Source organism: Lynx canadensis, chromosome E2, assembly GCF_007474595.2.
Source record: "Lynx canadensis isolate LIC74 chromosome E2, mLynCan4.pri.v2, whole genome shotgun sequence".
NCBI lineage: Eukaryota > Metazoa > Chordata > Mammalia > Carnivora > Felidae > Lynx > Lynx canadensis.
In genome coordinates, this window is record NC_044317.1 from 42,031,261 (window position 1) to 42,318,979 (window position 287,719).

The 287,719-nt window shown below is 50.5% G+C and overlaps 2 protein-coding genes across 3 annotated transcripts; one reads left to right on the forward strand and one right to left on the reverse strand.

The window, feature by feature from the left end:
- The first annotated feature begins 44,118 nt into the window (after nt 1–44,118).
- Nucleotides 44,119–54,953, forward strand: CEBPG (CCAAT enhancer binding protein gamma). The gene is made up of 3 exons (XM_030297321.1): nt 44,119–44,248; nt 44,520–44,938; nt 51,390–54,953. Exons 1-3 carry the CDS (start codon nt 44,119–44,121, stop codon nt 51,924–51,926), a joined length of 1,086 nt encoding a protein of 361 aa, XP_030153181.1. The 3' UTR covers nt 51,927–54,953.
- A 3,214-nt stretch (nt 54,954–58,167) lies between these two features.
- PEPD (peptidase D) lies at nt 58,168–169,854 on the reverse strand. 2 transcript variants are annotated; one of them, XM_030298655.1, is made up of 15 exons: nt 169,772–169,854; nt 161,090–161,273; nt 158,976–159,103; nt 151,001–151,064; nt 145,136–145,183; nt 143,483–143,544; nt 135,570–135,614; nt 126,519–126,594; nt 125,538–125,584; nt 81,573–81,641; nt 79,822–79,899; nt 69,968–70,116; nt 62,207–62,391; nt 59,029–59,220; nt 58,168–58,663 (listed from the first exon to the last, which is right to left on the reverse strand). In XM_030298655.1, the coding sequence occupies exons 1-15, from the start codon at nt 169,786–169,788 to the stop codon at nt 58,526–58,528; spliced, it is 1,482 nt and encodes a 493-aa protein (XP_030154515.1). In that variant the 5' UTR covers nt 169,789–169,854; the 3' UTR covers nt 58,168–58,525. The 2 variants fall into 2 exon arrangements, with proteins under 2 accessions (XP_030154515.1, XP_030154516.1); XM_030298656.1 differs by lacking the exon at nt 81,573–81,641.
- Between the last annotated feature and the right edge of the window lie 117,865 nt (nt 169,855–287,719).

Sequence of the window (287,719 nt, forward strand, 5' to 3'; positions counted from 1 at the left end):
AGAGCTCTGGGTTCGAAAGCTGAACTCTTTCGAGAACTGCCGATGTGGTGGTTCACTGTCTGATGCCACCGTGTTGCCAGGGAGACACAAGGCTGAGACACGGTCATTCCTTTGTGGGGACTCTGGTAACCCCTCTCCCCCTGTCTCGTGGAGGATTTTCTCATTATTTTCGGTACCTTGAATTTCACGAGATGAGCTCTTTCTTCACTGTTCTTAGCAACCCAAGGACCATTTCCTCTCTTCGGCTCTGTGATTGCTTCTCTCCCAATCTCTGTCTCTCTCTCTCCATTCCTCTCCTGTTCCCCTTCCTGCGTCTTCACTCGGCCAGTGTCCCACTCTAGTCCCACGGGATGCAACCCTCTCACCTGCCTGCCACCTGATTGGCACCTGTCTTCCCCCTCCTTTGTGAGGACGCAGGTGGCCTCCTCCCTCCCAGGTCAAGGCCTTTCCTCCTGCTCTGGACCCATTGCCCTCTCCCGCTCAGGGGCCCGTCGGTGAGCGTCCAGGCCCAGGCTCATGCCCCCACTAGGGAAACCAAGAGCCTCTCTCTCTCTCTCTCTCCACCAGTTCCACGTCCGACCACCTCCCTATTTCTCAACCAAGTTTCTTGACAGCATTGTCTCCATGAGCCCCCTCTTCTTCTTCATCTTTCATCAGTTTGCTCATGTGGTCAAGTCCACTCCCACAGCCCAGGCGCGTTCCTGAAGCCGGTCTGGGGGAGGTGCCTTCCGCCCCATGGGGCAGTCAGCCCTCCGTCCTCACTGCTTTTCCTTCCTAGAAACACCTCCACCTTCTTTTGTTGGAACACTTTCTTCCTTCAGCTTCAATCTGCTGCTTCTCAGTCCTCTTTATGGGCTCCTCCTTTCTGAGGTCCCAGCCTCAGCCACCCCCTCTTCTCTCTCTGCACCCTTTTCCTGGGGGACGTCACCCTCTCCCCTGGTGTTAAGTGCCATCTGCGTCCTGTTGAGTTGCAGGTCTGTGTCTCCAGCCCAATGCCAAGTCTGAGCTCCATCTTCCAGCATCTCACCTGTGCTTCTGGTTGTTTCTCACGATCTCAGAGTTGACAGGTCTAAGACCGGACCTTGTTTTCTCTCCTTCTCTCCAACTTACTTAAGCCCAAATCCCAGGAGTCAATTCCCACATCTCCTTTTCTCTGACTGCTCCGTGTCTGATCTCTTAGCATCATCTGTTGACGGTATTACCCTTCATTATGACTCAACATGTATGTATCAGGCTCTCCTTCTGCCCAAAGCCATTACCCTAGTCCAAACCTCCAGCTCTCACCAGGACCATAATATTCCCCTCGCTGGGCTCCTTGCTTCCGGTCCTGCTTCTTTATAATGCATCTTCCATCCAGCAGCTACAGACCTCTTTCCAAAAACACGATCCAGCTCACCGAAGTTATTTTGCAACTAAAATAAATCCTACAAATTCTTCGTAATCTGGCTCTGCTCCATCTAATGGCATGTTCTGCCATCCCCCAGCCCTGTCCCCACACCTTCGTTCACTCACTGTGGCTTTTTTTTACCTCCAGCCTTTCACAGCAGGTGCTGAAGCATCACTCCATTTGGCAGGGAATTTGACAGTTGAGGAGGAGATGGGGCGCGGTGCCCAAGGATGCGGCAAATTGGATGCATTCTCCCGTGACATGATGAAGGGTATTTAGTTTTCTGACTTAGGACTAAAAGGGGCCTGAGAGATCTATGCCGGAAAAGTCCTTGCAATACACATGGCAGGTGGAAGGTTAAGATCCACCATGTGCAAAGATCCTCAACTTGGGAGGAAAACCACAAACAACCCAATAGAAAAATGGGCAGGGGGCTCAACAAGCTTCTCACGGAAGAGGAATTCAAAGAGTCAGTAAACACGCAAAGAAACTGATGTATGTGTCTGTTTTCTAAGCCCATGAGATTGGCACAAATAACAGAGTGGTTGGCGAGAGTGTGTGAAATCAGACACTCTTGCACATTGTTGGTAGAAACATGAACTGCAGCAATGCTCTGGGGGAAATAATCTGGCAATGTCTGTTAAAATTAAAATGCATGTCCCTCTTGACCCAGAAATGACACTATTCGGAATCTATCATGTAGGTATAACATTACCAGCCTGGAAGTATATTTACCCCAAGATGGCATTTTGGCAACTGTTTGTAATATCAAAAAATTAAAAGGGAGGTTAGAAAAAAGATTGCAACAAAATGGAAAATTGTTCACAGTATCAGGTTAAGTCAAATGGGAAGATATAAAATTCGGTGGACACTACACATTTGCCAGCATGGACCGAGCATATGGACAAGAATATGTAGAAATATTGATTTAGATAGCCGGTGGGATTGTGGGGGATCTTTGCCCTAAATGTCTGTTGCTATTATACCATTGTTTTGCCAATAATGTAACTTTTTCAAAACACGTATGGTGAGTCCTGGAAGTGATGGTTGTTCGTGGGTAAAGGTTAATTCGCCTCGAAGGCTGTTTTAAGGTTTTCGAGTTATTCTTTGGGAAGCCGCGAGTGGTGGACAGGGTTGGGGCTTGGGAGTGCTAGAGGTGGGTGTGGAAGCGGAGGGGGAGAAGGTGGAGGTTAGAGGGGAGTCCAGATGCTGGGTGGGGGGGGGTCGCTGCCACTCTCTCTGCATTGGCTGGGTGAGGATCAGATCTGGGGCAGCAGAGAAGGAAGGCAGGAGGCTGATTCAGAAAGCCATTCAGAAGAAACCAGCCAACCAGGTAAGTGAAGAGAAAGAGAGAAGGAACGAAGCCTCACGTGGGCAGGGGAAGTTTTTAAAGAGGTAGGGTGGGAGGAGGAACGTAAGAGTTCAATTTCAGACAGGCTGAATTTGAAATTCACGAGTTTTCTGAACTCCGTTTGGAACAGGGAAATGTTTTCTTTGAATGACAAAGTTTAATATATATATACTTTGAATATAAACTTTGAATGACAAAGTTTAATATATATATATATATACACAAATATATATACATATATATATTTTATATAAAAGTTTAATATATATACACAAATATATACATATATATGTATGTATATTACATATATACATATACATGTATATGTATATATATATACACATATGTATGTATATTACATATATACATATACATGTATATGTATATATATATACACATATATATTTGTGTATATATATATATTAAACTTTGTCATATATATATTTTGTCATATATATATATATATATATTTGGGGAGCCAGAGACTAAACATTGTTCAATGATTTGATTGACCTGTAGAAAGATTGAACTTTCCCTCCAATGAGACAAACTACTTTCAGCAGAGAGGTTTCCAAAAATAGCACTTCCTCACTTTCTGGTACAGCTTTATCTTCGTTTTTCGGTCTAATATTGCACCCAGATTCTTCTTTTTGGATCTTTGTAATATGACTAGCATATTATCCCTACTTAACACAGTTCTTCAAAAAAAGAATTCCCTTGCTGGTGGTGCCCACTGAGTAGCTGTAAACAGTGGACACCAATGACCCAAACTACCCCTTGGAGCTTTCGTCTTTGCTATGGACCAATTCCTCCATTCTTTTAATAACTTTGGTTCCTCTTTACAGTCTGTCAGCCTATTCCCTACATACTTGTGGTGGAAAGTGGCTCTAGCTAAGCACTGTTTTCTGGGTGTGGTTCCTCTGCACTTCCCTCATCTGGGCGCCATGGTTCTTGGCGGCTCTTTCGGGTTCTCTGGCATGAGCGGTTCTGTGACCTTCTCCTGCAGGGCGCTCTTCAATTCCACCCACCAACTGCAGCTACTTTCCATACCCTCTGCCACGGGTCACAGAGTCACACCTTCCAAGTCAGTTGTGAGCGTTAAAGCATCCAAGATTGCCTGCTAGGGTGGCTATAGGAATTTAAAAAAGGAAAAGAGCAAGGGTCATCGAGGATGTAGTGAAATCGGAATGCTCACACATCACACTGCTGGGAATGCCAACTGGGGCAGCTGCGTGAAAGGCAGTGTGACGGTTCCTCAAAACATTAAAAATAGAATTACCATATGATCCAACGATTCTACTTCCGGGTATATCATCGAAAGAATTGAAAGCAGGTCTCAAAGAGCTACTTCTACACCCGTATTCACAGCGACATTATTCATAATAGCCAAAATGTGGAAGCAATCCAAGTAACCGTATACAGACCGTGGCATATCCGTACAATGGATTACTATTCAGCCTTAAAAAAGAAAGGAAATTCTGACACATGCTGTAACCTGGATGAGTCTTGAGGACGTAATGCTAAGTGACATAAGCCGGTCACAAAAAGATGAATGATGTGGGATTCCACCTCTAGGAGGTGCAGAGAGTCGTCGAAATCAGAGACACAGAAAATAGAAGGGTGGCTGTCAGGGGCTACAGGGAGGCTGGAGCGGAGAGTTGTCTAATGGGTATAGAGTTTCTGTTTTGCAAGATGAAAAGAGTTCTGGAGATGGGCTGCACAACAATGTGGATGAACTTAATACTACTGAATTCCATACTTCAAAATGGCAAAAATGGTAAATTTTATGTTAAGTGTCTTTTACCACAATCAACAACTTTTTGAAAAATTAACAACAAAAAAAAAAAAAGGAAAAAAGGAGTGGAGCTAGGATCCAAATCCAGGTCACCCGATGACAATGTCTATTCTTAACACTAGGCTATGCTAGCCCTACAGGTAACCGGACCCATGTACCTCAGAAGGCAGGTTACCTGTCACCCACTCTTGTCAGAGCATGCCCTTGGAGGAGTCATTCCCCAACCCAAGCAGCTTATTGATGGATGCCTCCCATGTACATTCACAGCCCCTTTTTCTTCACGACCCCTGCCCAGAGACGTTCTGGTAAACCCATTTCTGTATGTCCGTTTACCTTCTCAGGATCAGAGCCCCAGCAGCCAGCCGGCTGGGCCACCCTCAATCAGTATAACACAAGCAGCGCATCTTCTAACATATTAAAGCCTTGTGAGTAGACGACACACAGCCCCAAGACCCACCTCCCAGAATTCACCCACCTTTATTATTTGTGTGTTCATTTAGCTTCCTCGTGCCTGTAAGTTTCTTCTGAGATAATCATCTGTGCCCCGGGGACTCTTACCAGCCCTGTGTTCGTGAAAGCTTTTCTGCATGGGCCAAGAGTATTCTGCTCATTCTTTTTACCTTACGCATTCTTCGAAGGTAGGATCTTGTCTCGTACCTCCCACAATATTGCCACCATGTTTACACACATAACAGGCATCTTTAAGAGAACAACATAGAGATGTTTAAACTTGACAAGAGTAGAGAAAATAGAGAATATACTCATGTGCTCATCACACTGAGCCAACATTTTTGTATTCTCGATACCTAACAAACATTTAAGAAACATACGTCATGAGATAATAGCATTGAATGGTTATAGTCCAAAAATTGAGAGTTTGAATTACAAGGAAGAGCTTCTTGGAAAAACTTCTTGGTAGGTACATTCAGCTTCTTGATAGGTGACATCATGGAATACACTATTTCTACATAGGTAGGCCAGATTTTACCTGTCTAAGATCATTTATACCTAATTCTGCCTAATGATAATCTGGAGATGGGCTAACTTACCTCTTAATGTATTTTCCCATTTCTAAGTCCAGAATGCCATAGGCTCTTTGTTTACAAGCAACAGAAACTGAGTCTGGTTAACTTAAACCAAACAATCTACTGAAAAGATTTGGAGAAGCTCATAGAACCCAAGGAAAAAACAGCATAACCTTGTAAAGGACAGCCAGCAGGGCAACTCCAGGGCTCCAGGGAGCAGGAACCCATTGGCAGTCTATCCTGGGTGCTGCTACTGTCCAGATGAATTAGCACCAGCCATTCTCGGCTTGTCACTCCTGTCACCGCTTGAATTCCCAAGAGACAACGTCCCCTTTTGAATTCCCAGCAGAGAATGTCGATTGCTCTAACCTGGGCACGTGTCCAAGCACACGTTCAGTCAATCACCGTGATTCTCATTTGGCCAGGCCAGGCTGGTTCCCCAAAGAAGAATCTTGTACTGTTATCAAAAGAATCCATGAGAGATAACAAGGGTGATCAAAGTTCACCCAAAGACCCACTAGCACTTTTCCTTGACCAAACCTTCCAGCTTGATGTCTTGTGAACTTGATTTGTCTTATGTGGCTCCAGATAGGGCTTTACTTTTTAAAATGTTAAGTAGTTTTTAACTAATCCCTAAGATACTATCACCCTCTGTGATATTGTCTCCCAGTCCTCTCCAACCTTTTGCAGAATAGCTAGTGTTCACAAGAGTATAAATCTGCCATTTTTATTTCAATTTCAGTTAATTTCACTTTAAGTAATCAATAAATGCTTGGACTCTACACACAAGTAGCTTTCTTTTGGCAAATTGCATTATGCTTTCCTATTTAAAATTTTTTAAATGTGTATTCATTTTCGAAAGACAGAGAGAGACAGAGCACAAGCAGGGGTGGGGCAGAGAGAGAGGGGAACACAGAATCTGAAGCAGGCTCTGAGCTGTCAGCACAGAGCCCGATGCAGGGCTCGAACTCATGATCATGACCTGAGCCGAAGTCAGATGTTCAACTGACTGAGCCACCCAGGCGCCCCTACATTATGCTTTCCTATTAATTTTTTTCTAATCTCAAAGTTGTCATCCTTATGTTCGACTCTTCTTTAGTAAGTGGTGGTCATGACACTGGGACTCCCCTATGAATTCAGTGATGCTCTGTTCAAAGACTACTTCATGCGAGGTCCTAATATTAATATTTAATGAGGAAAAGTTCTGTAAAGTGAAGCATTCTTCTTATGCTTTGTTTCAAAAGGATTTACTCACATTTTATGCATTTTTTAAAGAATACATGAATAGAAATTTTAAGGAAAGGGGGTAGAAGAAATCGAATCGGTAGAATTACTGTAAAAATTTTCCATTTTCCTTTTCTATGTCATTACTATCCTGTACTTAGGTCCTTCAGCTGGTCTTTAAGTCAAAACCTTGTGGACTGGGTTGAATACACACCTTCGGTTATGATAAGCCTGTGTTTGCCCCATCAATTAAAATTGGGATTGTCCCAAAGAAGATTCCAGGTTGCTGGTAGAATCTGTTCTTCAGAATCCCTTCCTCTTGTTTCGTTTCCTTTTTATCCCTTTTCTTTTTACTTTGAGAGGGTTTTTTTTTCTCCTTCAAATCTTCTGGTTATAGACGTTCTTAGAAAACACTTGCTATATTTTCCTGGCTTTGGGCAAGGCACCTAAACTCACTCTGATCTTTCATTATTTTATTCAACACACTATGCTCACCATTTTCAGGATGGTCTAGAGTCCACCCGGGGTTCACAGAAATGCACAGCATTCAAGTGTGAGCTCCATGAGGGCTAAGTATACCATGCCATTGGAGAGAAAGATGGTTTCTTTCCTTTTTTACCTGAGAATCTTTTTTTTTTTTTTTACCTGAGAGTCTTTTTTACCTGAGAATCTCTAGACAAATGGATAATTTTCATCAACAAATTATTTTTTTCTGCACATTTTCCATGAGCCAGCTTCTCCCATTGTGACACCTACACCTTGGCTGATAGAGTTCTATTCCTTAGCTGATGAATGCTTTCAGGAGCACAGGTCTGGGCCACTCTAGACCAGTGCTGTCCTATAGAAACAGAATATGAGCCACATATGTAATTAAAAATTTTCTGATAGCTATGTTTAAAAAGTAAAAAGAAACAATTGAAAGTAATTTTAATTTACACAATTATATAAAAATATTTCAACATGAAATCAATATAACAATTATTGCTAAGATAGTTTATAGTGCCCCCCCCACCAGTCTTACTGAGATATAATTGACATATAACATTGTATAAGCTTAAACTGTACAACACAGGTGATTTGATATATATATGTTACGAAATTTCAGGTTTTTTTGTACAAAGTATTCGAAATCTGGTGTGCAATTTTACACCGAGAACACATCTTAATTTAGACACTAGATTTTTATTGGAAATAACTGATCTGTATTTTAATGCCGTGAAAGTGACAGTTGAAAACAAGTTCACAAACCAACATGTTTAAAATGCCTCCAATCACTGAATCACGTATTGGTTCTAAATTTTAAACATAAATTAATTAAAGTGACATAAAGTTGAAAATGTGGCTCCTTAGTTTCAACGAGCTACCTTTTTTAAAAAAAAAGTTTATTTATTTAGTTTTGGGAGTAGGGGAGGGGCGGGGGGGGGGGGGACAGAGGATCCAAAGCAGGCTCTGCACTGACAGCAGAGGCCCCATGCAGGGCTCAAACTCACCAACTGCGAGGTGACCTGAGCTGAAGTCGGATGCTTAACCAACTGAGCCGCCTACCTGAGGGGGTCCTGAGCACCCCTCAATTAGCCATGCTTAAGTGCTGGTTTGGGGGATACTTATTACTCAAAGTATGGTCCAGGGACCCGCAGAAGTGGCATCACCTGGGACCTTGTTAGAGCTGTAGCCCTACTCTATCTCAGAAGCTAGTTCCCTAGCATTCAACGGCACATTAAAGCTTAAAAAGGTTACTCTAGACCCGGGTCAGTAAAATTTTCCCATGATGGGCCATACATTTGGGCTTTGTGTACCACAGATAATCTCTCTTGCTTCTTCTTCTTTGATTGATTGATTGATTTTTACAAACGCTTAAAATGTAAAAATTATTCTTAGCTCATGGGCCAAAAAAAAAAAAAACAGGCTATAAGCCACACCTGGCAAAAACAAGCTATAGACCACATTTGACCCAATACAGGCCATAGTTTGCTAATCCTTGTCTAGACCAAAATGGATAAAAGAACAAAAGAATCAGAAAAGAGTCTTTTCTGGTGACCCAGTTACCTGGTATGTTCTCATCATAATAAACAAATGTAATTAAAAGGATATCATGAATTTTATGGAGCACATTTGCCATTCCCTATCCAAACATAAATATGTTACCCTTTGACCCACACATACCACTTTCAGACATCTTTTGTACAGAAAAAAATGCAATTATACACACACACACACACACACACACGCAGCCACACACAACGTAGCAATTATATATGGTCAAAGATATCCATTGCAGCATTGTTTGTAGAAGCAAAATATTGGAAATATTGTAAATGTCCATCAACAAACATTCTAATAAGTTATGATGTCTCCGTTACCACAATACACTCTACAGTTGTCAGAAGAAATGAAGTTGATCTGCATAAAAGGACACGAGATTTGTCCAGGACATATTGTTAATTGAAAATAAAATTACAGAACAGCATATTCTCGTCGTAAAAATTGAAGTACACATGTGCAAACCTGCACCCCCACAACCCAAATTAGTTCAGCGATTACCCCCATGGAGTGAGAGCTGGGATAAAGGGGCAGAAGGAACAGTGAACTTTCACTCTTTGCTTTATACCTGACTGTATTATATTAATAATTCAATAGGCATGCATTATTTCTGTAATAAAAGTATTTTTAAAAGGTGACTCTGATTTGAGGGCATATGGCCACAAATACTTTATATTCTTTGCGGTTCTCCCTATTTGTAGTAAAGCGTATGAGCATACACCTAAAAAATTAACCACGTCAGTCTTTTTCATTTCTGGTAATGTGGGTCAGACTCCCAGAGAGGAAGGAAGTTGAGATGAGCCCAACAGTCTGCAGCTCTTTTCTCCTTGAAGCATTTCCTGATTCGAAATCAAATGGAAGTGCGTACTGAAGTCGCCTAGTCAATGACTAGGAATCTGGAAAACCAAGCGGAACTTTCGGCAGAATTTAAACTTTCACTTGAAGTCTAGGAGGGGGCTACGCTTGACAAAGTCTATACTGGAGACAGACACCCCTTTCAAAAAACTGAACACACACGTAGACATCTTTCAATCCCAAACTAGAGTAAGGTCATTAGCTCTCGCTCCACTTGCCTGCCAGGAGGTAAAATTAAGTCCTCTTGAAGCGTGGTAACATCCACCAGAGGGCCAAATTATCTGCATACTCTGTCATACGTAATAACTTGTGTCCAATCTAATATTGCCAGGATGTCAGGTGACAGTACGAAATGGCCAAAACTGAAAGAAAATAGAGAGCAGATGGAAAAATAGACAATAATAAATAAAACTTAAAAATAAAAGAAAATAGTAGATGGGAAGTACCGTAAGCAGACCCTGAAGGGATCCATATACTGCAGTGATCAGAAATGGACTTTAAAATACCTGATTGAGGGGCGCCTGGGTGGCGCAGTCGGTTAAGCGTCCAACTTCAGCCAGGTCACGATCTCGCGGTCCGTGAGTTCGAGCCCCGCGTCAGGCTCTGGGCTGATGGCTCGGAGCCTGGAGCCTGTTTCCAATTCTGTGTCTCCCTCTCTCTCTGCCCCTCCCCTGTTCATGCTCTGTCTCTCTCTGTCCCAAAAATAAATAAACGTTGAAAAAAAAATAAAAAAAAAATAAAATACCTGATTGAGGTACTAGCTAGAATAAGGGGAGAAAAGGAAATTAAAGGTATAATTATAGAAAAAAAAATAAGACTCTCATTATTTATAGACAACATGATGGTGTATGTAGGAAGTCCAAAAGAGTATAGAGACAAACTACTAAAATTCGCATGTGAATTTAAAGAAAGTTACTAAATCAAGTTCAATATAAAATTTTTTTGTATGTGTCTCTCAGCAACAAACACATTTAAAATGTCACACGGAAGAGTATAAGAACATCAAACTACCTGGAAATAAATCTAATGAAAGATTCTAAGTGCTATAATATTACCCTAGCAACTACAAAACATTACTGAGAAAAATTTATAAATGTCTAAATATATGAAAATATATGAGATGTTTATGGATTAGAAGACTCAACATAATAAACACTTAATTCTATCCTGTAGTAATCAATAAATTCAATGTCATGTCAGTTAAAATCCCAGATGTGTTCGTGTGTGTGTTTACTAAAATGGGTAGACTTATTCTAAAATTATATGGAAATCATAGTCAAGGTAATTCTGAGAAAGAACAAAGCTAAGAACTTACATTATTAAACATCGAAACCTATTTAAAGCTATGTAAGCTGTAATTAAGATAGTACGGTATTGGCACAAGGACAAATGAGCTGGTGGAACACTATGTAGAATCCAGAAACAGCCACACATACCATTAACCGATTTATGACAAAGGCCATATAAGAGTGCAGTGAGGAAAGGATTACCTTTTTAACATATGACATGGAACCAATCAGGTATCTATACAGAAAAATATATATTCCTACTCCCCTGTCATCTTTTATCATGGTCAGTAAACATAGGAAAAGATGCCCAACTTCATCCAATATCAATGATGACAACTGCCTTGGGAAAATAGCTTGGCAGCATCTGCTACGGTCAAACATACGAATACCTATGGCCCAGCAATTCTACTTCTAGCTATACACCCACCAGAAATGCATGCAAATGTTCACCTAAAGGTACGTGCTAAAATATTTCCTAACAGCACTATCTGTAATAATGCCAAGCTGGAAACTATCAAATGCCCCTCGACCACTGCATGGATAAATCCGTGAAATACTATATAGTGATAAGAATGAATTATCCATATCTAGATAAACAATAGGGACAAATTTCACAAAAATAATATTGCACAAAAGAAGCCTGACACAAAAGAGGACATATATGATGGGTAGAGGTTAAGGTGGCCCTCAGTCATTTTTCTTTCTGGTATTTATGCCCTTGGTTAACTACTTCTCCCCTTCCCAAGTATGGACTGGACCTTGTGACTTGCTTTTTTTTTTTTTTTAAGTTTATTTCTTTTAAGAGAGACAAAGACAGTGCAAGTGGGAGAGGGGCAGAGAGAGAGAGAGACAGAATCCTAATGCAGGATTTGAACTCACGAAACTGTGAGATCATGACCTGGGCTGAAGCCAAGACTCAGACACTTAACATACAGAGCCACACGGGCGCCCCGCTTGTGACTCACTTCTATTGAATAAAATGTGACAAAAGTGATAAAAATGTCACTTTCGACATGAGGTTGCAAAAAACTTTGGCTTCTATCCTGGGCGCTCTCTTTATTTTCTCACTGCGAGGAAAGCTGTTGCCGTATTGTGGGTTGTCCAGTGGAGAGGCTCATGTGGCAAGGAACTTAGTTGGGGGGGGGGGGGTCTCAGTCCAACAGCTGAAGGATCTGAATCCTGTTAAAAATCTGCCACTGGACTTTGATCTTCCCCACGTTGAGCCTCCAGATGAGGCCACAGTCACGGCTGACAATCTGTGAATTCAGGAGAGACCTTGGGTCAGAGCTACCCAGTCAAGCCACGTGTGGTTTCCTGACCCACGGAAACTGTGAAATCGTAAGTGTTTGTTGCTTTAAGTGGCAAAATTCGGGGTTAATTTATCATACATGGGCTCAGTGACATGGGTTCCCACTCACTGGGGTCAAACTGGCTATGGCCACCACGGAGTGCCCAATCTGCCAGCAGCAGAAACTAACACGAGTCCCTGCTATGGCATTGTTCCCCAGGGAGGTCAGCCGGATACCTGATAGGTTGTTTTCATTGAAGAACTTCCAACGTGGAATTTTGTTCTTACCGGAGTAGACATTGTCTCTGGGAATATGGATTTTCCTCCCCTGTGCACAAGGCTCCCACCAAAACTACCATCTGTGGACCAACAGAATTCACCATCACGGTATCCCACACAGAATTTCTTCAGATCTAAGAACTCACTTCACAGCAACAGAAGGGCAGCGGTGGGCCCGCGCTCGTGGATGTCGCTGGTCTTAGCACGCTTCCCACCATCTCAAAGTAGCTGGTTTAGTAGATGGTGGAATGGCCTGTTGAAGGCTCAGTTACAACACCAGCTAGGTGGCAAATCTTGCAGGGCTGGGGCGAGGTTCTCAAGAAGAGTTTAAGTAGTGTGAATCAACATCCTATGCATGGTGCTGTTTCCTCTGCAGCCAGGATTCACAGGTCTAGGAATCAAGGGGAGGTGATGGGAGGGGCACCACTTACCTTTATCCCTGGTGACCCACTAGCAAAATGTTTGTTTCCTGCTCTTGCAAATGTACGTTCTGTTGGCCCAGAGGTCTTAGTTCCAAAGGGAGGAATGCTTCCACCAGAAGACACAATGATTCCATTGAACTGGACGTTAAGACTGCCACCTGGCCACTTTGGACTCCTTGTTCCTCTGAATCAACAGGCAAAGAAAGGAGTTACTGTGTTGGCTGGGGTGATTGATCTCGATCACCACGGGGAAGTTGGACTGTACTCCACCAGGAGGTAAGGAAGAATATGTCTGGAATACAGGAGATCCCTTAGGGCATCTCTTAGTTACCCTGCCCTGTGATGAAGGTCAATGGAAAAGTACAACCCAATCCAGGCAGGATGATTAATGGCCCCGACCCTTCAGAAATGAAGGTTCGGGTCACCCCAGCAGGTAAAGACCCATGACCAGCTGAGGTGCTAAGCTGAAGGCAAAGGTAGGAGAAGGTAGTTATAAACACCAGCTATAACCATATAGCCGGTTACAGAAATGAGGACTGTCATTGTCCTGAGTATTTCCTCCTTATTTTGTTATGAATGTGTGTGCGCATGCATGTGTGTATGTGTGTGTAGCAAATGTCTTTCAAATGTCAAAATGTTTTCCTCCCTGTCACATTCTCTTTAATGTAACATGAAGTATATTGACTTTATACTATAGTACTTAAGTGCTGTTCATTTTATATCATAGTATTTAAGTTACAGGATATCACAGAGAAGAGTAAACACCACTCAAGGACTTTACCTCCTCTTGTGGGAAAGGTGTTAATGTGTTTTCAGTTGTATGCACAATAGTTGCATCCTGTTAAGTGGATTTATGACCTTGTTATTGTCTTTATTTGGAGATTCACTACGGTATAAGATATGCCATAGGTCAAGTGCCAAGTTGACAAGGGGAAGGACCTTTGGTGGTTAATTTCATGGAGAAGTATGGAGGGAGGGAAAACAGAAGATGCAGAAAATAACGTGAAAGACATTTTGAAAACGTTTAACATCATATAATGGGGGCCCCAGAACAAGAGGAAAGAGTGGATTTCAAGCTGGCTAGATAAAAAGAAAGCCACGCCTAGGCACATCATAGTGAAGATTCTAAAATTTACGATAACGAGAAATCTGAAAAGCGTCTGGAGAAAGAAAGACACCTTTTCTTCAAAAGGAACAATAAAATTGACAGCGCAGTTTTTGATAGTAAGAATAAAAGTCAGAAAAAAAACCCACGCAAGCATGAGAAAAATAGTTCCAGAGTTAAAGGTAGAAATTCAGGAAAGATTAAGGAGTGACAGAAAGAGAAAACGTGTGTGTATAGCTGAGTGAATGCTGGCTGCATAAAACAAAAATAACAATGACTGATGAGTTTTATATACGTGTAGAATAAAAACATATGACAATACCACGAAAGATGGGAGGGGAATTCATCAGAGCAGACCTGCAACAAAGACCTGAATTTATGTAATTCATTCAGGGAACTTAACCCAGATAATATCACTGTGGGCCCGGGGAAGGGAGGTGGGGAAGGGAAGGGAACAAGAAGTGTGCAGAATCCAGCCATTTGTCACTATGAGGAATTGGAGCTGCATCCTGCTTGGACCAGAGGGGAACAGGCACCTCAGGGTTAATCCCACCCGAGGGGCAAAGACGCTATGATATTTGCCCACTGTCGCCAGTAATTGGTTGAGGGCTACCTCTAAGCACTTTGAATTTTCCTGCCACATGGAGTCTGCCCTGCATCCAGCATCCAAAACAAGCCCTCCAGCCAGGTTAAGTCACAGAGGCTGGAGGCTGTACATAGAGCCAGTAGGCATGGTAAGCACCGTGGACGTTTAGGTGGGCAGAGAAAGTTCTACAGGAAAAGAGGAGAGCTCGAAAATTCAAAATTTAGTTATTTATGTATGTATTTATTTATTTATTTATTTATTATTTTTTTTAACTTTTTTTAATTTATTTTTGGGACAGAGAGAGACAGAGCATGAACGGGGGAGGGGCAGAGAGAGAGGGAGACACAGAATCGGAAACAGGCTCCAGGCTCCGAGCCATCAGCCCAGAGCCGGACGCGGGGCTCGAACTCACGGACCGTGAGATCGTTACCTGGCTGAAGTCGGACGCTTAACCGACTGCGCCACCCAGGCGCCCCTCAAAATTTATTTTTAACCATCCAGGAAAACATAAGCAAACTAATTTACATTAGACTCTAATATAGAAGATGCATATTATAATCTTCAGATTTTCAAGAGTAAAATTATATGTATTTGGCAATAGACAATTCTGCAATGTAGTAGAAGGAAAATGGGTTGATAACATGGATTCATCAAAAAGAAGATTTTAAAAATTGAAAAGATGAACACGGAAGAATGGAATGATGGGGCGTCTGGGTGGCTCAGTTGGTTGAGTGTTGGACTCTTGATTTCAGCTCAGGTCATGATCCCAGAGTCATGGGATCGAGTCCTGAATCAGGCTCCACAGTGAGCGTGGAGCCTACTTAAGATCCTCTCTCTCTCTCTCTCTCTCTCTCTCTCTCTCTCTCCCTCCCTGTGTCCCTCATCCACTTGTGTTCTCTCTTTCTAAAAAAAAAAAAAAAAAAATGAAGAATGATGAATGGAGGGCACATACTTAATGGTAGATTTTAATCTTGATGCATCATGAATTGCCAAAACGTGAAAGGATTAAGTATTTCAATCAAAACACAAAGATGATCAGATTGAAAAATAAGGCACAATACAACTAAACGCTGCTTACAAGAGACACACTTTCAATATAGAATCCAGAAAAACTGAAAATAAAAAGATGGGAAATACAGACACTGTAAACCTCAACCAAAACAAATTGGGTGCATCTTACTAATAACTCACAAAATAGATGCTAAGACAGGATGTATTTATTACTAGGGCAAAAGAGGGATAATGAGAAAAGAGGACAATTTAAATTTGTGTGAATCGAATCACAAACCTCAATATGTCTAAAGCAAATGAACTAACAAAAAGGTGAGTCACATTCATTGTGAGAAAGTTTTAGCACATGTCTATCATTTTCTTATTTTATTTAAAAAAATGTTTAACATTTATTTATTTTTGAGAGACAGAGAGAGGCAGAGCATGAGCAGGGGAGGGGGAGAGAGAGATATATAGAATCCAAAGCAGGCTCCAGGCTCTGAGCTGTTTGTTAGCACAGAGCCTGATACGGGGCTTGAACTCATGAACTGTGACACCATGACCTGAGCTGAAGTCGGAGGCTCCACCGACTGAGCCACCCAGGCACCCCTAGCACATGTCTATCATTAACTGATAGGCAATACAGAACCAATAAGGACATGTAATATGTAAACAACAAGATTAACAAACTTAATCTAATTAGCACATATAAAATATTGCTTCCGATATCTGAAGCATACACATTCTTTTTTTTTTTTAACGTTTATTTATTTTTAAGAGAAAAAGAAAGACAGAAGGCAAACAAGAGAGGGACAGAGAGAGAGGGAGACACAGAATCTGAAGCAGACTCCAGGCTCTGAACTGTCAGCACAGAGCCTGACATGGAGCTTGAACTCACGAGCCATGAGATCATGACCTGAGCCGAAGTTGGACATTAACCTAACCGACTGAGCCACCCAGGTGCCCCTGAAAAATACACATTCTATTCAAGAACACTATAACATTTACCAAAATTAGCCAGACAGGAGATGTTTTCTTACTACAATGGAATTAAGCTAGAAATCAATAATAAGTAAAACAATGCCAACCCCCCACCCCCAAATGTTGGAAATGAAGAAACACTTTTAAAAATCGAGTGCTTCGGGGCACGAGGGTGGCTCAGTCGACTTTGGCTCAGGTCATGACCTTGCGGTTTGTGAATTCCAACCTCATATCGGGTTCTGTGCCGACAACTTGGAGCCTGGAGCCTGCTTCAGATTCTGTGTCTCCCTCTCTCTGCCCCTCCCATGCTCGTGCTCTGTCTCTCTCTGTCTCTCAAAAATAAATTTTAAAAAAAGTTTTAAAAAATTTTTAAAAATCAGTGAGTCAAAGAAGAAATTGCAATAAAAATTGGAAAATACTTTAAACAGAATGATAATAAAATTATGATGTAATAAAATGATTGGACAAAGATAAAACTGTGCTTTCTATATATAGCCTTAAGTGTTTATGTTAGAAAAGAAGGCTGAAAATTAATGATAGAAGTATCCATTTCAAATGCTAGAAAAAGAACTGTACATAAACTCAAAGAAAGTACATGGAAAGAAATAATAAAGATTAGAATAGAAACAGTGACATTAAAAACACATGTATATTAAAGAAAGATAAAAATTAGTTCTTTGAAAAGAATATTAAAACCTATAAACTCCTTGAAGGACTAATCAAGAAGAGAGAAAAATCACAAATTACCATCATGACAATGAATTTGGAACATTAAATGAAGTTTCGAAAAAAACACAAAAAACCTCCCAAGAGTGACAAAGAAGGAAATAGAAAAAATCGGAATAATCTTGTATCTATTTAATAAATCAAATTCATGATTAAAAACCTTCCCACAAAGAAAACTCCAGGTCCAGATGGCTTTACTAGTGAATTCTACTAAACATTCAAGGAGAATAAATGTTATTTTCCAGGGACTACTTAAGGAGAAAGCACTTCCCAACTTGTTTTATGAGACCTCCCTCAGACTGAGGTCCACGGCTGTAACAACAATGGACACTGACCCTTCTCCCACCGAAGCTACTGTCAGCTTCTCAATGAGCTGCCTGCAGAAGGGTCTCACTGTTAAACCCAGCACAGCCTGCATTGCAGCCTGCTTCACCCTCCCCACTCCTGAGAAGGGTAAGCACCAGAGCACATTCACCTGATCAAAGCAAGAGCCACACTGTTAGGAAGACAAACCAGTAACCTTGACTCCAAAACTCACAAGGATATTATAAGAAAAGTATAAGCCAATCTCTTTCATAAGTTTAGGTGTAAAAATCTTGAACAAAATATTATTAAGCTAAATCCAGCAATATAGCAAAAGGATAACGTGTAATGACCAAGATCTAAAGAAATGTAGGGATATACCATGTTCATGAATTGGAAAACCCAATTTTGTAAATGTTAATTCTCCTCCAGTTCAATGCAATCCAAATTAAAAAAAAAGGTGTTTAGGGAAGTTGGTAAGCTGATTCTAAATTTACATAATACAAAGCGCTAAAAATAGCAGAGACAGCCTTGAGAAAGAATGAATTTGGAGGATTTATACTGCCAGGTAACAAGACTTACTATAATGATACAATGATATGATGGCATGATATTGACACAAAGACAGACCAACGAACAGGATAGACAGTCTGTAAATCCACACGCACATAGATACTTACTTCATGATAAACATGACAAATGCAGAGCTGTAAGGAAAGAATGGCTTTTGCAATAAATGGTGCTAGATCAATTGGATATCTTCATAGGAAAAAAAATGAATCTTGACCATTACCCCAGGTCATATGTAAAAATGATTTCTTGTCATATTGGTGACCTAAATGTGAAAGTTAGAACCAACAATGCTTCTGGAAGAAAATACAGGAGAAGATCTACGTTACCATGAGACAGGCAAAGCTTTCCTAAACAGAACACAAAACATAAAATCGTGTTGGTTGTGTTGATAAATTGGATTATATTAAAACTAGGAACTTATCCTTATCAAAAGACACTCGTAAAAGAATAGTAAGGCAAGCCACAGAATGGGAGAAGATATTTGCTGACTTAAGTCTGACAAAGGACTTACAAACAGGACACATAAAGACCTCTCACAAATAAAAAAAAGTCATCCCAGTAGAAAAAGATTTGGGTTGGCAGTTCATCAGAGGCTCTCCAAATGGTCAATAAACATGGAAAAGGTTGCTCTATTCTGTTAGGTGTCAGGGAAACGCAAATTAATAGGATAATGAATTATCACTGTATACCCCACTAAAACAAAAATGACCATACCACATGTTCGTGAAGATGTGGAATGGGGTGTATTCATTGGGTAGGGCTGCTGTAACCAAGTACTGCAGACTGAGTGGCTTAAGCAACAGAAATCTATTTCCTCACGATTTTGGAGTCTAGAAGTCCAAGATCAAGGTGTCAGCTGGTTGGCTTATGAGCACCTCTCTCCTTGGCTTCTAGGAACCATCTTCTCCCTGTGTCTTCACATGGTCTTCTTCAGTGTGTATCTGTGTCCTAATTGCCTTTTCTTATAAGGACAGTTGTCCTGGATCACAGGCCACTCTGATGACTATTTAATTACCTCTTTAAAGACCCTGTCTCCAAATACAGTCACATTCTGAAGAACAGGGGAGTTAGGACTTCAACGTATGAATTTTAGGAGGATAGGATTCAGCCCAAAACCTGGAGCGGCTGACCCTCTCATGAACCGGGAGTGTGGATTGATGTAACTTCTTTGGAAAATGGCTGGGCAACATCGACTAAAGCTGAAAGGCACACATATCCTGTTATGGTAAGATCCCCTCTCTATGGAAAGAAAAAAAAAAACAAAACCTCAAGGCAACCTGGCTATACACGTACATGACAACATCCCTCATGACCTTGTAACCTGAGACCACTTAATCAGACTGCATGCTTGTGGGTTACCACATATAGAAGACAGAGAAGTAGAAAATATATTAAAAAAACTACGCCACATGGCATTCGGGGCTCAGTTCTTCGGGTACGAACCCAACTGAACCATGCTGACAAGAATAAAGTTGCTTCCTGGGGGAAAAAAAAAGCCTCGGTGTCATGACTCTGTGTGAGAATCCTGCTACACTGTGTCCAGAGACGATTCCATTTCTAGGTGTACACGCAACAGAAATGCAGACGCATGCATAACAAACGACATGTACAAGAAGGCTCATGAAGATAGTTGCCGCAAGTGGAGACAAACCAAATACCCAAACCAAATATTTATGAGTACGTAAAATCTGGCATGTTCACACAATAGAATTCTATAGAATAATAAAGATGAACTGTCTGTCGGTGCTCCCAACATAGGTGAATCTCCTGAACATAATGTTGAGTGAAAGGAGCCAGACATGAAAGCATACATCCTGCACATTCTAGAGAATTGCATTTACATCAAGTTCAAAAATAAGCAAAACTACTCCATGGGGTTCCAGGAGGAGGGAAGGAGAGTGACTGGGGGTCAGGAAACAGGAGCGGGCTTCTGTTCCTTGATCTGGGTGCTAACCTGGTACAATGTCATCGAGCTGGCCCTTAGGGTTTGTGCAGTTTTCCTTAGTATATCAGTTCATTAAAAAAGATAAAGCCCCTAACCCAGCCTGATACTGGTCTGCAACTGATTTTAAAACACCACGTCCAGGGGCGCCTGGGTGGCGCAGTCGGTTAAGCGTCCGACTTCAGCCAGGTCACGATCTTGCGGTGTGTGAGTTCGAGCCCCGCATCGGGCTCTGGGCTGATGGCTCAGAGCCTGGAGCCTGTTTCCGATTCTGTGTCTCCCTCTCTCTCTGCCCCTCCCCCATTCATGCTCTGTCTCTCTCTGTCCCAAAAATAAATAAACGTTGAAAAAAAAAATTAAAAAAAAAATAAAATAAAATAAAACACCACGTCTGGGGGCGCCTGGGTGGCTCAGTTGGTTAAGCACCAAAACTCTTGATTTTGGCTCAGGTCATTATCTCAAGGTTTCTAAAGATCGAGCACCCCTGCTCCCACCGTGAGACTCTGAGCAGACAGCGAGGACCCTGCTTGGAATTCTCTCTCTCCCTCTCTCTCTCTGCCTCTCCCCCATTCACGTGTGTGTGTGTGCGTGCGCGTGCGCGTGCGCGGGCACGTGTGCGTTCTCTCTCAAAATAAATAAATAAATAAATAAATAAATAAATAAATAAACGGGAAAAAATTAAAATAAAATTAAAAGCCACCTTGTCAGGACAATCCCAGGATCCCTGTTTTCTGTCCGTGCCAGGTGGAGGCCACCAGGATGGACTGGCATTATTCTCTTCTAGCTGCTGACACCACTCGTAATTCAGGTCCTCAGCAAGTTTGGGAAATTTCTCCCCAAAGACTACACCTCTCATGATCAAAGGAACATTACGTTGACTATTCTTAGAAAGAGGAGCTTAGATGAGGGAATACTTTTTATGATGGCATCGAGGAGGGATTCGGGAAAGAAAAGAGCTTGGGTAAACGAGACAGGAATAGAGTTCAACAAATTTACCCAGACAACGTCTTGATCCCCGAAGGATCTAAAACTCATTTTCAGCTCAGATCCCTCTTAAGGGCTTGGATTCTTTATTCCCAACTGATTATTCAGCTGAATTTGGGCATTAGGTGTCCCAAAGCTGGCTGAGTGTGCCATTTCCAAAGCCCTCTCTTCCCCGCCTCTTTCTGGCGCCACAGGGCGGAGCTGAGCACTGGGAGCTGAGGCTGTTAGTGTCTCTAGTTTTGATGTAACAGGATAAACAACAGCAACAACAACAAACCGAGCTAACTGGAGTTACCTTTAGAACACTTAAGATTTGGCATCTGTGTTCCTCATGTTGATTCTGGGAGGGTTCTATATCAAAACTAGAATTATTTTCATAATAATCTCGGTTTTATGAATATCCCAGTAATTGCAGGTGGGGATTTCCTTCTATGCTGGTGCCTCCTTGGCCCAAGGCCATGACTCTTGCTTTTCCAGGTTAAGGAGAGCAAAATCCTGGCAAGGGTCAAGGGTGCCTTCGGAAATAGGGATGATGGGTCCTAAACCCGTACAAGAGGACAATCTATTCCCAGGTGTATCCCACTCACTCTTGTTTGGACACACTTCGGATCAACAGGCCCCTTGTAAAACAGAATTCATTAAGTATGTAATTTGGGGGGGGGTTACTTAAAATTTCAAAATTTTACAAAAATCTCCCCGCAGGAACAAATTTCATGTCAAGAGGCAGGAATGTGCTTTTTTCCTTAGTATAAGTCAGGCTGCCTCTCTGAGCACATATCCATATATAATCCTTGGGAAAGAGGGCTGGGAGGAAGGGAGAAGACATTTCCCCAAAGAATGACTGTAATTACATCCATGATACCATGTCCTAAGAGGAAAAAATGAACCTGGCAGCTTTCAGAGTAATGTGACACCTGCAGAGAGCCATTCTAGATCATTGTTTTCTTTTGGCACATTTGGGGGGGTTTTGATTTTCTTGACTGATCTACACATCTGCTCCCACATGGCCTTCTCACCGAGGCCCACCTTCACCATGCTACTTAAATGTACTCAGTGCCACAACCTTTCCTCCTTACGCTGTTCCTCTTCCCACCCACAGTATTTACCACCTTTTACTACAGTGATGAATGTGACCCCAGGAAGGCAAGGACCTCCTTCCGGATTGTACATACTGGTATATACTAAATGCCTAGGAGTGAGCCTTGCACACAACGAGCGCTCAGTAGATGCTTGCGGACAACTTGAGAATTCAGTACTTTCGTTAACCGAGTGCCAAGCCTCCTCGTCTTCTTGCCTCATCTCAAACTGAAAACTTTGATGAAAAACTCTTTGCTGGAAAGCAGAAATAGACCCATACATACAGAGAGCAAACTGATGGTGGCCAGAGGGGAAGGGCGGTGGGGGGGGGTGGCGGAAATGGGGAAGGGGATAGGAGATACAGGCTTTCCTTAATGAGATGAGTCAGTCACGGAGAACGGAAGGTACAGCATAGGGGACATAGCCAATGGTACTATAATAGTGTTGTGTGGTGACAGATGGTAGCTAGACCTGAGGTGACCATAGCATAATGTATCAATGTGTCCAATCACTATGCTGTATGCCTGAAACTAACATAACATTGTATGTCAATTGTACTTCAATGAAAGAAAGAAGTCTTTGTTGTTATCTAAAGGATATGGATATTTTCCAGATACAGGATCAGGTTGCACTTCCCCCCCTTTTCCAATATCTTTTAAAATATTTTTTTAATGTTTATTTATTTTTGTGTGTGTGTGTGTGTGTGTGTGTGTGAGAGAGAGAGAGAGAGAGAGAGAGAATGGGGAAGGGGCAGAGAGAGAGAGAGAGAGAGGATCCAGAAAGGGCTCCATGCTGACAGCAGCAGAGAGCCCAATGTGAGGCTCAAACTCATGAACCACGAGATCATGACCTGTGCTGAAGTCAGACTCTTAACCGGTTGAGCTGCCCAGGCACCCCTAAAATAAATTACTAATAAATGCTAATCTCATATTAAGGTATAAAAAACTGGAAATTAAAAAAAACCTTATGTATGTAATACATACATCCTCTGTGACGTAAAGCAAATTTGGGGTTAAACGAAGATTCTCTAAAGACGAGCTCAAAGACACAACACATTTGTCTTTAATCACGGCATGAAGTGTCTGTTTGAGGAACACCATATGAAACAGCCCATATTCAATTATCATTGTTAAAATTGTGCATTGGATGCCTGGTATGTGCCAGGCCTCACATTTTCCCAACACCCTTCAGGATAGGTATTATCATCTGTAGGTGAGGAAACTGAGGCCTCCAAAGAAGAAATAACGGGCCCAAGGTCACATGGATTTCAGAGGGTAATATGGTTTGTTCAACTCCAGGGTTTACCCGCAGACACTGGCTAGCTCTCCAGAAAAGCGCTCAATGCCCTTTCACGTGATATTCACATATGTCATTGGTTTCATATTCTTAGTCAACACATATGTTTTGAGTAATTGTTGTGTTCTCAGCACTGTGCGGGCTTCCTTGGAGATCACTGTAAGAAGCTTGCCATCTCGCTGGGAGGCACTCACGAACCCCGGGGAGACCATGTGAACGGATGGATGGGTGGGACCCACGTGGATGCTATAAGAGTTCTGAAGAGGGAGGAGCCCTCGTGGGCCGGGCTCCCAGCCTTAATCATGGGGTGCCCCTTTGCCATCTCGGCCAGGCAGGGCCATGGGTTGAGTTTGGAGCCCAGCTTCTATCCCCCCTCACAGTGGCACCTCAATCCTCATGAGAAGTGACCTTTCTCACCGCTTAGTCTCTCCACGGGGGTGACCCTAGGTCACTGCCTCCTGCTGAAATCCTTCCTCTCTTGGATACTGGCGGGGTGAGGGGGCATGGGACAGCTGACAGATCTTGAGTGAGTGACACAAGGATGGCAGGCCACCTGTAGGCAGCAATGACTGTGGTGGGTAGAAGTTAAACCCAACCAGCCACACCTTGATTGGCTGCTCCGGGGATGAAACAGTGACGCAGGCACCCCCTCCCCCCCACCCCGCCTGAGAACAGGTTCATCCCCTATCAAGTCTGGGAGCCCACGAGATCTTCCCGCCAACCCCTTTGCAGTTGTCCTAAATTTATTGTCCATTCGTTACTGGAAAGGAGTATTTTTCCGTTATCCTTTGTCCTGAACTTAACATTGATGGATATGGCTCATGAAAAAGAACATTCTAGAGACGCCCATCACTGAATCAGAGGGTGAAGCCTGCTTTTAGGAAAATTGTTGGTCACTTACTCAGATGCTTTCTCCATCAGTTGAAGTGTGTCTGATTCTTACTGAATAAAGCTGAGAAATTTCAGTGTTTTCTTTATTCCCCTGAAGTTACCTGAAGCTTGGTGAGCACGGAAGAAGCCACCAGGAGTCACGGAGTCATGAGGGACCTCAGGCCCTCCAAGCGGACGGGGCACTGGCTGAGGCGGCAAGGAAGGTAATGCCAGGGCCAGGGTGCAGGGGGTGGGGGGTGGGGGTGCTGCTCATCTTGCCCTGTCCGATGGTGCAGGGAGAGGCTTTCCTCTATTTTGGGCCCAGATCACAAGATCTTATCTGCAAAACCACGGCACTCTGCCTGGTCTTGAAACCATCAAAGAACTAAGCCCGGAATGACCCACTTACTGGGTGAATGAAGGCTGCTTGCCCTGGCACTGTTCATTACCTTCCACGGTGTGATGTGTTCATTCACAGAGTATATTTTCAGAGCACATCTGTCCCTTTAAACGCTCTGCACCCGTAACTACAGCGTGGAACTAGAATTTGAATTCATCAAAGCCAATTATTCCAGTTCGTTTTTTTCAACTCAGAGTTTTTTCTTTTTTATTTTAAGTTGTCATGGGAAAATAATTCTTAATAAATCCCTTTAAGCACAGGCAACTAGGGCAATTACTGACATTTTAAGAATTATTGAAACATTTTAAGGTTTTATGATTTATGTTCCAAAAGACATAAGCAATCCTTTCTTCTTCTTCTTCTTCTTCTTTTTTGGAAGAGCTTCAGTTAATTTCAAGGACAGACACTGGGCACACAGACTGTTCAAATCTAATTAATTATCTGGCTTTGCCCACAACAGTCACACCTTCAAAACATTGAGGTTGTAGCTAATCATCTGAAATTCTCCCACACTGAAATAATTGCACACACCCTTTTGGGTCATGACAGATATATGTACTGGGTGAATTACAAGAAGGAAAGGCACACCCCCAGAGGGAAATCAAGTTTTGTTTGTTAGTGACTCATCAATTTAGTCATGTATTAAATATTCAATATCTGATGTAAAACATTTAAATCCTGAGGTAGTACCTTGAAGCAAAAATATACAAGTCTGGGGGTGCCTGGGTGGCTCAGTCGGTTGAGCATCCAACTCTTGATTTCAGCTCCAGTCATGATCCCAGGGTCATGGGATAGAGCCCTGCATCGGGGGTCCGTGCTGAGCACTGGAGAGACTGTTTGGGATTCTCTCTCTCTCTCTCTCTCTCTCTCTCTCTCTCTCTCTCTCCTCTTCCTCCCCCTCCTCTGCCCTTCCCCCTGCTTGCATGCAGGTGCACGCAGGTTCTCTCTCTCTAAAATAAAAGGAAGAAAAAGAATACACAAGTTGGGTTATCCAACTGCATTAGTTTTTTATACCCTAAATTAGATTAGAAAATCCCACATCTGGGGAAAGCAATGCTGGAAAGGTCCCACGGATGGCATGACTCAGAAATCCATGGGTGACCAAACCCGGTGAGGCTGGATGGTGGGTTCCTTTCAGTTTCTGATCAACAGGAAGCTGAAGGCCAGTGACCATTGACCATCGAAGATATCTACCCTATGCCCAAATGGCATTCGCTTGGTGTTAATTTACTGCATTAGAATGTGCATCGAGAAACAAACAGTATATGACTCATACTTGCATTTAACCTAAAAAATACTTTATTTTTCCATGCATCGAGACATTTCAGAAATAGAATAAGAGAAAAACAAAATTGACCATGAAACCTAAAAACTAGAATGTGGCAGCCATACGTTAATCACTGTTGACAGCCAAACCCTTCCAGTCTACCCTGTGAAAAGACAATACACCAGGCTAAAAAATAATACCATAAATTCTGTCAGAGTCACAGCTGAGTGGTGGTATGTAGGTCTGGAGTACAAATACAAAAATAAGTGCTAGAACAGGCCATGACATGCCACGTGCACTATCAGAGGCTCTTTTCTTTGGCACAGAAGTTTGGAATCCACTGCTCCACGGAAAAAAATGCCTGTCAATCCAAAGTCTGGACACGGATACTGGATGCCAACTCAGTGATAACTTTCATGTGCGAATCAAGTGGTTTCTAAAAGGCAAGAGAGCTGTCCCTGTGAGGCTTAGATACTGCTGCCAATGGGGCATCGTCCAGCCCTGTTTCCTACACCTGTCAGCTAGAATCAAGAGAAGCTGGTTTCCACTGACGAGGATGGTCAGGCAAGGGAGAGATGAGCAGCTAAGGTTAGGCATATTAATACAAAAGCTGGACACAGCAGGCAAAAGGCTGAGTTCCACCTGATTATCACTGATGATTCAGGAGAAATCAGTGTTTGGGTCCGCATGGCTGAAAATCTGCCATACTGTCTATAGGGCTTGGGACTGCCTAGGGCCCATCTTCCATTTTCCAGTGCACGGTGGGCCAGGAGGCCACCCCAGCACCAAGCCCTTCTGGTGGGGGGCCAGGGCAGTAGTTAACTCCATCTTCGAGTTGTTCCCCTGGTCCCAAAGTGCCCCAGCCTCTTGCCTTCACCTTTACAGCAATCAGAACTTCACACTAAGCAACCAGTTGTTGAAAAAAGGTTCATTTGTGGGAGGTCCTCATTATCCTAGGATAAATAATACTACATGAACACGAGCGCGCGTGCGCGCGCACACGCGCGCGCACACACACACACATACACACACACAAAATTGGAGTGAATCTACTTAAGACAGGAACCAATATTTCATAATATAGTGAAAAAAGATATGATGGGGCTTTGCTTTGAAAATTAAACAAGCATTACAAAAGTCAATTTTATTTTACATTTCAGAAAACTTGGGGTATAATTGCAATTATGCACAGTTCTTAAAATGTTGATGGGGGAGGTTCCACTTATGGTGCGTGATGATACTGTTTGGATTTCCCCTTAGACTGTCTCAGCGTGATGACAAAGGGGGCACTTTATTACTTTTCCCAAGAGCTTCCCTTTGCTTTAAACTCATTCTCTTCCATGCCAGTATTCTTTATCTCTCGGTTTCCCTTCCTCAGTTGGTAACCTGCCTGAATTTTGCCCCATCCACCCCGGTTGTGGACTCTGCTTGTGATACAATCAATATGGCTTTCACAGACTGTGTGAAATCTGGCCCTTTTCTGCAATGTCACATCAGGTTAGATTTGTTGTATGTGTATACCAGTCCATTGCCAAGGAGACCGACCCTTCGAAATGGTCACACGAAAAACAAGATCACTCCCCTGCTGGGTCAGGAGATGTGTAAGGGAAAATTCATTTTAACCATGGCAAACTCATCATCCATGGCCATTCATATTTTCATGTCATGATTATCTTGGATTCTCTGAGCAACTTTGTAAATATCGGGCTTCGGATAAAGAAATCCCCTTTTACTTCCCAGAACTGAAAGATGACCCATTTATTCTTTTCCAACAATACAAGCCTAATCTTGAACCAAAGCCTAAAACCATAAATTTTCCTGAGTAACTAAAGCTTTGGCTCTATCATCAAAATTTATTATATACTGTTCTCATAATTATTTTCTAAGCATAACTGAAATTACCATTTTTTATTATATCCAAAAGACATATTCTACCCGGAAGATTTTTTTAAAGACTATTTTTCTTTTGATTGGTAAGTTATTTGATTATTTTCTTGGTCCTTTTATTTAATATCTAGTTTTATTGCATTGTAGACAATAGAAGTTCTACTTTTTTGGAACATATTCACATTTACTTTATTGCCTAATGTAAATTTTTATGTGTGTGAATGCTAATGGGTATTTGAAAAGAATGCGTGTTCTTTGACCAGTACAGCACTGATACATTTTATGTGTTAAATCACAGTTATATGTTGTTATTCAGCCTTCCATGTCTTTTTAAAATAACATACTTCTTGAGACACAATTCACATACCATCCCATTCACTGATTTGAGGTACATAATTCAAAGTTTTCTGGCGTACTCACAAGGCTGTACAACAACCACCATATCCTAATTTTAACCCAACATCAAAATCTACTTCAGAGTTATAATGACTTCATCCCAATGAAATAGAGACATTTTAATCCTAAAAAGCTTCATTCTGTCCCCTCTTTATGCTATTATTATTATAAATATTATGTCTTTATATGTTAAAAGCTCAATAATGCATTGTTAAAATTAATGCATTATGTTGTCTCATGCATTTGAAAGAAACAGAGAAGAAAGAAAGCAAATACAGTTGACCCTTGAACAACTCAGGTTTGAACTGCACGGGTCCACTGATAGGCAGATTTTTTACAGTACAGTCCTGCAAATGTATTTTCTCCTCCTTATGATTTTCTTAATAACATTTTCTTTTCCCTAGCTTACTTTATTGTAAGGATATAGTATATAGAACATATAACATACAAAACATGTGTTAATCGATGGTATATGCTTTCAGTAAGGCTCTGGGCAACAGTAGGCTATTAGTAGTTAAGTCTGAGGAGAATCCAAAGTTATATGCAGATTTTCAACTGCACTGGGGTCAGTGCCCCTCACCCCTGCATTGTTCAAGGGAAAGCTGTATATATTTGTAGAGTTGTTGTATTACCTTCTTATTTCCCCTTTCTGGTTCTCTTATTACTGTAAGATTTGGATTATCCCCTTGTGTCCTTTCCTTACCCCTATATAGCTTTGCTCCCACTTTCCTTCTATGTAAAGTTATTGTCAAGTATATTCTATTTCTATATCTTGTAGACCTAACAATACAATTATATACACATTGCTTTACAAATCAGTTTAGGGAAAACAGGAGAAGAAATATACAGTTATATGCTGTCTTTTGCAATTGCTGAGTAATTACCTTTACCAAGGCTCTGTGTGTGAGTGTGTGTGTGTGTGTGTGTGTGTGTGTGCACATGTGCACATTCAATTTACTGTGTGAAATCACTTACTTCTGCCTGAATGCTTTTTGTCAGCCAGGTGTGCTATCAACAAATTCTCTCAGGTTTTGTGTATCTGGGAATGTCTTTATTTTGTCTTCATTTTTTAAAGATAATTTTACTGGGTATAAGATTATTGTTTGACAATATTTTACTTTCAGCACTTCGAATATATCATCCCACTTATCTCCAGCTTCCACTCTTTCTGATTAAAAATCTGCTGCTAGTCTTCCTAGGGACTCCTTGTACATGATGAGCTGTTTTCTTTTGTTGCTTTAATGATTTTATCTTTGTCTTTGTCCTGCAACATTTTTACTCTGATGCGTCTGGGTGTGGATATCTTTGTTTATCATACTTGGAGTTTGTTGAGCTTCCTGGCTACATAGATTCATGTCTTTCATCAAATTTGGGAAGTTTTAGCCATTGTTTTTACCAATACTTTTAACGTTCCTTTCTCTCTATTTCAGCAAATTCCTTTATGTGTATGTTGGTGCATATAATGCTGTCTCACATTTTCCCAAGACTCTGTTAATATTTTTGCTTTCTTCTTTATTATTATTATTTTCTTACTCTCTGTGGATAGATATTGATCTATCTTTAATTTTGCTGATTTGCTTCTGCCAACTCAAATCTTTTGTTGAGCCTGCCTCTCTAGAGAAGTTTTTGTTTTGATGATTGTATTTCTCAACTCCAGAATTTCTGTGTTGCTGCTTAAGTAATTTTCTCTTTATTGCTGTTCTCTATTTGATGAGACATTGCTATCATCCTCTCCTTGAATTCTTTTTTTTTTTAATTTTTTAATGTTTACTTATTTTTTGAGAGAGAGACAGAGTGTGACCGGGGGAGGAGCAGAGACAGAATGGGGGACACAGAATACGAAGCAGACTTCAGGCTCCGAGCTGTCAGCATGGAGCCCCACTCAGGGCTCGAACTCACGGACTGCGAGATCATGACCTGAGTTGAAGTTGGACGCCTAACCAACTGAGCCTTCCAGGCACCCCTCCTTGAATTCTTTAAGCATGATCTCCTTTAGGTCTTTGAACAGATTTATAATAACTGCTTTTAAGTTTTTGTATATTTCACCATCTAGGCCCCTTCGTTTCCACGAGTATCTTTTAAAATATTTATCTCCTTGACCTGTCCAAAAAACAAGAGGTATACTAAAATATCCCACTAAAAATGTAGTTTTGGATTTTCCCCTTATATTTCTAACTTCTAGCTTTACAAATTTTGATCCTGTTACTGGGGGAAAAAAAGCTTTTTCTTTTCATTTTGGTGTTTATTATTATTATTTTAATGTTTATTTATTTATTTATTTATTTTTATTTTTAAAAAAAAATTTTTTTTCAACGTTTATTTATTTTGGGGACAGAGAGAGACAGAGCATGAACGGGGGAGGGGCAGAGAGAGAGGGAGACACAGAATCGGAAACAGGCTCCAGGCTCTGAGCCATCAGCCCAGAGCCTGATGCGGGGCTCGAACTCACGGACCGCGAGATCGTGACCTGGTTGAAGTCGGACGCTTAACCGACTGCGCCACCCAGGCGCCCCTATTTATTTATTTTTAGAGAGGGGGAAGGGGCAGAGAGAGAGAGGGAAAGAGAGAATCCCAAGCAGGCTCTACACTGTCAGCGCAGAGCCCAGTGTGGGGCTTGAACTCATGAACCATGAGATCATGACCTGAGCTGAAATCAAGAGTCAGATGCTGAGCCAAGACTGAGCCACTCAGGCACCCCTCTATTTTGGTATTTTTAAACACTGAGCAGCTATAAATTAATATTTGACATAATGAATACCAGACTACGTACCCATCAAATTTAAGGAAAAGAACATTTTTTTTCTAATTTTTTCACTTTTTATTTGAAAGAACGATATAAAAAACAGATATAAAAAACATTATTATGCTACCATAATATATCATCATGCTATTAGCACAAGCATAGACAAACAGACCAATGGAACACAACAGAGAGTCTGGAAATAAATCCACACATATACGGACACCTCATTAATAATAAAAGCGACACATGCCAAGTAGTAGATTTGATTTATAGAAGCTCATATATTAACAGTCATCCTGTGTGTGTTATATACGTTACAAATATTTTCTCCCAGTTTCTCTTCTTGGTTATACATTGTTTTGTGTTTGTTTTTTTTTAGTTTGTACGTGGTCAAATTTATTGATATTTTCTTTTTGGAATTCTAGGTCTCATGAATTATTTAGGAGAAACTTCCCCGATCTGTGTACGTAGGAAAATATTTTACTCTATTGACCTGGAAAGTTTTTTCCAATACTTGGATCCTTGATTCGTCCAGAACTTCTTTCCTGAATAATGCGTGATAGGCACCTAACAAATACCAGTCGTCACTTCCACATCTATTGGCTGATCCTTTTCTCCCCTCAGGAGCTTAAAGGGCCACATTTTTCATCTTCTAAATTCCCACATGTAACTGCTGCTTTGGGGTTTTCTATTCTGTTCCACTGGTCTATCCGTCTAGTCTTGGGCCAATATCACACTGTTTCAATAGTTATGACTTAATGATATAGTTTGATTTTTTTTAGTAGGACAATGTCTCTTCAGTACTTTTTCCTAAGCCTGTAATGAATCCAGAGGGTACTGTCTAAGGTCTCCTGAGTCTAGATACACTGAGGCCAGGCAGAACACGTAGATTAGATTTAAGAGAAATATCTTTGGTGCTGGCCTTCATAGCGATGTGGTCCCGCGCCCTCCCTTCCCCTCAGGGAACAGCTCCTGTCCGTCCCGTGTTTATTTTTTTTATTTTTTTTTTCAACGTTTATTTATTTTTGGGACAGAGAGAGACAGAGCATGAACGGGGGAGGGGCAGAGAGAGAGGGAGACACAGAATCGGAAACAGGCTCCAGGCTCTGAGCCATCAGCCCAGAGCCCGACGCGGGGCTCGAACTCACGGACCGCGAGATCGTGACCTGGCTGAAGTCGGACGCTTAACCGACTGCGCCACCCAGGCGCCCCACCGTCCTGTGTTTAAACATGCCTGTCCCTCTTGCTCTCTCACACACACACCCTCTCACTCCAGACTTCCCTGCAGCAATCCTGCCACCACCTCTTGCTCAAAGTCACACTTGTAGAAAAAAGTTGTCCAAACTCATCGTTTCTTCTCCTCCCACTCATTTCTCAGTCTGCTGCCAAAGTCACCTGTCACCAGTTTAATCTTTCCTAATATTCTTGCCTCTGATCTTGCTCTCCTTCGATCTGCTTCTCACTGCAGCAGCCAGAATAATCCTTTTAAGATGCAAATCTGGACACATTGTCCCCTTCCTTGAAATGCTTTCATGACTTCTTATTAATCTCAAGATAAGATCCCGGGTGCCTGGGTGGCTCAGTCGTTAAGCGTCGGACTTCAGCTCAGGTCGTGATCTCAAGGTTCGTGGGTTCAAGCCCCACGTCAGGCTCTGTGCTGACAGCTCAGAGCCTGGAGCCTGCTTCGGATTCTGTGCCTCCCTCTCTCTCTGCCCTTTACCCACTCACTCTCTCTCCCTCTCTTAAAGATGAATAAACATTAAAAAGAATAATAATAAAAGATAAGATCCAAACTCCTTGGCAAGGCCTCCACCATCAGTCTCGTTCATCTCTTCAGCTTTCTCCAGCCCTGGACTCTGATCACACCTTGTTTCTCACTGTCCCTGTGACACTGACATGCTCCCTGTGCCTCATCTGGTCTTTCATTCTGCACCTGTGCCCAGCTAACCCACACTGACCTCCTGCACTTCAGCAAGAAGATGGGAAGACTTTCCTGATCACCACTCCAAGACCAAGTGACGCCTCCTTTTTTGTGTCTCCCTGGCACCTCGTACTTGTCCCTTGTACTTATCCTTACCGTATCACACTGTTTATTTCTCTCTGCCTGCAGCAAGACTGAAAACTCTAGAGAGCAGGGATCATTTATTTCTTAACCACCATCTAATACCAACAACTAGCAAAGTGTTTAGCACGTAGCAGGTGGACTACAGATATCAAAGTAAATGAATAAATAACTCCTGTGATAGCTTGGAAGGTCAACATCATCTGTGACCTTTTTTTTTAAACTAAAGATGGTTCTGTATTTTTATTGTGGTGAAAAACACATACCATAAAAGTGTACCATCTTAACCATTTTTTAAAAGTTTTTATTTATTTATTTTGAGGGAGAGTAAGCACGAGTGGGGGAGGGGCAGAGAGAGAGGGAGGGAGAGAATCCCAAGTAGGCTCCCTGCTGACAATATGGAGCCTGAGGCAGGGCTCGAACCCACAAACCGTGAGATCATGACCTCAGCCAGAATCCAGAGTTGGACGCTTAACGGACTGAGCCACCCAGGTGGCCCAGTCATCTTAACCATTTTTAAAGGTACAGTTGAGTAGGGTGAAAGTATATTTACATTGTTGCAAAATAGATCTCCAGAACTTCGTTACACAACAATTACTCTTTTTCCTCTTCTGCCAGCCCCTTGTAACCACCGCATTACAGTCCTGTATCTATGAATTTGACTCCTTTAGATACCTCATGCAGTGGGATTGTCCAGTATTTGTCATTTTGTGACTGACCTATTTCACTTAGCATCATAACTCCAAGTTTCAGCCATGTAGCATATTTATAGGATTTTCCCTTTCTTTCTTTCTTTCTTTCTTTCTTTCTTTCTTTCCTTCTTCCTTTCTCTCAAGAGCAAGTGGGGGAGGGGCAAAGGGAGAGGGAGAGAGGGAATCTTAAGCAGGCTCCACACCGAGCACAGAGCCCGACTCAGGGCTCTATCACGACCTGAGCCAAAATCAAGAGCTGGACGCTTAAATGACTGAGCCACCCAGTTGCTCCTGGATTTCAAGGCTGCACAGTATTCTATCGTATAGATGTAACACATTTTGTTTATCCATTTATCCCCTGATGGATATTTGGTTTTCTTCCACCCATTGATGACTTTTTATGATTTTCTGCAGTATTTATAATTCTGTTTTTTAAAATAAGTTTCTGATCCTGCAACATTCAAATATAGTACTTCAGATAATATAAGCATACATATGCCTTCTAGATATACAAAAGGCTTTATTGAATATAATATTTTGTTATTGTTATAAAATTATTCATACTCTTTCTAATAAGAATATTATCATTATAATGCATATATTTTAATATATATTTCACTCTATAAATCCTTGTTAAAAACAAGAACACTTATATAAGACTAGGTATCAGGGGCGCCTGGGTGGCTCAGTCGGTTGAGCGTCCGACTTCGGCTCAGGTCATGATCTCACGGTCAGTGGGTTAGAGCCCCGCATCGGGCTCTGGGCTGATGGCTCATGCTCTGTCTCTCTCTGTCTCAAAAATAAATAAACGTTAAAAAATTAAAAAAAAAAGATTAGGTATCAATCAGTTAAATTTACATAGAAGAGTGAATCTATTGGGGCGCCTGGGTGGCGCAGTCGGTTAAGCGTCCAACTTCAGCTAGGTCACGATCTCGCGGTCCGGGAGTTCGAGCCCCGCGTCGGGCTCTGGGCTGATGGCTCAGAGCCTGGAGCCTGTTTCTGATTCTGTGTCTCCCTCTCTCTCTGCCCCTCCCCCGTTCATGCTCTGTCTCTCTCTGTCCCAAAAATAAAAAATAAACGTTGAAAAAAAAAAAAAGAAAAAAAAAAGAGTGAATCTACAAAGATTTATCTTTATAAGGTCAATCTAACTTCTTAGAAGTATAAAATTCTTACCTGAGAATCTGCAACTATATATATAACTATAATATAAATATATAATATATAAATAAATACATGTATAGAAAATCATTCAATAATTGGGACATAATATCACATATGATATACAATACATTTGTAGATATCTTCCAAAGCTAAGTGTGTATCTCTTTTTGAAAGAAGGAACACACGTAATTAATCTTGATTTTGTTCAAACAACAGACAGCCCAGAGGAGAACATTTTTAATCAACACCTGAGATCAGGTGGGGAAGGATAGAGTTCCGTGCACTAATGGTCAAATTATAGTGCAATCCATACAAATAGGAATTCGGTTCCTCAAGGGATAAAAAGACAAAAGAAAGAAAGATGACTTAAAAAAAAATCCAGTCACAATCCTGTTCCTTTAAGGCAATTACCCACATTAGGCATATCTCTTTCCAAGCATCACCTTCATTTCTTCTTGTTGATTTTTGAGAATTTGGTCACCACTGGTTGGGGCTAATTCAAATGGACATTTAGATCAGTTCTTTATCTGCTGTTGTAAACAATGATGTAATGTACTTCCTTGTACCTTTGCATGCATGTGTAATGATATTCTTAGAATAAATGGCCAGGTCAAAGGGTATGTGCACCTCTAGGATTTTTATCGCAAATTGCCAAACGGCCTTCCAGAAAGATTTTTAAAAATTACTTTCCCACTGACCATATTTGAAGTGCCAACTTATCTTCTCACTAATGTGATTTATTAATATTCTTTTTGATTATTTATAATCACAGATAGAGTATGATATCTCATTGATTTAATTTGCATTTGCTTAATAATAAGCTATTTTTTCGTGTCTCAGGCCATTAGTATTTCTTGTGAAATGCTTGTTCATGTCGCCTACCTTTGTTAATATCAGGGTGTTCATCTTCTGATGATTGATCTTCAAGTTTCTGGCATGATTAGGAAATTTATACCTTGTTATATGCTGCCCATACTGCTTCAGCTTCTCAGTGGTTACTAATTTTATTTATAGTATTTTTTTATATCTGGAAGTTTTAGCTATTTTGATAAATTTTGTCAATGGTTTCCTTTGTCTTTTTTTTTTTTTTGAACTGGGAGTCAACGTTAAGCAACCTCCATGTGGCGGGTGCCTGTTCCATAGGGAAGCAACTTGCTGGCCTCTAAGAGAGCTTTGGGGCAGGAGCTGGGTGCTAATCAGGGAAATTTTTCTTGCTGTCTTTTGCGCTTTCAGAAAATCTTACTTCCTGCTGGCTAATTGGCTCCTCTCTGGCAGCGATAACCAGTGATACCTGCCTAACAACGCAGTGGGTGGCACAGGGGGTGAGGGAGGGGTGCCTGTCTCTTCAGTACAATGGCTGCTCTGTTCCCGAACCCCCAGCAAAAGTTGATCTGACCATGGAACAAGGATCAAAATTAGAAAATTAACACTGACAAGGTCATAACTTTGGGCACTTGGTTAAGATAGTATCCTCCAGGTTTCTCCAATGTAAGGTTATTATTTTCCCCATTGTGATTAATAAGTATCTTGTGGGGAGGTACTTTGAGAATTGGCAAACATCTTGTTTCTCATATTTTCACCCATTGATTTTAACGTTCATTGATAATTCACTCCCACAATGGTTATTACGGTGGTGTTTGTCTAAAGGTGATTTGCTATTTCAATAATTCTTTCTACATTTACGAATTGGAATTTGCTGTAAGGAAGAGCTGTTTCTTTCCTGTGATTTATTTGGCTATTCAGTTATTTATTTATGTCAGTGTGGACCATAGCTATTTCGTTTACTCTGCAACTTATAATTCATTACTATTATTTATTTTGTTAGTCACATGCCCCAGATTTGGCCATTGGGAAACTCCTTCAAATCAACTCCTATAATTCTTGTGATATATGTCTCCATCATTTTTTGAGCATTTCTTTACTTCCTGGCACTACAAGATGTTCCAGATTCTTCTTGTGTTTTCCCTGCCCAGTTCTAGAATCAACCACTTTACCAATGAACCCTAGTTCCTCTCCTTGAAGGAAGATATTTAGACACCATGATTTGGTCTCTAGGTGGGATCATTGCTACCAGGGTGTTTTTGTTTTTAGATCCTTTCAGTGGACAAGGCTAGAGAATATACATAACTATATTCTCACATACACCTATACACATCTGTATTTATTTCTAGATCCTTCAATCTGTATATATACTACAAATCATGAATTCATTCTGATAACCTCAGATTCCAGCCCCACACCAACCGGATTCATTCTAGCTTTCCTTTCCCCTTATTAGTAATTTCTTTCTCCAACGGTGAGAAATGTGCTCTTGTTATTCAAATGTATTTACGTGTTTGCTCAGTCCAAGCATGTACATAAAATAGTTTCACAACCGCTACCATGCCCCTTTGAAAAATTTAGCAACTAGTGCATATTATTTGCATACAGTTCTTTTTGTATTTAGCCTTATCCAAAAAAATACTACTTTCTAAAGTTATTCAGGTTAGTTCTTTTCTTTGCCACAGCATGGTTATGTTGTTCATTGGTAGCACAGTTAGGTTCATTGGTTACCATTTGTATTTTACTTTGGGTTCTTCCCTCACCCTGTTTGGTGTTAACTATCTTTTTATTTCTAGGGCATGTGAAACTTTACCATGGTTCTCAGAATCAGAGCTATACAGAAAGGTACACTTACTCTCCCCCTCATCTATTCTACCCCTTTTCCAATTCCCATCCGCCCTTGTAGATAATCCATCTCATTAGTTTCTGGTTTATTCGTCCTGTATTTCAATTGCATAAATGATCCCCTCCCTAATCTTGATGGCAAATGGACAAATATCGTAGCCAAGGCTTAAAAGGACATGTCATTGAAGAGTACACATTTCTCAAGGTGGAAGGTGTGGGTCAGTTCAACAGGTAAGCTACTTAGACCAGAAGAGGTGCTAGGCAAGGGTGAGGAAACTCTAGGATGGGTGGTAGGGGAGGCAGGTGATGAACATTGATGTAGCTTTGAGGTCATCTGCAGCATTAGGAACTGTAAATCATCTACTAGCTCTCTTCTGGAAAATTCTTCCAGAAAATGAGACCATCCAGAATCCTAGAGAAGCTATTCACAGGTGATATTAATATATTATTAGTAATAAGTGGATTCATGCCATGCAACAGGTGGACAATAGCAGGAGTCATGGTGAACTCCCAGGTTTCAGGTTCTCCATTCAAGACAGAGACACTCATTCCCCCGGCTGTGTTTTCTAAAGCCTCCTAAGTACCTGGCAGAGTGTTATGTACATAAAACAGAACCTTCCCTTTCTATAAGAACAGAGTATAACAGACAAGACAATAGCTGAAGGCACAAGAGTGTGCATGTTACTATTACATCACATGCCACCGAGAAGAAAACGGAGGGCCAGCAAGAACTTGAACGGCCAGCACAGTTGAGACGTGGCCTTGGGGCTTGAGGGGTGGGGAGGATTTGGACACATAGGACTGGGAAGGAAGGGCCCACTGGGTGGGAACCAAGATTAGGGGGCATTTCTAGCTCTCCTCCATCATTTTCCACTTCCCTTCCCCTTTGTTCTCTGCCCGAGACACACTCTGACCTCATAATCTGGTTTCACCTATAGTTTAGCCAAGAGAAATCCACAATTTTTTGAAAGGAAATGTACTATTCTGGCTCTCAAGTTTGTCTAGGCCCTCCCATGTATAGGTTCATTCGGGTCTTTTTAACAGTAATAGAAAAAATCTCCAACCTCCATCACCAAGATTTCTTAGCCAGCTCCCGGAACCTCACCATCAACATCTCCTATCATCAAAGTCTCTTGAAGGCAGGTTCTTGAGCCCAGCCTCTGCTTCAGCCTCTTCTTTGCAGAGTTGATCCCACAGGCCAAGGGGCCTGAGTCCTGACCTTTACAAGAGCACAAATTCTAGAGGCATCAAAGTAGCTCCACTGGGCTGAAGAAATGGGGTCATTCATAGAGGTGGGGGGAAATGTTCCTCTCTTCATAAGGACTGTGAAATAGTGCTCGCCTCTCCAAATCTCAGATTTCCCCCCAGAAACCTTTGCAAAGAAGAAGGAAATGACAAATCCCGCCTCCCTCTTCCAGCCAAAACCTTGAGATTTGTGTGCATGGATGGATGCTACGGGCTCCACCCACCAAGCCCAGGCAAATCTGAATCCCGGTTTAGGATCACACAGGAACTGATTATTACTACAGGAATCTAAAAGAAAAGTAAAATGAAAATGGAAGAAACAATGACAAAGACCTAGCAGCGGACACAGATTCCTGATTCTAAGCCAAGGAATATGGCCTACAAGCCCACCTAGCCCGGCTTGTGCTTCCTCGACCTTATTCTTGTCTGTTGAGCACCAGTCCCCTGCCTCCCCAGCCCCAGCACCTTGCTCTGTAGGATGGCCAGCACTGGCACAGAGTGGGGACTCTTTATCACTAGAGACAGATGAGAAAGAGGGAGGAACGAGTCAATGAGGGCAACCGCATCCCTCTGTCTGGTGGCTTCTCAGCTCAGCCTTGCGGCTTCCAGTGATCCACCTGGCATCTGGACCTTAGCGTGGGGATGGGGCTTCCTCGCTAGCCCAAAGATGGCTCCCAAGGCTTCAGCATGATCTCGCAGACCCTAGGTGGTCTCCCTCCACCTTGTCTTCCCTCTTTCCCACTTTCCTCCTCTCCTGGAGGAGCTCCTATAATTCTGTTGACCCTCTGGTTCCATTTCTCTGTGCGTCTTGGGTTTGCCAAGCAAAAGCACAGCCACCATTAGTGGTCAAGGTAAGAAGTGGGGCTCTAGGATCTTCCACTGAGCTCAACTTCTTACCCATTTGGCTGAAGTCTGGGCTTAATCTGATGTTAATGTTTTCAAGTGTCCTGTTTTATGTTAATATTAATGCTGCAGTGTACCACAAATGCTTTTTTAAAAATCTAAGTATTCTTTTTTTTAGGATAATTTTAGATTTAAAAATATTGAGAAGATAGGACTGAGATTTCCCATTTACTCTGAAGCCAGTTTCCCCTATGATTAACATCTTACATGAGTTTTTGTTATAACGAACCAACTTTGGCAAGTCAGCAAATAAATAAAGTACATACTTATTGGGATTTCCTTAATTTTTACCCAGTAGCCCTTTTTGGTTGCAGGATTCCATCTGGGATATCACGTTACATTTAGTTGTCATGTCTCCTTAGGATTCTCCAGACGTCCTCTTTCCTTTTTTTTTTTTTTAAATTTTTTTTAACGTTTATTTATTTTTGAGACAGAGAGAGACAGAGCATGAACAGGGGAGGAGCAGAGAGAGACGGAGACACAGAATCTGAAACAGGCTCCAGGCTCTGAGCTGTCAGCACAGAGCCCAACGCGGGGCTCGAACTCACGGACCTGAGCCAATGCTTAACCGACCAAGCCACCTGACTTTCCTTGTTTTTTGTGATGTTGGCAGTTTTGAGGAGTATTGCTCAGGTATTCTGTGGAATGCCCTTCTGTTGGAATTTGTCTGGTGTTTTTCTCACGGTTAGACTGAGGTCGTGAGGTCTGGGGAGGAAAATCGAAGAGGTCAAGTGCCATCTTCACCTCATTATACCAACAGAGCTTACGACCATTGATGTTGACCTTGGTCACCTGGCTGTAGTAGTGATTGTCAGTTTTCTCCGCTGTAAAGTTCCTCTTTATTTTTCCCTTTCACGCTCTTCTTTCCAGAAGGAAGTCGCTGTGTGTAGCCCACTTAAGGTGTCGGGAGTTACACTCCACCATCTATGGGTAGAGTATTTCTGTAAACTATATGGAATTCTTCTGCATGGGAGATTTGTCTCTTCTTTGACATTTATTTGCTCAATCACTTATTTATATCAACATATTTATTTTATACTTTGGATTATAATCCAATATCACGTCATTTATTTTGCCACTCAAATTGGCATTGGGTCTCTTTGGGCACCAGGGCCTCTTTCATTTGGCTCCTGTGACCTTTGACATACTATTGTGGAGTCAATGTTTGTGTCCTTCCCCATGCAAATGTTGGAGCCCTGCAGATGTGATGGCATTTAGAAATTAGGAGAATTCCAGGGAGGCTCCATACTCAGTGCAGAGCCCAATGCAGGGCTTGATCCCACGACCATGAGATTGTGACCTGAGCTGAAACCAAGAGATGGCCACTCAACCGAATGAACCCAGGTGCCCCCGGCAGATGACATTCTTAAATGCACAAGTGACATATCTTAACTCACACGATAATGAAATCTGACATGTGGTAAAGTGCTTTATAATGGACATTCATACTATGTACTTACTAACTGTTCAAGTTTAAATTATGTCAGATTTTTCTCTTTTATGAACTGGGCCGGTTATGAAAGTTAGGGTGTCCTAAGGATAGGGAGCATAGCACATGGGAAAGAACATAGCAGTCAGCCTGAGTGACTAAGGCTCCATCAGAGTGACCACAGTTTGATCTGCCATTTGAAGTGGATATTGATGGATTTGTCTGCTCAGCACTCCTTTTTCCCAAAGGAAGTGCCTCTTCCACTCCCTCCAGAGCCATCATGTTAGTACATCGTGACCTGTTCCTGGCCATTTGATTATTCCAGGGATAAGCACTAGACCCAGCTGGGCCAATTCCAGAGTCCTTACTTAAGACTTTTGTAACAGGAACTTAAAAAGAGAGTTGGCTTTATTTTAGTGACCAAAACTGTGGACATTGAGGCTGTCAGTGATCAGGTGAAGAAAGCTGGTGTGCAAGCAGGAAGAATAATAAAACCAACAGGCACACACACACACACACACACGCAGAGAGAAAGAGACAGAAATGAAGACATTTGATTATTTGAGTTCTTGATTCTGATATGGCATGGGTATTTCATGAAGTATGCCCTCAAATTTTTAACCAAGTCCTTCTTTATGCTCAGGCTAGTCAGGGATGGTTTTCAGTTACTTTCAATCAAAAGAACCCTTACCAATGTGGAATGATTGACAATCACTGTCATATTATTGCTAATATACCATGATAAATATGTACTGAGATGCAACCCGGTGACATTGTTTCAATATTCAAAATACAGACATGACCCAGATCTCCTTTCAAAGACGGTTAATTTTGTATATTATTTTTCAGAAAGTTTCCAAATATAAATCTATGATAAGTACTTAAGTATTATCATAACTACTTAAGACACATTTTCGATAAATGCTAAAGTTTACATAGCAAACTTTTATTGATCTGGCTTTCTAAACAATAAGAGATTTGAAATTATTAAAATTGTCCTCACTCTACTTTATGGAAACTAATGAACTAAGATGTGGTAACTAAGGAAAAAACATTCTAAAAAACACCTTTTGGGATACACTATAGGGTCAACATCAGCACCTTTGATACTATGTGTATGTCAGTGACTGAATCATCAAAGCTGTATTAAGCACAGCTTGACCTTGTTTTGAACTGTATTTTAGTGTACTATAATTCTACACTGTAACTTGATAATTCATCATGGTAATAATAGCTACCGTGTACCAGACAGGCACTGTTCTAGGGGCCAAACACATATTAACTTTTTAACCCCCCACAGCAATCTTATTGGGTAGATACTGTTGTTATGCCCATTTACAGGTGATGGAGAGGTTACGTAATTTACCCAAGGTCACACAACCATTAAGAGGGGAAGCACAGGGCGAACCCGTCAGGTAACTAAGATAGTTAATCACAGTCGCTCTCAGGTAAATAGCGTAATCAACTAACAAGACATCCTACTTCTAAGGTCCTTTAGAGGAGATTTTAATGTACTACTTGCTTACAAATTCTTTGGATTTGTAGACTACGACTTGGGTATCAGTGAGGCAGAGCTCTGTGCAGGAGATCTTTTGTTATGAGAGCTTAGGGCTCTGTGACTTGGAAGAAAGCCCCACGGTGGATCTCAAGCCAGAGACAGCCTCCACCAGGCTCTGTTCGTTTCCTCACGGTGAGAGCAAATCTTTCCAAGGCCTTCCATCTCTCCTAGGGTAGAAATCAGAACCTTTCCTGGGCCACAGGCTTTATCAATCTCACCAGTCTCCACTGGGACACTGTGTGTCAGCCACTCTGGCCTCACACTTCTCCCATCATAAAACCTTTAGAGAAGACACTCCCTCTGATTGGTCCGTCCTCTTCATCCACACCCCACAGCCAAATCCAACTCGTCTTTCAGGCCTTCCTTGCCCCACAGACCACATTTGGTTCCTTTCTTTTGATCTCACAGCATCTTATTTATGAAAATAGCAACAGAAAAATGGTGTAAATACTGAATGTCTGTCTCCTTGGCTGTGAGTGTGAACTTCATGTAGGCAAGGGCTATGTTTTGCTTGTTCGTTGCTGAATCCCCATCACTTAGCCCACAGCTTAGCACGTAGTTGGCACCAAATAAATACTTGTAAACTAAGGAGACTTTCCAGCCACCACCTGAAGAGGAAATAAATATTAGAGTCTCCTTGGCATTGACTAGACCTGCTCTGCTGAGTGTGGAAGAAGGCTTGCCCAGAGAATGCTAGAGCAGCTTGGCAGAGTGGTTAGCAAGCCACAGGAAAATGAGTATATCTATAAAAAAAATTCTCCCTGTATAACTTGTGATTGACAAATGGTGAGGGTAAAAATTATGATTTTTGTGAGCAATGAAACAATCCAGTGTTCATAGTGCTAACATCTCAATCAAAGAAATTTCAAATCAGAACACTGAGGGTCAAAGTAAAAGAAATAGTGGTTTTGGTGATACTGTGTCTTGCCTACCGACGATGGTTCTATGGTTATCGCTGTTCACTTTTAGTTGCAGCACTTTTTATGTTTTATCTTTATGTTTTTTTCAAAGGTTTTATCATCTCTTTAACTGATTCCTCGAAACAATCTTGTGCGGAGAGCCGGTGCCATGGCCTGGGCGATGAAGAAATGTTTCCTCTTTCAAAGACTCTTATTTTTTGGACGATAAGAATTGCTAAAGAGGAAGCAATCAAACCTATCGCGCTGGCTCTGCCCTCCGCCCAGCGCGCTGCTTCCCGGTTTTAAAACGCTTTCAGATCCTCCTGTGAAGTGTCTTGGTTACGTTAAACTGGACCGCCCCGCGTTTTTTGAGATCCCGTCTCTCATCCTGTTCACCTGGCACACGGCACACCGGGAATCGATGGCGGAAATCCGATCGTTCCCTGGTGACAACGAACCTCGGTCTGCCGCGCTCACCAATGTGATATCAGCACTACCCCTACGCTGGGAAAACGCCACTTCACTCGTTTCCCGGCAAGCTTGCAGCTGCCGTCAGTGCTGCGAAGTCCTGCCCTGTCCTCCAAGCTCCGTCGGGCGCCGGGCGTCCCGGGAGGGCGTCTCGGGGGCCTCTCTGGGGACCGTTCAGGCGAGGGGCGCCCAGAGGGCCTCCCAGAGGACTCGGCGAAACCCAGGCGAACGTCGGTGATTCAAAAACACCTCAGGAAGTCGTGCTTCCCAAAGACAGGTGCTGCCTTCGCAAGGCTACAGCTCCCCAGCGCCTCCAGCTCTCACAGATCTTCTCTCGCCTCTGGCTTCCCACAGCCCGGGGCCGCCGCTCCGCGCGAACAGCGAAGGATGCGGGCGGTGCCAGGAGCTGCTGGCCTACCCCCGCCACACCCTCCGGCCTCGCCGCGGCGCGGCCAACGCCTCCGCCACGTGCCCGCCTCCCGCAGCCAGGACGCCCGCGATTGGCTGGCGGCGCTGCCCGTCGTGAGGGGAGGGCGCGGCGCCCGCAGGCCGGCGCGCCTATTGGTCGTGGCGGCGGCGGCAGCGCGCGCGGTCGGCGTGAGGAGGGGAAGCCGGTGGCGGCGGCGGCGGCGGAACGGGCGGAGGCTGCCGGTTTCGTAACCGTCGCTCCTCCTCGCTGGCTCGCGGGCTGCGAGGCCTGGGTCCGTCGGGCCGCGCCGCGCGGGGCCGCTCGGAGTGGAGGCCGCCTGGGGGCGGGCGGGCTGGAGGCGCAGGTAAGGAGGCCGCGGGCGGGCGGGATGAGGGAAGAAGAGGAGGCCGCGGTGGAGCCGGCCGCTCGCGTGGGCGCCGGCCGGGCCCGAGGAACCTCGGCCCGGCCTGAGGAGGCCGGCTAGCCGGGAAGGCCCCGCGCGGCCCGCGGGGCGGGCGGCGGCCCCGCGCGGCGTCTGATGCAACCTGCCGGCAACACCCGGCGGGGCCGCTGAGCTCATCCCTGGCCGTGGCCCAGGGCCGCGGCGCCGCCCGCCGACCCCCGCGCTCCTCCCGGGCGCCCCTCGCTGCCGGCCCGGGACAGGACGGGGCGGGGGACGAGGTGTGCCCCCTCCGGAACCCGGCCTCTTTTGGGGAAACGGGCATTGGTGACAAGCTAGGCTCGTATTGGCCCCCGGGGATAAAGGGTGTTCCCAGAATAGCAAGAGGAGGACCGTGCCTTACCGTAGCGCCACTTCGGAAATTGCCCGCCCCTCCAGAACTGCTTGGCGAGGGGTAGGCGAGACTTCTGTTCAGAAGTTAGGAGGGTGATAAAGTGGGCAGGGAAGGCGGCTGATTTTTATTAAATACACGACTTTACAGAAATGATCCTGCGCTTACTTAGGGAGCTGTAATTTGAATATCCTGCAGTTCACGGCTGAATATAGGTTAGATGAACGGGCAGCAACCACGAGTTGAATAGAAAAGAGAAGGGCAAGGAATGAAGCGCTTCATTAGCATGTTGGAGGGAACACAGTAAAGAAAATCGCTAGCAGAGGTGTCTAGATGAACGGAATGGAAATGCATATTTGGGGGGAAGGATAATCTGTTCTTCCAAGGAGGCTTGTATGTTTTCATTTTTGAGAAGGTTTGTTTCGTTTTCCTTTTGTCTGAGGTTTGTGCTGTAATCTGGCACCTTAAAATGTGTCAGTTTCAGAAAGGTTTTAAGGTTAGTGGGTTACACAAAAATTGGTAGTTTTCTCTCCCGAGCCTGCACTCAGGGAATCCTTATGTGAAGAGATTGTCCTAAATTCAGATAGGATATGCGACTCCCAAATAAATTTTGGAAAGAAAATACTACAGGGGTTTGCTTTCCTAAGAAATTGTGCCTCTAAAAGTTCTTGATATTGAAAAGTTAAAATCTGGTCACTGTTACCACTTGATTAGTATTTGGCATGAGCTATTCTTAAAGTTGATTCTCTGTTTCTGGAAACACTTACTGTAAACATGGCTAAATAATTACAGGATGCTAGTGAGCTGAAGAATTTCTCAGTTTCTTGATTTCCTGCTTCTGGTGGGTCTACTTGGCTTAATCAGTCGTTTGTAAATACCTGCCTAAAAAACAGGTGAAAACAAAATTTCATTTTTTTCATAATATCCTTTAAATTCTCAAGAGCACATCATTGACTGTCAGCAGTTGTCTGATCTTGGAGAGGTGGGTTCGTCTGTAGGGATTTGAACAGCACATGGTGAGGCCCTGGTAAAGACAACTAGGACCTCATGGGGCTGAATTAGGTCTTATGGTCTAGGATTGCCTCACCTGATCACAGTAATGTAAATATAGGTAGCCACAATTCCAAATTTATTGGGTATTCTTGGGAGGGAGTGCTTCCATGGGTTCTTGTAGGTACATTGGTTTCCTACCTTTTTGGCTTTCCAGCCCTGTTGGTTAAAAAAAATTTTTTTTAAGCATGATTTCCTAATAGAGGTATATTTATAAACAATGTGTGTACTTTTTTTTTTTTGTATGTTGTAAACCATAACAGAAGTAGATTAAAAAGGTAACGTTAAAAAAAAGACAAGTGAACATACATTTGCTCCGTACTCTAGTGGACTGCTTATGTACCCCCAAAGGGATGTACCCTCCTTCGTGGACCCCTGTTTTGGGTCATGAAGCAAGCAGTGGCAACTAAATAGAAATCCTGCTCCTTTGGGCACGTATGGACTTTGCTTACCTTTACATCTCTTGCAGTATGGAGTTGTCAGACCCTGGCAACAGATGCCTAAGAACTTGAGATTATTAATTGGAACACATAACCGGGCTAAGTAGAAAAGCAAGTTCTCAACTGAAATAAAGCAAAGACCAGACTAGGAATGATGTTCACTGTATAGACTGGGTACTCAAAGGAGCAAGTGGAATTAATATTTTTATTTTCATGTACACCTTTAAGAAAGACCAAGAACCTAAGGAAGACCATAATATCTTAACACTCCTGATTTAATTGTGGTTGTTTTAAGAGATTCCAGTACTAGAGAACCTATCTCATTTCTGTATATGATGTTTATAAAAATAAATATTTTCTTTTAGCCAGTATTTGACACGTTTCCCCTTTTTAAAATTATTTTCATTTTATTTTATTCCTTTTTATTATTTAAAAAAAACTTTTTTTTAATGTTTATTTATTTTTGAGAGAGAGAGAGAATCCGAAGCAGGCTCCAGGTTCTGAGCTGTCAGCACAGAGCCCGATGAAGGGCTCGAACTCATGAACTGTGAGATCATGACCTGAGCGGAAGTCAGACGCTTGGTATGGTTTACAACAGACAAAAAAACCCGACTGAGCCACCCAGGTGCCCCTCATCATATTTATTTTAGATAGAGAGAGAGTGAAAGTGGGGGAGAGGGGAGGGGGGGGGGAGGGAAGGAGAGAGAGAGACAGAATATGAATGAATGAATGAATGAATGAATCTTAAGCAGGCTCTACACTGAGCGTGGAGCCTGATACAGGGCTCGATCCCATGACTCTGGGGTTAAGACCTGAACTGAAATCAAGAGTGGGACGCTCAATCGACTGAGCCAGCCAGGAGCCCCTCGACAGATATTTCTTGGGCCCCATCACTATATGGCTCACCCTGCACTACTAGATGCTGAGCGTGTGGACATGAAGACAGATCGCTGCCTCTAGCTTAGTCTCCAGGGAGAGCTGGCATTGACAGAGAAACTGGGGGAACCACCTGGACAGCAGTACGAAGAAAAGAGAATGCAGGACCATTTAGGGGGTTGATAGTGGTTCAGTGTTGTTGAGGTGTGAAGTGTAAGGGAGCAAGGGCTGGAGAGAGAGTTGATACCTTCAATCTGATCCTACACACTGGAGCAGGTTGGAGTGTTCGATTGCTCTGGAGGCAGTGGTTGGAGGGAACAGCTAAACCAGAGGAGACCAGTGCCCCTTGAGAGATGATGTCAGCCTGAGGTAATTAATTCTGTGGCATCCGGATGGAGAAGGTGGTGGGTTGTAAGTTTTTGGGAGCTGGGTGGGTAGCCTTGTCACATACCAGTGATTGTAAAGATTTGGTGTCAGGGAGAAACATCTATGAGTGTTTTGGAGTGTGGACATTCACTGAGGAGATTGGAGTTAAAAGTTTATTTGGGGCGGGCATGGGGAGGAATATCTGGGTGTACGTATGTGAAAAAAGATGACAGGAGGATTAGGAAAATTCTTGATAAGTTTATTTTCCCAAATGAAACTTGAGAGAAATTTGTTTTACTCATTCTGGCTGCTCTGCGTTTTCAGTGTGTTGCTGATTTGAATGAACACTCCTTGAATTAAAAAATTTGAATTAAAAAAAAAAAATGCACCTCCTCATTGTGAATCTGCAGCAGTGGCTCTCACACTTCATCACTTCAGGGTCCCGTTGAAACAGGATTGCCTGGGCCTATTCCTGGAGCTCCCAATCCTTCTGTCTGGGCAGCCTGAGAATTTGCATTTCTCACAAGTTCCCAAATGCTGCTGCTGCTGGTCCGCACTTTGGGAATTACTGCTCAGTTTTTCTGCTCCTCCCTGCTCGAATGATTCACATGTAAGGAAATAAGGCGCCGCCCTGCTTCCTGTAGAATGAACTTTGGAATAGTATTTGTCTACGCAGGAGCCAGACTTTCATTTGGGATTGAATATCCAGGTTTGAAATAAACTAGTATTTTTTTGCCCATTGTAGGTGCTCAATAAGTGTTTGTGGAAGGAACAAGAGCGTAAGTGACAGTGTAAACTGGGCAACTTTTGGAGGCAGCTATTTTGTTTGTGTAAAAACAGTTGATACTCTAGAGTCAGCTTTTTTGGACCACTTGGCTCTGACCCCCTTTACTTGATTCATTTTCCTTAATGGATATTTTTTTCACTTAAACTTCCTTGGCTTTGGTTGAGGAACTTTAAAACAACAACATTTTTAAAGTTCTTAATATTTCTAAGTTTCCCTTGCTTACGTTTTTACCAATTTGATAATTACTCTTTGTTTTTCAAGCCAAAGGGCACATTTTCAAAGTCCCCCCTAGTATGTTCAGCCTACTATGTTCAGCCCCTCTACTGTGAGTCAGACTGAGGTAAAAAGAGCTCTTCTCTATTCCTGTATCTCTGGGTACCAAAATGGACATGAACGTCACTGAATTTGGAACCTGTGTTAAAATCTTTTAGTGATTTGGGCATAAAAAGCCGAGCATAAGGCAGGAAGAAAAGACTTTTTAGTACTGAAGTTCGTGGTATATTTTCAGAGTCAGAAGGCATCTTACCATTCTACATCCCTCATTTGCAGATGGGGATATCAAGGCCCCAAGAAGGAAAGGATATAGGTTCCGAGCAAAAGAGGGGAGCCAGAGCCAAGACAGTATTGACCTGGTTCCTCCTGGTCTGTACTTCTTTGGATCATTCTTATCTTTGTGTTGTCTATAGATTAGTTTTAAAGATTAAAAACATAATTGGCATATGAAAAGTTAAAAAGTTAAAGAAGATGACCATGATTATGATAGTTGAAACAATCCCAGGAGAAGTGTTAAACATGTTTTTAAAAATTGACTAAAATATTATGCCCACTTTACACCAAATAAGCAATAATGTTGATGGCCACTAACACTTTTAGTGGTAAGGTGGCTCAAATTAATACTGAACTGCCACTGTTTAACTGGAAGAAAAATAGGCAACATAGTAAATTATCAAAGGAGATTGTGAAATGTCCACTACTGAAGATAGACTTGGAGTAGATATCGTCCATGGTTTGGAAGGAAGCTTTCTTTTTTGCCTTATATTGGAGTGAGAACAGATGGCTCACTAGCTCAGGGCCGCCTGCATGGCTTGGGAGACCATTGAAAGTAAGGATATGGCGACTTTCTAAAAGGAAAGATTTTTAAAAAGCAGGCCAGTAAACAGTGTTTTATACGGAAATGCCCAGCTAAAAGTTTGGGTGAAGCTTCTGGTGTTTACTAACTGAGCTTAAGAACTATGAGATGTACTCATTTGAGGCATTTCAGAATTCTGGCCCCAGGTTTTTTCCACTGATGTAGTTTTGGCAGTTTTGTGAAAAGAAGACAGGATAGTTTTATGGTTCATAACATCGCTTTCTGAATTTCCAAGAGTAATTTGATTTCTTGCTGGACGTGGCTCAGCAGCTTAGTCAGTTTGTCTTGAAGTGGCCTCAGGATAGGATAGGTATCCTTTTGACACCTCTTGAGGCAATTGTAGGGGCCTAGTTGGACTCACAGTCATCCACACACGACCAGTTTCCGAAACTGTGGCTTCATTTCTACGGGCGGCACTGCCGTGGCACTTGGAGTCGGCGTTTCCCCTGAGCCCCTTCTTCAGTGGGCCGTGGGTGTGGGCACTGCCGCTGCTCGGCCTCTGTCTGGCCTCAGCCCCAGGCTTGCTCTGCCTTGGATGCATCTTTAAGGCTTTTATGTCTTTCGTTGCGGTTCAGGTTGCCCATGTTTAGATGTGTTTATTACGTCAAGAAGAAAAAAAGCACTGTTAGAAGAAGCATGGTGGGGTGGGACAGCAGACTGGGTGTCTCAGAGCTCCTAAGTCTAGGATCCAAGAAACAAACTTAGGAAATCTATGTAAACTACTTCTCTTTGAGGCAATAAATAAATAAATAAATAAATAAACAAACAAACAAACAAACAAGCCAACACCGCCCGCCCCCGCTTTTCAGAATATCCCATAAAGATGTACTCTGGGAGGAGAGGCAAGTCCTCGATGACTCCGTCCCTGTATGTCGGCATCAGGAGTGTGCGGCGACCCTGATGAGTAGTGGGGACCGGGCGCTGCGCTGCAGTACGCTCGTTTGACGTGAACGGACAATCGAAACTTTTCTCCCCTTCTTTGCAGGTGTCTCTTCTATCATAATTGAACTCAGGTTTTCCATGTTTAACCCAAACATCTCATTTCTCTCTGGCAGATTGCCAAGTGCTATTAGTTCATATGTGCTACCTAATTAGCGGTATTCTTTTGTTTTTCCTTCCATTTTTGATAACAGTCACAGATGGGTAGTACCCTCAGGGGTTCAGGTGGGCTGGATTTGGCCTTATGGTGCTTCTGTACTAACTCACCTTTCTAAATTAAATGATTTAGACTTCTGAAACATTGGAACAGTTGGCAGTTGCTGTAGACTTTTCTCAGCATAATCAATTAATGTTGGCCTGCTGTTAGGTACTTGCAAGTTTAATCTCATTTGATCTTGTCATTTCAAACATTTTAATGCAATTTATTTTTTAACTAGGTACATGTGAAGATTTCTTGGCAGCTTAGTGTGGAAACCGTTGATCACCTTGCCCTCATTTCTACCTGTTCCGTGTCAGCAAGAGAGCGTGCCCAAATGAGCAAGATAGCACAGCAGAACAGCACTCCTGGAATAAGTGTTATTCATACTCAGGCTCATGCCAGCGGCTTACAGCAGGTTCCTCAGCTGGTGCCTGCCGGCCCTGGGGGAGGGGGCAAAGCCGCGCCTCCGAGCAAGCAAAGCAAAAAGAGCTCGCCCATGGATCGAAACAGTGATGAGTATCGGCAGCGCAGAGAGAGGAACAACATGGCTGTGAAAAAGAGCCGGTTGAAAAGCAAGCAGAAGGCACAGGATACACTGCAGAGGGTGAATCAGCTCAAAGAAGAGAATGAACGGTTGGAAGCAAAAATTAAATTGCTGACTAAGGAATTAAGCGTACTGAAAGACTTGTTTCTTGAGCACGCACACAACCTTGCAGATAACGTGCAACCCGGTGGCACTGAAAATACAACAACTCCTGATAATGCAGGACAGTAGACCTCACCCCTTCCAAGTTCACGGTTTGTGGCTTGAACGTTAAAGGTGTGACTACCTACACCACTCGTATCAATGGCCGAACGTTGTCTTGTTCCATTATTCAAAGATCCATTGAAGGTTGTTTTCTAGGATCAGCACTGAAGAGTTGATTAGCTAAAAATGTTAGCCATGTAATTTGAATATCTAGTTTTAAATGATACGGATTTTTTTGTGGGGATAAAACAAAGTTTTAAGGTATATGGTAAAAAAAAAAAAATCCTGGACCTCGATGTTCTTAATAAATCCTCACTTCCCAAGAAATGCTTCTTTTCTAGGTTGATAAAAGGAACAGGGAACCGGCAGATCCTGCAGGAGGTTCTTGGTTTTATTGGAGATGGTTAATTGGACTAAGAAAGTTGAATGCCATTTGGTTGATCTATTTGTGATTTTTTTTTTTTTTTCTAAATTATGTACTAAAATTCCTTAGGGCTATAGAAATCAATCACTTTGTGATTTGGAGTGATTCTATGTATAGCATAACCCTTGTTTTAGCACAATTAGTATTGTTTCCCCAACAAGTACAAATTTCTGAGTAGCAATGCCATGTTGAATAAGCCCCATTGTGTTTTAAAGGCAGTATACAGCCAGTTGGCTTAAAAATACAAATAATTAGGAGGTGAATAGGTTTTTTAAAAATAAGAGTAAAGCATATTAGAATTATGCTTTTGGGACACCTTTGGGTTATTGGATTGGTGTTATTTTGTTTTCTAACAACAACAATAAACCAAAAGACAGCTCTGGTTTAGAGAAACTTGTGCACCAAAATTTTTGTTTCTGTAGATGCTAGTCAAGTAAGCATTTTTAAGTTACCATTTTGACAGCCAGGTTAGTAGACAGAATGACTTGTTTACCGATTGAGATTTAGGTAGTTTCTTCTATGTCCAAATATCTGCAATGGGGCCATGATTTTTAAAGGCAGAAATGTCTTGGTAAGGATCATTTGGCATTTGGTCCTAACCAGGTGATTATCAGAAAAATACATCATCAACTCTAGGCCATCTCCCCAAATAGTATAGTCTAAGAAAACTTGAAAATGTAAGGTTTAACCTTTAATTTATTTCACATAAATACATCTTTTTATATTGTTCTTGTGACATTTCTTTTTCTAGTTAGTGGGCTATTCTAGACTTTTTGTACCACTGCTTCTGTTTGTTTATTTGTATGCTTTGTGTCCCATAAATTATTTTAGAAAGAAAATACTGATAAAACTCAGGATATTGACATTTTTGTCGAGACTAAAAAATGGCGATTACTAAAGTTGGGGAATCTCTAGAGTTTGGTTTGTATCAGTGTTGGTAGTTTTGATTGTCTGTGTTGATTTCTCTTCTTTTTTCTTCCTTTTTTTTTTTTTTTTTTAGCACAATTCTAGCTCAGATTTGTTGGTGTGTGTGTGTCGGTGTGTGTGTGTCAGTGTCAGTCTAGGCTGGTGACAAGAGTCTGAGTCACCTCTGAGTCACCTCTGGTTAAAACATTTGTGTTACCAGGTATCTCATTTGAACATGGTCACCTTTTGGCCACATTGTTGTTTTGCGCTTGGACTTGGAACAGTTTAACCAGGATGTAACTCAGGTCGCACCCTTAGGTTGTTCTGTGCTCTTTTGGGCAGGCGAAGATAGCACCTGCGATTCAACAGAGCCATCACTGAGTCCATGGAGCCTCTTCCGCATGTGACTAGGACCCAGTGCTGTTCCAGGAGAGCCACCGTCCCCGGAGGCTTCACTCCCTGGACAGCCAGGAGACAGGATCGGGGTTTCTATTAGGGTCCAACCCCAATGTACTTTGGCTGGAGTATCAGTGTACTTACAGGTTGATGGATTTTTTTTTTTTTGCCTAACTAGGAGATAGCCCCAGAATCCTACTGAATCTTTAATAGCTGACCCATGTTCTATAATTAACCTTATTAGAGGTACAGTTAGGCCACTTGAATCTTTAAGCACCTAGAAAGGTGTTACATTAAATCTCTTGTTTACTAAAAACTGTGTTTCAGAAGTTGATGTCCCTATGGAATTTATGGTTACCAATTATATGGATTGAGTTAACTTGGAAAAAGAAGTTGTAGGGAAATCATCAGGGGTGTACACTTGATATTTCAAATCAGAACACAAGATTGAAACTTGGAAAAATTGACTCAAGCTTTCCTGTTACCTATGCAAACAAGAACTTTAGCACAAACATTTATTCGTAGAACAAAAATGTTAACCGTTGTCTTGACTGTCTTACTGAAGTGTTTGGGATTGAAAGTTTTTAGTTTGATAGATTCATTAGTGTAAAATTGAGGGAAACCAAGTATGGGGAATGGGTACGTTTAGAGCTTTGGGAATTGTAAAATGACTTTTGTAACTTTTGTTCTGTAGGTTACATATGAACCGTTAGGATTTGATCTGCCTTTGCAGGCGGGTCCAGTGGTTTAGGAATTAGGCTTTCGTGTAAATTTCTAGCTGCGTCTGAGTCTCCAGAGATAGGCGCTCTCTGGCCGGTGTTGGCTGCAGGTGGGGAGATCGGAGCTCTTCTGCTGTCTGGCCCCTTTCAGTTATTGGGATGTGAGCTTAGATACTTAGGATTCTTACTAAGAAGTAGTAAGACGTTAACAGCATATGACCAGATTTTTGAAATTTGGGTCATGAGTGTGAAATTCTGAAATTTACGTTTAAAAAAAGGTAGTATGTGCAATTTAATAATTGGTATTAAAAGAAATCAGCTTTTGATGTTTCTTAATCCTCATTAGAGGCTTGAAACTTTGTACCTGAACCACCCAGTTAGCACTCAGAGTGCTTTTTGATGCCTTAGAAATAGGAAGCAATTTTTTGTTTGACAAAAGCTAGGGAGGAGAAAGTTCATTCTATAGCTGTTAGATCTGCCTCTCAGGAAAAAGCCCTTAACTTGTTCTTTTGTTCCTGGCTTTCCTCAGTTTGTGAGATTACTCTATTTTTTTAAATATAATTTTATTTCTTTCAATGAATATGAAATAAAAACACACTTTGGAATAATGACTGCATTTCACTGTGGGTTTCTTTATGTTCGATACCAGGGAAGTAGTCCAGGTGTTGGCTCTGCAGAGCAGGCGGAGCGGTCTCTCCCGTTTCCAGCCCAGGGCAGGGGTGAAGGCAGGGGAGCGTGGGGGACAAGCAGGGGTGCTTCTGTTCAAGCCTAGATTTCCCTGAATGGCCAGGAACATCATCTCCTGTGAAGATGGAGCGCCTCTCTAGTCACATGCTTTGCCGCGTGGTCTAATCCCCGCGAGTGTGCTAGACTAGGGGAGGCCGAGCTGGCGTTTCCTGCGCAGACACCTGGTGTCTCGGTGTGTGGTTCCCATTCACACAGTGGTAGGAGGTTCGTTCTTCAGGCTCTGAGGTAGACGGGGATGTCTTTCCCCTAACAGTGCAATTTGTGGTACGTACACCATCTTCATTTACATGGTGCCAGTGTCTACAAAAGTGAATAAATACTGAATCCATGCTGACTTGAGTGTCTCAAGGGAAGATGTCATTTAGATACGTCTGTGATCCTTCAGCTATTCTCAGGTCTTGGGAAATAGGTTTCCACTCACTGCCTCTTAATGAAAATTGTAGTGCAGTAATTATTTCGGTGGGTAGGACGTCCTGTCTTGAGGAGTTTTATATAGAGGTGATTTATGAAGGTGCCAGCTGTTTTTTAATAAAAGCACTTTTGGACCTGCTCGGTCAGTGTGTAGAGTCCATATGGCTTTTACTTGTCTTCAGACCACCAATCCTGAATGTTCTTTCACTGCCACACCCACTCCTCGAAGAGCTCTAGGCCTGCAAGTTAGGCAGGGGTGCCCCGGGGGGCTGGGGTTGCAGAACTGGGCTTCGAGGCAAAGGGGGTTGTGCTGGTTTGTAGCTCAGATAACTGGGTCTGGCCACACCCTCTGAAGCAGCTGTTAGAGCCAGGTGCCTTCCCACATCCCCGCCTCTCAGTCCTACCCCCTAAATGTGCCTCTCTAACCTGTCTGCTCCCCTCCCCTCCCCCGCCTTCTGCAGAGCCATCATCCGCTCCTGTCTGAACTTTGTCTCCTTGGACCATTGCATGCTCTCCAGAACCTTCTGTCATTCCCCACTGCACCCAGTGAGGCCCGGTCTCCTTGCGATGTGGCTCCATTTGGTCTTGTTGACTTAACATCCCTCCATTTTCTAGCCCTCGTTTCTTTGCTGTGGCTGCAGGGCTTTTCCAAGCTCTCTTTACTCCTTGGAACAGCTCAGGTCTGGATGCCTCCTCTTCGCCTTGCTTTTCACTTTGAACCCTTCCTATCTCAGCCCCACCCTGGCTTTCTAGACAAGGTCAGTCCTGTTACTTCCCTTCATGGCACTTTTCAGTGTGTAAGATCATGTATTTGCAGCCTCCTTGGGATTCTCTCTCCCTCTCTGCCCCTCCCCCGCTCGTGCGTACTCTCTCAAAATAAACAAACTTAAAAAAAAAAAAGATATTTGTGCTTGTTTGTTCAAGGCGGCGAAGTCTCTCAGTAAACTACAGGCTCGGAGAGCAGGGAATCATGTTTTTATACTACACTGGCACATAGTGGATGTTCAATTATTTATTGAATGAATACCTAGACCCTTCCAGGGTTTCAGAAAGCCTTGTTTAGTGCTGTTCAGCTTTCTGGAAAGGTCTCTAATGTATTTCTGAAGCTGTATGGATTTTTGCAGAGGTTTGGAGACTTGAGTTGGGTGCTCCCTCCGGAACATGGGGTGGAGGGGAGATCTGTTGCCGCCCCCCCACCCCCACCCCGAGCCCTGCACCAGCAGAGAATGCCCTTTGCCTTACTGACCTGGGCAAAAGCAGTCATACTATGCTCCCAGTGTCCCTCTTGGACAAAGAACATTCAGTGACTGAGATTTTTCTTTATGCTTTTTACCTTCTTGAGAATCATGGGAAATGGGCAGTTTGGAGAGGAGATGTCCCAAGGAAAGGAAGGACAAAGATATACACTCAGCTATGTTTTTTAATGAACACCAACTAAACTATCCATTTTCAGTTTCCACCTAACCGCCACTGATTCTGTCCTGGCGGTGGGTGAATTGAAACCCTGTATGCCACGATGTGTCTCAGGTACAGCTGGGCTGGAGAAACGTTTGGTGAACTCAAACTCCTCTGACACTCAAGACTGTCGTTACTCAAACCGCTCAGCGTCACCAAGAACTTAGGGGCTGTCTGTGCACCAGCAGAAAACCTGAAAAAATGGTGGTTACAGATCTGAGAAGCAGGGTGCCTGGGTGGCTCGGTCGGCTAAGCATCTGACTCTCGGTTTTGGCTCAGGTCACGATCTCACGGTTGGTGAGTTCGAGCCCCACATTGGGCTCTGCGCGGATAGCGTGGGGCCTGCTTGGGACTCCCTCTCCCTCCCTCTCTGCTCCTCTCCAGCTCACACACAAGATAAACTTAAGAAAAAAACTCTGAGAAGCAAACAGGAAAAATGGTTTCGTTTTAACTTGGTCACTTCACGAGCACTTTTGCGTGCCTGTCGCAGGAAGAAATCATCTGTACTAAACGCTTCAGTGACTTTTCAAGGCATCTAGCTTGGGCCACAGAGTTTTCCACCCCATGGTGGTTTCACCTCTGGTGTCCTGTCTTCTCACGTGCCCTTCATCTTGGCTTGGAAACTCCTGGATGACGGCACCGTGAGGAGACAAACCTGGACCGGTTTGGCACAGAATCCCCCAGCCCCGGGTTCTGCGGGAGTGCGGAGCTGGGCCAGCAGAGGTAAGGACAGGCATTCTGCCCCCGGCAGGGACCAGGCCCCGCCAGCCTTGAAGTCTCCTTGCCGGAGAGGAATCTGGCCCGTGGGTTTACGCTTAGGGAAGACGTGGTCTCAGCAAACACGGAGGCCACGAGAAAGCTCACCTCTGCCGTGGAGCTGAGCTGGGGGGCAGTGTCTCTCGGGCAGATGCCGGCTTGGCCAGCACGTCCGGTGTGAAAAGGAAGTCAAGGCAGGGAATCTCTGCAAGTCTCAAGTTTTAACTATGCCTTAAGTGCCCCCTTCAGAAACGCAGCTTTGAGGCCGTAGCCGTATCAGAAAGGCTTCTTCCTCTACCGCTTCACCTTCTCCCGTGCAAAGGCGCGTGGAGGCCGGCTCCAGCTACGCGCCCAGCACCCGGCGCTCTGCACCGTCAGCGCCCACGTCCTAGGTCCGGCCACGCGTGCTCATCTGCAAAGGGAGAAAGGACAGAGAGGGAGCCGCGCACAAAGGCCCATTTTTGGAAACTTTTTATTGCAAGTTCCATTCTGCATATTGATTTTTGAGAGAAAACACTGGAAATGGATCTTCCCTGAGCAGAGGAATACAAATGACAGCAAGACACATTTTAGTTGCTATTAAAGAACAGAACTGTTTTCCATTAGCATTTCAAAAGCCACTGTCATTCAAGCAAAGTAATAGCAGACTGAGGTGTGATCTTGCAGAAGGTTAAGAAAGATTTTCCCCCGAGGAAACAGCATGATCAAACACGGACCCAGCCATGTGATTTCCGAGCGCCCGCCGGAGGGCCCGTCGTGAAGAAAGGTTGCCAGGCTGGGTCCCTGGTCCCACTGGGTGCTCCCAGCTGGCTCTATTTGGGGCCAGAGAAGGGAGTAAAGGCCTTGTCGCTGCCTGCCATGCACGCTTCGATCTCCTCCACTGTGCGGGGCACACAGGTCAGCAGTTCCATGCCGCTGTCGGTCACCACGACGTCCTCCTCGATACGGACCTGGCTCGAACGGCAGACACTCAGTATTCCTGAGCTTGGCCTCGTGCACCAGATTAGAGTGTCAGAGGGGCCCCTTCTCAGGAGCGGTCTGTCCTGCCCCTGATGGAAGGGGCTGGCCTCCGGGCTTCCGGGGGTGGCCGCGGAGGGGAAGGCTCCTCCCATGGGGCCATCTGCTCCCGCCACCTGCCCACCCCATCTGCGACAGACCAGGAGAAAGGACGGGCCCGGGGTCCTTGTCAAGTGAGGAAGCGAAGATCATCCCTCCTCCCGCTAGGGCTCCCGTGTCAGGACAAAGAGGCGACCCGCGGCAGCGTGCGCTAGGGGGATGCTCTGGAATCAGAGACCCGGGGCCTGTGGGCACTCACCCCGCCAAATCCGCGGAAGCGCTGCAGGACCTCACGGTTGAAGAAGCAGGCGCGGGCCGGGTCCGCCAGGGCCTCGTCCAGGAGGTGGTCGATGAAGTAGATGCCCGGCTCCACGGTGAGCACCATGCCGGGCTCCAGGTGCCGAGTGGTGCGCAGGCTGCGCAGGCCGGGCTCATCAATGCGCTCCACGCCCTGCGCGGACAGGAAGGCCACGGGGGCCTGAGGAGGGCTGGCTCCACCCCGAGCGGCTGCGCTCCCCGGAGCTGCGAGGGAGGCTTTGTGCTCCGGAGGGGCTCTGGCCCAGGCTGCCCCTTGCTGGGCCGTGCCCCGAGCGCTTCGGTAAGACCCTCTACTCCCCGCAGACTCTGCCCGCCCCCCCCCCCAATACCCCCGGAAGCGCCTGCGGGAGCCCCGGGGACAACCGGCGCGCACACACCCAGGGCCGCCCGCCCGTGCTGGCCGTGCGGCCGCCTGGGGTCCGGCTGCCCTCACGCAGGCCTCTCCTCGCCAGAGGAACGGCAGAAGCCAAACTCGTGAAGCCAAAAAAGCTCTTAGGGAGGCTGCGAGGCTTCCCGTACCACATCTTTTCCTTCCAGGCGGCTCACTTGGAAAGCGGCCCCGGCGGTGCTGGGCGCTGCTCCCCCAGACCCAGGTCTCCCGTGTGGCCTTCCAGGAGGGGGGCCAGGTGCCGTCAGCAGGACGGCCCCACGCACATGCTCAGATGCACGTGGAGGAGGCCACGTGGGCGCCCCTAAGGAACGGCTGCCGGCCTCCCTGCAGAGGCACCCTCTCCCCACAAACGCACACCTGGCCCGGGCCTCTCGACTCTCATGGCGTAGCCAACACCCGTGTCCCCGGGTCCCTGAGGCCCGGGGCCAGGGAGCAAGCGGGCAGTGAGCAAGCTCTGGGGCCGGGCTGCGGGCTTGCCCCGCCCCGCCTGCGGCTCTTCCCTGGAAGCCCAGCTGCTGGACACGGAGCTGTCATTTCTGACTGTTTAGGGGCCAAGAACATCAGACTTCAATTAGCGGTTCATGTAAGGTAACCAGAAACAGGCTGGCTCGGCCTCCACAGCTGGGCACAGCAGGGAAGGCTGTGACCGGGATTCCACGAGGGTGGGGACAGAAATGCGTGTGCAGCCACTCTGGCATGAGCTGGGCTGGGGCGGAGGTGATGAGGGGACGTTAAGGCACTGTGACCCCTGATGAGTCATGCTTTGGGTACAGATGCCTATCTGGTGTGGTACCGGGTCCCGTGACACTTTTTGCCCGGATGGTCTGGCGACACGGAAGGGCCCAGCCTGGAATGTCGGTCCCCGTGCTCAGGTGAGAGGTGCTTGCGGGGCAGGGCCTTCTGCCACCTGAAGTCTGTGGCTGCCCCCGGGCACCCTCTCCCTGTCCCTCACCTTCGTGCCACCCGAGCACCTATCCCTTTCCCTCCACTCCAAGGGCGGCAAAGCCAGGGCCCTGGCAGAGGCAGAAACCTGGCCAGGTCGTGTCTCCCCGTCCTCCTTTGGTCACTGTGTGCCCGCACCGAGCCACTCCGTGGGTGTGCCCAGGGGAGGGGCCGTCTACGCAGGCCTCCGGAAAATTCCAGGACCACCACCCAGACTGCAGGTGAGGGGGGGAACGGACCCTGGGGGCAGGAGACTATGCTGGCCCCGACCTCTACCCCTTCAGAGCACTGGCTCTCAGGAGTCTCCCCACAAGAACGCCCGTCCGAGCGGGGCCGGGAGAAGCATGGGGGCTGGGCAGGGGAGAGCAGGCCCCACGAAGGGGAGAGGCCGAAGCCCCGGCCCCTCCAGCCCAGGGACCCGAGCCTTGTGGGGAGCGGGGGCGCCTGCCCGTGCCGCACCCACACCGGCTTCCGCTGGGGCAGAGGGCTGGATGGGGCCTCCGCTTTGACTGGGCTCTGAGCAGAGGGGACCCAGATGTGTCTGCAGGCCTGAAATAAAACAAATGACTTTTATAGGAAAAGCCATATTTTTTCTACAATGTTTATCTGTCAAAAGAATAGACTCTGTGAGCACAAAGGGCTGCTTACTGGAAAAGATAAAAGCAGTTTGCTGCCAATTTTCTCTGGTGGAAAAAAAGAGTCCTGGCGACTAATGAATAACGAACCTCAGTTAACAATGTCTGGAAGGCCCTGCTCTTGGCTCCCTGTACACAGTGTGATGGATAGAAATTAGGAAATTAAAACTGATTTTGTTTCTCCAAATTTAACTGTTTACACTTGAGGAAAAAATAATTGAATAATAATGCTTCTCTTGAGCAATTTTTCCCCCCAAAAATCGTTCTTGGTGCTTTCAAAATACCCTGCAGCCAACAGGCCAAGCCTAGTCTTGGCTAACTGGCTGGTGGGCCCCAGGGTGTGCACCGATTGCATAATCAGCCCCCTGCACCTTGGGCACCGGGCCAGGCGGCAGGGCCGGGCTCACCCCCACCCACCCGGGGCCCAGAAAGACCGCAGCCACCTGCCGGGCAGGGCCTCCCCAAGGCTGGCTGCAAGCACCCTCTGGGTGGTCCTTTCGAGACTCGGTTGGTAGGAGGGGGAGGGGAAAGCCTCGTCTGGAAATGCCCACGGAAGCCTCCCTCCCCTGCCAAGGGTGCCTCGAGCGCCTGCAGACGAGGAGGCCACGGGGTGTGCTGGCCCAGGGGCTGGGTCTGCTGCTGGGCTTGTGAGGGGTGCTGCGCTCTGCTAGTCCCTGGAAGGCCCAGGGCCAGCCATGGTGCCTCGCCACCCCCACCCGAAAGAAGTCAGAGGCAGGGGACAAAAGGGCCGCAGCGCCAGCCCCATCACTAAGAGCCAGCTCTGGGGTCCCCACTGCTCTCTGGGGACCCCGCGTGCTGCACACTGGCCACCTCCCACCCTTCGGGGCAGCTGTCACCCCCAGCGCACAGCCTGGGGCTCACCAGGCAGGGCACACCCACCTGGCACTAGGTCCTGAGGTGGCAGCCACCAGGGGAGGCGCACTCCGGGAAACACCCCCGCAGCCGCCTGAACCAGGACCGACCAATGGGTGGAGGGACAGGAGGGGTGGGGGGCCTTGTGGGACCCCATTCCTCCTTCTCTAGCCGGTCCCACTACACCGCAGCTGATCCCAGAGCCCCGACCCACCGTGGGCAGGGCCAGCTCAGCTACCGCTCACGGGCAGGCCCCTGGCTGACGTGTCCACACTGACCTCGGGGTAGCCTCCCACGTCGTGCACGTCAATGCCCAGGAAGTGGCCGAGCCCGTGAGGCATGAACACAGCTCCCAGGTGGGCCTGGACCATGGCGTCGACGCTACCGCTCAGGACTCCGATGCGGGCCAGCTCCTCCAGGTGGATGCGGTCAGCCAGGCGGTGCATGTCAGGCCACCAGACCCCTGCGGCTCCAAAGGAGGCTGCAATGAGCTGCGGGGACTGGCAGTCCGGCTGGGGCTCCCCAAGGGAAAGTTTGGGGGACACGTGGAGCCCTCGCACTGGCTGAGGCAGGACGGCCGGAAGTGAGTGGTGAGGGTGCCGCAGCTGGGGACCCCGAGACCCTTCCTCTGTCTCCGTTGTGCCCTCAGGGGCAGGGTCCTGTCCCCCGTGGCCGGGCGTCCAGCTTAGGTCTACTCCCCAGCCCGTGGCGTGTCTGCCCGCGGCCAGTGCGTGCTTCCGAGCCCAGGAAGGTTCCTGAGCATCAGGAGGAGAAAAGCACATGTCCCCCACAGATGTGGGGCTGCCTCAGTGAGCCCCAAATCAAAGCTCAGGGCCTCAGGCTGTGGGGCGAGGGCATGGCTGCACACCCCCAGGCGGGGCTGAATCACCCCTGGAGCCACGGTGGGGAGCAAAGGTTTCGGGGTGAAGGTGCAGCTAGCACGAGCTAGCACGGCCTCGTGGGCTGGCCGGCAGGGGTCTGTGGCTCCGCCTGCCATGAGCCAGGGTTGACGGTCTCCACGGCAGCCCAGACATCCAGGCCCCAGACTGCTAATCCAACTCATCTTTGCCCCACGCTTCTGGGGCAAAGGTCACCGGGGAGAGCATGTCCCCAGGCACTGAGTTTCGAGGCAAGCAAGCTCAGGGGCTCTGTCCAAGGTTCTCAGGCAGCCACCCTCAAACAGCCTTGGCCATCGCGGGGGTACGCCAGCCCTCCCCACTGGGCTGGCGGGGTCCCACTCCAACCTCACTCCAGGGCACTGGGCACTCCACCTAAGTACCACACAAGGACTGAGGTTGGTGAAGCTCCCTGCCTCACGCCACAGGGCTGATTTGGGGGCAGGTCACATGCTGGCTGAGGCCGTGGGCCAGGACACGTGGGGCCAGGCAGACGTGGGGGCGTACACCCCTGAGCAGTGATCCAACCAGAGGGGGCCAGTGCCAACCCTTGCGGCCTCGTCCCTGTGGGGAGCGACACTGGCTCCCAAGTGGCACCCCCATGACGCCCTGCCCTCCACATCCACCAGCACGGATGATGGCAGCCGCAGAGGGGCGCCCTGGCATCCTGCACCATTGGGAACCTGCACGGAGCCCGCGCCCACAAGGGCTGGACCAGCAGGTCTGGGCTCAGGGCTCCGAACCTCTGTGGCTGGCAGAAGGTAGCCCAAGGGCTCAATCCAGGGGTAGAGAGGGGGGCCCACTCTGGGACACAGGGCATCACCCTTCAGGCACTTGCTGGACACCAGTCCTCCACCTGGGCCCCCTTCCCCGCCAGGGATGGAGACCCCACAGTTGGGGTCTTGGGCTGGCTGGAGGCACAGCGCTGACCCATCCTCCTGGATCCCTGCAGGCCAGGCTCTGAGCAGGTGGCGAGGGCTGCACCCCGGCCAGTTCATAGGGCGGGAGTCGGCCCAGGGCCCAAGGTGCAGGGAGGCCGGCGGGGGGGGGGGGGGGGGGGAAGCCCCGTCTCTAGAGACAGACAGCCTCCTTGGAGTCCAGCTCCTGAGGCCTGACCTGCCTCAGCCCACAGAGTGCCAGGGTAGTGGCGGCATCCTAGGGTCTGGCTTTACCCACTCAAGCAGCAGGGAGAGCCCGGTTCAAAGCCCTGACGGCAGAGTCAAGGTGGGCGGCTTTCCTCCGAAAGTTGGACATCCTGAAACGGAGGGCTGGGTACTGGATCCCAGCTCAGCTGCTAATGCACTTCTGGGAGCCTCAGATGCCTCCCTTTGTCAAACAGCTGCAATGCTGGCCCTAGAAGACTGGCCACAGAGACTCTGGCATCTACTGGGGGACCGGGTCAGTAACCCCCGCAAAACTGTCGGCCAATATTCATCTGTTGCTTATGGCCCAGCCAGACCCTACTTCAACGCTGGATGTCCGCCGTGCTCCTGGGGTACCAGCCAAGCCTGCCCCGGCCTCGGCTCCCCGCTCCCCCGAGGCCGACGCACCCCACCTCGCCCTCCCCAGGCCGGGCCACCTGTTACAGCCGCACACAGGCCGCTTGGAGTGAGACCCACTGCTCAGGTCTCGACATATGTGGGCCCTGCCCTGGAGGGACCTTCCCGAGCACTCTCTCCACCGTCCCGGTTATTGCCCTCCTAGCACCTTGTTCCCTGGACGGGTCTGCCTGCTGGTTCCTCGCACCTCAGGACCAGAGAGCTTGCTGGTTCAGGGGCAAAAACACCGCAGCTCTTCCGCAAGTTGTGCTTCCGCCCAGATCCCCTGGGCCTGAAAGTGCCCCCAGGCAGCTCTGCAAACTCTCCCGGCCCGCCTGGCCCTGGGGCTGAGGAAGGGCACCCTGCACCCGACTCCAGAGCAGCTCCGTTTCTCTTGGAAAGGGGCCTTTTCCGGTGGCCAAAGGGAAGCCCCAGGAAGCGGCCTGACGTCAAGCCTGGCTGGCTTCCAAGTGGGCTGCGGCCTCGGCAGAGGGGAGTCAGGTATAAATCATGCTCGGCCGGCAGCTCGGCTCCTCTCCTGTCCTCTTGGGGCCAGACGCGAGGGCCCAGGCGGTCCCCACGGCGCCTCCAGTCTTCTTCGCCTGTGTCCTCAGGGCCGGCCCTGCACACGCTCTCGTGGCTGGCAGTGGGGCTGCTGCCTGTGTGTGGTTAGGGTTGTGACAGTGATCCAACCTCCAGCAACTTGGCCTCAGCGTCTGGCCCGGATGGTGGTTACGACACCCTCCGCCAGGACAGGGGCCCTAAAGTGTGTGAAGGTTGCCGTCCTTGGGCTGGGTCGGAGGAGTGGATGCAAACCAGGGGACCTCAGGCTCCCCCACAACCTCAGCAGCTCACAGGCACCTCGGGGCCCATGTGGCCAGCTCGAAGCTCAGCGGTCCCCTAAGCCTGCTCGGGTTGGGGATGCCACACTGGGGACCACACTGCAGACTGGGCATCGGTGGCCCTGCCCGCCCTCCCACCTCCGGCAAGCCCCAAAGCTTTGTCCCACCTTCCCTGAAACGTCTCTGGAATCTAGACCCTGACCTTTCCTGGACTCCTGCCTGTTTCCTCCCCAACCCTTGCAAGGCCTCGTTTCCCTGCATCCTGCTTAGAACGCGGGAGCATCCTGCCCTGAGGACAGAGCCACGTACGTGTACCTCAGCCCGGCCTTCTCCAGGCTCACTGCCCTCCACCCCTGGGCCCACGACCCTCGTGCCGGCGCTTCCCTGTGCTTTCCACCTGCTGGCCCCTCAGCTGGTACCACCTCTCCAAAGTCCTCACCTTCTCACACTCTCTCCTGTGAGCCTCTGTGTTAAGGCCTTCTCCGGGAAGCCCTCCCTGACTACCCCTTCCTGTGCTGTCAGAGCTCTTCCCACCAGTGGACAGCACGCTGGCCAGCTGTGGCTTGGTCAAAGCCTCTGAGCCCTGGGAGGAGGGCCCTGTGTCCTGTTCCATGCCTGGCAAATGTGTGGCCTGAGCAGGAGCCCCGGCCCCCATCATGGCTCTCTCCTGCAGCCAGTGCTGTGACCTCATGGGCCCAGGATCCAGGTGTGACCCCCCCCCCCCCCACACTGCTCCTCTGTGCACTCAGACCCTGGGGTGCCAGGGTAGCATCTAGGTTTGTGCCCGTAATCCGGCCGTTGGCTCAGAGAGACCAGAGAGCCCTGGTGCCCAGGCCCCAGGTCACAGGCTGATCTGTGCCCACCTGGCCCCCTTTTCCCCACACCTTTCCCCAACGGGCCAGGGTCCAGGTTGGCCCCTGGGAGCCTCAGCGGCATCCCTCACCGCCTGAGGCCTCCCGTCCAGAGTGCGGCAGCCCCAGGGGCTCGGCCAGAGCTCAGCCAGGAGGGCCCGGAGAGCTGAATCCTCACTGCTACTTCCAGACAAAGAGCTCACTTCATCCAAAGACAATGGCCCTCGGGAGACCACGTGTGCGCCAGACCCTGGGGGTGCCGCAAGGAAGGCGCAGGGCCTGGTCCCAGGGCAGGCCCCGTGGGCTGCAGGGAGCCGTCTGGTGGGCCAAACTGGCGCAGGGCTGAGGGCCTCCAGCCCACCCCACCGCAGACCCGGCTGCTGCCAGGACCTCCGGGGACCCATTCACCCTGCGGAAGGGCAGGGGGCGGCATGCGCCCTGGGGCTGCAGGCGCCTCCATGCTGAGTGGAGCGCGGTTGCCTCTCAAAGTCTCCGCACACTCCCCCTCCCCGCACCCCCCAACCTTGGCCAACAGCCTGAGGGAGTAAATGAGGCCAGGGAGGGTGGGAACTTGTCCACCATCCTCCAGCCAGCAGGGGTGCCTCTCAGGGCCCTCCCCAGACAGCCTCCTCTGTCCCGGCTCTTGCCACAGAGGGCGCCCGCAGACCGGGAGGCACACTGTCCCCGCACCCTTCCGCTCCTAGCCATCTCCAAGAAGGGGCCTGAGGGGAGCCCAGCCACTCCTGACCTTGTTCCCACCCGGCAGGGAGGCAGAGCTGGCAAAGGCACCCCGACCACAGGCCACAGCCGACACGCGTTGTGCCACGCGGGCCGGCACAGCTCCGGGTGCCCTCCTCCTGCTTGGTCACCTGGTGGCTCCACAGCGTCCTCTCTTGCCGCCTGGGCTGCTCTGGGGGCAGTCTGCTTCTGACTCTGTGCTGGCTGCACCGGCCCCCGCCCCCAGGTGGCCAGAGCCCGGACACCAGCCGGGCCAGGAGCTGCATACAACTGTACGAGCGCAACGATGAAGGGCTTGTTCATACAGACCCGCCGCTTTCACAGCCGTGGGCTGCGGGGCCCAGAGCCGAGCACGCAGTCTACACTGCCTCTGTGGGGCCCTGTGGCGGTGCGGGCTCAGGAGGGCGGACCTGTAGCCTAAGCGGGGGAGGCCAGGGCGGGCAGGTGAGCACAGAGGGACACGGAGGGGAATCGAGTGCTGGAAGCGGCAAGAAGTGCCCTCAGTGCTCCATGGTGGCCGGAGGGATGAGGGACGGAGAATGCACGATGGACAGTAGTCTTTGGGGCGCTCCTGCTTGGGTTCACCCCAGGCCTCCCTCACAGGCACCCATGGAGACTCCCTGGTACCCATGGAGACAGGGTGGTCTGCACGGGGTGGGCCGCTTGCCCCAACACAGGAGCCAGGGAGAGCTTCAGTTCCACCCAGCCATGGCGGCCAGGCCCCTGCCGTAGGACTGGCGTGGGGGGCACCTTCCCAGGTACGGCCCCTCTGAGTGGGCTCAGCCACCCTCCCCTGGCTGTCTGGGTGACAGGGAGGGAGGCCCTGATGCTGACCCGGGGTTCTGTGTGTTGTGACACACAGAACGCCTTTGGGGTTCTGGTCCTTCTGCGCTTCTCCTCTGGGCATCTCACTGCCACTCTGGTGTCTTTATTTCCGCTTCCCTGGAAGGTCGTCGGAAGCAGCCGTGCAGTCTCAGCGGGTGTGTGTCTTGGCCCAGCAGCCGGACCCACAAACCAGGGGCATTTCCGCTAGGACAGGACATGGGGCTGACCTGGCCACGGCCTCCTCGCAGCTCTGGGGAGATGAGCTGTCCCCACGTGAGCAGCTCTGTGGGCACAGCTCGGCCTGCCTGGCGTGGGAGCCGACAGAGTCGGCCCTTGGGCACTGTCAGTTGTGTCGCGATCCCCAGTATCCGTGGGAGAGGTGGGGGCTACAGCAGGGATCTGTTCCCACCCCGCACCCAAGGGAACCTCCAGGCCCCAGCACAGGCCCAGCCCGTGCCCCACTGTGCGCTGGGGGAGGACCACCCCGCCTAGTCTGTGCAGACCAGCTCCGCCGAGCCCAGCCTTCTGCCTGCCCCCAGAGGGACGTGGCCAGGCACGTCCAGGGCACAGAGCACCAGGCCTTTCTCAGTGCAACTGGCCGGGGGCCCTGGGGACAGCGGGCCCGACTACTTTCTGGGCAGAATGAGGACCGCTTTGTCAGCCGTCGGCCAGGACACCCACCTGGGAAGCGCTACCCAGGTGTGAGCAGACTCTCCCGAGGGTGGGGGTGCTGCCAGGTAGGCCGGGCTGGGGGCACAGTGTGGGGAGCACAGCGGAGGGAGCCCCTGGCCCAGTCCTGGAGGTATGTCCGGGGGCTGCGGGCGGCTGTGCTCACAGATGCCAGGGAGCACGCCACAGCCCACGGCTAGTGTTGTTCAAAACTGAACAAACCCTTCTCATTGTGGTGTCGAGGGAGCAGGAAGGGCCATGCCCCTCGGGGTGACGGGTGACCGCTTCTCGAGGCTGGACCTCACTGGGAATAGGGGATGTGTTCCCTGGTTTAAAGGTCAGAAACACCCCACGCCCACCAGCACGCTCTTCTGCTGCCCGGCTTCCAGCGCCCCTCCTACGCCTCCTCCGTGGATTTGCAGGCACTTTTACACTCCCTTCTTTTACACAAAAGGGGGCCATCGGCCACTCCATCCTCCACTTTTCTGACAACTCAACAACCATCCTGGAGGTTCCCATGTTAATACTCAGTGGCCGCCAAGGCTTTAAAAAAATTTTTTTTAAGTAGGCATCATGCCCAGCATGTGTGGGGCTCGAACTCACGACCCTGAGATCAAGACCTGAGCCAAGATCAAGAGTTGGACACTCAACCGACTGAGTCACCTAGGTGCCCCGTGACCTTGGCTTTTTCAAAAATTAACAGAAGATGCTGCCTCCTTCTGCAGCGGCTGAAACACGCAGGTCCCATCACCTCGTCACCCCAGCAGGGGCTTAACTTTTAAGCTTTCCTTTCGGGTTGAGCTCCCCGTATTGGGACCACCGAGCTCTGTTCTTGCTGGATGAGTGAGGGGGCCGGGCTGGGGTCTGCCAGTGTCCCTCTGTGGTTCCCTAACCTCTGGTGGGGTTAGGTGGGGGGGCTCTGCGGCCAGACGGGGGCCATCCGGAAAGGCCCGCTCAGTTTGCCTCCGAAAGTGACAGTTGCTGAGGAACCCTCAAAAGCAGCTCTTGGCCTGATGACCGAGGCTGTAACTCATCCCAACAACGGGCAGTGGGGGCCCCGGGGCCGTTTAGCCAACACAGAGCCATCAGCCTCAAGAGGCCACATCCTGGGGATTTTATAGTTTGGGGATCTTTTCTTTTCCTGAATAAAGGCTCCATGGAGGGATGGCAGTCTGACTGCCATAGTCCCTCTGAGTTCAGAATGAGCTTAGAGTCCAGCCTTCGAGGGTGTCATGGCCAGGTCCCCAGAGGGCTCTGTGGCAGCCACTCACCATTCCCCAGACACTGGGGAGACACTCGGCCCACGCCAGAGCCAGCTGCGGCCTGAACAGAAGGGCGCCCTGACGTCCAACCAAATGCCAGTGTTGGCATTTGCTGATCAAGCCCTCTCTGGAGTGGACCCTGCTCCAGGAGAGGACAGCGGACATGCTGACATTCCAGTGGCCACTGCGACCAGAGGTTCTTGCTGGTGGAGAGTAGCAGGTGGGACTTGGGGTGACCTTGGGCTGAGCTCCCCGATTCCCAGCTCTGTCTCTCCTTGCTGGCCGGCCCCCTTTCCTAGGACTGCTCCTGGGGGTCTGACACCGCCTGGAGTCTTGGCCAGCTGAGTTCCTCCAGTGACGGGGGACCGAGTCAGGCTGTGCAGTGCAGGACCTGCCCCACAACCACCAGTGCCCTCACCTGGCTTCATGGCGCTCATGACAGCGCGACAGCTCCGCAGCACCGCCTCATAGATGGCCTTCTGGTCTGCGGTGAACTTGCCGTTGGCGGGGAAGGAGCAGGTGATGTCGGAAGAGAAGCAGTAATACTCCCCACCCATGTCGAACAGGCTGCAGGGAGAGGAAGGTGTGAGGTAGGGGGTGCCCTCCCCCCCTCCAACTCTCCACCGCGCGGCTCAAGGGCAGCCTGTCGGACCCTGCTGGGCGCTGAGCCCGAGCCATCTTGCTGGGTCACCAGCACAGGAAGCAATATGGGGCCTCCCACCCCAGTGCATCCTCACGGTGCCATCAGCAGAGACCTCTGATCCCAGAGCAGGGAAGCCTGGAGTGGGGCCGATCCCACACACATACCCCTGCCCTCCAAGGCCTATGGACGCCCAGCTGTGGGGACTGACTTGGAGAATGAGGAAGGGGCAGACAGGTCCCCAGGCCCTGACGCAGCATCTGGCCTCCATGCACTGCTCATGGGAGCCGTGCAGGGGCCGTGGGGAGGAATGCCCCCATCCAACAGACAAGTGGGATAAGGAGTACCACCCAGCTCTCCTGGGCCTTGGTGTCTGAGTGAAAGCTCAGCCAGTGTCTCTGTCCCAGCACGGAGGTCCCCCGACCGGAGGACCCTGCTGGGATAGCACAGATGTGTTCTTCCAGGGCCTGAGGGAAGAGCAGGGAGGACCTGGCAGAGGACGGTCCTCACACGCAGCAGGGTGCCCTGGCATCCCAGTGGCAGGGGAGGGACCAGCGGGCACAGGCAGAGGTGGAGAGTAGGAAGGCTGCAGAGGCCCTGAGCCGGGGTCTGTGAGCCAGCAAGCAGGATGGTGCCAGAGTCCGGAGGACAGGCCGGCTGGGCCTGCCCTCTGGACCCCCTGTGACAGGGCCCAGTGTGGCAGGGCTAGGAGGGGGTGGGGTGGGCCACTCCACCACCCTTGCTGCCTGCCCGGGCCTCAGGGCCCTCGCTGGTCAAGGGCAGGAAGGAATCCTGCCCTGCACCCCCATGGCGGAACGCAGCAGGTCATGCGAAGGGCTGCTGGGTCACCACGCCAGAGGGGCCCCGGATGAGAGCAGTGAGGGGGGCACAGACCGAGCCCCCTTCCACATCCCATCCCACCCGAGCACCTCGGCAGGGTGTTTGGCAGCAGGCACACAGGGGGCCCCACCAGCACCCCCAGCCACTTCATCAGCCAAGCCATGACGCTCATGGTGACAAAACCGATTGAGGGCCACTGGTCTAGCCCCAGGCCCAGGATTCTGCTGAGTCTTCAGTGCCAGGTGGCCACAGAGTCGGGAGGAGCTGAGGGGTGGTGGGGCTGCCCTCTGCGACGGTGCCCGGCTCTGTCCTCAGCTTCTCCTGGGGGTTGGTCTGCAGCTGCACAGGTCCTGGCAAACCTGAGCCAGGGGCAGAGCTATGCCTTCCACCGGGGCCTCTCCCCCAAACCCGAATCCTCGGGGTGAACACCACCATCCACAAACATTCCAGGGGCTGCCTGCGAGCCTGCCTTTGGGGCCCTGACCCCAAATGACAGAGCAGGGGGTCCCCGGCCCTGCTGGTGGAGCAGGGGGTCGGGTCATGTGGCCTGACAGGAAGCACCAGCTACTCCAAAGAAACAGATCTTTGGAGAAGAAAAACTTGAATGCTCAGGATCCCTGGACACTTTGCTGGAATCCAAAGTCCCCAGCCAGGCACTTTTTAATCTCCTGTCTTTTTCCTATTGCAAAACACCATAAACAGTGTCAACAGTGCAAAAAGCAGGAGATAACACCTCAGGTGATTCTCCGGGAGTGGGGGGAGCCCCACCAGGATGGCACAGGAACTTCAGGCTGGGTCAAAGTCATAGACTCCAGCAGACTCTGCTTGGGGCAGGCTGACGGGGAGGACCTGGGCCTCACTAGAGGTGACTTGAAGATGAAACAGAGAGGCCTTGAGCAGACACGCCCAGGCATCTGCTCCCTGGGAAGCTCCAGATGCAACAGGGTGTTTGGGCCAATGGCTGCCTGTAGCTTTACTCCTGCCAGGGGCACACTCACAGAGCTGGGTGGGAGGGCGGCTTAGCCCTAACCTGCTGGGAAAGTGAGGCTCTGAACACTGGTCCAGCAAAGTCCCATGTCGGGGTCAGAAGCTCAGAGCCCAGGGATGGGCTCTCTTGTCCTGGCTCCAGCACTGGGTCTCAGGGCCTCAGCTTTGCTTCCTTTAAGATGAAGATGCCTCCACGGCTGCAGGTTTGTGTCCTTTTAGGGCCGATGTATAGAAAGGCGTGGGGAGCAGGTCTGTGTGGGGCCATGGTCCAGTTTCACTCGGGGAGCAGAGCATTTTCACTGGGGCCCCTCAGAGGCAAGAAAAGAAAAATCGTTTGTGGTTTGTGGATTCAGAACGTCCAAGAATGGCCTGAGCAGACAGGACAGAGCCGGGAGCTTGGGGGACACAGACTCCTGGGGGCCACCACATCGGCAGCACCCCCCCGGCAGAGGGCTCTATTGGTCCGTCTGGTCTCAAACAAAAACAGAAATTGAACTATTTAAAAAACGAGGAAGCCCACAAAAGCGCATGGAACACTGGAGTCATCTAGAGCAGCAAAAACAAGACGCTTCTCCTCGGCAGACAAGACTCCTGACCAAGTTTTCCAAAAACTCTCCTCAAAAACACAGAACATGGGACAGTGGGTGCTGGGAGCTCCTCAGCCAGCCTGGCCTTACTGTTCAGATTCTAGAAGACTTTGCTTGTATTTTTTGTTTGAAAATCATCTGCTTACTGTAGAAGGAAGTATACGCCCAGTCGGCCAGCTCCATCCTGCCCAGCGACGCGCGGGGCACGGGGCTGGAGTCTATTTTCGTGTTCTCAGTTCCCTATCTTTCTCTGCCCCCCCCCTTTTTTTTCTAAACCCCCCTCAGAGTTCCTACACACATAAGTTATTCACATTCAAGCTGCTCTGGAATCCAGGGACGAAAGCTATCTCTTTCATAAATCATCTCCCTCCAGCTCCTCTGTGTCCATTTCATCCGCCCTCTGAGCGCAAAGTGACAATGGGGAATTCGGTCATACTTTGGCTCCACCAAGCGCTCAGGATCCCTCCTCCCCGGCTGCCTGGGGACACCCACCAGGGCCGCTACCTTCTTTGGCCGAGTGAACGCGTATGATAATCTAAGACATCTGGGGAGATATTACGCATCTCTAAGCAATACGCTGGCGTCTCTTTCCTCACATGTGTTTATCTGGTTCTATTTCTGGCCGGGATGAGAGGTTCTGTCTGCCCTTGGCTCCTCCCCAGCAGCCTCATGCCCGGGCTACCCGCCACCATTGGCTCAGCCAGACCCTCCCTAAGCCCCTACCTCAGCTCCCCTGGCCCCACCGCAGAGGCCGGCCGGCCTACAGGCAGAAGGCCTCTGAGATGGTTCGGCCAGCTTGGGCCGCATCTTGGGGAAACGCTGCTGTGCACGGACAAGGCTCCCTGCGCTCAGTAGGTAGCTTCACTTCAACCTCCCGAGCTGTGGCCTAGCCCTCGGCCACCTCTCACTCAGGACCGGCACTGTGCATGCACACAGGCCTCTATGCGATGGCCTTTCAGATCGCAATTTGCAGTTGCCCCAGCCTGCGTTCCAGGCGAGGCCAGGGGATTTCTGAGAAGTCGGAAACTCCTGCTTCCCTCCAGGCCTCAGGGTGAGAGAGGAAGATGTACTAGTCACTTTCCCGCTGATGTACTCCAGCGGGCAGCCCCTCCAGATGAAGCACACGGGCTGCCTGCCCGCCTCCAGCCCAACCTTCTGTGGAGTGCCAAGGCCCTGATGGGACCAGCGGGGCAAAGGCCATCACTTGGAGGCCGCGGGCTGACTCATCAAGCAGACCTCTCCCCACACCTTCTAGGCATCCCTGCTCCACACCCTGCTCCACGGGGCGACTGCTCCCATGGGGCCCAGGCAGACAGGAAAGTTGCCCAAGCAACCACCCCCAGGAACCCAGAGCTGGTGATCCCTGGTACCCATGGTAACAAAAGCAGGCACAGGCTGGGGGCGTCCTGTGTGTCTGGAGAGAACTGCTATTCCCATTCTACGGATGACGTGGAGAGAAGCAGAGCACCGGTGAGGGGTCAAGTCCCCAGGAAGGACACTGCATGGCACCAGGCCTGATGTGTGGGCGGGACACAGCGCCCACCCAAGCCCTTGCCGCCACCGAAGCACCGTGGACAAAGCCTGGGCGTCAGGGCAGCGGCCTCCGCCAAGGAGGGACTCAGTCGGTGTCACGAGCACAGCACATGGTTCATTTCACTTTTTTGGAGTGCAGTGTCCCATGATGTGTGTGAGCACCCAGGCTGTCTGGACCAGTGCTTTTCAAACTGTGGGTGGTGAAGTCAACAGAGTGTGGGGTACAGGCCAGGATGTAACAGACAGAAAGCATGTGGTAGGGGGATCTGATTATAACTGGGGCTGGGTTAGAACATCAAGGATACATCTAACTGGGCGGAAGGCTGAAGGTTACAGCCACCGGTCTGGCTGTCCAGGCTAGCAGGGCCTGTGCCCTCCTGACAGTGTTCTCTTGCCCTGAGGCCTGGGCACGTCCGTAAGACCATCAAAAACTCAGGATGGGGCTGCCGGGTGAAAATCAAGTGTTCCCCTGTGCAAACAGCAAGGGGAGAGGGGCCTGGGCTGGGCCTGGCACCAGGGAGTAGGCCCTGGAGGTGACACTTGTTCTCTGAGGTCAGCCAGGGCATCAGGCACCAGGACAAGTGGGGCCTAGAACCCAGCCCAGACGTTCCACCAGCTGGGGAGGAGCCCCCAGGCACAGACTCACCCCTCCCTGTGGCCGCAGAACGGTCCTGTCAGCCTGTGGGATGCCAAGGGGGCGGCTGGGGCCCTGGATGAGCGGCAGCCCCCCTCCCCCATGGCCTGCAGGGTGTCCCATGGATGCAGGCTGCTGCCCATGGCACGGTGGCCCAGGATAGAGGGAGTGAGGTAGGGTCACTTCCCCAAGCAGTTTCACACCTAGCCCACATCTAACCTGCGGGACTGACTGGGAATGAGACAAGGGAAGGAAGGAGTTGGCGGTAATGGTGCTGGTGGCAGGAAAGGGTGGCCAGGTAGGGAAAGAGCCTGCCTGGGCCATGGCCCCTCACAGGCCAGTCCCCTCATCTATGGAAGGAAAGGACGGGGCAGCTTGGGGCTGTGACACGGGCAGCAGGAGCAGTAGCATGTGTCACTGACATGCCAGCAATAGGTCAGAGGTCTCCAGGGGCTTCCCTGTGAGGAAAACCCTGGTTTCTCCAGGCAAATAGAAGGGGGCTTTGGCCACTGTGTGCTGTGTCCCCACCTCTGTGTTAGCAGGGTAAGGCAAGAGAGAACCGGGGCTTCAGGCTGACCATCATCAGGGCGAAGAGAAATAGGGGTCCCTGTCTGCTGACAGGAGAGGAGAGGAGAGGCGGGGAGAGGATACTGCATGGGGCCGGACAGGCCTCTCTCCTGGAAAGTGGGCTGGCTCCCATGCCCCAGGGGCACACAGGAGAACTGCCGGCAGGGAGGAGGCCCGCCCACACATCCTGAGACAACACTGCCCTCTTCTGGCCAGTGCTGGGAGATCCGGCTCGGCACCCACATGCTGGGCCACCCAGGCCTGGTGATCCTTAGGTGTTCTAGAAGGTTCTCAGAGGGAACACAGGGCATGCTACCTCAGGAACCATCACTCTGCTCCCTGATCAAATGGACGGAAGCAGCAGCTGAGGAGGGGTGTCCTGGCCGTTTTCCAAATCAGAACCCACTGGAGGCACAGCCTGGCCCCCTCCTGCTGAGGGCCCCAGGGGAGGCGGGAAGGCTGCCAGGCCAGGCTCAGACCCAGGAGTTCAGCACAAGAGAGGGTCCAACCCTGGGTGTACTGCTTCCGGGTGGACTTGAACATGGACAGTGGTGCTCCCTGGGTGCACCTCCATCCACTTTGGGACTTTGGTTTCTGGGAAGCCAGTGCAGTACATGGGAGCTATGTCTCTCCTCACACCCACCTAGCAGGGGCTGATTTGGTGAGAAGGGGTCTTCTGGGGATCCCCCCCAGGATGGGTGTCCAATGACAGTAGCCACCACCCCTTGTGTGAGCACGTGAAGGGCATTAATCAGCAAGTTTCTCACACTCCTGCCACCCTGGTTTACAAGGTCTGCCACTTGCCTCAAACTCCAAAACAGAAAGCAGCTAATGGCTCCTCTGGGATAGTGACGGGGAGATGGGGTTCCTGGTGAAAGGGCTCTAAGCCCAGGGCAAAGCCCCAAGAGGTCCCACAAGAGGCCTCACGGTCCTGAGTGAGCTGAGTACTAGGGCCCCAGCGATCTGAAGCCACATCAAGGTCACACAGAGCAAGCAGGACAGCATCTAGCAGAGAGAAATGGGAAGGGGCCCACGGAGTCGGCAGGCCCTTACTTCTCAGCTCTGGGTGACAAAGCTGATGTGCAGGGAGAAGCAGCATGCCTAACCTATAAGCCCCAATTCACAGGCAGACGACGGAGGCCAACAGCGGTCATGGCCCAGCTCCTAGGAAGGTGCTGGTACTGGAGGGACAGAGGCATGGGCGGTGGGCCGGGCCCGGCTGGCTTCATGCTCTACTTGGCACACACCTTGAGGACAGGGCTGGGGCTGAAAACATACAACAGGCCTTGAGACTCGAGAGCTGTCTGGCTCAGAGTCTGCCGGTGGCCCTCACCGCCAGTCTGTCATGGAGCCAGCTGCTGGAAAATGGCCTCAGGGCCCCGGAGCACAGGTACAAGCCCCAGACTGCTGGCTCTGAGGATGGCCACCATCGCAGCTCTCACCTGCCAAGGCCATGCTGTGCCAGGCTCCCCACTCAACACTGTGTATTCTCCCAGAGATAGGTGCCCTATCACCCCGTGACTGATGGAGAAGCTGAGACTCAGGGTACCATCCACTCAGCTGGGGAGGGGGAGGGCAGGGGCATCATTACACAGCCTGGGCTCTCTAAGGCTCCCTGTAGGGGTGCGGGGACACGTGTGGGACTGCGAGGAGAAGGATGGAAAGGCTGGCTGCCTCAGCCCTACCCCCACCTTCTCCAGTACAGCCTGACTGCCCCGGCCCAGCTCTGACCCCAAACAGCGCCTCACTAAACGTTCAAACATCTCTGGGGCATTTTCCCCTGACTTCAGGGGACTGAAGCACCCAGAGCGTGCCAGCCGGTGGGCACCTGGAATAGCCGTGGCTCTGGGAGACACTCAGCTTCAGGAGAAACTCTGTGCTATGCTCATATTTTGGTTTCATACCTTATGATAAAGTATTGTGGCTTTTATGTTGGGATAACAGAGTGATTTATTATTTACCGAACACAGTAGGCACTCGGCAGATCAATTTCAATAAAACAATGGATTATAAACGCCGCCAGCAATCTGGCAGCAGCAGTAATCAACAAAACATGTTGTTCTAAATGCTGCATAATAAATTGACTATAATAAACTCATAATTATTCTACTGGCTACATTTCAAAGTTAGTACGAGAAAAATAAAATCACCAATTTGGACTTGGCATTAACATCCGTGGGATTCCTGGATCGCTCTCCTCTCTTAGCTGCAAGCGGCAGATGCAGGTGCCATGTGCTCCCACGAGGGCCAAGGCCACATCTGGGCCGTGTGGAAACCTGATCTACGCTGCGCCCCGGTCAGCCGGGCCCCTCCCCAGCAGTGGCCACCCCAGGAACACAGCCGTGACCAGCCTCTCCTGGAGTGAGGATCGTACTGGGGGCAGATAAAGAGGAGAGCAGAGAAGCAGACAGTCCTCTGGGGTATGCCAAACTCACAGAGGAGAAAAACTCATGGCCACATGATGCTGCCACAGGGCCCTCCGGCAGGCCAGAGCTGGTCCAATGACAGCTGAAACCTGCTGGTAGGGCTAGGTCTCTGCCTCTGCCCGAGGACCGATTCCCACATCCTGGCCTCCAGGCCCAGCCAGAATGGGCTGCACAAAGAGCATTAGGAAATGTTGCAGGAGGCAAGAGTGCCTGGGGATGCCAGGTGGTTTCTTGGGGCCACGAGTGGCTCAGCCACGGCCCGGAGGGCAGAGCCCTCCCCTGTCTTTCCTTCGTCTCTAGCTGAGCCAAGTCTGAAGCAGCCAACTCCCTCCCCAAATCCTTCTGGCTCTGCACCTGGACCCTCCTTGTGTCTCAGTGACCTCACCTACACGTGGAGATGGGCAGTGGGACACAGGGTGGGGACAGGGTGAGAAAATCTACCCAAAGGGATGTCCCTGGTGCCAGGCACTGGGGAGACTCCTGTCAAGGTTTTTGCATGCCCTTGGCCCCTATGCCTGGAATGACTCGGGAAGGGTGCAGCCACTTTGGGTGCCCCCCTCTGTATGTTCTGGTCCCAGCCCTGCCGGCCCAGGCCCCTGGGAAAGGGCACATGAGCTCAGCACCTGCGTTTCTGACATGTCTCTTCCACCCCTCCATGTAGTCTTGAGAGGCATGTGCCACCTCCACCAACAGAAAAGTAAACTGAGGCTCTGGGAGGGAGCTAAGTGACTCTGTTTCTTCCCAGAAGGCTGAGCTGGGCTCTTGCCAACAGTGGCCCTACCCAGAACATCCCGTCCAGCCGCTGACCCGGGTGAGCGCAGCTAGTCACGGAGCCTGCAGTGCCCCTGGCAAGGACACCCTGGGATTGGGTGGGCTTCTGCAAACACATAGCGACAGCTTAGAACATGGCTCATGCCCCCCAGTGGATGTGGACCAGGGACCCCTGCGTGCAGGCTCCCCTCCGTCCCAATGCAGGGCTGAGCTACACGCGCGTGAAGCCAGGTTCAGGTTCAGGCCAGCGTGCAGGCATCACCAGAGCTCTACCTCGGGAACTGAGCCCAGCAGGGCAACGCCCACACTCTGAGAAGCAGCAGGATACCGACTGGAAGCAGGCTTGCTGAAATCTTGCTCAGGTGCCCCGGCAACCAGGAGGCGAAGGCACCAGAGAACCAGGTGGGACAGTCCATGTCCCCCACTCCACCCATGTGTCGGTGACCACAGCAAAGATGCCTGCAGGCTAAGGCAGGGTGGCGACGCAGGGCTTGCAGCCTTTAACTGGTTCTCAGTAGCCCTGTGGCAGCCTGGGCTGACCCTGCCTGATATGTGGGTGCTGGAGAGGAGAAGCAGGGAATGCCCAGCGCCCATGAGCTGAAGAGAGAGCTGGTCCAGGTCAGCAAGGTCACAGACCCCTCCCGAGGCCTGGAGCAGCTGTCTGGAGAGGAGCGGCATATGCTCAGCATGAGCCCTACAGACCGGGGTCGTGGGCAAGATGTAGGATTCTACCAACAGGGCCAGTCCATCGGAGGGGTGGGGGCTGCAGATCCCGCCCACGCCTGCTTAGTCAGGGTTCCACAGGGTGCTGTGAGCACTGTAAGCTGTGCTCAGAAAAGCCCTGCAAACAGTCTTGAAGGTCAAGCACTGCCTCTGACCTCCTGGGCTAATGGCCATTTATGGATGGCTGAGGCTGGCAGGATTCAGAGGGGGCGAGGCTCCCTCCGGGTCTTCCCTGATCCAGACTAGGTGCCCACCCTCCTGGTACCAAGACAGAGGTGTGAGTGTGGCAGTTACGGGGCAGGGGCTGGGGGCCACCTTGGGCCCCCAGCACAGGGCCCTCCACATCCTCTTTCCCTGATGATGGACAGAAGGTGCCATGCAGGTGGGGGGCCCTGGCAAAGAAGTTTGGGCCCAGGGCAGGCCTGGGGGCCTCATTGTGCTCAGTTCTTCCAGGGTGGGGACCAAGAGATCCCAGTCTGTTCCCCTTGAGGTGGAGCCCCACTGCGGCTGTGCGGGTCACATGCAGAGCCAGGGCAGGGGCGCCTCAGGGCTGGCCTCACTCACCACATGTCTCCGTCCTGGATGGTCCGGTCGTTGGGGGCCCCGGCATGTCCATAGTGCAGCACGGCCGAATTCTCACCACTGCACAGCAACCAGGGGAGGTCAACAGCCCATCTTCGCCCAGCAGGCCCCGGAGGGGGCACCCCACCCTGCCCCGTGGGCACTACCACCCACCCTCCAGCAGAGGCCCAGCGGGGGCTGTATCAGGCCCACAGTCTGAGGTGTGGGCGGGGAGCACACCGGCCCCGGCACCTGTAGCCATACAGCTGGTGGAAGCCTCTGAGTGCACGGTTCACAGCGCTGCCACCGTCAGGGCTTCCCCAGGTGAGTGCTGTTTGGGCAGGTGCCCTTGGGCCCGGGGATGTGGGACTGGTGGGGGGGACAAGGGTCTGAAACCCAGGGAAGGGAGTTTGAGGAAGCCCTCTTGTCCTGGCGGAGGGAGAGGGGAGACCCATGTCAGGGGCCACCATGCTGCAAGGCTGGCTCCTCTGCTCGAGACTGCTTCCCTAATGAGCGATGCCTTTAAGAAAAAAAGGACTTTTAAGCCTGTCCAAAGGAAAAAAAAAAACCCACCTGGGTGTAATATTTATGGCCCTGTTCGGGAGTCTCAGGAATCATAAAAGTAGAAATAATGATTTTTCTCTCTATCCACCAGAGAAGAACATTTCCAAAGACTGAGATGTTCACATGTATTATTCATGTGCCGAGGACGTGCACATCAGCAGAGCTGCAGGCTCCGTCCTGGCTGGGCAGAGGCCAGACCCTCTGACCCAGGGGGGCAGAGCAGGGGGAGACTGGCTGGGGCGAGCCTGGGACAGGAGGGGCCACCCGCAGCCAGGTTGTGCCCCTCAAAGACACACACCTAGGGTGACACATGCAGACACACAGACACGCAACACTGCACACTCGGGAAGCCTGGGTGGCTCGGTTGGTTAAGTGTCCAGCTTCGGCTCAGGTCACGATCTCATGGTTTGTGAGTTTGAGCCCCGTGTCGGGCTCTGTGCTGACAGCTCAGAGCCTGCAGCCTGCTTCCCATTCTGTGTCTCCCTCTCTCTCTGCCCCTTTCCTGCTCACACTGTCTCTCTCTCTCAAAAATAAATAAACATTTAAAAAAATATATAAAAAAAAAATAGTACACACTAACAACCATGAGCCGCCCCATACTCATGGTCATTTGTACCCCATGCCTCCAGCCACCGTGCAGGTGACACACACACAGAGACTCAGAGCTCCCTGCCTCAGCCACAATGTGCCACATGCAGAGGTACCTAGAGTGACACCCCCTACTGCAGAGACCCAGACTCAACCACAGTGGTGATGTTCCTTACACAGTCACACTGACAACCATGCATGTGCGCGCGCGCGCGCACACACACACACACACACACACACACACACACACACACACAACCACGGCCTCCTGCACTGACAGAGCTCCTTCCACCTCTGCTGCACACAAAAGCCATCACAGGGTAAAGTCACGTCCTGGCCCCCACACGCTGGGTGTGTGCTTGTGTGGAGGGACGAGGAAGGCCAGCCAGCAGCCCCAGGGGAGTGGCCACCCTAGAGGAGGCCAGGAAGGGCACGGCAGTGAGGGGGCCACCCCGGCTGGGGGCCTCAGGAGAGGAGAACAATTTCCAAGTGTAAGCGGGCACTCATGTGGGCACGGTAGTGAGTAGGCGTGCCTGAGCTCAGGGGGGCGGCGAGGTCTCCTCGCCTTCTCACAACCTCCTTCCTCCATTGTTCCCACTTACCTGCCGCAGATGCAGGTGTAGGAGCTGTGGCGCATGCCGCCCCGGGAGTAGCAGTAGTGCTCGAAGAGGCTGCAGGGGAAGGAAGGAAGGAAGGAAGGAAGGAAGGAAGTCAGGGTGCGGTTGCCAGAGCGTGCACAGCCCCCACCCCAGGAAAACCTTCAGCCCAAGCCTTGCTTGGCTGCACCCGCAGGAAGGCCTGAGTGACCCTGCATGGGTCCACGGGGCTCATAGCCTAGAGCCCAGGGTTGGCCACAGGCCACAAGAGCACAGAGGCCAGTAAGGACAGGGAGCAAAACTAGAGAAGCCACCCCACCTTCTGGGCCCCCTGGGAAGCGGGGGCTACCGCTGTTTCTGCGGGGCTGGAGGGAGGGTCTCCCTGTGACTCCCAGGTCCAGTGGCCACGACCCACCCCACCAGGAGGGGCTGGACACATGGCCAGGAAGGGACATGAACTCTCCAGGCCCCAAGCTGGACTCACATGGCCCTGGGCCTGACCCTGGGGAGGTGCACAGGGAAAAGAGAGCAGGAACCACTGGGCACTGGCCTGGGGGACAGGATTGAGGGGCAGGCCCTCATGCAGACCGAGCAGGGCAAAGCCGTCTCTGGTCACAGGTAGAGGGGGTGGAGAGAGGCAGGGTCTGAGGACAGGCCCTGCTTCCCGTCCTCAGGCCAAGCAGCAAACAGGCTGGCCTCCTGGACCAGCTTCTAGCCTGGGAAGGGGAGGCCAGAAACAAAGTCTGGAGGGAAAGATGAGACCCTAGAGGGGGCAGCCAGCCCCCAGGCTGAGCCCAGAACCAGAGCCTGGGGAGGCCTCCGGGCGTGCAGGATGTCTGCAGACCCCTGAAAGCCCAGGAATGTAACAAAGGTCAGAGGGTAAGCCACCCTTGGCAAAGGTCTGGGCCCTGCCCCTGTCCCCCTGCCCCCACCCAAGGGGCAGATCCTGGAGATGACTGCAGGGGCTATTGGACCCGACCAGCCACATCAACACCACATTAGGAGCAATGAACCCCAGGGGGCCACGCTGCCAAGAGCTCTGGGGAGGCCACGACCCTGCCCATACCCCCACCATAAGCCCCAGGATCTGGGGTAGGAGCTCGTCTTGGCATGGGACGCTGTGCTCCAAGAGCTCAGCGTCTCCAGGCCTCGCCCCCTTCCTCAGGTCCAGCCCTCCCGCATCCCTGGCAGAGAAGCAGGTCTGGGGGGGGGGGCCCACCCCCACCCCCACCCCCACCCCACCCACCGGCCACCAGGGCAGGGGACCAAGCACGGGGCTGTGCCGCTGTCCCTGTCCTCAGCACACCGAGGCCGCCCGTGGGCACGCTAAGCAGCAATCCTGCCCTGTGCATTCTAGGCCTGTTTTGGAGAATGTCTGTATGGAGGAGTCTAATCTTCCAGGCACTGTAAACACCAATTATGTATAATTGTGATGACTGGGTATTAAGTAGTTGTCATGCAGGAGTGGTTCTGCTACATTCAGTCGGCTTTCAGACTTGCTTCACAAACCTCCCGGGATAATTGGGTATCTGCAAGCGAACTATTTCCTCAACATAAAGGATTTCAGGAACTGCCAGGGAGGCGAGGAAGGGCGCACACGTCCCCTTATCGGTGCCCTGTATTCACCAGAGAAAGCACTCTGGTGGCTCTGGTGGCCGCCACCGACTCCCACCTCCGTCCCAGAGACCATGGGGGGCAGCAAGACGGAGTCACAGCCCCGAGTGTGGCCACAGCCCGGCCCATTCCTCCATGGGGCAGGCAAGCCTGCCCCGGGCAGCCTTGGACACCAGCGGTGCACCACCTCTGCTCCCAGCCTAGAGACCAGGGCCTCGGACGCCAGGCTTCCACACAGCGAGCCCACAGTGAGTGGAGAAGGCCCAAGCCACCACGGAGCTGCAATGCTCCCTTAGCTTTGGAAGACACAACCGTGCCTGGTCAGAAGCAGACCTTGGGGCTGCACGGCCATTCTCCAGGTGATGGGAACAGCGGGCCTCTCCTGGGGTCGGGGGACAGGCAGACAAGTGCAGGCTGTGGGAGCCACCAGCGTCAGGAAGGACAGGCAGAGGGACAGCTGTGCCACCTGCACGTGCAGGTGACTAAACAGGAACATTCTGCGGCAGCCTGAGGACGAGGGGTGGGTGGCTTGTCTCCCTCCTCTGCAGCCAGACTCAGCGGCCTGCCATGTAATCTACTCAGTGGAAGCAGCCCTCGCGACACACCCCTGGCTTCCATTTAAGAAAAAAGGACTTTCGGGGGCACCTGCGTGGCTCAGTAGGTTAAGCGTCCGGCTTCAGCTCAGGTCATGATCTCACGGTTTGTGGGTTCAGGCCCTGCATCAAGCTCTGTGCTGACAGCTCGGAGCCTGGAGCATGCTTCGGATTCTGTATTTCCCTCTTTCTCTGCCCGTCCCCTGCTCATGCTCTGTCTCTCTGAGTCTCTCAAAAATAAACAAACATTAAAAAAAAGAAAAAAAAAAAAGAAAAAGAAAAAGAAAAAAGGACTTTTGGGTAAAAGGCGTAGCTTACAGAAGCACCAAACTAAGCAATGGCTGACCCAGTTTTCACCCGCAGATTGCAGCCCGGCTCTGGGTCATTCTCCAGACACGGGGACAATCCCACACAGCGATAAGGAAGAGGAGAACCGCCACAAGCTGAAAAGTCGCTCTAGCTGAAAATGATTTGAAGTTCTTCAAACTGGACTTCAGCACCTAATTTAACTTTTCTGATATGATGTGAGGACCAACTGGTGACGATAACAGGTGAATGCAACAGGCCCACATTTTCTGCTCCCACACCTCGGAGGCCCCTCTCTCTGGGACCTCGGGTGTCCAAGTTCTGGGACAAGTGCAATGGCTCAGGGGGCTCATGGAGAGATGTGAGTCCGACATATTTCTGATTTTCAAGGGGCAGGGGTGAGCAGTGGGTGCTCCAAGCTGGGGCCACATCGGTGACACGAAGTTCCTGCAGAACGTGGTAAGCATCGGCCACGAGGACAGACCACAGCAGAGCCACCTGTTCCCACTGCACAGTTCACAGACCAAGGCGGCAATAGAAGGGCAATTACTAAAGATCCTTCTAGAACCTTACGGAAAATATGGCAAACTGTGAACCGGATGAGGGTCCAGGTGACTTATAACCATAGGAGCTTAACTACGGACTGGCGCAAGTCTACAGCCAAATTCGGCCATAGGCTACCAATTAGCCCCTCTGGAGCCACAAGGAGATGACAGCAGAGTCCGCGGCTGGAAATCCTCCTTCTCCCACACTCAGAGGTGCTACGTAAAAGAGAATATGCAGAGCCACGTTCATAGGACAGGAAGGAAGGTGGGGCCAGAAGAAGAGGGAGCCGTCAGTCTCAGGAAGCTGGAGGTCTTGGCCTTGCACTGCCATGTGGGGCTGGCGACAAGGCCTCAGGGACATAAGAAGCAGCGGAACAGAACTGAGACCCCGCCCCCACACGCGGCTGTGGCCCCGGGCAGGGATGCACCCTCAGCAGAAAGGCAGGCTTGGAGAAAACTCGCCAGTGTCATAACAGGCAGTCAGGAAGCCTGCCTGGGCTTTGGGAATAAAACAAAATACATGCCCTCCCTCAGAATTCATACTGTAGGCCTGTCCTCCATGGGGTTCAGGTTCCTGGTTTTGGAAACCCCCACCCCCACCCCAAGCCAAGAAATGAGCAGAAAGCTATGTTCCTGACTGGTGATGCCTGGAGCACCTGCACCCGGCAGGGGCACAGAACCAACTGGGCTGTCACACCCTCGACCCAGGCCAGCCAAGATCTGTGCACACGGATGCACATGTGCGCGCGCACACACACACACACACACACACTGAGGATGAACTCACAATCCGAAAATAGTCCACAAGAGTTGTCTTCTGCTAACAGAACCGTCAGATGGAGACTGTACACATCGTTTAAAATAACTGGCGCCTAAACCTGGAGCATGCAGACAGAACAGGCAGGGCTTGTGAAGAACCACAGCGAAACTCCTGGAGGTGACCAGTCTGTCCATAAGGAGACGGGGGCAAGAGGCCAGGCAGTGGTGCTGGAGGCCCAGAGATCACCTCTGCTTGCTCTTTCCATCTGTGGCTCTCCCGTGTGTCACAGTGTCCTGCTGGGCCTGACTGCCCTGCTCCCTCCTGCTCTACCTGCACAGAGCACCTGACCAGGCACCGGGCATGTGGCCCAGCCACCACTGCCCCCCCCCCCCCGCCTCCCGCAGCAGGAGGGCTTCCTGAGGGGCAGAGGGATGCAGGGGTCTCTCACACACCTGCCACTCTGTGGCCCCTGAAGCTCCCCCAGCATGGCCATTCCCCAAACTGTAAATTTATACTCCTTGCCTATAAATTTCTCCCAAGAAAGACACAAGTGGAAAATGCTTTGTATCCAGGCATCAATGAGAACCTTTCAGTAACCTGGGAGAGTCTGTGCTGTGAATAATGAGGTGGATGGAGCCACCACAGCGACAGAGGGGCAGGCCCATTTGTCAGTGCCTAGAGTGACGAATGGGGCAGGGAGAGCAGATGGCCTCGGCCAGATCTGCAGGAAAGGTGTCTCCAGGGACAGCACTGTGGGTCTCCGCCGGGGCCTGCAAATCCAGCCCACGGAACCTTCCTGGGCACACGGCCCAGCTCCTGCCCCCTGAGGTTTATCACCTGATGAGGAGATAGCCACAGCCCTATAAAAATGCATGAGCTGCCCAAGATAATGGCAGAAGGGCTGCCCCGGGCAGCCGGTGTCAGTGAGCTATCAGTGCAAGCGTGAGCACTGGCAGGCCAGCCAGGGAGGTCAGCGGGGGCCACATCAGCCCCCTCCCAGGCGGGGCCCTGATGCACGTCGGTTCCCGGGAGGCCAAGCCAGGAACAGGAGAGTGGAAGGGAAGCTGAGCAGGCTGGTGCAGGCCACTCGTCTGAGCTGCGGGTCTAGGAGAGTGAGCAGTGAGGACACAGGGTTATTGTGTGTGTGGGCCGAGGCACTCCGAGCTAAATGCGGGGTCCTCCTGGGCCAGGGTGCACCCCACACCCACTGTTACTGCGGTCTCAGGCGTGTGCCCCACGTTTTCTCCTGGCAAAGGCAGGTTCCAGTTGCTCAGGCCTGTAGGTTCCCTACCCTGTCTGTGCCCCATAGTCCTTGCTCTGGGCCACATGCCTCCCAGGGCACTGTTCCGTTCTGACACTGAAGTCAAATCCTAGCTCTCTGCCACTTACCAGCTGTATGGCCGTTCCGTGACTCAGTTTCCTTATCTGTAAAATAGCATAAGAGTACCTCCCACAGAGTTGTTGTATCACTTAGGTGACATTATACATATGAAGTACATAACACACCAAGCCCTATGTACAGGACACATTAGCTGTCACTGTTGTCATGGTTCAGGGGCCTCAAAGGGAGTCACACAGCAAGGATCCCTCGCTGAAGGAAAAGAGGCTGGGTTTGGGCCGTCTCTTGCCTACTCCTTTAAAGCCAAACAGAATCCCTCTATGGCCGGACACTGGCGCCCGAATATTCCAGAGCAGCCAGGGTCTCCATGGGCGCCCACCAGCCCCACACGCAGGTGGACATGTGCAGCCCACACGCAGGTGGACACGTGCAGCATCCCTATGACCGACATGCACACGGGGCTTCCCCTGACACGGGGCATCTCAGCCGCCTCTGTCCTGCTCACACATCCTGAAGTCTCCCCTCCTCGGGGAAGAACCAGGGCCTCGGGGGATAAGAAGAGAGAAGAGTGGGGGTGTCTCATGATGTCTGGGGCCAATGACTATGCTCTGTGCAGTTATCACAGCACTGAGTTACTTTTCATTCACGTTTCTTCTGTTTAATTACTCTTAGTTTTGGGGTAGAAGTGACCACAGCTGTGTAATGAATGTGATATTGCCTTTTGCAGACCTAGCTACTAAAAGAAAATTCTTGATAAGTAAGGAAACCAGTCCCACAGAGAGGAGTCATGACATCCACCCGGAGGCGACTGGAGGGTTCTCCTGTTTTCCCAAAGTGGAGGCAGAAGCCAAAGAGGATCCAGACCCAGAGGAGAGGTTTCTAGTAGGACGAGAACAGCCTTCCCGGGAAGCCGGAAGCACAGACCACATTGTTTTTGAATTTCCGGGAAAGGGTGAATGCTGCTTGGCTCACTTCTTCCGGGGGTGATCAGATGTCATCAGAACGCACCCAGCAGGAGGGCCCCCATCCCACCCTCATAATTGTTGCCATGCAGCGTGGTTCCAGCCACCCATCCAGGGCATGGCCCAAATTCCCGGGGGGATCCCAGCTTCCGTGATGGAGTTCTCTGTGGGCCTTCTGAGGGCTGGGTTCCGGGCTCGGTGGTGGTGAACTGAGAGGCTGTCCTGTCCGTCTCCCTCCCCAGAACCCCAGTGAAGAAGGGCACAGGGCAAGCTAGGGAGCCACCGCCGAGGGGTTTTAAATGAGCGAGGAGCATCCACACAGTCTGTCACCAAGAAGGGACTGCCTTCAAGCCTTGGACTGAACCCAGACATGCGTTAGTAATAAAACCAGAGCTCAAGGCACAGCTTGTGAGACTTGGCACCACCAGAGACACAGACCATGTGTAACGGCTGTGGTGGCTGTCTCCGTCAGCAGCAGTTCCTTCTGCCTGATGCTCCCCAAATCCCTTCCTGCTGCCCCACCTGGGTCCCGGACTGGGGACAGTGACACCCTCCTGGCCAGGACCTCCCATGGCCCGTAACAGAAACCAAACAGTCACCAGCAGCCTTCAGTTTTCCACAGTTGTTGGTGGGAAGGAGCGATGTTCCTACTTTGTGGATGGAAGAATCTGTGGCTCAGACAGGTGGCGTGCTGTGGTCAGGGAACCCACTGCATCTGTGTCTGAGCTTGGCGTCTCGGCAGGGTTTCTGACCCCGATGCGCCCGAAGCCTCAGGCCTGTTAGTGGTGCACGTGCGGGAACAGCACCTGCCTCAGCGGGGCGAGGCGACCCGCTCTGCAAATGCTGGTGGTGGATGGTGCCACACCGCGCCTTCCAGGGCCCTGGCCTCACACGTGTGCACAGGGCCCCACCCGATCCCGGGCCAAGGCCGGCCACCCTGGGACAGCGCCCCAGGCAGGACGGTGCAACATACGAGCTGGTGCTCCAGGAGAGGCCCCTGGGACACAGAGGCCCCGCAAGGGAAGATTCCACCAACCAGAGGCAAGGGCAGCAGCAAAGACAGGGTCACGGCGGGAAGACGAGGAGCACCAGAGAGAAGCCACTCACTCTCTCCCTGAGAGCAGCGTTATCAAGGAACGAGATAATTAGCATTTTAATTGGATAATTGGGAATTCTAAATTGCCTATCTTGTATTAAGCATAACTGAGGACATAACATGACATTCAATTAACAAATATTCCTCTTTATTCTTGACATGCTTGATTAGGTTGAATTTCTGAGTTCTTCGGTATCAGTTACTGGATAAAGCCCTGGCCATGTCAGACTGCTAATAAACGCAAATCATATATATACACACATATATACATATATGTGTGTATATATATATATATATATATATATATGAATATACATATATATGTAAATATGGAAAGATTTTAGAAATTCTCTACACAAAGAAAAAATTCACCCATAATCTTATGCCCCAGAGATAACCTCTATCAGATATTTTGTTGACCATCCTTCCAGGCATTTTTTAATGCAATAACACAGATTTAAAATTTTTTTACATTTTATATTTCTAAAGCTTATTATTAATTTATTTGAGAGAGAGAATGCACGTGTGAGTGGGGGAAGGGCAGAGAGAGAGAGAGAGAGGGAGAGAGAGAATCCCAAGCAGGCTCCACGATGTTGCAGGGCTCGAACTCACAAACTATGAGATCATGACCTGAGCCAAAATCAAGAATTGGACGCTTACTGACCAAGCCACCCAGGCACCCCTTAAACACAGATTTTCAAAAATAATAACTCTATACTAAAATAGTAAAACTGTTTTTTTAAGTCACTTTTTGACTGATGTCTGATCTGACATGCATACAGAAAAGGACTACAATCAGGGCACCTGGGTGGTTCAGTAGGTTGAGCGTCTGACTCCTGATTTTGGCTCAGGTCATGATCCCAGGGTTGTGGGGTCGAGCCCCACATCTGGCTTTGCGCTGAGTGTGGAGCCTGCTTAAGATTCTCTCTCTTTCTCTCTCTCTCCCTCTCTCCCTCCTTCCCTCTCTCTCTCCCTCCCTCCGCCCCTGTCCCCCACTTGCGTACTCTTTCTCTCTCTAAAACAAAAAATGAAAAAGAAAAGAAAAAGAAAATGACTACAGTCCTAAGGACCCAGCACGGTGACCTGTCACGAAGTGAGCACGCCCATCCAATGTGCCCAGCACCCAGGGGCCCCTCCCACTCAGACCTCACTCCCAGGGGGGCGGCCTGACTTCCAACACTGCAGGTTAATTTCGCCTGTTTTTGAACTTTATGTAAGTGGAATCAAACAGCATGACCTCTCTGTCGGCTTCCTCCGCTTGCTCCCCAGTAATGCAGGTGGTACCCGGTGGTGGGTACTTGTCGTCGTGCGTTCTCATTGTTGGTAGCATTCCACTGGTTCCGCTCTGCTGCTGCTGAACATTTTGGCCATTTCCAGACTGCAGCTCTCATAGGCGGTGCTACTGTGGACATTCTGGATCGGTCTTTGTGGGGCAGGGCACATGCACCTCCACCGAGCACACTCCGGGGCGGACATGCTGTCACCGGATTTTGTGTGGGCTCAGGGTTAGCGGGTAACACCAGTCTCTCCAGTACTGTATCAATTTATCACCGGCTCATAACTTCCTCCTGTGCACGGGGCCCTGTGCGCGGGCCCAAAAGAGTGGAGAATGGCCCCACCCAGTCCCGGACAAAGGCTGGGATATTTCGGGGAAGGTTCTTGCTAAAGCAAGAATGTTTTCCCCTGTCAATAGATACATGTCTATACTATTTTTATTTTTAGGGCTGTCCCTCTGTCCAGAATCTGACTACTTCTCCCCACTAATGCTGGTGCGGGCCACGTTCTTCTCTCGCAGGTTGATGGTGACGTTGGTGTGGCTGGTCTCCCTGCTTCAGCCCTTGTCCTCTACAGAGGGCTCCTTCTTCATGGAGTCCTGGCTTCCCAGGAGCTGCCCACCTTCCTCTCACTTCCCAGTCTCCCTTCATCTTCTCCATCTGTCTCCTTGCTATTCCTGGGACCGCTGGGCAAGCTCCCACCTCAGCACCACTAGATGAGCCCCATTCTCTCTGCCTGGAATGTCTGCCCCACAGATCCATAGATTGCTCCCTACTTCAGGACTCTCCTCCAATGTCCCCTTCTCAGGGATGCCTGTCCTGAGCTTCCTGGATAAAGGACTCCCTCCCCTATAGCCCTCACCATCTAACTTTTATCCATCCGGCCTTACCTCCATTAGGCTAGGGTTCTATTTTACGTTCACTCTGGTATCTCCTGGGCCCAGAATAGTGCCTGGCACACAGGCGCTTCTCGGTACGTTTCTGTTCAGTGGCTGAATAGTAAATGCTTGCGTGGGCAATACCACGGCCTATAATTTACTCAACCAATTTCACGCTGTTGGATATCTAGGTTGCTTCCACCTCCGTGTTACGATGGACACCCATGGCCATACGCCTGTCGCTGTCTTTGGACTAAATTCCTAGAAGGAGAATTACATGGGCACATTTGGAGCCTCAGAGCCTGTTGTGCCAAACAGACCCCAAAAGGTTCATAAGGATTTTCAGGGTCCTGGATGGTGCCCCATGGGGCCTGTCTGCCCACTGAACTGTGAATCTGGTGGGCAAAACACAAAAGTATTTTGTTTTTTCATTGATTAAGTGGCAAGTTTACATGTTTATTTCCTCATATTTCTTCCTTGCTGAATGGCTCATTTCTTTTTTAGGAAGCTAGACGCTCAGTTTTCTCTTATTGATCCTTACGGGATTTATATATGAAGGATACTAGCTAATGGTTTTGACCATCATCTATGTAGCAAGCAGCCGGCCCATGCTGACCCTCTCTAGTGCCTTCTTGGATGATTCCCTGGAAGAAGGGCAGGGCAGCCGGGGCAGGGGCTACACACAAGGGCAGGGATGACTGGTGCCCTGAATGTGACAACATACAGGAAGACAAAACCTGGAGCCTGCAGCGCACGGCTCGAGTGGAAAATTCTATATCTGTGAGCCCCGACCCCTTTGGGGCTGACGTCTTGAACGAGTGTGAGGGCCCCAACTTTGGGAGGCCCCTGGAGAGCTTTGTAAACGTTTACCAGTGCAACTGACAACGATCTGCCTTAATCTGGGATCAGTGTCTGCTCACATCCGACCCAACCTCACCAGCCCTTGCCGATGTCATCAATAACACCCTTTTCGGCCCCAAATGGAAAACTCTCCCTTGAAAAAATGCACCAGGCCATGCTAGGAATCATCCACGGAGGCTTAACGTATGACCAGGAAGGGGTAGAGGGAGATAATACTTATTCAACACAATCTAGAGGCTACTCTCTCTCCAAAGGATGCTTGCACCCCCACCTCCCCTCCCCAGAAAGGTGCAGGGGAAGGAAGCAGGCACATGGGGCACCTTCAGGAAGAATGATGGGGGGGGGGGGGGGGCTTCCTGTGAGCTAGTATTTCCCACGGCATGACAAAAGTCCACGAGATGACATTATAGGGTAGACTGACAAACAGGTTTTATGCATTAGGTATTTATTTTAAAGTGTTCCGCTCCATTTATGGCAAATTATACTGAGTTTCACTCACGACAGGGATATAAAGCTTTTTTTAAAAGGATATTTAAAGGAAAAAAAAAAGCAAAGAAACTATTAAGCAAATAGTACTACAAGTGAGACCAGGATTTGGCAGATGGTGAGAGCGTGTCACGTGCCCGATGCTGGGGGTTTCTGCTTCTCTGAGGAAAAGCCCGTTTTTAGTTCTGGGTGGGAATATATTGGTCCAGAAGCTCCCTGCCAGAGAGCACCTGCTGGTCTTTGAAAAACAGCTGGTGGGAGGGACTCAAACAGAACCCAGTCTTTCCTGTACCCCCACTTGCTCCTGTCCCTGGCCCAGCAGCCTTGGACCCTGGGTCACCGCGGAACCCATAGGGCAAATGCCACACAGGCTCCTCTGTTCTTAGCACCTGGGGTGAGGAGAGGTGTCAGGGAACAAGGCCACGTCCAGCAAATCTGGCCGCCAAGGTCCTCGGACGAGCAGATGCCAAGTTCGTACCACGTTGCTCTGCTCCGCCACTGACTGAAGACGAGGAAGGGCTTCCCCGTGGCCTGAATCCTGGCTGGAGCCTTACTTGGCACTGTTTCCGCCTTCCTTTATTTAATAGCTCCTCATAAAGCCGGGTCATTAGACAGAGGCTGTTCAGGGCAATGACTCTCTCGAACGCCCACGGCGGGACCACGGGTGAACAGCACCTCGGTGCCTGGCGGCTCCCGCTCGCCTGTGGCTCCCTTTGAGGCACCACTCGCCAGGAGGTCCCACGTCCCAAATTCCCGCCACCACCAGTGGAAGAAGCAAAACTTGGGCTCTTTCACCACACGGGTGCTTCCTACATACCAATCCTGCGGAAGACGAGGGTCCGGGATTCCACTTGGTGCACTCAGGACGAGACCCCTCGTCATCCCTTCTAGAGAAAGAGAGGGCTTTGCTCCTCGAATGCCCCCAGGGTGGGTGTCTTGGTTCTACAGAGCCCGGTGCTACTTGATTTCCAAACATCGAATTTCTTTCTCAGTCCCATAATCTTAAAGAATTTCATAAATTTGCCGTTTCCCATGTAACTTTCCTGGAAAGCACCATTTCACATCAATGCCTTTCTAAAGTGGCGCTCCAAAGTATCGGCTGGCTCTCCCCATCCCGTCTCCAGCTCTGGCCAGCCCTCTGGGGCTCGCTCCCCTCTTCTGAATGAGTCACCTTCTGGGTCTCACTGGTGTCCACATGTTGCCTCCCAAACACCCTCTGCTCCAGGCTCTGATGCCAGCCGGGCCCAGCTGCGCACACACAGACCATTCGAGGTGTTTGAAGCACAGGACACTAAATACAGGGACCTGGCAGGGAGGATCACTGCGCAGCAGAAGGCTGGGGCCACCTTTAGGCGGGAGGACCCAGGAGAGTCCCGTCACTGCAGGATCCTGGTCACCTGCAAGAAGTGAGAAGCATGGCCGCCTCACCAGGTGAGCACTCCCCCAGGGACCTAAGACACAGTGTGTCCTCTTTGAGAACATTCTCCCAAGCTCCCGGGAACCACAAAGCCAGGTTGGAGCCAAACCGGCAATGAAAGGAGGCCCAGACACCGTCGGGCAGGCCTGGATGGGCCCTTGGTGGAGACAGCCCTTTCTCCTCCAGCATATGGGCTACTCTGCCTGGGCTGCCGAAAACCCTCTTCTAACGAGCCTTCGCGTCCCCGCTCACAACTCCAAACGTTATTTCAGACACACTTGGCTGAAGGAACAACGGCAATGCTATTTATCACTTTGAAAGTCTTTATCCACTTAAGATGATAAATGGGGGAAAGCATTCAGGCTGCCCCTGTAGAAAGATCAGCCCTGAAAAGAGGAGGCACCGCCACGGGGACGCTCCACAGCACGGGGCTGGGGAGTGGGGCGGACAACGGGGCAGCGGGCTCGACTTTCCCGGGCCCCAGGGCCTCAGCACCAGCTCATGTCACATGGGCAGGTGGTGGCTGGGGGGACGGCCACGGGTGCTCTCCACCTGCTCCCAACCTGTTGCAGGATGTCCACTCTGGGTCCATAGGGAACAGGTGAGGTGACTTAAGAACTCATTCTCCTACTCTGGGCCTTTCCCCTGCTGAGTTCCTGCAGATGAAGGGCAGGTTCCTGAAAGTACTCCTCCAACCCCTGTGAACTAAAAATTTCTGTAACGTAAACCTATTTATCATAGCTAATTAATAAGGTCTAAGTCCTATGATGACAGGGTGATTAAAGGGTTTCTGAAAATAATCCATTTTAATTAAAATGCGACCCTCTCTTGGTTTCTGGATAGATTCAAAAGAAGCCTTAACAGATGTCTTGTTTTTAAATACACGTTATATGAAGCCAATAATTAGAAGAATTCATGCTTTTAATTATATTTTAATTATTCTTTGCCTATTGATGCAAAGTTAAATATTCTTTCTTTATGGTACTAATACTGCTAACCAAAGCCAGCAGACAGCTAGCAGGAATTTTTGCAGGTGTGAGTCCCATTTCAGAGAGCTGTGCAGGCAAGCGCAAAGGCACTTTGGAACTCTGCCTTCATCCGGATGGCAATCTACTTCTGGTGAACCGCATGGTCTGGAGGTGCTCTCCTGGCTCCTGGTCTGTAAGAGTCATGCTCCAGGGCAGAAGCACCAGCCATGTGATAGGAGGGTCTGGGTCTCCCCTTCTCCTGTCCAGCCACGAGGCAGAAAAGTCCCGTGGCTTCTCCATCCCCTTTCTGCACATACCGTGAAGCACCTCACCAGGGCAACCCACACAAGCAACCAAATCACCCACCAAAATTCAAAAAGCTTACAAAATGCGATGAGAACTTGGAGTAGGGGGCAGAGGGAGTCACAGTGTCATGGTGTGCTTCCCCGTCTGCCATGCTGGCCACTGTGGGGAGCATCCATACAGCCCAGCGTGCCCTGAGCACTCTGTTCCAGGGTCTCGCCGACTCCAGCGCAAGCCCTGCCCCCACTGCAGCACGCTGTTGGCTCCCCTCCCACCAGGATTGCTGCAGCCCCACCTCACTGGTCCCTTGAGTCCAACAGGCTGCTCTGCTGGCCTCGAACCAGGTCCCCTCATGGCCCACCTGCCTGCCCAAGAGGTGGTGACTGGGGGGAGTTCTCAGTGGCCTCTCCCCCCTTTCACCATCAAAAGCCCTTCCTAGGTCAGCCTCCTTCTCCTCCCTCACCACACACCCTTCATGGCTTTCACTTTTGCATATGGCTATGCCATGGCACCTGTCCTTTTTCCTTACCGGTCTCGAAGGGAACCCCTAGATGTAGGCCCAAGGCACCCTATACCTGAGGCTGGGCACACAGCAGGTCCTCAGTAAACATCCGAGCAAAGGGTAACAGATGGCAGGGGCAGCTGGCCTGAACATACCTAATGGTCAAAACAGAACACACACACACACACACCACCACACACCACACACACGAGCACATGCATGTGTACACACACATACACGTGGCATTAACCCCCAGCTTCCCAGGAGGTGCCCTGGGCAGAGACTTGGATGTGTAGCTCACTGTCTTCCTGTAGTCAGTGGGACCACGTGATGGGCTCTCACCAAAGGGAGTATGAGCGGAAGTGACGTGTACTGCATCCAGGCAAGGCTCCTAAGAGTGGATATAAGCTCTCCATGCTTTCTCTCTCCCCTCTCAACAGGGGCAGAGTTGGGCAACGGAAGCAGCCCTGACACTGGTGAAGGACAGCCGTGGGGCCTGCTTCAGGCTACAGCATGGCCGGGAATAAACAGTCACTGAGCTGATCCAGTGAGATTTGGGTTTTTGTTGTTAGTGCAGCAAAGGCTATCCTATGCTGACTAACACATGTAGTGGGCTTACCTGCCAATTCACAGGGAGCAAAAATGTCAGCATCATTCTTACTTGTTACTTTTAAATGCACTGTAGGTAGACTAAAGAGTATAAGTATAAAAAACAAAACCATGTGGATGCATGGATTTGTCATACTATCCACACCAGTGTTGAAATATTTCATAACTGTAAAGTTTCTAAAGAAACTCATAAAATCATAAGGATAGGAGAAGGCATATGTAAATAGTTGAATTGTTTAGAGGCAGCAGAAGAGGCCTACGTACTCATGCAAAAGACACCAACTCTACAGGAAAGGATGAATTTAACCATTTATTAAATGGTCAAAGCTATGTAACAAACTAGGAAAAATATTTTGACAAATAAACTGAACATGAAGAGCACATGAAGTGCTCTTACAGATCAGTAAGTCAACCATGAATGTCCCAATAGCAGATTGTGCCAAGGACAGACAAGCCACAAAGACCAACGCCAGAGAAATACCCGCAAGAGAAGTGTCACCTCTCTGGTAATCATGGTTTCCCTTATCAGATTGGTAAAGATGAAAAACAATAAAAACAGCACAGTTAACTTTGAGGGCCAAGTGCACTCGTGTGTGTGTGCGTGTGTGCGTGTGTGTGTGTGTGCGTGCACCCGGCTCAGTGGTAGAGAGCATGGGTTCTACAAAGAGGCTGCCTGGCTCCTCCAAGACCCATCTGGCCGCTGTGGGATCGTGGGCCAGTTGCTGAAAGCCTTGGCCCTTACAGGCTTGGTGTCCGAACAAGTGCAGAAGGTAGGTCTCCTCACCTCAGGGGATTAGATGAGAAAATTTCTAGGAAGCACACAGTATGTGCTCACTGGACATGAACGTCATTGACAGCTATGAGGGAGAACAAGTTCCAGAGGACCAGATGGGCTCCGTGAATCAAAATTTCCCCCAGCGATTCCACTTGCGGAACCTACCCCGAAGACATGATCGGCTGAGATGGAGAAGAGATGGAGAGATAAGGTCGATCGCTGCAGTGTCATTCACACTGGGAAGCCACTGCCGGCACAGGACCTGTGTGAGCGGAGATGGCGGGGCCCCACAGGTGCGCCGTGCCCTGGCTCAGAGACAGAGGAGACAGCCACTTTGCACAGGAGGAAGAACAAACTCTGCCCTAGTGTGATCCCAGAAGATCAAAGTCCGTTTGTCTGTGCCCCTGGTGAGACCCAGAAGCATGTTTGCTAGAGCAATAGGGGTTAGCAAGCCTCTGCATCACAGGGTTTTCTCGTATCTTGTCATAATGTTCTGTACTGACTAATTTTCCTACTGGAACAGGTAATATCCTTTTGTCAGACAAAAGCCAGTTCACTTTGAAAATATTGTTTTGGAAGAACGGAAGCTCCTTGTTAAGACCAGCTGGCCTACACCCAGCCTTGCCCTGCTGGCCTGCCCAGGACTGGCGAGGTGCTGGCCCAGCGGACACAACCCACGCAGCCGCGATCCGGGACGACTCCGCGAAGCTGCCACAAGGGGTCGCCAATGCACACCGCCTGCCACCGCTGGCACAGAGCATCTGGAGAAACCTCAGCCAGGCTTGAGGGCCTGCAACGCAGAAACTAACTCTGTAGGCAAGACTCTCTGGTATGGGGTGTGGAGAATCCGAGCCACAAGAAGGTCTTGCCAGTGAGCCCTGCTTCAAAAGCGCACTCAACTTCCTTTCTTCTCTGGAGTCAGATTCTGTGGCCAAACCCCTGCCTGCACAGAGGTCTCCCTCCTGCAGGGGGACACTTGGGGATGTCAGAGACTGGCTGGAAAAACAGTGCTGCCTGCTTCTGCTGGCTGCCCACTGCACAAATGCTGCCCACCCCTCAGGGAAACACGGAGGGGCTTGGGGACCCCCCTGGAGTGAAGGGAGCAAGAGACAGGATGGGCCAAACGTGCAGCCCGGAAGGACAGAATTAAGACAAAGGCAATCTGCCTTCCGTGCTCTCCGTCTTCCCTAGGGGCAGAAGGAAGCTTCCCTGCCCAGGGGGACTGTACTGCTCCACAGAAGCAAGCCTGCCATTGTAAACAGATTCAGCAGGCACAGGGAAAATCACCTAGAACACACACAACATGACATTCACCAAATGCTCCTGGAAAAAACTCGGATTCAGCAAACAGCTCAGATCTGAGTGGACTTCCATTCGCAGCTTCGGAATCCCCTAATGGAATGCACTGGGGCCTGGCAAAGGTGGGATGCCGGGGCTCCCTGCACAGGCAGCCCGGAGACAGTGGCCCTAACGTTGCCCGAGTCACAGGCACACATCCCCCAGAGGCGCCCTGCCCCCGCCCCCCTGCCATACTGACCCACAGCCACGCCGGGTGAGGGGTGTCAGCCCCCCAGTGCCTGCAGCAGGGTGCTGTGGGGGCAAACACTTGAAGGGAATTGTTTCTACCCCACTAGTTCTGGAACGACCAGGGATCCCCAGGGCCCTGGGAGCTACACAAACACTTCTATCCCGTGTGAACTGGCTTGCCTTTCCTGGCCTTCCTCGCCTCAGGCACAGAACAAACTCAGCGATGCCTCAAAGCGCCAGCCTGCCCGGAAACTTCAATAACCAGGGAAGGAGAGTTCTTTATGAAATTTTTGTAGTCGGGCTGCTAGTTCTCACCTCTTTCAGTGTGAGCAGGTGTTTTATCCTTAAACTACAGAGCCAGAGCTCTCCCTCCCTACTAAGGGGGCATTCCCACTGAACAAACACAGGGCACACCAAGGCCCTTGAGACTGTCTTAGAATAATGATGCCCATTTTGTACCTCCAGGGGACTAACTATTTAACAGGCAATTTTAATAATAAGTATATATTAATTCTACATTCTCTTTTTACCTATTTCTGTGACTATGAACTGTTAGGAATTAGGCAATATATTACAATAGGCTTCTAGGGACTTTTTATTAACTAATGCCCCATATTTAAAAACCTTCCTGTCAAATGAGAAACATTAAGAAATGCGGTCCCTTTTATAATTGCTTCTAATAGACTCAATATCAGGTTCCTGGCCTTAACAGACAGCCGGGGAGGTACTTCCCTAAATTGCATTTAACTTTTCATTGTCTTTCTGTCACTGGCCAATGGAATAATTCTGAAAGCACACAAATGGTCATTTTACTATGTCAGCCTGTAGCTCTCGAGTGGCCTATAAATTTGCAGAGTATGAGGACGGCTCACGATAAGGAACAGACAGCAGCCTTCCTACCCAGACTGTCACTGCAGTCACCCTGCTTTGTAGGTTTGCTCTTTGCTTTTTGGCTTCTTTGGTAAACCTATTTATTGAAATAGAACACCTACAGAAGAGTACAAACATCTTAGGTGTCCCAGACTGATGACAGTTCACAAACAGATCCCTTTGATCAAGATCCAGAACATTCCCGGTCTGGCAGGTGTCGACCCCACCTCTCCCCCTGCCCCTCTGCTCCTCCACCACACTAAGTTTTGCCTGTTGGGGAGCTTCATGTAAGTGGGGTGATACAGCAGAGGCCCTTGAGTTTGGCTTCTTGCGCCAGACACGGCCCACATGAGAGCTGTCCGCCCGTGGTCTCTGCACAGCGACAACCTGGCTGTCCCCACCACTCAGCAGTACTCATCGAATGAACACGCCACAGTTTATTCATCTCTGCGGGAAGGCTTTGGGTGCCCCCGGTGTTAGAGTACGCCCCGTCCGCGCATGGAACGTTCTCGCACACATCCCTGGCCGTGTCCGCTGTGTACTAAGCGGAAACGCTGGTTGCCAGGCATGGAGTGCTCAGCTTTGGTGGATGCTGCTGGCTCTCTCCCAGTGATGGTTCTGGCACCTCTGCTCTTTATGTTCGCTATTCTTCCTTAACAGGGAAGAAGGTTTCAAGCCCATGCCTTTATGAACCAGAGGCTTGAACCTGAGTGTGAGGCACTGGAGTCCCTGGGAGCTGCAGGGACCCTCCTGCCTTCCTTGACCATCTTTCCCGTGGCAAGACCTTTCCCATAGGACAACAGCGCAGTGGCCTGCCCTCCACCCCAGGGCAGGACCACACATTTGTAAGAAACAGAGCTGCGGATGGCTTCCGATGCCCCCTCGGAGGTACCTGTCTTTCCACCAGTAGACGCCTCAGCAGAAATGGAAACTTAATCAGGAATAAGGAAGGGGGAGTGAAACACACAAACCAGTTCAACTACAGAAGAAAGCTGCCAGCTGAGGGCACCCAGAAGTGGCTGGGAAAGGTCATGCCTCAGGAACAGGGTCAGGAAGGAGCCAGGTGGAGGAAGAGGACGTCCAGCAGGCAGCAAGTGAGGCCCAGTCCTCTCAGGCCTGCCCTCCCTGCTTCCGATAAAGGACTGAGATGGGGCAGGTGGGGGCTGTAACACTAGACGGTCATAGACATTTGAGGACAGCAGAGACAAGGAGCCCAGACAGACACCAGCTCCCACGGGGAAGGAGCCCCAGGGCGCGAGTCTGTTGCACCATGAGGGACAGGGAGGGATGCTCAGGGGTGGGGTGGGACAAAGGAGGTGTTGGGGCAGCCAAGTTCGGGCAGCTGAGGTGACGGCTCCCTTGTCTACTCCGCACTTTCAGGCAGAGGAGAGAAAAGGCCCAGCCCCCCACGACTGTCCCAGTAAAGCCACCAAGCTGAGGAGGATCCTTTGTTTTCATTTCCAAATTCAAAGGGCCCTGGGCTAGGCTAAGCCAGCGTCTGATCCTGACTCAAAGCCATAAGGGACCCTGGTGAGCCCAACACAGAGGAGCCTCAGCTGTGGCAGCCCAGGGGGCTGGGAAAATTGAGGCCCCAGAAGCCAGTTTCAGAAGTTTATGAATAATAAATGCAATTAATGTGATGGAAAACAGAATCTGGAAGCTAAGCTGAGGCCCCAGGGCGGGTGACTCACCAGGTCACCCTCCCTTGTCACATCTCTGCCCAAGACTCTCAGAATAGACAGGTGGTATGGAGGCGGGGCATCAATCCCTCATCTGGCTATAGCCCAGAACAAAGGACAACTGAGGCCTGGGTCTGGCTAGAGGACAAAGGCTAGAGAACCACCCCCCCCCTTCTCTAGCCCCGGGCACAGTGCACCAGGTGGTAGGCTCCTAGCCTGAATATGTCTCTCTGGCCTCAGTTCCCTTCACTGTCAAACGGGGATGACAAATATACTTTGGATGTTGTCACATAAGTGCTGACCTCAGAATCTCAAAGGCTGCAAGCAGAGGATTGCCCTGGGCCCTCACACGACATTCCCATGGTGTCCCCCACTTGGGCTCTGACACCAGCTCCACATTGAGGGCCTCCTGCTAGTCTGAGGCCCATTCGCATGGCAGTGTCCCCTTCAGGCTCTCAGTAGGTCCTCTGCCTGCCTCGTGCAGGAGGAGGGGAGCAGGTGCGGAGGAAGGTGCTGGCCTCCAGGAAGCAGTGAGAAGGAAACAGGCGGGAAGAGCAGGGGGAGGAGAGGAAGAACCTGAGGTTCAACCGGCCCAGAGCTCTCCCTGACTTCCCAACCCCAGGCTGGTTTCAGGGTTCTGCTCTGGCCTAGGGGAAGTGGGGGAGAAGGATGGGGTGGGGGGAGGGACGGGCTCTAAGTGCCTCACTTGAGGCTGGCACGAGCTTTCTTCCGTGTCTCCCACTGGCCCAGGGCAGGGTGCTCCTGCTTGACAGGCTGGGCACAGCCACGAGCTCCAGGCGGCCTGAGGCTGAGGAGACACCTACCCCACCACGGGCCACAAGCCTGGTGCCCCTGGGAGGCCTCGGCAGATGCCGCAGACCCTCCTCACTCTCCCCACGAGGGCGCCAGGGCCGTCCATGAAGATGGGTGAGGTATTACCAGGAAGGCTCTCTCACTTACTACAAATTGCGCCTTTATGGGAAAATCAATGACACTGCCTCCTTGGTCTTCCACACTTGTTGCTGGTCTAAAGTAATTACTCGGCAGGGCGACAGGCCAGAACTGGGCTGGTGTTCCCGGGAGCGCCCGCTGGCCCCCAGCCCTGCAGCCTGGGGAGCCCAGGAAGGGAAGCTGTCTGGAGAGCTCCATCCATCACACCCGGCTCTCTGTGCTTGCTCCTTGGGTCTGCTGGAAACACACGTACTGTGTGCCAGCCACGAGGTGCCGTGATCGCGGGGTGAGCAGGGCGGATCCAGGCCCTCTGTCCAGAGAGAGACAGAGGTTCCCTGAGTGAAGTTGCACAAGGCAGAAACCATGTGGGGAGGGGACCCGTGGGAAGACTCCCTGGAGGAGGAGGTCAGCAGAGAGGGCAGAGCAAATGGGAAATCCAGAGGCAGAGAGATGTAGGGCATGTGAAAGGAACAGCAGCAAGGCCCGAGGAGACAGCCAGAGCTCAGGGGTGGCACAGAAAGCAAAGAGGCGGGGGACCCGAGGATGTGGCCTGGGAGGCCAGAGGAAAAAAACCCCTTCCGCCTCCGACCCTCGGAATGGCCGTGGCAACCCTTCCCGGCAAGGCCACTCTGAACGCTAACTTCTCACTATAGTCTACCTCTTTCTTCCAAGATTTCTTTAAATGATAGCTTGTTTAACTACCAACATCAATTGGCCAGCAATTCCATGAACAAATGCTTCTCTGCTTGTCTCCAAGTTCAGCCACTTTTATTTGTCCCCGAGTATTTGGCAGGAACCAGTTACATCAATAAAGAAACGTCAATTTTTAACAGCCACATGAGATGCAAAAGCTTCAGATGGATTTTTCGTCAGCAAACAGGGCGCCTGGAGGAACAGTTATTAACAGCCATTGGAGACACACGGGCAGGCCCGGGAGACAGGGCTCCAGATTTAGCCTGGATTAAGGAGCCACTGCAGGCACCGGACCTCTCGACATCATAAATAATGCTGAAATTTTACACTGTGGTTGAACTCCTCGTTGTCACATCGTTTAGTCGCGGGGTGTGTGACGCTCTATAGCAAAATGACAAATCTCTTTCTCAACTGCTAAGTGGATAGAGCCCATCGGAATAAATCCAACCAAATTGCCCGCTACAGGTGAGCAGGCAGCGACACGAGGGAGAGAATGTGCAGAGGGTGGTGGCATCAGAAACAGCTTGGACAGTGATTTCCGGAGGCACCTGGACTGTGCGGTGAGGGGCCTGTCTTCTCGGTGCCCCTTGCCACTTACTGCCACATTGCCTCATGGTTGGAAGAGGTAGGGTTGCAAACCCTCAATAAGACGGGAGTCTGATGCCCAGGCTCTCCCCCAAAACAGCCAGGTCGCAGCTGAGCTAATGACAGGGCAGAGAAAAGTAATATAGGCAGAATAATGTAGTGACGTGTCTCACCATGAAATATGAGGATGGGGAAGTGTGTTCATATAACGGGTGATCCTCCTGGAGAGCCGGAAATAACCCTCTGAGTCCTACAGGCTGGACCACTGCCCAGACGGAAGTCCCACGGACATCACTGACCAAAGAGACTTCAGGAAGCATTGGGGGAACTGAGGCAGGATCTCAGAGGGCAGCCCCTGGGCACTGGGTTTCTGGTACACACACTCAGCTGAGCACAGGGTAAAGAGACCCATCTGCTCCCTGGGACAGGAGAAGCGGCAGGGATGCTACACCCCAGTGGGGCACCCCCTCTGCCAGGCCCACGCTGTGCCTGTTCGGCAGGAGAAAGAGTGCCCGTCTTACGATCCCACCCTGGCTCAGAGCCCCAACCAACACAGCGGGGTGCTTCCTCTCTTGGGCCAGACTGGCCTGACTTTGTGGTCATCAGACAATGGAACCTGCAGGGCACCAAGAGGCAGATCAAAGGGTTCCACTGGCCCTGCAGCCCGATAACATGAAAAGGCCAGACCACACCGACAGCCCAGCTCTGGCAGGGCAGCTGTCCTGGAGGAAATGTTCTTCCTGCACTGGTTGCTCTCCTCAGAGTGGTAGAGTGGAGCCTCATAATGGCAGATCTCTGGGACTGAATGGGTGGTGGTCCCTCCCCATTCTTCAACAGGAACACAGGAAACAAGCAGAATGCTTTCCAGCAAAAAGGGATCTGTTCTCCAGGTCAAGCTGGTGGCACCATTCTCCTCCCTGAAGTGCAAAAGTGTCTGTTCTTGGAAGGGACCTGGAGTAGAGGTTTGGGGTCACGGCCCAAGGAGGAAAAAGTGTGGTGTTGCTGGGGCCCCCATAACCTGGCATGTCTCACATGCACTCACAGCCCTCAGAGTATTTGGGCTGGGGCTGGGTCCTGCACTTCCTGGCCCCGCACCTGCCCTGGGCTGGGCTCTTAAGCTTTCGGGGGCCATGACCTCTGCCTGGATTGGGAGCCTCCAAATCCTCTCCCAGAGGGGCCAAACCTCAGGCAAAGTTGGGTCAGCACCAAGGCTTTCTCCCCTGTGCACAAGGGCAGTGGGAAGGGGGGCCCAGGCACGGGCAGGCTGGCCTCTGTGCAGACTGGTTGGAATGCCTGTTGAACCCCCCTGGGCATCTGGGTCTACTGCGGGACCCAAGCCATTGGTCTGAGCTTCTGAGAGCTCTCTGCAAAGGAGACGCTCAAGGTAAAAGGGACCTGAAGCAAACATGACCGCTACAGCTGGTTCCTCCTCTGTCTGCAGTCACGGAGCGCATCAGTGTCCTCCTGAAGGGTGGCTGGCACCCCCGACGGTCAGCCTGCTCTGTGACTACATCGGCTCACTTCCTCTCAGGTGCTACGACCCTCGGGCTTCGATTAATGCCTCGTATAAACTCTCCAGGGCAAATGCCAAACTTTACAAGATGAGGTTCCAAGAAGTGTCCTTAATGATTTTATGCTGGCTTTTCCTCAAGCACAGCAATGGTCCATTTATAACGACTCTAAATGACATCCAGTGGGACCTGTCGTAAGATGGGTGACCTTGGCTGGAAAGGAACTTGCCCCACATGCTCCTCTGATCTTCCACTGCTGCCTCAACTTCCCCAGGCACAGGTGGTCTGGACTCTTCTTCCAGCGTTCCCCACCTCACTTAGTAGCAACTCTATCCTTCCACGTGCTCAAGTCAAAAACCCTGGAGTCACCCTTGATGTGACAGCAAATGCTGCTGGCTCTACCCGGTCTGGAGTGGATTTCCTGAGCATCGCTGGGCCACCAGGTTCACCAGGCCTGGTGTAAAATATGCCCAGAACTTGCCCGCTTCTCCCCTCCGACACTCTGACCCCGGGCCGGTGCCCTGTCACCTGTCAGCCCTTAGGGAACTCCTCACTGGCCCCCCCTGCAGTCAGCTCTCCGGTGACCACCAGACCAAGTCCCTCCTCTGCTTGACCTCCAGCCCCAGCCCCGGTCCCTCTTCTCTGCCACTCAGGCCTCTCCTGACACCCCAGGGCTCAGCCCCCCAGCACCTCCAGGTCTTGTTGGACCTCTACGCAAGGCCTTCAATGCCACCCTACTCAAAACAGCAAATCACTCCCAGGACTCCCTCTGTTATCTTTCCTGGTTTTATTCTTCCCTGGTATTTGCTACCACCAAAAATGCTGTACATTTTACTTATTTATTTTGTTTATCTCCCCTCTGGAGCTTCACAGACAGGTTTTCCTCTGTTCTGTCTCCCTGCTCCTAGAACAGTGCCTGGCAGGTGTAGTTACCCAATAAATTTTTATAACCCAACGAACTGGCACAGGCAGGCTGGGAATGAGCCAGTACTCACTGGCCCACACGTGACCTGCTTGCCAAGAACAGAGGTGTGTGGCAGGGGGTGGGGGGGAAGGGCATGTGTCAGCCTGCTCGGCCAAGAGCTACAAGAAAGTCAAGAGAGCTTCTGCTGTGCTCCAGGCAAGCCATCTGCATGATCGAATCGGAGCTCCCTGAGCTGGACAAGTCTAGGTGCAATTCCCAGCAAGGTTCGGCTGCACAGACTACATCTGGAAATGTTTTGGAAAATCCTGGTCTTGTAGGGACAATGAGTCTGGTTTATGCAGGTTCCATCAAGCCCACAGAGATCAGCTCTGGCTTTCCCAGACCTCCTGAGATGGCATCGTAAATCTGCCTTCAAAAATGCCCTGGCATTTCACCTCTTGCTCGTCAGCCTGGCCAGCCCTGGGGCCACCTGTGAGCAATTGCCACACGTGCCACATTGCAACACCAGCACACGCCCCTTATCTGCCAGCGCAGGGGCACAGATCCAATTCCCCGATAACCACTGGGCCGTCGGGTTCACCAGGGCCGGTGACCACATCCACAGGAAGGGAGGCTGCCTGGAAGGGTGCACGGCCAGGGGTGAGGTGGGGGGTGGGACACGACCTTGTTCTGACACACATGACTTTGGCCCCAGTCGGGTGGACGCTACTTGGACCCTGAGTCCTCCGAGGGGTGAGTGAGGAGCCATCCTTCCCTACCACCAGAGGAGGAACAGGAACGTTTATTGAGCACCTGCTCTGTGCCAGGCCACCCTAGGCCCTGGGGCCCTGACTGCAGCCTGGAACCTGCTGGGCCTGGGCTCCTGGGACACCGTCCATCCCTGCCAGTGACCTCTGCCTACCCCTCCAACTGCTTTGTTCCAGACCCGTTACCTGTGCAGGGTCACAGACAAGAGGCTGCAGCAACCTCTGAAGGCCGCACCTGGCTCTCAGGCAACGGCTCCTGGGCTTTCTGGCTGAGGCTGACCCTGGCCAGGGTGGGGGCAGGAGTGAGCTAAGCCTCCTACCCCTTCCTAGGCAAGGGTGGAAACTTCTACCTTAGGTCGAGGTGGCCAGATTCTGCCCCGATTCTGGCTTTAGGTTATATATCACCATAATTCAGACCATCAACATTTTGTCCTTTCTAATTTTTACAGGTGTTTTAAAAACCAGGACCCCTTCCCCTCCCCCCCCACCCCCCCAAACGAGACAACCAGGCCTCTGTGGTGCCCTGCGCCCTTACAGTGGGAGTTGCTAGGCTTTGAATCCTGGCTCATCTGCCTGCCAAAGGTATGACCTCATCAAGTGACTTGGCCTCTTTGTCCCGCACTTTCCTGGCCCACGGAAGGGACTGAACAGTAGTCCCTACCCTTGAGCACAGAAGAGCAAGGGGCCCAGACCAGGCTGCTGTGTGATCAGACCTCAGAAAATGCTGCCACCACTGCCACTGTCCCCAGAACTACACCCCACGGAAGCAGGGCCATCCCTTTGCGTTGTGTCCCCAGAGCTCGGGACAATGGCAAATGCTTGTGAGAGAGGAGCGGTCTGACTGAGGGGACATGCCCTGGCCTCATGGGTTTTGCGTCTTACATGCTGGTCTAAGAACTCCTCCCCAACTTCCCTTTGCCCCTCCTGGAAATCACCACCTTCCTGTCCCCACATGTCACCACTGTGTCACTTCTAAGACCCCAGAACTACTGCCCCTGGCTCCTCCCTGCTCTTCTACCTGGATGGCGACCCCAGATTTGTACCCTGTCCCTGGGAAAGTGGTTGAGTGTTGTCAAAAGACCCACCTACTGCCTGCCCTGGTTCCTGTGCCTCTTGCCCAGGGCCAAGGGGGACCTCCAAGGGCCAAGCCTGTGCACACACACACACACACACACACACACGCCTGTGGCCCCAGGCAGGGAGTGTGAGGAGGTGTGCTTAGTGGGTATGCACACCACACACACACTTGTTGGAGGCTGGGGCACTGAAATACAGCCAGGCCCTGACTGAAAGTACAGCACCAGGGCCCGGGGGATCTCTCTCCCGTCCAAATCCAAGGGCCTCATAAAAGCACAGCCCGAAGGCAGAGTCTCTGCCATTTTAGGCAGGAAATACGACTGGGAGGCAGGAGGCAGGAGGCAGGACAGAAACCAGACAACGGGCGCCAGGGGGAGCAAAACCGGGTCTGCGCAGCATGGCCCGAAGCCACCAGGCAGCCAAGCAAGAAGTGGGGGACTCATTGCCATTCCTCCTCTCCCCTCTCCCCACCGTCTGTGAGTCCTCAGCTCCAGCTCCAAACTCACCCCCCACCCGCCCTCTCCTCCCACAGCAGCCTCCCTGCTGCCCTCCTGCTGCCCTCTGTCTACTTGCCACCCAAAGCCACAGTTTCAGCTGGTCAGGTCCCTCCCCCGTCACAGAAACCTCTGAGGGGCATCTCACTGAGACCTCGCCCCACCACCAACTCCTCTCTTAGCTGCCAGGCCCCACCCACTGTGCCCTCTGACCACCCGGCAAGTGCCGGCTAGCTCCTCGCCCCCTCTCAGTCTCAGCTTGAGGGTCATGCTGGGCCAAGACAGCTCCCTGTTCTTTCCTGGACTCCAACTTCCCACCATGTGTAATTCTCCTGCTTGTCTGTCTCCCCCTCTGGAATATCAGCTGGGAATCTGCCCCCCACCACCCGCCCACCCCGGGCCAGCCCAAGCCCTTCAGAATGCCAGTACTGCTGAGTTACCTAATGAACCAGCAGACAGGAAACCAGGCCTGATTTCTCCAGGGAGCAAAGGCAGTTATGTATGGGCTGAGTTGTGTCCCCAAGAATTCTTATGTGGAAGTCCTAGCCCCACTCCATCAGAATGTGACCGTATTGGGAGATGGGCCTTTAAGGAGGGGATTAAGTTAAACTGAAATCTTTAGTGGGGCCCTAATCCATTCTGACTGGTGTCCTTACAAAAAGAGGAAATTAACACAGAGACACCAGGATGTGTGCCCACGGAGGAAAGGCCACGTGAGAACACCAAGAGAAGGCAGCCTTCTGCTGGCCAGGGGGATAGGCCTCAGAAGAAATCAAATCGACTGACACCTTGATCTGAAACTTCTAGCCTCCAGGACTACAGAAAAATAAATTTCTGTTGTTTAAGCCCCTCCGTCTATGGTACGTTGTAATGGCAACCCTAGCAAACAAGGTACCTTCGGGACAGAGGGATGAGAATGGGCTCCAGAGGGAGGGAGGCTGTGACCACAAACCACCAGGCCTGAAATCACCCATGACCTGAAAGCTGAACTAGAGTCCTGCCAGGGTCAAAGCCAAGACCTTGGAGGAGCGGGGAGGAGGGGGAAGGGGAGGAGGAGGGAGAGGAGGAGGAGGGGGAAGGGGAGGAGGAGGGAGAGGAGGAGGAGGGGGAAGGGGAGGAGGAGGGAGAGGAGGAGGAGTGGGAAGGGGAGGAGGAGGGAGAAGAGGAGGAGGGGGAGGCAGAGGGGGAGGAGGAGGGAGAGGAAGAAGAGGAGGGGGAGGGGGAGGAGGGAGAGGAGGGGGAGGTGGAGAAGGTGGAGGAGGAGGGGGGAGGGAGGGGAGAAGAGGAGGGGGAAGGGAGGGGGAGGGAGAGACGGAGGGGGGGGGGGGGGGGAGGAGGGAGAGGAGGGGGAGGGGGAGGGGGAGGGGGCGGGGAGACGGAGGATGTGAGGAGCCCCTCCCTCAGGCCAGCTCCAGCCACAGCTGTGTGGCCTGCAAGGAGGGGCCGGGATCTGTGTGGCAGAAAAGTGAAGTGGACCCACCGCCAGCCCGTCCCCAGCCCCACAAGGAAGGACTGCCAGTGCGGAGCGTGCAGACCGTAACCTCTTGGAGATTCATTTCTTGCCTCTTCAAAGCATTATAGATTGATTGCCAAGTCTTGCCGTAAATCAAAAGAAAGTCACTACTCATTACCTACTTAGAATTCCCTGAGTTCTTCCTGGGAAACCATTTCTCAGCTGTTTGATCTCTGAGCCACCAGCACTATCTCTAGGCATGCCACCCATCACGGCAGCCACCAGACACTTTCTTCTTCCAGGCTCCTTTCTCAGCACCTAGATGAATTTCCACCTTTCTCAGTTTCAAGAAGAGCTGCCAAGACAAATGATTCAAAGACTCCAGGACTCCAGCTCACGCTGAAAATATATGGACTGCATACAGCCTGTTTGGAAACACCCCACGCCGGAAGGAAAGGCACGAACCACACTCGTGTCGGACAGGTCATGCTGGCGGCCAGGCCCCAGACTCACCAGGACACCAGGACACTCTCTTGTGTCCTTTTGCTTGTGGGACAGTGACACTTGTCCAGCTTCAGCTAGCAGCAGCTGCCCTTTCCCTGGTCAAGACCCTCCTACCCCTGAGCAGAATGTCCCCAAGGGCCCCAGGAACTCACTAGCTGGCCGGGGCTAGTAGGAGCAAGGAAGTGCCTCACTGGAAACTGTGCATCCAGGAGGGGCCTCCTTCCCAGTCCTGCAGCTGGTACCATCTTCCCAAGGAACCCCTGCCCCAAAAGGGCTCCTTCACTCCTCAAGAGAGCAAGTGGTGCTCGGCCGACATCAGCTTCCCCCACCCAGAGTGTCTGTCTCTACAGCCACCAGCCCGGCTCCAGCAAGAGCAGTCAAACCCCACTTCTCTTGCTGGGATGAACAGCAAGACAAAGTAACACAGCAAAAACCAAGTCCGGCCGGGCCCTGACCCCTACCAGCCACCAGGCGTGTGCTGTGGTGGGGGGCTGGACGGGCAGGGCCTTCCACCAACGAGCCCCAGTCACCCCTGGCTGGAGGGCAGGGGACAGTGCACCTGGATCTTGCCAGGAAACCTGGAAGACCCGCCCGGGCAGCCCACAGTGCTGTTCCTGAAGGTCATGAAATGGGGGCAGCCCCAGCCCAGGCCCAGACACAGGTCAACAACCACCACTCACGAACAGGGGAGCCAAAGTGCTGTCACACGCGCAATGCATTCAGCTGGCGAGGGTGTGTGGCACACTCACAGAGGGCGGCCCCAGGGGAAGGCACAACACAAGAGCAGAGGGGGCGGGGGAGGTGTGGGTACTTGTGCTGCGCCACCAGAGCACCGTCTTTTCTAACGAAACCGTAGAATAAACCGTAGAATAAACATGAACGCGGCCGGCTGGGCCTGTGAGGAGTGGCGCCGGAGCTGGGAGAAGCCAGCCTTCACGGCCGGGGTCTCGCCCAAGGGCAGTGGCTGCCATCTCATTCCGCTCGGAGAAGCGGGGAGCAGGAGAAGACCTTGGAGCGCAGCAGCGCCAGAGGCCCGGGAGGAGCCTGCAGTGTTCCACGGTGACAACGTGGAAGCCCAGACCCCCTGGCCTGCCACCACCAGCAGCCATCAGCGGCCTGGCTTGCAGACGCCTGCATCTCTCCTGGACCCAAGTACCACGTGTGGGGTCCCGCATCGGCGAGGGCTGCAGGAGAACAGCAGTAGAGTGGGGCAGAGCTGCCCCAGCCCCTCTGACCGGCCACCCCGACCCCACACCCTCCTCTGGGGCGGCCGCAAGCGGAGGCAGCCGGGGCGAGGACGGCAGCCTGGACTTCGGTGACCACTGGAGGAAGCCGGAAGGCTCGCACTGACTGCACGCACCATCTATAGAGCCTGTACACCAGAGACCGAGGGGAGCCGCGACGCAGGCCAGCAGCTGGTCTGGCCCGGGGCTGGGGGCCCTGGGCGACTTGTGTGGGACACAAGCCTGGCTTCACAGAGAACCCAGCACCCAGAGCCTGTTGTTGGGGCCTCTAAGTGGAAAATCCCTTTCTGTGGTTTCATCAAAAACTACCTCCAGGTTTCAAGAGCAGACATGCCTGCTGGCAGATAGGGAAACGGGCTTTCTGAGTTCCTGGATTCAACCCTTCATGACATCTACAGAATTCTGAGTTAGGAGGGGAAAACTCCCAGCCCAGAATAATTGCTCCCACAGGGAGCATCTTTCTGCACCAGCATGTAATAGGCCTGGATGAGAATTTTCTAAAGACCGGCACCAAACCTCACCATATGATCACAACTGTCTGCCTACTCTGGGCGCGACACCCGGACAAAGGCTCCTACTGGACAGCTCTGCGCTGACGCTCCTGGGACTTGGGAGCCCTGCTCTCTGGTGGTCAGAACTGAACAGGACTACTCCCCCTCCCCGATGGACACGGGTCCACAGGCCGCATCCCCACCCCTCCTGCCGGCCACTGGGCTCCTTCAGAGGGTGCAGGGAAAGAAAGGCTCTTCCGGGGTGGGGGTGAGGCCTGGGGCACCTGGCAGGTAACCTGTAAAAGACTGAAGCCAACCAGAAATTTACACACGAAACATGAGAAACAGTCTTTTTTTCCCCCTACAGCTCTCCCATTTTTCTTAAAATACATGACCCTTTGGCTCTTATTTTTCCTGCTTTTGATAGAGACGTTGGTATGAGAAATCTTTCTTGACTCTGAAAGCAGCTGCGGCCTCAGAGTGATGAAAAGGGTGATGGAAGAGGGCCGCCTGGCACTGGGGGGAGTGGGGAGTGACAGGGTGGGGTGGGGTCTGTGGTGGGTGCCTGTAGCTACTCAGTGCCCACTGGGTTGCTACTCCTTGGGAACTTCAGCCCAAGGTTACCATCCATTTCAATTTCTAGGAAAAGCCAGAAAAGTCTCCTGAGTTTTCATTATTGAGGCTAAACAACCAGAACAAACCCAAAAACCCCACTGTGTGAGCCCAAGGAAAGCCGCCTATGTCCTAGAGTCTAGCCCAGAGGCTACCAGTTTACAAACTCTGGCCTTTGTCTTGCTAGAAAATTCCTCCTTGGGAGTGAGACGTGGGGACACCCAGGGTCTTCCCACCAGGACCCTAACCTGACAGAAGCTTCTGGAAGCCCACGGGAGCTACAGGCAAGTCTCACATGGGCCCCAGAGGGGAAGGCAGGCCAGCTAATGGGGCGTGGCCAAAGCCAACTCAGCCAACTCAATGATCCGCTACAGAGAAGAAGAGGTCTCCTGCCGCCACCAAGAGAAGGCTCAGCATTGCTACAGCCAGACCAAAGTCGTGGTAGCCAAGTCATAAACAAGGATAATTAGTGAGCAGTAGAGCCGGTGTATGGCGGTTACCATAAGTGAATGGGAAGAGAAGCAGGAGAACTTTCTACTGGTGCAGAAGTGGGAATCATGACAGAAAAGATAAGGGCCAGAGGAGGCATCCAGGGGACCCCATGCAGAGCAGGAATTTAAAAGGAAGATCCTGAAGTGAGGAAAGGTTTCATTGTTCAGATTAAAGAACCAGATCTTGGGGCGCCTGGGTGGCTCAGTTGGTTAAGCATCGCACTCTTGATTTCGGCTCAGGTCATGATCCTAGGGTCGTGGGATTGAGCTCCATGTCGGGCACTATGCTGAGCATGGAGCCTGCTTGGGTTTCTTTCTTTCTTCTCTGCCCCCACCCCTCATGTTTTCTCTCTCTCAAAATAAATGAACATTAAAAAAAAAAAAGAAAAAGAACCAGATCCTAGGCTCACAGGGACAACTCTAATCCTGTCTGCATGGCTTCTGGCCCCCAAACAGGTCACCACATTAGCTTCTGTAACTGAGAAGGAAGCCACAGAGAAACTGGGGAGTGACGTCTGTCAGAGTGACATGATAAATGATAGTGTCTCGGATAACGTGACCCAAGAGGATAAATGCCCCTGGGGAGTGACCAGGGAGATAACAGGAAACACACAGGCGTGATATTCCCACTTGAGTGGGCAAACAGCCACCACTGCTGGCCTGTCCTGCATGGACAGACCAGCCTCGCTTGTGGCCAAGCTGCTCCTGACTCCACAGGGCTGTTGCTGACATCACAGGACCTATCACCTAGATCACAGTCAACCTGCTGTGTCCTCTACCCCGTCTGGTCTGTGTGTGATGTATGATGCTCTACCCGCCACTGGCCTAAGTCAGAACACACCTGATCTATGTCTCGACCCTTGAACCGTGTGGCCCTCCGTACCCCCCAAGACCCTTGCTGACCACTGGCTGCAGAACTGTATGCTAACGCAAAGAGCTCACACCTCTTCTCAAGGGGATGCCTTTGCCTGGGCCTTCAGGCCAGCTGGCAAGGCTGGTGGGATTCTGACACCCTAAGTACGGCTAGAGCCCAGACCAGCACCAAGAAACAGCACCAATCCTTGGGAAATCCCGTCACCCTCAGAATAAAGACTCCTATAAGCATCAAGACAAGAAAATTACAAAGTTCCCTAGAAAGGAGAAAGAAGATGATTTGCCTAAGATCTCTGGCAACAATGGAGGGTATGGTTTCATGGAATGAAGATTCAATACCCAGTGAAACCATCCTTCACAGAGGAGGCAGCAGAAAAACTCTCCGATGTGCAAGGTCAAAGCGAAAGCATTCAAGGAAAGGAAAAACATGGTACAAAACAGGGGTCCACACTGGATTCAGTGAGACAGTGCTAATTCTGAACTGTTACAAACATGATTATAAAACAACACAAATGTTGAAAATAACTGCTGGAAAGAGAAGTCAGATAGTAAAAAACTGGAAGGCAGAGGTGGTGGGGGAGGATAAAGAGTAAAACCATGCTGAATGTCTCATTTTTCAAAGTGAAGAATCGATATTTTTCACAGAGGTAGAGACTATAGAGAAACACAGGGCCTTTCTTCTTAATTTAAAAGTAACTCTACACCAAAAGTGGAATGTGTAGAACAAAGAAAACTTCACCAACTTTCCAGGATGACAAAAAAATTTAAAATCCTGAAAGGTGGTACAGAGCCAGAAAGCACCAAAGCGCATGAGAGAGGAAACCTTCTGGTCATCAAGACGGATGCAAATGGCTCTCCTAACACCTAGGGGCCCTCCATCTGGAACACAAAAACTGCAGCTGAGAAAGTTAAAAGCAAGAGGAAGCAAAGATACACCAGGAAAATGCAAACACACACACACACACACACACACACACACACACACACACTTAATATCAAAACCAGTAGCAGATAAAGTCAAATTCAAGACAAAAAAGATTAATTAGGTCAACAGGGGTTCCTCGAAGCCGTACAAAGGTAAAATACACAATAAAAAACATAACAACCATGGGAATGAATAAAACACAAAAATCTGTTAAGAACCACAGAGGAATTCATAAAACCACCTCTCTTAATCCTAGAGAAAATGTACAAAATTAAGGGACGAGGCAGAAAACTGGAATAAGATGAGAAACCGTACATTAAAGCATGTACTCTAAAAATAAAAAATTAACATTTTCCAATAAATGTTTAATGTTTGGTTTTATCCCACAAAATACTGACAAAAATAATTTTAAATAGGTCACAAAGAAAAATCTCAAAATTAAGAAAAATAAAATTTACATAGACTACACTTTTTTTCTTAATTTTTTTTAAACATTTATTTGTTTTCAAGAGATGGAAAGAGACAGAGTGTGAGTGGGGGAGGGGCAGAGAGAGAAGGAGACATCGAATCCGAAACAGGCTCCAGGCTCTGAGCTGTCAGTGCAGAGCCCAATATGGGGCTCGAACCCACTAACCGTGAGATCATGACCTGAGCTTAAGTCGGATGCTTAACCGACTGAGCCACCCAGGTGCCCCTACATTTTCTAACTCCAGTGGAAACCAGTAACCAAAAGTTAACCAAGAAAATTAACCAACCACATCTATCTGGAAATGAGAAGAAATGCTCTTAGTCCATTTCTTAGGTCAAAAATCAAATCAGCTAAAACTTCGTAGGATATGGTAAAGGCAGCATCAAAAATATATGAGCCAAAATTCATTTATTACTCAACAAGAAGAAGATTGGAAAAAAATGAAGTTTCAACTGAAGAAGTTTAAAGACAGATGTTCATAACGAGGTCAGGAAGGGAGGAGAAAGGAACAAGCATAGAACTGGGGATCTAGGAGGCAGATCAGCAGTGGAGCTGATAATTACATCTGGAAGCTGATTGTATGAAGATACCATCAAAGTGGCCACACAAAGCATCCCCATACAGAAAGAGCAGACAGTCAGGAACAGGAAAGGAAACGTAACTAACAGACACAGAGCAGGTTTTCACATTTAACATAATAAAATAACCTGGTTCTAATAAGTTCAAAATTCTTGATGAGAATAAAAACGTTCCAAGAACTAGTTTAATATTACATGTCAACTATACTTCAGTTTAGAAAAATAGATAAGGGGCGCCTGGGCGGCTCAGTCAGTTAAACGTCCGACTTCAGCTCAGGTCACAATCTCGCAGTTCGTGGGTTCGAGCCCTGCATCGGGCTCTGTGCTGACAGCTCGGAGCCTGGAACCTGCTTAGGATTCTGTCTGTCTCTCTGTCTCTCTGTCTCTCTGTCTCTCTGTCTCTCTCTCTCTCTGCCCCTCCCCGACTCATGCTCTGTCTCTCTTGCTCTCAAAAATAAATTAAAAAAAAAATTAAAAATAAATAAATAAAAAGATGGGGCCGCCAGGGTGGCTCAGTCAGTTAAGCATCTGACTTCAGCTCAGGTCATGACCTCACAGTTCGTGGGTCAAGCCCCACATTGGACTCTGCTGTCAGCACAGAGCTCACTTCAGATTCTCTGTCCCCCTCTCTCTGCCCCTTCCTCATTCATTCTTTCTTAAAATAAATTTGAAAGAAAGAAAGAAAGAAAGAAAGAAAGAAAGAAAGAAAGAAAGAAAGAAAGAAAATGATAAAAAAGAAAAACAGCCTTCCAGGAAAATGTACTATACGAACTCTAAGAGGAATAAAGGATAAAGTCAGACTGAAACAATGCCTTAGGAAAACCTGAAAAAGTTGTCCAAGAAATCCTCCCCCCAAGAAACAATAAGTTCTGATAGTATCGAAGGATTTCTTTAAACGTTCAAGGAATAGCCATGCCTCTTTGCCTTCTTTTTCTTTAATTTTAATTTTAATTCCAATACAGACAGCATACAATATTGTATGAGTTTCAGGCGTACAATAAAGTGATTCAACAGTCCTATACATGCCTCAGTCCTCGTCACCACAAGCGTACTCCTTAATCCCCATCATCTATTTCATCCCCCTCTGGAACCATCAGTTTCTTCTCTATAGTTAAGAGTCTCTTGGTTTCTCTCTCTCTCTCTGTCTCTTCCCTTTGTTTGCTTGCTTTGCTTCTCAAATTCCACAGGGGTGAAATCATATGGTATTTGTCTTTCCCCGACTGACTTATTTCACTTAGCATAATACTCTCCAACTCTATCCATGTTGTTACAAAGCCCCTCTGCTTTCTAAACTGTTCTAGAAAACAGAAAAATGTGAAGAACTTCCCAAATCACAATCTCAAAAACCCTGTTCTCAAAATATGGCAAAGGGAGTTAAACAAAAAAAAATGTGTAGCTCGATCCTCTACTTTGAGCCTTTATAGTAAAAGAGTTAACAACAAAACAGTCCTGGTGATGCGGACTAGATGCCAGGCCTGCTCTACATACTGTCCACATAATGATTCACTGGGTCGTCCGAATCATCCTATGAAACGCTGTTATTACCTTGTTCCCAGATGAGGAAACTGAGGCACAATGAGTGGCAGAACTGGTATTCAGATGCGGGGCGCACCAGTCTCCGGAGGCCGTGCTCTAACCACCACTCTTTACTGCCTCCCCATCTCAGTCATGCGGCTTGTTACAGCAGAAATCCGCCGTGACGAAGCAGTGCGTGACACAGACGCCACACTAGCTCCCCACCAGGAGGTCCCCGCAGAAAATCCACCTAAGGTACACCTAGTGCCCGATCCTGGCGTCTCATGCCCCGCTCCGATAAAAGGAACTGCGGCTCCTCGGAGAAATGGCTGATTCTAGGGCTGGAGCGGGGAACGCACAAAATGAGCCTGGAACATCCTGCCGAGCCAGAAAGTAAGACAGAGCTCGGAAAGCAAACTGACCGGGGGTGGGTGATGTCAGAGGGACACAGGAGCCTAACTGAAAGAGCCCCCGATGCCCAAAGCTAGAATGATTGGAGCAAGAAAATAAGTAACACCAGATTCTAACTCAAAGTAGAAAATAATCGGCTATGAGTCCATATAGATAGAAAATAGTCCATAAATGAGTGATTCAGCAAATACATAAACGGAGAAGAAGAGACAAATCCCTACACAGAAGAATTACAGACAGCATATGTAGACGCTTCCAAACCAAGAGGACAGAGCACAATGCGGTACGGGAGGGGGGAAAGAGAAGCTTATGGTGGAGACACTTGACAAACGCTGCCTGTTAGGTGAGGGAGGTCAACACCAGGGATAAGTGAGGTTGACAGCACGGAGCCCTGATACGACACGATGCCAAGAGGCACTCTGCTTCTGTGGTCTTCCTCCCAATGACCCATGACCCCAGTGTAACCCTGAGAAAGACATCAGAAAAACGAAAACTGAAGGATCTTGTACAAAGTATCTGACCAGCATGCCTCAAAACTGTCAAGGTCATCAAAAGTAAGGGCATCTGGGAAACTGTCACAGCCAAGAGGAGCCTAAGGAGACCGGACAACCAAAGGCAGTGGGTGTCCTGGGTGGGATCCTGGAACAGGAAAGGAATATCAGGTAAAAGGTAAGGAAAACGGAATAAAGTGTGGACTTCAGATAGTAATAATGTGTCAACGTTGTCCACGAGCTGTGACGAATGTGCCAATCATGTTTAACGACAGGGGGAAATGGGTATGGGGTATGCCTGAACTAGCTAATATACTTGTAACTTTTCTGTGATCCAAAACTATCATAAAATTAAAAGTTTATCAATTCCTCGAAACACATATACACAAAAAGGCCAAGGGAGACGCCAAAAAGGCATCTGACAAAATTCAACATCTTTTCCTGATAAAATCTTCTCATAAGTCAGGAAGAAAATACTACTTCCTTAAGCTGATGATATCTATTTATGAGAAGTCAACGGTCAGAATCGAGTTCAATGGTGAAATACTACAGGAAAATCCATACAGATGCCTGCGGGCACCGCTGTTACTTACCAGGATTCTCAGGGGGCAATTTCCCGGGCATTTCAAGAGTAAATGCCTATTTCTATTGGCTTTGTCCCCAAAAGCTCTAACTAGGGCTGCATCAACCAGGCTGCTTATTTGCAGGAAGCCTTTCTCTCTGGTTCTTTGTCCACATTTTCCGGCCGAATACCAGACCTGTTTGCACCCTAAATGCACCCATTTTCCAGTTACTCTTGTGGGCAAAACGCACTACCTTGCTTTAAGCCTCAGAGGCCCACAGCCCCTCCACCACCAAGGTCCCAGCTACACTTTCAGACACGGGGTCTGCTGAACCTCACAGAGAGAGCTACTCCCCTCCCTCATGTCTCGTCGTGCGGACACAGAAGGCTGGTGGGCACGCGGGACCTGCCCTGCCCAGTACGGGATGGCCCAGGATGAGGCAAAGCCTGTTCTGAACACTGAGGAATTGTCTCCCCAAGGTGGGCCTGCCTCTTCGAAAGGGCTCGCTCAGCTCATTGAGGTACAGCCAGCTGGGTGCAGTTTCGTGGGCTGCCTTCCTGAAGGGTGTACCAAACAGATGGGGGTTTCCTGACCCCTCTCGTGGTAGGCCGAGTGTGGCCTGCCTCCAACAGCCAAGGAAGTGCTGGCAGGAAACCTGCATCAGCCTCACAACACAAGGCAAAGAACGGGTTCCGCCACACCCAGACCTGGGGTCTCAGCAGGCCCTTTATGAGCCAGCCGTGCCGTGGCTTCGTCCCTCAAGGTGGCCAGTGGACAGAGGATGTGTCTGCCATGGAGGGGACAGGACATGCCCACGACAGTGACTAGGCCCACAGAGAAGGCCTGTCACATCCGTTCTCACCCAGGGGGGCTCAGGGTCAGAGGCTGACTGGACCCACACCTGCCCCAAAGGCCCCGAGCAAAACTCTAGCACCTTCATGGAGGAAAGTAAACTGAGGGTGGCCTTACTGACACCCAGGCTTGCCTAGAGGGAGACCACATTAGGTCAGACCACTCCCAGGGGACTGAAAGCTATACATCTCCAGAGCCTCCAAGAAGGAGGAAAATACGGGCTTCCTGGTAACATCCATCACCACGAAACCTGGATCCTCTGCACGACCCATAAGGGGCACGGCCAGAGCCATACAGGGCCATGTCTGACCACCACATCCAGCACGGAGAGCCCCCGGCAAGACCCAGAGCCAGAGTGGGGCACGCGGGTCCAGGCACCTGAGAGATGGTCCAGTGCACCGGGAGGGCTGGACAAAGAGGGAGCTAATCTGAGAAAGCCTGGCGGTCTCAGGACACCTGGAAATGCAGCCCCTGCAGATACAACAGAGAAGCCGGGGAGTCTGTGGGTCCTGTGGGGGAGCTGGGAGTGAGGGATGAGCTCGGGGGTCACCTGTGCCTGGTGACGCCTAGGGCTCGGGTCAGGGGGCAGGACAGGGAAAAGCAGCTTGTCTGCGCCAGCTGCCTGTGTTTCTACAGCCAAAATCACCGCGAGTTAGTAGGCTTGTGGTTGTGGCGTTTTCCTGAAAACTCTCCCATCTTCCAATTATCCTCACTGCAGTTAAGCGTTCTAGTCCTCAAAAAAAGAAAAAAAAAAAAACGGACTTATTTTACAACAACACAGCAAGGGTTCTGCAACCTGCTCCCTGGGGTGGGTGAACTGAAAGACCCAGCACTGCACAGCTTACGTGGAAAGAGAGAGAGTGTGTGAGTGTGAGTGTGTGTGTGTGTGTGTGTGTGTGGTGTATATGTGGGTGCAGGTGTGAGTGTATATGGTGTGTGAGCGGTGTGGTGTACAAGGTGGTGCACGATGTGGGGGGGGGTGTGTGCACAGTACTTTGTAACTGTGTGTGTGATACGTGCGTCTGTGTGGTGTGAGTGATGGGGCGTGTAGTGTGCGTATGTGTGGCATATGTATGCGTGGTATAGGTGGGTGGTGTGGGGGGGTGTATAGGTCTGTGGGGAGTGTGTGTCGTGTCAGTGGGTGATGTCTGTGTGTGTGCACACACGGGCGCACAGCGTCAGGGGAGGAGACCCTTCCGCTTGGCCCCCATCTCCCATGCCCGGTGTGGACTCAGAGGGCACATCGAGTGCACAGAATCGTGACTCACTCGGTCCTGCCGGAGGGCTGGGGAGGTAAGACGACCTCAGAGCGGCCAGCACAGCGGAGCGAGTTCTTCAGCAACCAAGGAGGCTACTGGTGTGGGCTGCTGTGGGGACACAACAGCAGGGAAAACCCAGGCCTTGTCAAGGGTCTCCAGGCAGGGTCGGGGGCGTCTGCCAAGAAGGACCCCAGCCCGGGGAGGAGGACGGACAGCCATGCAGTCCCCCAGCACACCTCACAGACCTTCTGCCTTTAAATCCCTCCCACGACCCCCACGGAAGTGGTCACGGGTCACGGGAGAGCCCCAAATGCCCCATTCACAGCCTGGGGAGAAAGCATAATTTCAATTAAGGTCCCAGGCTGTCCAAAACATCGTTATTAATCTCCTTGTGGCAAACGTGAGCCGGGACCTGCTTACGTAGCCAATTGAGCCTGCTCTAAATTAGCTTTTGCAGGTAACTGGTTCCGCCGCCAGCCCCACGCCAGCCGGCTACATGCTGGTTACGCCTCTAACGTGAAATAATATGAGGCGGTAAAATGGACGGCCTGGTTGGGACTGCACTCAGGTGCCCTTGGCACCCGATTTACCCACACATTAACGTCTTCTCGCTTTAACACAATTTACTATACCTCAACTGCAGAAAATGATGTTCATTCCCTCTGAAAACCCTACTCACAGGCACAGCCCAGAGGAGAGGGGGATCTTAATAAACGCCATCAGCTCACTTTTTCTTTTAACATGCCCTCAAGATTTTATGACAAACCTTTGATTATAAAACAGACAAACAAAGATGAGGACCGGGTTTCCAGGCCAGCATCTCTTTGGCCTGAGTCTGGGCACCACTGCCCTGATGGTCTGCCCTCTTCTGAGAAAATCAGCCCGTCTCAACCCCCCATCCCCTGGGCAGGCTCCCACCCTGCCCCCAAGTCCTGACACACAGGAGTCCTTGCTCGTCTTGCCCTGTGTCCCTCTGTGGGGCTGGTCAGGCTCCTGGCACAATGTCCAGCAGGTTCCAGGGATGCTGTTTTGGGCCCGTGGGTCAGCAGCCTGCACAGGAACCTGGGCTCCCTGGGCCTTCCCGGGCATCGGTCCAGCCTGACATTAAAAGGGCCACACCCCATGGGGAAACAATACCTGCTTTAGAGAGGATTTTATACTCCCCACCTAGTTAAGAAAAGAATTCTAAAAGTTCACGGTGGCATAGAGGACAGCAAAAAATAGCTCAGGACATTTTCTTCTCTCTCCCATCCATCCATCCAACTCACCCACACATATCTCCTGACACCAACTGTGGGGCAGACACTGGGAATAAAGGAGACAGGACTTCAAGAAGCCTCCAGCCTCCCAAGGACACCAACCACAAAACTGTGTCACAGAGTCACCCAGGCAATGACAGAGAAATGTCCTGTGGGGAGGAAGCTTGAGGCAGAGAGAAGTCAGCCCATCTCACCACAGCACGTGTCCCCAGGGGCTTCAGCTGGCACTGGCCTCCTCAAATCTGGCCTGGGACATCCCAAAGGTTAACAATGACAACCATCTTCCCACTGCCTTCGGGGGTGACACCCTCAGCCCCCAAAGGTCACCCTGCTCACCTGTCCTTCAGGAACAGATTCCACCTGGTTCTCATCTTCTCTGCCTCAGCTTCTCCCCAGCACAGTCCCAATCCCCCAGTGCGGTGCCCCAGGAACGTCCCTGTTCTCAGCTTCCCATGTGCACCTCCTGCAGCCAGCTGTAGCGTGTGCAAGGCATACAGTAGGTGCACGATAGCATGCACACCTGGTGCATCCAGTCAAGCTGAATTAATGCCACTTGGCATCCTCAGGACAGCTGCTCTGCTGTGAGCTTCAGGCTCATGTTTCTGATCCACAGAGGAGGTGGCCGTGGGGCCAAGGGACTGGAGGGCGGGGGCACTGAGCAGTTTGAAGACGAAGGTATGGTGTCCCCAGAGCTCAGCTTAACCAAGACCCCTTCAAAGAACAGCCAAACTCAATGAGGAGACTCCGGATCTTGATGCAAACAGACCAGCGTGGACTAGGTATTAGTAAGATTAAGGAATTACTGTTAATTTGGTTAGATGTGGTAATGATGTGGTGGTTACATAAAGGGAAAAAAACCCTCATCAGCTGAGACACCTACTGCTGTATGTACAGGTGAAATGACATCATGTCTGGAGTTGGTTTTAACTTCTTTTAATGTCTATTTATATTTGGGGGGGGGGAGGAGCAGAGAGACAGGGAGACACAGAATCCGAAGCAGGCTCCAGGCTCCAATCTGTCAGCACAGAGCCTGACGCGGGGCTCGAACCCACAAACCGTGAGATCATGACCTGAGCCGAAGTGGAACGCTTAACTGACTGAGCCACCCAGGTGCCCCGTGGGGGTTGGTTTTAAATATAACTATAGCAAAACAAAAGGAAACACAAACTCTGCTGGGGACTTTCAGGCTCATTATATTATTCTTTTCTCTTTTTTGCATAGGGTGGTGGATTTCTGAACTTTCTCATGAAAAGAGAAAAAAAAACCCTGCACTGCCTTGGGTCGGGGAGCAAGGAGCTGGGGGAAGCATTCCGAGGGCCGCTGGGCAGAGCTCACACACAGGCCCACCTGGGCTGCAGCGGCCTCAGGCTCTGGACAGTGGGTGGGAGGGCAGCTCATGTCCCTCCCAGGAGCCAGCTTTGGAGCTAGACTTCCGGCAGCTTAGGACACGGGGCTGCCACCGCACAGAAGACGTTAGGGCTCCACCCTGGGGCAAGCTAGTCCTGCTCTAATTTCTGGGTTATTTTTATTTGAGGCATCAGCCAGGGGCCAATTCAGCGGGGAACAGATTTGTGGAGGCAGTGCCAATCTGGGGGACCGCTGCCCAGCCCACCTCCCAGGTAGCCCTGTAGAACCCCTCCTGGCCCTGATCCTGGCGGGGGACAGGGGCCGCGGGACTACCAGAGCAGATACCGCACTGCAGCAGACCACGTGGAGGCAAAAGCTGGGACAGCTCTGCGTGCCTGTCCCTGTCCTCCTCCAGCGTGACAGAGCTGGGTCCTTGATGAAGCACTTGTTCCGTGCCCCCTCCTGGGACTGCACAGCAACAAGGGCCCTCAAGGCCATGTTAACCTCTCACTACTCGGGGTAAGAGGAGAGAAACACAGAGGCCCTCTGTTCTGGACTCCTTTCAGGGTTAGACTTTGAAAATCATGCTGATCCCCAAGCCACATGAGGTGAACAGAAATGCCCACAGCGTCCACTGCTGATTCTGTCTGCACTTCAGCCTCACCCCACACTGACAAAGCAGGCAGGCCAGAAAGGCTGAGAGAGGGACGTGGAGACACAGCGGGCCCCGAGAGCACCCGGGGGGACTCAGCAAAGTGGGGAAGGGGTGACAGTACCAAACCCGTACAAGGGGCACCCCGCCATGGGGCGGGCAGCATAAAGGTGAAACTCTTTTCTGTACGTGCACTTCTGACACCAAATGTGAGTGACACCGAGCAATCTTCCCATTCTCTGTGGTCACCAAATGGACGTCCTACAATTTAGTTCTGACATGAACGGCCAGAGTGAGTACAGACCTCCCAGTCCCACAAGCCTGCCCCCACTCCGGACACCAATCGCAAGTCCAGGCCTCTGGTACTTCTGGCTGACTGGCTATAAACTGGGGGTTTCTGTGACCCCCTCCCTTGGGTTTGATAATTTGCTAGAATGGCTCACAGAACCCAGGAAAGTGTTTTACTTACTATTACCACTTTATTAGAAAGAATACGACTCAAGAAGAGCCAAACAGAAGAGGGAGGCACAGAGCAAAGTATGGGGGAGGGGCAAGGAGCTTCCATGCCCCCTCCAGGTCGCCACCCTTCCAGCACCCCCCCACGTGTCCACCAACCCCACTGTGTAAGGTTTCTATGCACGTTCCCTTCTGCAGGCACGACTGAGTACATCACTGGTCAGAAGTCCACCTCCAGCCGCTCTCCCCCTCCCTGGAGTTTGAGGGGGGGGCTGCAAGTTCCAACCCCCTAATCTCAACAGTGGTTCCTCCAGCAACCAGCGCCCACCTTCCACAAGTCACCGTATTAGCATAAACTCAGGTGCCCTTGAAAGGGGCTTATTATGAATAATTCAAGAATTCCAAGGGTTCTAGACGCTCTGTGTCAGGAGATGGGGGCAGAGACCAAATATGTGTTTCTTATTATATCACAGGGGGTGTCCTCTCCCCAGTGGAGCTTCTAGACGGTACTGTCACTGGCGGGAGACCTGGGACTGGGGGCCTCCTGCCCCAGGACCTGGGTGGGAGGAGAGCCACAGGAGCAGTTTGGGTCTGACCCAAGGGCTTCCTCATGCCATGGGCAGCAACCTGCTGACCCCTGGGTCTTGGAGAGGGGCTGAGGCGCTGGCCAGGCCACACCCCTCATGCTGGGCAGCCCCGGGAAGCGCTCCAGTGGGGCGCTATAGCCTAATTGGAGCCCAAGGTCAATGGAGTTCTCCAGAATGCTTTACGAGCCACTTAACCATTCCTCGACCCAGTCATCCAAGCACAGCAGACATAATGGCAGTGTTTACACATAAAAATGGCAAGCTTTCTTTACTAGCGGCTTTCAGAGTCACAATAGCAGCTATTTGGTAAAGTTTCCTGCAAATTGCAGAAACAAAGTCCAAGAGTGGAATGATGGGGCACTAAACCATCCTGAAAAGTAATCAGAGACCATTACCATCAAACACTCCGCCGAGAGCTGGGGAGGTGGCCACAGTCGGAAGACAAATCCTCTGCCCACGATGCCAAAGCCCTGCTCACGATCCCCACTCAATCTGTGCGCGGGGCTGCGGCGCCTCATCTGTTACTTGCTCAGGGAACATAAATTACTGTTTTTTACATTTTAATCTTTACCCAGAGAAACACGGCAGCTTACCTTTCCATCTCATATTCTTTCATTCCCACTTTTACAGCCTTCATTACCTGGAGGATGGATATTAAGCAAAGACATTTGTATTAAGGAGATAAGTAACACTGCCTTATAAATAATGTATAGCACTTTTTCAAAAGAATCTCTTCTTTGAAAAAAAAAAAAAAAGAGGGATATGTGCACACAGTGGTGCAGAAATGTAACAAATTAGAACTTTTTTAAAGCTCCGAAAGCCGCACAGTTTATTTAAACCACTCTGGAGCACTTCCATTTGGAAGCCAGTGGGCATCCAGCACCCAGCTCTACGGCACAGGCAGCGGCAGACCGAGGGCGGCAAAGATTTAATCCAGATGCCTGGTGAATACTTGATGCTCAGAGAGCGACAGTGACCGTCCTAAAAGGTTTCCTTTGTTTAGCCGTCATAGAACGTGCAGAAAATGAAACACATACAAGAGGCTGTGGCTCACAAACGCACAAAGCCACGACCACCACTAAGCAGGCACCAGGCCACCCGTCACCCTGACCGTCCTGCAAGAAATGCGCCTCCTTACTTGCTCTGGCTCCTCAGGTAAAGTGGGAAGGTTTGGGAAGGAGGACAGTTTTTGGAAAACGGAGGACAGTAATCCATGTGCTTGAATCATGGGTGAGGATGAGAGAGTCTTGAAAAGCAGCTGGAACCTGCCGGAGTGCTGGGAAGGAGAGCCCTGCCCTCTTGGAAGTGGGGGACTTGTGGCTGGGAAATGCCCTGAGGGTGGGTGCCTTAAGGTGAGGAAGGGGCAGAGCCTCTCTTGTCCCTGCCCCCATGGGGGAAGAGAGAAGAGCCATCACGAGTCTGCTGGAAGGGACACCTGCTGCCTGTTCATGGGGCACTTGGGACTAAAGCTCCCCAAGACCACCCATCCCAATGGGGCCCTCCTGCCCTGCTCAGAGCAACACCACTCACCCACCCCAGCTACCAGCACCCCAACGAGCCTGTGCCCAACTTACCTCCCGGTGGGCCTCACTGGAGATTCTGTTGGTGTAACGCAAAACCTCCAGCTCCATGTCCGTTTTAAAGACCCGGCTTCAGAGAGAACAAAGCGGCAGGTCAGTGACTCCCAGCAGGGGCTGGCTGAACAAGCCCCCTCCAGCACCGCCTCCACCCCACGCACCCCCGCCAGGGAGACCTCGGGGCCCGTCACACCTTGCACAGCCTGGGAAGGGCTCGCGCCCAGCCAGGCTGCAGATGGGCCGCCAAGGCCCAGGACGGATACGCTGCGCTAAGTACCACCCATCCTGATTTAATGCCAGCCTTGGGCGTGCAGGCTGTTTCCAGTTTCAAGATCTGGAACCCACCGTGGGTGGTGGAAGAGGCCCAGATTCTGTAGCCAGACACGCCCTACCTCACTGAGACTCAGTTTCCCCATCCATAAAAGGGATAAAATCTACCTGGCAAGGCTCTTAGACCTGAATCAACTGTGCTGACTCCGGGGCTCTGCCCAGTTCGCTGAAGAGGTCTCCCGTTTCCTCCCTACCCCACCCGCCTGCCCTCGGGGCAGCCCAGGAATACCCCCTGACTCTGAGCCAGGGGTGGGAGTGGGGACAGCAGGTGGTGCAGCCACTTCCAGCTGTGAGTGCAGGTAAGAATTGTGGAAACAGCTGGTCTGCAGAGAGGAGACCAGGAAGACACGAGAAGAGAGGGGGTGCTGTGTGGGGCAGGCAGGCACAACCCAGAGACCCTCCTGTCCTTCTGACACTTAGCTGTGCCTCCTGCCACTGGACTCCAGGGGGTCCTGGGGTCCTCATAGTAAATTCATGTTAGTTTTCCCAGATCTGCTTAGGTCTTTTTGTAATCGATCTCATTGCCAAGTAAGACTCAACCAGAAAAGCTATAGAAATACTGGTTGTCTACCCCTCCACTTCGAATAAGCAACTCTAGGCCATGGGCAGTGGTGGCCGCGACCAGTCACTAACAGCCCAGCATCCTCGGTGCATCCCCCATGGCCGGCTTCACCAAAGCTCGCCTCCCTCTCACGAAGGGGACACATTCGAGCAACCTCCGGATCAGCAAAGCCAGAGTGTCTGACGATGGCCCGCCCCTCTGTTCACAGTGTATCTGTCTCTCGTCCGGCCGCCATCTGTGCCCTGAAGCCCGACCCGGGCCAAGGATGGCAGCGAAGGTGCCCCCACCTCCATCAGGGGCAGCAAACCTCTGGAGACTGCACAGAAGTCGCCGCAGTCAGCCACTGACTCATGCCGTCTGCATGGTGCCATCCAGCTGGGATAGCCAGCCATCTGCCACGGGGAAGTGACAAAGGTATCCTGGAGCACCGAGACGCCCTCCTAAGACCGTAAAGCTTTCTGGGGGATGTGGAAAATATAAACCCCTGAGCCCAGTGAGACTTTTCCCAAATGAACATCCTTTCTTTCTTGAGAAGGAGTCCCTGAAGGCTGACATTTGGCTCTTTATCATCATAAGGTGTCTCTGATTCTCCACCAGGACACTGGGAGCAGCCCACCTGGGGACCAGAGAGCTGCTTCCTGTGCCCTGGAGGTGAGGGCCCAAAGCCAGAGCAGGACTCAGGTGAGCAGCTCAGGCTCCTCAGGCCCAAATCCACTCACAGGATAACCTAGCAGCCTGATGCTTTGCTCCCCACTGCCGCCTGCCCGGTTCCAGCCTGAGCGACTGGTAAGCAAGGAGCGGGCCTCTCTGTTCTCAAATGCGGTGATGACCAGAGTAACAACGCAGGTGGGAACCAGGCCCAGGCTGTGCCCGCCTCCAGCCCTCTGACCCTCTGTTGGGCTTAGACCTCTGGTCCAACCTGCCAGCTACCACTCCTGCCAAAATTCCAGACCCCCAGGCCCTGTGCCCACCCATCCGCGTGGCCTTGACCAAACCCTCACGAGGGATGAGCCAGAGCCCGTGCCTGCTGCCCCCATGTTCCAGGGCCATGAAGGCCTTGGGAAAATCCACGGCCGGGCGGATGGCACAGCAAAAGCTCCCAGTCACCAGCCCCACCGGTCTCGCCACGGCCCCAGTTCTGCTGTGAGTTGTGCGGGGGCGTGCAGGGCGGGAGGGCTCCTCTTAACTTTATCTCCCCAAGATCTCTCCCTTCCCCTCCTTGGGCCCCCTCCCCAGCTCAGTGCATAAATGCACTCCTCTCTCTCCCCTCCTCTCCAAATTCTCAAGCCTTCCCCTCCCCACTCACATCCTCCTCCCCACCCACTTACAAGGGAAGGGGTGGATCAGGCTCAGCACCCCAACACACACCTGGGTTCGGAGCCCACGTGGCCCCTATTACCGGGAGCTCTACGACCACCCACTTTCCTCCTCACCCCCGCCCCCCCCCCCAACCCGTCCTCCTCCTCCAGCCAAGCTCTAGCCTCCGCTACTCCGCCACGTTTCTGGAAGGGAAACCACAACTGTCCTTGCTTTAGGCGGGGAGCAAGAGGAGCTTTCGTGTTTGATCTCAGAGCTCTTCCCCATCCCCTTCCCTCCTCTCTCCCCTCTCCTCTTCTCCCTTCAGCCCACCCCTACCCCCTGCCAGCCCCCCTCTCACAATGTGTGGGAGGACCCCAGGCTGCCAAATTCAGGGGCCTTCCCTGAGCGCAGAGAGGAAGCAGCACAGTGACCCCCGCCTCCCCTGGCACCGCTGGGCTGCTCCCATCTCCCGATAAGGCCTCCCTCCCTCCCCCTCTCCACTCTGCCTCTGCACCTGCTCCCGAATGGCTATCTGTGGCACAGGCCTCTCAGCCGCTCCTCCACCCGCAGGTCGCCCAGGCACCTCCAGCTCGGCGGGACGCCAACTCCCCCACCTCACCCCACAGCTGAGCGCCCCCCTGCCACTTACAACAGAGACCTGCGTGCCATCCCAGATCCCTTCCTGTCCCCTATCCATTGCTCCCACATCCAAGTGATGACCAAGGGCTACAATTCCACCTCTATACCCTCTCTCAGACCCTCTGTTTCTCTCCATCCAGACCCCACTGCCTCCGGCCTGGACAACCTCTCTGGCCTCTTCGTGCCTCCAGGCCCATGTGCTCAGGGACAGCGGCTGCGGATCTTTAGTAAACGCAAATGTGATCGTGCTTTTCCTTGCTTAAAAGCTTTGGTGGCCATTGGCTTCTTCTCCAAGGGGACCTGGACCGGAACCACATTCTCTTCTCATCAGAGACGCAAGCACTTCCAGCCACGGAGGCCACGTCTTGTTTTCTTGCCCAATTTGAGTTTGTGGAAGATGACACATGAGGCTTCTAGCTGCTTTACTCAGGACTTACTTGTAAGTCATGTTTTAAAAAAAGGGGGCTTCCTGAGTGGCTCAGCCGGTTGAGCATCTGACTTCGGCTCAGGTTATGATCTCACGGTTTGGCTCATGAGTTCAAGCCCTGCGTCAGGCTCTGGGCTGACACCTTGGAGCCTGGAGCCTGCTTTGGGTGTCTCCCTCTCTCTCTGCCCCTCCCCTGCTTGCACTCTGTCTCTTTCTCAAAAACAAACATTAGAAGGAAGGAAGGAAGGAAGGAAGGAAGGAAGGAAGGAAGGAAGGAAAGAAAGGAGGAAAAGAAAGAGAAAAGAAAAGAGAAAAGAAAGAAATCAAACTGAATCAGGACAAACTATGCCACAAAGGCAGTTCTCCAACGAAACCGGCCTGGCCCAAATGAATCCAAGCTTTAAAGACCCCGAGAACAGATGCCTGTGTGCTGGCTCACCTGATTATCCACAGGGCACTCTGGGCCTAAGTCTTGTCCAGGTGCCGGGCGTTCAGCCTGGCCCCCTTATCTCCAGGACACAAGCACCAGAAACGGTTTTTAAGATTACTGTAAAAAAATAACAAGACTTTCCAGCATCTGGCAATTTCTCGCTATCTTCGGGAAGGACTGACTACCCTGAGCCTGAGGAGGCTATTTCCATTACTCGTGGGCAGGAAAAGATAAGGAAAAAGGGATTCCACCACGGCCCCGCCTCTGTTGTCCCAGCGGCCTCTGGGGTGAGGGATGCCTAGTGTCACACTCGGCCCCAGCCTTGTTTGGCCCCGGGATGTGTGGGGTGGCAACAAGCAATATAATCTGCAAGTTTTCTATCCCCAGGAAGGGACCGAGGCTGCCTCCTCCACGAGGCATCAGAGGACCCAGGCTTAGGACAGGACAAGATGCAGCTAACAAGTCTGCGCTGGAAACAGCTCAGGCTCCTCGACTAGCAAGAGGAGGTGGCTGATGTGTGCAGGCGATGCAGCACTCGTGCAGAGTCCCCAGGCCTGCGGCCACACCCGTGAGCATCATCACAGCCAGCGGGCCACTCAGGGGGAAGGCAGCGCTATGGGCAGGGGAGCAGGAGTGGGGAGAAAGTCCCTTCACTATGCCAGGCCCAGAGTCCCCTGCAACAGGCCAGAAATGACAAAAACCGGACTAGGTTGAGATTTTTTTTTGTGCAATCTGTTTTTTTTCCCCTTAAATATGCATAGGTCACAAAACTGCCTCTGGGCATTAAACCCAGGATTAAGGCATTAATGAACTGAGGTTTGAATGCTCCACTAATTAAAATAGTAGCAAGACAGAATGAGGTATTTCCAAAATCAGTGTCTAAGTGTCAAAGTGCCACCGTGTTGAACAAAACCCATCTGAAGGGACAAGTATTCCATCCCTCCTGGAGATGAATGTGCAGGGGATGGGTCTGTGGGAGCAGGCGGGCAGAGTTCAATGCCACAGGACCCACATCCATTCCCTCTATACCCCATGACCTCGTGTTGCAAAGGGTAAAATCCCAGAACAACAGGAGGGACAGAAAGGAAAGAGCTAGTTGGAATTACATATCTTCAGGAGGCTCAATCAATAAGCCCTCTCAAAGAAATCAGAGCCATGAAGAAAATAGCGGTTTCGCTCAGCAGTGAGCTGAGTGTGCTTGAGACGTGGCGTGGGCCGCGTGCAGGGGAGGCATGGGAGGGTCCACCTCTGCGTTTGCTGACTGGGGCCCGGCCACGCCTTCCCCTCTGCCTGATGTGCCCACACCCCATCTGCTGCCTTCTGGAGCACAGTCACTCTGCCCTAGGATCCCCACTGTCCACTTGGCTTTCCTGTTAACGTAGGGTTAAATGCCTCTTCCTCAGGAGACAAAGGCAGCAACCCTACTGGAAGACTTTTCACGTACACACCAAGAATCTAGGTCATCATCTACGTATCTTTTCTAATTCGGGACGTGTTACCAGGATGCAGGGTCCTGCTGTGCCATCCACACCTCACCATCTCCTGCGCACAGAAAGCCAGGGGAAGGAGAAACAGGTATGTTATTCCACTGCCGGATTAAGACACGCAGGACACCTTCACTCTGTGTAATTAACAGTTCTAAAATCGGCGTGTGACTCAATTTAACACAGTCTCTCTTAAAACCCAAGAAGGCACACGGCAATTGCTGACATGCTTGCTCTTCTGTGACGCTTCCAGTGGTACTTAACTGAAATCCAAGGCGCCGAGCTATTAAGACTGCACAAAAGTATCTCCTTTTATTTCCTAACCTGCCTTCAGATCAATTTAATCATCTGCAGAACAGGAAAGGAGAACCACAGCCTAAATTATGGAAGTGAGACGCCTGCTCTTAAGTTTCAACTTTTGACCTCCACATCCAAACTGCAATACCCGGCACAAGAAAAGAAATTATCAGTTATGATCTTATGTTTCTGGGGAAGAGTATGATGATAGAGGAATTTACAGGAAATCAAAAAGGCACTGCTTGAGAGAATGGAAAACAATAAAGCAGTCACAGAAAGGAAATGAATGACGCCCAAACAAACACTAGGAAGGAAGCGTCCTCTGTGCTAGCAGAGGCTGCTCCTTGCCTATCAGACAGGCTCTGGGAGGAATCCCAGATCCCCAGCCCAGCAGCTAACCAGGAGCCGGGGTGCATGAGTGGCAGGGGGCATGGTGCTGAAGGAGGCTTAGCCACACAGTCCTGGGCACCTACCTGCACATGCTGACCTCACACAAGAGCCATGCCGGGGCCTCTGAGCACCCCTGCATCTGCAGTGGCCTAGAGGGGACTTCGAAATGGCTGAAACGCAGGCACCCCTCCCCCCCCCCCACTCCTCCAGGATGCCCCTCAGATATACAAGGGGCAGCACAAGATCCGGGAACTACCGACCTGGGCTCAGCCCCTGGCTTTTCCTCAGGCAAATCATCTCCCTGTGCCTCAGTTTCCTTACCTGTAGAATGGGGATAATCGGAGCACCTAGCTTAAAGCATAAGCAAAATATCTCTTTGAATGAGGTGACATATGTCAAGTGCTTAGCACAGTGCCTTGCACGCAAGAAGTCTCAAAAGGTGACATTTTATTAAGCTGAGTTAGCACTTGACTTCTACTCTCATTCAAGCCTTGAGCCATCATCCACCAAGGGAGACCACTTCTGTTTTGCAGGTGAGGAAACTGAGGCTCCATGCTATAGGCTGAATATCTGTCTCCCCCCACAAAACTGATATGTTGAAACCTAATCTCCAACGTGTCGGCATGCAGAGGTGGGGCCTTTGGGAGGTGATGAGGCCATGAGGGCAGAGCTCTTGTGATTGGGATTGGTGCTCTGATAAAAGAGACCCAGAGAGCTCCCTGTCTCTCCTGCCATGTGAGGGCACTGCAAGAAAATGGCCACCTCGGGACCAGAAAGTCTGTTCCCACCAGACACGGAGTGTGCTAGCACTTGGATTTCCAAGGTTCTAGAACTGTGAGAAATACATTTCTGTTGTTTATAAGCCACTCATGATGGTAAATGTTATGGCAGCCAGCATAGTCTAAGACACTTGGTGAATCTTCACAAGTTAGGTATTACTACAAGCTCACTGACAGATGTAGCTGAGGCTCAGAAAAGTTAAGTGACTTCCCAAGGGGTGCAAGCTGGGGTGAGAGTTTGGATTTGCCTGCGTGGAGGGTTTTTGTGTCACCCCAGGCAGTCCCTCTCCATGGGGCCTAGACAGAGGGGGTGATGAAAGCATTCAGGACGCAGGGGCCCAAAGATGTACCAGTGAGTCATAATTTAACATCACAGAAAACCCTCTCCTATAAATGAGGGACCAGCCTGCCATTGCACCCAGAATCCTTCCTTCGCTTACTTGAAGAGGGCAGTGATCAAGACCACCATGGATCTCACCCGAGAATGACTGCAGTCACTACAGAGGCCAGAACCCATGCTATTAAAACACACCCTTGAGGCAGGAAGGACAGTGTGACATTTCTAAAATAGTTCTACTGCCATCAAATGCCAAATAAGTCCTTTCTGCTGCTGGCTTTGATAAAGTTGGGAAGTATTCTTATGAATGCAGAATCCACCTCAGAGCCTTGGAAGTGTCACCAGAATTAAAGTGTGCTTGTTCCAAAGTAACGAGCTAATGGCTGATCCCTCAGGAGATGCCGGAGCGGATAACCCAGCCCGGTCTCCAAAGCACCCGAACTGTTAGCAGCCGTGAGGGAATGTCATCTGCGGGGTGTAAGTGGGTGCGGGCCCATTCCTGGGTATCCAGGATTTAGTCTTCTGTCCACTGGGAGCTACAGATGGGCCAGGCGTCTGTTACTTTACAAAAACAAGAAAAGGAGGCTGTGAACGAGAAGGACCCAGGCCCCATCCTCAGAGGGCGCACGGCTGCCGACACAGCTGGGCTGGCCGGCCTGCCCTCCGGTGAGCGCTCCCAAGGGGTCAGTCCCGATGCCAGTCCCGACGGCCCTCGGATTTCCACCTCTGGCCCAGCCTCTCTCCCACTGGAACCTGCTTCAAACTCAACATGCCCCAAACAAGTCCCCGATCTGTCACGGCACCTGCTCTTCCCAGCCATCCTCATTTCAGTGACACACCACCCAGCTGTTTAGGACAAAAAAAGGAGTCACCTTCAACTCCATCCTTCAGTTGTGTCATAGCCGGCTCCTCCCACGGGCGTTCCCCTGGACTGCCACGCCACTCTCAGCTCTGTCACACCACCTTTCCCCTGCCACCTGGGCCCTGCAGCAGCCTCCCAGCTGGCAGCCTGTGCCCTCTCTTGCCCTAGAATTGAGTCTCCAGACCGAGGCCAAAGCGATCGTTTAAAACACAAACACAATCCTACCATTCTCCTGCTTAAATTCGTCAAAGGTTTCCCACGGTTCCCATTTCTCTCAAGATCAAGTCCAAGCGGACACCGTAGCCAACCCAGCCCCCTGCCCATCTCTCTGACTGCCCTCAAGGCCTCAGAACACGCAGCCCCTGGACCTGCATCATCTTCTCCTTCTTCCTGATGGAGCTTCCCCTAGTCGGAAGGTGCCCAAACTCCAAGACTAGGTGAGCAAGACCTCCCAACCAGATGGGGAAACACGACCACAAGGTCATAGCATCAGACACGAAAGGTCCACGCACCTCCCCGCTGTCAGGTGATGAGGTGCCAAAGGCCCCACCTCGCCGCTCTTCTACATTCAGAGTAAGTGCAGCCTTAGAACCAATAAAACACGTGTTATTGCTGAGCAACTCGATGGCTTAGGAAGAAAACTGGCGGCACGTCAGAGCTGGAGGGCCACTTCCAGGGCCCACGGAGGGGATGCCCAACCCGAGAAGGTTTGCCTTGCTGTGACCTAACAGAAACCAGTCGTGCTGCAGGACCGGGCTGCCGGTATCAGCAAGGGAGGAAACTAGGCAACACAAGAACACATACAAAAGGATGGCAACTTGTCAGGACACAGATGCCACAGGAGGAAAACACGTTTACCTTTCTGGTAATAGCATTATGGATGATGTCTGTTTTTACTCTTTTCATTATCTACTTTAAGTGAGCTATGTAAGTGTGGCTCGCTTAGGGTAGGAGTTTTTAAAAGACTGCTTAACAAAGGAAAAGATAAATTTAATTGACATTCAAGTGATTTATGCCCTTTCAGAAAAACAGACCAACTGGCGCGCGCGTGCACACACACACACACACACACACAACCAGAGAAGAGAGCTGTTCTGGGGACTGTCTTGTCTGAGGGGCTCTCTGAGATGGAGCAGGTGGCGACAGCCGGGTCTCTGAGCTTCCTGAGAGGAAGCACAACAAACAGCCAAAGCAGCCACAGGCAATACTCACCACTCCACGATCTCTGGATGAAGAATGGTGTTGTTGACGTTAAACCTGCAGAGGAAACACAAAGCAAGCCTATTAGTTCAATGGTCCATCTTCTCCCAGCAAGAAATACCTCTTTCAAGACATACCAAGAGAGGACATGACCCAAAGAGGGCTGCAAACTATAACTCCACGACCCTCTGGCCCACAGAAGACCTGCTGCCTGCTGCTTGCAGCAGACATGCGGCCGCACCGAGCCCCCTAAGTGCTGTCACTTGGGAGAGCAGGCTGCTCGGCTGCAAAACTACCCTCCACTCTTGCCAGGCAGACCTAGCCTCCTCTGTCAAGTGTACCAACACACTTACAACAGGAGTCCCAGAAGAAAAGGAGAGATGAAGGAGAAGAATATTTGAAAAAATAATAGCCCAAAACGTCATCGATTTAATGAAAAACATTAATCTACACATCCATAAGGCCCAATAAACCCCAAACAGGATAAGTCCCAAGAGATCCACACTCAGACATATTATAATCAAACTTTCAAAGGACAAAGAGAAAATCCTGAAAGCAGTAAGAGGGGAAGAGAAAAAAAAAAAAAAAAAAAAGCATGACATACAAGGAACCCTCAATAAGATTAATGGCTGATTTCTCATCAGAAACTATAAAGGCCAGAAGACAGTGGGATGAAAGAAAAAAAAAGTGTCAACCAACATTCTATATCCAGCAAAGCTGTGTTTCAAAGATGAAAGAAAAATCAAAACAGTCACAGATAAACAACCTGAGAGAATTCATCGCTAGAAGACCTATCCTACCAGAAATACTAAAGGGAATCTTTCAGACTATAGTGAAAGAACCCTAGACTCACTCAAATCCACGTGAAGAAAATGAAGGCATTGAAAAGAGTAATTACATAGGCAAGTACAGAGACAGTGTAAATGTATTTTGTGTAACTCCTTTTTTCTCCTCTCTGACTTAAAAGACAACTGCAAAAAGCAACAATCATAAATCTGTGTGGACCAACACAACACACGAAGATGCAATCTGTATGCAACAACAGCACAAAGGAGGGGACAAAACAAAGCTATATAGAAGCAAATTTGTTGTAGACTATTGAAATTGACATTAATGCAAACTAGACTGTTATCAGTTTAAGAGGTCATTTGTAATCCCCCAGGTAACAACTAAAAATATAATTAAAACAAGGGCACCTGGGTGGCTCAGTTGGTTAAGCCTCCAAATTGGGATCAGGTCATGATCTCATAGTTCGTGAGTTCAAGTCCCACATCAGGCTCTGTGCTGTCAGTGCAGAGCCTGATTTGATTCTCTGTCTCCCTCTGTCTCTGCCCCTCCCCAACTTGCTCACTCACGCGCGCGCTCTCTCTCTTTCAAAATTAAAAAAAAAAAATAGCTTAACGAACTGAGCTCATCAGCATATAAAAAGGATACACACCATGACCAAGTCCAATTTAGCTCAGGAATATAAGGTTACTCTGACAGACAAAAATAATCAGTGTAATATGCTCTAATCTATTAATTATATTAATAATTTATATCAACAGAATACAGAACAAAACCACATAGATACAGAAAAAGGATCTTACAAAATCCACAACCTTTCGTGATAAAAAAAACTCAGTAAACTAGGAAGAGAAGGAAACTGCCTCAACCTGATAAAGATATCTACAAGAAACCCACAGCCTACATCATAGTTAGCGGTCAAAGACGAAAAGCTTTCCCCTAAGATGAGAAGCAAGGCAAGGATTTCCTTTCTCTCCACTTCTGTTCAATACTGTACACAAGAAACATCTGTCACAGTGATCATACACTGGAAGTCTCAAGAAATTTCAAAGCACTGAGATACAGAAAATGTACACTGATTACAGTAGAATTAAACTAGAAATCAGTAACAGAAAGAAAACTATAAAATCCCAAATTGTTTGGAAGTTAAGCAACAAACTTCTAAAGACCCACTGTTCAAAAAAGAAATAACAAAATTAGAAACTAAAAGCATGAAAAATCAGAACTGGTGAAATGCAGCTAAAACAGCACCCAGAGGAAAACTGATAGCGCTAAAACGTACTTAGTGGAAAAGAACACTGAAAACAATGATCTAAGCTCCCATCCCAAGAATGTCCCTTTCTTCTCTCTCAAGAAGCTAGAGAAAGAACAAACAAACCTGAAGAAATTAAAGGGAAATGAAAATGTACAGAAATCAATGAAATAAAAGGCAGACATAAAAATGAAAAATCTACAAAGTCAAAATGTGTTCTTTGATAAGATAAACATAACTGACAAGGGGACCCCAGAAGACAAAAAGATCAGGTCGGGGTACATCATGTGTGACCCAGAGCCCAAGCTGTCAGTGGGAAAGCTGGGGAAGCCTGGCATGGCCCAGCACAAAGCACAGGCCTCAGCAGAGAAGCTCCAGCAAGCCTTCAACCCTTTGGATTCTGAGCCCTGCTCCATCTCAGGTCAGGATATTACACACAGGGCATGCTGGCTTGTGACCAGGCAAGGACTCTCCATGGCCCCATTACCAGGGTTTGAAAAACACCTATCTAATGCCGTGGTTGTGCAGCTGGTACCCCCACTGCTGGCTGAGCCCATCGAAGAAGGAGGGACAGAGGAGAGAAGGGAGAAGGGGGCATTAGCAGGCCGGCAAGATTCTAGCTCTCCAAAGCTGTCGGGAATCCTAGCTACACAAATTCAAAGTCACCTGACTAATTCAAAGTCACCTGAAATGCTGTAGAATCAAAGCCCTACTTGTGAAATATCAAAGAGACTTCAGGCAGCCAACATGGTTTGGAGTCAAGAGCAGAGCAGCAAATGACATAAATCAAGACGACAACCCAGGCTCTGCCTCCCATTTCCCCAAATGTCACTTTGACATTAGGAAAAGCAATGGCCTATCTACTCAGCAGGCAAACACAGCAGTAAAATCTCACTTTATAAAATGTACATACGTATGCACACGTGCACCTGTGCACACACAAGCAGCAGAGTGACCCAGCGCACAGGTAACATGGATATAAAGAGACAGGTAAGATAAACACACACACAGGCAGGCATGCGCTTAGGAAGAGATGCACGTAGACACACACAGATGTGTATGCAACACACACACACACAGGCATGTAGACGCACCCAGACTAATACACAAAGATCCACCCCTAAATATACACACATAAACCCACAGATGCACACAAATGCACACTCAGATACAAAAACACTCAAGACGGGGCACCTGGGTGGTTCAGTCGGTTAAGCGTCTGACTTCGGCTCAGGTCATGATCTCACGGTTTGTGGGTTCGAGCCCCACATTGGGCTCCGTGCTGACAGCTCAGAGCCTGGAGTCTGCTTTGGATTCTGTCTCTCCCTCCCTCTCTGCCCCTCCCCCACTCACGCTCTGTGTGTGTGTCTCTCTCTCTCAAAAATAAACAGTAAAAAAAATAAAAATTAAAATTAAAAAAACCCCACAAAAACCAAAAACACTCAAGACACACAGAGAAGAGTCCAAAAGACATTCACCGCAGCATTGGCGGGATTTAACTTGGGGTGATGAAATTTGGGTATTATCTCTGTGTAGTCAGCATTTTCTATGATGAGCATGTATCAACTGGGTAAAAACAACAACAAACCCATCAGTGCCTATGAGGGTGGGGAGCGCGTACCCTAGAAGCAGAGGGTAATTCCCTGATGGGCTCTGCCTGAGGGACGGGTGACAAAGGGTGAGCAGTATGGGCCCAACCATCCCTGTCCCTGTCCTCCTCCCTGGAGTTTCTAACCCAAGGAGGGAGGCGAGGCTTGCCAGAGAACAGGCCCTAGAAGGGCCCCCCACTGCCCACCCTTGCTAGGGGCTGGGGTGGGTTCCTATCTCCTCATGGAGACTCCATGGGCCATAATGAGAAGCCCACGCCTCACACTGATACACAAGTTAACAGTAACCACAATGCCAAGTCCTCACGCCACAGACCGGCATTTTGTTGCGATCATCAGGTTTTAATAAAGTCCCTCTATTTCCTGGGTTTAAAAATTCACATCTTTGAATATTAATACTCCTACATTAGCAACCCCCAAATTCAGCAATTTCATATTTAACTGCTTATTTAAATGGAATTCATTTGTAACCAATTGTCTTCAAATATGCAAGGCAATTTAAGTAAATGCCAGAAGATAAGAGATATGCTTGTCCCGAATAACCAGCTGATGTGAAATATCGACCATATTTCTCTCTCAGACAATGGCATGACACTGAGCCCTCAGTAACTCACTGCCCTGGCCTAGGGCTCCTGGGCAGTCTGCCTACTTTGAAGGGAACTATTTCATGCCAAGAAGGCACCCCCCTGGGCCACTTGGCCCCCACAGATCATCTTCTCCTTCATGGTCAGTCTCTCTCTTTCTCTCTCAGGAAAATCTGCTCTAAAATCTACCTCCTCAGATGCTAACAAAGATTTATCACGCCTGCCTCTGCTCCCAGGCTACAGGAACCAACCTCTCCAGGCAGCTGTGGGAGGGAGCCCACGGGGAGACCTCACAGCACCCCCACTCCTGCACAACCAACGTCTTCACCTCAGCTCTGGCTCACCCCAGCCACAGAACAGTCCTGGCCATGCCCTCCCCAGGACCTGGCAAGAAGTACCCAACCCCACTCTCCAGCCAGAGCCCATGGGGTGTCTGATCCTTCCACATCTTCTGTGGGACTTATCCCTGCACCAGTGTGGCCACACGTGGAGCCGTGGCCTGTGCCAGAGCCCAAACTCAGCACAAAGCCCAGCAGACTCTCCCCACCTGTTCCTGTCATCCCAGAGAGAATAGACACACTTCTCGGTGACCCCAGGGGCTCCAGGCCATCAGGAGGCCCCGGTGCATGTCTACCCTTCCCACCTCACCCTTGTCTTCCTGTTCCCTCTGCTCCTGTTCTCTACCATCACCACCACTGTGAGACCAGACACATTCCCCGACGTGGGTAGCAAGCAGCCTGACCCTGATCTGAGAAGGCTGAGACAGGTCTGAGGTCTCCCAGAACCAAACCCACAGCCCCACCAAGGTCACAGACCCAGAGGCAGCCAGCCCCGAGGAGCCAGACTTGGATAGAAGGTCGCAGGCCAACTGTCCACCTGGACCAGTGCCCAGGGGGTCTGGACTGGGTGGACATGTTGAGGCCACTATTCTACTACAAGCTCCTTCCTCCCCTCAGGCCAAGGGATAAAGATGGCCTGGGATGGCCCATCAGCATAAACCAAGAAGCGAAACCGGAACTTCTGCCACAGCAGGTCAATCAAAAATCCAAGATGCAAGGTGTTTCAGAGAAGTTCAAAAGGGTCAAAACCAAAACCTCCGGGAATAAGGTGCTTTATTATAACCGATGATAGAAGCTGATGGAAAGTAGGACAATAGCAAGATTCACCTTGCTTAGGAAACAGGCTATTATTAGCCCCAGCAAACAGCTGGAGACAAGGCAGGCAGGTGAACGTGGTGGCTGAGCCGCAGCAGCCCTCAAGGACAACGGCAGAAGTCAGGAGGAGGTAGAGTCAAGGCGCTGGCAGCCAGGATGGTGGGAGGCAGGGGTCTGAGCTGCACCCAGAGCCCAGGAATATAGACATGACTTTCTGTACGGAAGCCACTGGCGGGCAGCTGGAGGCAGAGACTGGGGCCCAAGGTCATACCCGTGGCCTGTGGGGTGGGGGCACCTACCAGAGGTTCCTCCCCAACAGAACCCCTGAGGGTGGAGCTGCTCAAAGGGTGCCCCAGTGGGATGAGAGGCCCAGAGGGAAGGGAGGGAGTACCACGGGCAGGCCAGGGGACTCCAAGGCAGAGAAGCCCAGGGGAGGCCTCTCACCAGCAGTGCGTCAGCCAAGGCACACGGGTACAGAAGCCAATCCCTCAGCACCGGCATGCAGGAGCAGGCTCCCAGCCCGGTAGTGAGGGGCCTGGCAGTACCCCAGAGTCAGCCCTGCCTGGACTGGACTACAGATTAGAGAGGGCCTGGGGAGAACATGCAACATTAAGGCAGTCCTGGCTCTCCAAAAAAGCTTCCAGATGCTGACCGGGTAGGGTGGGGGTTTGGCAGAGCAGAGGCTCCTCTGGGCTCTTGGCAGGGGCTAAGGAGTCCCAGGGAGCAAAAGGGGACAGAGGCTGAGGTCTGCCTACTGAAGGGAGGTCATGTTCGCAGCAGGACTCCTCCTAGCAGCGGAGGGGAAAAGGTCTCGGCTTCCACTGCCCCCTGACTGTGATGTCCCTGGAATCTCCCCATGCCTCTTCTCTGGGAAAACTTGGGGAACAGCCAGCAGAGCTCTGCTCTCAGGGGCCACATCGTGAGCTGCCTCCCAGGAACCACACCTGCCACAGCACCTGCCAGACCTGTTCCTGGGGTGCTAAGGAGGTTCTCGGCATCAGAAACTCTGGAGGCGGCAAAGAACCCACAGCTCACTGGTACTGGGAACCTTATAATCAGTGATCCTGAAGTCCACCTGGCTCACTACATAGATGGGGAGACCAAGGCTCAGGAGGCAACAGGGTTGGGGGGGCTTGATGGGGGTGTGCTTGTGAACAACTGTTTACTGAGCGCCAGCTCCGTGCCAGGCTCTGGGGGAGCAGGATCCCGTTTCACCCCCAGGGCAAGCCCAGGCAACACCACGCTACACGTGGGGGAGCTGAGGCTCAGAGGGCAAGCTCTGTTTAGGTCATAGCACCAGTCAGTGAGGTGATCACCAGGGCTCCCTGCTCCCACTCAGGGCCTTCCCCACCAGGCAGAGACCGATGAGAAGCTGGAGGGGCCAGCCCACGGGAACACAGACGTTGGTGTTGGTCAAGATGCGTGAGCAGGGCAGCGGCACGTCCACGGTGCTGGGGGACCGGGGGAGGCTGGGCCCAGGACAGGCCACGGTGGGCTGGGCCCCACACCTCCCCCTCCAGGACCTGGGGAGAAATGGCAGCTCCACAGCCAGCATTTCAGAGAGCGAGCGCGTGGCGTGGCCGTTCTGAGGAAATTCCCAGGAGGACGCAGGGATTTGAGCAATGAGAAGCAAACCTGATACCCGCCCCCGTCCCATTGCTCTGATCATTGGGGGAGTGATACATATTTATGAGCTCATAATCCTTCCTAATCACCCCTATATCACACAGCCGCACAAACTCCCTGTGGCTCAGGCTCATACATAATTATAAGGCACTTCCTCTGTCACCGCCTCAGTCCACCAAAGGACGACAGGACGCGGTGGCAGTGGTGCAGAGTTAGGCTCCAGTGGGGGAGGAGCTAGGAATAGAGGCCCAGGAGCAAGGCTGGGAGCTGTCCACACTCAGCAGCCTGTAGGAACAGGTGCCCCCATTCAAGGGCTCCTCTGCTGCAGCCTGGGGCCCCACAGACGCCCCAGAGCCAGGCACGAGCCGGCCCAGGGACACAGCACAGCTAGCAGGCGGCACTCTCCAGGGGTCTTGGCGTGAAGGGGACAAGGAGGGCAAAGTGCTCTCTCTGGGCCCCACATCTGCCTTCCTGCCCGGAGAGGTCCAGGAGGGGAAGCAGGGATTGAAGACTCTTCCTGGAGCTAAATGGGGGAGTAAGGGCAGGTAAGGGGGTCCCTGAGACTGGGGCAGCAGGGGACTCAGTCTGGGAGAGGTTAGCAGCCAAGAATAAGAAGGGGCTGAGAAGAGCAAAGACCACAGAGCTCAGAGCAGGTGTCCAGAGGGAGAGCAGGCCCCCGCCTGTGTGTGCTCCCCAAGCCTAGGCAGGTCTGCACTTGCATTATGGAGCTCAACAGAGAAGAAGTTGAAGTGATTTTCGGCAGATTATTTTCTAAACATTTCCTCAAAATGCCCAACTAACTCCTTAGCCTCTTCCTGTTCACGTACTTTACGTCTAGTTTGTAGACAGGGCAAGGCCTGCTGGTGAGATGTGAGGGGGGCAGGACGGAGACCATTCCGGGGGCCCCAGGACTCACCTGCTGATGCCCTCGAAGGAGGCCTCCCTGCAGACACTGCCACTGTCGGTGTTGACACCACGCTGCAGAGACAGAGGGAGCGTTAAGGGTAGACTCGTCACACGGGGCCACGGCGCAGGTCCTCACAGCCTGCGTGGGAGTGCCTGCCTCCTCCATCCAGCCTTAGGACTGGGGAAGAACCTAGAGCCCCCACCCCTGCCCGGCAAACATATCCATCCCTTCCTGCCTGTCAGGTAGCTCCCAGCCAACCTCCCCCTCCCCACAAAGGCAGGCAGTTCCTTTCTCTGCCGCAGCTTGAAAAAGGAGGAAGGGGCCACACAAACAGTGTCCCTGGGGCACAGGAGCCTCCTCTATCAGATCACCGAAACCAGCTCAGGCTGTGCAGGCACAGATAGGGGCGACAGGACCAGGCTCCACCACCGATCTGCTCTCCCGGGCCGGCCTCATCTCCCTCACACACATACGTGTACACACGCTCCCCACTGACGGGGTCCAAACAGCACTGTCAAATCCAGCCCTCCCGAGATGCAGGTAGGACCCAACTCAGGCATGACGGGCCCTCCCAGGTGACACGAGGAAGCTGCACTTCTTTCTCTAGCTGTAAGGAGACTCTAGGTGGAAAGGACGGGAGACAGACCAAGGGACTCAGAGAAGAGTGTGCCATCCCCACAGAGACAAGGCCTTCTGACCCACCCTCTGCCCTCAGGAACTGCAGGCCGATGTTTAATAACGGCCCCCAGAGGAAACACACCGGACCGTCTCTGACCACAACCATCTCACGGAATCTTCCTTCTTGGCCATCAAAAGAGCAGAGCGGAACAAAGAGAACATGTGAGGGGCTCAAGTAAATAAATAAATAAGCAAGAAGAACCATTTCTGAAGAATGATTGATTAACAAGGGAGAGAAAGGTCACTTTGGGAGGGAAGAAGGGTTGCACACTCTCCATATCTGAAACTCCCCAAGGTCAAAAAAGCGTAAGACAGCAGCAGTCTTCTTCTCTGAGCCACTCCGCAGCCCCAGTGCCCCCACAGCCCTATTTAAGGCACCACAGGCCCATTGCGCACCCCACCCAGCCCCAGGTGGCACCAGGGACCCACCACACACCCTGCCCCACGTGGTACTAAGGACCCACCATGCTCCCCACCCCACCCCACCCCATGTGGTACCAGGGGCCAGCCGTGCACCCCACCCCACCCCCAGGCTGTGGCAGGCCCTCGGCCATTCAGTGTACCCGATTCTAAATCTGATGCCACAAGCCCAGCACCCTCGTGGGCAGATGCCACAGGTGCATCTTTAAAATCCTATTAACAATGGAGGAGACACAGGGTGGAAGCACATTGATATTCTACATCCACGGACTCCAGGAGCTCAGCCTGACACAAATACATTCTCTGGCTGGGTTTTATTTTAACACTTAGAGTAGGTATCTTGTCACAGCGGCCTTCTGCCAGAACACAGCACATCCCAGGGACACGGGAGAATCGAGGTCGTGACCCTGGACACGTTCAGCCACCCCGGATGAGAAGGTGTCGCTCTGTGTCACCGATGACCATTCCTCTAGGTTCTCAATCCTCCCCTATGCCTCTGCTGGGACAGGCAGCTCCCCGAAACCCTTCCCCGTGGTGTCCGGTCCCTGGATACCAGCCACTTACCAAAGTGAGGAGCACAGAGGGGCCTTGTGATGTTAGGACACTGGCAATCTGAAAGGTCAGAAAGAAAAATCCACTTTTGAGCAACCGTGAAGACGTTCGATGGAGATGATACACCACCATTACTTAATCATGGCGGCTCACATTTACGGAGCACAGTGTTAAAACGAGCAGTGACGTTGCTGTCCCCATCCTGCCGCTGAGGACGCCGAAGCTCACAGAGGCCAAGGGACTTCTGAAAGCCACGCGGCTGTCAACTGGCAGGGATTCAAACCCAAACATGGCACACATTCCCACATGCTGCCCTGCCTCCAGGCCCCACACACATCCCAGGCTCCAAACCGCCAGACCTGCCCACCCTGCGAGGCCAGCACCTCTGTCCATCTGCCAGTCCCGCCCAAAAGACCTGTTCGTAAGAGCTCTTAGGCACTGATCCCAACAGCCTCCTGTCCCCAGGGCAGACACTTTCCTCCCTGTCCCCTATTCATCTCCTAGACCCTGTCTACCCTCTGTCCCCCATCCTACATCCCTACTCTCCATCCCTGCTCCCCCTTGACCCATGCAGGCCTCTTGCCCCTGCATGTTGGTTGCTTTGCACCCCGACGCCATGAAGGAGCGTGTCCTGCAACCCCATCTCTCCACGCCTTTGCCTGGGCTCTCACCTCTGCCGGGCGCGCCTCCTCCCCACCTCATCAGTGTGTACTGAGAACCGAGGCCCTCTGGCCCCCCAAAACAGGCTCGCTCATTCTCTCCTCTTCTGCCCCATTCCTTCAGCAAAGCACCTACCACCCTGCATTAGCCATGACATCTGTACCCCAAGAACGCCAACCACCCCAGTGGGAGCACTTTCTCCCTCTCCTGGCCCCCACTCCTCAGTCTGCCCTGCATCTTGGCTACTGTAGCTCCTACTGCATTTGAGCCACTCCCCCCCCCAAACTCCTTCACACCCCGACACAGGGCGAGAGTGAGGAAGATTTGTTTGTGTCTTAAACAGCCTTACTGAGCTACCACTGACATACTCTATAACGCACATATTTAAAGTGCACATTTTGATAAGTTTTGACATATGTATATCTATACATGATTTTTTAATACTGAGAGGCTCCCAGAGAAAACCTGGAATATACTGAAAAGTATAAGAAGATAAAATACACCTACAATCCCATCCCCAGAGACTTTTTTTTTTTACCTCTGCACATAAAAACAGAGATCTGTAATGACATTTGGATCATAAGGAGTTACACACTTCACTTATTTCCTGAGATTAAGTACTCTTCAGCCACGTGACTCCCACCAGTCACTACGGCCGGGGATGGTAAACAGCCAATGAGCCCCTGATCACGGCCTGCGCCAGTCCTTCAGACATCATCTCATTTTGCCACCCGTGAAGCTGGTGCTACAAATGTCCAGATTTCACATATGAGAAAGACTATGGGTTCGCTCATTTGTTGAGGTTCACAGTTCAAAAAGAGCGAGCCTCGGAGCTGAACATACGGCTGCATGGCCCTCTCTCAATAGATATGGCACACGATTTACTTACTCATTCCTCCACTGGACACTTAAGTAATTTCTCATGGTTAACCAGTATAAGTAATGCCTGAGAAACATTCTTCTACACGTGTTTATTTCCTTAACATAAATTCCTTCAAAAATTTATTTCCTTAAAAACAAAATTAGACCCAGTGAGACTGCTAGGTGAAACGCCATATACGTTGACCTTTTTGATGCCACTGGCCAGGTTACTCTCCACATGTGCACCAACCGTCTTCCCACCATGGTGCACAAGGCTCCCTCCCCACCCGGACCCTCCCCTCTGACTCGGAACCGCTCTGAAGACTGAATCCCCCACCTCTGTGCTGCACAAACCAACGGCTTGGCTGAATCCCCGCCACTCCCACAGGCCCTCCTGGAGGAGTGGGGGGCGGGGGGGGGGGGACTCATTAAAAGAACAAGAGCTGTGCATGTCAGGCCCCTGGGTGTGTTGTCACGTCGATGTGAAGGGTCTACATTCATCAGCACAGAATGATTCCGTCAATTACGGCAGCAGCACTGGAGAGCAAGCAGGCACTTGGGGATTGTATGTGCTACTGTCCTTGGGAGAGGGGAGCCACATAACAAATGTGTGGTCTGACAGTTTTTCTCTCGGCAACGGCTCAGGACGTGCCGGTTAGGAATAATGCAGAAAGCAGTCCTCTCTGCACCGCCTGATGCGCAGGCGGGTCGAGCCCCGACACCGAGCAGGCTGGGCGTCTGCTACTTCTGTCAGGGCAGCGTCTTTCATCGATCACGGCTGCTTGAGCGGGCCCTGGTTACCTTTGCAGTTGCAAAACCTCCCCCAACCTGGCAGCTCCACCCGCCCTTCCCCACGGACACCCATTAGCAGTACATTCTCATCAGCAGACCCTGATTCCGGGCCTGGCGATGAAGGAGACGGGACGCGCCTGTGTGTCGCCAGCTCAAAATGCAGCTCCAGCACACGGGACGGCACGGCTCTGACAGCACAGGGCCTCATTTCCATGGAGCGGTGGTCACGGGGGACCCATCAGCTCTCACAAACCAGTGCCATCAAATGCCCCTGACTTGCTTCGTACCACGGCCAGCATCGATTTCCCGGGCAGCCGGGCCTCTCTGGCAGGTCGAGGTAGATGGCACACACAGAATTTAGCAGGGCCTTGTGCACAGGGACCCTCCCCACCCTGGGGACAATCAGAGGCTTCCTGAGGACATCTCATGCGCCTTCATGCCCAGGGCCCCAACCAGGCCTGAAGGCTACTCTTCATGGGTGATGATCCAGAGAAAGGGGCAGGACAGTCCTTAAATGGTGCTGGTAAGAAAGCCTGCACTGCTCTAGGGAGCGGGACCCTGCAAGCATCTGAACGTTTAAAAATGAACTCTCTTCCATGGCAGTCAAAAACAGGGGTGCAACTTGGTGGCTGGGAATGCATTTAAAAATATGAACTTGTTTCTAAAATTTAAGTATCAGGAAAGATCACATACTACATGGATTTGCAGGCACTCCTCCTGACAAAATGAAGTTTCCAGCAACTCTGGACCAGCAGTCCAGATGTAGCAGCCATCCCCACAGGGCCCCCCACACCCCTGCCCTCAGACCCCGCCATTCCCTGATGTCTCTCCACACCGAGGCCGAGAGGCAGGCAGCATCTGTCTCTGTGCCGCCACAATGGTATCTCTTTCACCCTTCCTGCCCGCATCTGAGCCAGTGACCCTGGCACCTCCCAACATGTGCCCGGCACCACAAAGGAGAGCAAGCGCACGAAACGTGCCCTCCACCCTGCAGCTGCCCTCCCATGAGGAATGCCAGCCTTTGCACCGCACTTGAGTGAGATGTCTTGAAGCACCTGCCAAGGTTCTCCTGAGCACCCCGTTCTCAGGGAGGCACCATTTGCTCTACCTTCCCAATAATTCACATCAGGTCGTCTATGGGGATGAAAGGAACCAGGCAGCCATGTTTCCTATATCAGACGCCTACATTTTATACATGGCATCAAGTGACCAGCCACAGCCTGGGGTGCGGGCCTTCCTGCCTTCTTTCAGAAAAGACAAGTGAGCTGCTTCCCATCTGTGATTTGTCACAAATAACCAAGACTGCCCAAAGCCAGTTGGGGCTCGGCACCATAGAAGTGGCCTGAGGAGTCCTTTCCTGATCCAAGGGGCTTCCTGTCACCGTCTATGATGGAGCAGGTCCCAAGCACCTCAAGGGCCCCCCAGCACAGGCGTCTTAATCCAGTAGTCTATATTGTCAGGCTCCATTTTGAGCCACAGAAAATCGAAGTCACTTGGGAGTCTATGTCATCCCCTTTGTCTGACAGGGCAAATGCAGAAGTGGAGGGTCTCTGGGGTCCAAAGGTCCTGGGGTTGCCCCCTAACTCTGCTGCTTCCCTGGCTAAGGGCCCACAGTTAGGGCCTTTCACCTTGGCCTTGGCTTCCTCTGCAATGGGGCAGGGGCTGTGGCCTGCATGGGATAGGGCACAAGGGATGTTGCTGGAATCAGCAGGTGCCACCCCAGAGTGAAGCATTTGACCAGCTGTTAACAGTGAGCCTCGTGTCCAGTAAGAACCACAGTGGCAACAGTGATGAGAGTACTGATTAACGATGACAGCAGCGATGATGGGACACAGAAAAAGCTCCTGGACCTGACATCCTGTCCTCTGAACTCCTCTGAAGACCTCATTTAATATTCTGCTTTGTACATACAGACTCAGAGTGAGCTGCTCTCTGGGGCTGTAATTCTACACTATCACTACCGGCTCTCCTGTCCCGCCACTCCAGACTCTGTTTCACTGCATTTGGAGGCCAGTTCTACTCTTCTCCCCCCAGATCACAGTACAAACGGAGTTGAGTTTCTCCCAGCCATAAAAGCAAAAATGTCAGAATGCAGCTGGGGAGGCTGCAGTGAAGAGATGCTCTGACTTGGTGAGTCCCAGGCTGCCCCCTCCAAATTTCTGGAAAGGTCAAGGTCCCCAAGGACGATAATGTTAAAATGCAGTTTATAGAGGCAGGAAGGATGCACTTGCCAAGGAGAGGGTCAGGAACAAAATCAGAACGAAGGATGAGCGGGTCCCTCGCTCCCTGGTACTTAGAGATGCAAGGTAAGCAGCAAATGACCTCATTAGGAGCAGGTGAGTAAATGTTCAGGCTATTTGAGATCCTATACCCAAAGAAATCAATACAACAGGTCACAAGTGTATTAACCGACTCTTTAGATGCTATGAGTTGCCCCCCAGTAACTCAGTATTGAAATCCAAGGACAAAAAGAAAGATCAAAAGCCACCCTCTCTCCACAACCCAACCAGGCAGAAGGTGCTGCAGAAACAGGTGCCCATGGCCCTGGGCGTATGGGTGCAAGCCGCACTCCTTCACCAAGGCCCCCCCGGCCAGGCACCGAGGGCCACAGTCACCCTCTGCACCAGACCGTGTCCTGGCTACGGGGTTCAGCCCTGGGTCCCAGCAAGCTCTGATGCCCACACACCCCTGGAACATTTACTCAAGCTGGCTGGCTGGCTCCTCTGCTGCTTCCACGTGACCCCCAGCACTTAATGTATGTCCACGTGCCACCTCGGTCTGGGGAAATTGGCATGCGAGGGCCCCATCCCGCCAATCCTGCCAGGCTGGCGGTAGGCCTGGAGCAGCAGGCACTGACGTGCTTGGGGCACGGGGCCTGTAATACGGGCCTCCCTGTGTACCTGGCAGTGGCTGCAGTGTTGGAGGCCTTGGTCCCCTAAGGAGACCATGGGGGTGCACGGCTGTGCGCTCACCTCTGCTCCAGTCCTGCCCCATCAGCAATGAAAGTCAGGGGCAGCCCCTTGTGACTGTCTGGATTCGGGACAGATGCAGAGTCCCAGAAGGACAGTCATTCACCTACCCAGGCCACATGACACCCCTGGGCACCCACGTTGGGAAGTAGATTAAATCCGGGGGCCTCCAACTGCACCCCACCCACAGGTCTCTCAAAGTCTGGGGTTTTTCTGACAGCAGCATCTGCAGCCGGCAATGGTCTGTGGGGGAGCACCTCCCCACACGTGAAGGCCCGGGCTGAGCCCGAGGGGCGCTTGGATCGGACCTCCCAGAGCTGTCCTCCCACTGGGAAGCTCAGCAGCCACAACCCAGGTACAGAGGCCTCCAGCTGCCGAGTCAGGGCACCGCCCAGGCACCTCCCCTTCAGGGAGGTCTGAGGTACACACTTCCCATCTGCTCTCTGCAAACGTGGGCACTGTCGAGGTGGCTGGCAGCCGGGCGGTGGCATCCCACAACACACAGCCAGGCTATGGCAGCGAGAGGAAGGGGATGCCAGAACGGAGGGGTGACGGAAGCCCTGACCTGCACAGAGAGGAGCCGGCTGCTACTGACCTCGTCTGCATACTGGACGTCATCCACGGCATACTTCTCCTTGAAGTACTCCTTGGAGTGGATCCTCAAAGGGAAGCACAAAGAACACCAGGGTCAGGGTTTGGCCACACTCGGCACGGGCTGCCTTCCCACTCTTAAGCCCAGACCATAAAGCCCCGGGGCCCATTCCCGCCCCGACACAGAGCAGGCACAGACTCGGATGGCAAGGGGCACTGGGCCACAGATTTAATGCTGAACCGTCTGCCTCTCCTGACCTCCCCAGTTGACCTCCACTCGTCCTTGGAGCCCGTGACCCTGGCCGCCTGCAGCAAGCATCTGCAGACCAAACTTCATTCTCCACCACCAGCAAGAGCCCACCAGGCAGCCAGCCAGTATACCCTTTGGGGCATGAAATAAGCTGCCTCCCAGGAGCTGCCCCCCATGGAGCCTCTTTAAAGGAAAGTTTTAAAATTAACATTTTAAAGAAGTCAATATCAGTATTACTCATTGTGATGAGAACATTCAAGCTTACTCATCTCTGAAAAACCAGCCATGAGAAGACAGACAAAGGAAGGAGGAGGTTGGGCCACCTCCCGGAGGGCTCCCAGTCATGGTCATGGTCACGGTCAATGGTCCAGCCAGCAACCCCCATCCCCCCGCCTCCCGGCAGGTGGGTGAGTTGATGTCACTGCTGGTGACAGAACTCACATGAAGTGGAGCACTAGCCACACGAGGGGAGGATGTCACAAGCCAAGTCTATTGACGCACACACGCCATCCTGCGCCATCCCACGCCTGGGCACCACATCAGCACAGGGGATATACCCCCCAGCCTGCCTGTGATCACATGGTATTCTAGTCATCGAGTGTTAGATCCGAAAGCGGCCTCGGGAGAAAACAGCAGATGGTTTTCAGACTGTGCTTCCTGGACTCGCAAGGGTGAGCAGATGACAGGGGGGTGAGGGTGCCAAGGGCAGTGTGCCTGGGGACGCCCAGAGGGGGCAGGGGAGGGAGCATACTTCCAGACTTGGAGATGGCCACCTCCAAGAGCAAGCTCCATGTGCCTTTAAGACATCAGTGACCAGGGTCACTGCCCGGGAAACAGAAGCCCACTACCCTCCCTGAGCCCTGCACGGCTTCCCGCTCCACTCAAGCATGCGCCAGACAGATCATGGCCAGGAAGCAGAGAGCATGGACCTGGGGGGCAGATGGGTGGGCCTCAGGGATCAGCAAGGAGCTCACAGCCACACACGGCGAGCAGGGCTGAAGAGATGACGGTCTCACTGCAGCGAGCCGCTCGGTGCCCCAGAACGCTCTTTGCTTTATCTCTCTTTTGGCTTCTCTGAAGTGGGCACTGGGTGTCAAGCTCTTGCTGTTAATTAAATTTGCACAATCCAGTCACATTAGCTTCCACGCCTGAGTCAGGACTCAAACGTCAAATGGCCAAAGTCTGGCACCACCAGCAGTACCACCTGAAGGAGCTACGGGGCAGGAACAGATGACAGGCACCTGGATGCGGGAGGCCCCGGTTCTCTGCTTACTGCGGACAGCTCACTGACCCTCGGCTACTAAGCGGTGACACTCTCAGCCGTGCGCAAAAGCACGTGCCAGAAGGGAGTGGTGAGGCCATCAGTGTCATCACCACGTCCACCCTCGACCGCACCAGCTTCGGTCTCAGCTCCAGGACGGATGCCCTCATCCTCGGCAGGTCCCCAGTCCACCTCTGGTCCCCAGCCACTTCATCGCTTGCAGCTGTGGCAGGCACCCAACGCCAACTCCCAGCAGATTTGGGAAGTGCAAAGGGCCTGCTTTCAGGGGATGCTCCCTACAGGTGGGCATCTCAGCCATTACCCCAGGGAATGTGTGCCTGCCTGCCTGCCCGCCCTGCCTGGGAGTCTCGGTGGTCAGGCTTCAGCACAGACCTAGATTGGAGACCTGAGAACATCTCCACACACTCAGCCTGAGGTCAAGGTCTTCGTGATACGGAACCAGGGGAGATGGGAGGAGGAGGCGTAATGGCGAGGCAAACACGAGGTAGCTGTGACCTGTGGGTGGCCCCAGGGCTGTGCGCTCACCTGTCCACCCCTCGCCTACCAGCCATAAGCCGCTCCACTTGCCACAGGGGCCGAGGAGCAGCCAGGGCCAGCCAGCCCACACGAGAGCCTGCTGCCGCCACCCTGATTATCCAGGAGGAAGGCAGGGCAGGAGTCAGTCCCACCACGTGCCCCTTGCCCTCCTCAAAGAAGTCGAATGACACAGTCCTGAGCACCCACTGGGCCTCAAGGGTCAAAACCACTGACTAGCCACAGGCCTGGTTCGTAACAGGAACGATCACTTCACAGATACAATGTGAAAAGCATCTTTTCTGGCACTTTGCCTGCCATTCTTTCCTAAAGGGCACAGATAATTAAGTTTGAATACTACTTGTTTTTCATGTTTTGAGGCTAATTATAGTAAAAATAATTTAAATGTCACCCTAAGGGAGACGTCTGCCAGGCCACCGCATCAAGCCAGCCACCAGAGACTCAGCCGTGATGACTTGGTGGGGTCGACCAGGGAAGGAGCGGCTGCTCCAAGAGCCCCGCTGGACAGGCAAGAGAGGTCAGCGGGCAGCTACAGGACCCAGAGAGGCTGGCGGCAGCCACACGGAGGGCCTGCACTCTGCCCTGTCTGGGGTTCGGGGTCCAGCGGGGCAGCTCATGCCAGATCCCATCACATGGCAGATCCAGAAAAAACCACTGGACCAGGGGAGAGTGGGTCAGCAGAGAAGCTGACCTCACCCTAGAAACTGTCCCTTCAAAGGGAAGGGACGGCTTTGGCAGGAGAGAAGAGAGAGCGCCCCACTCAAAGCGGTTTGTGACTTCACCACCAGCAGCCGGGGCCAGCATGAGTTAGAGGTGGCCTTTCCCAGAACTCAAGGTCAGGGTTGAGACTGTGAGTACCCACGCCCCGTGCAGGGCCTCCTGTGGGAAGGAGACATTAAGTGAATGCCTGTGGTGTAGACACAATGGAACCCTTCAGAATATGAAATTTCCAAGCACAGGTCTTGCCAGCTAGCTGCCCACCTGTGTGCGGTTAATGAATAAATAACAGGACCAAATTACAGCAGTCACCATCAATTTCAGCGGCCAGAGTCTGCCTTCAGCTACACGCAACGCTGCTGCCTCTCATCCTGCTCACAGCACAGCACTGGCACTCGCTCCCAACGTGGGTCGGCAACCACTGCAACATTCTAGTGGCTCGTCAGAGAACAGGTCTCTCCAAAGCAGTGCAGGTTCCTGATCCTGGGGATCACAGCCGTGAGGTGGTGCTGGGCATCGGGGGAGCCAGGGCTCCGGAGGTGATCAAAAGGAGGCCCGTGATCAGCAGAGCCAGAGCCCCGGGAAAGGTGCCCAAGGGTTCTGGCAAACACTTAGCCAGGCCTCGGGCTGCCTGAGATCAGGCTCCCCCCACCCCGGACTGCCTGGGGTAAGAGCCAAAGGGGCTCCCTCAGCCTCCTCGGGAAGGCCTGCACCTCCGTCAGTGCCCCTCCCTGAAGACAGAGGGAGGGACAGGGTGAGGCCACCAGGTGGGCTGAGGCGGCCTCAGTCCTCCTGACCCAGGTGTGTGTACAGGGTGCGGAACGGTAGCTGTGAGAAACCGCTCACAACATACACAACCTGCAATATGCACACATACCACATCGTACCCTACCACACCCCCCCGCACACCCCATCCCACAAGTGCACATACACACCGCATACCGCATACACCCAAACCACACCCACCCACAACCACTCCCCTGGCACCCACACACACATCACAGCACGTGCGCATCAGCTCCCATACCAGAAAGAGCAGGGCTCAGGCCCTGAGGCCCTGAGCCCAGGGGGAAACTCCCCCTCACCACTCCTGGGCAGGGCCCTCAGTAGGATAAGCACCCTCCTCCCCGCAAACCCCACACCAGGCCCACTGTCTCCCATACCAAGCCACAGTCTCAGCCAGGAGACAACAGGAGCAGAACACGGTCAAGCTGCAAAGGTTCTAAGAGGGCCCCCCAGACCCCGCAGGCCCAAAGTCACTCACCCTCTCTGGGCACTGAGGCTGCCCGGTATTGAGTTACGGAGACAATTTTAGAGGACCCCAGACACCCCGGCAGCCAAAGCTGCCACCAGCTAAGCCTGATTCTGACAAGACATGATGGGAAACACTCTCACGTCCAAAGGCCCCGGACTTTTGTCAGCAAAGATTCCAAATGGAAACAAATGAGAAGCTACCCTATCCCTGTACCCAAAAAGGCCCGGGGTGAGGAACAGGCCGGGCAGCAGGCAGACCCCTCGGCGTCTGCTGCCCTGACAACGGGACAGCCCTCTGTGCAGGAAGTGGCAGACCCGCAGATGGGGGTGTTGTTTCCCTGGACGACTGTGGATTACAGGATCTGCCAGATGGATTTTCAAAAGCCATCAGAGACTGAAAAGGAAGCTGAGGAGCTGAAGGTCAAATGTTCAGGCTGGTGGGTTTTGATTGCAAAGGCCAGGTAATCCCGCAGCCTCGCTCCTGAGCCCTATTGATTATGAGTGTCTGGAAATAGCCACCTGCAATCAGATCCGGCCATTCCCCAGCTCCAGCCCCAAACAACCAACTCATTTACCACTGCCCCACTATAACTGAGCCTTCTCTCCCAAAGGCTGGGGACATGGGGACCGGGAAAGGGGCACGCCAGAACAGAGGAAGGGAAAGGCCTGCCCAGGTGGCCACAGTGGGGAGCCAGGTCTGTAGGAAACCGGGGTCTAGCTCTCTGCTGCGGAGCCACAAGGCCCCTGGGGACCAACCTGCTCATTCCGGCCCACCCAGCATGGAGCCTTTCCAACTGGGAGACCCACACTGCAGACCCATTTCTATACTCAAAGGCCGCACAAGCAGCTGTGTCTGCACCAGACAATCAGCTGGCTTGGCAAAGCAGGGACAGACTGAAGGAGAACTTTTAACAGTGGTCCTGAAAGTCAGCCATGACCAAAGCACAGAATATTATTCCTGTATTATTGAAGATTATGCTTCAGAATAGCCAACTGCTAACAGCTGTTCCCTGACCAATCAGGTCCTGGGTTTTAAACCCTCCAGTCAAGTGCCATGTGGCTCCCCAGATGGTGGCTGTGGGGAAACATAGTGAGATTTGCTCAGATTTTCCCACTGGATGGTAGAGTCCCTAAGGCAGGGACAGGCCTTTCCTCCCACTGCCCCAAAAGACGTCCACCCTCCAGGACAGGCACTCCCCAATTTCACACAAGAGTCAGCCCTACATAAAAAGCAAGCAGACAGAAGAGAAAATGCACTCAGAGGCTCCCCTACATTTCCAGACAGAAACTCCAGTGAGGCCCTGCTCACACCCTCCCCTAGCCCCCCCCCCCCCCCAGGCCCATGTCTCCGACTGCAGGACCGGCACTCCTGGAGCCAGTAGGGAGCCACAGGGAGGATCACAGACAGCCAGTTCACAACCCCGGGTGCTGCAGAGGGGCCCTGGCTCTTTGTGGGGTATGCCACTGGCAGCTAAGTGACCGCCTAGAGTGCAGGAAGGGTCTGGAAGGAATCCTCTTACCAAGACCAGACCTACACTCTCACCAGGAACCTTCTCACCACAGCTGAACCAGTCACCAGGGTTTTGTAGCAAACCATACTGACACTCTTCACTTTCACGGACCCTGAAGGTCTGGGCTTGCGACAGAGTCCAGAGTGGACAGCTTATCTCTGCTCCACAAGGTCTGGGACCTCAGCAGCAGGACCCAAGGGCTGGGACTTGGGAGTCACCTGTTCTGATGGGTGGTCTGGCTGTCAGCTGGGCCTCCACTCCTCTCCATGAGGTCCCTCCTACATGGGCCCCCTCACGGCATGGCAGCCGGGTTCAAGGGCCAGTGTCCCTGAGCAGAACCACAGTGCACTTTATCGTCTGTCTACAAGATGACCCTGCCACACTCACACATCGAGGCAGTCACCAGGTCCTGACCCGAGTCAAGCAGGAGGGGACAGATTCCACCTTTGCATAGGGAATGGCCACAAATATTGCTGTGGTCATTTTTGGACATTACAAGCTGCCTGTCCCTGCCATCTACCACCTCACTTCAGTGTCACAAACATAACCATCCCCACAGTGACCATCACTCTGACGACAGCCCTGGAGGTGCCTCATGAGCAGCACTGTCACTGTTCCCCAGATAAGGAATCAGAGGCCCCAGCAGTGGCGAGACCTGTTCCACAAAGGGGCCATGCTGAGCCGTCCGGCAAGCTTCCAGCAAGACGGGCCCACAGGACCTGCACAGGCCACACCACCACACTGCTGTTTCCTTTCAAAGCAGGGCAGTTGTACGGATTCAACCAGGAATTTGATGAAGACTGACTATAAAGGCTACAACAGGATGGAGAGGTGGAACCCACCCTCCCAGGAGTACCCATGTCTCCAGGCCCGGATATGCTGATCTAACAGGAGGAGGCGTCCAGGAAGAATGGACTGAGGAAGGCCTGCCTCAGGCCAAACCCGAGGCCAGTTTCTCTGCAGGTACAAGACACTGTGGCAAGGCAGGCAGGGAGGTCCAGAGGACAGAGCAGACATCTGCCTCTGCACTCCCCCACACACCCCCACCCAGGCCTGGGCAGTGTAGAGCCTCTGGGGGCTCTCACTGGGCCTGGCTCACCTTGACCAAGGTGCCGCCCCATCCCTCTGGGAAGAAGACAGTACAACCTTCCGTGTCCACCCTGACCCGGGTATGGAGGCCAGTGGGAACCTGCTCGTTACAGCAGGGACACATTTACGCCATCTGCCCTGAGGCCTCTGAGAGGGCCAGAACCTACGTGGCTGCTCAGTCACGCACTCCAGAGGCCAAGTGGATCAGGCATGGCCACTTCCCACCCTCCTCCCCCAGAGGCAAGCAGGAGAATGTCCTCCAGGGAAGCACAGCCCACTTCTCTTCTGCCGTGAGTGCTGCCTAAAGCTGTCTTTACGGCAAAGCTGAAGGCCTGGGGCCAGGAAGCCCCAAAGGAGAAACGTTACCAACCTGTGAGCCTGGATCCCTTGCCCCAAGATGACAGAAGAGGGATCTCTCAGGCCAACCAAAGAAGCTATGGAGTCTGCACTGAAGGGCCGGTGGGGAAGGGTGCTGCGTGAGGCACAGGAGGCCCTGTCCTGGGGTCTGCACAGAGCAGCTCCCTGTAGCAGCCACAGGCCCGCCAGCCCACCTGGTAATGAGTGATCGAGGACACGAGGCAGCGAGGGCTGCAATTCAGACGTTTGCCCAGAATGACCACCCTCCAGGCAGGAACGACATGCTGAAGGTGATGAGCATTTTCCGGGATCCCCTGAGCACCTCAAGCACCCACAATGAAGTACAGTGTCTGACTCAGCACCTCTGTGCAGGCAGGATGGCTCCCAAGGTGGGTGGACATGGCCAAGGGCCCTGGAGCTGGTAGAGGCCGTGGATGATGGGGAGGAGGCCTCTGAGCACAGCCCAGCCCTGGTCCCACACTCTTCACACACCACAAACCTAGAGCCACTGACCTGTCTCATGGGTGAGCCAACTGAGGCAGGGCCTCCATCTGAGCCAGAGACGGGCACACGACAGGCATCCCGCAATGCCACATTAGCGATGGGCCTCAGAGAATGGTCCCAGGCTGCCCTCTCTGACCCGAGCCAACCCCCATGACACCCAAGGTGGGGCCACCTCCCACTGATGCCATGCGGGAGTGATGGTTCACTGGGGCCACAGCCTCTGACATTTTAACAAAGCTGAGAATCCAGAATTTCAAGATTAATAAATAGTACCTCCAAACAAACATGACCACAGTCTGTGGCTCTGACACCCCTTCCCAACCAAGGCCGCGGGCTCTGGCCCTGAGCAGAGGTCAATGGGCCTGACCACTGAACCCCGCCCCCCATCCCCGGCTACTCTTTCCCTCCTTGTCACCACAGGCCAGACCCTTCCCCCTGCCCCAACCCCAGCGGTGGTCAGCAGGCCCAGACTGCTCCTTACTTTCCCATCCAGGTGGCATAGCTGGCAGGAAGCCGGGGCACAAATAGGGTTGACTTCCCGGTGCCGACATCAATTGTGCCGTAGCAGCCTGGATCCGTGACGCCAAACGCCCAGTGAAAGAAGGACTCCTGTGGTGAGAACAAGGACCCTGGTTACCCGGTCAGCAGGACAAAAACATGAGGCACAGGGAGAGGTGTGGGGTGTCGGAGCGAGCACCGAGCACCCTGGAAAGTCAGCTCGGGGCCCCCCAGCCCCACACAGTTGTCCATCTATCCACTCTGTCCCCTGACAGCTGCGGGCTATCTCCCACTTCCGGGATTTGGCATGGGGCAGCCCGGCTGGCTCCTCCCACCCTGCTTTCAGCTTTCTCTGATGATGCACATTTCACGACATGCCCCAGCCCCACCTGCACCCCTCCCCGGCCACACCCTCATGCCCCCCCACAGGGCACCCTAGGGCACGCCAGGACATGGGTGCCCATGAGCACCACGGGTCCGGCTCAGCCCTGCCCGCACCTCTCTGCTGCCCCCATGCCCGAAGGTGGGCAAGATGCCACTCTGACTTAGACACCGAGGCCAGACATCTGCACGGAAAGGAGTCCTCCATTTAGGACTTCTTGCTTCCTTCTCCCACCCCCGGGGCAGCTGATGACTTCAGTGTTTAGCAATAAACATTGAGCTAAAATAATGTTCGAAAGGTATGAAGTGGAGGAGGATCTCTTCTAAAATTAACCTTGCAGAACAGCAGTCAGGGAGCCAAAGGCTGAATTTAGGAGATCGATTTTTAAACCACAAAATACGTAAACCTCAGGAAGCCTCAAGACTAGGCAGAAAAGCCTTACTGAGACCTCCACGTCTCTAGCAACCAGGGGACTGCAGGCTTGCAGCTGCAAGAACAATGTGGCATGGGGAAATGTGCAGCGGGAGCCACTTGCGGCATAAAAACACCACAATGGCTCTCAGCAGCCGACAGCCCATCTGTGTCCTGTGCAGGGGACACAGCCCAGCTGGGGAGGCCACCACTTGCCGCGCCTCCACACTCAGGTCCCCTTCACATTTCCCTGACTCCTCCTGGCCTGGATGCTGGACAGCCATGTCCCCAGGGAGGTTCCGGAGTTCCCAGGGTGCCAGGCCCCAGATCTGCAAGTGGCAGGGAGGAGAAGAGAGCCCTATACTTGGAGTCCAGAGATGCGACTCTAATTAGTCCCAGCTCCCCCTCTGCCAAGTCATTTCCTCTCGGAGCCTCGGTTGCATCATCTATAGAGTGAGTGCGATGCTAAGATCGATGAGTGGGGCTGGCTCAGGGCGTCTCCGGCTTTCTGGGTGAGCCTCTCTGCTCAGTGCCTTTGCTCCTGTTCCTGGGAACTGAGTGATGCCAGCGATTCCCAGCCAAGGCCGCCACATCCAGGCTGCAGCTAGGCTGCCCCTACTACCCTCCCCCGCACAGGGCTCCAGATCCTTAAGGAGTCCCTAGTCTACTTCCCAGGTCAGGAAACTGAAGCCCGGTGAGGGTCAGTGAGTCAGCAATGGCCAAACCATGATGAATGTCTGGGCCTCCTACTCCTGCTCAGCACCCTGTTCACACGCCCCCTCCCGGACGTCTGCAGCCCCCTGCAGCCCCCGTCTTCCCTAGCACAGGAAGAATCTGGCCCCAGGAAGTCAGACCTCCCCATCTGCACCCCTGCCCAGCCCACCCTCTTACCACCCACTCCTGTGGACACTACCCTCCTCCCCAGCCTGGAACACCCACACCCAACTGCACTTGTCAGAATTCACCCTGGCCTTCAAGGGCCCACACCGAATACTGCCTCTTCCGTGAGGCCTTCTTGCCTACTTGCTCCCCCAAGAATGTCATCTTTCTGTATTCTGACCTAAGAGCTGAGACTGGCTGGCATCAGCTCTGCCTTCAACCACAGCTAGCAGGGATCTGCCCCTCCAGACTATTGGGTATGGGCTTCCTGGGTGCCCACGCCTCGACCTGCCCTCAGAGAGCCTCTGCAGGGTCCCCTTGGGGGTAAAGCTGCCCAGGGCCTACCAGGCCCGATGGTGGAGGAGGGCGGGCAGCCCACAGAAGGCCGGATGCACGCTTACAGGAAGCTACCAGGGTGGGCTCACCTGGCGGAAGAGGACCCCGGTGTCGGTGCAGTAGCGCTGTGTCTCCTCCCCGCCCTGCAGCAGCACCACAGAGCCCGCCTGCACAGCCGGGTTCTTCCGCAGCCGCTCACACAGGCGCCGCCTGTTCAGGGCAAAGAGTGCCAACGGCACCTTCAAGGTTTCATTCCCCAGCCAAAACGAAGGTCTGCAAGACACGAACACACATTGCCACATAGGCTCTGTTAGCGCCACCAAGCACATCTGCCACCCGTGGCCTCAGGTGACTGGAGGGCCAAGCCTGCTGTGGGACCCCCATTAGCATGGGGCAAGCTGGTCTAACCTCAATCTGCCTGACCTAGAGACAGCCCCTCGCTGGGCTGCCAAAGACCACAGGGCCCCCTCGGCCGCACCCTCCCCTGCTGTCCCCGAGCGCCGGGCCCCGAGAGCAGATGAGGGAAAACAGCATCTGTTTAACCAGCTGGCAGGTGAGGCCCATGGAGGGAAGCCTACAATGGCTTGGAGACGCACTCAACTTCTGCCCTCAAGGATCCTACTATCCATGCAAGAATGAGCTGTAATCTGGCCCAGACAACACTGGATCCCTGCCCAGTGCCTTCATAATGCTGTCTTCTCAAGTCACAGACCCAGCATCCTGGGCCGGGACACCCACCTGGCCCCAGCACACACACACACAGGACACCCAGTACCAGGGCCTGAAGTGAGTCTGTGCCGAGGGGATCATGGTGAGATGGACTGGGCAGTGGCAGCCCTCAGGGTGCTCTCCTGAAGGACCCACATCACAGGAGAGCAGGTGGATGTCTCTCCCCACCCCCACCCCAATCCCCTCTACACTGAGAAAACAGCTCACCCTCCCAGCACCCACCCCCCAAAGCCCACCTGCCTCCAGACCCTGCATCCCATGTCTATTCCCCGGTTGCTCCAGCATCAAGTTTTCCCTCTCAAGATCGCTCTTTGTAACCAGTGTACAGGAACCTCACCCTTGTAAAAACTAAATAAGGAAAAACACTTACTCCCCTTGACCGCAACGCCCCTCCAGCAGTTGATGTCTCTGTCCCCTTTGCAGGAAATATCCTCTGCAGTCACTCAAGTCCACTGTTCTACTGCCCATGCTCTCCTCGATCCCCTCCCTGGCCTTGGCCGGGTCACAGTGACCCCTGCTCCTGAACCTGCACCCAAAATCCTCATGTGGCTTCCCAGTCCTCGCCTAGCTTCTGGGTTCCTAGGCACCTGGGGGCCACTCTTTCCACAGCCCCCCACCAGGCTCAGGCTCGCTCCCCCCTCAGCGCCACCTCCAGCTGGAGGAACCCCTCTCCTGCCTGGACAACCACAGGGAACTCTCCAGGCTCTCTCAGTCCCAGCTTCCCCCAACCAGAGGGACACTTTACAATGCAAATCGGAGCAGGCCCTCCCCTACCCACCCCCTCTGCTACCTAGTGCACTTGGCCCAGAGCTACCAGGCACTGAGGGGATGCAGCCCCACTCTGCCTGCACTGGCACTCCAGTTCTTCCCCAAACAACAAGAACACTCCCCAGGGGCCTGGATGGCTCCCGTTCTCACTGTATCCGGGCCTCTGCAGAAATGGCCACACTTTCCAGAAGCTTTCCAATACTCTGTCCAAGACTTATCCCCTACTCTCCTCACTCCTCTCTAGAGCACAGGGCACGGGCTGACATCATTTATTTACTTGCTCATGGTCTCCCCAGGTAAAACGTAAGCTCTAGGAGGGCAGGAACCTCACCTTCTTTCCGAAAGAATGACCAAACGGAGGACAGGGGACGGAAGACAGAGGTAACATCCTAGCAAGTGTGCTGGGGGCTAGGAAGGCTGCCCGGCCAGGCCCAGGGGGTGGCGGGGGAGTCAGGCAAGTGCATGTGGTGTGTGCCCCAGGGAAGGGGGCAGCAGGTGAGCACGCAGGCCCAAGAGGGCAGAAACAGCCCAGAGCTGGTTGAGAAAGAAGGCTCTGCCAGGGACCACAATGAGAGCCAGGCACCGCACTCACCTGGCCATGGGCCCCTCAGAGATGGGGACACATGAGCAGGTGACACCCCCATGCACATCATGGCTTAAAAGCCACCGCATTCTGGTCTTCCCCGGCTTTCCTCTTTACACGTACAGCTCTCTCCTCTCTCCCCCCACTTAGCACCCTCCAGATCCACTTTCCCTGCTCCGCCCAGGTCCCCCTAGCACTTCAGTAAGGCTCCAGGTGGATTTAGCCGCTGGGAGGCAGGGCAGGAGACTAAAGGGTGGAGGGAGGACACAGAATCCATTCCCTGCTCTCCCTGGTGAGCTGGAACCTGATGGCTGGTTGTCCCGCCCCGCAGGACCACAGCTTGGCTTCCCTGGCTCCTGACCAGCTTCCCTCCTCTTCTCTCCCAGGTCCCCTTAACCTGCCCATAGCTCTGTAAACTGACCCTGTAAACTGTCCCCTTAACCTGCCCATAGCTCTGTAAACTGACCCTGACCCCTTTGAGTGAGGCCCTGCCAGGTCCCTGGCTGAAATGACACATCTACCTTCTTTTTTTTTTTTATTTTAATTTTTTAATGTGTATTTATTTTTGAGAGAGAGAGAGAGAGAGAGTGTGTGTGTGTGAGAGAGAGAGAGAGAGAGAGAGAGAGCGAGCAGGGGAGAGGCAGAGAAACAGAATCCGAAGCAGGTTCCAGGCTCTGAGCTGTCAGCACAGAGCCCAACGCAGGGATTGAACCTGTGAACCACGAGATCATGACCTGAGCCGAAATCAGGTGCTTAACTGACTGAGCCACCCAGGTGCCCCGACACATCCACCTTCTGACACATAGGCAATCTGTATGTACTGGTGCTCACTGGGGAGGTCCGCCTCCACGCACAAGAAAGCAATCCCATGGAGACAGATCTGGGCCTGCTCTGGTCGCTGCCACCCCAGTGCCTAGCACTCTGCTTGGCACACAGCAAGTACTCAATAAATATCTGCTGAGTAAACAACAGTCACAATGTGGGGCCACCCACACAGCTGTGCAGATCAGAAGTTGCCACGTCGGCTCCAGTGGCGCAGGAAGCAGGACCCTTGGGCCCACCCTGGCCCAGAAAGGGAGGAAGGGTCACGCACACCCCACACGTGTCGACAGGGCTAGAGCTCCCCACCCCAGTCCCTGGGCCTCGCCCTTACAGAAGGGTTGTACAGGGGCCAGGACTTCCTCTGAGCTGGGCTGCTTTTCTGCTGTGCTCAGCCACAAGGATCAAAGGGCAGAGGTGACAGCTCGTGAACATGCCTGCATCGCAGCTGGCCATGCAGTCAGGAACCGAAAGTGCAGCCACCAGCACCCGCACGGCCCCCCACACTCTTTCCCCTCACTCAGCAAATCCCAGGGAGGGGATGGCACAGGGAAGAACCTCATCTCTGCAGACTCCCCAGTGGCCCAGCGGGAGCATCACTAAGACACTGCTGCAGGTGGCCTCGGCCAAAGTTGCCCGGATGCACGAAGACTCCATAGCACAACTGGCTGAAAATGCCCAGTTGCAGCCAGCACCCATCCCCTCGCCCGGCCCACCTCATCCCCCACCACTCCTCACCCCTCTCCCTGACCCTCTCTCCTTAAACACACCAGACACTAGGTCCACCTGGCCTGCCACCATGCCCCCACCAGGAAGGCTCTCAGAAGAAGAGCTGGGCTTCCTCTTGTCCAGAACCTTCTGAGAGGCCTACATGTTTCAGAGCATCTGGACTGGGACCTTCTGGCCCAAAGGCCAAGCAGCCCAGAACAAGACAGGTAACTTAAGAATCCTCTCTAGGAGCGTCAGCTGTTATTGTGAAGAAAACGTGCAATACTCCCTAAGTCTCCATGGGTCTCAGCCCGAACAGAGAAGGGCAGCCCAGGCCAGCCCAGGAGCTGCATTACTGCAGGGCACCCCCAGAATCAAGGTTTATAGAGACGCGCCCTTTGATTTCTCCTGACGTAAACCAACCCATCCCCATCCCCCCATCCCCAACAGAACATGGGGCCCAGAGCCAGTGCAGGTGACTTCCCGCAAGCTCAGCAAAAGCAGCACCAATAAAACGCCTCCACCTGGTTTCCACTGGCGCTTTCACAGATCCCCAGAATTGAAAAGGCAAAAGCCAGGTCATCCCCAAGTGCCAGCGTAAATAAGCCAGCAGAGGCTGGCACACCAGCTCTGGGGCACCGGAGAGACCCAGAGAACAAGCTCCGGTCCCCACAGGCCAGCCCACCCCTACCAACCGCCAGGGCCCAGGAAGCAGCCAGTGACCAGGAGTGGGGCCAGCCTCGGGGAGAGTGTGACGCTGCTGTCCCTGCAACCCTATCCCCCCAAACCATACTGAGCCACCCCCTCCTTTGCCTCAGTGGCCACCTGCGGGGTTCTCACCCACGGGGATTCACCCATGAGGATTCACACACAGAACTTAGGGACTCCATCTTCTTGGGTGGGGAAAAAGTAGATCTTTCTTGCCTTTAACCTCTCATTCAACTGTACGTTTTCTTCAGTTATTATTAATGTAAGGAACTAACCACGGCAGCATCAGCAGTGTATGAATCTGTCACCAGCAACAATCATATGTGTTTTCCTATCATATTACTGATGTCACGGGATCTCAAAATATCACTCTTGTTCATCGCTACTTCATAATTAGGGTGGTCATTAGGCCTGTTGTTTTTATGACTTAATGTGTTAATAAAGAAGCATATATTACTATACAGCAAATTTATTAACATTTTGATAACTATTTCAGTGTAATTAGTTTTCCTTGTAATTCTCTAGATTTTATTTTATGCATTAAAAATTTTTTTTTATGTTTATTTATTTTTGAGAGAGAGAGAAAGAGAGCAAGTGGGCATGAGCGGGGGTGGGGGGGAGGGGGGCAGAGAGACAGTGAGACACAGGATCTGAAGCAGGCTCCAGGCTCTAAGCTGTCAGCACAGAGCCCGACTCGGGGCTCGAAACCACAAACTGCGGGATCATGGCCTGAGCCGAAGTAGGACACTTAACCGACTGAGCCACCCAGGAGCCCCTATTTCATGCATTTAAAAACATGCTGAGAAGGGTGCACAGGCCTCACCAATGAGCATGGGGTCCACGGCACAGACAAGGACAAGATCCCTGCACTAGAATGTAATGCCACTTCTAGATGGGGCCCACACTGCTAAGTTCCCAGCAAGAAAGACCAGCCATGGGCCTCTGCTTCCTCACCCTCAGCCTCCGGCTTGGGCTGGGCCCCAAGCCCACTGGCTGGCTGTCAGCAAGGGCAACCCACTCACCCTGGCTGGAGAGGCCTAGAGGCAGCTGACCAACACTCCCCCACCCTGCCTCCCTCTTTCCCGGGAAGGGTCAGGGGGGTCTAAGCATCCACAGAGACCAAGAGACAGAGAGCTATGGAGTCAGGACCAGGCCTGGAAAAGGGCCAGAGGAGGGCAAAGGAGCACTCAAAGGCCAGCCTGCCTTCCACAGACCCACCCCTACCCACCCACCAGCGTCAGCCTGACACCTCTTCTCCAGGAGCAAAAGGTTCGTATCAGGGTGGTGACGTGCTTTGATCCAGAACCTGACTCCTCCAGTTACTTTCTCTCCCTAAAAATGCTGACTCCGGCATGACCTATGGCCCAACAGGTACACACCGAGGGCAGCTCATCTGCTTTTCCTCACTGGCAAAGGCTCCCTGGGAAGCAGCTCCCTGGGAGCCACTCGGTTAAAGAATTAAAAGTATTTCTTGGGGCGCCTGGGTAGCTCAGTTGACTAAGTGTCCGACTTCGGCTCAGGTCAGGATCTGGCTGGCTGGGAGTTCCAGCCCTGCGTTGGGCTCTGTGCTGACAGCTCGGAGCCTGGAACCCGCTTCGGATTCTGTGTCCCCCTCTCTCTCCGCCCCACTCCTTCTCATGCTCTCTCTCTGTCTTTCAAAAATGAATAAACATTAAAAAAAATTTTTTAAGGTATTTCTTCATCTTACTTGGAATTCTGTCTCCCCCCCTCCCCACATTTCCTTTCCTCAATCACTGAGAGCCTCCTGCAAAGCAGGACAGCACACTGGATTAAAGTTCCCCTTTTATTCATTAGGCATCACGTCACCCAGCACCAATCACAGGGTGGCCAAATGGCCCTGAAGGTACAAAATGACCTGATCCCTGGGATCCAAGGATGCCCGAAGAGGCATAAAGAGAAGCGACATCTCAACCACAACTGGCAGGTGTGCTGACACGGAAAAGTATCCTGCCAGTGGAGAAAACTGGGAATCTCTGGAGTTCTGAGCAGGAAGCTTGTATCAGAGGTCAGGAGGGAGGGCAGTCAGGAAAGGTTTCTAGGAGGAGGAATCATCATCTAAGCTGGGCCTGCACGTATGTGAATAGTTACATCGGAGGCCAAGGGCACTCCAGGGCCAGCAGGTGAGTGGGCACAGCCAAGAAGAGAAAGGAAAAAGCCAGGTGAGGGAGGAGATGTAGGCAGCTCTGGGTGCAGCCAAGTCTCATCTCTGACCACGAAGGCTCAGGCATGGCTCAAAGAGGGGGCACCAAGTGCTATGGGATGAGGGCTCGAGTGGTGAGGGAGGGCTTCAGAGCAGACCCTCTGGGGGCTATGGGACCCTCCATCTCATACATGACGTCCCTGCCCAAGCTGGTAGGACAGAGCGGGGTCAGCCCTGAAACACCCCCCAGGGGAGCTTCTTATTGCACCTGGTCTTCTAGTTGAATCTGAGATGCTAGTTTAGGGCTTCCAGTGCTCCCCAAATCACACGCAGCACACTCCAGTCCCTGAGACTCTCACAGCCTCCCTTGGCCCAGGCTCTGGAGGACCCTGCAGGCAACCAAATCTGACCCCCCGAGGAGCCCATGACCATGACTTGATGGCATAGTGCCTCATTACGTCTGACACCCTGATCTGTCCTGTGTGTGCAGATGGGCAGAATTTTGCTGGAAACACACTCAGAACCTACCCCCCCTTAAAGAAGCTGCTAGGGTTTGACCTCAGATTCAAAGTGTCCGGCAGGATAGTCCCACATCACGGCCTGGGATGGCTCCTGCCAAGGAGGCGCTGTCAAGCTCCGGAAGCTCCCTGCACTTCCAGTGGTGCACCTCTCCAAGAACCCTTCATTTTTTGTCACCTCCCTCACCATCCAGCCCACCCCCCCCCCCTCGCCAAGGCCCAGAGGATCAGCTTTGCTGTAAGAGCCCTCCTTCCAGGATTCGGCCAGCTCCAGGCTCACGCCCATCCAAACAAGGAGTCTGGCTTCTCTGTACCTTCTCTGTACCTCTGGCTTGCCCCTAACCCTAACCCTAACCCAAATGCAGCCCCTGGAACTCGCTGTGGCCACCTAACTAGCCCAGATATAAACACAACAGACCCACATCTGGACACTGGCCTACATTTGCTCACTCTGCTCCTTCAGACAGGGTCATAGGCTGGGTTCAAGGATCTGACCCTGGGTTTTTTACCCCTCATCTGGGATTGTGCATGCACAGTTCTCTGCCTGAGGGGCACCCAGAGACTGGTACACACGTCATCCATTAAAGGTCGGCCCAGTACTCTCCCCAGAATACAGCAAGTGACCAATAAATGTTTGATTTGTATGTCCCAAGCTCTCTCAACCTTGGGGGCTACTTGAGGGGGCCATTTTCTGTTGCCATTCTCCCCGCCTTCCAAAAAGAGAAATGCAGTCAGTCCCCACTCTGATCTCAGTTCCTAGCAGGGCATTTGGGGCAGTGCCCCCTAGCTATGACTTCCTCTCCTGGCCCCCAGCACCACCAGGCCCATTTGCCCTACCCATTAGTGGGCCTCCCCTTGAACTCACACACAGTCCAGGGTAGCAATCGTCTAAAGAGCACATATGATTAGATTAAACACTTGGATAGCTCCAGCCCCTCGGGACAAAGTCTGGAGAAGCCAACTGGGACACCACGCCCTCCAGCACAAGGATGCACCCCACTCTCCCCTGTCCCCAGCAGTCTTAACTCTCAACCTTTGTCACTCGCCCTTTGTTCAGATGTTCCCTCCTCTGGTACACTCCTCCCAACGCTGCAATGAACCCATCTGTCCACGCTTCCTCCCAGCAGGACCACTCACCCATTTTTTCCTGCAGAATTTAGGAAGCGCCTACTGCATGCAAGGCACTTACTAGTGAGATCCAGGAGTGAACCAGCGAGAGGCCCTGACCTTACTTTCAAATGAGAAGACGAGAAACTAGTAAAATAAATGTACTATGTAGTTTATCAGGAGGTGATAAGGGCTGCAGAAGTAAGATAAGTGCTGAGGGAAACCGTCTCCGAGGTGACGTTTGGGCCCCGAAGGAAGCGGGAAAGTGGCCCTCTCGGGAGGGAATTCCAAGCCCTTTTCAAACACCGCCTCCTCCCGGGAGCACTGCGTCCCGGACGCCGGGGCAACGCCGCCTTCCCATCTGAGGGTCGTGGCAGTGAACGCGCCTGCAGACGCGAGCCCCTGCCTCGGCCACACAGCCGGGCCGCCACGCGCGCGGGTGTGTCTGAGCGCCAGGGTGATCCCGAGGACCACCCTGCAGCGGGCAGGGGAGCTCAGCTGCCCCTGACTCGGAGCGCGCAGCCAGCCCCCCGCGCGACGAAGCGCGCTGTCCACGGCCACACAACTCAACCAGCGGGGCCGCCGCCCGGCGGCGGGGGCTATTGACCGGGAGACCCAGGCCCCCTCTCCGCGCCGCCTGCCAACGGCCAGGGACAGGAGCAGCACTCACCCGGTGGCCGCCGCCATGTTCGCTCGGCACCAGCGTCACGTGAAGTGAGGCATCAGCTGAGCCCGGCCAGGTCCCACCGCCGGAGGCAGGGCCGGGGCGGGGCCGGGGCGGGGCCGGGCCGGGCCGGGGCGGGGCCGGGGCGGGGCCGGTTGTCCACGCCCCGCCCCCTCCAGCGTCTAGCTCCTGGAGACCCAGAGGAACTGAACCTGCAAGAGAGGAGGATCCATCTACTCACTGGCACCCCGCTGTACTCGAGGGGCAGGGCCGGAGTAGGGGGCAGGGGTCTTTCCAGGGTAGGAGGGAGTGTCCCCAGGCCACGGATACCTTGATTCAACCCCCCACCGGGTGTCTCAGCGCCCACCGGGGGAGGACACCCTGGGAGAGAGAGAGACCTTGACCCAATCTAGGGACAGGGAAGAGGTGATAACTGTAGCTTAAGAAGGGAGATGACTTGAGCAGAGGCCAGGACTACCGGAGTAACCAAAAAGTTCAGTGTCCAGGAGAGGGCATGTGGGAGTGAGAGGTAAGACCTCAGAGGTAAGCAAGGGTCAGATCCTGTAGGGCCTTGGAGACGGGGCTGGGAAGTTAGGTCTGGTAGGACCTTTTCAAGCTCCCTCAACTGCAGGATGGAGAAGGGCCCAGAGGCAGGGAAGCCAGTGAGGAGGGCTGGGGAGAAGTGGACACAAGAAGGGCACAGTTCAGGAGGGAGAATCTACCAGAAGGTATCTCCCTTTGCTCTGCTGGGCACTGCTGTTGGGTGCAGGGTCCCCCAAAGAGTTGGAGGAAGGGGTGCCAAGGAGGGAGATGGGAAGCAGATGTTCTAAGGAAGCAACCTAAGCTGCAGGTGTTCTGGAATAACAGTAATACTAACAACTACTGCCAACAGGTACAGAGCACTTATTGTAACCCAATGCTTTGCAGAGTTAGCTCACTGAGTCCTCACAAGAGCTCTGCGCAGCAGTCTCTGTTCTTAATGCCTTTTAACAGATGAGGAAACTGAGGCCTGGAGAGGCAAGTAACTCACTTGAGCTCACGCAGGAGGCGAGTTTATGCAGCCACACCCCCGACTAGTTACCCGTGCTGGCTCTGTCAAGGAAAGGGGCCCAGGGCTGGGGTGGGGTGCCCCTGGGATCCTGGGCCACATGAGGTTGTGCATATGTGTGAGGTCAGGAAGTAGAGCCCAGCACAGGCCCACAGGGATCCTGACCCGAGCCTCCAACTGTCTCAAAGCTGGAAGTAGCTTCTGGTTGAAAGGCTTGGGTTTGGGGTACCTCTTGTTTCTTTGACAAGGATGTGGGTCACTGTGGCCAGGCTGGGGGGCCCCAGAGGCTATGAGATGGAGAGGGAGAGAGAGCTACTATGTGTTCCCACAAAGCTGGGAAGAGAAGAGGGGGAAGAACCAAGCCAGACCATAAGCAGAGTGGGTGACACAGCATGGCCACTTTGGATCCCATCACCACCCCCGGTTGCCTCATCTGTCAGGTGAGATCTAATGGTATCACCTTGCAGGGCTGTTGTAGGGTTTCATAAGCAAACCTCCAGGCATCGTTAGCCTGTGGCACAGCCGAAGAGGTCAAAGCCATGAGGAGGAAGGCGTCACCTCCAAACAGCTCTTCACACCTCCCTGACCCAGTTAAGAAAGAGGAGAATTGAAGGAAGAGGGGCCCCCATCCTCCCTCCCCCTTCCTAGTACATATATAACAGTTCTCAGGGGTCTCTGTCCCCCAGGTAGGATTCCCCCAGAGAGGGTCTATCAGCCCCCTTGTGAGTTTCCAGGGAGAAGAGCAGAGGTACCAGGCTCTATAGCTTACCACCTGGCCCTGGGCCCCCGAAATCTTGAACCCCTCCTTCAGCAGTTCCTCCACCTCCAGCCAAGGAAACTCAGTTCCCTAAAAAGAGACACTTGTTAAAATTAACAAAGGGTGAGCAGAATGAGCTTTTCATGTTCCTTTGTAGAAGGAACACCTGCCCCTGAGCTAATTACAACCCCTCCACCATTTCTTTTGACGTAAACTATGTCAAAATTAAGCCAACTGTCAGCTCAGAGTGTTTATTAATATGAAAAAGAAGCAATTATCCTAAACATCCACACAATAATAGAGGGAGGGCACCTATCAACTCAGTGAAGCTCCCTGGTGTGTGGGCAGTAATAGGAGGGCCCTGCCCGTGACTCCTGTACACCCAGGCCCGTCTGGACCGAGGCCTCCCCTGCCAGTGTCACAGGAGCCTGGCCTAGGGGACTACCCGTCACCACTCACCCCTCCCTCCCCATCAGAGGCTCTGGGAGGGCTATTCCCCACCCCACCTCCACCCCCCCACCATCTGAGCTCCGGCAGGGCTGGTCCCCACCCCCACCCTTCCCCATCAGGAGCCGGGGCTCCAGGAGATGCAGCCCTGGGAGTGGGAGAAGATTGCATAGTTACTCATGCAGGGCAGATCCGGACGCTGTTGGGAGCCAGGAGGCAATTGGAGAAAGATTGATTTTAGGGAGTTGGAGCAGGAGTGTGTAAATCAGCAAGGGAGAACACTAGGCAGCACACTCAGGCCTTAAGCGATGTCATGTCTGAGGTCACAGGCCCTTGGCTGAAACAGTCTCCCATAGTTGTGACCTATGGTGTGTGTGTGTGGGGGGGGGTGTTTGTGCTCGGCCATCTCAGCAGCCAGAGCATCATAACTCTCCAGAAGTGCCCTGCCCCAGCCAGACACTCACCAGAAACCTGGTACCAGGAAGGCTCCTCCTGGGAGCTTCTGTGGCTCCCTAAGACACTGTGTCCTTCCAGGTTTCCCTGCTCCACCCACCCCTCTCAACCTAGCCACATGTTCTTGCAGCCCCATAGACAGTGATGACAGTTGGCTGCCAGGCGATGGCAGCCCCAGCAGCGTTGGCCAGCCAGATGGACACGTGAGCCACCCTTGGGGCCTTGAAGGGGTGTCCCCTGGCAGAGCTGGGACATGGGCCCCGTCCATCTTCGGCTGCATACTGAGGACACTGGTCTGCTGGAAGGCTCTGTGGGACCATGCTGGAGGTGGCCTGGACGCTGGCTCTGACTCTGGCTACCAAGCTGTCCCCCGTGGTGCCACTCTGTGACTGGTCACACTATGAGGGGTCAAGGCCCAGACCCTGCCCTGGATGTCCCAGGACAGAGGAGGAAGAGGAGCCCACCATCGGGAAGGCTGCTGTTTCCTCCTGCAATCAGTGGGGGGGTTCCTGATTCTGGGCAGGAAAGCAGGGGGGCCAAGTTCATGTGTGGGGCTCCAGCTCAGGAGGGTCACAGGATGGACCCAGAAAGAAGCCAGCAAGAGACCCTGTGCCAACCACATGGGAACACCAGCCTCAGGGTGTGGCATGTGACATGGGGTGTCATTTGGGGTATCCTTGATCGTTTCGCTTCTGCCGAGAACAGAAGACGGGACTCAGAAAACCAGCACCAAATAGACTGAACAGAAGGAGTAGAGGGGGCGGGAATGGCACGTTGCTACCCGACCTCTCCGCCAGGGAGGAAAGATGGAAATGAAATGCCGGGAGGCTGCCTCTCCATCACCGCGCTGGCAGGTCCCAGCCTTCAGCCTCTGCAAAGTCAGCAGGGGTAGCAGCCGCAGGCCCCCCCCCCCCCCCCCCCGAGGCCCGCGTGGCCAGCCCCTTCCTCCAGGCCCACGCCAGGGCTATCACCCCCATCCTCCGGCCCCCCACAGGAGCCCCCACATCACGGCACACTCCGCCTGCCCTTCCTCCCCACCTGCCCGCCTGCGTATCCGTCTTCCTGCAGAAAAGAGGCGGCAGCGGCTGAGGGGCCCTCCCTAGGAAGCCCGTCACCACGTCAGATGAAGTGGTCCCTGCTGAGTGCTTTGCCAGGGTCTACGAGGCAATTCAAGATGAGAAATGGAATGGTGGCTTCGGAAAGGCAAATCATTCCAACAGCACCTTAAAAACATCGACGGAAACAAGCTCTTTGTGTGTGTGTGTGAAAATGGGGAATATATTGTTTTTCACTGTTTGGAAGACTGTTTTCTCATCTTGAAATCACAAGCTGTTTTCTTCCAGAGAGACTTATAAATACATCCAATTATCGACATTCAATATAGGAAATAAAGTTCTGGAATGGTTTTCTTCCATACACGCGGAGTGGGCCGGCCAGGTTGCGCAGGTGATAATGACTTTTATTTCTTGTGAGTTGCATCCGCACAGAGTGGCTGGTCTCTGCACCTTTTATTGCTTTCACCTTTATTACATTTCCCGTATTGTGCTGGGCTCTTCATTGGTGTAACCTTATTACCGCTTTCAAGATCTTGATAAAAATGAATGAGAGTCCTAATTTCAAAAGTAGGAGTGTGGGGTCCCAGAGCAAGGGGATTTGCTTAGGTGGCTTGTGTCCTGCAGAGAAATCTCCCTGGCGGGGGACGGCTCTCCAGCTGTCCAGCTCCAAGTACTGAACTTGTTCTGCTGACATTCACAGTGGCCCTCTCCCATATTCCGGTCGGCGTGGCATTTTAAGGAGGGCACGTTTGGCCCTTCATGAAATCACCCCCAGACTGTGTCCCCAACAGCCATTAACCTATCCATGCCACCATTAAGGCTGGGGTCACCTGTGGCTCTGCCTTTTCCTGACCTCATGCCTATCACCCCTTCCTCTTCAGTGCCTTGTCCCTCCCATGCCTCTTCCTTCCTGAGGGCCTTTGTCACCACACCCCCACGTGACTGCCATGGCTCCCCGGCTGCCTGCCTGCCTTCAGTCTCTCCCCATTCAGAGCCCCCATGCTCATCAGGATTCTTGGTAGCAAACAGCCCCTGAGTCTGTCTATCTCAAGCAGAAGAGGGATGGAAGGATGTCAGGCAGCACATTTAAAGGAGAGGAAGGCTCAGAAAACAGGCAAGAGCTGGGCGGTTGGTAGCCAGACCAGGCCACACCACATGCTGCTGCCCAGGACCCTTGCCACTACCTCTGCCCTTGGACAAAAACTTGGACTGACACAGTATCCTGGCTTCCCTGCCCCCCATGGCCAAAGCCCTTGACGGGCAGTTCAGCCCATTACAAAGTCCAAGCCTTGTGCCCACTCTGGCTATCTCATCCCTTTCGGCTTCAGGGCAGGGGGCAGAAGGGGAGTATTGGCTACCTAGCATCTCACCGAGGCCCATTCACCAAACAGGCGGGGGTTAGATCCTGCTATGTATACGCAAAGCCTTATGACATACAGTGATGGCTCAGCTTGAGGACTAGCAACTCCTCAATGAAACCTTGAGAAGTCCACAACTTGGACAGACTAGTCCTGAGTATTGTGAGCCAAAAGCCTAGAATGCAATTATTTCCATTTCAGCGCTGTGGGGAATAAGCTTAGAAACTCCCTGGGCTTACACCAATGGGTTAACAAGGCATAAAGAATTACAAAGCCATAGGGTGTTCTCACCCAAGCTTGAGTGAACAAGATAAGACCCCCAGAATGAAGTGGGGGGGGGGGCAAAGGCCCCAGAATTTGCCACAAAGGTAATATGCCAAAGCAAGATCAGGCAATTCAGGGCGAAAACGCCCCCCAATTTAGTACTATAGCAGAAAGTTGCCTTCACAGGAAGGAAGGACCAAATTAGGTAAGCTGGTAAATAGGACTATAGACCGCTGCTGCTGTGGGTGATGCTGCCCAGAGCGGAGCTGATTAACAAAGGAGAAGGTGCCTTGATGACCCTGAGGTTATTCGCCCTATCTGTCTTATCCCCTAGGCTAGCTAAGATAAACAGACGCGGCGCCTCCTGTCTGCCATTAACAACCATCTGCCCATCTGCCCGGCGCCAGGATTTTGTTTTATATTGACCCAAACCCCAACACCGTATATCTTCAAACCCCCTTTTCCCTCATGCCCATGAGTTAATGTTCACCAATTGTCTCTTTGTGCACACCCATTACGTTTGTAAGCCTTCTGATCTTAATAAATACGGAGCAAGGACCCTTATTCGGGGAGCTTGTCTTTTCCGGGACATTAGTCATCTCTCGCTTTAATCCTGCATCCCGCTCTTTAGCTTGACAAGAGAGAACTTTAGACTCAGAGTCTGTGACACAGCACAAGTGTGAATTTCTTGTTCCATGGTTTTTATTTTCAGATTACATGGGAAGGTGTACAATCTTCACCTCTTCGGCTCTAAAGATCTTTCCTGGAAGCCCTGCCTCCATCTCACTGACAAACAAAGATCCCCACATGCAAAGTGGCCCATTAGAAATCATGTTGTGTGGAAAGAAGTGCGTGGCCTTCAGAGTCAGAAGCTCGGTCCTCTGACTTCCTTCTCTGGTCCTCACTCTTTCCATTTGGAATTGGACCCAAGATGCCTTTGCCTCCGTATGGGGCAATTCCAGGGGTCAAATGAGGACTTGGGAGACAGTTTATACAAATGTGGCAGTAGTCGCTTGCGTTATTATGATCCTTCTTATTAGAGAACATTTACACACGGTGGTTAGGAATGTACAATACCAGGTCCAGTTCCTGGCTTTGCCGCTTACTCACTGTGTGGCATTAGGAAAGTTACTCGACCTCTCTGAGCCTCAGCTTCCTTGTTGGTCAAGTGGGGGTGATGGGTCTCAGCCTGGAGGATTATTGAGGAGATGAGAAAGGGTGGTCCTATGAAACACAGCACAGCCCCCGGCTCATGATGGCCACTATCCTTATTTCAATGGTCAGGCAACAAGTAGGGGCATCAGGAAAGGACTAGGACCCTTATCCCATGCCCTGTGAGGTCACTCTCGGCCCTGTCCACCTACAGAACACTTTTACACAAATAAGTGAATCCATAACCCCAAGGCCAGGTGGCCAGGGCTGGCTCCCTTCGGGAGGACTGGCTGGCTGAGTGCTGGGGCTGCCTGACCACCTTGAACCAGCCCTGGGCTCCCTGTATGTGGACTGGCAGTCCAGCCAAACCCAGCGATATGGAAGAGCATCTTTCAGGGAAACTGAGTGAATGGGGAAAACTGCAGGGAGGGTGTTCCTGGCTGCACCCCGGACCTCTGACCCAGCCTGGAGCTTCAGTCTGCAGGGCTCCGCTAGGAGGCACGGATTTGCGTGTAGGGAAGAGGGTCTGATGGGAGGTTTGTGAGAGGGGCTAAGGACGTATAACAGATTGCAAAATTGGCCTCAAATTCTTGCTGCGTCCACCCCCCTGCTTAGTGATGCTGTGGCCCCTCCCACCTGGAAGTGGGGTCTATTTCACCAGCCCTTGAATCCGAGGTGGACACTTGACTTATCTTGGATAATAGGACGTTAGCAAAAGTAGAGGCCTTCGAAGGTGCTCGCCTACTGGGGCTCACCCTCTCGCAGCTCTTGGATGCCCTGCCACCTTGTAAAGACGAGCTAGCTACTCTGTTGGAGCATAAGATGCCTGTTGGACAGCCTGCATACAGCAGACATACAGGCTAGGTTGGCCTAGATTATCAGCCTCCAGCCAACCCGACGGCTGCGTGCCGATGCACGAATGAGTCCAGCAGAGACCAGTTGAGCTGACCCCTGGAATCCTGAGCTATACAAATGACTGTTTTGAACCATTACATGGAGTGACCTGTTGTACCAGTTTATCAGAACAGACACAGGGCAGAGGGAGGAGATCATGGGGCTCTCCCTACAGCCGGGGCCGCGGACAGATGCGGTAGGGGCTGTTTTCACAAGGAGCTCTGGGGGATGCGGGTCCAAGCAACACTGCGGTGGGGCCCTGAGGAGAAAGTGTGACGTTCACCTCACCCCTGCCTGGAGTACAGCCTAGCTTCAGCTTGGAGAAGGTTGCGGGGACGCTGATTCTGCCCCAGAACTCTGTGGTTGCACTACCGTGGGGGCCCCAAAAGGCACCATTTCCCAAAGCTGCTTTTCTGCAGGCGGCTGGGCAGTGGTAGTGTAGAGAAGTGGGCAGCAGGCTTGAAGCACAGGAAGTGGGAGAACGCTGTGAGCTTCTGTAAGAATCCTTCTGGGGACCCCTGGGGACACCTGGAACAGATTTTCAAGGAGACTGGCAGGTCCATGGAATAGAGATGGGGCTGGAGCCAATTAAATCGAAATGATTCTGTCGATGGAACAATGTGTGCACCAAAAACCAATCAGTGAGCCTGGCCTGGGGGCTTGGCCTGCGCTGTCACATCCCAGAGCAAGGCTGGCATGGGGCGCCCACAACATGGGATTGTACCGGGTGGCCTGGATGCGTGCCTGAGAAGTGACAGTCAGCAGGGAGTTCACCCCTAGGTTAGCCTTGCTCAGACAGACTCAAACTTCATGGGTACCAAGCATATGAAGACAAAGGCCCTGCTGCAGAGACACCTGCCCAAGTCTAAGGTTGGGACTGTCCAAGCTGAGCGCCCTCCTTCACCTCTGAGCACTGGCCATTATATTCTGAGCCTCTTTGACAGAGATTAATAGACACTCCAGAAGGTGCCACTGCTGTGCTCAGTCCAGACAGTAGCATGGTCTCTGCATCAGATGTCAAGTTCACCAGTAGTCTGATGAGCCAGCCGGGGTCTCGCTCCCCTCCCCATTTTTTTTTCTGAACATTCCATTCAAACAGGCTTTGGGAAAATCACAATTTTATTTCCAGATCTCAGAGATCAATATTTAGGGCTTGAGGGAGAATTTACTGGAAATCATCTCACAGTGGAAACAGCAGAGGCAGGAGCTTCCGTCCATGCAGCTTCCCCGAAGAGGCGTCTTGTCTCAGTTCCCAGACCACGAATTCACCTGTAGGACCAGGCAGTCCGCCAAGCACTGGGGGGTCTCCCGGCCTCCTCCCTCCCGGGTGGGCTGCCAGAGCCTCAGCACCACTGCCGGTTGGGGGACGGCAGCCGGGTCTTTCTTCACAGAACTCTGGGAGGGGAAGGGACCGAAAACTTGCATCAGGGACCACCTCTGTTTGAGGGACAAAGACGCCCAAACCGGGCTTGAGAAGAGCTCCTGAAATCTTTGTGGCTGTTCCCCAAACTCTGGTCTGCAGAACCGGCCGCACAGAAAACCAGTTTTAGCTTTGGATCCGACACCAGGGGCAGACTTTGTCACGTCTGTCACTAGGGGACACTGGCTATGTGAAAATTATGGGCCCTTTCTTCCGGGTTCACATCTTCTGGGGACTTGGACAAGCTCCAAGCTCCTTCTGTGTGGTTTTGGGGGGTGGGGTTGCAGAGGCGGGTAACATTCAGGCCACCCCTCAGAGATCCCGACTGGCTGGGCTGAGGGGGTCCCTGCCGGCTGCCCCTCCAGGGATGAGGCGTAGGCACTGGTCATCGATCCTGAGTTCATCGGCCTCCAGCACCTACACACTTATCCGCTGCCTTCCCCGCAGTGAGGGCCCTTCATGCCCAAGTCTCGCTCAAGTCCCGCTTCCCTGGGAGGCCCATTCCTGCCCTTCCCACGGCCTAGTCAAGAAAGTTCACTGGCCTGGCCAAGGCACCTGTGGCACCCACAGGGGGCCCCAGCCTGCTGGCCCGAGAGCCCGCTAGCCCATCACTCCCCTCCAAGACTGCCATGAGGTAAAGCTTGCTGAGACAAATGTTAAGAGGCTGTGGAGAAATAAATTGAAATGGCCACTTTGGAGAGCACTTTAGAAATATCTATTAAAACCAAAAAAATTAAAATGAAGCTTTCTGACCCATAATTGCAACTCTCATGATCTACCCTAAGGCTCCCCCTCCACATGAGCGGGAGGAGATAGAAGCCAGAGCCCTCACTGCAGGATTATCTGTGATAGCGAAAAATTGAAAGCAATCTGAGTTCATAACTCTCTCCAGCTCGCGTGCTGTGAGAGCAGTTAGAGGGAATGTTCTAGATCTACAGGTATCCACGTGGAGAAATCTCAATAGCACTTTGTGGAGTGAAAAGCGAAGGCACAGAGCATACCTTGTTATGTCGTTAATGTTTACAAACCCATAAAACAATGGACTGTTCTATGAATTCTCTGTGGGCACACGTTTATGTTGTAAAAGCACTTACAAGGTCTGGAGGAAGATAAAAACCAAAGGTTGTCTTCAGGGAGTGGGGGAGGGTGCTGCGAGAGAAATCGAAAGGGAATGCAACTTTATTTGGTGGTCTAATTTCCTAAAAAGGAGAACATAATCATGCGTTCGTGTTGCCAAAAATAAATAAAACTACTTTAAAAAAGAAAATGCCTATCTCTGGGGCACCTGGGTGGCTCAGTCGGTTGGGAGTCCGACTTCAGCTCAGGTCATGATCTCACACTCCGTGGGTTCGAGCCCCGCGTCAGGCTCTGTGCTGACGGCTCAGAGCCTGGAGCCTGCTTTGGGTTCTGTGTCTCCCTCTCTCTCTGCCCCTCCCCTGCTCATGCTCTCTCTCTGTCTCAAAAATAAATAAAAACATTTAAAAAAAATTTTTTTTAAAAGGAAGAAAATGTCTATCTCAAGGAGGCACCGCAACCTGTAGGGGTCCCTTGCAAACTGAGGAGCTTGTTTTAATCCAGAATCTGTTGGAGGCTCCCAGCTAGCACCGGCACCCCCCACTCTGGCCCATCCCCACCACTGTGCTTCCCTTCCCAAACCCCGCTCCTGGCTCTGAAATCACAGTCAGACTCTACCAGGAAAAGGAGGCTGGTTGGTTTGTATGTTGACGGAAAAGGCCTGGTTATCATTTACGAGGCTCATATGCAGAGCGTTCCAGGGCAGTGCCCAGAGAATAGTTGTGATGCTGGCCGGCTGGGTCCGAGAACCCAGGGGAGGCTCCCACAGGACCAGCCAAGAGCGTCCTTGGCTTGACGCAGGGTAGATATCAAACACGAGCCAGAGAAAGTGAAAACAGAATTTATTGAAGAGCGTAAGTGACAGGTGGAGAATAGCACACGGCGCATCTTGAGAGACTTGGAGAGGAGAGGAAAAAAGAGTCTCATCGTTGCTTGGGGCTGGGGGTTTATGTCAGAGGAAGGTCTAGGGTACGTGTTCCTCCAGGAATCCGGGGTAGGGTCTGGTCAAAGGCGAGCGTCAGGTGAACAAGCGACGTTACTCCGTAAAGCACTGAAGGCAGGTGTATTGATGCTGGTGTCAGCCGAGGTTCCATGATGTCCTGGCACATGTTTGGGATCTGGCTCTTCTTAGGTGTTACCAGGTGTTTGGGGCCTAGGATAAAACTCAGAGAATGATTAATTTTCTTGCTTTCCACTCTGAAGCGGGAACATGGCTTCTCTCGCTTATTCAGAGGCATGATATGGGACACGAGTAAATGGGGCCTAACTGAAAAACAGCCTTTCTAAACTGGAATCCCTCGAAAGCTTCCCTACTTCAGTTGGGTAGTTGGGGCTGTTGGGTGGGGGGACTACTCTGGCTCATGAGAGCCCACACCCCATGTGCCACCCCTGTCCCCCACCATGACTCCCCACCCCACCCTCCTGCCAATCTCCACCTCCTCCCTCCTCATGTCATCTCCCAGTTTCCACCTCCACCCCAGATTCCCTACCCTCAACACTTCACCACCACTGACCCCTGAACTTTACCCCCACCTCCACCGCACCAATGGCTACCTGATCCTCAGTCCCCCAACCCCCGTTTCCCCTCTCCTCTCTCCCTATCCTGACCCTTGCCCCCCAACCCAGGGCCTGCACACTCCTCCCAAAGAGAGAATCCTCCCGCCCTTGTTTTGCAGACCTTGAGTGAAACCGGTGGCCAGTCCTCTGGTGCAATGGCTGCCAGTGAAAGAGAAACAATGTTTTAGGCATTTACTCATCAAGAAAGGGAGTCCTCCTCCCCCTCCCCAGGATTTGCAAGACAGAGCTCAGCCCCCTCCTCCCTTCTGATTTCCAGCTTTCTCTGTGGTTTCCATGGATTCCAAGATTGCTCCCAGCACCTGAGCCCAGAGGGAGGGGGAGGGGAGTGATGGAGCAGCCCAGACAGCCAGGGGAGGGCAGGGGAGGTTGCTCAGCGGCAGTCCCCCTCAGGCCCACCTGCCTGACCCTCCTCCCAGAGAACCCAGAGGTTGGAGGGACCCCTGGGCTCCCAGGGGGCCTGACTGTCTCCTCCTCATTCTGGAAAGCCCAGGGCATTGCAGGAAACACGCCCTACCCTGAATGACTTCAAAGCCAGCTCACTGAGGGGCTGTCACTCCCAATAAGAAGATGCCAACTGTGGCCACAGCAAGAGGGGACAGTGTCCACACTGGCTGGTAAGGATCACACTATTAGTGAGAAGAGCCGGAGGTTTTAGGGAAGTGGACAAGGACATCCCTGGGTCAGTCTCTGTTCCGCGGGACCCAGGGTAGCAGAGAGCTCACTTGGGTTCCATATTCCTGGGGCTCTAAGGGCTAGCTGCAGAATCTGGACCACCGTTGAGAAGGTAAAAAAGGTTAATGATGGAGAATCACTGACCATCGTTCACCTGGGGGTATCCATCGTCCCCTGTTTAGTCCCTTCCAGAACATTTTTCACCCCACTCCCATCCTGCCAGCGCCCATGGGGTGCTGTGACTGTGGCTCCTCGGCACCCCAACATCCTTTCTCCCTTGAGCACAACTGTGCAGACCCCAAGCATGGCCGGGCCAGTGCCCCGCTCAGCCAGAAAGGCTTCAGCGGGCTTCTGGAGCACTGCAGTCAGAGCCAGGGCGGGAAGCTGCGTGGGCTACAAAAGGAGCCAGTCCCTGTGGGGCCTCTAGGCAGAGGCTGTCCTTCCTGGGTCCTCCCCCAGCCTGGCCCCAAGTTCCGAGAGCTGCCTCACACCCTTCCAGTGAGGTCCTTGTCACCTTTGTTTGCCCAAGTCCACCTTTGAGAGCCCTGCCTGACATGTGTGCCCGTGGGTGGGTGGTCTCCACTGGTAGGTAGACGCTTGGGAATCCATTGTGATATCAGGGACCGGCCACTATCAAGACCTCTTCGTGTTCTGCCTCAGCTTCCAGAAAAATCTCCCAGAGAGTCTTTAAAAGCTCGTGCCTGGCTTCACCCCAGACCAAGTGAGTCAGAATTCCTAGAATGGAGACAGCACACTGGGATTTTTGAAAACTCCCTGGTTGATGCTGTTGAAAGTCAGGACTGAGAGAGCTTTGGAACAGAGTCTTCCCCAGATTTGTTGATGGGGACGGTAGGGTAAGGGTCCTACCTGACCGACTTCACAGTCAGTTCCCCACTGGGTCCACATCCCTCAACTCTGCTCCAGCCTCTGGAAGGCTGCCCCCGGGCCCGGCCTCCTCCTCCTCCTCCTCCTCCTCCTTGTTCCTTTCCCTGAAATCCCAAATCCTTAAGGCACACTGCTCACCTCTGATCCGGCAACCCCACTCCCGGGATCGCGCCCAAGGGGAAGCCTGAGCGCGTGTCTATCAGCAGGCACCGGCCAGCCTGCTGGAGGCTGAGCTTCTCTGAACAGAGCCGCGGACTGGGGCGACCCAGGGGCCTGTCAACGATAGGTTGGATAAATAAAGTCGTGTTCTCATACAGAGGAATGCACGCCAGGAAGAGGAGGGATCTCAGAAGCACAGTGAGGAGTGACATCAGCCAGACACAGACGAGCACATGCTGGATGATTCCATGGCTGCCTTGCTCTCTGCAGTATTGAGTAACTGCCACAGAGACCGCAGGGCCTGCAAGCCTAGAATATTTATTACTTGACCCTTTACAGAAAAATTTGCCAACCCCTGACCCACATGGGAGGCAGAATGGAAAGAGACAGGGAGGGAAGCAAGACTTCTCAATGTGCACCCTCTTTTCTATCACTTTGGGTTTTGTTTTGTTTTGTTTTTTTTAGTTTTTATTTATTCTGAGACAGACAGAGAGAGACAGAGAGACAGCACGACTGGGGGAGAGACAGAGAGGGAGGGAGAGACAGAAGTCCAAGCAGGCTCTACACTGTCGGCACGGAGCCTGATGTGGGGCTCGAACTCACAAACCATGAGATCACGACCTGAGCTGAAGTCAAGAGTCTGATGCTTAACTGACTGAGCCACCCAGGTGCCCTTCACTGGTTTTTTGAACTTGTCAATCAATGTATGGCCTGTTTACTTAAAACAAAAAATACGGTAAAAACAAGATCAATGAAAAAACATTTTTAAAGAGCACTAGAAAACTCATCTAAACTGTGGGAAATACGAATAATGGCCACCCACGGCTCACAGGGCCTGGAGGGGGCATGGGAGAAACTTTGGCCCTGGTGGTGATACTGGATTTAACTCCTCCTGGCGGCCCCATGGGTGCATTCAGTTTGTGAAAACGCATGGGCTGTATAGGTAGGATGTATGCACTTTGCCCGGGGTACACTTGTATACACTTTTGCTAAACATAAACAAAACGTTGCAGTAATTGATGGGGATGCCCTCTGGGAAGATGGGGGAAGCATCTGCAGTCCCTCTTACTAAGGCAGGAAAGAAAAGGAACCTAAACTTTCAGGTGCATTTTAAAGTCAGCGGAATATTTGCATCCTGCTGGGGATGTGTCCCTCTGAGCCCACAAAGCCACCTTGAACCCTACCACCTAGGTGCTGGGAGGTACGGACTGGAGGAGAGCCAGAGCAACCCAACCCCCGATCCTTGTCCCTCTGCAAGATCCGGGTGCCTTTCAACCTTGTCTTACGTGGCCTCTTGACACCATGGGGTGCTGGGGTCCACTCTCTCCTCCTCCTCGAAACTCTCCCTGCTGTGTCTCCCACCTGCCCTCCCTCTGTGGAGACTCAGCCCAGCCCTCACACCAAGGGCACCCCCTCCCCGGGTTCTGCTGCAGACCATACATCCTTATAACTGCTGCCCGCACGCTAGCGGCCACAGCTTTATCTCCGGTTTAGATTCTTCCCTTGGTTCCATTTCTGTGTTGCCCAGTGGAATCATGGGGCCTCTCGGGAATCATCGGGCAAGACAAACAGCCTCAAACAGTCACTTCTTATCCTCCATTGTTATTCCCCATCTCAGTGACCGTGCAGCCAGCTGTCCACACAGAAATCTGGTGTCACCTCACCTTCATGGATACATCCCATCTGTCACCAAATGCAGCCAGCTCTCCCCTAAATATTTCTGGAATCCTCGCCCCTCCCACACCCACTGCTCTGGAACAAGCTCCCTCTCTCTTCACCAGGGTTATCGCTAGAACCTTCAACAAGGCTCTCCCTGCGGCATCTGCCCAGGAATCCTTTAAATAAAAGAGATCTAATCTTGTCTCTCCCGGCTGCTCACAGCACTTCAACCCTTAGGCTAACGCAGGGAGGTGTCAGGCAGGGCTTCATTTTAGAATCGCCTGGAGAGCTTTTAACAATGTTGTATCCCACCTTACCCCAAAACCCCAACTGACCCCAGTCTGGGGCCCCAAACATTAGTACAACTCCTCCTGCTTCCTGCTGTCGGCCCCATCTTTCTCTGGGCCCACCTCACCCCCTGCCCCCCTTCCCTAATTCCACATTCCTGGCCCCCTGATTCTTATGGTGCCAACCCTCACCCACCAAGCACGCTGCTCCCCCAGCCTCGGACGCTTGTCTTCCCTCCACCCCCTGCAGGGACCACCTGGACCCTTTCCCTCCTCCTGTCTGCTGAGGAGTCCTTCCCCCTTGTACCCCCTGCTCTGGTCTTTTCCTCCTTATCCCTCCCCGTGAGCCCTGCTCTCTGTCTTCCCCACTAGGACCGAACTCCACGAGGGCACTGCTCATGTCTGCCTCCGTCTCCTTGACAGAGACTCTCTCTTTGCCTAAACTCCAGCTCCTCTGACCCGCTTCTCGACTAGGCCCCAACCCTGGCCTGTAAGGGCTGCAGACCACCCCCCCCCCCCCCCCCCCCCCCCCCGAGAGACTTGAGCACACTCTGGCATGATTTCTGACAGCTCAAGGCCCTAGTCCTGCACAGCCCAGCCTCCCTTAAGCTCCTGCCCGGAAAAGCTGAAGGCTGCCTTGGAAATGTGCCCTTTGCTCCTGCCAATGTCTGAGGGTAGGGCCCCCTCTCCCAGTTTCTGGGGGAGGATAGGAGCCTATTTCAGTGAGCCCCAGTTAGCAACAACCACCTGCTTTAGGCCGTTTTGCACTTCCCTGACTGCCCCAGCCCTGCTTGCTGGCCCTGCCCATGCCTCCGCCTTTAAACACCCAGTCACCTCTACCCAGAGGAGTTAAGCTCAGTTATACCCGCGGCTCTTTCTCCTTTTGTAGTGGCTACTGAGATCGGTCTTTACTGCCTTCACCTAGCCTCCCTCTGTCTCTCTTGTGCATATTCTGCTACCTTTTCTTGAGAGAAAGGCAGGCAGGGTGTAAGCAGGCTGGTTCCCACGTTTCTGATGAGGATCTGAGGCCCCAGGCTCTGCACGTGGCCAAGCCCACTCAGGAGGGAGTGCCCCTGACCCTAAGTGAGCACCCCAAGGGTATTGATCTCCAAGGGCTGCTCTAACAATTCACCACACACGGGGTGGCTCTAAACAACAGAATTTGTTCTCTCATGGCTTGGGAGGTCAGCAGCAAATCGGGCTGTCTGTAGGGTTGGTTCCTTCTGGAGGCTCTGAAGGAGAATTGTTCCAGGCCTCTTCCCTAGCTTCTGGTGGCTTGTGGAAGCCCTCGGCCTCCTTGGTTTGTGGTGACATGGCTCCAGTCTCGGCCCCCGTCTCGCATGGCCTTCTCCCCTGGACTGTGTCTTCTCCCTTCCTGTCCCTTATAAGGACACTTGTCATTGGGTTTAGGGCCCATCTGGATTCAGGATGATCTCGTCTTGAGATCCTTAGCTTAGTAACCTTCACAAAGACTCTTATTCCAAATCTGGTCACATTCTGAGGTTCCGGGTGGGCATGCCTTTTGGGGACCACCATCCAACTCTCTAGACCTAGGGCATGGTGGGCACCCCACCCTCCTTGCTGGTACTCACACCAGCATCACCAGGGTGATAAGACAGATCCATGGGGGAGAGGGCCAGGCAGGGAAGGTCTCAGGAGTATGGGACGGCCTGAGACAGAGGGTCTGAGAACCCCACATTCCAGCAGACAAACCCTCCCGTCCTCTGTCAACTCCTCCCCAAAGATGAGCACTCGGCTCAGACAGAGTCAGGACACCTGGGTTTGAGGCCTGGCTCTGCCCCTCTACTCACTGTGATCTCTGGCAAGCAGGTCCCCTCTCCAGGCAAGATGAGCCCCCCACCCCCACCCCTTGCAGCTTGGCTCCAGGACTGTGAATGTGAACCACAGTACATCCTTCTCACATCTCAGAGAGTCAGGTCTCCCCCACACATCCCAGCCCGGGAAGGGGGAGAAAGAGTGGCTGGGTGTGCCTGGGGGCGGGATGTGCCTGCCTGAACTGGTCATGTGGCATGATTTGGGGAGCCCTAAACTTCCCAGATGGTCATGTCCCCACCGTGGTTTGTGCAGATGGCTTCTTCCAGCATCCATTGAGTCCCCTGCAGACAGCAGGGGAGGACACATGTGGCCAAGCACAGAGCAGGATGCAGTAAGCCAGACACCATGGGGAGTCCTCTGGGAACAAGGGTGGGGTTGCGAGCCCACTCAGCAAGGTGTCCCGGAAACCCATCAGTGGGGTTTGATGTCCACACAGGATATCAGGGGACTCGTCTGCACAAGAGCCCATGGGGCAGAGAAGACCCAGATGGAAACAAGAGATCCGTACCCACGACACTTGCATGGACCCCAGACCTGTCCTAAGGTGTGCAGAGGAAGAGCACATACCTGTCCACCCTCACCCCCACAGTGAGACATGTGACCTTTCCGGTTCTGGGGTGATGCCAATACCCAGGATTGGGCCCAGAGTTGGGCCATCCACATTCTCTTGTTGGAATATTCAGGTCATGGAGTGCAGCCACGACCAGGGTGTGTGTGGCCATGTTTGTGCAGGGGCTAAGCCGGGGTGGGGGTGGTGGGGGTGAGGTGGGGGGGGGTGGTGGAGGGAGAGGACTGATACTCATTCAGTTCCAACTCATTTCGGTCTCATAACGCACTGATGACATAAGTACCATTAGAATTCCCACTTTATAGATGAATACACCAAGGCTCAGAGAGTCTAAATAACTAGCCTAGGATCACACAGCTCTTCAACAAATAAGACAGGCTTCCAGCCTGGTTCGTCTGGCTTCCAAGTTGCTCTTTACCACCTCAGCCAAGGCCCAGGGCAAGCCATGAATGGCATAATGAACACATCACATGGGCTTATCAGCCAACACCAAAGACTCTGCCATGATGGTCCCCAAATAACATTTTCAACAATGGTTGTATTAGGGTTGTGGGACTGTAAGGGACATTCTTCTCTGTTTTCCAAGTGTTTGTTAATGTGCTGATGTTATCTTTAAAAAGCTAAACATTGAAAAATTATCTCCCTAGTTGCTCTTGTCGAGAGTACAGCTAGGATAATTATCATTCAGAAGCGGGTGCTCAGGGGACAAGCTGGCCATTCACAGATTCTGCAAGCCCTATTTCCCCCATTTCAATTCAGAGCGCCAGAAGGTTCCACACCAGTACTGCCTTTCTGCACGTTCACACAGAGCCATTTCTACCAACCCACAACTTAATGCTGTGCCCTCAGTTTCTGCTAAGGATAAATAGACACAATCCAAACGTGCAGATAGTCTCTGCATTTTCCATAAAACTGCTCTCACAGACACCATCTGCTGTGTTGTTCACATCCCTTGCAAAGATCCAGTTGACAAACCCCAATTCATAGTGGGAGGAAACACTCTCTTGATCAACCTATAAACTCCTGAAGAGCTCAACTATGCCTGTTTCATTCACATAGTTTTCATTGTTTTCAAATGACCAGTGCTACACTGGGCATTTACTAAGCGCTCAAGCATTATTTGTAGAATGAAAAAAATAATAATGTATTGACTTGCACAACCAAGAAGTCCAAAGGTATGTCTTGCCTCAGGTACAGCTGGATCCAGGGATCCAAATAGTATCATTAGGTGTCCACCCTCCCATCCTTGGTTCTGCTTTCTTGTGTTGTTTGCCTCCTTTCTCAGGAAGGCTGAGTCCTTATGGCAGCCAAGACAACCACAAGAATTTCCAAAGTTATTTCTAGACACCAGCTTGTGATCCCATAGAAAGAGGGTACTTCGTTCCCCCAAAGACCTAGGGAGGACTCTGGTCAGCTGGCATGGGCCACATGCACATCAAGAAACCAACCAGGATGGCTAAGGGAATGAGGTCCTCTCATTGGCCAGGTCTGGGTCATGTCCCACCCCTGAAGCAAGGGGGAGGAGTCAGCGGCAGACCACTCTGGGACACAGAGCCTCTTCTGCCTAGCGAGGACAAGCTCTAGCACTGGAAGATGTGGAGGGAAGCTTGGTGAGTCGGGGCCACCCCCAAGCCCTACAATGCCCCAACCCCGACTCCAGATTTTTCCCCCTCTGTCCTGTACTTCCCCATCCTGATAAATGGTACAACCACCAACTATTCAGTTCCTAGAGGCTGAAAAGTTCAGATTATCCTTTGCTCTTTCTTTCCCTCTCCTATGGGCTTACGGAAACTTGAGGCATGTGGCCACATGGGCCCAGCCACCCAGCAGTCCAGCCTTGGCCCAGCAGCTGCTTGACCAGGCCTTTCAGAGCCCAGGAACAAAGAAGTCATTATGCCCATTCTATGGATAAATACACCAAGGTCAGGCTGGGCTAATGATGCCTCTCCTAAGGATATGCAGAACCAAGGCAGAGTCCAGGTCTCCCAAGACTGAGTTGAGAAATACACCCCCTACTGCACCACACCTTGGCTTGTGGCCCTGTTTGCAAATGACCACCTGTACCAACAGGCCATGGCCCAAGGTCTCTGGCTTGGGAGCACTGGGTTCTCTCACTGTGGGATAGGAGGAGACAAGGCTCCTGTGTGGAGAGGGACTGGTGGCCACCACTGGTTGGCACTGAGCACATCTTTCCTCAGGAGCTCCTGGGCTTGGGTTCTGAGGCTAGCTATCACCATAACAGGCTTCTGGACACCCGGGAAGCTGCCAGATGTGTCTGCACACAGGCTAGGCTCTCAGTAAAGCAGGACCCCACATGGTGGAGGGTAGGAAGGCCTCCAGACAGGGCCAGTTGTTCCTGGAGACAAACATGCCTTTGCTCATGGGCTCCTTGGATTTGGGGAATTTTAGTCTCTGATACAGAAGAAAGGCTGTACTTTGATTTAGAGAATCCAACTCAGCTCACATCACCTGAGCCCCACAAGGTGTCTGGCAGGTGCGAGGTGCAACTCTGGGCAGTGCTGCGCTCAGTTCCTGTGCACGGTGACCCCGGGAGTTGTGCATCCTGGCCTGGCATTCTCATTTACATTATTACATATTACATCATTACATTAAATTATCTCATTCCAACCTCCCTGAAGCCCCATGATAGCCTGGTCATCTGGGCCAGTCGGGTCCTCCACGAAGTGGAAACCGAGATGGAGTTAGGGGTGCAACAGGTTTATTGAAGGCAATGTCTGTGAGAGATAGCAGGAGATGAAGTGATTGGGCAGGGAGAGCCTCAGACCCCAGTGGAGATGTGACAAGATCTCAGCCAACCTTACAGGGAGCTGCACAGCAAACACCGCCCACTAGCGGAGCCCTGCATGGACCCAAACAGCCAGGTCCTAGTACCCCTGCTGTGCTCGGTCACAGCCAAGGGATGCCCAGGAAGAGCCTGGCTGTGGCTTGCAAGTTCTTTGCAGCTCAATGACAATCCCTGAAGGGGATAGGAGGACTTTCATGGCAGCCTTGTGACCATTTCGCAGATGCAGATGCCTGTGCCAAGAGAGGTGAGTGACTCCCAGAGACGTGTAGCTGGCAGGTGGCAGAGACAGGCCAGTGAGGGACTGCCTGGCTCAGACCATGCCCTTGTCAAGCATAGGCTATGCCCGGCTCTTAGCTGGTGAGACGCCATTTTCTGTCATTGGTCAGGACTCTGGGACACATTCCCTTCCCATTCTCTGGAAGAATGACCGCTGCAGCCAACTGAGGCAATGGCCTGTCAAAGGCCCCAGGTCCCTGCTAAGCCTTGCCCAAAGCTCCTGCCCCTGGGAAATGTGAGCAGGGACAACAGGCAGAAATTCACTCTTCCTGAACATCACAAAACTCTTGCTGTGTAATGAGAAGCCACTTGGATGTGGAGGCTCTGGTTCTAACAGGGATTCATCAGAAAGCCATAGTGTTCCCCCACTCTTCCCAGGGCCATTCTGAACCATCTACCTGTCACCCACAGAGGTGTCTTCTCACTCCCACCTGCCCTACTGCCTGTGACACAACACGAGAGGTGATTTTATGGCTGTCTTTTCACCCTACCCCGTTGCCAGCTGCCATGATTGTCCAGAAATGCTTCTGGTTTGGGTTTTAAGAACTGGGGAAGGCAAAGCTTTTGATCCCCGTGTGTCCCACAGATGGAAAGCTGACTCCTCTAAAGGGAAGCTCAGACACACGCAAGTTCATTCTCCGACCCCAGACTTTTTTCTCCAGCCCCCCAATTCCCCCTTTCAGCAAATGGTTCCACCCTCAGCCCCATTGCTCAATCTAAAACTTCAGAAGTCAGTACTACTCCCTCACCTTAGCTTCCCCTCCCCTGATCTCAAGGAATGAGGAGCAGACCAGCAAACCCTGTGGTTCTGCGTACCCTGGGGTTACCCCTCTCTCAGCGGCTCCACTGCTGGTCTGCCTGCTTCAGCTTGAAACCTATGAGGCCGCTCTTCACCCTGGAACTGGAGGGGCCTGGTTACATTTTACATCCGGTCACCCTCCTCTGGTGGGTCTTCTGGCACTCACAGTGATAGCAGACCATGAGGTCCTCAACCCTGGCTGCACATTTCAAAATTGCAATGTCAGGATCTCACCCCTGAAATTGGTCTGGAGTGGGGCCTAGACCTTGGAATTTATGAAGCCCAGGGCGCCCGAGTGGCTCAGCTGGTTAAGCATCTGACTTCATCTCAGGTCATGATCTTGCAGTTCATGAGTTCGAGTCCCACATTGGGCTCTGTGCTGACAGCTCACAGCCTGGAACCTGCTTCAGATTCTGTGTCTCTCTCTCTCTCTTTCTCTCTCTCTGCCCCTCCCCCACTGATGCTCTGTCTCTCTGTCTCTCTCAAAAAGAAACATTGAAAAAAATTTAAAAAAAAAAAAGAATTTATGAAGCCCTCCAGGAAGGCTAGCTTTTAGGTGCATGCAACCAGGACAATGGCATAGAGCCCCATGCTCAAAGAGGGCCCCGTGCTTGGGGCTGAATCTCTGCAGCCACTGTCTTGAAATTCCTAATAATTTTTATCCTTGAACTGGTGTTTTATTTTGTAAATCAAGTCCAAAGAGACAATGGCAGGCAAGTGGTGGCTCAGTCGGTTGAGCATCCAACTCTTGATTTCAACTCAGGTCATGATCCCAGGGTGGTGGGATTGAGATGCATGTCAGGCTCTGTGCTGAACATGGAACCTGCTTAAGATTCTTTCCCTCTCTCTCTGCCTCTCTCCCCTACTCGCACACCTACTCTCCCTCTCTCTCTCTCTCAAATAAATAAATAAAAATAAATAAAAATTTAACAAATTAAGTATTTCACCATGCATATCTTCTTTTTAAAATGTGACAATGGAACATGTGCTGAGGGCTTGGAGTGTCCCACTTTTATCATCTCCCCATATCCCAGGACGGGTTCCCAGATGCCTACTCCCCAGCCCCAGCCAGCAACTGCTGTCACCTTCCACTCCCTGGGGGCCTGAGCAGAGTCAACGGGGGTTGGGAGTCAGTGTTGGGCTGCAGGATGGGGCCTGGGGACCTCTGAGGATCTGCATTCATCCCACAAGTGTCGCCTATGTCCAAGGGAAGGAGGCATTAAATAGCAAAATAATAAAAACAAACAAACAAAAACCCATCAAGAAAGAAGGAAATGTTTCCTGCTCTTTGAGCCAGCTTGCTTGCTTGCTTTCTCTTTCTTTCTTGCACTGGGCCCTGCAATAATGTAGCCCTGCCTCCAGGGGTCGCTATTGGTGCTGGTGCTCACCATCTGAACTTATACTGGATCTCTCTACTGACAGCACCATGGCGCCTTCCCAGGGGACTTTCTCTGGGAGAAGATGGGGCAACCACAGCTGCAGGAGAGTCTAACGGGGCAGATGGAGGACTATCACCCTTTACCCTCTTGTCTGTCAACCTCTCTGAGCTCCAGTCCTCTGCTTCCCCCTCACTCCCTACCCATCAACCCCTGGCCTTCTTTCCACCCTCTCCTACCCCTCTGTGTCCCCTTTGCTTGGACTACTCCTTCCAGCCTTTTCCATGGCTGGCTCCTTGGGCTTTCTTTCAGAGGGGCCCTCCTGAGCCCTGTTGCATTTCCTCCATGGCTCGTGACTATCTCTGAAGGTCTATTTCATTATGTGTCTGTGGGTGCTCTGCCTGCCCACTTTCCCTCCCTGCTTCCTGAGGGCAGGACTCTTTCTGTGTGGCTCACTGACATGTCCCCAGCACAGTGCTGGACACAGAGTCCGAGCCCAGTAAACAACTGGTAAAGAGACCAGCGAGTAGAGGCCTAGCTTAGCATTTGGGCTAAGCTCCATCTAATGGAGACTCCATGAGTCTCCATCTAAGGAATGACTTCCAAGGTGCTAGGCCAAGACCCGACTGGACAGACCCTGTCCGGCTGGCCCACGCAGGGTGCGATGTGGAGCTGACCAGACCCACTGCGAAATGTTAAGCTCGTGCCATAACCCACTCTCGGCAAGGTGGCAGGGAACACCAGCGGCCCAGAGGGAAAACCACGGCTGCTTCAGCTTGAATGACGAGGGAGGAGGTGAGGTGTTGGATACACTCAATTATTACCCCAAACCCTATCATCGCTCATAATCTGCCTGAGATAAATCACAGGCAGGTAATTATTATGTCAGGCCAGGTAGCAGGGAGAAGTTTTAAAATAGCAATCAAAGAACTTCCTGGTTAATTCAAATCTACCCTGACTCCCTCCAGGGGATAGAAGTGCTTTGGCTGTAGAATTGGCCGGGCGCGGAGAAACGCAATTGCTCAATGCAAAACGGGGACTCCTGGACTTAATGTTTCTCTCTGTCAGGTTTCAGACTAGCACACCTGTCAAGAGTCCTAAATCAATGATCACCCATCCAGAGTAAATCATATTGCAGTGACGACCTATATTTTGGGTGTCAAACCCATACGCCCCCAGCCTGCTTGCCAGAAGTCACCTGCCTCTGCTTCAGTCAGGCCCCAGGACGCAGGCCCCTCCTCTTAGTGCTACCTCTGGCCTTTGGCCCCTGGGTTTCTCACACTAGCATCCCCTCCCCCCCCCCCATCCAAACGCCAGCTCAAGCCACCTGGGCCCTGGGCATCCTGTACCCCAGGCCTGTACCTGCACCTCAGGAGCTCCCACATGCCATCCCTACCCTCAGAAGACAGTGCTGGGTTATCTGCCCCTGTACTGGTCAGAACCCTGGGCTTTTCTAGAGCTGAGGCTTCCCATTCTCGTTCACTTGAACAATACAGCCCTCTGGGACTGGCTCTGCCCAGCCGCAGAAACCAGTGTGGGCTAACGTAAGCCAGAAAAGAGGGGCGGGTTGACTGGAAGGGTGCTGGGCAGGGAAAGGTCTCGTGGGGTGGCAAGCACAGAACACCCAACCCACTCTGGGCCAAGGAGACCCTTTCCAGGCAGGCAGGCCTCGGGCTGGGCTGGATTCAGCCACTATCTCTGGGCTCTGGGCTCTGGTTGACTCTCCTGGTGGCATTCCTGGGCTCCACGTGGTGGCAAGGCAGGTGTTCGCACCTGTCCAGGTGCAGGCCCACTAGGACATGGTGGACAGTGCTCCCCCTTACTCAGATAAAAGCCCTGGGGTAAGTTCTAGTGGGACCTGTGTGGCCAGAGTCACATGTGCGCCCCAGAGCCAATCACTGCGGCACGGGAGAGCAGGGTTCTGATGGGTTTGGGCCCTGGGTCACATGCCGTCCTGTGACACAGCGTGCAGGCTGAGAACGTGGGACAGCTGGGGCCTTCCCAGAGAAGGGGGAAAGGGCTTTGAGCGCAAGGAGGCATCCTGCCGGCGGCTGCTGTCACCGCTGCAACGTGGCCCGCCTGAACTTTGTTTTCCAAATTAATAATTACGTGGTTTTCCTTGTAGCTTGTGCTGTAATTCCATGGTGGTGAATTATCCGAGTGGAAAAGTGCCCTTGGAGTGCATCCTCCCCTGGCCTGGAGCTCGGGCTAGCCAAAGCACTGCAGCAACAAGGGGGTGGGTTGTCCATTTTCTCCCTCACCGTGGGGTGGGGCAGAATTTACCCGGGATTTGTAACTGGTCAGATCAGAATGCCGCTAAGCGAGGGGGAGTGGGCAATCCCACAGAAGGCCCTCAGTACCCCGGCCCCACCCAATGGCAGTGATTTTACGCACAGGCCTGAGCCCCTCACCCTCAGCCTGGGACCCTCCAGATGAAGTCCAAGCCCATTACTTCGGTCCTCCAAAGCCCCCATCTGCCCGCAGCCCTGTGTCCTCTCCAGTCCAGCCTCAAATCCTGCCCTGGCTGGACCCCAGATTTGGGTGGTCAGTGCTCCTTTCACACCTCTAGGCTGCTGTTCCTTCACCTGGCATGTTCTTCCGGGCTCGTCCACCAGGTAACCCCTACCTGTCCCTCACCACAGAGCCAGGTGAGAGAGACTGCTCTTACCTGAGCCCAGCAGCACCCCTGCCAGCCCCCCATTCCTGGGTCCCCCCCAGGAAACAGACAGGAGCATTGGTGCCATTGGGGGGCCCTGCAGTGAGTCTTGGCAGGTGCGTATGCTCTGGGGGCTCTTAGGGACCCATCTCCGGGGCCTCCCTGAGAAGCTGGAGGTGACCTCTCTACCCACAGACTTTTTTAAATGAGGGCTCTTGGCCAACATAATAAGACTACAAATAAAGAAAGAGAAAAGCAGCACAAAGATTAGAAAGGAAGAGACAGTATTATCATTCTTGGCAGACAATATGTTTATGTTTACCTAGAAAATCCATGCCCATTAACTGCACAACAATTAGAGCCACTGAGAGAGCCTGGGAGAGTGGTTTGCTGGAAGATAAATTGGGAAAAATCCACAGCTTCCCACATACCAGTGGAGGACCGACTGGAAAATGAAATGAAAAAGGGGCCTCATTCACAACATTGATGAAGGTACAAATTCTGTAAACTTGACATGACCCATGCAGGACCCAGAGGAAGAAACCATACAACATTAACAAGGACAATAGGATGTGCCTGGTTGGAGAGAAATGGTTCTTTTGGACGGGGAGACCTACTATTGTAAAGATTCCAGCGCTCTCCACGTTTATCTGTGTTTTTACTGCAATTCCACTTAAAAAAAAAAATCCCAAAACAAACTCGCTGGCGTTTGAGAGGAAAATGCACAAGTTCATCAGCGGCCATAACCCCCCCGCGGAGACACCACAACCAGCGCCCCTTACACGACCACGTGGCACCGTGGCACCGGGGATGTTCTGGCTCCATGACCTCTGGCCTTGGTGCTGTCCCCTGGGTGGGTGACCCAGGACAGACAAGGTTGCCTACAGTGTGTTCTGAATCTGTGATGGGTAGGTGACAATCTCCTGAGGGAAAGGGTGGCGGGCCCAGGGGAGGGGACTCCATGGTGGAGTCTAGACCAGGGAGGATGGCTGCCTGGTGACAATGTCTCTTTGGGCCCTCAGGGCTCCCAGCGCTGTGCAGACATGCAGGGGAGAAGCAAGTAGGTCAGGGCACAGAGGACTCCACCTCTGTCCTGACGCTCTTCTGCGGCTTCCTGACACTGGGAGGCAGAGATCGGATCCCCTTGGTCGGCCACTCCTTTAGTTGTGACCCTGGACCACCCTGCCCCTGATGTTTCTCCGTCTCCCCATCTGTAATATGGCGGGTGGCTGCATCTCAGGGACTGGGGCTCTCCAGCAGGGCCTCCTTTCTTGGCAGGTGGAGACTGCCTTCGGATAAAGGGGAATTCGGATGTCTAGCTGGCTGGGGGGTTGGGGGGAGGCGGACCAGAGCTGAAAGCCTGGGACAGCCTGGGAGAGAGGTCCAGAGCAGGCCACTCATCCTTCTACAGAGGGACGGACAGACAAACGGGCTGTAGGGAGGGGGCGTGGACTGGTGAGTGGGTCTGTGTCCTCAACCCTGCATCCGGCCTTCCCGCAAGCCTGGAAGATCCCGTTTTCCCGATAAGCCTGGGAACTGCGGTTGGAGTTGGGGCCTTGCACTGGTGGCCCAGGGAGCGCCCTTTCTTTCTCTCGCCTGACCTGCTGCCCCCATGCTGGAATTGGGGACGTTTTGCCGCAGGATGCATGATGGGGCTGGGTGGGGGCTGCAAGCTCCGCCTCAGAACTTAGGTTACTCTCAGATTCATGGGAGCCATAAACCCGCGCCCTATTTCTGCTCTAATTGAGGCTATTTGTATTGTGACTAAAATAATCAGAGACAATTTTATTGGTATGTTCTAAAAAATAATTACATCCCATACATTTAAGTTACGTAACCACAGTGACAATCCGACTGGGGACCCCAGGGCCCCAGCTTGGAGGCTCTGTGCCAGAGGAGCCCTGTCCCGGCTCCAGCACCCGACACCTCCCCAGAATCAAGAGCAGAGGTGTCACTGACGGAAATGCATCCCTAAGACCTGCGGCACAGTCAGGGGCCCTCCAGAAGGTGGCCAGTAAAGATTTGAGGGCGGGCATGCCAGCCCAGTGACCCCAGAGCGCTGCAGGAAAGCAGAAAGAGGGGTTCTCTGGATCCCGCCCAGACCTGGGCCCGAATCTCGCCTTCAGGGTGGACATCTCAGCTTTTCCGCTCCGCAAGGAGTCATCTGCCTTCTGGTCACCCCGTTCCCGTCTGGGCACCCCCCCACTCTTTGCCCTCCAGCTTCTGCAGCAGCTGACTGTCCCGCCAGCTCTGGGGCAGGCCAATCAGAGCGTGGTATTCCCCAACCATGGCAACCGGTTCAGTGTTAGCTAAGCGTGTTACCTACTCAGAGACCTGGAGCCCCAGGGCCATCCCCGGATTTCTCCCATACACGAGCCAGCGCATCCCACTTTGGGTTAAGTATGTTCGAGCTGGGCTCTTGTCCCTATGACCCGAGGAGTTCCAAGGATGTGATTTGCATAAGGGAGGGCAATAGCCTTCATCCATGCGAAGATGCGTGGAGGTGAGTCACGTGCGGCGCCAGGCACAGCGCCACCATAAACAGTGGCTGTGACTGTTGTCAGGGGCATCGTGGAGTACTCGTCACTGGTGCGAGGAGATAGGGAGGGGCCGGGAGGGCACCCTGCAGCCCAAGAGGGGCCTCTTGTTGGGAGGCTCTGGCCCACGTGTTCATGGGAGGCAGGAAGGGTTTTCCTGCTGGATTGGCTGTGCCCCTTGCTTTCTTCCTCGGGGCCCTCCTGCGTGGGCCTAACACAGCCGATTGTGTTCAGCCGTGGCCCTAGGTCACCGGAGGCCCTCAACTAGGCTCCTGCTCTCCTTTCCTCCTCAGCATCCCTCAGCTCTCAGCAGAGCTGACTGATGGACGCCTCAGCATTCCCAGTGGGCGCCGCGAAGCCCTCTGGGCCCTGCATTTGGAGCCGAGCAGGGTCTGGTGCGTGTGCCTGCCAGCCCCACAACGCTACCAGAAGCAAATCTAAACTCCCAGCTGCTGGGAGCCGGTTCTCTCTCCCGCAGCAGCCGCTCCCCCTCCCCCCGACTCCCCAGGAAGCCACATTTGTCAAAGCTGCTGGCAGATGGTGGGAGCCTTGCCACCCTGCCCAAGAAAGCCTTCCGTCTGCTGGACTCAAACCGTCTTGATCTTAGGGAGAAAGCCCACTGTCTACCTGGTGGGGGCGACACCTTCTACTCCCGGGTCTTCTCTGGTGGGTCCACTGCCTGGGGAAGGACCAAGAGACATGCTGGGGCTGGAACACCCCTGGGGACCCCTAGTCCCCCAGACCGCGTGGTTCAGTGGAGACGCTCACACTTGCACGTGTGCATACTCACGTGTGCACACCCATGCACCCTCACATGCCCCGAAACTCTTGCTTGTTCTGCCCACACCAGAGCAGAGAAAGTTCGGCAGGCACCCCTCTATGGAGCTCCACAGCACCCACGTGCCCCGGGCTCTATGTGATGTAAGCCCAGGAGATCACCTGCTTCTGGACGTCCTTGTCCTCCCTGTCCTCGGGGTCCCCAGCCTGACGGGTAGGTTGTAGCTCTTAGCATCCTTGGTCCTTGTGAGTGTTGGGCCCACCTTCTCCATGGGACATTTTCTCTTTCCAGCCGCAGGAGCCTTGCCAGAGATCCCTGATTTCATTCTTTCCTGTGGTCAGCCCATATGTGGCACAGACGACTTTGAAAATCCAGCTACCCTCACAGGCCCAAATGTGAAGTGCAGAGGACTCCAGGCCCACGGCCTCAGGGAGACATGCAGACCCAAGGTACCTTCGGTACAACCAGTCCCTGGAGTTCAGTGTGTGTGCATGTGCGTGTGTGTGCGTGTGTGTGATGGAGGCACCCTCACCTCTGGGTCTGGGTTACAGGCCTCCCCTTCTTTGGGTCCTAGAGGGCACAGCCTGGCAGTGCACATACCCCTCTCTCCCCCACCAGCGGCAGACCCTTCCTCCCAGTGATGGGCCTCAGGGATTCCCCACTCCTACCTACCTGCTCCCACAGAGCCGTCCTCCAGACAAGGGGACTCCTGGACAACTTCCCACAAGCATCTGCTCACCCAGGACAGGCAGTGCCTTCCTCGAGCCACAGTGTAGGGCTCCCGTGCCCTGTGTCATCTCTGATCATGAAGAACATGAGTCTACCTGACCTTAGACACTACAGGGGGCACCTGAGAGTCCGTTCTCAGGAGACCTCCCCTCTCCAGCCCAATGTCAAGGAGCCAGGCCCTTCCAGTGCAGCCCCACCAAGTGGGACCCTTGTGTCTCCTGCCAATAGCCTAGTCAGCCAGGCCTGCTCAGCTCTTCCCTGACTTAGCTGTGCAGGAATCGAGAAAGACGGGAGTGCCCTGTGGGCCCAGACAAGCCAAGAAGCCTTCATGCAGGAAGCCCTCTGCCTCCTCCCTTGGCCTCCAGGCCAGCTGGAGAGCTGGGTCATGGTCAACTAGAACCTGGAGCATGTGCAGCCTCAGGCAGTGGGCAGGGGGCTGGGCCTGCAGGAATGTGGAGCCCCGAGGTCCTGCTTCGGGCTCCCAATGTGCACCCCTCAGGGGGCTTTGGGAGACACCATCCTCGTTCCCTGCTGGTAGAAGGGTAGCACAGACAACCTGGAAAGATGTAGAAGAGAGGAGGAAGGAGGGAGGAAGAGAAAGAGTAGGAGAGGGAGAGGGAGGGGAAGGGAGGGAGATAGGGAGAGAGAGAAAGAGAGATTGAGAGTCCCTCAGAGGTATCTGGGGAAGCTGCCAGGCAGACTGGGAGCTGTCAAGGAGCAAGGGGAGTCCAGGTGGGGCTGCTAGAGGGACAGACAAACAGCATCTGGGTCCCACAGGAGACAGATAGGTCCACCCTAAAAACCAACCTTAAGACATCTGTGCGAACAGCCCTAAAGACCTCACTCCATCCCATCCCCACTCCTTGTTCATTTTTGTTAATGTCTATTTATTTTTGAGAGAGAGAGAGACAGAGAGAGACAGAGAGAGAGAATGAGTGGGGAAGGGGCAGAGAGAGGAGACCACAGAATCTGAGGCAGGCTCCAGGCTCTGAGTTGTCAGCACAGAGCCTGACACGGGGCTCGAACTCACGAACCGTGAGATCATGGCCTGAGCCAAAGTCGGATATTTAACTGGCTGAGAGGCCCGGGCGCCCTCCCCCACTCCTTGTTCAGAGGAGGAAACTGAGGCAGGCGGAGCTGTTCCAGGTTCCACTGTGGGCCGTGGGTGTTCCAAAACCCAGACCTCTAAGACTCCTAGTCCGGTGCTGGGCTCTCGCCAGCGACTGCCCCACACCACGGCACCCGTCCATCCCTCCACTCTCCATCTGCAGGATGGGGGTGTCGAGCCAGAAAGTTGCAGATGCCCCTTCTGGCTTGGATATCCCAAGACTTCAGACCCCTCCCTCCGAGTCTTGGGGAGCCCAGCAGGAGCTCTGGCAGACCCAGAGTCCCCTCCCCTCTCATCAGTCAGCACCGGATCATTTTTTCAAATTAGCTCTGTCAATTACAAAAGTAATACCTGCCGGCTCGTTAACCTATTTCACACAGCACAGAAAATACAAGGTGGAAGCTGGAAGTAAGTGCCTCCCACCCCGGTCTGTCTCCACTAGGTGCCAGGTGTTCTGTGCAAACAACGAGCAAACCCTTCTCTATCTCTTTAGGCTCTTCTTCCTGCAGCATCAAAGAAGACAGTCCGGAGTGGGTGAGCCAGGGACAGTCCTGAGGCCAGGCCCAGCGATCCCACACCCGAGCCAGCCCCTGCCCCCTGCCTGCACCGGCCCCTCCCCGCGCCAGCCCCCTGCGCTGAGCCCAGGGACAGGGGCTCATTATCCCATCCTGTCTGCCTTGGATGCCGCAGAGTGACAGCTGTTCCGTGTTTAATTACTGATGGGCTGCGGCTATGCCAACCCATGAATAAAATTACAAGTTGTTCTGCAATGCAAATACCACGCCGCTAAGTCTGAGGGTCTGTGAGGTGCTTATTTTGATTGGCTGGCTTTTTTAATGAGAAAAGTTTCGTTACACTTTAAAGAACATTAGTAATGATGAAACTCACACACCTAAAGATTTATATAGCACCGCAAACAAGTAGCAAGGAGAAGGGAAGTTATTTATAACTTCAAATATGCTCCTGCTCGGCTGATTGCATTGTTTTAGGGAGCAGAGCATTTTTAGCTGATAATTGCTTTAATGATAAATGTGGAAACTCAGGAACCAAAATATCTGAAGTGTCTTTAAAAGGCAAAAACCTCAGCTAAGATTGGGATGAGCTGACCTAATTTAGGGGAGGGGGCTGGAGAAAGGGGAGGGTGACCTCAGCAGGGCACCGGGGTTAAGAATAAATCACAGACCGTGGGCACTGGGGGGACTAGCCACCTGTGGGTGCCACTGGGGACAAGTTCAGCCTGTGGAACTGAGCCGGAGTCGTGAGCTTCTCCTGTTGAAGCCGCCACTGCCTGGACCGCCGGACTATTTCTCCTCTGTGGTTGGGCCAGTCCCTTCCGAGTGATGCACCCACGCTCTGTGTGACCAGACATCTCCTCTGAGCCACAGCTGGATGCTAATACGAAGTGTGGATACGTGAGTGACCTAAAATCCACAGAGATCTGAAGACAGAACATCTGGGGGCGCCTGGGTGGCTCAGTCGGTTGAGCGTCCGACTTCGGCTCAGGTCATGATCTCATGATCCGTGAGTTCGAGCCCCGCGTCGGGCTCTGTGCAGACAGCTCAGAGCCTGGAGCCTGCTTCAGATTCTGTGTCTCCCTCTCTCTCTGACCCTCCCCTGTTCATGCTCTGTCTCTCTCTGTCTCAAAAATAAATAAACATTAAAAAAAAAAAAAAATGAAGACAGAACATCTGATCCGGCTTCCCCTCTCCCCGCGAACATGGAACTTCCCCCGGGAAGGCGGGTATTCGCCGATTCATGGGCCTGGGAGTTGTCATTTCCCTCACTAAGTTTTCCACGGAGATCCTTCGCTCTGCAGACACAGCTGAGCAGCAGTATAGCTGCTCCCGCTGGCCTGGGTCCTCGTCTCCAAACGGAACAGAGCTGACAAACGTACATTCTTTGTACTAGCCTCTGGTACATTCTTTTGCTCACTCATTCTGCCAGCGTGTGTTTGTTGGGGGTTTACCATGGGGCCAGACGAGGAGGATAGAGCCTGAGCCTCCAGAAGCAGCCAAATGGGGATGGCAGAGACAAGCCGAGCCCCATTAGGGGGCGATAATGGAGGTATGGATGCCCAGCTCAGGGGCAGCAGAGGAGAAGGACCCAGCTCTGCCTGGCGGGAGGAGGGAGCATAAGGGAAGGGGTCATCCAAGCCAGCATAAGAGTTTGCTGCAGGCACCCGCCGTCTCCAGGGCTGTGGAAGGGAAGGGGACTTTTAGGCAAGGAGCACAGGGTGGTGTCTGTGAGGGGGGTGATTTGGGGCGAGGTGGAGTGTCAGGGCAATGCACCATGGCTTGTCCTGGAGCGCACCTTTGCAGCTCAGAGCTGGGGTTCAGAGAGGCCCGGAGGTGGCTCTGATGGGGGCAGGGAGGGAGCCTGGAGAACGGGGCGGGCCAGCGGGCAGACCCATTTAAAATAGTGAGAAGGTAGAGTCAGTGTTTTCTGCTTCCTTTCCCCGAGAGGTCAGCCAAGCAGGGTGTCTCCTGTCCCCTCGGCCAAGGACCCCATCCTGGCACGGAGAAACGGAAGAAAATGGGGCAGGAATCCCAAACCAGCTTGGGAACGTGTGCACCTGCAGTCTTGTTTCTGTGCATGCGTCCACCTGTGTGCACGTCCGTGTGTGTATTGTGTGTGTGTTCCCATGTGTGCGCACGACCGTACACGCGTATGTGTGTGCGTGGCGTGCGTATGCATGTCTGTGAAAAAGTGTACGGGGTGCCCACATCTGTGTGAGCGTGTGTGCGGGTGTCAGTGTGTGTGTCTCTCGTGTGTGAGCGTGCACGCTGTGCCAATGTGTGCCCGCGTGTGCATCTGAGATGTGTGTGTGTGTGTGTGCGCGCTCGCCAGAGGATCCACGTCTAGAACAGACACTGCGTTGTTTTAATAAAGCCTGACACTCTGGGATCAACTCGGTCTGACACCGTGTTTGGAGCCTCTCAAATGAATCTGGTGCAGCCACGCACACAGCTCGTTCCCTTGGGCAGCTCAGGTTGCCAGAGTCTCCTCGGTGAGGGAAGCAAATAACCCGTAACTACCACTGCTGCCCCTGGGACAGCCCACGCCAGGCTCGGGGGAAGGCAAGGGCGAGAGGGCATCTAAGGAGAGCCGGACCAGGTCGCCCCACCCGGGCCCACCCAGCCTTCAGCCTCAGGGCCCCTGAAGACAGGATAGGTGCCCCAAAGCCCAAGTGTCTGTGTACGTGCACATGGGTGTGTGGGGCGTGCACACACATATACATAAGAGTATACGTGTACAGGGGCGCCTGGGTGGCTTCAGTTGGTTGACTGTGCGACTCCTGATTTCAGCTCAGGTCATGATCTCACGGTTCGTGAGTCTGAGTCCCACGTTGGGCTCTGTGCCGGCAGTGAGGAGCCGGCTTGGGATTCTTTCTCTCTGTGCCCCTTTCCTGCTCACGCTCTTTCTCTCTAAATAAATAAATAAATAAAGCATTTTTAAAAAAGGGTGTACATGTGCATATCCGTGCAGGGTGTGTGTGTGGGTGTGTGCGTGCGCATGACCTGTGTTTCCTAATCCAGAAACAACCATCTTCGTTGACCACAGATTTACTCAAAGTCACATCCGAGGGGCGTGGGGAGGGGGAGAGCTCTCTGACCCGCCAGTGTCAGAACTGCCCAGGCAACAGAGAGGTTGCTCCGTGAAATCAGGACAAGCCCCCGGCCCTGTGCACCATGCCACGGTGGGAGGGGAATTCACGGCCCACAGTGGAGGCCTGGTCTCTTCCTACTGGCTTGTTGGAGGTTAGCGGGCAACAAAGCCCGCAGGGACGGGGTCATTATTGGCTTTGAGGAGTCTTTCTTGGGCTGCCAAGTCATGCGAGCTTTGTTTCCTCTTCCCTCCTCAAGGCTGGGGCAGGCGAGGGGCTGGGAACCAGGGTGTGGCTGAGGGATTGGGAGACTGAGTGGAACTTGCTGATTTTGGTGACAGCAGCGGGCCGCAGTTGTGACACGGCGGCCTGAGTGGGCCGAGTATCAGGGATGCACTAGACAGAGACAAAAGTGTAGACCGCTTGCCAAGCCGCAGGGCCAGAGGCAGAGGGGAGGTAACCCAGTGGGCGGATAGACAGAGCGGATCCAGCTACGAAACACCTCTCACCACAGACCGTCTTCACCCAGGAGCGGTGTCGTGAGCTCATTTCACAGGCAAGAAACCGAAGCTCAGAGACATTGTACAGTGGCCTGTGGCCACTCAGCACGCCTGCTCAGAGCTGTGGCCTGCACTGAGATCACCTGAGCCCACGGTGCTGCCTCCTCCATGCAGCCCTCCTCTCTTGTCACTCCAGCCAGGTAGTAGAGCCAGGAGGGCCGACAGGACCTTGAGCTGGAAAATGCACAAGGTTTTCCTTTCACCTCAGCCCCAAGCCGCAGATCCTCATTTGCTGAGTGATCTTCATTTGCAAATTGTGCTCTAAGGGGGGGGGGGGGGAATGCCTTACTTCGCATTTTAAGGAAAGGCATTAGTGAAGTGGTGGGTAGAGATCTGGGCTGTGAGGCTGCATTTCAGAGGCTCTGCAGGAAGAAGAGACTGACTCTGGGTCCCAAAAAGGAGCCCAAATTATACTCAATTTTGTGAAAGGATAAAATATTAGGTGTTAATTAGTCCCTCTAAAGTCACTACCTGGTGTGTATGTGTGTGTGTGTGTGTGTGTGTGCGTGCACATGCCTCGTGTATACATATAAAAACACGTATGCATATATCTACGTGTATATATGTATATATGTGTGTGCATATATATGTGTATATACATAAATTATTATTCCTAGATGAGTTTGGGGCGAGATTAGTTTTACAACATAAACCTAAATAGCATAGTGGTGGTTTTTTCCCCTTGGAAGTAATATGCTTATCCACCAATGTTCTCTAGTAAAAGCTTGACTTTGAGGTAAAAAGATAATCCCAACCTTAGGCTTTCTGTATTTTCGAGACTTGCTGCATGCATCCCTCACTGTAAATATGGAAACACAGAATGCGATTTCACCATAACACAGGATTGAAGCAGGGACGTCAGGTTGTAACAGGAACACGAATGACAACTTTTATTCTGATAAAGAAAGCCTAAGCCTCACTCACTGATCTCCTCCGGCACTGATCGAAAGGCTTTGCGGATATTCATTGTCTTAATGAATTCAAGCCATGGAACCTGAAGTGGCTGTTAGTTTTCCCGTCTTCAGACAAAGGAGCTGGGCCTTCTTTATCTCCACATTTCCCAGAGACATACCATCGACTTTATCATAAGAAAAATATGTTTGCCCCTTGTTACCGTTCACAGGGGGTTGGGGGGAATGACTCCTCAAACCCTAGCCATCGACGCGCGTGGTGAAGAAGTATTCAGAGGGTCTTAGCTGACGGAGCACGTTACTTACCAGGCGTGGGCCGTGTGCGCGGAGATGGTGGTGGAAGGAGGCCTCAGATCCCTCCCCGAAATGAGAAAAATGTAAAGACGCAGACTGGAACGCCCTGCTGATGTTCAAGAGAAGCCGCGGCCGTGTTTTGCAGACTTCCGAGGAGTTTCTGCCGGGTGCTGGGCAGCTGAGCCAGACGCGGTGCTCGCTTGGTGTGGACCCAGAGTCCTCCTTCCTGGGTGTGGAAAGAAGTGAAAGAGAAGGGTGGTGACAGGGAAAGTGAGCAGATGCTGGTGGACATGATACATGTCTTCTGCTCTCCGGGGTGAGGCTTGCGGTGAGCGCAGTCACTGGGAGGTGGGGGCCAGTACCTGCCATGAGCACATTACATCCCTGGCTGCACCAGGACAAAGCCCTGGGTGCTGGGTGGTTTATCTGACCTGGGCATTAACTGGTGTGGAAGAACTCCTTCCAGCACTTTTTAACTCAGGGAGCACCTCTTGTCCCAGGGACCACCAGCCACGAGGCAGCTGTGCCGGGCCTGGACCGCCGGAGTGTCCACACCATGCTGAGTTCTGTAGCCGGGCTCTTATCTTAATTGCCCCTTCCCCACTGCGGTGGGCTCATCTGTTCTGGAGAACGCCTTTCCAGAACAAGACGGATGCACCTCATTCACGCAGTGGGATGAAGCATACCCCAACTTGGAGGCAGAGACCCGGGAGTGAGGGTGAGCTCCGTCACACAAGAGCTGAAAAAAAGATGGATGGAACAGAAAACCATATTGTGCTAATATCAAGGAAGGAGAAAGAAAAAAACCAAACTTTAAAAATATTTACTCCAGTGACAGTAAATATCTGGAGAGGCCCCATGGATGGTTGACTCGGACGAGTGACACGGAGAGTGAGTTTGAGAGGATTTTTCGGAATGCAGCAAAAAAGGACCAGACGAGGGAGAGGTAATCAGAGAAGGGACGACACCATGGAAGGCAAGATATTGGGAATCCAATAAGGGTGAGGAGTGCCAATGAAGAATAGAGCACAATTAGCAGAAGCGAAAAACATTCAAAAATGCAAAAGAGGAAAACTTGCTGAATCGAGACAGATGTGACCCGTGTGTTGAAAGGGTTCCCTGTACACCTAGACAAAATGAATAAACATCAAAGGACGGCTGGTGGAAGGATCTAAGCTCTTGGATTAATGTGGAATAAGGGCCTCCTGTGACAAACATACCAGACTGGCCTCATTCCTTGGAGTGAGCCTTGCCCTGACCTTTTGGCTTCTCTTTCTCGGCCCTCCCTGCCCCTGCCGTCAACCCATCATCACTAATCCCAGTGCAATGTACTTGCACTTCTCCTGGTCCTGCCCCTGGGCTGCCCAGCGGCCCCAGGTGGGACACAAGTCCTCGGTGCCCAACAGGCAGAGTCTCGGCCAGTCAGGCTTTCCCAGACCAGGACCCCTATCTGCAAGTAGGATCTGGGTAGTCAGAGGGGAGAGACCCATCCTTCTTTAAATCTGGATCAATCAGTGGACAAACCCTGAACAGCAGAAGACACATAACTGTTGGACCACATTGTAGACCAAATGTGTGACCTGCTGCCCCAAGTCAGTGGGCCCACTGAGAGTGTGCCCAGGCTAACCCAGATGCCACCAGTCAGGGCTGCCAAGTCCCTGACGATCTACCTACCTACCCCATGACCCAGCGAGGGAAATGGCCTGCTCACCAGTCTCTTCCGCAGCAACTGTCTCCCAGAAGGACGAGAAACATAATTAAAATCTCAGGTGCCTTTACCCAAGGGTCATTCCAGCTGGAGAGCCTAAATATCATACAGTGTATGAATGTGCTGCATTTATTATTTTCACCATGGAGACGTCCAAGGAAACTGACCTTTTCAGCTTCAATAAAAACGGATTTTCCTGTAGGTCCTTTGACAGCAGCTGTGATGGTGAGCCAGGCTGAAACTCAATATTAAGCACCAAAGAACAGAAAAGGAGGTGCCTTCTCTTGGCCTGGGGAGGGTGGCAGGGAGTGATTGACTCTCATCTGCAGTTACATATGGGAAAGGATGTGGGGGCCTGAGCCCTGCCCTGAGGAGAGGCCTACCACTCCTCTTGGACCCTGATTGTTTTGACACCCCTCAGCATCAAAAGTGCCTGTTATTCAAGCACTCGGTTCAAGGAGGATTATATTCAAAACAAAGCCACAATAGTGGGCTGTTTTGGAATTCAGAAGGGCTGGGTCTGACTTGCTCAAGATGCAATATCCCCTCTTGTAAAGTGCCCGAGAGCCCCCAGATATCCGACTTTGACCCATATTCCCCTAAAATGCAGCCTGGGGCTGGCCATCTTTCTGCTGCTTGGTCACACTGATGGGAGAAAACCTTGCAGACTTTCTGCCCCACCATAATAGCCAATACATAGAGGAAAAATTAGCAGTCAACTGGCAACAAGGCTGCCTTGCACTGAAACAAGATATTTAACAGTAGCAAAACCTGGATTTCCTGTTAAAAATCAGTGGCTTGGTTGGGGGATGGATGACAGTTCCAGAGTTACCGCAACATGATACTAAGAATGTCTAGGTCTCCACAAAAAAGGTGAAGGAGATTAAAAAGTAAAATCTTCCAACTATAAAATAAATAAGATGGGAGGGAGCAGCTCCTGGGTGGCTCAGTCAGTTAAATTTCTGACTCTTGATTTCAGCTCAGGTCATGATCTCATGGTTTGTGAGTTCAAGCCCAACATAGGGGCCACTGGCAGCACAGAACCTGCTTGAGATTCCCTCTCTCCCTCTGTGTGCCCCTCCCCTGCTCATGCCCTCTCTCTCTCTCTCAAAATAAATAAATAAAACTTAAAAGGAATAAAAATAAAATAAATAAGATGTGGGGATATAAAGTACAGTATAGGGAACAGAGTCAGTAACATTGTAACAACTTTGTATGGTGATGGTTGGTAACTTAACATTGTAAGAGGACCATTTTATAATGTGTATAAATGTCTCATCACTATGTTGTGCACCTGAAATTAATACAATATGGTATGCCAATTATTCTTCAATGAAAAGCAAAACAAAACAAATAGTGGCTTGACCTCAGGCATTTCCTCCTCCCCCTCCCAACCTAGCCACAATGAAAGTGAATAAATTGTAAAAGGTAAAACCAACAAGGACAAACATAGATGAGGAAGTAAGAGCAGTGAGGGATTTCAGTGAATTCTGCAAGGCAGAAAGAAAAGGAAGAGTGAAATCTGAGAGAGCAGAGCAGAGAAAATAACACTGGAGGCGCTTTGGAGGGGACACTGGTGAGCATGACTCCACAAAGCACAGGATGCCCAAGCTCAGGTGTGTAGGAGCTGTGTTCCTGGAGCTGGGAATGGGAGAGAGCTGTAGGGGGGATTAAAAACAGGGCAATTGAGGAATATCACAGAAGATGGCAGGGTAGGAAGCTGTCCCTTCATCCAAGTAACTATTGAGCTGTCAGGAGCTCTCTGAAACTGCTGTCATGAAGACAACAGCCCACATTTATGCTCCTGGTGTGGCTTACAAGTGCCAGGGTGGGCAATAAGGAACTTGTCCCCTAAACATCAGGGTTGTGGGGTTTAAAAAAATTTTTTAATGTTTATTCATTTTTGAGAGACAGAGAGAGACAGAGGGTGAGCAGAGGAAAGGCAGAGAGAGAGGGAGACACAGAATCCAAAACAGGCTCCAGACTCTGAGCTGTCAGCACAGAAGGCAATGTGGGGCTTGAACTCATGAACCACAAGATCATGACCTGAGCCGAAGTCAGACACTTAACCAACTGAGCCACCCAGGAGCCCCCAAGGTTGTGTATTTTGATTGCTGATTGCTGCTTTAGATCACTGAGGTACTGGCAAGTCATTGCTTGAAACTCCGTGGGCTGAAGCAGTTTTCCCATCATGAGAGAATTTAAAGAGATAGTACTCCACCCCAGCCATTTAACTGAATGACCACAGAGACAACAGAATAAAAACTTTAGTGACTATCCACAATAAGGAATACACACTTTGCAGAAATAGTTTGGGAAACTCACACGTTGGTGCTCCCAGCCCTCAAAAAGCAAACTTCAACGATCTCTGGGGATTGGGAGAATTAAAGTTCCAGAATTACTATAACATAATATTCAAAATGTCCAGTTCTCAACAACAACAACAACAACAACAACAAACTACAAAACATACAAAGAAATGAGAAAGTATGGCCTATTGACAGGGGAAAAAAAATAATTTAATGGAAACCATCTCGAGGAAGACCAGGCACAGGAATTATTAATCAAAGGCATTAAATTGACCGTCTTTAATATATTCAATGAGCCAAATGAAATGTGCAAAAGAAATAAAGAAAACAAGGGAAATGATGTAGAAAACTTGAGACTATCAACAAAGAGAAATTATAAAAAAGGAACCAAACAGAAATTTTGAAGCTAAAAAATACAATAATTGATATGAAAACTTGCAGGAGGGTTTGACAACAGATTTGAATAAATAGAAGAAAGGTTCGGTGAACTTCAAGATGAGACCATTGAAATTATCCAGCCTGAAAAGCAGAAAGAAAAAAGAATGAAGGAAAATGAACAGGGCCTGAGGGACTTGTGGGACACCATCAATATAACAGAAGAGAAAGGGGCAGAAAAAATATTTGAAGAAATAATGGTTGAAAACTTCCTAAATCTGATGAAAGACATGGTATAAACACTCAAGAAGTTCAACAAACTCCAAGCAGGGTAAACTCAAAGAGATGCACGCCGAGACATATTATATTCAACATTCCAAAGATAAAGAGAACAAATTGGAAGTGACTAAGAGAGAAGTAAATGGTCATGTACAAGCGTTGTTCTCTGATTTATCATCAGAGATCATGGAGGCCAGGAGGCACTGGGATATATTTAAAGTCCCGAAAGAAAAAAAAGCCCAATCAAGATTTCTATACTTGGTAAAACTATTCTTCAAGCATGAGGGATAAATTAAGACATTTATAAATAAACAAAATCTTAGAGAAAATCTTTACCAACAGACCTTCCCTATAAGACATGCTAAAGGGAATCCTTCAGGTTGAAATAAAAATACACTAGGTAGTAACTACAAGCCATAAGAAGAAATAACACCAGTAATTCATAGATAAATATAAAAGCCAGTATTATTACAGTTTTGATTTGGGTTGTAACTTTTCCTTTTTCTTATATGATTAAAAAGAAATGCATAAATTATTAATAGTAAATCTATATTAATGGGCATACAATGTGTAAAAATATGATCTGTGACAGTAATAATGTAAAGGAGAGGGATGGAGATGTATAGGAACAGAGTGTTTACATACTATTGAAACTAAGTTGTTATTATCTAGATTCTTATAAATTTAAGGTGTTAATTATAATCCCCAAGGTAATCACTAAGGGACTAACTAAAAAATATACAAGAAAGAGAATCAAAATGGAACACATGCAAAAAAAATCAAACTAAATTTAAAAAAGGCAGTAATGGGAGAATTGAGGAACAAAAACATGTCAGACATATAAAGAACAAATAGACACATATTTGTTTCTATTTACAGAAATGGAGAGATTATAGAAAACAAATACAGAAAACGGTAGAAGTAAGTCCTTCTCTATCATTAAATGTAAATGGATCAAATTCTCTTACCAAAGACAGGCATTGGAAAATTGAATAACTAAAATAAGATCCATTAATATACAGTCTACAAGAAATGCACTGTATATACAAAGACAAAAGAAATAGAAAGTAAAAGGATGGGAAAAGATATTACAGCAAATAATAAGTGAAAGAGAGCTGGGTGTCTATATTATTGCAGACAAATGTGACAAAACTTTATCTAAACTAAGAAAAAAAAGTGAGAAGACTCAAATTTCTAACATAAGAATTTAAAGTGGACACATTTCTATAGATTTTATAGAAGGAAAAAGTGTTTTAAAACAATACTGTCAATGCCAACAATTTGGAGAACCTAGACAAAATGGAAAAATTTCTGGAGGCACACAATCTACCAAACACACTCAGAAAGAAATAGGAAACCTCAACAGACCAATAACTAGTAAGATTGGATCAATATTCAAAAATCTCCTAACAAAGAAAAGCCCAAGACCAGATGTCTTCACTGGTGAATTCTATCAAACATTCAATGAATTAACACTAATTTTCCCTAAACTCTTACAAGAAATTGAACAGGAGGGAATACTGCCTCCCTCATTCTAGGAGGCCAACACTATACTTACACCAAAGTCAGAAAAAGACTCTTATAAGTATCATGTCAAATTCTCAATAAAATAGTGGTAAACTAAATTCAGCAGCATATTAAAAGGCTTATACATCATGGCTAAGTAAAATTTATTCCCAGAATGTAAGGATGGTTCAACATACAAGAAAGAAAATCAATCAGTAGAATACACCATATTAATAGAATAAAGGAAAAAACATGTGAACATCTCAATTGATGCAGAAAAAGCATTTTACAAGACTCAGCATGACCAAAACACTCAATAAACCAGGAATAGGGGAGAAGTTCCCCAATATGCGAAAGGCTATGTAAGAAAAACCCACAGCTAACATTATATTCAGTGGTGAAATACTGAAAACTCTTCTCCTGAGACCAGAAAGAAGACAAAGACACCTGCTTTACCATGTCCATTGAATTGCTATTCACGACTTCTATTCAGTTGTAGTGCAGGTTCTAGCCAGAGCAATTATGCAAGAAAAAGAAATAAAAGCTATTCATATTGGAAAAGAAGAAGTAAAATGAATTCTGTACACAGATGACAAGATCTGATAGGGAGGAAATTCTAAAAATACACACAAGCAATTAGACCTAATACAAATTTGGAAAAGAGGCAGAATCTAAAATCAACATGAAAAAGATAAGTATGTCTGTATACCTGTAATGAACAATTCAAAAATGAAATTAAGAAAACAACTCCAGGGGCGCCTGGGTGGCTCAGTCAGTTGAGCGTCCGACTTCAGCTCAGGTCACGATCTCGCGGTCAGCGAGTTCGAGCCCCGCGTCGGGCTCTGGGCTGATGGCTCAGAGCCTGGAGCCTGCTTCCGATTCTGTGTCTCCCTCTCTCTCTGCCCCTCCCCTGTTCATGCTGTGTCTCTCTCTGTCTCAAAAATAAATAAACGTTAAAAAAAATAAAAAAAAAAAGAAAACAACTCCATTTACTATAACACCAAAAAGAATATTTAAGGATGATTTGTACACTGAAAACTATAAAACATTGTTGAAATAAATTAAAGGAGATCTTAGGAAACAGAAAGACATCATATGCTTATGGATTTGAATAATATTATTAAAATGACACTACCCAAAGTGAACCACAGATTCAAAGTAATGCCTATGAAAATCCCAATTGTATTTTTTATAGAAACATGAAAACCCATTCTAAAGTTCATATAGAATCTCAAGGGACCTGAAAAGCTAAAACAATCTTGGGGAAAAAAACCGAAGCTGGAAGACCCACACTTTCTGAATTGAAAACTTAATAGAAAGCTACAGGAATGAAAAGAGTGTGGTACCTCCTTAAGAAAAAACATTAAGACCAATGCAGTAGAGTAGAGAACACAGAAATAAACCTTGAATGCATGACCAGTTGACTTTCAGCAAGGGTGCCAAGATGACTCAATGGAGGAAAGGCAATGTTTTCAACAATGTCTGCAACAGATGTCATCCAAAGAACCGGAAGTGAGAATGGCATCAGACTTTTCAATAATAACAGTAAAAACTAAAACACAATGGAAGAATGTTTTTAAAACTTTGAGAAAGAATTCAATCTAAGATTCTATACCCAGCCATACTATCAATCAAGAATGAAAGCAGAATAAAGACATTTTCAGACCTTCAGACACTAAAATTATTTTCCAAATACCCTTCAGGAAGCCAAAGAACATGGCACTGAAGAACATGTCCCAGAAAAATGTGAAAGAACAAAAATGGCATCACAGGATCAAGGGAATGGGGGATCCACACAGGGGAAGACTAAAGGCTGCTCCTAAGCAACAGCTTCACACAGATCGCAGCAAGAGGCAGAAAGTTCCAGAAGGGAAGTCCTCAGGAATGAGACAGAATGAATGTGTCAGAGCTGAGGCTCCCAGATTTTCTTGGTATGTGGTGTCCTTGTCTTGGTCATTTTTTTCTCGGTGCTCTTAGGCTAAAAGACACACCTAACATTTCTGTTTATTAAATACTTAGGCCCAAACAACATAATCAATATTTATGTCCTAACAACTGAGTAGCCATTTGAAAACCTAATGCACATTAATTGAAAGAAAAATATTTGAGGGTGCCTGGCTCAGTCAGTTAAGCGTCCGACTCTTGATTTTGGCTCAGGTGATGACCTCACGGACGTGAGAGCCATGCCCTGCCCCTTCCTGGTCTGCTGTCAGCACAGAGCCTGCTTGGGATTCTCTCTGCCCCTCTCTGCTTCTCTCTCTTTCAAAATAAATAAATAAACACTTAAAAAAGAAAGAAAAATACTTGAATTCCATTATTTAATAACTACAGTTACTTCCTAATGGGATGTGTGTCCCTGTTGGACACTGCACAGCTTCTCGAACCTTTGACTCAGGTATACACCTCCACCCTCATTTTCTGTTTTGCATCTATATTTGCCCAATGCTTGCTTTCTATCATAGTAATTACCAAAAACCCAGCTTTGCAAACATGGGGCATGATTGAAAGGAATGTAGTTTACACTATCACTGAAACAGTGAACTACTTTGTGCTAGTAGTTTGTGATATCTAACAAATACCCAGTACCACTGTGTTGCCCTCGAAACTTTAAAATGTCCCATGGTGCTTCTGTGTATTCACTACAACATCCTGGGGTGCCTTGGTGTAAATTGGGAATTGTGATATTAAAGTGTATCAAAAATATGTTCGATACGCTTGTGGCAGGGATTTCAAAATATGTGGAAAAACATAATGATGGGTGTACTGAACACCAGGCAAATGAAAAAGTGAAGCAATTGCCAACTCTCGAGGGAAAGCAAAGTTTGGACAAGAAAGGAGATGAGGCGATACTTCTTGATTCAACAACAAGCAATACTTGCAAAGTCATAATAACATAAATACTGACTGTAGTCTTAACCAGAAGAGGGACCCAGGATGGTGGAGACACAGTAGGGAGGGGGGCCCTAGGAACGCTAGAAACTCATTCACACGGTGGGATATTAATACGGAACAACAGACCCCATGAATGAAGACAGAGCCAGGATTGTGACTGCGGATTGGAAACGTGGAAGGAAACACGGGGGGGGAGAGGTGTAAGAGGTAAAAGCGTTGTCTCTGGGAGCAAGATTGGGACGTAGGGAAGGAGAATGTTGTTCCTTATTATAAATCTTTTGGTAATACTTGACCTTGGAACCATGTGCATGCATTGCTTTGATAACAACATTTAAAAATTAAACAAAACAATACTAAAACCTAACAGATGTAACCCAGATGCCCCTTACGATCTGGATGATATTTCATATGCAACAGAAAGTCTAGGAACTCTCCTGAGATTTGTGCAGCTCAGAGCCCGAGAGTGGCAGAGATGGATTATATTCTCACGGTGCTCCAGGCCCCGGCAGCCGCTTCTCTCACTTGTCCTCTGTTTGCCATCCCAGCCTGCCTTCCCCAGCTTCCCCAGCCTCTCCAAGCCAACAAGGCCAAAGCCTGTGAATGTGTGAATGTGTGGACCTCCGAAGAGGGGGTGCTGATTGGACACCCCTTTTTTCCACGCCAGGCCTGGGCTCTCCCACTCCAGCTGGCGCTCTGACCCCGAACCCCCCACCCCAGCCTGTGCCAGCGACGTTAGCCCCCAGTAGCTTGGCCCCCAGCCCACTGCGGCTGTGCACAGACATACACGCAGACACACGCACTTGTACCCACACACAGGCTTCTGCACAAAGAGCAGACCCTCTGAGAAGAACCTGGAATGGTCATCTTTCCTTCACCGGATTCCAACCTCCCAGAAGAGAGTGGTGGTTTGAAGCAGCAAATTTTTCCTCCACTTCAGTCATCCCCCCCCCCCCCGACACTGCTAAGCACAAGAATAACAGTGACTGTGGGCTGTGACTCACGGTGGTCCGACAACGTGATGGTAACAAAGCTCTTCCCTGGCAGCTCACGATCCCCAGGCTCTGCGTGTTTGCACGCAGGGAGCCACGCAGAGAGCCACGCAGGGTGGCCTGGCCACCATCCACCTTAACTGAATACAAGATTAGCGCTTAATGCACTTACGTTTCCGCGATCCAGAAATGCAGACTGACTCACTTGGTGGGATCCTGATAGGAAGCCTGTGGTCAGGTGTTTTCGGCGTAAGGAGCTGTGCCTCATTCACCCAGAATAGCTGAGCAAGGACTTGCAGCCCCTGATGAGAGTCTCCTTCCCGTGTGGGCCAAGGACTCTGTTCGAAGGGCAGGTCTGTGCCTACGGCATTACCCCAAGCTCTTGGGAAACAGCACTCTGCATTTCTCTCCCATCCCCCCCCCCCCCCGTGGCATTGTCACAGCCCTGGGGAAAATCTGGAGTCTAATGCCTCTTCAGGGGGTGGCCAGGACCCACCTTAGGTCTTCCTGGCCTTCCTGAGGACACTGTCCACACAGATGTTCCAGAGAGGTGCTGCCTCCAGCTGGGCGTCACCAGGATGAAGCTACAAGTCTCCCCACGGACAGGGCAGCCTGTGGGAAAGGACCCGCTGCCCTTCCATGTGACCCATACTGAAGTGATCCTCTCTACTCCGCCATGTGGGGCCCTGAGGAGAGGGCAGTGGAGGGCTCCAGGGAAACGTTCAACCTCCATGGTAAAGCCAGACCTCCAGCGTCGGCAATGAAGTCAGCATCCTTGCGACAACCAGTGACCACTTGACCTAGCCACACCGACCTCCAGTTGAGCCCAAGTGTGGACGCGTGGCCTTTCCCTTAGGACGCCAGAGGACAGAGCTAGGACAATAAAAGAGGACAAAGGCCAGCACACCCAGGCAGCTTGGGCTCCTTCTTGGGCCTGAGGGCTTTGGGCTCTCCTCCCACCTCCTGGGCCATCTCGTGGGCATCATCATCTTTGAACCTGTCCTCTGGAGGCCACTTATCGAAGTTTTTGTCTTCTTTGGAATCTGCCTGCCCTCCCTCTCCACGCCCCTCTTGCCTCCTGCCTGGGCAGACACAGCCTTCTCCTCTTGTCCAAGGTTCCCTGAATGAGGGCCTGAAGGACGCTGAAATAGTTCTCTCTTTAGGCTGAGACTCCACACTCCCACCCCCTTCCCCACCGCGCCAGGACCCCCTGAAAACTCAAGTGCCACAGGTCAGAGGAAGGGGAGCCAAGAGTCACTGAGGATGGCATGCCAGAGTCCCATCACATCCACATCTCGAATATTCTCCCTGGAGCAGGTCAGTCTTGCAGCCATCACCAGAATCCTGGGGCATGTGGGCTGGTGTCATCCTACTGAGGCAGGATATGTGTGTTGGGCAGGCACTGGGCTGGGTCCCCAGTGCTCTCCTGAGCTAGATGCACAAGGACTGTTGCCTCCCACTTCCTGGAAACCCCCTGCCCAAGTCCTCCACGGAAATTCCCTTTTGCTGGGGGCCTGGCCTTGAACTTCAAACACATCAGCTATGACTGCCTGAATAGCCAGCCCTGTGCCCTGGCCGAAGAACACGATGGCGGGGAAGCACATACTGTCCGGAGACGTTCTGCGTCGATTGAAACCTTCAGTGTCTGGGAAGCAGGAAATGCTGTCTCCTTCCACAAGCGAGTCTGGTCCTCACTGGTCTCAATGCCACCGCAGGGCCGGGATCAATACCGGTGAGAGTGGAGCTGCGTCCTGAGTTGTTAGTTGCCCTTCTTGGTTTGGAGCATAATCCGTAATGCTTGGCTCCCGGTGCCTGGCTCCCCACCAGCTCTGGGGATTACTGAGGAGTGGGGCATCCAGTCAGGGTCGGGGCACAGGGTCCTGGGGGCAGTTCTGGGAGAATAAGGAGGAGCAGGAGGCTGAGCTGACTGTCAGCCTCTCCAGCAAGGAGCCTGGCTGCCCCTGATCGAGGGGACACACTCATCCCTCTCCCCCCAGCACCAGGTGCCCGGCCCCTCCCCAGACCTCCTCATGCAGCTGAGCAGCCCACACATCCCTGTCTGTCAAACTTGCCAAGGACAATTTGTTAAGAACCGTCTGTGCAGCCATAATGAGACTTGGCCCTTCCGCTCCAGTCCCGGTCGGGGGTGTTCCAGGGAAACAGGCTTTCCAGGGATGCTTAGGCATGGCCGTGCCGTATCCTGGCAACCAGACCCAAAGCCAAGTTCTCCTGAGACCCTGGCTCCAGCCCAGCGCTGGGCAGAGTGGGGACTGGCAGCGGTGCAGGGCTGCCCTCACTGCCCACCCCACCCCTCGGCTGGACCCGAACGGTGCAGGAGTCCACACCCCTCCTTGGGCAGCCAGCCACCCCCTGCCCTGGCCTGCTTTTCCACCATCTCCTCTCTGGGCTCCCGGGGCTGTCCTGGGGGCACCCCCGTAAGGGGGTTGGAGGGCTGACACTATTCCTCCAGCGCCCACCCACGGACCCATGGCTCCCTAGCTGCCCCCACGCTTCTGCCACTTCTCATTCTCTGGACAATTTGTTTAATAGCAACAGGTGACCGGGATCAGCAGTGACTGTGGTGCCTGCAGACCTCCAGCCACAGAGCTCCCTGCCCTCAAGGCAGACCTTGTCTCCAAGCCCGGCCAGGCCATCTTCTGTGGACACCTCTGTCTGCCCTTCTGATCCAGGAGCTGGAAAGGGAAGCAGCACGCTCCCGGCCACAGACCACCCACCGTCTGTGGGAGGCCTTCTCAAGCAGGTGACGCTGCCCACAGCCCATGCAGTAGCCCAGAGAGGTGCAGGCCCCTCGCTGCACTGCAGTCCGCCTGCTCAAACCCGCTAACCAGTCCATCAAACTACCTCCCCTCCTACAGCAAAGCTTTGGGGAGTCAGGCCCCGGGCTGGAGCGGCACCCCCACTCCAGGGCTTCACGTTTGGCCTCTAGTGTTCCCACTCACCGGGCTTCTGAGAGCATCTCTGATATCTCTGCCGTAGGCAGCTCTGCCCCCAGGGTCTGTGGTGGGCCCCCCCACCCCCACCTCCTCTGGGCTCCAGGGAGAGGACCTCCTGGTGGGGCGGGCCCACCCAGTGGCCTCTGATCTGTTGTTCCCTGGGCTCCCCCTCAGCCCCTGTCCTCGCTGAGTCACAGCAGCTAGGAGCCTGCAGGAGAGGAGAAGGCCCATCCCCATGGAGTGGACACCATGGCGCTCCATCCAGACCCTTCTCCACGGCTGGTGTGCCCACCTCGGCTGGGAATATTGCTGTGTACTTCCCCCGGAATCATCTCGGCAGCCAGGATGCACCTCTCCCAAGGTTATGCCCCTCGGGGGCGATCTTGCATTCTGGATGAGGAGGGGGTACAGAGGCCTGTTCCTTGCCTCAATTTGGGGTCGACTCTGAAGGGCACCTCTGGTGCTTTCTGTGAGACTGGCTGTGGGCCTCACTTGTGACCCCACTTCTCTCTCTGCCCACTCCTGCACCCCTCATGTCCTTATACAGGGGTCCCTCCTGAGAGCCCTCAGTATAAACCCTGTGCCCCAAACTCCCCACCTCAGTCTGCTTCCAGGAAACTCAGCCTAAGATGGCACTGGGCTCTGGGGCCAGTGGGTCATGGGGATGAGGGGCTTGTGCTCCCATCCTGTTGGAATCTTCACTGCAAGCTCAGAGTTGTAACTCCAGGTCTTGACCTCCAGCTAACCAAGGTATGGGTCTGACCCCCACGGGCCTGCCCTGGCTCACCACCTCTGTGAAAGTCTCCCTCCGTGGTGAACACTATTAATGCTCCCCCAGACCCTCTGTGATCCCCTTTGTACATCTGGGCATTGGTGCCCCAATTATAGGAGCTGCACCGGCAACTTCTCAAAGGGCTGCCCCAGGGGACGGGAGCTGCTTTGCCCACAGGCCCAGGGAGTCCGTGTTCCTTGGGTAGCCCTTGGGGGTTTGTTGTTGTTTTACAAACACAAGAACAAAGCTTTCAATATCTTGTAGCTAAAACATCCTGGAAGGGAAATCAGCTCTTACAGTGCACTGACAACCAACCCGCCTGGAGTCAGCCTCATCCAGTCCCTGACTTACAGCTTGCAGGGGCCAGCCAAGCTCTTCTGTCAACAGCGGGGAACCCACGGAGGTGGAGGGAGGAAGGCCCACCAAGGCCCACACAGTGGCTGGGGCAGGAGTGTGAAAGCCCAGCTCCTTGCTTCAAGATGGCAACAGCTGGGACTTTGTCCAAGATGGCGGTCTTGTCTGGTCCCCTCCCTGCCCTGCCCTCTTCCCTTCCAGCCCGTCCCTGGGACCACGTGTGTGCTCACCTGGGGTCTGCTCCTGAGAAGCCCCACCGGAGACCGTCTTCTTTTATCAGAGAGAAAGCAGAGCCCAGAGAGGACTGACACACACACACACACACACACACACACACACTCAAGCCTGTGGGCCTGTGGGATTTCCACGTTTGTGTCAGGTAGGGAAGAACTTTCTCCCACTCAAGGATCCACCATGTGAAGGTTGCTCGCCCACGTTTTCCTCCATGATTTTTGAAAGCTTCGCTTGTTATAATTAAATCTTTAATCCACTGCTTGGAATTTATTTTGGTGCATAGTATAGGAAAGGAAACCAATTTAATATTTTTTCATAAACAGTTAACTAATTATCACAGCACTGCTTATTTATTTATGTGGTTTTTAAATTAAAAATGAATTAGTACATGAAATGATTGCCAAGATATTAAGTAAAAAAAAAAAAAAAGAAAACATAGTGCAGAACAGTGTGTATAATAAGCCCTTATTTGTTTAGAAAACGACATGCATGGACAGTTCCTTAAAGGATTTATAGAGAGCCTTTCTATAAACCGTTAATGGTCATTGCCTCCAGAGAGAGGGACAGGGGTCTGGAGTGGATATCTACTTTTCACTGAATGCCCTTTGACTTATTTGAATTTTTTATCATGTGCAGCTATGACCTTTTTAGTAAAAAATAAATTAATTTTAAAAATTCAAGACTCTGTAAGTTGCAAGCAAGAAAACATAGCTGAGTTAACTTAAGCATAAAGGGACGCCTATTTTGAAGGATGTGGTGATCACCCACAGAGCCCAAGGGCAGGAGGGCTGCCGGTGTTGAAATGCCTGGAACCAGGGATGCAAATCTAACAGGACAGCCCTTCCTGCCTGTCCAACTGTCCCCATCCTAGATCAGAGCACTTTCTCCCAATGGAAAGTGTCTAAAACCCACCTGTCCCTGCCCTCTCCTTCTTCACTCAGGCAGTCACAAGGATCCTTCTTCTTAGAGCCCACCTTCCTTTCACAGGGTGCAGGTCATTTAACTACTCTATCTGTGCCTGGCTCCTGTGGTGCCACCCGTAGGCTGAGTGATGACAAATCCCATGGAGAGTGGTAAGTTTCATTTAGAAGAGGTGACATGTTAAGAATCTTCTAGAACAGGGCTGCACCCCACTCAGTTGCCAGTCTAAAGGAGATACCATTTCTTCCTGCCTAGGAGGAATATGGGGGTGATGGGACCAATGAATTCTTGCCTTCCACAGTTCTCCGGTGGCTTGCTTCCCTGGCCAGCAGTCGCCCCAAGGTCATGAGGGGAATTCTCGACCGGTGTTTTATGGGGTCATTCCAGAAAAGAGCACTGGGGAAGATCCCCTTGAGGAGGCCAACTGCCTTGATGGTTTATTCCCAGCTAGACCCGGAGCTGAGAACTGTGGATTTCCTGAGGGAGTGAGAAGCAATAGGCTTCTGTTGACCAGGTTTTCTCTTTCCCAGCAATACATCTCTTGTGAAAATCCGAGCTGTGCAACTGCAGGAGTCCCTTATGGCTTTACTCTCTGTTGGCCCTTCACCCTAGACCCAAGAGCCAACAAGCATTAGAGGGGCTAATATGTAGCTCCTCTAATGTTGACGGGTTTCTCAGTGTTAGGCGTGAAGTCCTCACTGTTGACTTCCTCACTCACAACCTGCCTCAGTCAGCTCATTGTCTTTCAAGGACTGTCTACTTACAACTCCACTTCTGGTACCAAGGTTGATATCTGTTACTATTCTTCTGATTACACCATCCAACTAGAATAGGCTTAAACAAAAATATAGTTTTTTAAAGGCTGTAGAACTATGGAACAGAAACGCAGGTCTCAGGAAGAGCCACCGCTCAGAGCCTGGACTTCCATTGCCACATGGTTGAAAACATGGCCGCCAAACTTTCCTGGCTGTTTAAGTTACAGATTTAGTCACATGAAAGACTGACTTTCTCGAATTCCTGGCCGGAAGATCTTGACGGGCCTACCTTGGGTTAGTGCCCACCCCAACTCAACCCCTCAGGCAAAGCTGGAGGTAAGGTTGAGGGTTGGGGAGAAGACAGGCACATTGTACAAGATGGCTGCTAGGCACTCACCAACTCTGTCAAAATAAGGGGCTACTACTGGAGATTATTTTGAGCTAGAAGACATCTCTCAAAGATGGACAAAATCTAATGGAATAGAAGTTTGTTTTTCTTTATGTATGAGACATATATGTGAATTACAGAAAAATCATTGAATCCAGGAAAACAGGAAACATCCTTGGTCTCATCTACTGAAACAATTACCATTAACAGCTTGGTGTTCAACTCTCTCACCCCCTCCTCCACTACATCCTTGGGTGGACATCCTTCCAGTCTTTTTTCTCTATATTTATAATAAATTTTACGTATATGTCATACCACAGTATGAATGCTCAGCCAGCTTTATTAGAGAATCTAAAGTCTTTGATCTTTTTTTTCTTCTCTGTTGCATTAGAGACGGAATGCAAATATTTCATCTCTCCTGCAGGAAGGTTTGCATATTAAGCCCTTCCTGCCCTTGAGGAAAGAAAGGGTAACCAGGTTTTTGGCTGCTAAATGATGGGCTTAATGGCTCATCAAATCAAGCCTATTGTGAAAGAATGAGAGAAGATGAGGGGTTTGTTGGCATTTGAGGTGAGCAATAAACAATACCCTTCTCTCCCCATCAAGTTTTGAACCAACCGAACAATAAAACTCAGTAATCAGGCAGATGGAGATGAAATTGTCAGCTTCAGTTTTGATGAGACTGATGTGAAGTCCCTAGGCTCTGCAGCCCCTGTGGGGTTTCCTAATATTACACCCACCACCAATCCCTTCCCTACCAGCTAGAACAGTGGTTAGTGACACCCCCCTGCATAAGTATCTACAAAAATGGATCATACCATATACACTTTGCTCTGAAACCTGCTTTGTCCTTTATCAATACCCTTTGCTTTATAAATCTTTAATTGGGGTGCCTGGGTGGCTCAGTCAGTTAACCAACTTCAGCTCAGGTCATGATCTCATGGTCCTTGAGTTCGAGCCTCACATCGGGCTCTGTGCTAACATCTCAGAGCCTGGACCCCACTTCTGACTCTGTGTCTCCCCCTCTCTCTGCCCTTCCCCTGCTTGTGCTCTCTCTCTCTCAAAAATAAATAAACATTAAAAAAAATAAATCTCCTTTAATTGGCATCTCAGTTGTTTTAACATAGGGACTACTATGAACATCCTTATGTATATATTGTTTTTAACCTGTTTGATGATTTCCTTATGATAAATTCCAAGAAGTGGATTACATTAAAATTGTGTATGCATATTGCTACAATGGTCTCAGAAAGATGGTAACAATTCAGAATCTGCCTAACAAGGTATGAAAGTTCCTGTTTCCCAATAGCATTGGTAATTATCCTTTTTTGCTCTTTGCAAATAGAAAAGACCAGAAATGTATTGTTTTAATTTAAAAAAAAAATTTTTTATTTTAGAGAGAGAGAGAGTGGGGGAGAGAGGCAGAGGGGGAGAGAGAGAGAGAGAGAGAGAGAGAGAGAGAGACTCTTAAGCAGGCTCCATGTTCAGTGCAGAACCCAACACAGGGCTCAATCCCATGACTCTGGGATCATAGCCTGAGCCGAAATCAAGAAATCGGACACTCAACTGACTGAGCCACCTAGGCGCCCCAGAAACATATTGTTTTAATACATATTTCTAACAGTCGCTAAAGTTGAATGTCTTTTAATGTTTATTGAGGTTTTTTTGAGTAAGTAAACTTTTTAAAATATAATTTATTGCCAAATTGGCTAACATACAGTGTATACAGTGTGCTCTTGGCTTCGGGAGTATATTCCCATGGTTCATCGCTTACATACAACACCCAGTGCTCATCCCAACAAGTGTCCTCCTCATTGCCCATCACCCATTTTCCCCTCTCCCCCACGCCCCCATCCACCCTCAGTTTGTTCTCTGTATTTAAGAGTCTCTAATGGTTTGCCTCTCTCCCTCTCTGTTTGTAACTATTTTTTCCCCTTCCCTTCCCCCCATGGTCTTCTGTTAAGTTTCTCAAGTTCCACACGTGAATGAAAACATATGATATCTGTTTTTCTCTGACTGACTTATTTCACTTAGCATAATAGCTTCCAGTTCTATCCACATTTGCTGCAAATGGCATGATTTTATTCTTTCTCATTGTCACGTAGTACTCCATTGTATATATAAGCCACATCTTCTTTATCCATTCGTCAGTTGATGGACATTTAGGCTCTTTCCATAGTTTGGCTATTGTTGAAAGTGCTGCTACAAACATTGGGGTACGTGTGCCCCTATGAATCAGCACTCCTGTATCCTTTGGATAAATTCCTAGTAGTGCTATTGCTGGGTCATAGGGTAGGTCTATTTTTAATTTTTTGATGAACTTCCACACTGTTTTCTAGAGTGGCTGCACCAGTTTCCATTCCCACCAACAGTGCAAGAGGGTTCCCATTTCTCCACATCCTTGCCAGCATCTGTGGTTTCCTGAGTTGTTAATTTTAGCCACTCTAACCAGTGTGAGGTGATATCTCAGTGTAGTTTTGATTTGTATTCCCTGATGATGAGTGATGTTGAGCATCTGCATTTCTTTTGGAAGATTGCATTTGTCTTTTCATTGTTTTCTCATTGATTTTTAAGAGCTCTTTATATGTTGAGGACAATAACTTTTTGCTCATTGTAATGTATTGCAAACCACGTCCCATATACACTCCCTGTCAAATTTTGTTTTCTGGTTTTATGGATGGTGTATGGGAATCATTTGGAAATTCTTCACCATACACATGTTAGGTACATTTATGAAGTACTTACTATATACCAGGCACTGTTCTAATTGATTCACATGTATTAAATTATTTAATCAATACAACATTAACCCTGTGAGGTATATACTATTATTGTACCAATTGTACATATGCAGAGACAGGCACAGAGAGGTTAAATAACTTGCCCAAGGGCACATAATCAGGAATTAGGACTCAAGTCCATTGCCTGGCTGTGAATTCCTTGATCTAATCATAACCTAATGCTGCATTTATTTACTGTAAACCCTGGAGAATCTGAAACATTTCCTTGGTTTGCGGCTGGCATGTGAATGTTGAAAGTCTCCCCAGGCAGTTTTGTCATACCCCAAGGATGAGCACCAGTGATTAGTGGTGTTTTATTTGTGTTTTGCCCTACAGAAGTTTTAAATTTTCATGTAGTCAAATTTGTCCTATTTCTATTTTTCTTTAGTACTGCATTAAGAAAAAAAGCCTTCCTTGGCCCAAATCTGTCAGTTATCAATTGCTGCACAACACTTCACTCTCATGCATAGTGGCCTAAAACAATAAATATCTATTAGTGTTTATGACTCTCTGGACAGCATTTGGGCAAAGCTCTGCTGGATGGTTTCTCTGCTGGTCTCACCAAGGATCACTCACGTGGTTAAAACTGGCAGTCGGTTCTGGCTTTTGGCTCAGATGCCTTGGTTCTCTACCACATCACCTGTCTTCCTCCAAGAACTTAGGCTGGCCTCCATCATGGCACAGTGGTCTTCTAGCTATGAGAGGGCTAAGTAGAAGCTGCCACGTCTCTTAAGGCAGAAGCTCCAGACCTGGTCCAGTGACACTTCCCTGCACTATGCTGGCCAAAGCAAGTTATGAGGCCAGCCCAGATTCAAGGGGTGGAGAGACAGACTCCACTTGTTGATGGAAAGAACATCCAAAGAACATTGCAAAGGGCCACAGACACAGGAAGATAGATTCATGGGAGGACACTGTTGTAATAATCTACTGTACGATGTTAAAATCGCTCTTCTACTGTGTCTTCTAGTACTTTTTTTTTTGAGGGAAAATTCACACAACATAGAATTAACGATTAACCATTTTAAAGTGTACAAGTCAGTGGCATTTAGTATATTTACAGTGTTGGGAAACCAACATCTCTATCTAGTTCCGAGATATCTTCATCACCCCCGAAGGAAAACCCATACCTACTGATAGAGCCATTATTCCTTAATCTCCTTCTATGCAGATCCTGGAAACCAATGCATTCTGCCTCTATAGATTTACCTATTCGGGATGTTTCCTATAAATGGCATCATACAAAATTTGGTCTTCTGCATCTCACTTCTTCCACGTGGCATCATGTTTTCAAGGTTCATGCACGTTGTGGCGCATGACCGATGCTCCATTCCTTTTTATAACTGAATAAAATTCCATGGTATGGACATGCCACATTTCGTGTATTCATTCATCATTTGGCGATGTTTGGGTTGTTTCCACCTTTTGGCTTTCAAGAATAGTGCTGCTAAGAGCATCTAGCACTCTCGATTCTTCTCACGTTGAAATTTTGCCCACATCTGGGGTTCAGTTGTACACAGTTTGAGGTGGAAATCAGGTTCTTCCTTTTACCCCAATGGCATGTGTTTATAGACCATCCTTCTTACACCAGTGTTATCTGCCACCCTTATTGTCATGTGATGGCATGTGCCCTTGGGCAAGTTGCATAACCTCTATTGTGCTTTAGTTTCCTCATCTGTAACTTGGGGTAGTAGTAGTAACCAACCTCACAGGGTTATTGCTGGCATTAAGCGGATTCATACCTGTCAAATGCTTTGAACAGGGCCTGGGACGTGGGAAGTGCCCATTATTATTCTTAGTATTCCCAAATTTCTACATATGCAAGAATCCACTGTGGACTCCTTCCTGTCCAGTCATTTTCTTTGTCTGTTTCCATTTGTAATGAGCATTGATTTATATTTGTTTTAATTTCCCATAAACCGAGACTACCTTCATTGTTCTTTTTTTAAAAAAGTTCTTAGTTTATCTTGGCCTTTTGGAATTCTTCCAATTGAATTTTATCAGATTCTTCCCCCTAAATCCTGCTGGGATTTTTATTGGAGTTACTTTTATAGATTAATTTAGGGAGAATTGAAATATTTTTATTACCAAGTCTTCCTATGCCATAATATGTATCTTCACTTATTAAACTCTTATTTTATATATCACAGTACAATTTTGTAGATTTTTCCATATAGATATTATAGATTTCTTTTGGTTTATCCCTGGATATTTTATATTTTTGTTGCTATGGTAAATGGGATTTTTTCATTATATTTAAGTAGTTACTATTTGTATACAAAGAAACTATGGATCTCGGTTTTTGTGTTGCTGATGTTCTGGTGGCTTTCATTTTTTTTTTTAAAAAAAGCACATCTTTGGGGCGCCTGGGTGGCTCAGTCAGTTAAGCATCTGATGTCAACTCAGATCATGATATCACGGTTCATGAATTTGAGCCCCACATCGGGCTCTGTGCTGACAGCTCAGAGCCTGGAGCCTGCTTCGGATTCTGTATCTCCCTCTCTCTCTCCCTCCCTGCTTGCACTCTTTCTCTCAAAAATAAATAAACCTTAAAAATTTTTTAAATATATAAAAAATAAAAAAGCATGTCTTGGAACAATTGCCTTCTTTTCTATTTTTTCCATCATTTTATCTCTTTTTTTTTCTCTACTTATTGCACAGACTAAGCCTCTCAGGTAACAGGCATTGCAGGCATGAGGGAGTATTGAGGAGTGGCAGTGGGTGGCAGTGAAAGTGTTCCAGTGGAACAGTGTGAATGGGAGTTTTCAGGAAGAAAAGTGGTGGTGTGTTTAGAGAATGGTGCAAAGAGAGGAGAAGCTGGTCTTGAATGCCGGGGTGAGGATTATGGATTTGATTTGGCAATGGTGGACATCAGACTGGTGTGGTCAGGTTGTATTTTGGAAGCACAGCTCAGACCGTCTGGCAGGTGAGACCCAGACAGAATGGCCGGTTAAGTCCTCAGGGATCATCAAATGAGTGGTGGTAAGGACGGGAGCTGGGTAAGAGTGTCTGCTGGTGCCCTTTGTGATGAGGGACACCAGGTCTTCTGTTGGATCAGGTCCTATGACCCTGGAGCCCTATGTAGTCTGGGGAGCACACCCAGAATGAAAGTCCATGCTTCTCCTAAAGAGGTTCAGGTTTGTCAGAACCAAGCTAATGGCTCTGCACCCCCTCCAGAAGAATGTCTACACTCAGTTATGCCTTCTAGCGGGCGTGGGGTTTTGTGGGTTTTGTTCTTGTTTTTGTTATTAATTGTTGGATGTAACATAAAGAGCAACCATAAAAACTCAAGATTCCAGGCCTCAAAGGGATATGGCTCCACCCTTTAGGGTAAACTCATCTCACACATCAATGGTGGTGACTTCCTCATTCTGAGGTCAAGGCATCTCCAGTCCCCTCCTCCATCATCTGACTTTGGTTTGCTCAGCCCCATAAGGATCTGGGATCACAGTGGTCATCTCCAGGTTGGTGGGGATGGCTGGGGAGCAGGCCTGGGAGACAGTGACCAATGTGGGACCAGTACTTCCCCACTACCCCCCCTCTACCTAGTATCCCCAGGACGGCCATTCAGACTTCTTCCCTACCCTCCCTATCCAGCCATCATCAAGCAGAAGGGCATGAGGTGGCCAGAGGAGGAGCCCCCATCTGGAAACTAGAGAGGAGAAGTCAGCTCAACACCCATAGTAGCAGGGGCAACAAGGAGCAAATAGGCAACTAATAGGCAAGAAAAGAAGGGACAGCTCTGGGGCCAGAGGAGAGCAGGTTGATGGGCACTGGGGGGGGGGGGCTGTGAGGAGTTTGGGCAGCGGGGCATGTGCTTAAAAATGGGAGTTTGACTGGGAAAACAGGAACACTTCAAAGTCCTCAAGGGAAATCAACATGGGGGAGGACAAACCCTGGTGGAGAGCCCTTGCTCCCCTGACCCCAAACTCCACTAAGGAACCCGAGCCCTGGTGGTGAGGAGCCTACCTGGACCACATTCTCAAGCCTCACCCTGGTTCTGCTGGGCTTTCTGTGGGGTCTGCCTGCCTTTTGTCATCTTGATTCACATAAGCATGAGAGCAATGCAAGTGTCCCTGGCTTCTGGGACACCAAAGCCCAAGAGTGATGGTGGACAGGGGACAAATCCTGATTTTCTGCCCAAGCCTAGCCCTGGATTCCCAGCTGGGACTTTGATTTGGTAGGTGGCAAAATGGTATCCAGTAGAGGTGCAGGTGATGGGCTGCTGGGTAGGCAGGACTGCTCCACCCACACCTGCTGGTGCTCAGCAGCCCCACCTGGTGGTGCTTGAGCTTCACCCTGGCAGGGTAGAAACCCAGCTCTATCTCTGGTAACAGAAGGTGTAGAATTTTCCAAGTTATCCTGGGCAGACCCCAGACTCCAAACAAGGTGGGAGGCCGTTCACCCCGCAAGCTGCTCATTCTGATTATGGGGATCCTGGGCCCTGCCTCAAGGAGGTCACCAAAGTTGCAGTCCCTCTTTCCACGACAGATCTGGGCTGGCAGGCCATGCTCCCACCCCATCTCTGCTAGGCTGGTTGCTCACAGTGGATGAGAAGACCCAATCCAAGCCTGGCGTCAGCTTTATTTCTATGCGTTCACATTTGCTGGGAGGAGAGCCTATCGGAAATCAGCATGGACGGAGCATTTTAATTAACGGAGCTGGTCTGAAACATTAGGCTGACGCAAGTTTGCTCGGTGCTGAGGATGATCACAGTTTAACGTCAGGAGAGAAAAAGCAATGAAGGAGATAGATCGGATGAGGCAATATTGGGAGTTTACGAATCCTGTGCATCTTCTTGTGGCTTCACAGTGATCGCTTTTAAACTGGCTGTCACCCATGCGTGAATTATCGTCTGAACCTGGGCGCATGGGGAGGCGGACAAGACATACACCCTCACACAGGACATGGGCACCCGCCCGGCTCATAATTCTTTCTTATGCTGCAGAAGTGGAGAGTGCTGCGATAGCAAAGAGAGATGTGACCCTTGTGATGTCTTTGGGAAAAAAAAAAAAAAGAAGAAGAAGAAGATAGAAAAAAAACCAACCCCGAGGGCAGGAGAGGAAAGAGGAGAGCTAAGAAATAAATAACAAAGCAAGATGCTATTTACATACCCAGAGAAGGCCTCTGAGACTGAGCTCAGTGCCTTGGATGTCAGTAATAACTCGGTGATGGAAATAAAGAGACTACTGCAAACCCACATCACCCGAGATGGTATCAGCACTGTCTTTGCCTTTGTTTCCAGGCAAATTCCAGCACAGCAGTGGGCAAGACAGGCCTGTTTCGGGGAACAGTGAGGTGGGTGGGGGTGGTGAGTCCAGTGGTCCCCATGAAGACTCAATTATGTTGGCTGTGAAGAGATTAATTAGAATTGAATTTCCTATTGATGTAAAACTGCCTTTTGCACCTGCTGCTGGCATCCTCATTACTGGTTTTCTATTACAGGGGATTATAAGATGCAGTGAGAGAAAGTTTATGCTTTCTGAGCGATACTTTTAAAGCAGGTTTACCGTACTTCAACTGGTGGAGAAGAGGGTTACCTGGGAGAAATAGGATTGAACCCATTTTCTCCTTCTCCTTCTCCTTCCTTCTCCTTCTCCTTCTTCTCCTCCTTCTTTCTCCTTCTCCTTCTAGACAAAGGCACCTCCACCCGCTTCCGGAAATTTAAGGCACAGAGGTTTTAATGTCCGCTGCCCAGGTGATGAGCTGTGTGAGGGGAGGTCCGGGCTTCTCTTGCTCACTCTGTGCCTTGACACTTACCAGGATGATGAAGTGGGTGGAATCAGGGGTTCCCTGCACTCGGAGAAGTCACAGCCAGTGACTCTCTGGAAGAGAGCACGCAGAGATCTGAAGTAGGGAACTGGAGCCCCTGGGATTTCTGTAAGGGGCTGGAGATGCGTGTGGAGGCAGCATCTGTGGTCTGGGGAGAGCTGGCAAACAAATGCCAGGTGAGCGAAAGCTGCCTCCTTTCCCTCGAACTACGTGCTCCTCCCTTCCAAAGTCAAGTTTGGGAGGCACTGCTTGGGAGTGGGACCATGCCTGCCCAGGTTAGGCTCAGTAAATGTGCATTAAGTGGGAAACAGAGGTATCACCCTCAAGAGCCCTTTATCCTCTCCAACTGGGGTAATGACTAACCTCTTGGCCTCTTGTCCTAGCTGTTAAATGGGTAGAAACCAGGATGGAGGAGGCTCTGGGAAGCAAATAATTCTCAGCAATTTTGTGTACATCTGAATTTCATTGAAATCACCGTGAACGATGCTACCTTCCAAACATGCCCTGCATTTGGGTCTGAGAGGATGAAGGCGGTACCTCACGTTCTTACAACGGTGCACCTCACATCCCGGTTTTCTTGGGGCCCCCAGGAGTGGGAGTTGGGGGCCTAGATGGGAAGCAGGAGCAGCAGAGGGCCCGCCCACACCTGCACAGACCTGTGCTATCTTTCCCTGGTATTTGGGGGATGAACCCATCTTGAGCCCCAGAGCCCGCAGATGTCCTTGCTTCTTCCGAGTAGCCATCATGGTGAATGCTTCCCCAGGGAGGGGAATTGGGGGTTGGCCATAGTCCTTGCCTCTCTGAAGCGTCACCAAACTGGCTCAGAACTAAGGCAAAAGGACTATCCGGCGCCTCCCCTGGCTGGGCCAGTCCCTCTCTGGTCTTCCTCTGGAAGCAGCAAGGCATCCTTCGCAAAAGTGGTTCACCAAGGAACCTCCTGCAGCTCCTCAGCCACCTGACCCAAGCGGTGGGAGCGCTGGTATCCAAAAGGGTCAGGAAGCGACCTCAGAGGTAAAGATATGACTCACTCAGAAACAGAGAGGAGCCAAGCTCTTGTGGTGGAGTTGCGGTGTCTTTTATATGACTGACGATGCTATACTCTTCACCCTGTCAAAGCGAGACCTCTGTCATGCAGTCATTCGATGAATATTGAGCACCTACCAAGTGCCGGGGGAAGCCAGGAATACAGCAGCGAACGTGGCAGACGCAGTCTCTGAAGTTCCCGAGCTTATATTCCGGTGGGTCAGTGGGGCCTTCTAATTAGACAACGCGGTGTCCTTACTCTGGAGCTAGAGCCCTAAGGGAAATCTGTCACAGCCACAACCATTGCCTCTGGGCTTGTGGAGGATGAAGAAGCTGTGGAATGAGAAAATGTTTTAAAGAAATATTTTTATTGTAAAATGAAGCAGACAGAAAAAAAGAAGCCAAATAAATGTATAGCCTAAGGAGTTATTATGGAGACCATCACCATATCGAGGAACAGAACGTCACTCACGTCCCCAGAAGTCCATGATGCGCCTATCAATCTCAACTGCCTTCCTCCCTGGAAAAGTGACCCCCGCTGACTCCCCCCGCTGACTCCTGCTCTGTTCTCTGGCTTTCTTTATAGTGCCTCACTTGAGTGTGCCTTCCTAGATGTATGAGGTAGTCTTGCCCATCTTAAGAGGTCAGATCTAAGGATGCCTGGGTGGCTCAGTCAGTTAAGTGCCCAACTTTGGCTCAGGTCATGATCTCATAGTTTGTGAGTTCGAGTCTTGCACTGGGCTCTGTGCTGACGGCTCAGAGTCTGGAGCCTGCTTCTGCGTCTCCCTCTCTCCTTGCCCCTCCCTGGCTCACGCTCTGTCTCTCTCTCACACACAAATAAATAAACATTTAAAAAACTCAGAGCTATCTTTTGATATATTTTTTTAACGTATAGGTTTCCCCCTTCCCTTTCTTTCCTTTCCAATTTATCTGTTGACGAACCTGAGCCTTTTGGCTCACGGTTTCCCTCAGTTGGGATTCTGCTGATTGATACCCTGGATGCCATTCAAGAGCGTTCCTCTGCGTTTCCTGCAAATTGGCAGATGAATCCAGAGGTTAGATCAGCCTCAGGTTCAGTCACTTTGGCAAGACCACAGGTCCTGATGTGTTCTTTCATCAGGAGGCACGCGATGCCTGTTCGCCTCTCTTTTTGTGGAGTTAACAGGGCCTGCAGGCCGTTGCTTCTCAATACCTAGATCTGTTCCTTCACCGGGGGTTTTGAAATGGTGATATTCTAATTTCATCGCTTCCTTTGATATGTCAACTTGAGTACTTCTATAAAGAGACGCTCCCACTAGTCTCCCCTGTGGCTACCCAGTGGTACAATTCACATAATAAAGGCAGGATAAATGTTTCTTTCCTTTTATTTACCCGTTTTTTGAGAGAATAAATTTGTTTCTTATCCTCTGAAGGCGGTGGTGTTTTAAGAAGTGTTATGAATTAAAGGTTTAAATATATCTGATGGGTTTAATCCATTATAATTATAATCTTCATTGAAGCTCAAATGGTCCCATATTTGGCCACTGGGAGCCTCTCGCAGACGGCTCACGTGTCCTTTTGACACAATCTTTTAGTCCCTGCTATCATGCTACCTGTTGTGGCAAGATGTGTCTGGCTCATGTCACGCATTCCTCACTCCAGACTTGAGACGCGATCAGCCATGGAGAAGTCACACCTGGAGAAATCAGCCATTTCTCCAAGAAGTCATGGTGTCTATTAGCGGGGAATCTCTTTTTTTAAAAAAAAAAACAAACAAACACAAAATGTCAAGAGTATGAGAAGACAAGCCACCGACTGGGAGAAAACATTGTAAAAGACATATCTGATAGAGGGCTGCTATCCCAAATATCCAAAGAAATAAAAAGAAATGAGCTATCGAGCCACAAAAAGACATGAAGGGAACTTAAATGCATATTGCTAAGTGAAGGAAGCCAATTTGAAAAGGCTACATCCCTCTGATTCCAACGATATGGCATTCTGGAAAAGGCAAAATTATGGAGACTGTAAAAAAAGATCGGTGGTTGCCAGGGGTTAATGGGGAGAAAGGGAAGGAAGGGGGGATGGAGAGATAGAGCACAGGGGATATTTAGGGTAGTGAGACTATTCCGTGTGATACTATGAGGGTGGATATGTGTCCTTATACATTTATCAAGACCCATGGAACACACAACCCAAAGAGTGAACCCCAATATAAACAAGGGACTTGGGTTGACGTTAGTCAATATTTGGATGTTGATTGTTGTAAATATACCACACCAATGCTGGGTGTTGTTGGTAGGGGAGGCTGTGTGTGTGTGTGGAGGGGATTTAGGGGAAAGTGTCCTTTCCACTCAATTTTGCAGTGAACCTAAAACAGCTCTAAAAAATAAATTCTGTGAATTACTAAAAAAAGATAAAAAACCCCATGAATGTATACTGATTCTTAAATTCAAATTCAGAGTTATTGGGTGTTTATCTAACCTCTTCTTTTTTACACCTGAATTTCTTTCTCTCCCCTAAGACTCATTTCACTCTGTAGCATATGCACAACAGTCTCTGTAAAACATTATTATTTCCTCAGTCAACATCTTCACTGAAAACAGGTAACATTTTTCCCTGTGCTACCTCATTCTCTTATCCCTCCCATTCAACAGGGGAGGGGCAGAACGAGAGAGGGAGAGAGAGAATCCCAAGCAGGCTCCACTGTCAGTGCAGAGCCCAATGCAGGGCTCGAACCCGTGAACCATGAGATCATGACCTGAGCCGAAATCAAGAGTCGGACGCTTAACTGACTGAGCCACCCCGGGTGGCCCATAATTTATTTATTTTTAAGTAGTTTTCATGCCCAGCATGGAGCCCAACATGGGACTCACAACTGTGAGATTAAGACCTGCCCAACTGACTGAGTCACCCAGTCACCCCTGCTATATGATTTCTTTTTTAAATCCTCATTTATTCTTACTTCTATAGATAATTGTCTTAAATCTTTATTATTTTTGAGAGGGAGAGAAAGAGTGAGCAGGGGAAGGGCAGAGAGAGAGGGAGACACAGAATCTGAAGCAGGCTCCAGGCTCTGAGCTGTCAGCACAGAGCCCGATGCAGGGCTTGAGCTCATGAACTGCAAGATCATGACCTGAGCCGAAGTCGGACGCTCAACCGACTGAGCCACTCAGGCACCCCTAGATAATTTTTTAAAAGTGCTTATTATTGACAGAGAGAGAGAGAGAGAGAGAGAGAGAGAGAGAGAGAGAGAGAGAGAACATGCACGTGCATGAGCCAGGGAAGGGCAGAGAGAGTGAGAGACAGAGGATCTACAGCAGGCTCTGCACTGACAGCAAAGAGCCTGGCGTGGGGCTCGAACTCACAAACTGTGAGATCGCAACCTGAGCCAAGGTGGGAGGCCCAACCGACTGAGCCACACACAGGAGCCCTCTTCTATAGATAATTTCAATTTAATGTTCACCTCCTTATGTTGATGTCACTCTTTGGCCCTCTGAGGCTCATTTCCTAGTGGATTCCTCAGGAAGTTCTCATGGGGACAATATTTCCTGAATTTTTGCATGTTGGTGTGAGTTTATACCCTTTGCACTTGACAGTCAGTTTCCCTAGATATAAGATCCTTGGTTCATATTTTATGTTCTTGAGTATCTTAAATATAGTATTCTACTTGTTTGTGGCATGTGTTGCCATCAAAAAGTTGATGGTAATCCAATCTGCTAAATCGTGCTATTTTCGCTTAGCTACTTGCAGGATTCTTTTTCTCTAAAGCCTCATATTAAACTAAAATTATGGCTCGGTTTTGGTCACTGTGGGTCAATATTTTCAGGAATGTGGTGTGACCTTTCAATATGTAGTTTCAACCCTTTCTTATTCCTGCAAGATTTTCTGGAACTATGGCATTTGTTATTGGTTCTGTTCCCTGTTTGCTTGCTTGCTTTTCTTTCTTTCTTTCTTTCTTTCTTTCTTTCTTTCTTTCTTTCTTTTTTTTGTTTGGTCTTCAGGGACTCCTATTCTCTGTGTGTTGGGTGGTCTTTACCTAGCTTTAAGATTTGTCACTTTTTCTTAAATCCTTGTTCATTTCTTTTTGATTTCTCAACAGTTCCATTCCCCCCGTACCCTCTACTCCTGTCGTGTGTGTCCATCCTTGTATTCTTTCTAATTTAATTTCTCAAAATTACTTCTTTTAGACCCAGTTCTTTCCTTAGTTTGTCATTTCACTTCTGAGCTTTTCTGTTTCTGACTTATGTTGTTTGTTCATATATCAGTTCCTTAATTTATTCTAGCTCTTTTTGAAATAGTAGGTTATAGCTTTTTATTTGCTTGGTAGGCATGCCTTTCTGGTGTGCTTTTCACTGTCTGTAGAGATGGCATTCTACTGCTCATTCCCTTTTTTCTTAAAACAACTTTGTGTGGGATATGACCTTGATCCCTTTCTCTTGCCCGTTTTTGCAAAGGTGAAATTAATTTTTCTGGGCTTTTAAAAGGAGGTTTTGTTCGAGATAGCTTTTCTAACTTCCAACTTTCTAACTTCACAAAGCTCCCTGTTTCGTTTCATGCAGTTGAAAGGCAGGTCTCCACTTTCATCTGGCTCTTCTGTTTGCTTCCTCTCTGTTCTTGCTCTGTTCAGTTTTGATCCTTCCTTCAGCAGGGTCTCCCCAGTGTGGGGCCCTGTCCTGGAAGGAGGACCTGGCTGGTCGGCTTCAGGACTTCCCAGGGGCTGGGCTGCTCCCTCCCCTTTAAGTGTTCTTACCTGATGACCCTTCGCACTTGCACGCTCTCAGAACGGGCAAAATGCCTCCTGGTTTCAGCTGCTGTTCTAAAACCGGAGCTCTGGGCTTTCCAGTGAGCACCTATTGGCTATTTTGGGGCGCTTCTGTTCTCAGGCCCGACAAGCACCCCGTTTCTTCCTTTCACCACTATCCTGATGTTTTGGGGGATACATTGCCCACGAGTTTTATTGTGAATGTTTCCCACAGGTGTTTGGTCTTCCTACAGAGTCGGGCTGTTTTTATTAGGGGATTCAAGGGTATTCAAAATTATAATCCCCTAGCACTGCCACCATTTCCTCAGAAATACCCCAGGGAGAACTTTTAACGTCGTCACTTTAATACCACCAAGGCGTGCTTTATCACAACCAGACCAGAGGAGAAGAACTATGTAAACAGTAATTTATGTAGAATGTCTTGTGCTGATGATGACATTGTAGCAGGCCCTGTCGATCCCCTCAGCACATCCGAATTCAACCCAGGGGACAGTTCCAAACTCCAGCTTCTACACCTCTCCTCATTTCTCTCTAGAGCTTTCCCTGGTACCACCAAAGCACATTGGCTTGCTTTATGCTTCCTGAGATCACTCTCAGATAAAGTACCTGAGCCTGGATGCTTGTCTTGGGTCTGCTTTGGGGGAATACAACCCAAGACAGACACTAAACTGTGTTCCAGGAGCCTTGCCTGTCTCAAACATCTCTTGTGTGGTATAACCTGCTTATGATTTTCAAAAATGGAGTGATGTTGGCTTAATATTTTCAAGAGTCTTTGGTGAGAGGTATTTTTATTCTACACAAGTGAAATGCTTGCCTCTCTTGTCTACACACTCCTTTATTCCCTCAAAGGGCCCTGGTTGATTAGCTGTTTCCCCTAGACATTGTCTTTCCTAAATGCTAAGTCTGTTTTCTTGAATTCGGCAACCCTATTCTCTAATTGTAGAGTCTACCCTTTTTCTGGGCATGAAAACGAGAGTCCTTTATCTTTAGACATAGAGTATTCCTTGTGTTTAACCAAATGTATATTGAATTATCTCCGGTTCTTTGTGGCCGGAAGTCTTATGAATGAGGTCAGGCCAGGTGAGATAGGTCAGGTCAAATGCCACCTCTTCCATGAAGGCCTCACTGATGCCCCAGGGAAGACCACTCAGCCATGTCTCTCGTGCCTCCACCATAATCTGCCTTGTATTCTAGTCTGTCTGTCTGCCCATCTGCCTGCCTTACTCCTTGACTGTGAGCGGCCCTCCCCTGTCCTGGCCCTAGCAGGCCCTCAACAAAGGCTGTGCTGGGCAGTCTAAGCCTAAAGGCAGGTGGTCCAGACACCTGTACAAGACGCTGGGGCTTCACCCTTGAGCCTGCCTCCACCTGGTGCACCATGTCAAGCACGCCCCTAACCAGGGCTGAGCCGGGCCCCTGCCCTGCTCCCCTGATCTGGGGACAAGGCACCAAGTCTGGAACAGGCACAAAGGGTGGACTCATTTGAGCCCAAGCCATCACCGCTATGAGCAAGCAGACAGGAAGCTCTGTCTGAGGACAGGATGGGGAACAGAGTGTGACAGGCTCCGTGCTGGGACCTGCGGGGCTGCCTTCATGCCACAGGGCCCTTCGTGTGGTGTCAAAAGAGGAGATTGTTGGGTTTTTTTTTAACCTAACTTTAAACACTATTGACAGCAAGATGTCTCCGGCACGAAAGCCAACAGGGAGGCAATGGCTCTGTGTTTCCATAGCTACCGACAGGACGCCACTGGGCACTGCTCTGAACTCTAGAGCATCTTGGGCTCTGCCTGCAGGATGAAGTTTCCTGGGCTCTGGGAGAACTCAGCAATGAAGTGGCAGTTGCTTAGCTCAGTTGCTGCTGCTGCTGCCGCTGCCTTCTATTTTCAGTGACAGGGTTTCACTTCTCCAGGTGTCCAAGGATGTCTGCTCAGAACACTCCTGCACCCAGGAATCCTGGGAAGCCGGAGATGTTCCTTGCCCCACAAATCTTCTCCAGGGCATGGCATCTGCTTCCAAAGCCTGGTGGCCTTGGTGCCTTCTTGGCCCTGAGGGGTGGTTTGGCAAGGCTGGGAGGGCAGTTTCCTGGGTGGCTGGCTGGCTTTCAGTGACGGGTTGGGCACGGGAATGGAGAAGCGGATGATACGTTTTAGCATCACCTGCTTCCAGTCTGGAAAACCCTTTGGAAGGACTGCGGAACCAAACCTTCTCGGGCTTTTCCGGTTTCTCCTTGAGAGGGGACCTGCAGGTGCTTCTTTCCAAGGATACTTGGATATTTCCCGTGGAGGCATCTTCACACAGAGGAGTGGGCTGCATGGGGACAGGCATTCCTGATCTTCTGCCCTCGTGGGTCCCACAGAGAGACATGCCGCCTGATTGACGGGCTCCTTCTGGTCTCGTTTCCTTGGATGCGTCATGCACCAGGCTTTTGTTTTGAGTCCCGGTAGAGAGATTCATGCCGCCAGGCGTTGTGTGGGCTCCCGGCACAGTGTGAAAATACCACTTGCTCAGGATCGCCTGGAGAAGCAGGGAGGTACCTGTCGCTGTTTTCCATCTCTGTTCAGGCCGCCCACGTGGACTGTGTGGCTCGACCTGCCTGTGCTAAAGGGGTCTGAGAAACCCTTGAGCAGAACTGACTGCTTTGGGGAGATTTTTGTCTCTCCCGGGACAAGCAACAATCGATACTGATCTTAGTGACCCCTTTGCTTTTCCAGCTCTGAGGACAAAGACCTGTGGCTCCTCCAGAATGAGGTCCCCCGCCTGGCTGTGAAATTGCCACGTGTGTGACCTCTATCTTTGTGTCACATTTCTGAGCTCATCTGATTATAAACCTCCCAAGTCAGGGAAGTCTCAAGGTACATATCCTTACCCGATGGCATGCTCCCAGTGGCATTTGATAAAGGTTTTTGGAATGTTCCTATGGCAATAGTTTGTTCTGTTCAAAACAATCCTTTCTTTCTTTTTAAAATCTTCAAGCCCAATTCTTAATAGTAAGCATTAGATGTAGAATAGCATTCAAGTTCGCATCTTAAAAAAATGCTTTTAGCTAGCTCAGGAACTCAGAAGACACTTAAGCCCCACTTTCCTACCACACGATAGAAAGATGTGAGTAGATTTATAACCCTTGGTAAGAGCACAAGGAGTTCTGAAACTGCGCTCTGGGCTGATGATGCTGGAGAGGCGATCCTGCCCTGAGAGGCCCCACTGCCCCTCTCAGACCCCACGGAGCACTCGGTGACGTCGAAAACCCTGTGCAGCCGCCATGCTCTGGGGAGCGACCAGCAAGCTGAGATGTGCTGACCCGGGCGAGGCCAGAGGGAGACCTAGAGAATCAGCAAGCTCTCCCGATTAGGCAGCATTTAAAAAGAAGTGCCATGGGGCACCTGGGTGGCTCAGTCAGTTAAGTGTCCGACTCTTGATCTCAGCTCAGGTCACCATCTCACGGTTTGTGACATCAAGCCCCACATCAGTCTATGTGCACTGACCTCGTGGAGCCTGCTTGGGATTCTCTCTCCCCCTCTATCTCTCTGCCTGTTCCCTGCTTGCTCTCTCTCTCTCTCTCTCAAAATAAATAAATAAACTTAAAAAAAAAAGAAGTGCCATGAATTGATTTCATACAGTAATCTCCTTATTTTAATAGTCACCTCAGTTAATAATGAACAACACAACACATAGCCAGAAAAGGAGGGTCAGCGATGTCAAGGTGATGGAATAGAGAATTATGCATAATGAGCTTGTCTGTATCTGGATGTAGATAGATGCACGGCACCACCACAGTGGCAACAGCAGTCAAAGCCGTTTACCATCTCGGTAGAGGAGACCGCCCCCCTGCAAGCCTAATTCCCACTGTCTTTGACTGACAGTGAGAAAGTCAACTTCAGCCCCATCCTGCATGACACGAATGCTGAGTTAGTTTGGTCCCAATGAAATACCACTAACTGAATTGTGCCATATAAATAGTCTGGAATTTTAAATTCTTTACCCCAAAGCAAAAAAGAAAAATCTCTGTACCGCTTATGCTCAGGGTCTCTTGGACCGCCTCCTGCAGGGAACCCCCACCTTTGTGTCCTCTCCCCATGATGGACAGGCCACCGGAGGAGGACTGGGCTCAAGGATCTGCGGGAACTGAAGGAAGGGGCAGCAGACCGCCCCAGTGGTGTTTTGTTTGTGTTTTGTTTTGTTTTGTTTTGTTTTAATTAAGAAGCACTAAAATGAACTTGAGCTTGGCAAGACCTCAAGACCTCAGGCTGGCTCTGAGCCCAGTTCACACGGATGGGCTGGACTTGGACTTGGGCCTGGCTCCCTCCTGGGCTGTGGGGTCAACAGGGGCGTGTCTGTAGACCCTCTCATCTTCGACCGGGGGAGGAGGGCTCCCTTCCTGGAGACCCCAGGGGTCCCCTAGCCCTCTGCCCTGGTTGCTGCCGACCTCCCTCCAGATGCTCAGCTCCCCACTTGGCTCTGTGAGACACCCTCCCTGCCCCACACCCCCCCACCAAAAGGACCTTTCAAGAAGTCCTTTTTTGCTCAAGGTAGCCACAGTTTTTATTACACGCTACCCAGAAAAGCCTATCTGCTCACCAATTCTCATTTGTGTTAAGGGTGGACACTCGCATCACTGTAGCCTGTGGCAGAAACCTACTCTTAATTTTATTTATTTATTTGTGGGAGACAGAGAGACAGAGTGCAGGTGTCTAGGATGTGGGATTGCCTGGAACCCCCAGCAGCATTGCTAATGTAAAGGACGTTCACACCGGCATCCTGGCATCAGGAAATTTCAGGCTACTCAACAAAGAAGGAAACAAAGGGACCCATTCCTTCCAACTTCTCCAAAGCCCAAGGGGTGACAAGAAAGGCGAATCGGGTCATAGGGAGAGGAGGAAAAGGGGCAGGGAGGGGACATTCATCTAACATGGTCCCACATGGCCAAGGGAACCTCTCTGGGCCTTCCTTCGGGTGAAGGATTTTTAGGAATTGTGGCATCACAAGGTCTCAAGAGCCTGGGCTATACTCCCCTTACTGCTCAAATGGGAAGGAAAGGCTTGGCCACCGTCCCACACCAAGGCCACAGCAGAGGCAGTTGGGGAAGGCAGCTGTGTCCCCAGGGAAGGGACTCCCATCTGAATGATGCCATGGTCAGCATGTCACAGTGCAGCGAATTAACTTTGGGAAGCCCCGTGGTCACAATACTTCAGAGGCCAGTGCAGGACAAGATGCTTGACACCCACGTCTTGAGGGGGCTGACCTGAGTGACCCAGAGCAGGCCAGCCTTGTGATTCTGCTTTCCAAAATGTTCTCACACCCGTCACCTTATCTGTGGGTCCCTGCCGCCCTGAGCAGGGTGGAGTCTATTTTTGCAAATAAGAAAACAGGCTGGGAAGGGCTAGGAGACACGCACAAGACCACCCAGCCCATGCCTTGGAAAGCTGAAACACCCCCCACCTCCGACCCCCCGTCCATGCCTTTATCCTATTCTTTCTCCCATGGGATGCAAGGAGATAAGGTGTTCCGGGATCTGCTGCTCCAGACGGCTCCCACCCCTTCCCTGGAACCCTGCTCTAATTCTCACAGAATGGAAGGTATAGGACTCAGGCTTCAGCCTTGCCAGATTCATAAGCCCTTCATCAAACACAAGGTGCTGCCCCACTGTCCTGCCTTCAGCTCCCCCGCCTCCCCCACAAAGGTAGGCGAGAATCTTCCCTCAAGGGAATGGTCCGGGGATCTGGAGCCCAGGGAGGGGATGGTTCGCCTGCCACCCTCAGCCGAACCTGGTCGGGCCCCCTCCTCCTGCCTCTATGACAACAAACAGAGTGGCTTCTGAACCTCTCCGTGACCTCCTCTGGGGCCTGGGGTGTGGACTTGTGGGGGGATCTAACGTAAATGTCTTTTCACCTTAGTTGGGATGAAGGGAGAAGTTTGCCACTAATCTTACAGTGGAGACACACGTGTCAGAAACTGCAAGCAAGCACACAGGGCTTCACGCCGGAAATTTACAGCGTTTCTCCGCCTCCCTCGCTGCAGAGGCCAAACCTGACTTTCAAAAAAGGGACACGCAGCCCTTGGCAGATCCCGAGGAGGAAAACACAGGGCATGTTGGTGCCAGGGGCCTCGGGCCCACTTTGGGGATTTCCCCGAGGGCCTCTCAAAATAAGAAGCAAGTCTGAGTGACGAATTGAAAATGTAGCGTATGTCAGAGGAATGCAGCCCTGTTGATTCCCAGCAATGTCTGCCTGAATATTAGATGCAAATAAGTGCTAATAAGTACAGTTGGAAGCGCTAATGGAAAAACCGTCCTTCCCAGGAGGATCACTGCACACAGATGTAGGGGGAGCTGAGAGGGCCTGGCGGGCCCCACTTGCTGCTAGCTTGGTCCTGGTAAAGCCTGTGTAGACACGTCCCGTGCAAGTGGAGCTTGTGTGGACTCATCCAGGGGAGGCGCTAGTGGTTCAGAGCCTCCTCCTGGCTATAAGGCTGGGCTCAGGGGATGGGAACCCCTCTCCCCATTCCCTCCCCGCTGCCTCGTGACCGTGTGTGTGTGTGTGTGTGTGTGTGTATTTGCCTGCAGGAGTATGCATGGTACTGAAGACGTTCCCTGGACCACCAGGCTTCTTTGGCAGTGCCCAGCCAACTAGTGGCCGGGACCCTGGGTGGTGAGAAGGGACAGGGACTGGAGGTGTGGAGACAAGGGGGCCCAGGGGCAGGTACAGGGCCAGCGTTCTCTGGGCTCATTAGGCAAGTAGCTTTCTGCTCACTTCACCCCCACCCTCGCCTTTGTTCACCATCTTCTTTTGCCCCAATCTGCTCTGATAGCTTTTGGATAAGGATGCCACTGCCCTGTCTTTCCTGACACTTGAGTCCTTGTCCCTGATATTCTGTTCATCCAATCTATACCTGACTGAGGAGGAGTAGGGCACTTTCAGCCACACACATACCCCACCCCTTCTTTTTGCAAACACAACACACATCCAGTGGTGCACAGCTAGGCCTAGCACCCTGGGTGTGGAACAGTCTCTGAGCTCAGGATCTTGGAGAGGGCATCCCACTGAACCCCTTCCACTTTGGAATCAGTAGCCCCACCCTGGCTCCAGCACCCTCCAGAGGTGTAGACTCCAGCAACCTGGTGGCATCCTTGTATCTTGGTTCCCTCAACCATGAAACGGAAGTAATAGTGCTTACTTTGTTGTTGCAAGAATTAAGGAAGATCATCATAGTGTTGGGCTGCTAAAGTTTGTCTTCTCACCTTTCCTGTTCTCTCTTTGAATGTGCTGAATTCACCTGGGGGCATTAAGGAGGGCTCAGGGCTGCCCTGGGCAGTCTGAGTGCCACCCAAGCCTTCCAGAGCCCTACTGCTGGGGGCTCCCTGGCCTTCCTCAGGAGTGGCTCTGCTCCCTGCCAGGTCTGCCCCCAGCTGTCCCCTCCCTGGTCAATCAAAGGCCATGAGCCCACCCCACTCCCCAATTCCATCCTATACTCTGAGTCAGCAGGGTGGAGACATGAGGCCAACCAAACAGCAGATACAATGAGAGGAGGGTGAACATCCTGTATTTTACTAAAGCTTTCTCTGCAGCTTCTTCAAAATACTGGGGTTCCCCTAAAGATTAAGGGGTGACTGATTTTACAGTTTCATCAAGTTCCTGTGAGAAGCCAGCCTGCCTTCCTTCCCAGAACCTGCTTGCCCCCTGCAGGTGGGGGCTGCCTCTTCTCAGGAAAAAAAACAGGACTGGAGTCAGAACCCCTGCTCTCCCCTTCACATCCCTGCTCTGTCCTGGTGCTCTGTGTGGCTGTGGATCCGTCGCTTCCCCACTGTGTTGTTGATCGCATGTACAGGGAGCAGTCGGCTGACCCACGTTGACCTCGTTCACGACTCCCCTCCCCCACCAGATCTCAGGACGTGACCCAACCAGGACTTCAAGAGGTAGCCCTCGAGGGAGAGCCTGGGTCAGCAGAATCCAGAGCCCAGGAATTCAGGGAACGGTGAAGACACTCGGGACCGCCCAGGACCTTGACCAAATTCCACTGAGGCTGAGGCCCAGGGATCCCCCAGAATGTACCTAGGGATCGGTTCTCTGCGTTTCACCAGCCCCACGCCCCCGCAGCGTCGGGTCCTGAGCGTGCGCCCCTGCCCAGCGGCGGTCACGGCCCGCTCCGGTGACGCCTTGTCATTTTCCCAGGTCGGCGCCGGCGTGCGACCCACCGAGGCAGCGGCGGCACTCTGGCCGCGCCCTGGAGCCAAGTGGCAGCCTCGAGTCCGGCTCTCAGGGAACCCGGGAGACGGGCGAGGCCCCCAACACGACCGCCCCCACCCCCGCGGCCGTTGGACCGCGCCCAGCAGCGGCTCCTTCGAAGCGCGCGGCCCGTGGGGCCGCGGGAGCCGCAGAGCGCGCGTGGGCGCGGCGCCCGCGAGCTCCCGGGAGGGACCCGCAGATCGCAGGAGTGATCCCCTCTCCGCCCGGCCCCCGCCGCCACCGCCACGGCGGGGCGGGGCCCAGGCCGGGGGCGGGGCGCCGGGCGGGCGCGGCGTTATTTCCAGCCTTTTGCCGGAGGCTCCGCTCGCACTTCGCTGGGAGCCTTCCCGGCGCGCAAGCCGGATCCGGCGGTGCTGTGGGGAGAGAGGAGAGGGCGGCGGCTGGAGGTGGGAGGCGGGGGACGGACCCGACCCCGGGCCGAGGAAGAACACGCCACCGCGCCCTCTCCCCCTCCCTCTCCTGCGCGCTCCGGCCGCCGGCCCGCGCCGCTCGCCTCACCCACCGCACCGGGCTCCGCCTGGAGCGGGAGGAGGCCCCGGGCCCGAGCTGGGGCGGAGGTCCTCCCTGCCGCCCGGGCGTCCGGGAGCGGAGGATTCGCCGTGGAGTACCGAGCCCGGGCTGGCGGCGCCCGCGGCCCCGCGAGCGCCGGCTGCGCCAGGTAAGTGCGCTGCGCACCCCCTGCCCCAGCCCTGTCCCCGCCCTGTGCAGGCTCCCGGCTGGGAAGGGCGCCCCGAAGGGTCCCGGGAGGACCCGGGACTGCACTGCGTCCCGGCGCCGAGAACCTACAGGGTTAGGTGTCCAAATCCGCGGGCGGAGACAGGGCGCGCGGGGTTCCGGTCCGGCCGCGCTTTGGGGACCGGCTCCAGTAGCGGGAACTTTAATTAGACTTTTGCTCCGTGGCTTTCACTTGCCGCCGCGCGTCTGTGAACTGCCTCCCCTCGGGCTCCCTCGGTCCCTGCGGATGCTCTGCTGATGTTCCCAGCCCTGGGTGCCGGGCGTGTGGAGGCAGCGTCGGCAGCGGAGAGGGCCGGGCTGGAGCGCCAGGGGCGCCCAGGGCTTTCCCGCGCGTTCGGGTCTGGGACTCGGGGGCGGGTTGCCGCGGGCAGGGGCGGGGGAGGAGTTAGGAGCTGCCTGGGCTTCCTACGGAGTGGCGGAAGGTGCCCCCGCGCTCCGTAGCGCGCGTCCCCACACCGCGACTCTCCTGGGCACCGGCCTGTTTTGTACTCGAGGCGAGTGTGTGTGCGTCAGTGATCGTGTGAAGGTGTGTGCGTGCGAGTGTCGGGGAGGGAGGGAGTCCGAGCCTCAGGCGGCTCTGGTGGGCGGGGGAAGGATCTGCTTGGCCGCCGGACCCAGCCGAGCCCGGCAGCGGCTGCAACTCCCAATTACTAGCTTCCAGGTTTGCACGCCAGCTCTGACCTCGCGGGAGGCCGGCCCCACCGGGCGAAGGTGCGTCGGCGGGTTTTGGTAGTGCCAGTGTTGACGGTCGGGTCGGAGGGGACCCCTGGCCTCTCCCAGGCGCAGGATTCCCGCCGCCCTAACTTTCGCCATACATCTGGGCCCCAGGCCCCGCGACCCCGACCCGGGGCTAGCGCGGCAGCCTCACAACGCCCTCGGCTGTGAACCCTGGCTCCCGGCTTGCTCTCACTGAGAAGTAGGGGCCCGATCCTGGAGCTCAGAGTCTTAAGCTGTTTAGGGTATGGGGAGGGGGGGGAACACCGGGTCCTTGAAGCGCCTCCCAGTTGGACCCTGTGCAGTGATTTGCTGTGCTGGGGAGACTGGGCGGCAGAGCGGTCCTGGGCTGGCCCTGTAGCAGAGCTGGAGCGGGAGGCTGTTTGAGGGAAGGGACGGTAGCCCCCGTGGAGTGCATGGTGGGAGAGGCGGTGGCAGAGGGATAAGGGGCAGACTAGTCCCTTCCCCATTTCTGGGATGCTTACAAGCTGCACTACTAAGCCCACTTTCTTTGGGTAACCTCTCACATCCGAGTTCGCCTTGACCCTTGCCTATGGGTGGGCAACTTCTCTGAAGTCCTGCCCTAGAACAGCGTAGCCTCTCCAACGGAGTGGGAGAACCCTTTTTAAGATTTCCCAACTCTCATGGCCTCTCTTGCCCAACCCTCTGTCCCTGTCCCACAGGCAAGGCAGACAGGCTGCAGGAAGAGGTGACATTCGGCCCCCTGTGGGAGACCCTTTTTAAATCCAGATAGTCCATCACAGAGGGCAGGACAGGGGCTGAGGAGCCCCCTCGGGGGGGAGTTGGAAACACAGTTCAGGGCCTTCATCAGACCTACCTCGGTGAGATGACCCACAGAAGGGATAAAATGCAGACCCTGAACGAGATTGAGTCTCTTAGGGAGATCAAAAATTTAAAAGCGTTTGAACACAGAAAAACCTCAAAATCAGGCCCCATCCCAGAGCCTAGCCCATTCACCCTGAGACACATTGATGGCACAGCTTATTTATTTATTTATTTATTTATTTATTTATTTACTTGGAATCAGACTCCACAGAGTGAATTATGTTCCCCTGGTATTGATTTTTAAAAAGACCCCAAATTAAAAAGTCAAGGCTTTCTTAAAACAAGGTCAAGGATTAATTATTTATAGAGAGACATCAATCAGCTGATGTGGGGGCTCATTTATAAAATGCCTGAGCGGGCAAAAAGGAGCATGGGCTGATTTTCTCTGGCTCCGGCTGGGAGAGGAGCAGGCTTTTCTGAGCTCCTGGCCTTGGCAAAGCTTTCCTGGATTGTGACCGGAGGAGGATCCTTTGTAACTCAGCCTGCTGTTTGAGAAGCCTTTTTAATCTTGTAGCCAGAATACCACTTGGGAAATTTCATGCATATTTGCTGTGTTTCCATAATGAACATTTACTGATTACAGAGTATCAGGGGAATTTCATTTTTTAAACATTTATTCAAATGTCTGTTTATGTAAGCTAATAAGTCTGGGAAAGTTGGGCAGCTACTTTTTTGCCGGATGGTTGTTGGGAAAGTATGCCTCGTGGGCTCACTGCAGAATTTGCGTTGGATTCGTTGAGAAGGTGGGAAGTCAGAGTCTCCTGGTTGGAAACGCCCTGCAGACTGCTTCACTGCTCTTCACTGAGAGTTTGTGCCAGCGGCGACCTGATAGGCTTTTTGTGGTTTTGCTGATCGAAGAGATGGGCGCTTAAAGCTTTTATAGTGATTTTGCTGATGCATTTTGGTTGGAGGCACCTGTGGTGGGCGCCGGAGTCTTATGGGGGCCGGTGGGGGGAGTTGTGATGCCCCCTCTCCTGCTGCCTGGCCTCAAGTGTGACACGTCTGCCTTAGCTGTACTTGCAGTGCCTCCCATGTGTGGTAGCTACATCGGAGAGCCGTGGCGCAGGGAGGGAGCCTATAGGCAGGAATGTGGACCCAGGGCATGGCAGTGCCTAAGTGAACAACTGTGGCAATTAGATCCAGTAAACACTGTGTAAAACAAGGGCCCGGCCTTTCAGCTAATCAGAAGGTAATGAGTTAGAAACAGGAGATCTATGTAGTCCTGGCCCAGGGAGATCAATGTGGCCCTGCTGTGGGACAGTGAGAAATTAAAAAAAAACAAACAAACAGGATGGTTGTCTGGATGTGAATGCGGGAGATGGTGTCCTCGAGCCTCAGGAGGTGTGCTGGGAGCAGGCAGCCTGTGTGGTGACAGCACGGGGACAGTAGGCTCCCTCGCACTGTCTTTGAGGTCACAGCCAGGACTAGGCTGACCCCAGAGCAGTTGTGTTCCCTCCCTCCTTGGAAAAGTCTGCCCAAAGGCAGAGGGAAGCCCTGCATGCAAACAACCAGGGGACAGGGCTGCATTAACTCAGGTGGCAGAGGACACAGGAGATGCCGTCTCATTTCTTCCCGGCTCGAAGGCGTGTGACCCTGCGGTCCGCAAATCACCGTGGCGGAGGATGAAACTTACAAATTGGCTGTGGGAAAAAGTTGTGACTTTTCCCCTGTACAAAACTACCTGTCATTTGTGATCTGGGGCTGTAGCGTGCACCTGCTGGCCCAAATACAGCCTCGGTCACCACCGGCAGGATGGGGAAGCCTGCATCCGGGGGGCTGACCCCGAAAGCAGCCCTGATTCCCTCTCAGAAGCCACCTTCCGGGAAGTCCTGGAGTGTCCACACGCAGGCAAGGAGCTGGGTCTCCCCACCCCGGCTCCTTACCTTGAAGGTGGGCCGTGCGTTTCTGGGAAATCAGTGCTTTTTGCTGCTGGTGACTGAGGGCCAGAGGTGGCCCTGGCGAGCAACAGTTATTTGAACTGAATTAGAGTTGTCAACATTGAAGTCTGGAGCCAGATGACCCCATCCCACATTCCCATGGTCGGACCCATTGTGGCTGTCCTTCCTTCTGCCATCAGTGAATGTTTGAGGAGCAGGTGTTAGGTGTCTGTCTCTGTGCCAGGCTCCGGGGACAGAAAGTGAACCAAACTAAAGAGCAACCCCTACCCTTGCGGACAGCCATTCCCTCATGACTGATTCATCACTCCCTGATTCATGGTCTGCCGGGCGACGCCATTACTGAACAAATAACCGACACGTGTGGTTCTAGGCTGTGAGAAGCATATAAAGGAAACATCTGGGTGTTTCTGAGATGCAAATAGAGTGATCTGAGCTGGACTGGGGGACAAGAACCTCCCCGAGGGGGTGACACTTCAGCTGAGGCCTGAAGGAGAAGCCAGAACTAAGCAAGAAGGGGACGGACACAGGGAGGGAGAGAGCTTGGCAGGCATAGCGTGCGAATGAGTGACAGGGAGCGTGGAGGGCCAGCCAGGAGCCGTGGGAAGGCCCATGTGGCCAGCACAGTGGAGGGGTGGATGCAGTCGGAGGCACAGCCAGAGCCCTGCCCATACAGGGCCTTGAAGGCTAGGGAGAAACTTAGGACTTGACCCTACCAGCTGCTGCAGAGGAGGGAGCCCAGTGAGGAGGGAGCTACTGCAGGAAGGGGACGGAGGTCTTAAAGAGGAGCAGACCGAGGGGAATCTGCCAGGGCTTGGTGTGGGATGGAGGGTGGTAAAGGCCATTGGGACCTGACTTCTGGGTCACCAGTGGGAGCTGTCAATTCCCTGAAGCAACAACTTCCCCCTGCCCCCAGCCCTGCCCCGCCAGACCAGGAGTCCCAAGCTCCTGTCCCCTCTGGTCGGGTTTTGTCCTCCCGGCCTGGGGCTCAGGCAGCTGCTTGTGTAGCCCTGCCTCCGTGCCCCTGCCCACATGGCCCAACTTCTAGCTTTTCTGTAAGCTCTTGGGCCTTCTGCTACCTTCCTGCCAGCAGGCAGTGAGAGTCAGTAGTGACAGTCCAGTGCCCCATGCTCTCTAATGAGGACAGGCTACTTTGATGCCCACTCTCCTCCCGAGCCGATTGTCTGCAGGGCTGCCGACCAGAGGTGGCCTTGGCCTGTGTGTCATCCCCTGAGCGTCCTGGGACCCTGGTAGGTACTTTATCTGCCACCCACTTGTGCCTGACCTGGCAGCTGGCCAGCACCAGAAGGATCTCTTCTCCTGTGCCCTTCCCTCACTCCAGCCTTCTCTCCTCCCTTCCTCCCTGTGGGAGCCAGTCTGGACCTGCTCCTGCCCTCTGCTGGGGGCTCTGCCCCAGGCTCAGAGCTCCCCCGCTGCCTCCCATGTCAGCGGATTCCCTGTGGCTGTCTGCAGCTCAGCTCAGCATCCCCACAGACATCGACTCCGTCCACCCAGCTCTGCAAGACAGAGCTGGGATGGGGGGAGCGGGTCTGTGAGTCACCCCGCTTCCCGTTGTGCCCACGCTGCTGGCTGTGGGCCCTGAGCCGAGCGGCCGCTGAGCTGCAAGCAACAGCCCAGGTCGCTGTCACCTTGTCCTCACTCTGCCTGGGCCTGAGCCAGCTCCTCCCCGGCTGGGCCAGACTCAGGGACAGGAGGGATGAGAGCCAAGGAGAGGATGCTAGGAGGTACAGATTACTCCTCGGGCCCCAGGCCTTTCGGGAGCTGATCTCTCCAACACTGGGACCCTTTGCTTGGAGGGTGGCCTCCCCGGACTGGCCCTCCTTCGTATTCTGGCTGCTGCCTCACCACCATAGACCACCAGATGTGCCCAGGTGCTCATCTGTGGGAATGTGGCACAGGAGAGCCCTTCTGCCAGCAGCCCCTAGCCCAGGTTGACTCACACTTGGCAGACTAGTCATCCCCCCCTCCGAGGCTGCCTCTTCTTGGGGGCTGACTCATCTCCCTGGACAAGACCCATCTGCCCAAGCCTCTGAGCAGTGAGACCCTCCTCCAGCCCTGAGATATGAGGGCTTTGCTTCCCGTGCTCCTGAGGGGAGCATCCCAGACACCCAGCGGATACTGACTACAGTCCTTCTATGGGCAGAGCCGCCTGCCACGCCCCGGGGAGGCTGAGTGAAGGTACAGCAGGTGTCACTGCCGGTACGCATATCTCTAGCTGTCTTGGCCATGATGAGCTCCAGAGAAGGGACTCGGTGATTGCTGCTGGCAGGCAGAGTGAGCACAACCGTGCAGTCTGGCTACACTGCTGGAGCCACTGTGTGATGCAGGCACTCTGTCTACGCTAGCTGAGCCAGTGCATGGTGCAGGTAGTCTGTCTATACTGGTTGCGTCTAGGGTGTGAGCGCTGGGACCTTCCATTTAGCCTGTGCCAGCCCCGCTCCTTGCAGGACTTCGTACGAGGTTCAGAGCTCTCAAAGTCTCTGTGGCTTCAGGTGCTTTCCCTGCACCCGGGCTCTCTGACACTTCCCTTCAGACACTGGCCCTGTCCGTGAGACTCTGTGTCCCAGAGCCGAGGTGGTTGAGCCCCATGCGCAGTGCAGTCAGTCCACACTGGTTGAGCCCAGTCCGTGGTGTAGGCGGTTTGTTTGTACTGGTTGAGCCCAGCACACGATTCAGGCAGTCTGTCTACACTGGTCAAGTCATTGCATTATGCAAACCATCTGTCTAAAATGTTCGAGCCGGTGCTCCAAGCGGGTACTCTGTCTATACTGGCTGAGCCAGAGGGTGATGCAACCAGCCTGTTTTGGCTTCTTTTGCTCCTTCACTAGGAATATTCTTTTCAGCCCCTTCCCATGTACACTTCTGGGTCCGATTCGAATCCTCCTTCCAAGAAGGTTTTCTTGACAGCTCCCTCAGCTTTCCCACATCTTATTCCAACCCCCTTCGCAGAGGCTGGCGCCACGCTGGGAGCAGTGTGGATGTGGGGCCTGGTGATGCCTCATCATCTCACCTGGATGTCTGCTCCCCGGTTTTTGTGCTGTGGGCTGAGCCTGTTGCTGCCTCTGGGTGCAGAGGCTGCCCGCGGTCAGCGGACCTTGCCACCTCACCGTCGTCACAGCAGCCACACACAGGCCTTTTCTCACAGGAGTCCCACGGGCGGGGATGACTGCCTCAGTGTGCATGGTAAACGGCCTTTCTCTGGTTGGGTCTGTCTTGCCGTCTCCTGCTTAGATTTGGGGCCTCTTTGTCCACTGATGTCATCTCACCTCCTGAGAGTTGGTCTCATGTGCACATTTAATGTCCATTCATCCCTGTGAAAGCACTATCTGTGCCTCTCATTTATCTCTTTAGTTCCCTGTGCCATGAATTCAAGTGTCAATGGACAGCCATGACAGCTGCCATGTTAATGCAGCCAGCTCAGTGTTATGAAGGAAGCCAGCATCTGGGGCCAGACTGCCTGGGTTCAAATCCCAGCTTCACCACTTGGTCACCATGTGAGCTAGAGGCTCAGTTTCCTCATCTATAAAATGGGGATGAGTAGAATCCACCTCATGGGCCATCGTGCTTCACATACGGCCAGCCCCAAATAGTGGCAGTATTATTACCGAAATTATTATCTCCTATGTTTGTTCTCTTGGCTGAAGCTTATTTAGTCCCTTTCTATCTCTAGTGCAAGGAAGCATGTCGATCGGGACCCTGCCTGGCAACATGACACATGCTTAGGGAGCATGTGGCCCCACTGGCTTGTGCCCTCTAGAGTCTCGCCCTTTCTAGGCAGGTTCCCATCCATATCTTTCCCTGTCCTGTATTCAGCACCTTTTAAAACTTTTGAAGTATAGTGTGCCTACCAGGATTGTGCAGTGCAGTGAAAATCTGCAAGCCAAACATGCCTATATGCCAGCACCGGAGCAGGACCATTGGGGCACCTGGGTGGCTCAGTCAGTTAAGCACCCAACTCTTGATTTCGGCTCAGGTCATGATCCCACAGTTCGTGAGATTGAGCTCTACATCAGGCTTTGTGCTTTCAGCATGGAGCCTGCTTGGGATTCTCTCTCTCTCTCTCTCTCTCTCTCTCTCTCTGCCCCTCCCCCACTTGCTCACATGTGTGAGCGTACTCTCTTTCTCTCTCTCTCAAAAATAAATACATAAACTTAAAAAAAAAAAGGATCATGGGGGCACCTGGGTGGCTCAGTTGGTTAAGCGTTCAACTTTGGCTCAGGTTGTGATTTTGTGGTCTGTGAGTTCGAGCCCTGCGTCGGGCTCTGTGCTGACAGCTCAGAGCCTGGAGCCTGCTTTGGATTCTGTCTCCCTCTCTGTCTGCACCTCCCCCCCACTCACACTCTGTCTCTCTCGAAAAAGAACAAATGTTAAAAAAAATTAAAAAAAAATCATGACCAGCGTCCCGGGGGTCCCTGGGTCCTCTTCCAGACACTTCCCCTCTGCCCCAGGTAACCTCTATCCTTCCTCGGAAGGGCACTGATTGGTATCCTTGTTTTAAAACCCGATGTAGGGGCGCCTGGGTGGCGCAGTCGGTTGAGCGTCCGACTTCAGCCAGGTCACGATCTCGCGGCCCATGAGTTCGAGCCCCGCGTCGGGCTCTGGGCTGATGGCTCAGAGCCTGGAGCCTGTTTCTGATTCTGTGTCTCCCTCTCTCTCTGCCCCTCGCCCATTCATGCTCTGTCTCTCTCTGTCCCAAAAATAAATAAATGTTGAAAAAAAAAATTAAAAAAAAAAATAAATAAAACCCGATGTAGGTGGAATCAAAAGACTGTATGCTTTGGGGTCTGGCTTACCATCATGTTTGTGAGATTCACCCATGTTGCTGTGAGTGGTTTGTTCACTCTTGGGACTCCATGGTGTGAATATACCCCAATGTGTTTATCCATTCTCCAGTGGTTGGACATTGGGAGCCGGGCTGCTGTGGACATTCCTGCACGTGTCTCTTGGGCGTCTGTACACATTTTAATGAGCATATACCTAGAAGAGCCTTGCTGGGTCTCAGGATGTGCGTTTGTTCGTCCCATGTAGAGGCTGCCAATTTTCTAAAGTGGCTGGTTAATCCCCCCCACGCTGACACCAGTTAAATATGAGAGTTCCAGTTGCTTTATGTCCTTGTCGCTACCTCATGTGGTCAGTCTTTTTCATTTTAGCCACTCCATGAGTATGTAGAGATATCACACTGTGGTTTTAATTTTATATTTCCCAGATGGCTAATACAGTTTATTTTTTATTTGTATGCTAAGGATATGTTGAACTTGAAAACGTTATTAAACAAAGTTGAACATTCACTTCCATCTCCAAATTGTGGTTATCTGGAACGTCTGGGGGTGCTTGCGGTTCCCTCTGCGGGGTGGGTTTGAATCTGCCACGTTGGAATGGAGGGTGGAGTAGACAGGCGTTTCTCTGGATGAGGCTGGGGACCCGGCCACTGGCCTCAGAATCACCCCAGGGGCCGTGAGAGATGCAGGTGCTGGGCCTCTGCCCCAGCCCCCAATCACCAAATGAATCCTGGTGATCTGTCATTCTCTCTGTGGCTCATCTTTCCCTTCACAAATTCCATGAACATATACCACCCTGTCCGTCCTGTTCCCTGCTGTGACTCAGTACCTAGAACAGTCCTGGCACTGAGCGGGCTGGGGGTGGGGGCGAGGGGGGGGGGGCTGAATACGCACTGAATGAAGGAGCAGAAGATAAAGCCTCCCGTTGACCTTTGCCCTCTCCCACCCCAGCTGACCTGACCGGGATTTGTTGGTAGCCTAGGCTGCCGTGGGGAGGGCTCTGGAAGTTGGGCTCTTGGACTTTGGAGGGTGTCCTGTCCTGGTGCTGTGTCCCTTTAAATGACCTCTTTATCCCCAGAGCCAGCTTCTGACCCATGCCTTTGGGTCCTAGGTTCCAGGCTCTCTGCTGGCGCCTCCAGAGCCATGTTCACCCCCAGAGCTCCAGGCACTGGCTGTTTAGGAACGTCTCCCTGGGTGACCTTATTTCTGATGGGCTTGTCTATCTTTGGGTCTCTCTGGAGAAGCCTGAAAGCCGCCCTTGAATGCAGCACTCCACCCCTGCACCATGCAGCTTCCTCTGCTTTCTCAGCACCACGTTTTCACAAACGGCGTGCCCCTGAGCCAAGTGAAGGCGAGAGGGCCAGGTCAATTACCACCTCATGCATTCAGGCTTATCGCATTTTGATGGGAACCCTGATAAAGCCCCCTTTCTCTGGGTGTGGCTTGTTCCCATCCTCCTCAAGTCTGATATTTGTTACGGTAGAGAGCAGCATGGCCTGGGGGATGGCAGTTCTGGGTCAGACCCCTTGGGTTCAAGCCAAGGTTCTGTTCTTGTTGGGTTTTGTGACCTAGACCTTGCCCCCAGGAGACGGAGGCAGATTCACACACAAGTCAGGCCACCAGCAAAGGGGTGGCTAGGGTCCCTGAGATCTCTGAGGTTGTGGAGTGAGGACAAGGGATGCTGGCTGGGGTGTCTGTAAGGGGGCTTCATGAAGGAGGGAGGCCTCGTCTGGTCCTCAAAAATGGGGAGGGGAGAGGTGGCACCTCTCAGTGTGAGCCCAACTCCTGGGGGCCCGCAGGGAAGGAAGTGCACTGAGCCCCCACGAGAACATAGTCTAGTTTACCCAACACACAAGGGTGTAGAGCCATGATCAGAGTTCATTGGTGAGTTATGGAAGGCTTCCTGGAGGAGGTGAGCTTGGGACTGCATATCAAATGCCAAGAGTGAGAACTTTATCCTGGTGCCAGTAGAAGTTCTCTCCAAACTGCGGGATCATGGGGGCACGGACAGCGTGAGCCAAACACCGTTCACTTGAAAATAGGGCAACAAAGAAGCCATAACACACACATTGTTTATGTGATGTGGAGGCGGGTGTGCAAAGAGGAAGAGCTAAAAGCAGTTAGGAAAAAACAACACCTTTTTTTTTTTTTTTTTTTTTGGTGGAAAGACAGATGAGAAAGGTTGATGCTCTTCTGTGATAACTAATATGAAAGGTTTATCAAAGTTTAAAGAAAAAAACAAAAAAAACCCTTGACACTTTCTCCAAAATTGATTTGAAGACTTGGCAGATTTGAAGAATCATTCAGTAGCGTTTTATGGGTCGATGCTAATTTGAATCAGCAGACCCGTGCATCGCGCCAATTTACTGCCAAACCAACATTAAGCACGGACCTTTCGTGCAAGGTTTATAGGCGGACAGCTCATAAAGATGCATGCTTGACAAGTATTCTGCTTCTCTTAGGATGTGCAGTATGAAGTGTTTATCAAAAACCAACTAAATCGTCCTTGCCTTTTACTCGTAAACAATCTCCGGGGACTTCAGGCCTGGATCGCAGGCGATATTTCATGCAATATTTCCCGTGCAATATTTCACCACTCCGGGTACTGGCACATTGGGAATCTTCGTCTCCAAAAGCCCCGGGTAGGGGTAGGAGAAGGAGCCCTTTGGGGTGGAGGATGCCCTTAGGGACCGCTTTGGAAATAACTTGTAACCCGGGCCATGAGAAAGCTGGTGACATTCTTCCTAATGGGGGTCTCCTAAAAGGAATCAAATGGCATCTGTGGCCCCAAGGAAATACATCTCCTGCTTTCGTTTTTGTTTCCTGCGCTGATGTGTGATGGATGATCGCCGCATGTCTCTCTTGGTTCAAATACGCGTCAGAACCTCGTCCATAAGGAGATCCCTGAGCTTTATTTTGCACGTCAGAAAGTGCTTAACGATGAAAATTACCGAAACTCCTGTCTGTCATCACTGAAAGCCGCGGCTCATAGTGGCCACAAAGGAAAAGTGGACTTGGGTGGTGCTGGGCTTGCTACTCTGCACCACTCCAGCCCCCCCAGTGCCGCCCAGCACAGTGGTAATCACCCGGACTCAAATGAAGCAGGTTGCTGGGACGAGGGGGGTGCTTAGCGTGCAGACCGCCGGCAGCACAGAGCCTCGTGGGTTTTCGCAAGGGGAAATTTGATCTTGGGCAAATGTCAAGACGTTTTTGAAATCTGTGTTATGATATCAGCTCATTGCCAGCGTAGGGCTTCATCTGGATTTCATAAATATTGTATGGACCTCGGCCAGCTGGAGAACACAACAGCTACCCCCGCCCCCAACACGCGCACACGCACACACACACACACACACGCACACACACCATCAAAATTGCAATCTATTGCTGAGTTGTCATGAAAAGCCAATTGGTGATATTTCAATCACAGTGTTCTTGTAACAAATTCCATTCAAATTCCTTCCGAAAGGGAGCTGAGCCTTCCTCCTGCTGCTGAGAGAATGGTATGCTAAATGTAGCTTCCTGGGGCCCTGGCAGCCATCCAGGGCTTTGTAATTTATAGTTCTCCTTCGTGGTTCTCCAAGTGACCTTGGAACCTCCATGCTGGTGGATTCCTTAGGTTCACACGTTGCCCTCCATCCTCTCTTGTGAGCACGGTCCCCAGGCGCGCCTCCAGCACCCAGCAGCCCGGAGCTTGAGAGAAAGGATGTGAGCAGGGGCGCCCAGGGAGCACATGGCAGGTGATTGGAAGATTGCTTGTTGCTTGTGACCTTTCCTCTGAAATTGATGTCAGCCACGAAACAGTCCAATATTGTGTTTAAAGGCAGCCTGCAGGTGACAGGAGCCTCTCTCCAGCCCCAGCACACAGCAGGTAATCCTGGAAAAGAAGGGGAGGGACACTCCACAATTACATTTCATCAGCTATTTTTGGTTGGGGAATAAACAAAATGGCCCAAAGTGCTGCTCTTACAGATTCTAGCAGAGGAGTGGCATGTAAGAAAGATTAATGCACAATTAAAACCCATGTACGGGTAAATTACAGGGTGACAGCTATCTAATGCAAACACCGCAGACGTGTAATTAAGAGGAGTTACGGGCTCTCGAGGATGGATTTGCTGAGGAAAGTGTGAGGGAGCTGTCTGTTGCAGCGGGCAGGACAGGGCCAGGCCGTCGGGACAGCCTGGTGGCTGGGGAGGTGGTGGTGGGGGCCCCACAGCCATTGGGGGGGCCCGCCCAGGGTGTGATGGGAGCCACAGCCTGCCTCCTCAGCTGAGTCTTGTTTCAAGCTCCCAGCCCTTTCTGGGGCCACCCTGCTGTCCTCCTCCTCCTCACCTTTGGCTCTGTGGCAATGAGCGCCATGGATGTCTTCTTTTACGTTTTTAATTTCTCCTGCTTTGTCAGCTTTTTAAGGAATATGTTACATTATGTGGAAATTGGATGCTAACAAGATTTGTATGAATAAATTAGACTCTTAACTTTTTATGTTATTACAGAATTGAAATGGACTCTAATGACAGTCAGAATTAATGTTCTGTTTCAAATAAATGCCGGGGATGTGACTGAATTTTCAGTGCACTCTCCTGTCTTGAGTCTCTAGCCCTTTTCTGCGAGGCCTTTCGGGAGAGAGTGAGTCTCTGGGAGACCTCCCGGCCTTTCCCATGGGGCAGCCTTCTCGCACTGCCTGATAACCGCGGGGCTGCTGGGAAAATCTCCTGCTCCTGCTCCCCCCGCAGTACCCACCCCCAATAAGCCTGGCCCTTGGCCTGGGGTGGGGGACTCCTTGTCCAAGATTACACCCCATCCTGTGTCCTCCAGCCCCAGAGCACCCTGTGGACCAGCTGAGGTCTCATTGTGTTTCCTTCTGCTCACTCCTGCCCTCCTCACTCCCCACAGGGGTCTCCCCAGAGCCCTCCCCAGGGAACTCAGCCCACAGCACTGGCTCTTAGGGATTTTGGATTTCCTACACTAAGCCTCTGCCAGGTGGGTCTCTTCTGCTGGAATCAGAGTCCCCAAGGACCAGCATTGTTCTTTCTGCCCCTTGTCGCCTTCTCGAACCCAAGGCTGGGTGAGTTGCTGACCGGGTCTTGGCCTCCGTCCTGGTCCCCCTGAGTAGGGTTTGAACAGCAGCTCTGAGTTGGGGGCAGATTTGGAGGGATTTTCTGTGAAAAAACTCTCATGTCCCAAAGGGGCATGGCATAACGGGTTGAGGACACTGGGTTGTGGGGACTGGTTCCCACAGCTGATGGTGGGAGGGAGGAAGGGCCTGGTAAGGTGAGCAGAGAGCGGGAGGCAGCCCAGACATGGAGCGGCACATGTGGGAGATTCGTCCCCCGCTGCTGCCAGGACTCACGGCAACAGAGAGGTGCCGTCTGGGACTCCAGGAACCTTACCCCTTGGAAGGGGGCATCACACCTCAGTTCCAGCTGTCCTAGCAGGAAGGGGTGGGGGCCCAGGGTGGCCAGATCTTTGAATATTCAAGAACAGGCAGATTTAAAAAAAAAAAATTTAAGCTTATTTATTTATTTTGAGAGAGAGAAAGCACACATGTGTGCACACACAAGCAGGGGAGGGGCAGAGAGAGAGAGAGGGACAGAGAGAATCCCAAGCAGGCTCCACGCTGTCAGTGCCGAGCCCTACGCGGTGCTCAAACTCCCAAACCGTGAGATCGTGTCCTGAGCTGAAGTCAGAGGCTCAACTGACTGAGCCTCCCAGGCAACCCGAAACAGGCAGATTTTTGTGTAAAATCTATTCCTTTAGAGTATGGAGACTAATTCAGAATTTAAAATCAAAGTCTCACACTGACCAAACAATGTTATCTGTAAACTGCATCTGGCTTCTGGGCTGGAGGAATTTGCACTCCAGAACTTTATTGGCAAGGTGCCCAGTCTTCCCTCTGGAGGGTGAGGGCCAGAGCCCTGGAAAGTTACAGGAACTGTCAAGGCCACAGGCCATGGCTGCAGAGATGGGGGCCTGCAGGCAGCGGTGGCCTGCCCAGATGTGGCCTCTGTCCTTCCCCCGCCATCTGCTGGGAAGGAGGTCCTCGCCGTTGGGGTTTGGGCATCTGGGCTGCTGGCTGGGCCCTAAGTATGGTTGGATTCTGGCAAGCTTAGCCTTGCCCAGTCGGGCCACTCAGCTTGGGGCTCTCTGGATGCGTGGGTAGCAGAGAAGTCCATGTGGACCCTTACCCTACCTCTGAGGACCTCACCTCAGCGTTCCTGTCTCCACCTTCACTAGTCCTAGAAAACCCCTGCAGCAATGCTTTAACAAGAGTAAAAATAAGATTAAAAAAAAAAGTAAAAATAAGAAAATAAAAGTCTCACCACCCACTCAGCGCATTTTCTGGAACCGGGGTTCCCATACATTGTTACAGAGAGGGAATATCTTATGTTTATATCTCTTTCTGTACATAAACCCATAAGTCCTATTCATTTTATAAAAATGCAATAATTTTTATGCCTATGCGCATAACCTGTTTAATCACTTTATATATCACAAACGCCTTTCCGGGGTAATGGATCTATTTCCATCCTGCTTGTGACACCTGCACAACATTGCTTCGTAGGAATTTATCATAATTTACATAAACAGTTCCCCTTTGGACATTTTAGTGGTTTTCATTTTTGTTTTTCGATTTTAAAGAATGTTGAAGCGAACATTCTTGCTGTATTCCTTTGTGTCACTTCAGGATAAATTTCTCGAGGTAGAATTGTTGGCTCAAAGGGTACGCTTGGTTTTAAGACTCTTAATATTTCCCTACAAATCACCTTCCAGAAAGACCGAGCGGTGCACGAGTGTGCCGTTTTCACACCAGCGAATCTTCATTTTTTAAGTCTTTGTCAATTTGGTAGGTTAAAGAGGGGCATGCTTATTGCTTTTTAAAAAATATTGAATTTTCATCAAAGTAATACATCTACATAGTTTTAAAAGCATACGTAAGAAAAGGCTCGTAATAAACCCAGCACTTCTCCGCTTCATCCTTTACCACGTCTCCCAGTCCTGCTCCCCAGAGGCAACCACCTAGGACTCTTCGAGCCACTTCCCTGCCATGTATTACTACCTCTATATTTCTGCATAACATGTATACTGCAGGTGTAAAATGGCCAGCCAACTATCACAGTACCATTTATGGGGCACTCACCCTTTGCCGACGGATTTTCAAATGCCAGCTTCCTCGTTTGCTTAATTTTTATATTTCCTGGGGCCATTTCTGGACTCTTCTGTTTTACTCTGCCTATTCTAGGACCAGAACCCGTACATCGATTAATGTATCGTATGAACACCTTTTTAATATCTTAGAGGGCAAGCGTTCTCCCCTTATTCTTGTGTGATATCACATTTTTATTGTTTCAGGTGCTCTTTAGAAGTATTGGGTCAAGTTTCAAATAATACCCCATAGAGATGTGTGTTGGGATTGTGCTTCATTTATAGATAAACTTAGGACACTTTTGTGGATAAACTGGCCTTTTAACACATTTGTTTGTTATGTTTTGCCATATGGAGTCTCGTGAGCCACTTGTTCAACACATATTTCTCGAGAGCCAACTGTGTGGCAGGCACTGTTCTAGGCATTGGGTATACACCAGGAAACAGCAGAGGAAGATCTCAGCTCCTGTGAAGCCACCATGCTAGTTACTTTGAAAAGCCAAGCAGGGTAAGGGGGATTGGAAGTGGGGGGGGGGCAGGGGGGTGGTCCCCACTGTGAAGGTGAGGCATGAACAAAGATGAGATTTGAGGGGAGTGTTGGCTTGGACCATGCAGATGACCCAGACCAGCGGTTCTCAACCTGGGGCAGCTGTGCCTCCAGGGGAAGTTGGGGGGTGCCACTGGCATCTAGTGGGTACAGGTCAGGGATGCTGCTGAACACCCTACAATGTACAAGACAGTTCCCACAACAAAGAATTGTCTGGCCCCAAATGTTGATCATGCCAAGGTTGAGAAATCCTAATCCAGGAAGACATCTGCCAGGCAGGGAGGCACTTAGTGAAAAGTCTTAAGCAGGAGTAAGGAAGAGAAAGGAAGTGGAGAGAGGGAGGGCAAGAGCAGCTGGGAATGAGGCCACAGAGGTAGGGGTGGGAGGGAATGGGGAGAAGGCCGAAGATTTGGGCCTTGTAGGGCGAGGTAAGTAATCTGGCTTTACTTGCAGTGAGGTGAGGAGCTACTGCGGGGTTTTGGACAGAGGAGTGCCATGATCGACTTGGTTTCAAGAGGATCACTTTTTTCACTGCCGTGCTGAGGGGCAGTGAGAGATGATGGTCTGAGCCAAGATGGTGGCAGTTTCGTGGAGCAAATAGATAAGACTCCAGATCTATTTTGAAGGCGGGATTTCCTCATGGATTAGATGCGTTGTGAAGAAAGCTTTTGGTCTGAGCACCTGGAAGGATGAAGTCACCCCCAGCTGAGCTGGGAAAGACAGTGGGCAAAACTGGTGTTGGAGGGGTTTAGACCAGAAGTTCAGTTAACGATAGACGATATTTGAGATGTCTAACACACATGCAACCGCAGATGTTAGATGTTTGGTTGGATATACGAGGGCGGAGCTGTCGAGAGAGGCTAGAGCTGGAGATATAAATTTGGGAACCAGCAGCACACGGTTTTTGAAGCCACAAGACTGATTGAGATACATAAAGGAGTGAGCGCAGAAAGAGAAGAAAATAGGACCAATAGCTGACACCTAGAATATTCCGACAGGAAAAAGTCAGGTTGATGAAGAGGGACCAGGAACAGAGGTCCAGAAGTGACCAGTGAGGTAGGAAGAGAGTAGGAGAGTATGAGTATGGTGTCCTGAAGCCAGGTGAGGAAAGTGCTTCATGGAGGAGTGCATGGTCGTCTGTGTCAAATGCTGGTGGCAGGTCAGGTAAGATGAGGACCAGTGGTTGACCAATGGATTCAACAGTGTGGCCTAGGAAAAATGGCTTTGGTGGAGTTCTGACCTAAGTGGGGCTATGAGAGAATGGGAAGAGATGAGATTGTGAATATGGTAACAAGATGCTTTGCTGCAAAGGAGAGCAAAGAAATGGAAAGGTAGCTGCTGAGGGAAGGGGGTGCCGAGAGGGTTTGCTATTGCTTTTAGGATGGGAGAAATCACAGCATGATTTTATGATGATGGGAATGATCCAATAGAAGGTGGAAAATTCTGTAGGAAGGAGAGGAGAGACTTTCCAGAGTGAAGTCCTCGAGAAGGTAAGAGAGAGCATTGAATTTGGTGAAAGTAGAGGAACTGGCTCTGGGAGCACAGACACTTGAGCTCTGGAGAGAGCCAAGAAGGCAGACTAGCGGTACCAATATGGCGACTGGAATCTGGGAGTTCTCTCTCTCTCTCTCTCTCCACCCCCTCTGACTTTATTGAGCTATAATCACATACCATACCATTCACCCATTCACTTATTTTTAAGATATTTTAAAATGTTTATTTTTGAGAGAGAGACAGAGCGCAAGCAGGGGAGGGGCAGAGAGAGAGGGAGACACAGAATCCAAAGCAGGCTCCAGGCTCTGAGCTGTCAGCACAGAGTCTGATGTGGGGCTCGAACCCACGAACCGTGAGATTATGAACTGAGCGGAAGTCGGATGCCCAACTGACTGAGCTACCCAGGTGCCCCCCCATTCACCCATTTAAAGTGAATAATTCAGTGCTTTTCACCATGTTCACAGAGGTGTGCAACCATCACCACAAAAGGAAACTCTGTCCATGTTAGCAGTCACTCCCTACTTATACCTCCCCAGTCCTAGGCAACCCCTCTTCCACTTTCTGTCCCTATAAATTTGTCTATTCTGGGCATTTCATGTAAATAGAGTCATGTAATATGTGGTCTTTTTCTCTTTTTTCAGCTTTTTTTTTTTTTTTTTTTTTCACTTAGCTTAATGGTTCCCAGGTTCATCCATGGGTGTGGTACTTTATTCCTTTTCATGGCTGAATAATATTTCACCACAATTATTTTATCCTTTCATCCTATTGATGAACATTTGGGTTGTTCCCACTTTTTGGCTATTATTAGTAAAACTGCCAGGCACACATTTGTGTATAAGGTTTTTGTGAACATATGCTTTTGTTTCTCTTGGGTACTTAGAGAGGAGCAGACTTTCTGGGTCACTTGGTAAGTCTATGCTTAACCTTTGGAGGATTGTTTTCCAAAATGGCTACACCACTTTACATTTCCACCAGCACTGTACTGGTGTTCTAATTTTCTTCATCTCCTCACCAATACTTATTATTGTCTGTCCTTTTGTTCCTAGCCATCGTAGAGAGTGTGAAGTAGTATTTGATTTGTGTTTAGTATTTGATTTCACTATAGTTTTGATTTGCATTATCCTAATGAGACATGATGTGGAATGTCTTTTCACATGCTTATTGGTCATTTGTACGTCTTTGGAAAATGTCTATTCAGATCCTTTGCCCGTAAATTGATTTTGTTTTTTAAGTTATGGAATTGTAAGAGTTCTTTTGTATATTCTGGATACAAGTTCCTTATCAGATGTATGATTTGCAAATATTTTATCCCATTTTGTGTATTGTCTTATCACTTTCTTGATGGTATCATTTGCAGCGCAAAAGTTTTTAATTTCTGATGAAGTCTGACTCACCTATTTTTTTCTTTTGTTGCTTGTGTCTTTGTTATTGTGCCTGAAAAGTCCTTTCCTAACCCAAGGTCATGAAGATTTACTCCTTTCTGCTTTTTTATTCGTGTTTTTATTTAATTTTTCTCTCTAGTTGAATTGGCAAGTATTCCCAGGATAATATGAAATACTAGCAGGTTTCCCTTGTTCTATTCCTGACATTAATGTTTCAACATTAATTATGATGCTGTCTATGGAATACGATTTTTAGAACTTAAAAAAATATCCCATGTACATTTGTGTTTATAAATAATCAAGGACTCCTTCCCCCCAAATTTATTTGATCTCTGTATGGAGATAAACGTGGTTCTTCCCCTTTGACCTATCGATGTAATAAGTGGTACTAATAGATATTCTAATATTAAGCAATTCTGTATGCATTTCTGGATTAATCTTAATTTGTTGGGGTACATAATTTTTTTATTATACTGCTGTTTAATAGCCAGAAGTTTTATAATTTCCTTTGTGACTCTTTGACTCATGAATTATTGAGGCTCTTAAACATTTCAGGGGCAGTTTTTCCTTTTCTGCTTTTCAGTCTTATTGCATTGTACTCAGAGATTGTGGTTTGCATGCTATTAACTCTTTACTTTTCTTTTTTTCTTTTTTCTTTTGATTATTTAATTTTAATTGAGAACTGTTTTATGTCCTGGTTGGTATATGGTCATTATTATTATTATTATTATTATTATCATATTTGAAATGATACATACCCTCTAATTGTTGGGTGTAGAATCCCATCTATATCATCTATATATACCTATATCCAATCTTTAGCTCAATCTTGTTACTTGTATTGTTTGTATCTTTTTATATCCTTATTTTTTTGATGCTTAATTTATCAATTTCATAGTGAGAGGTATTAAAATTTCCCACTGTGATTATGAATTTGTTAATTCTTTTTTGTAATCTTATCAACTTTTACTCCATATTTTTTAAAAGCTATATTGTTAGTTGTGTATAGGTTCAAGATTGTTATATTTTGTTAGTGAATTATTCCTTTTTTCTTTGTGTAATGACTCTTTTAATCCCTATTGATGCTTTTTTGCCTTCCATTCTATTTTGCCTTATATTACTCTTATAAAAACAACCTTTGCTTTGTAATTTACATGATATATCTTTTTAGTATCTCTTGACTTTCAGCACTTCTGCATCATGTTTTGGAAGGGTCTCTCACAGCGAGTTAATCTTTTTTTCATGGTTACTGGTGTATTTGCATTCTTTTGCTTTCTTTTGTGTTTTCTACTTTCCTTGATTTTTCATTTTTTCTTCTTTTTTAAAAAATATTTTCTGAGTAATATTCCATTTTACATATATACCACATCTTCTTTATCCATTCATCAGTCAATGGACATATTATTGCACAGCCATAAAAAAGAATGAAATCTTGCCATTTGCAATGACATGGATGGAGCTAGAGAGTATCATGCTAAGTGCAATAAGTCAGAGTAAGACAACTGTATGATTTCACTCGTATGTGGAAGTTAAGAAACAAAACAAATGCGCAAAGGGAAGAAAAGAGAGAGAGAGGCTAAGAAACAGACTCTTAACTATAGAGAACGAACTGATGGCTACCAGCGGGGAGGTGGGTAGGGGGATGGGTTAAATAGGTGATGGGGGTTAAGGACGGCACTTGTTTTGATGAGCATGTATGTAAGTGTTGAATCACTAAATTGTACACCTGAAGCTAATATTACACTGTATGTTAACTGGAATTTAAATAAAAACTTAAAAAATATTTTCTGCTTTCTCAAGGATTAATTGTACTTTCCCGCCCCAGCCATTTTGCTCCCTCTACTGATTTGGAAGCTACACATTCTATTTTTTATTCTTTCAATGATTACTTTTACATTTTTAATGTGCATACTTGACTTAATAAAGTATGAATAGAACCAAGATTTCTGCCTTCATCCATTACAACACAATGATCACAGAACACGTCAATTCTGATCATGTTCCCATCTCATGTCTTTTGTCTAGTTTTAGCACTATATTAATAAAGTCCCCAATCTTTATCATTATTACTGTGTTATTATTTACAATTAATGGTTATTTAGGTTGACAGCTGTTTTCCAGGGTCTTCGCTCACGCTTGCTGATTGCATCCTGTCCCTTCTCTCTGGGTTCTGTTTCCAACTGCTTCACAGAACGGATACTACGAAAAGTATTTCATAGTTCTTTCAGGCAAGACTGTGGAAACTCTCTTGGACTTTGTTCTTTTCAATATGATTTTGCCCTGATTGGTTGAGCTGGGTCTAGAACTCCGGGATGATAGGTGTTTTCCTTTAGTCTTTGGAAGACCTCATTTGTTGTTTTCTGGTCTCTACTATTTGTCAGAGGAGCCTGGAGTTGGTCTACCCGTCCTTCATGGATAATATCTTTCTAGATGCTTTTTGATTTTCTCTTTGTTTTGATATTCCTCATCTTCACTCAGATATATCTAGGTATATAATTTTATTTCCCCTGCTTGGGAGTTGAACACTTATTTATTCAATCTTATGGCTGTCTCAAGTTCTGAAAAGTTTTCAGTCATCCTGTCTTCAAATAGGTCCTTTCCTTTATTCTCAGTGTTAGCCTTTGAGATGCCAGCCACATGCATGAGGGACAGTGTGGCATGACAGGTAAGAACATGGACTCTACAGATATCTGCATGGATTTGACTCTACTTCAGTGCTTATTAGTTGAGCAAAATCACTTAAACTCTCCATTTCTCAGTGTTCTCACCTATAGATTGGCATGGTAATATTACTAAACTCTTAGGTTGTTGTGATAATTAAAGGAGTTAATATATGTAAAGTGATTAAAATAGGTCCTGGCACGTGGTCAGCTCTATGTGAGTCTTAGTTACTAGTGTTCCTTGAAATGCTCCAGAGACCCTGCACCGACACTAACATGTTTACCTACAGATCATGATTGTAAGTTTTCTAGATGGATCTGACTTTGCTTCAGTCCCTGGGGATGCATTTCTGCCAGTCTCCATCATCATTAGTATTATTTTGGACCTTCTCATTTTATTCTCTTCCTTGGAACCTCGGTGTCATATTTTCCCTGAATGTGTGCTGGGTGGTTTTGTGAGATTTATGTCTCGTTCACTGCATCTCCTGGCTTACTAATTAATCTGTTATTAAACTCTTGTATTGCATTTTTAATTTCAATTGCTCTTTTTTTTTTTTTTTTACTTCTAGAAATTCTATGGAGATTTTTAAGACCTCTGTGCTTGTGTTTGTAGTTTCCTGTCCTGTTCTTTCATTGTTTTTAGTCCTTGTACTCAATAATTGAAAACATAATTATATTATCTTTTCGGGTTTTTCCTTTTCACAGGTTCATAGAGTGCTGCTAAGTCCTTATTGTTTTCAGCTGATTTTCCTTCCTGGATCATTTCCTTGAGCAGATTATAATTTCTATATGATATTCTAGGGAAGCAAAAATTATCCAAACTAATTTAAGATTGGTGATTTTTTTTTTTTTATGGTAGCCTTGTGCTTCCTGAGTCGTAAAAGTGTTGCTTCAGAACATTTCAAAAATTGTTTCTGCTGAGAATCCCCGTGGATGCATCAGTTGGGACCCATTTTTCCCATCATTTCTATATGTGTGGATTCTACACCACACAGATAGTGTAAATCTGGACTCCATGGCCATGGGCAAGGTTGAGACTTCCATTCTTTCTGGAAACTGCCCACCCCCCAAGATTCTTTGTGTGTCCCCAGAGTAGGGTTGAGTGTTCCCACCCCCATTTCACTGAATGGGATGCTTTCTAGAGACTGAGTTTTGTGCAGGACCTCCCTTCCTACTCCTTGTCACCTTGTCACGAGAGGGATGAGAGCCCAGGCTGGATCCCTGTCCCTTGTGGACACAGGCGCCCCTGTCCTGGCCTCTGGGGTCTGCCATCTGTCGCTCAAGGCCTCTGGGGCACCAGCTGACAGTTTATGCCTCCAGCTCTCACATCTCTTCATTTTTTGCACCTGAGGATTTCCTTTTCTTTCCTTCAAGGTCAATTATGTATTTAATTATTTTATATTGTGTTCCATCCAGCATTTCCATGCATTTGGAGCTGGGGGTGATGATGATGGGGAGGGGGACTACATGTCTGCCATAATCTTTTATTTAGGGTTTTTACATCTAGAGTGACAAGCAAGATTAGTCTGTGATTTTATTTTTGTTTCATCTTTGGCAGGTTTTGGTACCAGGGTTATGCGTTATTCATAAAATTAATTAGGAAGTTTTTCTCCTTTCTTTATCCTCTGGAACATTTTAAATAGCATAGAAAATTTCAGTTCCTTGAAGGTTTGAAATTTTCCGGTGAAATCTGTCTGAGGACTATGCCTCTGGGGGTAGGGATGATTGTTTTCCACACTTACTTTCTAGTTGGCTTTTCTACTTCTTAAATCGGTTTGTATAACTTCTGCTTCCCTAGACTATCATACGTTTAATCAAGATCTTAAAACTTATTAGCATAAAAATTCCATGTGGCATTCTTATATTTTAATAATTTTTTTTGCATCTCTGGTTATATCTCTTTCCCATGAATGCTTTTTTCCTCTTTCTTTTCTTGATTGGACTTTGCCAGAGATTTATATATTTTATTGACCCTTTCAGAGCAACAGCTGTTGAGTTTATTTATTCATGCTGCTATTGAATTCCTAAAAATCACTACTTCCTGCTGTCATCTTTAATCCCCTTTTGAGGTTTATTATCTTGCTCTTTCTCTAATTTTTTAAGTTAAACGTCTAGGCCATTTATTATTTTTTTCTTTAAGAATGGAACACTTAAAGCAATAAAACTTCCTTTGAGTACAGTTCTGGCCACATTCCATACATTTTGGTGTGTGCACGTTGTTACCATCATAATTTTTCCTAGCCGAAAATTGCTATTTTTATCTCCTCTTTGAGTATTTCATAGCTTTTTCATTGTCCTCTTGTTGTTAATTTCTAGTTAGATACTATTGCATCCCATACATTTGATAAAAATGACAATATTTTCTTGAAGTCGAAATGATCTTGATTGTAACTCATACCCTTATTTTATGTTCCACAAAGAAAAGAAAAAAATCTCCCACTTCTAACATCCTGTCAATCATAAGCTGTATCTTGGTTTCAGAGATGATGTGAAGAAGTACATCTTAGAATGTCTGAAAGGTGGAACTTATCACTCATTTTAAATTTAAGTACATCGAGGTTAGAGAATGTGACCTCTCTTGTATTAGTTCCTTGCAATAGATTTGAACCTGGTGTGCAGTCTGTTTTTATACATGTTTTACTTGTATTTGAAAATAACGTATCTTCTCTATTTGATGGCTAAAGGAATATATACACACACACACATATATATATACACGTATATACACTGCACACACTATATACATTTCTGTACGTTCCGTATATATATATGTACACTCACACACATGTGTATATAAAATCAATCTTGAAACAGTGCTTTTTCAAAATTTCTGTATCCTTGCTAGTTTTTGTTAGTGGCTTGATCTTTTCCATTTATAAGTGAGACCTGTTAAAATCTTCCACTCTGGAAGATTTGTTCACTATCTTCGTGACTGCCACTGTTTGCTTTAGAGTTGACCCTTGGACAACGCAGGAGTTAGGGGCACCTACACCCATGCCGGATAGTTCAGTATAACTTTTGACTCCCTCAAAACTTTGCTAATAGCTTACTGTTTAGCGGAAGGCTTACTGATAACATAAATAGTCGATGAACATATTTTGTATGTATGTTATAGTACCTCACTTTTCCTTAATGTTTTTGGTATCTATAGGCTGCATGGTTCATCTGGGAGATTTTTCAAATTGTCACAAATCTCTCAAGAATCTCTGTTATTTGAAAAATCTTTGTATATAAGGGGTGCCTGGGTGGTTCAGTCAGTTAAGCGTTTGACATCGGCTCAGGTCATGATCTCACGATTCGTGAGATCGACCCCCGCATTGGACTCTGCACGGAGCCTTCTTGGGATTCTCCGTCTCCCTCTCTCTCTGCCCCTCCCCTGCCCTTTCCCTCTCAAAAATAAACTTAAAAAAAAAAAAATAACTGTTCCTGGCCATGGGCTTGTTTTGAGGATTAAATGAGATGGTACATGTAAAATGCTTAGGCCATGGCTTGGCATATAGGAAGCACGACTAAATGTTAGATGGGCTTAATCCCTTACCATTTATCGTCATCACTGATATTTGGGATTTATTTCTATCACCTCATTTGTGGCTTCTGTTTACTTCTTTCCTTTCTTGTGCTCAATATAATCGATGTTTTATTTCTTTTTTTTCCCTCTGTTGATTTGAAAACGATAGATTTTTTCCTATCCTTTGAGTACCCTTAAAATGTTAATGTACACATTTAACTATACATTTTTTAGCATGTCGAAAGTTATCATCTCTGTCGTCCTTCAAAACAGTCAAGGATCTTCACCTGCGGGAACTGCACACTGAATAGTCTGTCCCTGTATCTTCCTCCTTGTTATAGTTGAGGATTTTTTTGACCTTAATACAAAACAAGTATTGTCAATAGATAGAGTCAATAGTTAATTCAGTTTGCTGACACATTTCTATCAATATTTGTGTTTTTTAAATCCTGCTCACTTCTCTCTGGGTTCATTTTTCCTGCAGAAATGTATCCTTGTGTAGTTTTTTCACTAAAAGACCCCTGTTTTTATTTTTTTTAGTTTTTCATTAAAAAAATAGAATGACTTCTATTTACCTATAGCACTTAGACAAAATAAATTCTCCTTCACTGTCTTCTGGGCATCTCTCTCTCTCTCTCTCTCTCTCTCTCTCTCTCTTAAATAGATCTCTGTATGTTTGTTTGTTTGTCTTGAGAGAGAGTATAAGTGGGGACAGGGCAGAGACAGAGAGAGAGAGGGAGACAGAGAATTCAAAGTGGGCTCCAGGCTCTGAGCTGTCAGCACAGAGCCCGATGCGGGGCCCAAACTCAGAAACTGTGAGATCATGACCTAAGCCAAACTCGGACATCTAACCAACTGAGCCACCCAGGTGCCCTGGGCATCTCTTGATGCTAAGATGTCTGCTATTGGTCAAACTGTTGGTAGATAATCTATCTTTTCTTCCAGGTAAACTTTAAGATTTTTGGTTTTGGTTTTGGTTGTACCAAGATGGGTGAATTTTTTTTTTTTTTTAATCTTTACCCTGCTTAGCAGTGTGTATACATTTTCAGTATACGAAATCATGTATGGGGCGCCTGGGTGGCTCAGTTGGTTGAGCGTCCGACTTCGGCTCAGGTTATGATCTCGCAGTCTGTGGGTTCGAGCCCCACGTCGGGCTCTGTGCTGACAGCTCAGAGCCTGGAGCCTGTTTCGGATTCTGTGTCTCCCTCTCTCTCTGACCCTCCCCCATTCATGCTCTGTCTTTCTCTGTCTCAAAAATAAATAAACATTAAAAAAAATCATGTATTTCTTCAATTCTGGAACATTCTTAGTCATATCCCATCAATTTATTGCTTTTCCTGCCAGTTCCCATTCTCTTCTTCAGAAACTCTGTATTCAATGAATGGGATGATTCTTTCCAACAATTGCGTAAGATTCCAGTGCTTGGATGGACCAAAACTTAATTAAACCTTCTGGTACTGATGGGAATTTTTATTTTTCCACCTTTTTTTTGTTCTATTAAAAACAATGCTGTAGCCAGCATTTTAATCTCTCTCTTTTTTTCCTTAGATTGTATTTTTATTGCATTCTGTTAGATAATGACTTCTCTGAGGTTTTTTTTTCCCATAGTGAAATATAAGCCTATTTTTCTAACTACTCTATGAGTGATTGAGAAAACTATATTCTATTTGTTGAGTTCAAAGGTATAAGAGAGAGTGCAGAGTTTAATTAGTCAAATCTTTAATATTCTCATTTAACTTTGCTTGCATAATTTGTTCATTTAAAAAGTGTTAAAACCTTTATGACTGGGGATCTCTCAAGTCTCCTATTGCTCTAATCGTTTGCTTTATAGACTCTGAAGCTATGTTGTGAGATGTATCGGTGCCTATGTGTAGAGATCACTCCATGGGATTGACCCCCCCAGTGTCCACTGAAGCCTTTTTGGACCTCCTTCATGGGCACTCAGGTCTGCCAGGTGCCCTGACCTCCCAGTGCCTGCCCAGTCACCCATCCTGTGCCCGCTGCTCTGGGTTTGCAGGGATCCCTGGCTACACCTGCTTTGCTGCTATACCCTGAGCAGCTTTCCTCCCTGAATACAGGCTCCACGCCCCCACCCCATTTTTATATCTGTTGGAATCCTTTCAATGGAAATTGGGTGGGAAAGGAATTAGGCTGTTGGTGCCTGTTGCCTGTGCCCTTAACACAGAAGTCCCTTTCCTTCTGGTAGCAACTTTCCAAGCATGAAAGTTCTTTCCCTTACTCGGCTGACCTCCTTCCTTCGCTCCAGCCTACCCATGTGTCCAGGTGAACGCTGTCCGTTTATACATGCGTTCATGGTTGGAAGGAAGGTTTCCAGCACCCTTGGCACCTACATGGGGACACAGAAGCTGTGTGGGGCTGACAGCCTGGGCTTGATTCCAGGAGAGAGGCTTCTCTGCTTCCCGGCTTGTTAACAAGGCCCGGGAACTCGTTCTGCTGATGAGATGTTAGCGTATGCCAGCAGTGGCATCTGCTGGGTACCTCCGGTGGGCCCGGCGCTGGGTTGGGTGCGTTCCCGCGTGACCTCATACGTTCTCATGGCAAAGCCGAGAGAACTGCTAATGAGGAGGAACCCAAGGTTCAACCCCATGGGTGTGGTCTTCCAGCCAGTCAGGGGTCCAGAGGGATTTTCACGCAGGTCCTCTATTCCTGGCCACCTCGTGAATTTCAGCTGGGGTAGAGCTTAGCACTCCCTGGAGCCCCTTTCTTAACCCAAGGGAGGGTTGACGGAGCGCTTTGCATGAGGGACAGTCTGGCCTCCACGGCTGGACCATCAGGGGAGAGGCAATGCCCACTGCCCAGCCACATTGTGCCCTGTGGCCTGCACAGCACCTGTCCCAGTCACATGGGGGATCCTTGCTCCTTTGGCCAGGTGTTTACCCAGTGCTACTCAGGCTGCTTGTGGGTGGGCAGAGTGGACAGATGGATGGCTGCCTCCGAAAGATCTCTTCTCCACCAGCAGCCAAGGTGGATTTTTTTTTTTTTTAAAGAAAACTGCAGGGGTGCCTGGGTGGCTCAGTTGATTAAAGCGTCCAACTTCAACTTAGGTCATGATCTCGTGGTTCGTGAGTTCGAGCCCCACATCGGGCTCTCTGCTGTCAGCACAGAGCCTGCTTCAGATCCTCTGTCCCCTTCTTGCTCTCTGCCCCTCCCCCACTCTCTCTCTCTCTCTTCCTCTCTGTCTCAAAATAAATAAATAACTTAAAAAAAAAAAAGAAAATTGCATACATCTGGTGGGAGAGGTTCATGCCCCTGCTACCAGACTTTTGCTTGGGGGAACCCCCACCCCCATCCCTTACCGCCCCTCCTTCAGTCCCTATGCCACACATTCTAGGCACAGGGGCCTTTCTTTGGCCAGACTCAAGCCGCACACCGTGGTCCCTTGCTTCAGGACTGTCTGCATCACTGGGAACCACGTGAGGGTGTGGGAGGTACAGGCTGGCACACAGTAGGTGCAATGCTCAGTGAGGGCTGGCAACCAGGGGGTGAGGTGAAGGTGGGGAGATGGTGAAGGCAGGGGGAAGAGGAGGAGATGAAAAGGTGGGGGAGGATGCTCTTGAGCCAAGCACCAGGTTCTGCCTGTTCTGAACGCCTGCTGCCTTTGCTGCACTGTTCCCAGAGGGTGCCAGCTCTGAATGCCTGTTTAAGTCACTCCACGAAGCTCAGCTTCTCAATCTGTTTTTTATTTGCAAGGGCCAGATTCATCTTCCTTTTTTAAAAGTCAAGCTTCTGAGAAAGTCATTTAAATTCACAGTGATTCTGCTTTCAAATAGCTTCTTTGAATGGGGTTTTTGGAGTCATGGATCTTAGGGGCTCTGCCAGGAGAGGCTGAGGGTCGTGCAAAGACTCATTGACAAGGGTGCTTATTGTAGATGAGGCCCCAGGGGTCCTCAGGGCGGGAGGTCTCTTCACATAATGGGGTGTGTGCCAGGGACCTGCAGTCCGTCCGCTCAAGGTCACTTTCCGAGGTGACCGATGGTTATTGATTCTCCTGGGAAGAAGGAGAGCTCGGGCAGCCACCACTCCTGATGTTTGCGTTCACTGAGATTAGAGTTTGCAACGCCCACACCTTGGAATATTCTGGACAGCTAAGGAACATGAGGTAGATCTGTATGTACAGTCTGGGAAACATGTCCAAGATGTGTATTTTTTTAATGTTTATTATTTTTGAGAGAGAGACAGAGAGCAAGCAGGGGTGATGCAGAGAGAGAGGGAGACACAGAATCTGAAGCAGGCTCCGGGCTCCGAGCTGTCAGCACAGAGCCCGATGCAGGGCTCAAACTCATAAACCGTGAGATCCTCACCTGAGCCAAAGTTGGATGCCCAACTGACTGAGCCACCCAGGCACTCCCCAAAATGTATTGTTAAGTGAAAAAGCCAAGTGTGGACAATACATACACATACATTTATGGCTAAAAAACACATAGAGGTAAAAACGCCACAACTATATATTCACTATTTACATATCTGTAAGTACATATCTAGAAAGGAGTCTGGAAGCAATGATAGCAAATTACCCCAGTGTGGAGTGGCCTGGATTGGGCTGGCTTTCAAAGGGATCTTTAATTGTACTGTTTGATTTTTTTCTGTGAGAAAGTATTCGTGTGTGTGTGTGCATGTGTGTGTGCATGCGTGTGTGTGTGCGTGTGTGTGTGTGTGTGTGTGTGTGTGTGTGTAATTTAAAGAGATGTGCGGATTTGGAATTGACGCTCTTCATGATTTACCCTGAGCTTCTGGGATTTTCATTTTTATTTCTTCAAGTGATGGTGTTGAATGGCTTACCCAAAGTTTATTGGACATCCCCAATGGTTATTTGATGATTGATAAATAAATCACATGTACAGTTTAGGTCAGAGGTCAGCATACTTTTTCCTAAAGGACCAGATAGTAAGTATTTTACCAAAAGGTCTCTGCTGAATCTGCTTAGCTCTGCCACTGTCACATGAGGCAGCCATGGATGTTATGAGGATGAATGGGCGTGGCTGTGTCCCAATAAAACTTTATTTATAGAAACAGGTGGCTGGTAGGTTTTGGCCTGTGGACTGATGGTGGCTGATCCCTAGGGGTTTAATTGAACCTCAAGGCACAGATGGGTATGAAAATAGAGAAAAATGGCAAATGGAAATACTTTAGGAATTTAATCAGAACTGTCATGTTGAAAGCACTGTTTGAGGGGCCATAAAATTAAAAACAAAATAGTGTGGCTTTTCTCAAGCACTGTCCTGCAGCCTCTTCCAGCTGGACCAGGGTGAGGGAGGGGCTGCCGGCACCCAGGAGAAAGGCCCTTGGATGAGTGCGTTCTCTGTGGCTGTGGCAGAAGCAGGCCCCCTGGAAAGTGCCCCAACAGTTCCCCGATCCTGTGCAAGTCTGCGAGGCGCCTTATCTTGCACATGGTTGGCCCTCAGCGAGCTTTGGTAACGTGAACAGGGCTCCGAGTGGCCCGGGGGAGGTGGTAGACAGGGTCCGACTTGGGGCAGATGAGACACATTGCCAGGTTTGGGGAGAGGCTTGGCATCCCTGCAGCTGGATGCTGGGAGCTGATCCTCTCCCAGGCTAGCCTCTGCCCTCCTGGATGGGGTGTCAGAACCGTTGTGCCTCACTCAACTTTCTCCTGGGTCACGGGGCTGAGGTTAAGCACCACGGGCTGCTGGACAGGAAAGACTCATTAGAGCCCAGCTATGTAGGCCATGCTAATTAGATACGTAGCTGGAGATGGAACACTTGTGTCTGGCATTGAGCACCTCACACCCCACGTGGCTTGGAAGGTCAGGCAACCCCTAGAGAGTGCATTTCCTCTTGTCCAACACCCACTGCAGCCTTCCATGCTGAACCATTGTGTGTGTGCACGCGCGCTTATGTGTGAACAGGCACACACATACACGTGCAGATGGGTGTGGCGGAAAAACAATCACTAACACACAAGGACCTGAACGTCCTCTCCTCCCAGCTTCACAAGGGGAATTGTGCCTGCTCAGCATTTCCCAGGCCTCTGTGTGTAGTCAGGGTGACGAGAAGAAAAACAAATCCCGTGGTCCTGGAACAAGAGGGGACAGGGTTACTCAAGGAGGAGCAGAGTTGTCACAGTGGAGGAAAGAAGGGAGTAGAAGGAGGGGGGTGGGCAGTGGCCAAGGAGGCTGAAAGCTGGGTGTGAGGGGAGAAGGGACTGGGGGTCGGCTGCTGTGCATACACGGGAGATCTCAAGGCAGGATGGAGACAGGGCTCTAACAGGCAGCTGGGCATTACCAGCGGGATCCCTTTTGTTACCTTGGGGAGCTTTAGGGGTAGATTTAATTAGAGGTTGGTTGTTAAATGGGTATTTTTAAAATTCAGTTTGTTTAAACTATAAAAACAAAAACAAAACCAGTTCGTCTCTTCCACCCCCCACGTTCCCCCACCTCTGGCAACCACCAATCTGTTCTCTGTATCTATGAGCTTGTTTTTTCAAAAAACTGTTTATGTATGTTTAGATTCCACATATAGGAGAGATCATATGGTGTTTGCCTGTCTCTGATTTATTTAATTCAGCATTATGCCCTTGAGGTCCATCCCTGTTGTCACAAATAGCAAGGTTTCATTCTTTGTTATGGCTGAATAGTATTCCGTGTGTGTGTGTGTGTGTGTGTGTGTGTGTGTGTGTGTGTGTCACCACATCTTTATCCATTCAGCCATAGATGGACAGTTAGGTTGTTTCCATGTCATGGCTTTCGTAAATAATTCTGCAGTGAACATGGGGGTGCGTGTATCTTTTCAGGTTAGTGTTTTTCATTTTTCTTTGGGTAAATACCCAGAAGCAGAACTGCTGGATCATATATGGTAGTTCTGTTTTTAATTTTTTGAGGAACCTTCACACTGTCTTCCACAGCGACTGCACCAGTTTGCATTCCCAGCAACAATGCACAAGGGTTCCCTTTTCCCCACATCTTTGTCAACGCTCGTTTTTTATCTCTTGGATGATATCCATTCTAATAAGAGTGAGATGATATCTCATTCTGGATTTGATTTGCATTTCCCTGATGATGAGTGATGTGAAGCATCTTTTCATGTACCTGTTGGCATCTGTATGTCTTCTTTGGAAAAATGTCTCTTCAGATCTTCTGCCCATTTTTAATCCGATCGTTTGCTTTTTGCTGTTGAGTTGTATGCGTTCTTTATGTATTTGGGGCATTAGCCCCTTATCAGATGTATGATTTGAAAATATTTTCTCCTATTCAGCCCTTTCATTTTGTTGATGGTTTCTTTTCTTGTGCACAAATTTTTTAGTTTGATGTAGTACCACTGGTTTATTTTTGCTTTTGTCGTTTTTGCTTTTGGTGTCAGACTCAAAAAATCATTGCCAAGACCAAAGTCAAGAAGCTTACCACCTATGCTTTCTTCTAGGAGTTGCATAGTTTCAAGTTTTTCATTGGAGTCTTCAATTCATGTTGAGTTATTTTTTGTGTATGGTGGAAGAAAGGGGTCCAGTTTCACTCTTTTGCATGTGGCCATCCACCATCATTTGTTGAAGAGCCTGTCTTTTTTCCCATTGTGTGTTCTGGGTCCTTTGTCATAAATTAATTGACCATAAATCTGTGGGTTTAATTCTGCACTCTCTGTTCTGGCCCATTGATCTATGTTTCTGTTTTTGTGCCAGTACCACAATGTTTTAATTCCTATAGTCTTATAATAAAGCTTGAAATCAGGGAGCATGATAGCTCCAGCTTTGTCCTTTTTTCTCAAGATTGCTTTGGCTATTTGGGGTCTTTTTATAGTTCAATACAAATTTTAGGATTATTTTCTCTATTTCTGAAAAAAATGCCATTGAAATTTTTATAGGGATTGTATTGAATCTGTTGATTGATTGCTTTGGCTAATATGGACATTTTAACAATATTAATTCTTCCAACCCGTGGGCATGGAATATCTTTCCATTGGTTTGTGTCTTATTCAATTTCTCTTCATTATTGCCTTACAGTTTTCAAATATACAAGTCTTCAACCTATTGGTTAAATTTATTCCTAGGTATTTCATTCTTTTTGATGTGATTGTAAATGGGATTATTGTCATAATTTCTCTTTCTGATAGCTCATTATTAGTGTATAGAAACACAACAGATTTTTGTGTGTTGATTTTGTATCCTTTAACTTAACTGAATTTATTAGCTCTAACATTTTTTTTTGATGGACTCCTTAGGGTTTTCTGTATATGAAACATTATGCCATCTATAAATAGTGACAGTTTTACTTCTTCCTTTCTAATTTGGATGCCTTTCATTTCTTTTTCTTGCCTAATTGCTCTGGCTAGGACTTCCAATATTATGTTGAATAGAAGTGGCAAGAATGGACATCCTTGTCTTGTTCCAAATTTTAAAGGAAAGGCTTTCAGCTTTTCACTGTTGAGTTTGAGGTTAGGTGTGGGATTGTCATATGTAGCCTTTGTTATGTGTAGATACATTCCTACACTTGCTTTGTTGAGAGTCTTTTTTGTTTTTATCATAAATGAATGTTGAATTTTTTCCATTGCTTTTTCTGCGTCTGTTGAGATGATTATATGATTTGTCTCCTTTGTGGTATATTACGTTAACTGACTTATGAATATTGGATCATTCTTGCATCTTTGGAATAAATCCCCCTTGATCATGGTGTATGATCATTTTAATGTATATTGAATTCAGTTTGCTAATATTTTGTTGAGGATTTTTGTGTTTATTTTTATCAAGGATATTGGCCTCTAATTTTCCTTTCTTGTGTCATTCTTGTCTGGTTTTAGAATCAGAGAATTGCTGGCCTTGTAAAAAGAGTTTGAAAGGGTTCATTCCTCTTCTGTTTTTTTGGAAGAGTTTGACAAGGATTAGTATTAATTCTTTGAATGTTTGGTAGAATTCACTAGTGAAGACCCGTGGTTCTGGACTTTTGTTTATTCGGAGGCTTTTGATTACTGATTGCACTTCCTTGCTAGTAACCAGTCTGTTCGGATTTTCTATTTCATCATGGTTCAGTCTGGGTAGCTTCTATGTTTCTAGGAATTTATCCATTTATTCTAGGTTGTCAAATTTGTTAGTGCATAGTTGTTCATAGTAGTTTGTATCTCTGTGGTATCAGTTGTAACATCTCCCTTTTCATTCCCGATTTAATTTATTTAAGTCCTCTATTTTTTTTCTTGGTGAGTCTAGCTAAAGGTTTGTCAATTCATTTTTGTTTTTTCCTCTAAGAACTGGCTTTGAGCTTTTCATTGGTCTTTTCCATTGTCTTTTTATCTCTGTTATTTATTTCTGCTTTAATCTTTGTATTTCCTTCCTCCTACTAACTCTGGGTTTCTTTTGTTTTCTTTTGTTTTCTTTTCTTTTTCTAGTTCCTTAAGGTATAAAGGTAGGTTATTTCTTTGAGACTTTTCTTGTTTCTTGAGGTAGGCATTTATTGCTATAAACTACTCTCTTATACCTGCTTGTGCTGTATTTCATTTATTTTGGTATGTTGCTCCATTTTCATTTGTCTCAAGGTATTTTTTCATTTCTCCTTTGATTTCCTTTTTGACACATTTGTTGTTCTGTAGCATGTTTAATCTCCACATATTTGTGTATTTTCCAGTTGTATTCATGTGATTTCTAGTTTCATACAATTGTGGTCAGAAAAGATGTACAATATGAGTTCAGCCCTCTAAAACTTGTTAAGACTTGTTTTCTGGACTAACATACAGTCTATCCTGGAAAATGTTCCATGTGCACCTGGGAAGAATGTGTACTGTGTTGCTTTTGTGTGGAATGTTCTGTAAACATCTAAGTCTATCTGGTTTAATGTGTCACTGAAGGCTGATATTTCCTTATTGATTTTCTGTCTGGAAAACCTATCCATTGATGTAAGTAAGGTATTAAAGTCCCCTATTACTACCATAGTGCTGTCTATTTCCCCCTTTAGGTCTGTTAATATTTGCTTTATATATTTAGGTACGTATATGTTGGGTGCATAAATATTAACAACTATTATATCTTCTTGTTGGATTGACCTCTTTATCATTATGGCATATCCTTCTTTGTCTCTTATTATTGCTTTTGTTTTAAAGTCTGTTTTATCTGATAATCCTCCAGATTTCTTTTGGTTTCCATGGAATATCTTTTTCCACCCCTTTACCTTCAGTCTATATGTGTCCTCACATCTGAAGTGAGTCTCATGTCGGCAGCATATAAATGTGTCTTTTTTTAAAAATCCATTCAGCCACTCCATGTCTTTTATTGGAGAATTTAGTCCATTTACATTTAAAGTAATTATTGACAGGTATATGCTTATTGCCATTTTGTTTGTTGTTTTCTGATTGTTTTTATAGTTCTTTGTTCCTTTCTTCTGGCTCTCTTCCTTTGTGGCTTGATGACTTTCCTTAGTGGTATGCTTTTATTCCTTTCTCTTTCTCTTTTGTGTATTTTCTATAGATTGTGCTTTGTGGTTACCATGAGGCTTACATATAACAACTTATATCCTATTTTAAGTTGATAACAACTTAGGTTTCATCCCATTGTAAGCTCAACATTATTATTCTCCCTCCCCCAATGTTTTATGTTATACATCTTTTTTCTTTTTTTTTAATTTTTATTTAAATTTTTTTTAATTTAACGTTTATTCATTTTTGAGAGAGAGAAACAGAGCATGAGTGGGGAAGGGGCAGAGAGAAGGAGACACAGAATCTGAAGCCAGCTCCAGGCTCCGAGCTGAGAGCACATAGCCAGACACAGGGCTGGAACTCACGAACTGCAAGATCATGACCCGAGCTGAAGTCAGACACTCAACCGACTGAGCCACCCAGGCACCCCTATACTTTTTTTTTCTTATGTATCTATCCCTTAACTAATTGTAATCATAGTTATTTTTTACTACTTCTGTGGTAGTAGTAGTTTTGTGAGTGATTAAAGTGGATTTAGTGGGTATTTTTCTGAAAAGGACCTCAGGGTTGCCAAAGGCAGCCTCAAGGGCTGAGCTCTATGTGGTCACAGTGGCGCACACGCGCGCGCGCGCGCGTGTGTGTATGTGTATGTATGTATATCTAGGTTTGGACACACGACATTAGCCCAAATGGGTATAGCCAGCATCATTTCACCTTGACGAATGATGTCCATAGGAGGAAGGTGAAGAGTATATTCATTTTTTTCTATGTCCTGGCAGGCAATGGCCAGCCTCGTGTGGCTGTCACCCAGAGCCCTGGGTCTGGACTTGGCTGTGTGAAGGGCAGTGGGAGAAATGACATTGGAGAAAGCCTTAATGCAGCACCCAAACGGAATTTCCTCCCCTGCTGGAAGTTAGATCCAATTCACACCCTCGCGCAGCTTGCAGGCTGGCGCTGGCTCTGTTTGGTAACATCACAGCAAACGGCTGCCTCGTCTCTATTTTGGTTCTTGCCACTGCAGCTTCTTTCTGCACCTTTCAAAAAGTGTTCCTTCCTACTGGAAGGCTGGGGTGCCAAGCTCCCCCAGCTCCTTCCCATTTTGGTAAATTAAGGAACAAATGGTGCCAAATTGTCCTCGTCTCTTTCACAAGATTATTCGTAACCAGCTTATTTTCTTTTCCTCTATTGAGTGAACGCATTAAAACTAAAATTAAATCATTACCCGAAGCACAGACTACGATCCCTTTCATAATTACATCCTCTTAATTGGCATCTGAGGGCCCAGCTCATTTTAATGCTTGCTGGAAAATGTCTGAGACACGTTTAATTTTTTTTTTTTAGGTTTAAAGGTCAACAAGAATATCTTACCTTAATTTGACAAGCGTGCAGGAAATAATGTAAGACTGGTTTATGTTCAGGTAATGCACAAAGAAATCTATAAATCAGGCTGGGCGAATATTAGATGATGCCATATCGGAACCATCTGCCTTCATTCTCAGAAGAATCGATACCACAAAGAAAGCGCCAAAGATGTAGTGATTTATGCCCTTGTGTCGGGGGAGAAATATTGGCCATTTTTAGAGTCACTTCATATCATCCTAAAACAACAGGGCCTGAGGGAAAGAATGAGAGTGGCCATAACCCCACACATGTCAAGGAGCAAATCTGATGCTTGGCGTTTGATTGCCTCTGCTTGAGAAAGGATGATTCTGAGGTCCCTTCATGCCACGACTCTGCCTCCTCTGCTATTGTGTGTGGGAAGGCTGCCATGAACGCTGAGATAGTGCGGACGGGAATTAACTGAATTGCATCTGGGTGATTGTTGTGGGGGGTGGAGGCTTAGAGCTCAGGGACCCTGGGTTTTCCATGCTAGCATGCTGCTTAAAGCCCTGCCTTCCTTTCAAGAGCCTTCCCTGGCCTTCTTCATCACTGGGCTGGGAGAACACACAGCCTCCAGGAACTCTACCCTGTGTTACATTGGATGTTGGGGCTTGGCCCCAACCAAGATGTCTGAAATGGGAGGAGGTGCCGCGGCTTTGGGTGGCGGGAAGGAAAGTCTCTGAGCAATTAGGATTTGGAAAAACAAGTGACATTGTCTCACCGCCTTTCCCAGGGGCGGTGGTCGACGGCAGGACTTCTCCAGGGAGACAGAGGAGGAGGAACAGATCAGGTGAGCATCAGACAGGTGTATCAGTCTCTGGGGAGGGAGAGGAGGATTTGTATGGCTTGAAAAAGAACATTTCATAACTGGAGAAATATTCTTGGGGAGGGGTGATTCAAAGCATCAAATTATATTTCCAGACTCAAACTAACAAAGTAAAGCTTTTCACAATTTATCCTGGTGGGTGGGGCTCTGCAGACTATGGAATAAAAGAGACTTTGACGATTTCGCTCTGTGATACTTGTGTCTGATACACTGTGGACTGTCACTGTGCGTTTCTGTTGCCACGTGGTACTACAGTTCCCGTTCCGTGTCATAAACAGAAGCGTTTTTTGTTTTAAGGTGAGGATGGGCTTTGAGGAAAAGTTTGAGTTTTCTGTTTACTACAGAGCAGCACAAAAAAGGGACTGTGAGCCTGTTACATCTCCAGTTTTATCCTTTCCAAGAGTCGAAGTTGCTCCTAACACTACAAGCTGGAAATCGAAGTAGGATCATTTCCATCGCCACAGGCGCCAGTACACTGTGCCCATGACTTTTTGCGCTAAACAAACCCACAGACACATCCTGCTTCTCGGAGCCTGGGCATGGCTGGATGCCTGGCCTGCTACACCTCCCTCTGGCTGCCGGCCGTGGAGGTCACGTTGCCGTCTGCAAACCAAAAGTGAGCATCAGGACCCTTGGTTTTGCTTTTCTCTGTCTCTTTTGGGGTAGCTGACGATGCTGGAGGCTCAGATCAAGAGCAGTGCATATCTGTTGCAAAGTTGAGGCACACCTTCCTTGAGGTGTTGGCACGCTCTGGGCAGCGATGCCAAACCACCCTCATCCCTTAAATAGTATTGGACCAAGATCACATGTAATGTATTCTAAAACCTGTGGGTTTTATTTTTTTTTCCTGCAAAACACCATTCTCTGCTTCACAGGAGAGGAGCTGATAGTGGAACACATCAGGATCTGAAATGCTTGTCACCTGTCTGTACGAACCCCTCGGTTTCTTTCAGGACACAGCCCCTCTCGCCCCCATGGGGAAACCCCCATGAAACCAGCACAGGGGCAGCCAGACCTTGCCTGGGAGGAGAAACTGAGAACATAGCCTGGTGGAGTTCATTGAGAAGGCCAAACGAGCGACTTAGCAAGAGGAGCGTGTTGAAAGTCTTGCAAAGAGTCAAATCTAGTATTTGGCTGTTAGTTGTGATGAGTGGATGATAAAGGGCCCCAGGCACAACCACCTGGGTATAGGTGACACATGGTTAAAAAGGTGATCTGAGGAGATGCTGTTTGTCTGAGCCTTGGAGACCGCTGATAGCCTTGGTGATGTCTCTGAACTGGAGTCAGGTTTCTTTGAAGTAAATGAGCTTAACTGGAAAGTAATATTAGACTTCCATTATAGGTGTTCTTGCAATGCCCAAATCAAGACACGGACTGTGTACGTATCTGTGTCTGTGTCTGTATATGTAAATAAAAAGGAAAACTTGACAAATATTTTCAGAACATGCTCCATCATTCCTCGCCAAAGCTTCAGCTTCTAGAATCTTGCCAATTTTTAAGGAAGACTTCAACCTCGCTTGCAAAGTAATTAATTACGTACACAGATAAAAGAAAAAAAAAACTGACCAAAACACCCACCCAAACCCAAGGCATCGAATGCCATGCTGTTTTCCTAATTCTGTGAAGATCTGAACGTCCGTGAATCCACAGTGCATACTGGGTTCTTTTGGTCCGAACTGAAATTGTCAAAGGTACTTGGTGACTATATGAGCTGAAGGTAGAACTTACCTTATTTTTAATCATCAGGGAAAAGACCAGTTGCATTCAACTTTCAAGATGAACCATTCTGACTTGCTTGGCACTCAGCAGACAAGATTGAAGTAGTTTAGCAAACGTGGAACGTCAAAATAAATACCAGCCCTCTTGCTCATCGTAACACACGCCAGTAGAGGTAGCCCAAGGCCGTCACTGGCTGCAGAGGCATAGTGCTGAGAACGGTTGCTCGCTTTCCCTTCATGATGAAACACTCGACGGCCAGTTGCATGGAAGCCCTTCCCAGGAATGTCCCGGTTCTCTGTGGGTCTGCTTGTAGCCTGAGCTCCTGAGATATTTCCCAGAGACCCTCGTTAGAAGCCTCCCCAGCTCCTGTCTCTTTACCGGCCTCCATGCTTTGCTAGGTGATGTGCGAGAGGGCATTGTTGCTCCCGCCCCAGGTGGACGGACTTGCCCGGGAGAGAAGCACTTTGGGGAGCTCTGGTCACTTTCCCAAAGCAGTCACTAACATGATGGAGCACTCCCTGTGTCCCTTATTGCTCGGTTAGTCCTTATGACAACTTGTGAGGTAGTCATTATTAGCCCCGTTATGCAGGTGGGAAAATCGAGGCACTGAGGGCTTAAGTATCTTGCCCAGAGTGACACAGTCAGTGAGTGATGGAGCCGGGATTTGGACCAGACAGCCTGGTGGCTCTAGGGCCCTCTTCCCACTCATCACTGTGTGTCTCACTGTCCTGTATACCAAGCCACCGAGCTTCCTGCACTTCCAGCCATGAAACCAAACAGGGAGGGCAGGCCTCATGTTGAGAGTGACTTACAGCTCTTTCAGGATCCAGAATACTCACATCAGAAAATCTCATGGCCAGCAAGTGGAACTAAGACACATTGATTCAGAGCATCAAAGTAAAAACATGTAATTTTCTTTTTTTTTTTTTTAATTTTTTTAACGTTTATTTATTTTTGAGACAGAGAGAGACAGAGCATGAGCGGGGGAGGGTCAGAGAGAGAGAGGGAGACACAGAATCCGAAACAGGCTCCGGGCTCTGAGCTGTCAGCACAGAGCCCGACGCGGGGCTCGAACTCACGGACCGCGAGATCATGACCTGAGCCGAAGTCGGCCGCTTAACCGACTGAGCCACCCAGGCGCCCCAAAACATGTAATTTTCAACATCAAAATAAAGTCCCCTTACAAAAGTGCCAGTTCTTGTAAGAATGGCAGACACGCATGTTCACATCGTATCCAAAATTTCCCATCCAGACTAATTTCTTCCTTGGCCTTCCTGATTCTGCCTACCTATGTGGCCGGAGGTGTCCTGCTGCAATCCAAGCCAGATAGTGTCCCCGTTTTACTCAGGATAAAAGGCACCTTCTTGTCAATGGCCCACCGGACTGGCTGCCCATTACTTCCCTGACTGTGTCTCCTTTCCCTCTTTATGTTCACTTCTCTCCAGATACGCTGGGTGTAAAGGTATGCTCCCACTCCAGGGCCTTTGCCCAGGCTGTTCTCTAGCAATACACATGGTTCAAATATCACCCTCTCAATGAGGCCTCCTTCTACCCACTTAGGTCTTGAGCCTCCAGTCCCCCCACCGTCCTCCTCACCCTGCTCTGTTATTTTCTTTTCTCCATAGCATTTATCACTCTCTCTTGTCAAAATAATTTGCTCATTTCTTTTGTTTATAACACTTCTAGTCCTGGCTGTCTCTCTCCTGGTTGGTATTTAATTCTGTGAGGGCAAGATCTTTATCTGTTCTGTTCCCGATGGATCTCGATTGCTTAGAGCAGGGCCAGGCACATAGTAGCTGCTCATTAAATGTTTACCACAGGTCTGGCTACCTCTAGAGGGGAGGGAGCGGGGAAAGTAACAGGATGGGTACTAAGGACACTCCAGATATTGATTATTGTTTTATTCTTTAAGTTGATGGCGAGTATACTGGTTGTCCCTTCCATTCTTTATATAAAAATTTTTTAAAAAATATTTATGTATTTTTGAAAGAGAGAGAGACAGAGTGTGAGCAGGGGAGGGGCAGAGAGAGAGAGGGAGACAAAGAATTGGAAGCAGGCTCCAGGCTCTGAGCTGTCAGCACAGAGCCTGACGCAGGGTTCAAACCCACAAGCCGTGACCTGAGCCGACGTCAGATGCTTAACCGACTGAGCCACCCGGGCGCCCCTTTACATACATATTTTGTATATCTGAAATATTTCATTTTGAAGAATCAAGCAGGGTCAAAAAGGCCAATTTTACATGGTTTGTGTAAGTGGGAGAGTCCCCTTCCCCATGTGAGCATAGTGCCTCATTTTGGGGTATTATCTTAAGTCAGTGGCCGAAAATGGAAGTGCTCAGGCAGATGCATTTGTAACGGGGGAGCTGCAGAGGGATAGAAAAAAAGGTGGGGCGGGGACTCTGACCATTAGGGCAGCTTGGCTTGGAAGGTAAACACAGTGAAGGACACCCGAGCTGATTTGCAGAACTGACTGTCAAAGCATATTGGGGACAGATGAGAAATGAGACAAGTCAGCTAGGATCACAACTGTCTGGGACTAGCTTCCCAGGGCAGGGTGCCTGGGGGTGGGTGTCAGATGACTCTTGGCCAAAGGGCCTGCGTCCCTCTGTTGGCCAGAGGAGAACTGGAAAGAGGGGTGATGCTTCCTGAGCCACCAGGAAGGGCAGGGCCAGACCTGGAAAGACCTGGGTTCGGGGATCTGGCCAGAGATGTCAGACGGTGGACCTTTCTGGGTTGGGATTGACCTGAGCAGGACAGAACTCATTGCTTAGCTAGGTGACATCCCGTGGCCCCATCAGATCCCCAAATCCTCCAAAGGAAATCCAGTTTTTGGATGTGTTTTTACTCCCGTTTCGTTTATGTCTGTGACACTGAAAGAATGAGCCTGTCGGCCTTGGGGAAACACTAGCCCTGACCAGGGCCTGTGGTCTCCGGGTGAGGCGAGCCACTACCGGCT

What these genes read in the sequence shown, in the direction of transcription:
- PEPD (XM_030298655.1), bottom strand. An exon ending in CATCCAGAGATCGTGGAGTG is followed by an intron (nt 126,595 to 135,569) that starts GTGAGTATTGCC and finishes TTCTCTCTGAAG; the next exon opens with CCGGGTCTTTAAAACGGACA. An exon ending in ATCCAGGACGGAGACATGTG is followed by an intron (nt 70,117 to 79,821) that starts GTGAGTGAGGCC and finishes CTCTCCCTGCAG; the next exon opens with CCTGTTCGACATGGGTGGGG.
- CEBPG (XM_030297321.1), top strand. Translation starts at nt 44,119, where the DNA reads ATGGCGGAAATCCGATCGTTCCCTGGTGACAACGAACCTCGGTCTGCC. An exon ending in CCGGCAAGCTTGCAGCTGCC is followed by an intron (nt 44,249 to 44,519) that starts GTCAGTGCTGCG and finishes GGCTTCCCACAG; the next exon opens with CCCGGGGCCGCCGCTCCGCG. An exon ending in CGGGCGGGCTGGAGGCGCAG is followed by an intron (nt 44,939 to 51,389) that starts GTAAGGAGGCCG and finishes TTTTTTAACTAG; the next exon opens with GTACATGTGAAGATTTCTTG.